The 285,824-nt window shown below is 56.8% G+C and overlaps 2 protein-coding genes across 14 annotated transcripts in view; one reads left to right on the top strand and one right to left on the bottom strand.

The window, feature by feature from the left end:
• Positions 1-78,714: 78,714 nt before the first annotated feature.
• TSNARE1 (t-SNARE domain containing 1) lies at positions 78,715-215,111 on the bottom strand. Of its 12 annotated transcripts, XM_030795099.1 has the most exons (15): positions 214,966-215,016; positions 166,259-166,391; positions 157,483-157,632; positions 155,766-156,272; positions 141,530-141,607; positions 140,780-140,849; positions 128,026-128,116; positions 124,761-124,835; positions 124,215-124,271; positions 109,410-109,571; positions 93,962-94,034; positions 90,477-90,652; positions 90,191-90,392; positions 84,991-85,073; positions 78,715-80,964 (listed from the first exon to the last, which is right to left on the bottom strand). In XM_030795099.1, the coding sequence occupies exons 2-15, from the start codon at positions 166,344-166,346 to the stop codon at positions 80,386-80,388; spliced, it is 2,391 nt and encodes a 796-aa protein (XP_030650959.1). In that variant the 5' UTR covers positions 166,347-166,391; positions 214,966-215,016; the 3' UTR covers positions 78,715-80,385. The 12 variants fall into 12 exon arrangements, with proteins under 12 accessions (XP_030650959.1, XP_030650953.1, XP_030650957.1 ...); XM_030795093.1 differs by having other exon boundaries at positions 90,191-90,652; positions 166,259-166,372; positions 214,966-215,111; XM_030795097.1 differs by having other exon boundaries at positions 90,191-90,652; positions 124,761-124,832.
• A 46,905-nt stretch (positions 215,112-262,016) lies between these two features.
• Positions 262,017-285,824, top strand: part of LOC105739886 (adhesion G protein-coupled receptor B1-like) — a 46,861-nt gene continuing 23,053 nt past the window's right edge. For both annotated transcript variants that reach the window (XM_030794985.1, XM_030794986.1), the window contains exons 1-2: positions 262,017-262,388; positions 276,165-277,167. In XM_030794985.1, coding sequence (XP_030650845.1) covers positions 276,384-277,167 — 784 coding nt within the window. In that variant the 5' untranslated portion in view covers positions 262,017-262,388; positions 276,165-276,383. The remainder of the gene's footprint in view (positions 262,389-276,164; positions 277,168-285,824) is intronic.

Below are 285,824 nucleotides of genomic sequence, written 5' to 3' on the forward strand. Positions count from 1 at the left end.
ATGCAGTGGGTCTGGGCAGGCCCATGTTCCCAGGGGTGCCACTGCTGCTGGGCCCTGGACTGCACAGGGTGGCACAGCCTGCTCCTCTGGAGGCCAGGGCACCTGGGCCCTAGCACAGTGCGGCACTCGGCAGAGCAAACTACATAGGATTAGGATTCGGCTTAGGGGCCACCTGGGGAACAGAGCTGGGCTCCCCTTAGTGACTGCTTGTCTGAAGGGGCTCCTGGGACTCTGCAGTCCCCGAGAGGGCATCATCCTTATGGGCCAAGATTAGCAGCACAGGCTGCCTGCCTGGGCGGTTCTGAGAGTTAGTCCCCATCATGAGGAGGTTTTAACAACATCCTGTCGTGATTTGGGGGGAATGGAAGGTGGCTAGGAGGTTGGGCTGGCACACATGCACAGGCCCTCCCACACCTGGGCTCCGACCACAGCTGGCTGTGGAGGCCAGGTGAGCCTGCCTAAGTCCCAGAGTGTTGGGGCCTCCTCAGAGCCCTGCCTGCCTGACCTCCCAGCTGTGCTTTCCACCGAGGCCACTGTCTCTCCCCAGGGTGGCTGCAGGTTCGAGCTCTGCTGGGAGGTGAGGGCGGCTTGTTCACCAGAGTCTCCTTAGGGGCCTGCAGCAGGAAGAGCTCTTAGCAGGTAAATAATATAATTTATGGGAAACAGTATCAAGCTTGTGATGGAGACCCAGGAACCAGAAGTATCCAGGCTTAGTGCCCAGAAAGGCAGCCAGACCATCAGGGCTGCCGCGTCCGCCTTCTCCAAGGAAGCATCTCCAAACAGGTGGTGAGGCCTGGAGCTCAGCTACAAGCCCAGGACAGGGCCTTGCTGGGTGGGAACAAGGTAGGCAGGAGCATCCTGTAGCACACGCCAGCACATGGCACATGCCTGCATGGCACACTCCTATATGGACTTGTCTGCACACAGCACATGCCTGCACAACACACGCCTGTACATGGCACACATCTGCACATGGTACTCACCTGCATAGCACACGCCCATATGGCACACACCTGTAGGGCACACGCCTATATGTCACATGCCTGCACATGGCACACACCTGTACATGGCACATCCTGCACAGTGCACGCCTATATGGCACACGCCTGCACATGGCACACCTGTCATGGCACACGCCTGCACATGGCACACACCTGTACATGGCACATGCCTGCACAGTGCACGCCTATATGGCACACGCCTGCACATGGGACACACCTGTACATGGCACACACCTGTACATGGCACACACCTGCACATGGCACACACCTTACATGGCACACACCTGCACACGGCACACACCTGCACATGGCACACGCCTGCACACGGCACACACCTGTACATGGCACACGCCTGCACAGCACATGCCTATATGGCACATGTCTGCAGGGCACATGCCTATATGACATGCCTGCACATGGCCTCCCACAGTCACCTGCTCATTCATTCACCAAAGTCATCCTGCAGTGGATTAATTCAGTGAAACAATCATTTCCTCAATCATTCATTCAACAACTATTTGATGCCTATTTACTGTTGGGAAACATGGTAGGACAGGCCGCTCTTAGCCAGTGGGCAGCAAAGGACCCAGGAATGCTCAGACCCCGGGCCTCCCCCATGAAGGCCCATGAGGGAGACGCACGCCATGAGAGCAAAGGTCCGCGCACCCTCCGCTGGGCCTGGGCCTGGGCCTCCGTGCGGCTGCTCACTGGGTCCCAGCTGGAGATCTAGAGGCCGTCCCTAAGTCCCAACCAAAAATATGGAGTCTTGACAAACGCCACCTGCCTCAAGAGAGGTCAGGCACCCCACGGACTCCGAGAAGAGCAGTCCCTCCTCATGTAGTGACTCTGCCCACTGGCAAATGAGGTTCCTCGTGGTCCTGGAACCAGAACAAGTCAAGCTCGAATTCCTCTTTGGATTGGAGGCTGGGGGAGGGGTGAGATGGGGACACCTAAGAGCTTGCCCCTCCACCCAGAGACCTGCGGTGACCTTGAGTTCTAAGCCCCGGTGAGAAGCCGCAGCACCCCCCTGCAGGATCCGGCCCCTCCGTTTGAAAGGGATGCTCCAAGTTCTGTGAAGTTCAGCTGTGGGAGAGCAGAGGAAGGAGAAGGTTTGTCAGGCCCGTGAGCAGGGAGTGGCTATCTCAAATGAGGGCGTTAGGGCCGGCTGCCTGGAACGAGAGTGCTTCAGCTGGGCTTTAAGGATGACCACAGTTTGTGCAGATTTGTGTGAGCCGAAACCTGCTCCAGGAAGAGGGCCTGCGCATGTGGAAGACCAGGCCAGGAAGCACCAGGCAGACCGGCCGCTGGGGACTCACAGGCTCCGCAGGGAGGCAGCAGCGCCAGCAGGAGCTACATTGTCGAGTCCTGCGTGGGGGGTGGCAGAATGGCTGGTTGTCCCCTTGATTTCCGTTCTCTCCTCTTTCTATAGAAACACAGTTTCTTCTGAGCAATGTCTGTCCAGCCAAAGACCACATTTCCCAGCCTCCTTTGCAGCCACATGTGACCGTGGGGGCTGTCCAGGCAGGGTAAAGACAGCCTTGTCCTAGACAGGGCTCCCGCGTGCAAGGAAGGGAAACTCCAACCAACCTATGCGAGGCCCAAACCGGAACTGACGGGCTCATCAGGCAGCCAGAGCAGGACGAGGCAGCTTCAGGCACCGGCTGGGCCCTGCAGGCCCCGCTGCTGTCTCTCTCCGTCCTGTCTCCTCACCTGAGGCCGCTGAGTGCTGACTTCCTGCTCCTGATGGGGCCTGTCCACAAGGTGGGTGTACACACACACTCACACACGTGCAGGTGCCCCACATGTACACGCATGCACATGCAAACACCTGCACGGTCCCATGCTCCCCACACATACGTGCACATGCATGCACACCCACACATTCATGCACACACACATATGTATATGCACACTCACACCTCTGCACAAAGGCGTGACAAACATGCACACACACATCAATGAACCTAGGCAGACATATACAGGCCCACATATGTGTACACCTGTGCACACAGGCAGTGCGTGCATGCATAGATACGTGTGCACACAAATGCATTATCAAGGGGAACAGCAATGAGTTCAAAGCACAGGCTCTGAGGCCATGCAGACCGCATGCACGCTCTTCCTGAGCTGGGGCCAGTCGCCACACCTCCATCCTCACACCTAGAGAATAGTGACTACAGCACCCACCTCCTGGGGTTCCAATAACAGTTGAAGAAACAATGCATGGAAACCACTCCCAAAACCTGGCGCCTAAATGGTTAACAAGGCCACTCTGCTCCCTCCCCATGCTCTCTGCTCTGGTCTTTCCCGACTCTGGCTCTCTCTGTCTCTGTCACTCTGTCTCTGTCTCTCCCTGTCTCTATCTCTCCCTGTCTCTGGCTCTCCCTGGCTGTGTCTCTCCCTGTCTCTGGCTCTCTGTGGCTCTCCCTGTCTCTGCCTCTCCCTAACTCTGTCTCTGTCTGTCTCTGGCTCTGGCTCTCTCTGTCTCTGTCTCTCTCTGTCTCTGTCTCTCTCTGTTCTCTCTGTCTCTGGCTCTCCCTGTCTCTGGCTCTCCCTGTCTCTGGCTCTCTCTGTCTCTGGCTCTCCCTATCTCTGTCTCTCTCTGGTTACGTCTCTCCCTCTCTCTGGCTCTCTCTGGCTCTGTCTCTTTCTGGCTCTGTCTCTCCCTGTCTCTGGCTCTCCCTGTCTCTGTCTCTCTCTGTCTCTGGCTCTCTCTATCTCTGTCTCTGTCTCTGGCTCTCTCTGGCTCTGACTCTCCCTATCTCTGTCTCTCTCTCTCTCTCTATCTCTCCCCATCTCTGCCTCTCTCCGGCTCTGTCTCTCCCTCTCTCTGGCTCTCCCTGTCACTGTCTCTCTCTGTCTCTGTCTCTCTCATCCCTGGGCTGTCCAGGGCCCTGTGATGACAGCCACTGGGACAAACACTCAGTCTCATTCATCTCAGGCCTTTGTTGGTCCAGCCTCCTGCTTTCTTCCCTCTTGCATCTTTCAGGAGTCACACCTGTCACTAGATGCCCAGCAAATCCTCGGTGATTAAGTGGAAGATCAGCTAGGGATGGGATTTAAAGAGAGTGTCTTTCTTGAGCAGCTCTGAGTATCCAGGCCTGTGACGGACTCTGTCATGCTAGAGACAGCGAAGGGGAACCTGGAGGGCCTGGGTGTGTCCTGGAGAGGGCAGTGCACAGCGCTGGCCAGTCGGGGGTGATCCACACATGGGATGATCCGGTGACATCTGTGGCTCCGCTGCGCTCAGCACATGTGTTAAACGTGAGCTCTGGGCCTGGGTCTGCACCAGAGGTGGTGAATGTAGGGATGAGTAAGTCACAGCCCCTCACTTCAGGATGAAGCTGGGTGGGAGAGAAAGAAGGCCAAAGAGTGATAACAGCAGCCATGTGCAAGGTAACAAGAGGCAGAGGCAGGGAGCCAAGTCCTCTAACCAGGTTACTGAATGAGGTGGCCTTGCAGCAGGGTTTTGAACGGTAAGTAGGAGTCCTTCAAAAGAGTGTCTTGTGGGACAAAGCTTCTGTGTACACAGAAAGGGTGATGATTCAGTTCTCACAGAGGTTGAGTAGTTGCCCAAGCTTACACAGCTCTTAAACGGCACAGCCAGGACTCAAACCCAGATCTTTCCGGTTGAAACATCCATACTCTGAACATGCCACCAGCTAGGACATCCCTTTGTAACTTCCACAAACCTGTCCTTGTATAAGGGATCCCAGCGACCCCCCCACACACACTCTAGAGCCACTTTCCTTGGGTGAAGGGGGCTGCAGCCTGTGGGGAACCTCCAGGTTTAAGGTGAGAGGTTGTGGCCACTGCTGTCTCTTCCCACCAGCCCCCTTTCCTGGGTGGACCTAGCTCCCAACCTGGGTCCCAGCAGCCCCCTGCTCTCCAGCTCCCAGGTCAGGAGAGAACCCTTCCCCACACCTGGCTCGTGCTGGGCCCTCTCCCTGAGTGGGATCTACAAGGGACACACTGGGGGGCAAACCACCAGGGGTCCCCAGGAAGGCAGCCTCAGCACTGGCACCATCTGTTTCACAGTGAGGACTCGGCCCAGGGATGGAACTGACAACCAAAGCCATGAAAGGAAGAGGAAGAGCAGGAAGGAGGGAAGGAGGAGGGAGAGGGAGGGAGAGGGAGGAGGGAGAGGGAGGGAGGAGCAGGAGGGAGGGAGGGAAGGAAGAGGGAGAGAGAAGAGTGAGAGGGAGGGAGGAACAGGGGGAAGGAGCAGGGAGGAGGGAGGAGCAGAGAGGAAGGAGGAGCATAGAACAGGGAGGAGCAGGAGGGAGGGAGGAGCAGGTAGGAGAAATGAGAAGGAGGGAGGGGAGAGCAGGGATGAAGGGAGAGTGGGAGGGAGGAGCAGGGAGGGGGGAGGAGCAGAAGGGAGGAGAGAGCAGGGAGAAGGAGGAGCAGGAGGGAGGAGAGAGCAGGGAGGAGGAAGGAGCAGGAGAGAGGAGAGAGCAGGGAGAAGGGAGGAGCAGGAGGGAGGAGAGAGCAGGTAGGGAGGGGTGGGGGACTGGGCTCATTGGTGCAAAACTGAGCCACTCTGTCGGAGCCAGTAAACTAAGCACAGGCAGAGAGCTGGGCACCCCACCTTTCCCTCCTGCCCTGAGCCACCCCCCACTGCCATGCACCCTGCCCCAGTTGGGAGCGCGCTGGGAGGTGCCTTTGTCGTCAGGAGCCCAGCCCAGCCCAGAGCAGCAGATGACAGAGGCCTCCTGACCCACAGTTGACCCCACCTGGGCCTCGAGGGCCCGATCTCACTCCATGCCAGCTTCAGGCCCACCTGGCCTCCGGCTCCAGACACTGCCCGCTGTCCAAATGCCCACCAAGAGTGTCTCCCCCACTCAGAGGTCAAAAAGACAACGGATGCCCCAGACTCATGCATCGCATGGGCCACACCGGCTCACGTCTTCATTGTACAGAAACCAAGAAACACACGTCCAGATGGCGGCCCGCCTCCCGCCAGCCTGGATCCTGGATCACAGCCTACACACGGGACCAGCCGCCCCACTACCCCGAAAGGCAACACCACACACCCAGCCACTTGATGACCTCAGGCTCTGAGAGGCCCATCTCCTGCCCTAGGTCACACAGTGGGCCAGGGCAGCCAGGATCTGAACAGGAACCATACACTCTCCCCAGGGGGCAGCCAGATAAGGAGGGTATTGGCCATGGTCATGCCCCAGCCTCCTGGTATTGGTCCCCGTCCCTTCCTCACCAAAGTCCTGAGCCCAGGACCCAAGGAGGGCCTTCAGAGGAAGGGCAGCAGGTCAGCATCGGGGCCCGTGAGGGTCTCCAAGACACAGCCACTTTGGGACCACAGACAGGACCTGCTAAGTGTAACGGAATGCAGGGCCCTTGGGCCCTCTGTGGTCTGGTCTCTGCTGACTGCGCCCCAAAGCAGGGCACCTCCCACATGCAGGCGCAGCCCCTCCCCCTGAGTCTGCTCACCCTGACCCACGGACGGAATCCCACCATTCCTCCCCACACCCTTGGCCCCTCCTCCCAGCTCTGAGCTCCTGCCCGTCTGGCAGTACGAGGTGCCCTTTTGGCTTTGAGAGAGGACACACGTGAAGTGTGCTCAGTAATAGCACTTGTCAGCTCCCTGATGGGAGATTTCACAGAGGAGGGGGCCTTCAAGTCGGGTTTTGAAGAATGCGTAGGAGTTCACCAGGAGGTTCAGAGGGCAGGTGAGGGGCATTTTGAGTAGAAACAAAAAGGCATGAAATATTCAAGGAAGGGAGAGGAATCAGACAGGCTTGTGCAGAGGGCCTGGCATGGGGGTGTGGAAGGTGACAGCCTTTTCGGCCTCCAAGTGTCAGGCCAAGGACTCACCAGTGTGCGCGTCAGAGGGGCCTCGGAAGGTCAGAGGAGGTCGGCGGTGGAGGGTCAGGCTCGCTATTCCAAGGTTGACCGGGCCACTGCTGTGTGACGGGGCTTGGGCCGAGTCCATCCGGAGATGCAGCCAGGGTCATGACAGGGAGGATGATGGACAGGAGGGCTGTTCAGGGGGCAAAAATAAATGGAATGCTTTTTTCTCGTGCCTTTGATGGATCCAAAGTCACTTTGTTAGCATAAGAACATAAAAATGTATAATGCATGGCTTGATTTGTACATAAAATTACCATGTTTGGTCTATGTGGAGAAAGAAGGCCTGCCGGGGGCAGGAGCCGCATGGGAGGGGCACTGCTTTTCCCCGAGGGTTTCTTTCGCTTCTTTTTCAGGTCTCTGCTGCACAGGCGTCTTGTTCATGTGGGGTGCTCCAGCCCGTCAGGGGTCAGAGGTTGGAGTTCAGTCCAGCCGCTGGGCAAGAGGCCCCCTCTTCTCTGTGGGGTGCCCCTCCTTGCTCATGGCCTGACCAGTGTGGGGAAGGAGAGGGGGCCCCTCAGAAGCAGGACTGGGGTAGATGGATGACAGCTTTATCCACACTGGATGCCGGGGTCACTCCACCCTCTCCCCAGCTGTCCCCAGGGGCAGGGGCCTTGGTGCCTGGTCAGGTGTTCCCTTGGCCTCCCACCCTCCAGGGCTCCCTGACCCCCACCCTGCCCCCTGCTTTGAGGTCCATCCTGGCACCAGCCCCCTAAGGTTTTCGTCTGATCTCAACTCAGAAGCCTGGGGTCACTGCATTCCCGTTGCCCCGCGCCCTGCCTGGAGCGAAGCCTGAGGCACACACGCCAGGCCCTGCCAGCGCCCGCACGAAACAGCTCGGCTCCTCCTCCTCAGCAGAGCTCAGAAGGCAGATGTGACTCTTATGCCTCCTCAAAAGACAAGGCACCCAGAGGCGAGGCCACTCCCGTGAGGGCACCCGGCTAACGAGAGCAGGGCTGGGGCTCCATCCCGGGCTGCCTGCCCCACAGGGCTACGCTGACCCTGTCCCACCTGCGAGGGCGTCCAGGGCTCGGGGCTGGGCCCTGCTCCACCCCTGCTCCTATAGTTCGTCCTCACCCTGCCCAGCTGGCATGGCATCTGCCGGGTGGAAACTCATGCTCCTGGGCACCACGGGGTGCAGCCCAAGCCCAGCCTGGCAGTGACACCCTTGAGGTGTTTGGGGTCGGCCATGAGACATCGCTGGCTCTGTAGGTCAAAATTGTGAAATGCTGGTGGGTTCATGTGATTCGTCCTGAAGTCCGTTAGGGGACCTGAGAGCCTCTGCCTTGCCCTGCACTGTCCCTATCATCTTCTGACCCCCTGCAGGGCTGGCCACCCTCCAGGAGTCACACCTCTGTGCTCTGGAACCAGCAGTGACCCTCCAGGAGTGCCATCCCTCAGTGCAAAGACACCGCCCTGATATCCAGAGATCCCCGAGGTCCCCTCCCACGGCTGTGTTGCCCTCAGTTCCCATACCTGGGCCCAACCCCCCACGCATGCCCTTGGCTCCCCAGCGCCCTCAGAGCCCCAGCACATGACGGGTGCCCCAGGAATCCCTGGAGGGCAATGGAAGGCCTCCTAACCCAGGCTCTGACCCAGTCAGGGTCCAAGGCCGACCCCAGGGATGAAGGCCTTGGAGAGCTGGCAGCCAGGAGCAGGTGGAAAGGCCAGGGTGGCAGAGTCCGAGAGACACAGGGAGACGGGGCTGCCGGGCTCATGCAACAGGCCCAGCCCCTGAGTAGCAGCCTTGAGCAGCTGAGCCCAGAGAAAGACGTTGAAAGTCAACCCCTACCAGGCAGGGCAAGGGCCTGGGAGGACAGGGGCCGGACCCCTGCCTGGGTGGGACCTCTTCCCAGAGCCAACGGCACTGCTGCCCCTCGGTGTGGCCTGTGAGCCCCGCTGTAAAGCAAGTGACAGCCAGCTGGTAAGGACTGGTCAGCGCTGAGCAGTGTGGCCCGGAAGCTCATGGTGCACATCCACGCAGCCACCACATCCCACCCTGTCCCAGGAAGTCACAGGTATTTCCCATTCTGTGGGCGGGAGCCGAGGCTGGAGGAGGAGAGACCCGGCAGGTTCCAGGCCCCGCCTGCCAAGCGCCATGCTGTACTGCCCGCACGACAGGGGCCAGCGTCCCTCAGTGTCCAGCAGCTGCAGGAGACCTATGGAAGCCCCAGGAAGAGGGCTCAGGGCAGGCCTGGCTGGGACTTCTCTATCTGAGTCCATTGCATCTTGCATGAAGGTTCCTTGGGAACCCTGGGGAGAGCTGGGAAGTTCATTGGGAGCTCTGGATGCTGAAGGCCAGGAGCTTGGGCTGGGTGAGGAGGGCGGGACAGGGGCTATGGGGCTCGCCAGGGTCTCCTAACACAAGCCACCCAGCTCCTGGCAGGTGGAGTCAAATAAACGTGGCTCCTCTGCCTCCACCCTCCCAGCCAAGGGCCGGGACCCCATATCAGCTCTCTCAGGGCCTTGGCCTCCTCTTGCTCTCCCAGAAAAGGCCCTGAAGAGGGAATTCTCATGGCTCCCTGGCTCTCCTCAGCAACACCCTTCACAGCAAGCAGGCCTGGGGCACCAGCACCTGACCCTCTGGGAAGCAAGCGGTGGGAGCAGGAGGGGCGAGGCTGGGGCTGAGCAATTGCTCCCACCCACCCTGCTGCTGGTGGAAAGCCTGGGTCTGAACCCACATCTTCCACAGTATGAAGGAGGCTCGATGATCAATTCCATTAGATGCTAGACTTCTCCCAGAAATTCCAGCCCCAGATCCTGCCTCTTGCCTCCTCCCCGGAGCCTTGTTTCACAACATGATTGAACCGCCCCATTATTTAATAAAACTGTCAGAACAACTGATTTGTGCGATGTACATGGTTCCCTTTTTTTGCTCTTCTTTCTTTCCAGATTCAATAAACCCTGAAGTTGTTCCAAGAAGACAGGAGACTGATGGGAAGCATCAATTTCCTGAGGAGACAATGGGGCTCATCCAGCCATGCTGCACAGGATAAGCCGCACTGAACCCAGTGGGGAGCCACCCCTAGAAAGGCCAGGGCAGCTGCTTATAGGGAGGCAACAACCACCCCTGCATGTGGAGGGCAGGAGAGGAGGTGGCAGAAAGTGAACGCAACCAGGGAAAGCTTCCTGGAGGAGGAGACATCAGGATTCTGTCTTGATGCACTAACAGGAGTTTGCCGATGGAATAGAGGTGCAAGAGAATTGCATACAGAAGGAAAATTGAGTTTGCAAGGACATCTGCAGGACAGCAGGGGCTGTGGGAGAATTCTTAGGGTGACAGAGTGCATGGCCTCGGGTGGGAAGAGTGGTCAGACTTTGAAGTCAGAGCTCATACCAGGTCTGGGTGCCAAGGTAAGGTCCTTGATCTCCAGGCTGGGCTCACTAAAGGGCTGCAGGATTCTCAGGGGGACTGTAGGTCCCACAGGCACTGGGCTCGGGAAGGGGCAGTGTCCCCAACCCACAACAGAGCTGGTGTAGCCGGGAGCCTCGCCCCTTCCCAGTGCAGGGAGAAGGCAGCCCACAGCCTCCATCACCCAAAGGAGTCGACTTTCGCACGCGCAGGGCTGTCAGGCTGACTGTGCACCCCAGACCAATGCGGCCTCATCGCTGCCGGGTCCTGTTGACTGTCAGGCCCTGGGACTCAGCTGCTTCAGCTCCTAAACTGGGAACCTCTTTCTCACTCCCTTGTTGGGATAAAGTCTCCGCCCCTCTCCAGACCCCGCCCCCAGGGAGGAGGGGCAAGACCTCTCATTGGAGAGCTCTGTGGGAAGGCTGGCTCTGAGCACCAGCTCTGCCCCTAGCAGCTGCTGGCCTCGGGCAGGAAGGGGGAGAGTCCCCATGGCCCCCGCAGCAAGCCCCTGCCTCTCTCCTGCCCCCTCTGAGGCCCAGGTTCTCTTCTCCCAAGAGCGAGTGCGTTGGGGAAGTCAGCACCAGGGACCAGCCCCCAGGTTCCCCAGCTCCCAGGTGAGTGCAGAGAGAGGGACGGCCGCTACAGCCCACTTAGCTCAGGCCACCTGGTCCCAGCGCCACGAGGCCAGAAGCTGCCTTCTCCCGAGGGCCCTCAGACCCCTCCACCCCTGCCCAGCCCAGCGTCCAGCTGCCCACTGCCCTCAGCCCTCATGCTCTCACTCACTTCACAGGCAGCAGAAGTGGGCTGGAGTTCCAGCCGTGTGGCTGGGATGAGCAGAGGGAGGGTTTTCGCTGAAACGTGGGTGAGGCTGCCCCCTCCATAGACCGTGAGAACCGGAGGGTGTCCCTGGAAACTCCCAGACACCCCAGGACACTCTCTGAAGGGTCCTTGGAAAGGCCTGACAAGGAGAGGGGGTGCACTCTGCCAGACGCTCTGTCGGAGAGCATTCTAGACTCACCTCCCACCTGCCCCCTCACTAACAGCCTGCCCTCTCGGCCCGTCCTGGACGCCTCCTTCGCTAACAACAGCTGAGTGTAGCAGAGCCTGCGATTTTTTCCCCAGTTTTGGAGGGCTTCTGGCTGTCTGGCTAAAGACTCTGTTTTCCAGCCACCCTTCAGCAGGGGTAGTCCTGGGACCAAGTTATGGCCAGTGGGATGGAGGGATGGGACACGGGAAGCCTCTGGGCTAAGTTGCTAACAGGAAGGAGGGGGCCACCCTGGTCCATTCTCCCCTCCCTGCTGGCTGGAGGATAGATGTGATGGCCGGAGCAAGAGCAGCCACCTTGGCCACAGATGGATACTGTGTGTCGAGGGCAGCAGAGGAACAGGAGGGAAGGAGCTTGGGCTTCATGTGCGGTGCTGCCATGACCCCCCTGGGCTGCCATGACCCCCCTGGGTTGCCACAAAACCCCTGGGCTGCCCACGCTTCCATGGGGTCACCTGCCCTCTCTGATCACTGCTCTTATTTCTGGCAGTGGCCTGAGCCCACAGCCCAACTCACCCCCATGGCGTTTCTCATCCTGCTGGGCTTGTGGCTCTGGGCAGGTCCCTGCCTGGGTATTCCTGGCATCTGCCCTCTCGTGGGTCTTTCAGTCTAATTGGCAAAGCATTTGAAGAGCTCCTGTGCTCACAGGGTGAAACCCCAGGAAACAGAGCCCACAAGGGATGCCAAGCTCTCCTAATAACACCACCTTTGTTTATTGTGGGATGTGGGCTGCTATCGTGATGCAGGATCCAGACCTCGAGTAACCCTGTGCAATGGCAGGCCTTCACCCTGGGACTGGCCAAGGTTCCTAGCCCCTTCATCAGAGGTCAAGAGGGCACCCCCAATCCCACCCGCCTCCCTCAGGGCTCCAGCCTGAGACCACTCGAGACATCTCATCAGGCCTATTCTCCCGACTCCAGGTCACCCATGACTCGCCTGTCCTCATCCATTTCTGCACATTCCTCGCCATGCCCATCTCCCTCCTGCCCATCCTGGAGCCCACTGGACTGCACAGCCAGCATCAGCACAGCCTGTCCTGCTGAGTGGGGCTGCCTCCAGTCCATGGCACGAGATAGAGGCAGAACCTGGAGGCAGGCCGAGATCGCCGCTACTCCTGGCCACTTCCAGACCACCCTGCCACCATCCTCCCTTCAGTCCACGGTCCCGACTTCCTGGAAGGCACCTTGCAGCCTTCGTTTGCTGAATTGTGAGATGCATTTGCTCGCCAGCCTCCTCCCGCTGAGCGTTCTTGGTGTCTGACCCACCTCTGTTTCCTTCTGTCTGCACAGGTGTTTTTTGCATGACTGAACGACATTGAGGAGGGGACACGGCTCAGTAGAAACTTCCTTTAAGATGCACATGAGCTGCAGCAAAGCAAAGTGTGTTTACAAGGAGCTCCCGCGTGGGCCGGGCAGGGGTATCGGCTGCTCTTACTGGGGGAGGAGGGTAGTGATGCAAACACGAGAGGCAGAGTTGGCAGCGGCACCCCTTGCAACTATGAGGGCAGCCTTGGGGCTTTCACAGGCATGGTGAGGACCTGTCCTTGCGTGTTCCCCTTTCACCATGTTACCATGGAAACACACCATGCATGGACCTTACCCTGCGGATATGCCCCCCACGTGGCAAAAGGGATGTGCGGATGTGAGGGACCAGGAGATGTGTGACAATCCTGGGGGACCCAGGTGGGTCCTAAATGTCACCTCAAGGGTCCTTTTAAGAGGAAGGCAGGTGGCCAGGCTTATGCCTATAATACCAGCACTTTGGGAGACCAAGGTGAGAGGGTCACTTGAGGCCAGGGCCAGCCTGGGCAAAATAGCAAGACCTCGTCTCTACAGAAGAAATTAAAAATTAGCCGGGCATAGTGGCATGCCCCTGTAGTCTCAGCCACCTGCGAGGCTGAGGCAGGAGGACCACCTGAGCCCAGGAGATGGGGGCTGCAGTGACGCATGATGGCACCACTGCACTCCAGCCCTGCATTCCAGCAGGGGTGACAAAGTGAGACCCAATCTCAAAAAAGAAAAAGAGAGGGAGGCAGGAGACAGGTGTGAGGAGGGGAAGGGCTGCGAGATCGAGGCTTCGAGGAAAGCAGAAGGTCTCCAGAAGCCTGCAGAGGCCAGGAGGGAGCCTCCCACGGGGCCTGGGGGAGAAGCCAGCTCTACCGACGCCTAGATGGAGCCCCTAACTCTCCTTCTGGATTTCTGACTCTGGAGCTGTGAGAAACAAATTTCTGTTGGTTGAAGTCAACGGGTTGGTGATTAGTTATTACAACAGAAACAGGAAACTGGTACGTCAGATGGCTCCCAGCCTCAAGCCCCAGCTCTATTTTCCCATAAAACCTAAGTTCGCACCATGAGGTGCTCCAGCTGCCAGGGTGGAGGAGGGGCCGTCACCCCACACTGATTTCTGGGCCCAGGGGTGAGGACACCTCACCTGCCACCCAGAACCGGGACCACAGCTCCTGGCGTGGCTGCATTGCCAGCAATGACTAGGTATTTTATGCTGAACATTAAAGATATTTTACACTGGAGATTTAACATGGAACATTAAGAACCATTGAAATCACTCATATCAATTGAAGATACAATAATTGAACCCCATAAAGATTACTGAGAAGCTGGTGGAGCTATAAGGAGAGGCATAAATAGAGATAAATTGGGCCCCCTCCACCCCCCCAGCCTCCCCCTGGAAGGAGCTCATTAGAGATGCTCACGGGGCTTCTCAGTGACAGAGACCCACAGCAGGGAGAGAGGGGCCGGGGGCTTCCCACCGCAGAGGGGCCTCAGCAGATCCAGAAGCTTCTGTGCATCCGTTGATGATCTTGGTCGGGTCCTTGGTGAAAGTGTGGAGCGAAGGGACCCAGGGGATGACAGCTGTGTTCTCCAGTGGCCCAGGCAGCTCCTTTCCTCTAAGGGCCGCACCCCGGGCCCCGATCATAGCCATACACTGAGTCCTAACCCAGGTCATACTCCAAGCCTCATCCTAGGCAAAGTCTAAGCCATGATTCTGGCCCCAAACTGAGCCCTGCTCTGGTCACAGTCTGAGCTCTGACCAAGGTCACATACTGAACCCAGACTGTTACTGGAGGCTGAGTCCTGAGCCCTGGTGTCTCATCTCAGGCGGGTCCAAGCTCATGCTGCCCTCTCTCTGAGCTTCTCACAGGCCGGGCCCTGGCTGGGCTCTGCGTATGGAAAGAAAGGCCCCCTGTCCTCAGGGCATTTGCCTCCCCCCAGGGAGGCAACACCTGAACAGTGATATCAGCCAAGTACTGTGGATGACAGGCATCCCCAGGCCGGCTGTCCCTGCCCTCCCATGCCCAGGCCCCCAGCTCTGACCCTGAGAGCCCTCCAGCCTCTGCCTCTGCCCTCTGCCAGGCAGATCAGAGCACTGCTCCCACCTCTGAGCGGAGCCCCTGTCCTGGTCTGCTGTGTGTAGAGGCTGAGGTCGAACAGGCTGAGTGCCGGGGGCCTGGGGTGCACTGCTTGAGTGTGGCAGGGCAGGGCCCCCTTCATGGGGCCTCACTCCTGCTTGTCATGGTTCAGAAGAGCTGAGCGGGGAAGCAAAAGGCACAAAGTCAGTCTGTCTGGCTTTGCAATCTTGGCCTCCCCTCGGCTGCGTGGCACAGAGAGGTTTCTTGCCGTCTCTGAGCTTGGCCTGCCTAGCTGCAAGGGGATGATGATGGCATCTGACTCCTGGGCTGTGAGTGTCACCGGAGGGGACCCAGGCAATCACTGACAAGTTCCCGGGGCACGAAGCCCTCATGAAAGGGACCACAACCATGATCAGGTCCTAGGAGCGCCACACTGCCCTGGGCTCCAGACCCGTGATCCTCCCACGCTGCCCCCAGGGTCTCTTGAGGGCCCACAGCCTCCCTGCCCTGCTCTGTGCCCCTTCCTGGGCCCTCCCGCCTGTGGATGCTTCTCCGTGCTGTTCCCTCCTCCTCTCCCAGATCAACTCTCTATTTCCCGGCTCCCCAGGCACAGGTGTGAGGCTAGCAGCTGTGACTGTGCAGGGTGAATGGCTGATGCCCCAGCCGCCCTCCTAGGCTCGTAAATCTGCCCTATTCCCCTCAAGCCGATACTCACCCAGGCCGCCTGCACAATCCAATATATTTCGGTTACAAGCTGGTCTATTACCTGATTCATAACCGATCTGTCATCCTGAGAGATCAATGCATCCGTGGGATGCCACATACATAACACTTGGTGCGTAATTGAATTCAGGCTCCCTGGCATCTCAATGCATGGCAAGCGCCGCTGGGAACCTCAGCCCCCTCCCCTGGGACAGGGGCAGGGGCAGGGAGAACATGCGTCCTGGCTGCAGCATGGGGGGGGCGCAGCTCCAGAAGGACGTCTGCAGTTCTAGGCATGGCTGGGTGATTCGGATCCTGGGCATCCTTGCCATTCTGTCTCAACTCCATTTGAAGAGACCTCAGAGCCTTTTCACCCAGCCTCCCACACCTGAGCAGTGGGCCCCCTCTCTGCCTGCACACTCACTGCCTCGGAGCGGCCCAGCCCCCCTCCTGCCTGCACACTCACTGCCTTGGAGCGGCCCAGCCCCCTCTCTGCCTGCACAGTCACTGCCTCAGAGCGGCCCAGACCCCCCCCCCGCCTGCACACTCACTGCCTCAGAGCAGCCCAGACCCCCCCTCTGCCTGCACACTCACTGCCTCTGAGTGGCCCAGCCCCCCATCCCCCGCCTGCACACTCACTGCCTCAGAGCAGCCCAGCACCCCCTCTCTGCCTGCACACTCACTGCCTCAGAGCGGCCCAGCCCCCACCCTGCCTGCACACTCACTGCCTCAGAGTGGCCCAGCCCCCCACCCTGCCTGCACACTCACTGCCTCAGAGTGGCCCAGCCCCCCCTCTCTGCCTGCACAGTCACTGCCTCAGAGCGGCCCAGCCCCCCCTGCCTGCACACTCACTGCCTTAGAGCGGCTCAGCGCCCCCCCCCCACCGCCTGCACACTCACGGCCTCTGAGTGGCCCAGCCCATTGCAGACAGTACAGAGCCAAAAGTGCTGCATTTACCAGGCACCTACCTAAGATATCAAAATGCCAGCTACTCAGAACCTTCGGGGGAAGATATTATTGGCTCATTGTACAAATAAGGAGTCTGAAGTCAAGGAAACGACCTTCCTAAGTTTGAACCACCAAACTTGATTTGAAACCAGAGTCAGAACCCAGACCCACGACCTCTCGTGCATCTGAGATGAAGTCGAAGGGGCTGCCACGGGGTGGTCAGCAGGGGCGGGGCCAGGGGCGGGGACTCCACAAACAGGAGCTTTCGGGGTCTATCAGGGTCTGCATGTGCAGGGGGCTCTGTCTCCCTCTGGCTGGTGTATCTGTGGGGCAGAAACTCCAGTGATTGGGCAAGACCCTGCCCGTGTCCAGCTGCCACGTGGCCTTGGGAGGTCTCCTGTCCCGTCCAGTCCACAGGGTCATCTGAGCTCCTGGTTCCTGTGGCTGGACATCCTCACTGACCTCACCTCTGGTGGCTTCAGAGAGGCCAGGAGGTGCAGGCTGGGTGCCCAGGGGCTGACTCCTTTCTGGAAGCCCAGGGGCTGACTCCAGCTGGGTGCCCTTGGCACCCAGACCTTTCTAGAAGCCTGGGGGCTGACTCCAGCTGGGTGCCCTCGGCACCTGGAGCTTTCTGGAAGCCTGGGGGCTGACTCCGGCACCAGACGCAGCCGGGGCTCCCCTCCCTCATCCCGCCTCACACCCTGTCATTGATTCTCCTTTTCATGATCGTGGCACCCATGATGGAAATGGCATCTCAGCTCCTGCGAGGATCTATACCCCAAAATAGCAAAATAATTCCCATCGTGCGAGAATGTTTCAGGCAGAGGCATGCGGGCTGGAGTTATTGGGGCCATGTTTCCACACGCACCTAACGTATGGACACACCTATTCCTGGGGCCGCCAAATCAATCCACGTGGAAGGCTGGGGAGCTGTGCGTCTCCCGTGTGTCAGGGCGTGGAGGGAGCACTGGGGGTGGGGGGCAGGAGCAGAGGCCCAGATGCTGGGGCCACCACGGAGGCTGCCAGGCGCTGAGGGGGGTCATTAAATACACCCCTCACACCCCTCACTTGTGTGAAGGTCAGAGGACAAAGGATGGACGAAGGCATCTGGTCACCTCTAAAGGGCCACAAAGATGCCTCTCACCCTCACCCCATATCACAAACGAGAAACGGAGGCCCGGTCAGGAAGGCATCAGGTGGACAGGAGCTAGGATCTCACACATGCACACACATGCTCACATACATATGCACACACACATGCTCACACAAAAGCAAGACACACACAAACACGGACACAATCACAGACACACAGGCACGTACACACCCGGAAGCGCTTCTCAGGGGGTCGTGGCATCTCTGCCTCTGGTGGCCTCTCCTGCAGGGGTCTCCACCTGGCGGTGCTGGGGGCCCCACCTGAGCCCTGGCGAGACCTCGCCTCCCCTCTCCCCGCTACCGATATGCCAGGGCAGGGTGCGGCTTGTTCACCGAAGCAAGCCCCAGGGTGGATGCAGGGCTCAGGGAAGTCTCTCCCAAGGGCACACAGGCAAGCGCCCTCAGTGGGGCACAGCTGGGGCGGCGCCTCCATGGCCACACGGCTCTGGAGTGAAGCCCGGCTCTTGGGCTGAAGGCCCCTGGTACCTGAGGGCCTCCTGTATTCCCATCTGGAAAGCAGGGTTGGCAATGATGCCCGCCTGCACAGCCAAGCCAGTCCAACACCTGGTGCCAAGTTGGCCCCAGGCACACGGGCAGACAGACCCCAGAGTGGACAGTGGGATGTGAGGGGAAGGGGGAAGGACAGGTGACAGCAGAGGCAGGGTCTGAGCCAGAGTTGTGCAGGACGCACTGCCCAGCCCTCCTTTCCCTGAGCCCTAAACAGACTCACAGAAGGTCTCAGCCAAAGGGGCTCTAGAGACCGGAGGCCCATCTCACAGATGGGGAAACCAAGGCCCAGAGAGAAGAGGTTCATTCAGGAATACGCAGCAGATCACAGACCCTCAGAGCTCAACGGGCCTCCAGCCTGCTCCCTGCCAGATGGGAACTCGCAGAGCAGCCACGAGGCAGGGGAAGGGCAGGGGCAGGGTCTGCCGTCTTCCTCTGGGACTCGCCCCATCTTCAGCCCAACAGAAGAAACCGTTGTCAGCGGAGCCTCCCCCAGGAGGACTTCAGCTCACAGCACGTGGGCTGGCTTGAAAGGGAGGACCCAGGGAAGGGGTGCTGGGAGGGCTGGGGACCCGGCAACTCCTGGCCGGCATCCTCTATGAACTGCAGCAATTCATTATCCTTCCTCCAGCTGATGAGGATGATCAGGAGGACAATTAGTCTTGGAATTACCGCGGAGGAGACCGTTAAGAGAAAAATAAATTAAAAAGAAATCCATTCGAGCTGTAATTGTAATACAGTGTATCATAGTCAATTGAATCGCAAACACAAGCTGGTCCCTTGTCGATTGATTTCAGCAAGTAAACAATTTGGGTATTTAAATTGGAAACTCGCCGGGAAAAGGAGCAATGATTTGGTTAAAGGGAGAACTGAAAACTTCAGGCCAAAAATTGGTTCTAGGCATCTGGCTGCTACAGGACTGTGCAGGTGACCCTAGATGGGAGGGAGGTCACCAGCTCCTCCCTGACTGAAGGTCAAGGTCACCCCATCTGGAAGCTACCTAGACCCCAGCAGTGTCACCAGACCTGTGACACCTTTGTTCCTGTGTTCTTCCTCCTCTGTGCCGCCCATGGTGAATGTGGCTTCTCTGTCTACATGGACGAACTCCCACCACACTGGGAGCTTCTGGGGCACAGGAGTCCTGCTTTACTTCCTGTGTTGAGCCCAGGTAGGTGGAGTGAGGGTGCTTCGAAGGCAGCTGTCCAGAGAACAAATGAATGAATGAGTGGATGTGTGGGGGACAGATGGGGAAATGAATGAATGAATGCATAGATAGGGGATGGATGGATGGATGAGTGGGTTGGTGGATGGGTGGATAGATGGGTGGGGGGATGGATGGGAGCTGGATAGGGAATGGATGGGTGGATGGTAGATGAATGGGGGGATTGGATGAATAGATGGATGGGTGAATGGATGGATGGGTGGGTAGGGGATGGATAGATGGATGCATAGATGGGGGATGGATGGGGATGGATGAGTGGATGGATAGATGGGGGTTGGAGAGATAGATGGATAGGTAGATGGGTGGGTGGGTGGGTGGATGGATGGAGAATGGATGGATAAATGGAGGATGGAGGGATAGATGGACAAATGGATAGATGAGGAGGAATGGATAGATAGGTGGATGGATGAGCACTGGAGGGATAGATGGGTGGGTGGATGGGTCAGTAGGTGGGTGGATGGATGGGGAATGGGTGAATAGACAGGGGATAAGAATAGATGGCTGAATGGATGGATAGGTGGATGGATGGGGGTTAGAGGGATACATGGGTGGGTGGGTGGATTGATGGGGAATGGATGAATAGATGGGGGATGGAAGGATAGATGGATAAATTGATGATGGGGAAGAATGGATGGATAGGTGGATGGATGGATGGATGGGGGTTAGAGGGATAGATGGGTGGGTGGATGCATGGGGGTATGGGTAGATGGATGGGTGGATGGTTGGAGAATGGATGAATAGATGGGGGATGGAAGGATAGATGGATAAATGGATGGATGGGGAGGAATGGATAGATAGGTGGATGGATGGTTTGCATTAGGGATTACTCTCTCCTTTTCTTTTTTGTATATATATATACATATATACATATATATATATACACATATAAGTACATATATATGTGTATATATATATATATATATATTTTTTTTTTTTTTTTGAGACTGAGTCTCGCTCTGTCGCCCAGGCTGGAGTGCAGTGGCACGATCTCAGCTCACTGCAAGCTCTGCCTCCCGGGTTCACACCATTCTCCTGCCTCAGCCTCCCGAGTAGCTGGGACTACAGGCGCCCGCCACCACGCCCGGCTAATTTTTTGTATTTTTAGTAGAGACGGGGTTTCACCATGTTAGCCAGGATGGTCTCAATCTCCTGACCTCATGATCTGCCTGCCTCAGCCTCCCAAAGTGCTGGGATTACAGGCGTGAGCCACCGCACCCGGCCATGGCTCACTCTCTTGAAATGCTCCCCCAGGAACCAGCTGCCATCTTGTAAGGAAGTCCAATCCACATGGAGAGGACACGTGTGGGTGTTGGAATCCTCAGCCCCAGCTTAGGTCCCAGCAGACAGCCAGGATCAACCAGGAAGCATGTGACTGAGTGAGGCTTCAGGTGATTCCAGCCCCAAGCCTTTGAGCCAAACCTGGGGGGCAGGAAGCTGGTGGGGTGAGTAAGACTAGGGATATGTAGGGCCAAAGGGAAGAGAGGACCCATGTTCCTGCTCTGGTCCAGGCCCTGCATCTTCATTTTGCACTGGGACCCCCCAAATCCTGTGGCTGCTGCTGAGCTGAAGGGACTTCTCCAGTGAGCTCCCTCGGCAGATCCATGGCTCAAAGCTCAAGGGGCCCAGCAGTGTCCTGGGGCCCTAAGGCCAGCAGCCAAGAAGTTCCTGGGCAGTGGGTTCCCCAAGGCACAGTCCCCACAGCTCCTGCATGAGGAGGGTGCCAGGCCCAACCCTCCCACAGCAGCCTGAGCCTCCACGCCCTGCAAGATTGTCCATTTCACCCTCCCGGGCAGGATTTGAGGCAGAGCTGTGTGATCCATGCTGTCTCCATCGTACCAGAGACAGCCAGCAAGGAGGGCAGGAGAGAGAGGGCCACAGACTCCTGAGCCCTGGCCCGGCACGTGACACCCACTGGACAGACACCTCTGGTCCACCTACTATGCACCAACGTCATGTTCTTTGCATCATCTGTCAGGGGGAGCTTTCCCCGGAAGTTCAACAATTCTGACCTTTGGGTTCCCATAAATTGTGTCCAGCCTGGGAACCAGAAGACCAATTTTCATTCGAGCTCTGCCGTGGAGGTGGTGTACGACTTCAGGGAAGCCCAGTCTCTCTCTGGGCCTTGGCCTCTCTAGAAGGAGGGGGCTAGTGAGGGTGCAGAGACGCCCTCCCTCACTGGCCTGCTGCCTCCCGAGGTGCTACTGTGGCTACTGCCCTCCCGTCCACCCCTTCTCCTATCCTGTCCTGTCCTGGCACCAGATGGACACCCGCCAGGTGGGCCTCTCTGGCTAGGGCTGCTCGGCTGGGACGGCGAGTAGGGCTCTCAGCCTCCTGCTGCTCCAGACAGGGGGACCTGAAGGTGACTCTGACCCTTCAGTCCTGAGTGTGGAGGCCACGTCTGGCCGAGTGGTAGCAGCTGCTGCCCAGGCAGCACTGTCCTGGCATCCCTTCCTGCTGGCTCTGGGACTGAACTCCTCACCCCAGAACACCTGCTCCCACCCAGGGCCCACCCCGGGGAAGTGCTGACGGGGCAGGGGCTCGGGGCAGCCAGTCACAGGGCTGCATTCCACAGTGGGCTGACCTCCCACATAGCCTCCAAGGTCACGCAGCTCACAGCGAAGGCAGAGCCCCCAGCCTGGTCCTCCCTCCCTGGCAGCCTGGCTCAGGCCCCTCCCTGCAGGCAAGCCCCTCCTCTCCGGGCTCCATTTCCTCATCTGTAAACTGTGCACGTGACCCCGGCCCAGGGGCTGTCTGTCCTCCAAACTGGGTTCCCAGCTGCGTAGGAGGGAATTGGGTGGTGAGCACCTGGCCCCTCCACCATCAATTCTCGGCCTGCTGTGTCCTCAGAGCCTCCTCCTTCGGCGTCATCACGAGCCTCCCAGCACCTGCGGCCTGCCTGGACTGAGTCTGGACTCCTCAGCCTCTGGAGCCCTCACACCTGCAGCCAGGAGGTGCCAGATCCAATTTGCTCCCTGACACCTCCTCGGACATCCCGGGGCCTGCCTGCTGCAGCAGCAAATCTGAGAAGGTGGCAGCAGCTCTGGGGGGAACCGTCTGCCCAGCTCCCCCACCTGTCACTGAGCCCAGCAGTGCTGCCTCAGTGGTGTGTTTCTCAGGCCCCTGGGAAGAAACTTGTTGAGAAATAGCTTCACAGAATCTCTAAAACCCTGAAGCGCCATGTGTGGTGCTGGCTTCGTGGGGGTTTCAGGCCCTGGCGCAGGGTGTGGGGCGGGGAGAGACTGGGGCCATCTCCCTCTGCCCGAGCAGGAAGCAGCATCTGCAGACCTGGCTGGAATGCACGTGGAGCGGGGCGCACTGTCTCCTGGGGGGGGTCACAGACTCCACCTGCCCTGCAGGGTCTGCTGTGCGGCCCCCACCCCCAGTCCTTGACTGAGGAGGGTGCTGGCAACCCCTCATTGCCGGCCGCTGTGCTGATGCCACCTGGGGCAGCTGGTGAGATGCTTTGCCCTCAGTGCACTGCCCACCTGGTGCCCTCTGTGCCACGGTGGGCAGAGCAGCCACTCTGCATGGACCCTTCTGTTCTTGGGGGTCCTACCCCCTAATCCTGGGGGAACAGGTGCAGAGAAGAGGAGCCTGGGATTGCCATAGAGCAGGCTCTACCCTGCCAGGGATCCCCTTCATGCCCCAACGTGGGGCTGGGCGGCAGGCAGCAGAGGCCACAGCCCGGGAGCAGCCAGGGCCAAGGCCAACCCTTTGCTTTTGGAGTGGGAAACTGAGGCCTCAGGAGGGGCAAGGGCTTGTCCTAGGCCCTCAGGGAGGGAGACAAAGGACCTCCACCCATCAAGGGCTCAGTGTGGCATTCCAGGCCGCTCAGGCAGCCTCCTCCTCGGGGAAGTCCCTCTTGGTGGGGACTGGGACAGCCCCAGGCAAGGAGCAGTGCCCTGGCTCCACACAGCACCAAGCCAGCTTCCCACCCCGCCACCACAGCAAGGCTCACAGCCTGCCCCTCCCCAGCTGTGAGCACAGGTTCATGTTCATACACAAGCTCACACACAGCCACACTCGCCCCAGCAAGCCCCAGCCTGCCTCCTGCAGTCCTGTTGGCCTCCATTCCCACCCAGATCCCACCCAGGCTTCACCTCAGGAGTCCCTGACAGGTGAAGACAGGCGCGTGGCTGGATAAGCTGCAGCGGTTTATTCGGGGGCTGAGCTGGGGCCGATTCGGGGGCTGAGCTGGGGCCGACACGGGGGCAAGTGGGGTCAGCACAGGGGAGGACAGCAGGCAGCTGTGAAGCTCTCGGGCCCATTGCAGGCCAGGTGATGGCATCGGCTGGCAACGCAGTAGACTCCAGCAGCTCCCAGCTCCGGACCAGGAGGGGCGCTCGGGGCTGGAAAGCCCGCACCACAGCCAGCTGACGGTTCAGCGGCCCATGCTGCAGATGAGAAAGTGGAGGCTCAGCTGTGGCCCTGACCAGGTGACAGGGAGAGCCCAGGGTGCCAGAGGGTGGGGTGGGAAGCACCTGGGCCTGGTCTGGGGGCTGACAGTGTCCATGGAGGTAGGGCCCTGAGAGGGGAGTGGCCACCTGCAGCTGCAGGGGCCAGCCCAGACTCTCCTGGCCCTGGTCAGGCTCCACGCAGGCCTCGGTCACCCGTCCCCACGCTCAGCACCATCCCCTGCCCTGCACTCCATCCCTGCCCAATCCATCCTTCCTGGCCGCATCCATGTGCCCAGGCTGGGGACTCCTGCGGCTAGAGCCTTCCCGAGTCCACTGGAGCTCCGCAGGCCCAATTCAGCAGGCCCTGCCTGGCACACCCACCGGCCCTCCCTCTCCTGGGCACGTACTCCACTTGATTTCAAAGCCCACGAGGCGACCCTACCTCTTCCCTGGCCCCTCCCTCTCCCCTCCTCCTTCTCTCCAATCCTTCCCCCTCTCCCTCCCTCTCCCGTCCCCTCTCCTTCTCTTCCCTCCCTCCCTGCCTTTCTCCAATCCTTCTTCCTCCCCTTCCCTCTCTCTCATGCCCCGTCCCTCTCTTCCCTCCCTCCCCCTCCCTCTCTCCCATCCTTCCTCCTCCCTCTCTCCTCTCCCTCCCCTCCACTCCTTCTCTCCAATCCTTCCTCCTCCCTCTCCCTTCCCCCTCCACCTTCCTCCCTCCCCTCCTTCACTCTCCCTCTCTTTTCCCTCCCTCCCCCTCCCCTCCTTCTCTCCAAACCTTCCTCCTCCCCCCTTCCCCTCCCCCACCTTCTCTCCAATCCTTCCTCTTCCCCCTCCCTTCCCCTCCCATTCCCTCTCTCCCCTCTTCCTCTCCCTCTTCCCTCCCCCCTCCTCCTCCCTCTCTCTCCTCCCAGTTTCCCCTCCCTCCCTCCCTCTCTAATCCATCCCTGACGGTGAAGTCTTGTGCGGACTCTGGGGCTGGGGAGAATGCCCCTCATCCAGTCCCTCTCCTGGGGAGCAGGCCACTTGCTCCTGAGGCCCCATCACATGCTGCTCTAGCCTTGGGCAGATGGCAAGGGGGCAGTTGCTACTTCTCTGTACTTTTCCACGATGACTTTTGCAGCGAGCATGTATCATTTTTGCACAACCAATAAATCTACTTTCAAAAGAAAAAACTGAAAACCCCTATAAAAGTCCAATAAGGACAAAATGCCAGTTGCCTGGTGGTGGGCAGAGGCACCTGTAGACAGGGCTGTGGGCAGTGAAGTCCCTGCGGCCAGGAGCTGGGCCTTCTGGAGAAGCAGAGGGAGGAGGTGGCCAGGGAGGGGGCCCCTCAGGACTTGGTGGCACACTCGCTGCTGGCTCCCTGAAATCCAATTACCACAGGGAGCAGGGAGGCGAGGGAGGGTGAGGCCGTGGGCCTGGGCTGGTGAGGGGCCTCTTGGGTGCTGAGCCAGGTGCCCAGCAGGTGGCCCACGTGATGTGCAGGTGGCTCCTGCAGGGTCGAGGTGGGCCAAGGCACCCGGTGCTGTGGGGTTCCCCATCAGAGCCCAGCCCCCCGGGAAGCCCTGGCCTTTCCAGGATTCTCCCCAAAATGCCAGTCCCTGGAGACACGAGTCCTGCCCCCAAGGCCCTCCATAGCGGGTATGGAGAGGGGGTTCTAGGGGCTGGCAAGAGGCACGGCCAGGGTCTGAGGGCCTCAGGGCTCAGGGACTGGCCAACTCTGACATAGCCAAGGTCCAGGGAGCAGGTGATGACACTGGGTGTGGCCTGCCTGGCCCTGGGAACCCAGAAGGGAGGATGGGCAGCCACTGCAGGGCTGCAGCTGGAGTCAGAGACCCTGCTCCCCGCCCACAGCCCCCAGCCTGGCCCCATCCACCCTGCAGGGTCTCCCTGGACCCTTCACTCCAGCCTGAGGCTCGACCTTGGCACAACCAGAATCCCCTTGGGGCCGCCCCACCCCTGCCACCTCCTCTCCCCGCCATCCCAGATTTGGGATGGTCCCTGTCTCTGCCCCACTGCACCCGGTCCCTGGATCCCTCAGGATAGTTCTCCAATTATCCCCAAAACTTGGCCCCTCACTTCCTGCCCAGATCTCTGGGCTCTGCCAGGCCCAAAGTCTACCTCTCGCTGGGCCCGGGCTGTTCCCTCTGCTGGAATGATTTTCCCTGCACCCCGCTCTTGGTGAGGCCTGTTTAAAATCACAACCAGCCTCATTCCAGCCCCTGCTACGGTCTGAGTGCTTGTGTTCCTCCAAAACTCAAAGGTAAAAATAACCCCCAGGGTGATGGTGTGAGGGGTGGGGCCTCTGGGAGGTGCCGCAGTCCTGAGGGTGCAGCCTCCTGGTGGGATCCAGGCCCCAAGAGCTCCCACCCTCCCTCCGCCACATGAGGATGTAGGAGAGGTCGCCCTCAGCAGCCCGGAAGGGCCCCGCCGGAACCCAACCCTGGCAGCACGCTGATCTGGGACTTCCAGCCTCCAGGGCAAAGGGCAGTTTCCTCTATGGTTGAAGCCACCTGTGGTGCTCGGTTACAGCAGCTGAGCTGATGAGGACCCCCACCAACAAGGGCTCCTCCCCCAGCGCTCCCCACCTCAGGGGCTTCACCTCTGGCCTCATCACACTCTCTGTCCGTGCTCTTAGCCAGACAGTTGTACCTGCAGGCAGAGACCTGTCCTCTCCACGGAGGTGTCCACAGAGGCGTCCCCGGGCCCAGGCCAGGGCGCACATGGACACCATGAATGTGTATTGATCGAGTGAACAAATCCGTGACGTGCACGGCTGTTTCTAACTCCCAGGCACTGCACTGCTCTGGCAGAGTGACTGCCGGACCAGGATCCAGCTGTGTTGGGAGGGACCCCCGACTTCCTAACTGCCTGGGGATGAGGGTGGGGGAGCCCCAAGGATGGTGGTGCTCAGCGTGCCCCTCAACACAACACAGTGTCCCGCTGTCAGTGGACAGGGTCTAATGAGAGGTGGCAGCAATGGTGGTCGGGGAGCAGCCTTGCAGTGCCTGACGCCCCCATCTTCTGGCCAGAACTGCCCCTCCCATCCCCACATGTGTCCCCCAAGATTGGGAACTGGGTCTCATCCATTGCTCTTGTCCACCACCACCGCTCGGCCTCCCCATGCACACTCTGTCCAAGCAGAGCAGCAGGGCCCAGCCGCGAACCTGAGAACCCCCAGGAGAGCTATCCCCCGTGACCTACCAGGGAGTCCTCCCTGCCCTCACACCTGGAGGGCAGACTGAGCCGAGAGAGGGGAAGGGCAGGCCAAGGGGGCAGCAGCTTGGGAGGGAAGTCCTGCCCCACCCAGCACACACCTGCGAGAGGCCGGCTGGCAGTGGCAGCCCCACATGGGCACCTTTGCTGAGGCTGCCAGCTCAGCCCCACCCAGCTGGGCCTGGACAAGCCCTTCAGCATCTAGTGTGGGCCAGATTCCTCTGAGCTCTGGAGACTCGATGGTCAATGGGCCAACCCTCACCTGCACCCCAGGCTGGCTTTGTGGTGCCGTGGAATTCCGGGTGAGGCCTGGCTGGGGACAGAGGGATGGTTGGCCCTCGGGCCCTGTGCAAAGCCAGCCCAGCCTCTGCCTGCCTCAGCAGATGGCATGTGGCACCTGCTGGCTGAGTGGCCCTGTGACGGGGCGGATCTAAGGGGGAAAGGTTCCCATGGCATCCTCTAGGGCCAGGCCATAAGCCTTCCCCACTCCCTACCGCCCCTCAGCCCCAGCTCCTCCAGACCCCTAGCTGGGTCTCTTCACCCCCAGGGCCCGGCGTAGAAGCTCCCACCTCTGCCATGGTGCCCCCGCCCCTCCTCTGAGGGCTGAGCCTCAGCCATATGGCACTGGAATGAATGCCGCTGGGGAGACCTTTGGATTGGAACAGATGGGCGGACGCTGGCACAGTGCAGAGAGGCAGGGGCCGGGCCAGGGGCTGGGGGTGTGGGGCTGGGAAGGATGAGGCCCGGGCTCTCCCTGAGCTGCTGAGCAGCACAGGTGTAATCACTGGGACTTGAGGAGCTGCCTGGGCTCTGGTGTCCTCTGGCTGCAGGCTCGGGGGCCCAAGAGGGGTCTCCAGGAAGACGCTACTGCAGGGTTTTGGAAATTGGCTCTCAGGGAGATGGGGCTGGTGGGTGTCGGCCTCCCGGCCTGACACAGCAGCATAGCGCCCCCTGTCCCACCCCAGCCCTCCCAGCACTGGTCAGCAGCCTGGGCACGGGGCACAGGGCTCTGCCTCACTCCATCCTCTCCCTCCTGCCTGAGAGGAGCAAAGCCTGGGGTGGGGGACGAGCAGAGGCACAGACTCAGGCCGGCCCGAAGTCCTTGGCAAGGATCAACCCCTCTGAGCTGTCCCAATATCTGTAAAATGGGCAGATACTTGGCACCAACCCCGCCTGGTTGTTTATCCTCCTGTCAGTCAACAAATCTGCCTTGGAGGTCCCTGGGCCCCACACTGGGCTGGACACCAGACACCAGGGGAACCAGGGTTTCGGCCCCCATCAGAGGGGAGATGAAACAGAGAGAGGAGATGGTAGGTGAACAGTCATGGAGAAACTGCCTAAGGGCCAGGTGCGGTGGCTCACGCCTGTAATCCCAGCACTTTGGGAGGCCAAGGCGGGCAGATCACGAGGTCAGGAGATCAAGACCATCCTGGCTAACACAGTGAAACCTTGTCTCTACTAAAAATACAAAAAATTAGCCAGCGTGGTGGTGCGTGCCTGTAATCCCAGCTACTCAGGAGGCTGAGGCAAGAGAATTGCTTGAACCCTGGGAGGTGGAGGTTGCAGTGAGCCAAGATCGCACCACTGCACTCCAACCTGGGCGACAGAGCAAGAATCTGTCTCAAAAATAAAATGAAATAATAAAATAAAATAGAAACTGCCTAAGGAATGGCTGACCCGAGAAAGGGTGTGGGCCCCTCTGCTGCTGTCCATGGTGCTGAGAGCTTGAATGCTGGCCAGAGGCGAGAGCCAGCAGGCAGGCAAGGGCAGGTGGTCATGGGCAGGGGTGAGCCCTTGAACTGGGTTCATCACCTAAAAGGTGACTCTGACCTGCTCACTTCAGCTACGTCAGCATCGACTTTTTGCTCCAGGCAAACACAGTGTGCATGCAGCATGCTTTCTGGCCTCGTCAATGAAGGGTCAGGGCTAGTCCATAGCCAGGCTTAGGTTCAGCCTGTGACCAAGGTCAGGGCTCAAAATGTAACTAGAATTAGGGTCAGTATGTGACCAGGATCAGAGCTTAGTTTGTGACCAGGATCAAGGCTCAGAGTGTGAGCAGGTTCAGGGTTCAGAGTGTGGCCAGGGTCAGGGCTCAGTGTGTGGCCAGGATCAGGCTCAGTGTGTGACCAGGATCAGGCTCAATGTGTGACCAGGATCAGAGCTTAATGTGTGACCAGATCAGGGCTCAGGGTGTGAGCAGGATTAGGGCTCAGTGTGTGACCAGGATCAGAGTTCAGAGTGTGGCCAGGGTCAGGGCTCAGTGTGACCAGGATCAGGACTCAGAGTGTGACCAGAGTCAGAGCTCAACATGTGACCAGGATCTGGGCTCAGTGTGACCAGGATCAGGCTCAGGGTGTGAGCTGGATCAGGGTTCAGTGTGTGGCTAGGGTCAGGGCTCAGTGTATGACCAGGGTCAGGTCTCAGCCTGTGACCAGGTCATATCCAGTGTCCACCCTGGAGAGCTGCCTGTTGAGGCACCCTGAGGGCCAGACTACTTCATGGGCTCCCTTGAGCTTCACTGTGTGGGTTTCTAGGCCTTCTTGGAGCACAGACCACTCAGAGCCTGGTCTGGTTGGGAATGGTGCCCATCCTTCAGCTCACTGCCAATGTCCCTCAGACATGTCCCCCACTCATCCCACTCACCACGCTGCCAAATAGCATGGGCCACCCCCCAATGAAGAGCTTCAGCTGCCAGGGAGCTGTGAGCCCAGCCCGAGCAGGCATCTGCCCCTGTTGACTGCCTGATGCCAGACCCACAGGCCGCCACCTGACATACTCAGGGTCCGAACGCCTGGCTGCCAGCCCCCTGTGAGAGGCTGGGCGTGTGTGGCCCTGAGCCCTCCCCGCCCCACCCTGGGTGGCCCTGGGGCCTTGAGGCCCTTCTCTGCTTGGGCAACTGGAGCACCCAGCGCATTCACATTCCACTGCTGACACTTTCCAAATAGCTTATTAGAAATTAATATTTAATTCTCTTCTGTGGATTTAACTTAATTATTCAATTTATTATTGCAATTACTGAGAAGCACCCGGAAGCAAAATTGCTTGCTTTGAGCAGAGGAGACAGTCAAGGAGGCAGGAGTCTTGCCAAGCACATCCCAATTTCAGAACGAGCTTTGCAGCCTTCGCCCCTGGGGATTCCTCCTTGTGTCCCACTGAAGTCTCTCTTGCTACGGTTAGAAAGCAAAACTTCTTTTCCCTGTCAGGGTTGGCTGAAGATGCTTCCTGTTCCCTGAGTGTCACCTCCTGGGTGGTGCTTCCCTGGGGTGGAGCCAGAATCCCTGTTTCTGCTAAGAGGGGAACCCTGAAGGCAGCACCCCCATTTCTTCCTTCCATATCATGCTGGGGTCCACTGCCCAGACAGGCAGGAGGAAAAGGAGGGAGAGACAAGGAAGGAGAAAGAAAGCTAGGGAGAGAAGGATGGCAGGAGATGAAGAGGAAGGAGGGGAGGAGGAGGGGAGAGGAGTGGGGGCCTTTTTTTCGCTACCATCCCCAGGCACAGCTTCTAATCCGGCCCTGCAGGTTGGGTCCCCGTATCTGCACCCTTGCCCTCAGGGAGAGGCTGTCGCCCTTTACAGATTCTGGTACCAAAGCTCCAGGAAATGTGGTGATTTGTCCCTGGGCACCCAGGTGGACCTGGCCAGGTGGGGACTCAAACCCAGGGCCATGGGCCACAGGGATGAGGTTTCCTGGCCAACACGCAGCCCTGCTACTGGAAAGGTCGCAGCTGCCCACAGTTAAGCCCCTGGGCCCCCTCCCCTCACCCGCCTTCCTGCCTGTCCATTTCCTGGGGGAAGAGCAGAGGTCCTGGGGGACGGGGATGCAGGACTGGATGCCCAGGATGACCCTGAGCCCTGCCTACGAGGATGGCTATGCCCTTCCCCCCTGTCCCTTCAGGCCTCAGCCATCCTTCTGGCTCCCAGCCTCCTTCACCCCAAGGGCCCACTGCCCAGGACAACCCGTAGGCTGCTGTGTGTTTGCTCCAGCCCACTGTGGATGGGTGCCAGCCCAGAGCTGAGAGTCACATGCCAGCTGGGAACAGCAGGAGGTGACAAAGAGATGGAGGGTAAAGGTGGGGTCAGGGGTCCACTGGGGCCAGCCACTCTGCCCCAGTGTCCTGCTGGCCCGAGGGCCATGTGGGAGCACCAGAAAGAAACCGCCACTGTGTCCCTCCTTGGGTATCAGGTCCACAGAGCAGAGTGCCTGCAGGGTAATAGTAACACAGCCCACAAGGGTGGCAGAGACAGGCAGTGAGCTCCACGGCCGTGACTGAGTGAGGCTAGATGCCGGGCGGGCTGCAGGCCCTCATTCCTACCGCTCAGTGGCCATGCAAGTTAGCACACATGTCCCATTTCACAGATGAGGAAACTGAGGCTCAGAGAGGGGAAGCCCCATGCAGAGGCCCCACGGTGAGGAGGCCTCTGCTCCACAGCACCCTCCGCTGCCCAGCTCTGCCTCCAGCCCACTTGCCAGATTCTGCCCTTAAGAGGTGGTACTCAGGGCAAACTCCATCTGCCTGGAGCTCGGGGAGGCTGGGTCTGGGTCCCAGGGGAGAGATCTTGATGGAGAAGCCTCTGGAGAGCCACAGGAGACCTCGGGGAGCCTCTCACACCCAGAGGGCAGGGTCAGGCCCGGGTGGCCTCCAGGTTAGGCCAGGGAGGGAGGGGCCCCAGATCCAGACCTGGAACCAGGGAACCAGGCCCTCTCGGGCTTCTGATCCACTCAGCACAGAGGGGCATCTACGTTATCTCCCAAGCTTCTGATTGAAAGTCGCCACTATGGTCACGCCCCAAAGGCAGTGTGCACTGAACTGTCCTGGGCCACCAAAAGGCAAACAGACCCTCGCAGAGCACCCCAGCCGGCAGGCAGTGCAGCCCACCAGGCCTCAGGGTCACCAGACCCAAGCCAAAAACCTGGCCTGGCACCTGCTAGCTGTGCGACCTCGGGCTGAATACTGTCCCTCCTGGCCAGCAGTTTCCTCGGGCTGAATACCGTACCTCCTAGCCAGCAGTTTCCATGGCAGTACCACAGAAGATTCTGCGAAATGAAGCACTGACAGAGAGAATCCATGTAAAGTACTCACTCCCTGCTGGCATACAGCAAGCACTCAATAAATGGCAGCTATAAGTGTGGTGCATTGTCACGTCCCATAAATGCCTGGTGTGTGAACGCTGCACTCTTGTGCCTCAGCCCCATATGGAGTGGTCAGCGAGAGAGAGATCCTGCCTCACTCCACAGTGCCTGGCTTCTGAGCGAATCCTCTCATCTCTGCACCTCATCTGAGAAATGGGGACCTCACAGCACCTTCTTTGTGGCACTGTGGTGAGGAGTCAGTGAGAGAATGCCCATTAAAGCACCTACTAAGCGCTTGGTAGACACAAGATAACATGGAGGAACCACAGTCATCCCCACCCTTCTGGGATAGCCAGCGCAAGTCTGCCACGTGCAAGCATGTGCACACACACGCAGGCACGTAACACAAGGGCCGCGCCAGGAAGTGCACAAAGGTCCCACCACACACTTCCCAAGTGGAAATCAATGGCTTTGAGGCCGATATCTCACGGCTTTCAGAAAACATTAAAACCCTGACCTGCTATGCTCCTCCACTTAGCCCCTTAAATGTTTTGTGCTTATGAAAAATACTTGACTGATCGTTGCCTGGATACTGTGATTTTCTATTTACTGAGGTCCAGCCTTGTGGCTCCAGGAGCCAGGGGCCCTCAGACAGGGATTTGCTCCCTGGGGCCCTCACTCACTCATTCACAAACTCATTGACTCATTCACTCATCCACTCACTCGCTCATTCACTCGCGCATCCACTCACTCACTCATTCATTCACTCACTCATTCACTCACTCACTCACTCGCTCATTCACTCACTCACTCATCCACTCACTCACTCATCCACTCACTCACTCATTCACTCACTCACTCACTCACTCATTCACTCACTTATCCACTCACTCACTCATTCACTCACTCACTCACCCACTCACTCACTCATTCACTCACTCACCCACTCACTCACTCACTCATTCACTCACTCACTCACCCACTCACTCACTCATCCACTCACTCACTCATTCACTCACTCACTCACCACTCACTCACTCATTCACTCACTCACCTCACTCACTCACTCATTCACTCACTCACTCACCCACTCACTCACTCATTCACTCATTCACTCATTCACTCACTCACCCACTCACTCACTCACTCATTCACTCACTCACTCATTCACTCACTCACTCGCTCACTCACTCACTCACTCATTCACTCACTCACTCATTCACTCACTCACTCATTCACTCACTCACTCATTCACTCACTCATCCAGTCACTCACTCACTCAACCACTGATTCACTCATTCACTCATCCACTCATCCACTCACTCATTCACTCACTCATCCACTCACTCATTCACTCACTCACTCACTCATTCACTCATTCTGTCACTCATTCACTCATTCTGTCACTCATTCACTCTCACTCATTCACTCACTCATTCCATCCTTTCCTGCAGAGAGATCACATCCCCAGGAGTTCACAGACAAGTCAACAGCTACCAAAGACCAATGTGGAAGGTGCTTCTGCAGGTGCAGGGACTTGGGTCCTGGGAGCCAGAGTGGGGAGATCATGGATAAGAAGAGAGGAGGCACCCAAACCCCAGATCCCAAGGCTTCACCTCGCTTCTACAAGGTCCCACCAGCTCATTTCTGCCACAGCCACATCTGAGAAACCTGGACAATGCCACGTCTTGGCCACCCAGGGCACCAGCCCCAACTTGTAGCCTGGCTGCCAAGGGAGCCCAGGGAGGGCTTTCTGAAGAGCCTGCTTGGGGCCATTTCATCCTCTGAGAGCCATCAGTGCAGTCCTGGGGGATGCACCACCACCAAAGCACGCTCCTCATCTTGGTGTGCAGGATCTCTGTCCCCATTACGCTAAGCCCAGCCCAGATCCTTCATCTACAGCAAGAGGCCTCCTCACCAAGCAATGGAGCCTGGAGAGGCTCCTGGGAACACCAGCACAGGCCAGGGCGGGGTGGCTGGTGGGAAAAGGGGAGGCTCCAATACAGAGACCAGGGCTGGGACCTGGAATGGCTCCATCGAGTGCAGCAGGCGGGCTTTGCCCTAATGCCTGTCATGACTGAGGATGCCCAAAGCCTGACTATGGACCCTGGCCACACACTGACCTCTGACCCTGGTCACATATGGAGCCCTGACCCTCACCATATGCTGACCTCTGACCATAGCCACACACTGACCTCTGACCCTCACCACACGCTGGGCCCTGCCCCTCATCCCAGACAAGCCTTCACATTAGTTGTGAATTGGGTCCTGGGACCTGCAGATGAGTGAGGCTGGCTGGGTGCAGTCCCTCCTCACCGTGGAGACTCACAGCACTCGCCAGGGTCTAATTGGTGCAGCCACTGTTCCCTTGTCAAAGGAGGGCCCCGTCTTGATTTCTTCCATGCTCCTGTGAGGGCCAGGCCAGAGGTGGACTTCCAAGATCCTGGCAGAGCTGAGCCCAAGCCGGGTTGTGGCTGTCAGAGCCAGGAAGGGGTGCTCTGGGGGCTGGGCCTCTTGGAGCTCCCAGGCTGGCATGGCCTCGCCCACCACTCTGAATGGGATGTGTCCAGACCAGGTGCCTGTGGTTTCATTCACCACAGTCTTGGTGGGTCTGGGCAGAGCAGTCAGGATGCTGATGACGCTGAGCCCTCGGGGAGTGGGGCAGAGGGCGGGGCTGGGTGGCCCTGATTGATCCCTAGCAGAGGAGTGAAGGCGGGGCCAGCAAACCCCTTCCCCACCTGAGCCTGCAGGCTGGGAGGTGCTCCCACAGGCCTGTTCGCCTCCCCTCAGCCCACATCCAAACTGCCAGGAGTCCCCCTGCTTGGCCCCGAGGCCCACTGTGCCCCTCCAACTGCTCCCTGCTGTCAGCCCCCGATGGTCGCCATGCCTCCCTGCTCCCCGCAGACCCTCCTCACCCATGCAGATGTGGACACAGCTTGCCCTTGCTCCCACCCTCCATGGCTTCGCCTGCCCTTGGAATACTCCACACTCTGAATCTCCAGCGAGACCCTGAGGCTCTCCTGGTCTGGCCTCTGCTGCTGCCTCACCACCTTCTCTGCTCCTTGGCCCTGACCCTGCTGGCACCTCTCCACTCACATGGCATCAGGGCTGCAGTGCTCCCTGCCCCTGGCTCAGCCACCTCCCCTGCCTCTCCTAACCCTCCTCTCCCTCCCCTAACCCTCCCCTGCCAGGTGCTCACACGCGTGGCTGTACCTTAACTGTCCATTTCCGTCTGTCTCTCCTGCTGGGAGTTCGGGCACTCCTGGGCCCTCTGCAGTCCCATTGCTGGCTCTTCCCCTCTGCCTTCTGATGACAGGGCATGGGTGCAGCTGGGCCGCCAAGCCTCAGAGCAGCTCCATACCTCCCTGCAAGTGACTACAGGCAAACCATGTGCTGCCCAGGCCCGTCTCCTCTGCAGGCTGGGACAGTGGTACCAGTGACACCTGCCCCATGGCCCATGATTAGGCCAACACAGGTAACGTGTGCAAACCACAACCTGTCACTCAGATGTGGTGGCTTCCTATGGCTGCTGCAACCAAGTACCATACGCAGGGGTACTCTAAACAACAGCCATGTGTTCTCTCATAGCCCAGGAGGTGAAGTCTGGGATGGAGGAGTTGGCAGGGCCGTGCGTGCCAGGGTGGATCCTTCCTTGCCCCGTCCAGCTTCCAGTGGTGCCAGGTGTTTCGGGCTGGTGGCTGCATCACCTCATTCCTGCTCCCTCTCCACCTGGCCTTCTCCTCTGGGTGCTTCTGTGTCCTCTCTTCCTCTCAGGACACCAGCTGTCAGATTTAGGGCCCACCATAACCCGCTAAGAACTTAACTCATTACATCTGCAAAGACCCTGTTCCAAAATAAGGCCATGTTCACAGGTGCTGAACACCTGTGATCAACACCTGTGATTCTGAGGGATTAAGTCAGCTCTGTAAAGGGGTCGTCACCATCGCCACAGTAACTATTACTATTACCAGGGCTGGTTTCCGGCTGGCTTGGGGCTGCAGTGTGGGCGAGAGGGGTGGGCACTGCCCAGAGTGTGGCCGGGCACACGCATGGGCTTGCGCATACATGTGGCATGTGTCACAGAGGCGGCACCGGCAGCAAGCGGGGGTCCTCTCTGCAGCCCGGCTCCTACACTCGAGCTACGATTGCTGCCTCCCGCCCACCTCTCAGCCCACGCTGTCCTGCTTGCGTCTGCCCCTATTGCTTGTTCTTCTGTGGATCCTCTCCCAGAGAACCTTTGCTTCGAGGACTCAGAGCTGGGAGGGGGACCCTGGTGGCCCCCAGAGACAGGATTCTGTCCAGACCCCACACTCAGAGCCCCCTCAGGCCACCCACTCTGCTCAGCCCCACTCCTCTGGCTAAAGAGCGTGGGCTCTGGAGTCCTGGGGAGTTGGAGGAATGGGGTCACTGCCCCAAGCTCAGGCCTAATAGAGGCAGAAGCCTGGGCTCCCCGGGGCAGAACCTCCAGAGAGAGCCTGGCAGGACCACAGCAGTTCCCGGCATAAGGAAGCAGCAGGGGTCAAGAAGGGCTCCAAATGGCAGGGCCCTTCCTAGGGCTCAAAGGCCCCTTCCCTTCCTGCGGGCCCTGCCCCACCTCACCTGCTCCCTGGGCAAGCTGCTGAGCCTCATCTGGAAAATGGACAAAATAACAGGTCCCCCACTGCACCCACAACCCCAGTGACAGCCAGGACCACCACTGCATCCACACAGCAGTGACAGCCGGGAACCCCACTGCATCCACACAGCAGTGACAGCCAGGAACCCCACTGCATCCACACAGCAGTGACAGCCAGGAACCCCACTGCATCCACACAATAGTGACAGCCAGGAACCCCACTGCAGCCACACAGCAGTGACAGCCAGGAACCCCACTGCACCCACACGGCAGTGACAGCCAGGAACCCCACTGCACCCACACGGCAGTGACAGCCAGGAACCCCACTGCACCCACACGGCAGTGACAGCCAGGAACCCCACTGCACCCACACGGCAGTGACAGCCAGGAACCCCACTGCATCCACACGGCAGTGACAGCCAGGAACCCCACTGCACCCACACGGCAGTGACAGCCAGGAACCCCACTGCATCCACACGGCAGTGACAGCCAGGAACCCCACTGCATCCACACGGCAGTGACAGCCAGGAACCCCACTGCATCCACAAAACAGTGACAGCCAGGACCCCCATCCTGCCCACAACCCCAGTGACAGCCAGGAACCCCAAGGCACCCACACCCCAGTGACAGCCAGGACCCCTACTGCATCCGCAAAACAGTGACAGCCAGGACCCCCACTGCATCCACAAAACAGTGACAGCCAGGACCCCCATCCTGCCCACAACCCCAGTGACAGCCAGGACCTCCACTGCACCCACACAACAGTGATAGCCAGGACCCACACTGCCCCCACAACCACAATGGCAGCCAGGCCCCCATTCCTGCCCATAACCCCAGTGACAGCCAGGCCCCCCATTCTGCCCACAACCCCAACACCAGCAGCTCTGGACACCAGGAGTTCTCTTTGCCATCCAGGATTTTAGTAGCAAGACCTCAGCTGACCCAAATGAGGCAAGGCCACTCGCGGTCTTCGCGTGCCCTGCCTAATGTGAACACACAGAAGCCCTGCTGTGGGGGGACAAGCTGACTGGGGAGACCCCAGGGATGCGACACAATATCTGGAAGGTTCACAGTGTGTCTTCACGCAAATCCAACACCTACTGAGTCCATGCTCTCCTGGCCATGCTGGCCCCGAAGGCTGGGCTCTGCCTCCGAATTCCTCAGGAGGCTACAGGATTAATTTGGATAATGGATGAACAACGCATGGCCTGGCACACAGTAGACCAACCATGGGAGTTTCCAGTGCTCAGTAAGACTCAAGTAGGGCAGCCTTGAGTGAGCAGCTGAGTACTGCAGAACTGAGCAAGGGTGGCACCCACCCTGCTCCCTTACCAGCCTTCCCAGAGTTTACATGGAGAGGAACTGAGCCTCCATCCCACCAGCAGCCAGCACCAGTGTCAGCCACATGCGGATCCAGCTTTGAATGGATCCTTCAGCCCCAGTTGAGTCTTCAGATGACACAGCAATGGCCAACATCTACCTACAGTCTCACAACAGACCCAGAGCCAGAGCCACTCAGCTAAGCCACTTCCAAATCTTGACTCACAGAAACTGTGAGATAACAAACATTGATTTGGTTTCGGCCACTAAGCTTTAAGCTAACTTGGCATGCAGTATCAGTAATGGATATACCTGCTTAACATGCTTCAGAGGCTCCACAGACACTAAGGGCCTTCCCATGTTCTGTCCCAGCCCTGCCCAGCTCAACCTAGGGCCCTGTGCCCTGGGGACAGCCATACTCCAGTACCAGCCATGTGCCAGCCATGTGTCTGGCTGTGTATGGGGACAGCCATACTCCAGTGCCAGCCATGTGCCTGGATGGTAGATGGATGGTAGATGGGTGGATAAATGGGTGGATGGATTGATGGATGGATGGTGAATGGTTAGATGGATGGTGGATAGGTGAATGAATGGATGGTGGATGTGCAGATGAATGGATGGTGTACAGGCAGCTGGAGTACTCACCACGGGTGTCATCACTTTTGAACAGAGGTGGCGATGATGATGATGATGACAAGCAGGGCAGTGACTCCAGCTGATAGGAAGCAGCACTTGATCTTGTGTCTCAGGAGCTGGGAGAGAGAGAGAGGTTGTTTCCATATCCTGGTCCTCCAACCTCCCATCCTCAGGGGCATTTGGCTTGTGCATACTTTGGGCTGTGGCATGCAGGGGCTGAGTCCACCCTGGGGCAGGGTCCAGACAGAACCTGTGTCTTTCAAGGGGCTCTGCCCTGAGCTGGCATGACTGTTTATTGAAGAACTGCTCTGATGGCTCTGGAGCCAGGTTCAAAGGGAGGGAGGCAGGAGACTCAGCTTAAGCTTAAGCTCCAGAGTCAGCCAAGCATGGGTGTGACTCATGCTATGTCCATCTTGGGCTGAGGGAATCTCAGCTGTTTCCCTTCTTGGTACCTTAAATTATTTTGTAAGGATAGGATGATGCCATGGACTCCATGGAGACATTTGAAAGCCTTAAAATTAAGGTGATGCCTGGAAACCACATAGCCTGGGGCCTGGCGAATGCCAGACATATAGTCCTCACCAGATAGTCTTACTTGTATATTCTTGTGGCTATTACTAATTTAAAAAATTCTGGACCCACCATCAGAGGTCTCATGGAGGAGAAAGACATTGATCTGTGCTGGGGGACTGATTAGATAGGGATTGGAGGGCTTCATGTAGAAGGCTATGCCTCATTCAGGTCCTGAATGTGCAGTGGGAAACCCCTAGGCAGGCCATGGGGTGAGAGGCAAAGGATTAAGGGAGAGCCCAGAGAAAAATGGGAACTTAAATAAAATGGTAAGTACCAAGTATCCAAAGCAGTGAGCAGGGGACAGGGAATGGGAAGGGAGACAGGTTGGGATGAGACAGTCCTGAAAATTATGAAGGAGTTTAGACACCAGCCCTAGACAGCAGGGAAGACAGGAGTTTAGAGCAGGAGAGTGACATGTTTAGCAATGTGTTGTTGGAGAGAGCACTCAGGAAGCCAGACAAGAGGATGGGTAGAAAAGAGATCTGAGACAAGGATGCCAGACAGGAGGAAGACTAACGTGTCCATGAAAGATGGGCAGGGGCCTAGGGGAGGGCAGAGAAGGGACGGTAAGATGGAACAGAGTCAAAACCAGAAGGTGGAATCCTCAGAACCTAGGAGTAACCGGATAGGTGAGAGGACGGAAGTATAGAGGACAAGCCAAGGACGAGTCCCCTCAGTTACCCCTCTGGGTTATCAGTTAAATGTTGGGATGAAAATCCATTAATGCATCCATCCATCCATCCAGCCAGCCATCCATCCATCCATCCATCCATCCATCCATCCATCCATCCATCTACCCACCTATCCATCCACCCATCTACCCATCAATTCATCTATCCATCCATCCATCCATCCATCCATGTGCTCACTCATCCATCCATCCATCCATCCACCTATCCATCTGTCCATCCATCCATCCATCCACCTATCCATCCATCATCCATCCATCCATCCATCCATTCGTCCATCCATCCATTCAACCATCCATCCATCTACCCACCTCTTCATCCATCCATCTACCCACCTATCCATCCATCCATCCAAACATACACCCATTCATCTACCCACCCATCTATCCACCCATCCTTCTACCCAGCTATCCATCAAGATGGCCAGCCCCCAGCTCAGCTCCCTTAACTGCCTCAATGTCATTGCACCTTAAGAGGGACCCACATACTGGCCTGAAAATGACCAATTGCTGAAACAGCACTGCTTCCCAGCCTTGGGAAACATGTTGCTACCTGTGTTCTTGGCCAGGACACTGAAGCTCAAAAAGGTAAAGAGACCTTCCCAGGCTTCACAGTGTGTGGCAGATCTGAGGTTCAGGTCTCTCTCCCTCTAGCTGTTGTCACAAAGTCATGTTGCTGCCTGGACATCCTAGGATGTGGGCAGGGTGATAAGGGGTTGGGGGGTGGCTGGAAGGGGACAGAAGGCCAAGACTGAATCAGACAAAGCCCTCAGCTTACCAGTGGGGGTGGGGGAGGGCAGTCAACCCTCCTGGCAGGTACAGGGCTCTGCATCAGTGCACAGGACAAGGTGCTCTGAATTAAGGACAACTTCAGGACCCATGACAGCACCCATGGCTTGGGGTACTGGGGTGTATGGGTGGCCAGTGTCTCTCGGGTCCATGGTCCCCTCACCAGCATCATCCCAGTCAGCAGTACAGCTGCCCTTTCCCAAGCATCATCCCCCACCACGGCACAGAGGTGGGTCCCACCAACAACCCTGGCCTACAGAAGAGGAGATGGCTCAGAAAGGTGATGTGGCCTGCCCAAAGCCACGAGCCTGAGATCTGCAGAGCCAGGATTGGAGCTGGGCACCCAGCCACAGAGCCTGCTGCTGACTCCACACCCTGCCCCATTAGGCCCGTGCACTTGGAGCTACCTGTGCCCTGTATGTGCCATAAGAGTGTGAGGTGGATTTTCCTGTGCCAGCCCTACTCCCACACTCGGGTCCCCTATGCTGAGATGGAGCCTGATGAACCATGTGTGGGGGTCTCCCAGGTACCCGAGGGGAGCAAAGGGCATGGAGAGGAAACAGGAGCTGAGGTCAGGCAGTTCTGCTTCCAGGCCCGTCCTCACATCACTGTGGCCTTGAGCACAGTGCTGGGCCTCTCGGCAGCTGCAGCTCCCGGCCTTTGACCTGGGGTGCCATGCCCTGGTCTGCAGGCCGAGGTGCATGCTGGAGGAGCTGGTGCATGGGAAGAACTTGGTAGCCATTGCTGGAAGCACTGCCCTGGGCCTCCATCCACACACCCAGCTCCAGACCCCAGGCAGCTGACGGGCCCAGCCTGGCCATATACTCCTCTTCAGTTGGGTGTTATGCCCGTGCCCTGCCCAGACTGGGCCCTGGGCCACTTCCTGTGGCTCTGAAGTTGGCCAACTAAGGGCCTCCTTACATGGTCCCAGGACAGGCCTGTCTCCCTGCATTATGTCTCTCTGTGTCTACCCTCCATCCCCCAACCCGCTGGGTTCAACAGAGGAGGGGAGGGCGGCCGCAGGGAGGCAAGGAAGCTGGAACCACAGAAATGGACAGGCCAAAGGGGCGGACCCAGGTGTAGCAAAGGATGTGCCCCAGAGGAGCCTGAGGGAGCATCTGGGGAAGAAGGGAAGGGAAAGGACCCCCAGGGACCCTCTGAAGCTCCGGCCAGCTGCTGCCAAGCCCGGCCCTTCCACAGCCTCCTCTCTACCCATCGCCAGGCCACTGCTCCATCTCTGGACACTGACTTCAAGGGAAGAGGCGGGCACAGGCAATGACAGGCAGGGTCCAGGGATGCCAGATGCTGGGGCTGAGACAGATGGTGGAGGTGGAGGCAGAGGCAGGCCTTTGATGAGGGCTCTGCAGCCCCAGACTTGTCCAGCTCCCCTCCCCGACCCCAATATCTGAGCCAGCTACTGCGGCCCAGCAACATCCCTGGAAGAGAGGAGCTGCCTGGCTGGAGGCACTGAGCTCCTGCTGTGGCCAACCTTGACCTGGGGCTCACTGCAGCCCCCTGGGCCCTCCTCACTCCAGCAGGCACCCAGACAGCCGCCCTGCAGAAGAGAAGCCGCCCTCCCCAAGCTGGGGGAGGGGACAGCCAGCCATGCACACAGCCCCCACTCATAGGGCTGACCTTTCTGGCTCCCCAGTGGAAATGTTTTGACCACATCCACGACCTGAGTAGAGTGCAGAGGGACCTTCCTTAATGAGGCAAGATAAATTTTCGTGTTAAATATCACCATGTCTGGAGGACGGGCAGGACAGGCCCGTGAGGCAAGAAGGTCCCTTTTACAGATGGGAGGGCCTAGGACCCAAGTGGGGGTTTTTGGACAGGCGACGGTCAAGGCCGAGAAGCCCACCTAGAGCCCCTGCTCTTCGCGCTGGGGAAGCCCAGCCTCATCCACTCAAGCCTTGAGACCTGCCTGGGGCACGGTTCTGCCCTGCCTCAGTGTCAGAGGGAAAGGGGGCTGGGGGATGCCAGGATGCCAACCCAGGAGACCTCCCTGCATCATGGGATCACAGCTGACACCATCTCAGCAATGGGGCCAGGAGGCGCTGGTGTGCTTGTGTTTAGTTAACTCACTGTGTGGGCAGGGCTGGTGACCAGGCCCATGGACACAAGCTCACCTCCTCCGGAGGCTGAGCCCCTCCCCTGTCTGCTCTGCCTCCTGCCCCCAGCGGGAACCAGTGCCTAGGTTACGGTTTGGAAAGGCGGCTTGCTCCCTGCTGGGCCTACGCAAGGGCTCTTCCGTCCGCCTGCTGGCTCTTCATCACCATCTTCAGCCCCACCACCTCCAGGATGCCCTCCCAGATGCCACGAGTCATGCTGAGTTGCTAGGGTCCAGAGCCCTGGCTTCCCCCTATACAGAACCGGCTGCTGCACCCTCCCAGCTCAAATCTCACCTCCTTCCCCACTGGAGCTGTGGGAGGTGGATGAGGTGTGGCCACCCTAGCCATCTGAATGTGGCAGGTGCTCAGTGGAAACATGGTAACCAAGAAGACAGAGGATAAAACAAGTGACCCCAATCATGGAGGCCGGGGAAGGCTCCAAGATGGCTCCATGACCCCAACCACGGGTTCAGGGAAGGTTCCAAGATGGCGCCATGACCCCCACCATGGGTTCAGGGAAAGCTCAAGATGGCACCATGCCCCCAACCACGAGTTCAGGGAAGGCTCCATGGGGTCTCTGTAGATGTTGCCTAGAGGGCAGCCCAGCCCTGCTGTGTGACCAGGGCAGTCCCTCGGGCCTCTGCAGCTCCCTGTCCAGGTGAGGAAGGAGGAATGCTGGGCTGTCAGTCAGGTGGGACACACAGATAGGTACCCCATCCACCTGCTCCCTCATCTCATTAATATGAGGGTCCACAGTGCACCCCCAGGCACAGAGACAGGGAGACGCCCAAGCCTAGACAGGGTTACACATCTGGGGAGGCTCACCCTGGCTCCACCTCCTGAAGTCTCCTCGTTCCCAGCAACATCTTCCCACCAGCGTGTGAGTGCCCCAGTCTAAATACAAGCAGAAAACTAGCGACCCCAGATGGCTGAGGAGTGCCCCCAGCAAAAAGAATGGAAGCAGAACAAACAGAAAGAAATTCACAGACACGGAGCAGGAGAAAACAGCCGCCAGCACAGCCCACAGGGAAGGCAGGCATTAGGGCACAGACTTGGGGCTCGAGGGACCAAGGGGAACCTGCCTGCACCGAGCGCCCTGGGTGCTGGCGCCCGTGGTCCAGGGCAGCACAAGCCCCAGAGAAGGACGTGACTCACCCAGGATACCCACAGGCGGGGTCCGGCAGGCGGCTGGATGCTGGACGTCTAAGGCGGGCCCCAGCACCCTTGGGCCACAAGGCCTCCTGGTCCCCACCTGGTTTGCTCCTCCCTCTGCCCCTCCACCCCCACCCCTACCCCCGGCCCCTTCCTCCTGACCCGCCTGCACCCTGGCCCCCTATTCCTCAGGATCCGCTTCCCATGCAAATACATTCAGAACACATGACATTTCAGAAACATCTATTTGTATATATTTAGACTCCATTTCAAAAGAATTATTCAAAATCGGAGCCATTTGGATAGACGGGTGTGGAACGGATTGTTTCTTAAATGTTCACGTCAAAAATACCATGTTTTCTAAGTGGATTACAAATGCTGTAATTATTGAAATGGGCCCATTCTGCTGGGGAAAATTACAGAATTATGACTTGGATCTCAGGAATGCTGTGTCCTTGGGCACTCACTTAAGGCCAAGGGCGGGAGGGGGTGAGAGCACATGGCGTTGGCTCCCACTGTCCTGAAGGGGAAGCTGCCCTGAGCGCTTCCTCTGTGCCAGGGCCCGCCAGGGCCTGGCACGGGACACGGGAGTCCTGTCTCTCAGGGAGGGCTTCATGCAGGCTGGGGGGTGGACAAGTTGAGGAGCATGGCGGGGCAGGAGGAGGTGGGCACGCAGGAGGGGCTTCACCTGGCGAGGTAGGTACACGGAGTGCTGCAAGGCCCCCAGGGGAGGCGGGCTCGCCTCTTCCGATGAGCCCCAGGCTGTGCGGGACGCTGGAGCTTCAGGGCAAGGACTCAGCAGCCGGGCTCCAGCCACAGCCTCACCGTGTGGCCATGAGGCTCTGCCCACTCGAGGCTTCAGTTTCCCCCGTCAGTTTCCTCTGGAGGTGGGATCCTGGGGTGCTTTCTTTTGGTTTGACTTCTGTTACAATGAGCCTCCCTCACGAAGACAAGAATGCAAAGAGGGAAGCCTTTTAAAGAGCCTTCTGCTCCTCGGACCCACCCCTGAGACACAGGCCATGGGTTCAGGGCAGGGCAGGCTCAGAGAGGGGCAGACAGAGGCAGGAGGTGGAGAGCCTGGCAGAGGCAGGTGGGGCAGGAAGTGCCTGGCCAGGGCTGAGCCCAGGACTCTCACCCGAGGTGGCGTGACTGTCCCCACCCTCCTTTCTGCACCAAGTCTCTGCTGGGCATCTTCCCTATGCCAAGCAACCTCCCAGGCTCCTCAGTCATGAGAAATCCCCCCAAATTGGCCTCCCTCCCCTGTTTCTGTGACTGAAGTCCCAGGCTGATACCCATGTCCCCAGGCCTCCTCACACTGGAGGCTGAATGAATGAATGAATGAATGAATGAAAAAATTAAGAAATCCCCAAAGACGCCAGGCTCCCCTAGACCCCACCTCCACACAGGTGAGCCCATCCCTGTCCCTCCAGACCACCACCTCTTCCTACCCTCCCTGAGCAGAGCTGACGCCCACACCTGTCTGCCCCAGTCCCTCTCCTCATGTTCCATATCAATTAGTTAATCGGTGCATATTCATTGCCTATGTGCAGGGGCTGTCCCAGGTGCTGGGGATGTCAGGGAAGGAAACAAAGAGCCCGCCCCTGGTGCAGACACAGGAAGCAGGCACAGAGGAAATGCACTCTGTGGCAGTGATGACGAGGAAAATGGGCAGGGGCTGGTCAGCAAAGGCATCACAGCCAAGGTGACTTCTGAGTCCAGACCTGAATGCAAGAAGGGACGAGCCCATGGTTATGAGCAGGAAGCTTTTTAGGCAATCAAAAGCCCGGAGCCAGGGGCTTGAGGTTCCCAGAACGACGGGCGTGTGGGTAGCCTGGGCTTGCTGTTCCCTCTGCCCAGTTCTTCCCCAGAGCCCACCTCCTGCTCAGCCTCCCCTCCTGCAGCCCGACTCACCTGCCGCCTGCCGTCACACGCCTGCCACCCCTCCTGCTTCTCCCTGCATGGACCACTCTCTCCCTGGAGGGGCTGAGGCTTCCTCTGCCTGCTGTTCCTTGCCTGCTATGCCCACCAGTGGGTGGCTCCGTGAGGGCAGGGGTCTTGGTCTGTTCAGGCCTGCGTCCCCAGCCCTAAGCTGGGGTCAACGACTGGCACATGGGCGGCTCGTGGTTTTGTGGACCTCCCTGCTGAATATCCCCACCGAGTGAAGCCACAGGGCCTTTCATGGCCTCTCCACCCAAAGGGCCTGGCACAAAGGGGGCCCCCGTGAGTGCACAGGCCCTGGCTCTCTCCACTGTGTACCAGTGGAACCACCCGGGCCCTCCCCTGAGCCTCCATTTCCTTGTCAATCAAACATTTTGACAAGCAAGTCCTCCTGAGGATGGCAGAGGTGACTGCACGTTTGGTCGGTGGCCGCATGCTGTGAGCACACAGGCACACTCTCCACACTCTCCTTCCTGCAGACAGCCCCTTCCCAGAGCTCGGAGGGGCCATGCTTGGACACTGTCGCTCCAAGGATGGAGTCATGCAGTCCCACCAGCAGGCCCTGGGTGGATGCGGAGGGAGGGCCCATGAGCTGGATCTCTCCTGGACCTCTCTCGCCCAAACCATGCGTGCAGTGGCTGCTCATGAGTCCTGTCCACCAGCCCCGCAGGGTGGTTTGCAGCTTTTTAATGCATCTGACTTAGAGAAGCGTCGGGTTGGGGGAAGGCAAGTCTACCAGAGACAAGGATCTCCTGTACCTCCCGTTTCCCTGCTGGCCCACGCCACCCGCCTGCCCATGCCACCCATGCGGGTCTCCATGCATCTGACTTAGGGAGGCAGCGGCTCCCTCACCCGACCCAGGAAGCACGTCTGCTTCACCTAATGCTGTGATTGTCAGGCATCCTGGTGACTGCATTACCCGCTCCCCCTCCACCCCGCACCCCTGTTGGCCTCTTCCTGGGGAGAAGGAGTGCTGTCGTTCTCCCTGGGTCCCCAGGACCCCAGCCTACGTTCCCCACCCTCCCAGGTTGCTCAGAATGTGCAGGGCCTCGACTGGGCCTGGGCCCTCTGTGGGCAGCAACCCGGGGCTCCTAGCGGCTCACATCCTCCTGGCTCCTGGGCCACCACCTGTCACCTCCATACCTGACAATCCTGTTCCCCCTCCTTTCCCGCCTCCTTTCCGCACCATTAACTGAACTCTTGCCACAAGTCAGGAGCTAGGGACACGGGAGGAATAAAACCCTGCCGCTGAGCCCAGTCAGCAGGGAGACACATTCGACAGACGGATGCTGGGAGCCAGAAGCAAACGCCGGAACCTGAGGAGATGGAGCCCCTACACCTGCTCCGCCCCACACACCATGGCACCTCCTGCCACCATCTGCCAGCGGCTCACCGGAGCCCCATTTCTCCCCTCCACGCCATTCTCCAGCCAGAACCATGCTCAAGGCTCTGAGCCACACTCCTCCTGCCTCACCTCCCCAGCCCCTCCCCTGCACACTCCTGCTGCTCACTTGCACATGCACACCTGCCCCTGCACACCCACCCCTGTGCGCCCACCCCTGCACCCCACCCCTGTACACCCGCCCCTGTACGCCCGCCCCTGCATGCCGCCCCTGTACACCTGCCCCTGCACACCTGCCCCTGTACAGCCCGCCCCTGCACGCCCCCCCTGTACACCTGCCCCTGCACACCCACCCCTGTGCGCCCACCCCTGTACGCCCGCCCCTGCACACCCACCCCTGTACGCCCGCCCCTGTACACCTGCCCCTCTACACCCGCCCCTGCACACCTGCCCCTCTACACCCGCCCCTGCACACCTGCCCCTGTACACCCGCCCCTGCACACCTGCTCCTGCACAGCCACCCCTGCACACCTGTCTCTGCCAAACACCTCTCTCCCCTTCCTCACCTGCCTCATGCCTATTCAGTCTCCCAACCTCAGCTCAGGTGGCGTCTCTTCCAGGAAACCTCTCAGACTCCTGCTCACCAGCCAGGAGAGGTGTTGCTAGCACAGCCTCCACAGAACCCCACCGGGGCAGGGGTGGTGTCTGGCTCGTCCCTGGCACTGCAGACTCCATGACACTTGGTAAATAAATGTGCAGATGCACCAGCTGGGCCGAGGAATGGGATGAGAGGCAAGGGATTAGGAAAAAGCTGCCCAGAAGAGATGTGGGGGCCAGAGGGCAGGCAGGAAAGGCCCCCAGGAAGGGGGACAGGTTTGGGTGAAGGCCTACGGGAGAGAAAGCTCTGGGGCTCAGAGGAAGCTTGGCACAGCCAGAAAACTGAGTTCAAGGTCCCACTGAGCCTCCGCTGCCATCAGCAGCCAAACCTTAGCCAGGTGGGCTTCCCAGAGCCGACACCCCTCCTTTCTGCAGAAGAAGGTGGCCGGGGGCAGCCACGTCCTTTCCACAGGAGCCTTAAAGCCCCTCAGGTAAGAGCCAAGCCAGGCCTGGAGAGCGTGAACTAAAAATAACGGGTAACAATAGCATGGAAGTTGGAAGGGAGTAATCAGAGCTCAAGCGTTTAAAGGCCCATGCATTATTCAGGAAGGGGCTAGGATGATGTCTAACCTGAGACTTCATTTCAGTAGAATGACCTGGCAACATTTCAAGGGAAACAAATACAAAATTGAAATAAAGTGTAGAAGAAGAGTTTTAAAAATAGAGTAAGAAAAAAATGAACTAACTTGTTAAAACTCTATTGATTCAAGAGACGTGGAAAGGAAATGCACCAGGTGCATTTGAATTCCATCCTGGACTTAACAGGAAGCATTAGCGGAGTAATCAGGAAACCCTAGTGGGGCCTGTGATTAGCGAGTCATGTTAAATACGTGGTTAGCGCCAACTCGCCACTTCTGAGGGTGTGCGGGAGAGAATCTTGGCTCTTCCTGATGCTACTCAAGGACTGGGGATTGGAGCATCCTGATGAGGAAGCATTAACAATGGTGGATGGGACCCAAAGAGGCCGAGCTCGGTGTCCTATTTCTGCGACTGTTATGTACATTTGAAATATTTTCAAAGTAAAAAGTTTAAAACTCTAGTAATAAAAAATAAAGAAGCTTTCAGACATCAAGATAAATACAGATCAGAAAGTAAGAAGGGAGAAACAAGTCCCAATATATCAATAATGGATTAAACTCACCAATGAAAAGACAGAGATTGTCACATGGGATTTTTTTAAATCCAGCTGTCTGCTATTTACAAGAGGCATATCAAAAGCACAGAGGCATAGAAGTACTAAAAATGAAAAATAACAGGAAAATATATGATGAAAACATTAATCAAAAGAAAGCTGGGATAGTCCTGTTAAGAGCAGACAACATGGATTTAAGATAAAAGGCATTACGTGGAATCAGAAAGGTCACTTTATAATGCTGAAAGGTTCACTTCACCAAGATGATACATTCTAAACTTGTATACAATCTTAACAAAATAGCCACGGAATACATAAAGCAAACAGTTATAGAGCTACTGGGAGAAATTTCCAAATCCACCAGTGGGGTAGGAGATTTCAACATATTCCTCTCAATTTATAATAGGTCACACAGACCAAAAAGAGGTAAAAATACAGAGATCTGAACTACAAAGTTAACAAGCTTGATTTGAGGAACACTAATAGAACTTTCCATGCACTAATTAAAGAATGCACATTTTTCTCAGGCACAAATGGAACATTTACAGAGATGGAAAGTTCTAGGCTATAAAGCAAGTCTTGGAAAATTTCAAAGAAGCAGTGTTGGACATAAAAGAAATTCTCTGAGCAAAACGCAATTGTTAGAAGGTAATAAAAAAAGTAAATTAAAAATCCCCATGCATTTAGAAATTTTATAGTCCCCTTAAGTAATGGGTCAAAGAAAAATCATAATAGACATACACAGTTTCTAAACTGAACAAAAATGGAAATATTATGTATCAAAACAGAGGATGCAGTATAAGCAGACTATTATGGGAGGATTTATAGGCTCTAGATGCTTATGTTAGAAAATAAGAAAGGCTGAAAATTCGTGGGCCAAGCATCCAACTTTAGAGGGAATAACTTTTCTTCCAAGATTAGGAACAAGACAAGGGTGCCCGCTCTCATCACTTCTACTCAACACAGCATTGAAAGTCCTCGCCAGTGTAATTAGGCAAGACGAAGAAGTTAAAGGCATCCAAATTGGAAAGGAAGAAGTTAAATTGTCTCTCTGTTTGCAGACGACATGGTCTTACTGATAGAAAACCCCAAGGACTCCACACAAAACCTGTCAGAAGTAACAAATTCAGGAAAGTTGCAGGATACAAAATCCATATACAAAAATCCGTCACATTTCTATACACTAACAATGAACTATCCACAAAAGAAGTCAAGAAAACAACCCCATTTACAGTAGTATAAAAAATTACTTAGGAGTACATTTAAGGAAGGGGTGAAAGATATATACAATGAAAATTATAAAACCTTAATGAAGAAATTGAGGAAGACACAAATAAATGGAAAGATATACTGCGTTCATGGATTGGAAGAATTTATACTGTTATAATGCCTATACTATGCAAGGCAATATACAGATCGAACAGAATCCTATCAAAATTCCAACATTTTTCACAGAAATATAAAAAAAATCTAAAATTTGTATGGAACCACGAAAGACCTCAAATAGCCAAAGCAATCCTAAGCAAACAGATGAAAGCTGGAGAGGTCGCATTAAATAATCTCAAAATCCACAAAGCTATGGTAACCAAAACAGCAGGGTACTGGCACAAAAACAGACATACAGCCTAATGAAACAGAAGAGAAGGCCCAGAAATAAATCCATGCATTTGCAGTTAACTAATCTTTAGCAAAGTTGTCACCAATACATCACGGGGATATGACAGTCTCTGCAATAAATTGTGCTGGGAAAACCGGGTATCTACAAACACAAAGAATAAAAACGGATCTCCATCTCATGCCGTATACAACAATCAACTCAAAATGGATGAAAGACTTACATGTGAGACCTAAAACTGTAAAACTACTAGAAGAAAACATAGGGAGAATTTTTCTTAACACTGGTCTTGGCAAAGATTTGTTAGATATGACCCCAACAGCATGAGCTACAAAAGCAAAAATAAACAAAACGGATTGCATCAAACTAAAAAGCTTCTGTCCAGCAAGGGGAGCAGTCAGCAGAGTGAAGCGACAACCTGCAAGATGGCAGGAAATATTTCCAAACCATACACCTGACAACTGGTTAAAATTTAAAATCTATGAGGAACACAAACAACTCAATAGCAAGAAAACAAATAACCTGATTTTTTAAATGGGTGGAGGACCTGAATAGACATTTCTCAAAAGAGACATACAAAAAGCTAACAGGGCCGGGCGCGGTGGTTCATGCCTGTAATCCCAGCACTTTGGGAAGCCGAGGCGGGTGGATCACCAGAGGTCAGGAGTTCAAGACCAGCCTGGCCAACATGGTGAAACCCCGTCTCTACTAAAAATACTAAAATTAGCCGGGCATGCTGGAGGGCACCTGTAATCCCAGCTACTCAGGGGGCTGAAGCAGGAGAATTGCTTAAACCCAGGAGGTGGAGGTTGCAGTGAACTGAGATCATGCCATTGCACTCCAGCCTGGGCAACAAGAGTGAAACTCTGTCTCAAAAAAAAAAAAAAAAAAAAAAAAAAAAAAAGCTAACAGATATATGACAAGGTGCTCAACAGCACTATTCATCAGGAAAGTGCAAATTAAAACCAAAATGAAGTATCGCCTCACACCTGTTAGAATGGCTTTTCTGTACACATACACATATACATATAAGATCAATGTTGGTGAGGGCGTGGGGAAAAGGGAACCCTTGTGCACTGCTGGTGGGAATGTAAATTAGTGCAGCCATCATGGAAAACAGTATGGAGGTTCCTCAAAACATTAAAACTAGAGCTACCATATGTTCCAGCAATCCCACTACTCGGTATATATCCAAAAGAAATAAAACCAGTATGTCAAAGGCGACATTGGCACGCCCATGTTTATCGCTGCACTATTCGCAATAGCCAGGGCATGGAATCAGCCTAAGTGTCCATCCAAAGTCGGATAAAGAAAGTGTGGTACACATACACCAGGAAATACGGTTCAGCTTCTTAAAGAAGGAAATCCTGTCATTTGTGACAACGTGGAGGCACCTGGAAGACATCATGCTTAAGTGAAGTAAGCCAGGCACACAGAGACAAATGCTGCGTTATCTCACTTATACGTAAAATCTAAAAAAAACCTGAACTCACAGAAGCAGAGAGGGGGATGGTGGTTAGCAGGGGCTGGGGGAGCAGGGGAGGAGGTGGGGAGATCTGGGTTAAACGGTACAAGGTTTCAATCAGACAAGAGCAATATGTTCTGGAGCTCTATCGTAGAGCATGGTAACTATAGTGAATAATAATGTATCGTATACTTAAACATTGCTAAGAGAATATATTTAAAATGTTCTCATCACAAAATAAGTATGTGAAGGGATGGGTATGTGAATTCGCTTGATTTAATTTTTCCACAATAATACATATGTCAAAACATCACATTGTATACCATAAATATATGCAATTCGGCATTTGTCAATTTAAAAATATACAAAAAAGAAGCCGGGCGTGGTGGCTCACACCTGTAATCCCAGCACTTTGGGAGGCCAAGGCAGGCAGATCACGAGGTCAGGAGATCAAGACCATCCTGGCTAACACGGTGAAACCCCATCTCCACTAAAAGTACAAAAAATTAGCCGGGCATGGTGGCGGGCACCTGGTACCTGAGCACCCAGGTACTCAGGAGGCTGAGGCAGGAGAATGGTGCGAACCAGGGAGGTGGAGCTTGCAGTGAGCCGAGATCGCGCCATGAACTCCAGCCTAGGGGACAGAGCAAGACTCAAAATATATATATATATATATATATATATATATATATACATATACAAAAAAAGAAAAGGAGAGAGTAATCCCTAATGCAGTCTCTGAGATGGATATAACACTGATATCAAAATCAGACAAGGTCAGAAGTGGGGAAACAGAGGTCAACAGAGATGCAAGAATCCTAAATGAAGCATTTTCACACTGGATTCATCCATCAGGGAGCGCGAATGATTGTTGCTCTTATTCTTACAGATGCTGGTCAAGTCGAGTTTACCCTAGAAATGAAAGGGCAGTTAATGTTAGAAATCTGTACATGTCATCCACCAGATTAAAGGAGAGAAACTAAGTAATATCTCAATAGATGCAAAAAAGAAAAACCATTTGATGAAATTGAACACCCGACCCAACCAGGATTAACAACAACAACAACAAAAACCTCTTAGCAAACCCTTAGCAGACTTCTGGTAATCTATAGATTACCAGAAGATTAAGATAAAGAGTATCTACAATAAACTTGAGATTAATATTCTTAATGGGGCAATGTTGGAAGCATTTATTTTAAAATTCGGAGCACAAGAGGGGCGGCCACCCCCACGCCTAGTCCGCCCTGGACTAGGGCTCCAGGCCACAAGAGAACAAGAAAGAGATTTTAAAGGGATCAGGATCCGGAGGGCAGACATTAAACTGTTATGATTGGTAATAACAGAATTATCATCACAGGAAACCTAAAAAATTCTTAGGCAAATTATTAGAGATAATGAGAAATTAACACTTGGCTGACTATACACTCAATTTACAAAAATCACACACATTTCTATATATCAGCCACATCCAATTAGAAAATGTGGTTTTAAAATGAGACATCATTTATAGAAACAAACAAAATATATGTTTAGGAATAAGTCAAAAAAAGAAAGATATATAAAGAAAATCATCACTTACATGTATTTTAAAACATTAAAGAGGGCGTCAGTAAATAGAGTGATATACTATGTTCACAGACAAGAAGACTCACCATCATGAGGATAAGATTGACCACATTGATCCCCAGATTCCATGCAATGCCAATAAGAATGCTAACAGGGTTATCTACGGAACTTGACAAGGTGATTCTAAAATACATATGGAAGAGCGAGGGCCAACGTCCCCAAGACACTCCTAGAACGAATCCGGGAGGTGGAGGCCAGCCCAACCAGGTCTCATCGTTTCATACAGAAGAGTAGCAACTATGACAGTGAGCGGGGACGTAGGGAGAGAGACGCTCACAGCAGCCCACAGAGCGGAAAGGGAGCCTGGCACGGAACCTGCCACCCGCAGGGGAGCAGGGGGAGCAGGGCAGACTGGCACCTGCGGCGGGAGGCATCGGCCAGAGAGGACATTTGCAACACGTGTAGACTCAGAGAGTGTTGGCACTGAGGTCGGAGCCCACGCACGTGTGTGCGGACGCTCCACCATCATTACAACAGAAAAAAACCAATAATCCAATTTTGAAAATGGGCAAGAGGCATGAACAGACTTTTCGCAGTGAACAAAACACAAATATAAACACATGAAAAATTCCAGCCTCATTAGTAATCAGGGAAATGCAAATGGAGACAATTAGTTACTATTTTATACCCAGCAGACTGGCAAAAATCGAGGAGTCTGACAATATCGAACACAAGATAGCCAGTGAGCAGACTGAGAGGAGCTCGTCTACTGCTGGTGAAGACGTGATAACCGCATGGCTGGAAAGCAATTCAGTCTCCGCTGACAGAGGGGAAGCACCCGCATCCCTGAGACCCAGGGATCGCACTCTAGCAGAGAGCTGGAGACACGCTCGTCAGAGCAGCAGCCGACACGAGTGTGCTCAGAGCAGTGCTGGTTTTTCACCAAAAACTGCAAACGCTCTACGCATCCGTTGAGAAGAGAATGGATATAAATTATGATACGGTCATGCAATGTCATCTTCTGCATCAGCGAAAATTAGGAACCGTAGCTATGCATAAGCACTGGGATGAGTCTTCAGAACAAAGCTGGATGACAAAAGGCCAGTCTCGGAAGAACACTAATAGCATGGCTCAATTTTTAGGAGCTAAAAAATAAGCAAAACCAAGCAATACATTGTTTAGTAGTGAATACATCTTACCAACATTTCCTGCATAAAATAAGACAAAACCATTTAAAACTACATAAGAGCAATGGAATAACAGACACACAATTTGGGGACAAGATTAGGTTGGGGTGAGGGCAGAGGGTGCGATGGGGCAGGGCTGCTCCCGGGAGCAAGCAGTGGTCCTGTCGGTTCTGGGTTAGGAGGTGGTTCACAGACACTCATTACATCACTATCCTTTATATCCTAAATACATGCTACACACAACCTTGTGTGGCTGTTGAATAACAGATCAGGAAAAGCTCATACAACAACAATACTGAGACAAGCTAGGGGTTTGTACAGACTTTACCTCTAACCCTTACAGGTAACCTTCTCCACAATTCCAAAATTCCACCACTCTAAGATCTGAACATGCTAATTCCACAATTCCAATTACCCGAAGACACGGCACAGCAGAGCACGGAGCTAAGGACTTCCCAGCAGGAGAGTTCCCCACTCTTCAGTTCCACAGCCCCCGTCCCATAAGGGTCCCAAAGGGGGTGTCCACTTGCCAAGGGCACCCGAGGCCTGTCCTCAGTGGCCAGCCCTGGGAGGACAGAGCAGCACCTTGTAGCCACCCCTACCCCCATGAAGGCAGGGCTGGGGGACCCCCAGGAGATGGCAGGGCTGGGCTGAGGGTCCTCTCGAGGGCTCCACACTGTGCTAGTGGGCCAGGTCCCCTCTTCCAAGTTACACTAGGGCCCATTGCTTGGGCACAGCTACAGGTGCTCCTGCTGCTGGCTCTCCCTGCCCCCCACCATTCAGCCTGCCCCCATCTGAGGAGTCAGGAGCCAGCCTCCACACCTCTGCCCACCCCCTCCCTGGCATGCCCCCTCCTGCCCTGGACACAGCCCCAGCTTCGTTCATTCATTCATCCCTGGAGGAGGAGGCAGCCCGGACTGCTTAAAACATTGGGTCTTGGACTTAGGGTCAAGCAGATGGGGTGCAAACTTGGCTCTGCCCCTCAAGTGTAGCTCTGGGGAAGCCTCTTGGCTTCCCTGAGCCCTGGGCCCCTCGTCTTCCCCGTGGAGGCTGGGAGAACGGAGGGCTGACCAAGGACTTGGGAAGTGAGATGCAAAGACACAGGAGAACCGTTGGAGGCCACAGAGGCTGGCCTGAGCCCAAACGCCTGCTGTACCTCTGCCTTCTCAGTGGCCAGACACACGTCTCCTTCCAGTCATCCCCACCAACCTGTGTTGGCACCTGCTACGCATCAGCACCACCCTGAGAATGTGCGAGGTAGCAATGAACAAAGACCATCGTGAAGGCTGCCATCTGAAAGTGGCCGCAGCACGCACTCAGTCATTCCTGTGTCTCTCCAATCCTTCCCCTTCCCAATGAACACACATCTGTGCCCACCAGGTGCCACGACCAGCTGTGGCCAGAAGATGCCCTGTACACGCAGCTCTCTCCTCCTGGAGAAACCCCAATGCCGGTCCTGAGCCAAATGTGTCAGCAGAGCCCTGAGCCTGGGCAGGTGTGGGCTGCAGGGAGGGAGCAGCGGACGGGTGCCCACTGCCGAGACTCCAGACCTATAGAGCCACCAGCCCTGGAGAGCTGCAGGCACGAAACTTCAGCCCGTGAGAAAGGCTGCCCGGGCTGAGCCCAGCAAAGCTCTGGGGGCGGTACTGCCCGAGGCTCGGGGTCCAGCCCCCGCCCTGGTGTGTCTAGAAGGTGGGACATGGAGTCAGAGAGATTATTCTCAAGGCTTCGGATGTAATGTTGTCTGTCGGTTGGGTTTTGGACTCTTACTTGGGACCAGTGACCCCTTTCTTCTTTCCTGATTCTCTCATTCAAAGTAGAAATGTCTGTCCTATGCCTGTCTCACCCTTGTATTTTGGAAGTGAATAACTTGTTTGATTTCACAGCTCATAGTCGGGGGTGGGGGGAATTGGCCTCAGGACAAATCATGTCTTGAGTCTCACCCATGTGATGTTTTAAGAGATGGGATCTCACTGTGTTGCCCAGGCTGGAGTGCGGTGACTATTCGCAGGCGCAATCCCACTGCTGATCAGCACGAGAGCTCTTACCTGCTCTGTTTCCCACCTGGGCCGGTTCACCCCTCTTTAGGCAACCTGGCGGCCCCCCGCTCCCAGGAGATCACCATATAGATGCCAAACTTAGTGTGGACACCTGAGGGGCCCAGACTTCCTGCACTCAAGCGATCCTCCTGCCTCAGCCTCCCGAGCAGCTGGGATTACAGGCACACACCGCCATGCCCAGCACCCTTGTGGTGTTTGGATGAGACTTTAGACTTTAAGGTCGGTGCTGGAACGAGCTGATGTGGGGGCTACTGGGATGGAATGATGCTATTTTGCTTGTGGGAAGGACATGAATTTTGGGGACCAGGGACAGAATGCAAAGGTGTGAATGGCCCCCTCCAAAATCCAGGTGTTACCACCACGACGGTATCGAGAGGTGATGAGGCCTGGCGGCTGCTCCCTCATGACGGGGACCAAGGCCCTTACAAGGCTTCACCCGGCGTCCTCCACCTCGCCCTCTGCCTTCTGCCACCTGAGGGCGCAGCTGGGAGACCCTGCCCGGACAAGATGTGGCACCTGGACCTTGGACTCCCAGCCTCCAGTGCTGCGAGAAGTAAATCTCTGCTCTTTAGAAATTACCCAGTCTCAGGCATTCTGTTTAGCAGCATAAACGGATGAAGACACCCACGTACAGAAGAGGGCTCTGAGAGCACCAACATGGCAGCCCCAGGAAGCCCGCACAGCTCCCCAGGGGAGTTAAAGGGATTGAGTAACGGGACAAAGAGCCCCAGCCAGAAACTCGGCACCCACGGCGCTCCTGCTGTTCTCTCTCTCTCAGACTCATAAAGATTGCTCGTGCATCACTGAGCTCTGTCTGGCTCCCAGACTGAAAACGCAGACCCCAGATGGCAGGAAGTGCTTCCCAAATGCTGCCCTGTGGGGTCAGCTCTGGGCAGAGCAGGTTCCTGATGCTGCAGATGGTGTCGAACCTGGGGACTCATGGAGCTGAGAGTGGACTCCCTAGGAGCAGGCCTGGGCTGGGATCTGGGTCTGGTTTACAGAGGTGGAGCTCCTGGGAAGCCTGGAGGGAGGGAAAGCAGGGCATCCTGGGCTCCGACAGCGTCTGCCCTGAGCCTGGCCCACAGGAGCTCCACGTCCCCCACCTGGAGGCACAAAGGCCAGCCTCCCGCTGCCCTGTATCACTCGGTTGCAGGCTCCTGCCAGCCACGGATGGTTCCCGGGAGAAGGGGTAGCTGAGGACCTCGCTCACAGGGCTGGGTGCTCAGCAGGGAGGGCACTGCTGCACCCACTACCCACGCCTCCTCCACTTCCAGAAGGGCCACACCTTTGGAGGGAGCCAGCCCTGTGGCCTTGGGCAGGGCATCCACCTCTCAAAGCCTGAGTCTCCATTAATAATGCTACCTCCCCCACAGGAACTAAACTGAGGCACACAGCAGGCCCCCGCCAGGCCGCACACAGCAGGCACCCAATGCCCCTTCCCCACGGGGCCACGCTATGACTCTGCCATTGGCTTGACCCCAATTTATAACATGAGGAAGGGACTGAAGACCAGAAGCCCAGATACACTCTGCAAACCCCAGGGACATCATCCAGACGGGGTGAGGGCGGTGGACCCAGGCCCCAGGGACGTCATCCGGACGGGGCAAGGGCGGTGGATCCAGGCCTGTGCCAGGCAGCCTCTCTCCCTGAAGGAGAACTGTGGGCAGAGGGTGGGCTGGCCAGCCGGCAAGGAAAAGGAAGGGCCACCGGGAAGGCTGCCGAGGCCAGCGTGTGTGAGAGATGGGCCTGGGGCCCAGCCCTGACCCAGGAGGAGGTGGCTACTAGGAAGGGGGACAGCCGACCTGGAAAGGGGGGGTTGAGTGGCGATTCCCAAGATCCCCAAGGAGGGCAGGTCCTGGGCAGAGGCTAAAGGAAGGGGGGAGGATGGAAGCCGAAACAGCGAGGAGCCCACTGAGGTGGAAGCAGCAGTTTCAAGGACGCAGTGGGTTGGATAATTGTTCACAAGCCTGTGCCGCCTTCTCACGGCGCCTCTCCCTCCTCCACGCAGGGTGCTGCACAGCAGGCCGCCGGCATCAGGACCGGCTCCTGAGAAATGCTCTGGTCAACGCCGTGGAGCAGCAGTGACATGTGCCGTTTCCAAGCAGATCCCTTCAGGGTAACAGTGGCACTCCTCCTCCCTCTTCCTCTCTACCTAGAGCCTGTGATGTCTTCGAGACATGTGATGTCAGCGGGGGTCCCAGAGCCGGAAGCACAGCAGCAAAGCCACAGCCAGACCGGCCCTCGGTGGCCTCGCAGCTCAAGCACCAATCACACCCGCGACCTGGGGGCGATTGTGACTGCAGCTTAATAGCCTGGGCTGATGGCTACCAGAGCTCTGAGCTTGGGGAGTGGGGGCCGGGGGATGCCAAGCTCTGCCGCAAACCCGCTGGGGGGTCCTGGGCAGCTCCAGAGACCTCTCTGGGCCTCCCATGCCCTTCTTCAGCGTGCACCTCATGAGACCTGCTGGAGCGAGGCCGACAGCGCGGCAGTGTGCTGAAGTCATTAATGCAGGCAGGCCCTGAGCTAATGAAACCCACATGGCAGCCACTCACACTTCCAGCCATGTGCTCCTCTCGGATTTTTACAGCCGTTCTCCTGCCAGCGGCAAGAGCATTTTGAGGGAAAAATGCAAATTTGGGGGACATGGGGGAGCTCTTCACCAGGCTAAAAATGGCGCTCTAATGAGGCCTCCTCCCCTGGAGTAGGAGCGAGTTAGAGCTCCTCAGGGTGCGAGGTTGGAGCAGTGGGTGCCAAGGCATAATCCCTGCTTATGCATAATCCCGGATCCCTTTCCAAGCAGCGGCTTGGGGGCCACGCCAGGGGAGAGGGAAAACAGCCATCAGCATCGCGGGCTCCTCGGTGAGGTGGACACTCACCCGCCAGTGAAGGCATCTGGAGCAGGTTCCAGGCCCGATCGCAGAAGCCCACTGCTGCTTTTGTCTTCTTTTGGGGCGTTCTCATCTGTCTTGTTGATGGCAGCGTTAACGAGCCCTCGCTGGATGCACCTGAAGCAGCAGCTAGGGCTCAGGCGCTGGGGAGCACGGAGCTGCGGCCCCAGGCCCTTGCAGATGTCGGGGAGGCAACACCAAGGGCATGGCAGCACAGGCAGCTGACCCCAAGGCTGGCCAGCCCTGCTTCCCTGACCTGCAGTCAGGGCCTCCTGGTCCAAGGAGCTGCCGTGGTGATGGACACAGTCCCCCTGCAGACTGCCTCGAACACAGGAGCCGATGGACGAGGGGTTAGCCTTTCCCTGCCCGTGCCTCTCAGAGAGGGCTGAGCGTGAATCACCACTGTCCAGGCCCGAGGCCTGACCCAGTAAAGGAAGGCCGGGGAAACCCCCGTAAGGGCGGCTCAGCCTCCAGGGAGCGGGGGGGGGGCTGTCGTGGGAGCTGCCCATGGTGCTAGAGCTCAGAGCTGGGGTGCAGCCCGCCGGCCCGAGGGCTTTGCTGGGGATCATGTGCCCATTTAAAAGACGAGAATGCTGAGGCCCACAGTCACCCAGCAGGCAAGTGAGGAGTCCCAGCCCAGGGCATTTGGGATCAGATCCAGACTCTCCCTACAGGCCCCCGCTGCCTTCCACCAGATTCCCAGTCTCCAGACCCCGGCCCCCCTGCACACCGCAGCCTGCCCCCTGTGCCACACGCTGCTGGCTCAGGCCATGTCGGAGCTTGAGATTCCCATCAGCTAGGGCTGAGAAGGGAGAAACTAAACCCCGCCCCCCTACCCCCGCAAAAGCCACAATCAAGAAAAGAGACTTGGTTCCTCCTGCTTCTGAGGGAAGTTGAGAGAAAGGGCTGCAAAAAGCGTGGCCCTGCCGCTCATGCTCCTCCTGCAGCATCCCAACGCCTCCCATAAGCGGTGGGCCCACGAGCAGCTCAGGGCAGGGGTTGTCCTCCCAGTTAGGGTGCGGCAGGCACCTGTCCATCCGAGCGGCGCTGCTCTGGCACCCTCCGTCTTCTGAGAGCACCCATCAGGCCCTGGTCGTGTTCCTGCCTGGAGACAGGGCCCGGCTCATGAGAGGAGCCTTCGACACCCTTCACTGAGTGCCTCTTGCCAGGGCCCCGGCACCATGTACCCGCCGCCCGCGTTCTCTATCTGCAGGGCCCGGGCACCACGTACCCGCCGCCCGCGTTCTCCATCTGCAGGGCCCGGGCACCATGTACCCGCCGCCCGCGTTCTCTATCTGCAGGGCCCGGGCACCACGTACCCGCCGCCCGCGTTCTCCGTCTGCAGGGCCCGGGCACCACGTACCCGCCGCCCGTGTTCTCTATCTGCAGGGCCCGCACGTTGAGAAAGAGCTTGTTTGATGTCTGGGCGGTTTGTTTGGTTTAATTTTGTTGTTTTCCCTTTCTGCTGTCAAGAGGTAAACAGACGGCTTCTTCATCTTCCTAAGCAGGCCTGCATTCGTAATGCATGGGCTGCGGGTGGGAGGAAGAAGGGCCGGGCCCCCCGGTACCAGGGCACCGGCTCTGTCCTGGCTGTGCCGCCCACTGGCTGTGTGTCTCAGGCCAAGCCTTGGAACCTCTCTGAGCCTCTCTTTCCCACATCTGTAAATGAGGCTGGAGACCCTGTCCTGCCCTGAGGTTTGAGGTGGTGCTGCTGGCGACAGTGCTCAGGGGAAGAAGCGGCAGCCGCCTGTGCCCAGCACCCCGGCAGGAGCTACCTGTGTGGTGTCGCTTAATCTTCCTAAAGCTCCAGGCGAGGAAGAAACGGCTCAGAGACAACAAGATTTGTCAAAAGTCACACAGCAAGCAACACAGCCAGGACCCAGGCCAGGGCACTTCCAAGCATTTATTCTTCCCTGGAGGTGCCAGTAGCACCTGTTTACTTCCGGCCACCCCTGCTGTCTCCATTCCTGTGTGCGACAGTTTGGAAGCAGGTCGCCACAGTGACCTCAGCCCTGAGCCCCCATCCTGGCTCCCCTGCGGACCTGGCAGGTCCTCCCCTCCCCGCCCCTCAGCCATTTCCTCAGCACAATGGGACGCGCTTCCTGGCCACTGCCCTAGTGGGGCAGGTATGAGGCTCAGCTGAGTCAAAGCACAGACCCGCCTGCTCTCCATCCGCTCCAGCCCAGGTGTGGGGATGCCCAGAGCAGGACACAAGGTCCAGCCTCTGCCCTGCCCTGCCCACGTCCCCTCCCCAGGCCTGCAGGAGGGCATCTGCCTGTTCACAGGCTGGATGTGCCCACTCCCAGGTGCAGTATCTGGGGTAGAGACCGGACGGGCAGCCTGGCGAGGATACTGGGCTCTGTTGCGGTTGACAGTGCGGAGGTGGACAGGCTGGCTACAGCCCAGGCCAGCACTAGGGGTACGGGAGGAGGGCCGGTAGCAGTGGATTCACAGCAGTGGTGACAGCAGTGCCTGCAGAAGCAGGGCCGCTGGGGCCACCTCCCAAGCACAAGCAACAAGCGAGGCACAGGCCAGCGTGCGTGCCGCGTCTGCACAGGGTCAGAAGGCCCAGTCCAGGAAAGGCACAGACAAGGTTCCGGGCATGAGGCCTTCCTGATCGCCACCCTGAGGGTGCAGTCACCCCCAAGTCACCAGCCCCAGCGGCTGTTCTGGGCAGGGACCCATTGCAGGTAGGGCGGTCACCCCCCAGTCACCAGCCCCAGCGGCCGTTCTGGGCATAGACCCACTGCAGTAGGGTGGTCACCCCCTCGTCACCAGCTGGGCTCTGTGTTTGCCCCTGCCTTGAGGTCACTCTGCCCTGACATCACCAACTTCCTTGCAATGCCTCAGGCAGGATGGGTGACCTCACTGAATCTCCATCACTTCATCCCCAAGTGGCAATGATGACCCCTCCCGCAGGACCCTGAGGCAGGTCAGTGGGAATGCATGGCCAGCCTTTTCCCAGGGGCCCAGCACGTGGCCCATGCTGTGTGTCACCACCCTCATGGACTCCCGAGCCTGGAACAGGACAGTGGGTGAGGGAGGTGGGAGCTGGAGCCCTCAGGGTCCCCCCACCCAGGGCTGCCCACTGATCCCTCCAGACCCCGTCAGACCCAAGACTGGACTAGGACGGAGGCAGGGCTGAGAGAAGACGCCAAGCGTTTTCCAGAAGACAGAAATCAATTCCACGCAGAGATATTCTTGGCTTTTCGTTTAGAGAGCAATAAAACGCCCTGTGCCTCCCTTCCACCTTCTTGGCAGAAGGCACCAGAGAGCCGTGGGCTCTGGCCCCAGGAGCCCGACCGGCTGGAAGCCTGGCAGTGTGTTAAGGCTTTTTAATGAAACCGATCTATATCTGTTTACAGGAGGCAGGGTACAGCCAACTGAGTTCTGCTGTGGTTTCCAGGAGTCGGAGGCTGCAGCTGGCTTCCCCAGTGCCCCGTGGGGCCATGCTTCCTGGCACGGAGGCCCTCCCCATGCCCCGGTCTCTCCCTGCCGCCTGCTGCTGCTGTCTGCAGAAGACATCCCGTCCACCAGCTCAGAGGAAGGACCCAAGCCCACCTGGCCAACACTCCAAACCACCCGGCGCCTGCAGACGGACAGAAATGCTTCCTGAGTTCCCAGAAAGCGATATGCCTTTAAGCAGCGCCTCTGTGCACAGCAGTGGCAGGCGATCCCTGTGGGACCCATCTTGCTTCACCTCTCATGTTCTTCCCTGAGCGGCCCCTTCTCTGGCTCCTCCCCCTCCCTCCAGCCCCGCTGGCAGAACACGCTTCCTCCCCTGCCACGCTGGCTGTGGGAGAGGTGTTCTGGCGTATGGGGAAGGGGGGGCGTCAGAGAGGCCTGGACTCAAACCCTGGCCTCACCACCTGCCAGCTGCATGATGGGGGCAAGTCCCAGCCCCTCCCCAGTTTCAGTCTCACATCCACAGAATGAGGACAGCACAAGGCAGTGCTGCGGGCGGCTGCTGGGCTGAGGACGGCCAAGGGGAGGAGAGTCTCTCGCAGGGGTGGTGCTGCACCCGGGGCTCTGGTGCCGAAGCTGCACACCCCATGCCCTCCCCTGCCTGCCACTCCCCTGGGCCGGGCCCCTCTGGCAGGTCCTGGACACTCACTCTGAGCCCAGCCTTGTGCTGACTGCCTGGGTGGTTTGGGGGGACAGACTTGCGCCACCCTTGAGGATCTTGAGGCCAGGTGGGGAAGGCAGATCCCTGTCGCATAACTAAGAACAGCAGGGGGCAAGAGGAGAGCTCTCAGAGACAGAGGCCCCCAGCGGCTGAAGGTGAGTGAGGCAGGTGGGGACTCTGTCCCCAACCCCATGAGCCTGTCAGTAAGAACTCAGCACCCAAAGACAGAGGTCACTTTCTTTATCCCATTCTCCCAGTGCCCTACACAGTGCCTAGTATGGAGGACTCGACACCATCACCCTAACACCTACCATCACCAAGTGCCACCGCCACCACCATCCCTACCAGACCAGCCACCATCATTATCACCACCATCATCACCACCACAGCACCATCACCATCACCATCATCATGGCTATCACCACCACCATTACCATCACCACCACCATCACCATCACCACCATCATCACCATCACCACCATCATCACCATCACCACTGTCACCATCACTGTCACCATCACCACCACCATCATCACCACCATCACCATCACCATCATCACCACCATCACCATCACTATCACCACCACCATCACCATCACTGTAACCACCACCATCACCACCATCACTATCACCACCACCATCACCACCACCACCATCACCATCACTATCACCATCATCATAGCTATCACCACTACCATTACTATAACCACCATCACCATCACCATCACTATCACCACCACCATCACCATCACTGTAACCACCACCACCACCACAACCATCACCATCATCACCATCATCACCATCACCATCATCACCATCACCATCATCACCATCATCACCATCACCATCATCACCATCACCATCATCACCATCATCACCATCATCACCATCACTATCATCACCATCACCACCACCATCACCATCATCACCATCACTATCATCACCATCACCACCACCATCATCACCACCATCACCATCACCAACATCACCATCACCATCATCACCATCATCATCACCACCATCATCACCACCATCACCATCACCATCATCACCATCACCATCACCATCATCACCATCACCATCATCACCATCACCATCATCACCATCATCACCATCACTATCATCACCATCATCACCACCACCATCATCACCACCATCACCATCACCAACATCACCATCACCATCATCACCACTGTCACCGTCATCACCACCATCATCACTATCACCATCACCATCACCATCATCACCATCACCATCACTATCACCACCATCATCATGGCTATCACCACTACCATTACTATAACCACCATCACCATCACTATCACCACCACCATCACCATCACTGTAACCACCACCACCACCACAACCATCACCATCATCACCATCACCATCATCACCATCATCACCATCACCATCATCACCATCACCATCATCACCATCACCATCATCACCAACATCACCATCACCATCACCATCATCACCACTGTCACCATCACCATCATCACCATCATCACCATCACCATCATCACCAACATCACCATCACCATCACCATCATCACCACTGTCACCATCACCATCATCACCATCATCACCATCACCATCATCACGAACATCACCATCACTATCATCACCATCACCATCACCATCATCACCATCACCATCATCACCACTGTCACCATCACCATCATCACCATCACCATCACCATCATCACGAACATCACCATCACTATCATCACCATCACCATCACCATCATCACCATCACCATCATCACCACTGTCACCATCACCATCATCACCATCATCATCATCACCATCATCACGAACATCACCATCACTATCATCACCATCATCACCACCACCATCATCACCACCACAATCAGCAGAAGTAACTGTGCCACATCTTTCACAGGCAATCCTGAGGCATTCCTGGTATTATATTTTACAGGAGAGGGCAATGAGGAGCAGAGATTAAGCAATGTGCTCGAAGTTGCACACAGCTAGTCACTGGCAGAGCTGGATTAGAACTGGGTTCTGCCTGACTCCAGGGACAATCCTCATTTGTTAAACAATGGCAGCCACTGCTACTCAGCACGATTTCTGAAGCAGGGGCTCTTCTTGGTGAATGAGGACCAGGGTCAGGGGCTGCCTCAGGGGTCCTGGGGAACACTGTTGCTCTGAGCCACAGGTATTAGAGGGAAAATAGGCTCATTTGCATGTCATTTGCATACAGCTGCTAAAAGGAGCCACAATTCCCCACCACTTCCAAACTGCTTTGTTCTGCCTTGAAAGGGACCTTCCCACGCACACACACCCATCCCCCAATCACCATAGACACAGACACCCTGACGTGGGGCGGTGTCCCTCATCACCTCTCTCTGAGGGAGGCAAGTCTCCACTTTCAGCACGGTGCCCACTTCAGGGGTGACCTTGGACAGGGAACCTCCCTCTGACTGCAGCCCACCCAACTGGAGCAGCCCGGGGTTCCCAGGCACTCCTAGCTGAGCATGCAAAGATGGAGGGGCAGATTGGACAGGACAAGGTCCTCTGCAGGGCCGGTGCTCAGGAGGGGCCTTGGAAGGCAGGAGCTCCCCGCAAGCCCGAGGGATACTGGACAGCTGGCCGTGGACAGCAGAACACCTGGACTGGACAGGATGTCAGGCGCTGCCTCCTGGAGCCCCCCCCCCCAGGCAGCTGCCTTGCCCAGCCAGGAGCCTCTGAGGGCCTCCTCCCCTGTAGGCCACCACCTTCCACCCACCGCTCCCCTCTGCTTCCCCGGCAGCTGCTTGGCTCTGGGACACTGGGCAGCTCCCCTGCTGCTGCAGGGGTCCAGGCTGACAGGCTGGGAGGAAGCAGTTTGGGAAGGTGCTTCAAGCTGGCCTCCCGGGTGACAACTCCAGGGGCCTGACAGGCAGGGTCTCAGGTCCCTCTGAAGACCCTCCCGATGGCCCAGGGGTGGGAGGCCTGGCCCTGGGGGTGCTACTCTTCCTCCACCCACCCTGGCCGGGCCATCCCTGCCAGTCGCTCACCGCTTCATGGAGATCCAGCCGCCCACTCTGCTGGCCCCACAGCCATAAAGTGAGGCACTCCCACCTCGGTGCTCCCACCCACTGCCCCATGGGTGAGCATAAGGGCTTGAGCACGCATACGCACACAACACCCAAGCTCATACAAACACACCCCTGTGCTTATACACACACGCACACACACACTTGTGCTCGCACATGCACACACAAAACCCATGTGCATGCACACACATGTACACACCTGCATGCAACATGCCTATGCGTGAAGGCACACGCGAAGGCACACATGGATACACATGTACACACGCTGTATGCACACACAGATGCCTGTGTGCACACACAGTACACAAGTGCATAAGCTGTGCACGTATACAGGAATGCACACTGGTACATGAAGGCACGCGTGTGCACACTGCACGCATGCACACAAATGCACACACACACGGATGCATACATGCAGGCATATGTAAATGCACGCACCCGCCCACTGCTGCCCTGAGTGCACACCTACGCGGTAGGTGGAACTCAGGGAGTGCTTACTGTACCTTGGACAAGTCTTCTCTTCGCCCCCTGGGCCTTCTGCCTTCCCTCAGTTGGGACCCAGTCAGCTGCAGAATTTGTGCTTTTTTTTTTTTTGAGACAGAGTCTCACTCTGTTGCCCGGGCTGGAGTGCCGTGGCATGATCTAGCCTCACTGCAACCTCTGCCTCCTGGGTTCAAGCCATTCTCATGCCTCAACCACCCAAGTAGCTGGGATCATGGGCATGTACCACCACACCCGGCTAAATTTTGTAGTTTTATTAGAGACAGGGTTTTGCTTTTTTTTTTTTTTTTTTTTTTTTTCATATTTTTAGTACAGACAGAGTTTAGCCATGTTGGGCCAGGCTGGTCTCAAACTCCTGACCTCAAGTGATCCACCCACCTTGGCCTCCCAAAGTGCTGGGATTACAGGTGTGAGCCACCACGCCCAGCCGGAACGCATGCCTTTCTGCTGTTCACCTCAGAGACCCCAGAACGCAGCCAGCTCAGAGTCTGGAAGAGCCCCAGATGCAGGGCATGGTGCCAGAACGGAGGGGAGTCCACGGTGTGTGTGGGTCCAGCATCCCCGGGGCCCTACTCCCACCGCCAGCCCGAGGGGCCCCTGAGCCACCGCCGTGCACCCTCCGGCGAGCTCAGGTGAGACGCATCCAGCCACAGTCACGCTGCAGCTGAGGCGTGGCGCAGCCCACCTTGAACCCAGGCCTGACTCTGAAGTTGCTCCTGAGTCACCAAGGACACTCCCAGGTGAGGCGAGGAGGATGGGCACGTTGTCTGAGGATGGGGCCGCGGGGTGGAGGGGTGACAGCACCTCACCTCCCGTGGCCGCTGTCTCTACCCTTCCCTCAGCTGTCAGCCTGGTATTTATTAGATGCAGCAGATTGATTGAAATCTTTGCCTAGGGTTATTTTTCTGCTCAGCATTCTCCCAGAGAAGGACTGGTCAAGTGGGCACGGCCAGAGCCTCTGTAGACAGGAAAGGGCACGGCCTCTAGGGCCCCAGGCCTGAGGGGGCCGAGTTCAGACCGGGTCACCCTCCCTGCCCCCCATACCCCTACAGGCTGTCCTTTAGGGCGCCTGGAAACACAATTCACATTTACATTTCTCAGCAGACTGGGGGAAGAATCTATAACAATGTGATCACGAAAATGAGATTCTCCAGTGTTCTCTGTACCCGGGACACTGCGGGCAGCTCAGGCCTCAGCAAAATCCAATTGCTGTTTATTTAACCTGCTTGGCCTCCAAATTAAAAGGCAGCCTCCTTCGCCCCGGACACAGGCCCACCTCCCCCACAAGCAGCCTCTCACAGGGCTGCCAGCCCAGGACCAGCGCAGGCCCCTTCCCCTACCGTTCTGCTACTTCCCTGCCTGCAACGTGGCCACTCCCAGCTCTCGGGATTAAAATACCGAGTTGCTAAGAATGCAACTAAGGGGTTCTGGAAGGAGACTTGGTGGCACGCCTTCCCTCGGGGGCACCTAGAGGATGCCTCGCAGAAAACCCTGAAGGCTGTCGTGGCAAGGAAACCTGGCCTTCAGCAAGAGGACAGTGGTTCAGGGCCTGGTGCACCTTCCCAACCCGGCCCCGCCCTGCCCAGGTGCCCTCAGGCCACAGAGGCCCGGGACTCACCCTCTGCACTCCCCCAGCCCACCTCTGCTTGGGCCTGGCTTCCAGGCACAGTTAAGTGTCTCTTCCTCCAGGAAGCCTCCCTTGATTCCCTAGAGCCGATGGCTAACTCCTTCCTCCAGTCTCCACAGCCCCGAACCCAGAGCCTGCCACCTGGAAGGCACCTCAAAAAAGTGTGCGACATCTTACCGTGGTGCAAGCCCCTAATTTTACAGGGAGGAAAGTAGAAAAAGTCAAATCATGATCTCAGGACGACTAGCTCAGAGCCTGAGAGCCACAGAAGCACAACGGTTTAGAGATGGAAAGAGAGAAAGGAAGGAGGGAGGAAGAGTGAGTCAGAAAGTTGACGGCCAGATGAGCAAGCAGGGGCACTGCGGCCGGGGCTGGCAGCCCACTCTCAAGGGACTCAGCCCTCCCTGGCCAGGTGCCCTCTGTCCTCCCTTGGGGCACACACTGTCCAGGCCCCACGGCCAGGGAGGCCGCGCAGGTTATCAGCTAACCTTGCCCTTTGCTGGCCTTGGATTAACTCAGAAGCCCAAACTCTTTAGCCACCATCTGACCCAGCCTCACTTCTCGGAACCTTGAGCCCCGTTCCCCTGGAAAGCTTCGATGTGGCCAGAGACCTCTCTGCATGTCTTCATCTCACCCCAACAGTCGGCTGAGTCCCCCGGGAAAGACCCTGACACCCCAGCCTCACCAGTTCCTGGGGGAAGCACAGCGGGCACATGCACTCTGTGATCTGCCTTTACTCAGCACCTATTGCATGCAGAGCTCTGCCTCAGGCACCAAAGCCCTGCCCCGTGGAGCTCATGTTCCATAGGGAGGGAGACCACAGGGCAGAGTCTCCGCAGCTGGGTCAGGGAGGGAAGGGAAGGTGAGGGCAGATCTTCTGATAAGCACATACCTGAGACCTAAGGGGAACCAGCAAGGCAGGATGCAGAGAGGACAAGGCAGGTAGGGAGGGAGGGAGGGAGGAGAGAGGGAGGGGGGGAGGGGGAGGGAGGAGAGACAGAGGAGGGAAGAAGGGAGGAGGGAAGCAGGAGGGAAGGAGAAAAGAGGGAGGAGGAGGGAGGGCGAGGGAAGGGAGATGAAGGGAGGAAGGAGGAAGGGAGGAGGGAAGCAGGAGGGAGGGAGGAGAGGAAGAAGGATGAGGGAGGGAGCAGAAAGGGAGGGAGGAGGAAAGGAGGAGAGAGGGGGAAGGGAGGGAGGAGAGAGGGAGGGAGAAGGGAAGGAGGAGAGAGGGAGGAGGGAGGAGAGAAGGAGGAGGGAGGAAGGAAGGAGGGAGGGAGGAAGGTAGGAGGGAGGGAGGAGAGAGGGAGGGAGGAGGGAGGGGGAGGGAGGAGAGGAGACAGGGAGGAGAGAAAGAGGAGGGAGGAAGGAAAGAGGGAAGCAGGAGGGAGGAGAGAGGAAGGGAGGAAGGAGGGAAGAGAGGGGTAGAGGAGGGAAGGAGAGAGGGAGGAGGGAGGGAAGGAGGAGAGAGGTAGGGGGGAGGGAGGAGAGAGGGAAGGATGAGGGAGGAAGGAGGAAGGGAGGGGAAAGAAGGGAGGAGGGAGAGAAGGAGAGAGGGAGGAGGGATGGAAGGAGAGAGGGAGGATAGAGGGAGGGAGGAGGGAAGGAGAGAGGGAGGAGAGAGGAAGGAGGGATGAAGGAGAGAGGGAGGAGGGGGGAGGGAGAGTGGTGAACACCTGCTGGGAACTCAGCACATGCCGGATACTGGCACTCCCTGCTTTCTGTAGTTATTTGAAGACTGTAGCCGCTCCCACTGCACAGGCGCTGTGACACCTCAATGCATTGACACAGGTGAGCCCCAGGATATTCCTGGCGGAGGAAGGATCTGTGAAGGCGGTATTTCTCCTCGCCCCTCATCCTGGCCACAGCCCCGGGGTGGGGGTGCAGGGGGTTATCATTATTCTCCTTTAACGATTGCGGTTTCCCGGCCTTCCTGCCAAACCACGAGCTCCGACAAGGCGGGTCACGGGCACAGAGGGGTCTGAGGCTGCCCTCGCTGCACCCAGCAGAGCCTCCTCCAACATGCGGCGAGTCTGTCCTTCAGACCTGCCCTGGGGGCACAGGTCACAGTGCCAGATGCCAGCCAAGTCCAACCTGGGCAGCAGGGCTGATGCCCGGGAGAGTCCTGCCGGTCACAGCTACCCAGGGCATCTCCCCGACAGCCACTCCTTCTATCCCGCGGCGGGGCCAGCCTGCTCCCAGCCTCATCAACTCTTGCCTGGCGTCCGTCTCACAGGCTCATGAAGCCGCTCACGCCCACCTGCTCATGGTAACAAGACAAGGCCCAGCCCTCCATCCAGACACTCAGGTCCCCTTCAGGCCTGCGGCGACTCCATGGTGGGACAGCAGTGTCTCTACCTCGTCCTTCTTGTTCCAGGTGGCATGGCCATTTTTAGGCCTTCATTTGCTCACAAACTTTATAATCAGTTTGCCAAACTCCTTGAAAAACACTATCAGAATTTTGGAATTGTATTGAGCCTATAGATTTGGGAATTGGCAGCTTTACAAGACCGACTCTTCCTATCCGTGAACATGGGGTGTGTGTGTGTGTGTGTGTGTCCATTTATTTAGAATTTTTTATGTCTTGTAATAAAGCTTTATAATTCTCTCCGCAAATACTGTCCTCATATTTTGTTATTTTACACATGGTATTTTTGTTAGTATTATAAATGGTATGTTTTTAAACGCAGCTTACTTATTAATATGGTTTGGATGTGTGTGCCCGCCCAAATCTCATGTCGAACTGTAATCTCCAGTGTTGGAGGCTTGGTGGGAGGTGCCTGGATCATAAGGGCCGGTTTCTCACGGTTTAATGCCATCCCCCTAGTGCTGTCATGGCGATAGTGAGTTCTCACAATATCTGGTTGTTTAAAAGTGTGTGGCACCTCCCCGCCGTCTTGCTCCTGCTCCAGGCATGTAAGACGTGCCTACTTCCCCTTCGCCTTCCACCACGATTGTAAGTTTCCTGAGGCCACCCCAGAAGCAGAAGCCACTATGCTTCCCGTACAGCCTGCAGAACCCTGAGCCAATCATACCTCTTTTCTTTATAAATCACCCAGTCTCAGGTATTTCTCTATAGCAAAGCAAGAATGGACTAACACACTTATTGACTATGTATGGAAACGCATTTGATTGTAATAACATGTGGACTTCAGACAAGCCACTTCACAAACTCTCTTAATAAATTCTACTAATTTGTCCAGTTCTTTTTGTGAAGAAAGACAGTCGTGTTGTCATGTTTCGTCTTTTCCAGTCTTTATATATGATTGCGTTTCCTTTCTAACCGAGCCAGCCAGCACCTCGACTTTCTCTGTTTTTAAAGGAGGGCTCCTCATGTCTCACCGTGAATGTTCGCTGTTGAGGTTTTGGTAGATAATCCTGGTCAGTTAAGAAAATTCTTGCTTTTTTATTTTGATGAGTTTTAAAAATATGAATGGGTATTCAATTGTAACAAATACTTTCTCAGGACGTCTGGAAATGGTAATCATCTGCTTTTTCTTATTTCTTCTGTTCCAGTGGGGTGAATTCTATTTATAGGTTTCCTGTTGATTAAATGAATAGATAAGCAGTGTTGAATCCACTTCCAGCATAAATCCAACCTGGCGAGGATGCCGTATCTCCAAACACTTCTGGTTACAGTTTGCTAGTGTTTTCTTTGGGATCACCACGGTTTAGTTCAAGGGGTGGACTGGCCTCTAACATCCCCTTCTCATGGGCTTGTTTCTCATCCTATGCATTTAGGAATTTCCCCTCTTTTTCTTTTTCCTTGAAAGGTTTGTGTAAGACTGGATTTCTTCCTTGAAAGTTGGGTAGAACATGCTTTAAAAATCATCTGGGTTTAGCATCTTCACCATGGAAAGAATTTTTCCTACCGATTCAATTTCTTTAAAGAATGACTGAGGCTATTTACAGTTGATGTTGGCAAAGTGGACTTTTCTAGGAATCTGTCTATTTTTTAGCTGAGTTTCCCCACGTGTTGGCATAAGATTATTCATGGACTCCTCTTGTTATTTTGAAATGTCTGCTCTTTCTCTCCTGGACTGCTGTTGCTAGTAGTTCATCTATTTAAATGGTCCTTCCTAAGAACTGGATTTGGACTTTGTAGAGCCTTCCATTAAAATTTGAACAAGTTAAAGTTAAAGTTAACTCTGCTCCTGTCTTTACAAGTTTCTTCCTTCTATTCCTTTAGGTTCATTCTGTTGTTCCTTTACTTTAAAAAAGTCTTTTTAATGTCTATTTTAATTTTCAGCTTTCTTTGGTAGTATAAGCATTGAAGGCTACTAAGTTTCATTGAAGTATCCCACAAAATTTGATATGCAGTATTTTCATTATTATCCAGTCATGTCTTTGTACCTAGCTATTAACTTACATATCCCTTAATGATTTCTTCTTTGACCTCTGAGTTATGTAGAACTGTTTTAAAATTTCCAAACGTACAATGACCTTTTTATTTTTTTGCCACCAATATCTAATGACTGCATTTTTCTAACTGCATTTTCTAATGATTGAAGTGTTCTACACATTACTGATCCTTTGAAATGTTTTAACTCTTGCTTTATGGTCAAAATCTGGAAATATTCCAGTTGTACCTGAGAAAATGAGTGCCCTCTATTTGTGTAGCAGAGGGTTCGTTCTGTAAGCATCCGTGCAGTTCAGCGTTGGAGTTCAAATTTTTAGGTTTCCTGCTGACACTCCCCATCAATCTCTAAAACAACGTGCTGAAACCTTCCACTGTCCTGATAGATTCATTGATTTCCTTCTGTAATTCTACCCACTTTTGCTTTATGTATTTTATTACGTGTAGAAGGGTTTAGGATTTTTCATCCTCCCGATGAGCTGAACCCATTCTGGAGTGACTCCAATGTACCCTCAATACATTTTGTCTTAAAGTCCATTTTGTCTAAAATTAACACTGCTACTTAAGCTCTCTTTTGCATAGCTTTTTTTTTTTTTTTTTTTTTTTTGAGACAGAATCTCGCTCTGTCGCCCAGGCTGGAGTGCAGTGGCGCAATCTCGGCTCACCGCAAGCTCTGATCTCCTGACCTCGTGATCCGCCCACCTCGGCCTCCCAAAGTGCTGGGATTACAAGCGTGAGCCACCGCGCCTGGCCCTTTTGCATAGCTTTTGACTGGCAAATCTTCACACCTTTCCTTCCAGTGCCCCATGGCCTTATGTTGGAGTGTCTCTCTTGTCAATAGCAAAGGTGTTATTTTTTCCTCCAACCTGACAGTACTTAACTCTGATGAGCCCTTTTAATCTGTCTGCATTTATTTTGCTCACTGGACAGTTCCAAATGCTTCTTTGCGTTCTCGCCCTGTCCTGCATTTTTCTTCTGTATTATCTGCTTCTCCTTTTCTTTTTGTTGCTTTTTTTCCCTTCTCCTTTCTATTCAACATAGGTTTTTGTTTAATTGTATTCTTATTCCATTTTTACTGATTTGGAAGTTATATACTCTAATACTCTTCTTTTAGGTTACCTTAGTCTTAAGTTTCTTATTAACTTTCTACTCAGGTTTTTTTTGTGTGTGTGTATAGTTCTATGAAATTTTATCACGTATGTAGATTCATGTCACCAGCACCATGTTCAAAATACAAAACTGTCCCATCACCACGAGGATCTCCTGCAGCCTTTTACAGCTGCACCCCACCCCACTCCACTTCCCTAACCCTCGACAACCAGCTACTGCTCTGCCCTCCATCCCTATGATCTCGCCCTTTTGAGAATGTTACAGAAATGGAGTCATAAAGCATGGCCTTTTCAAGACTGGCTTTTTCACTAAGCACAATGCCTTAAGAACCATCTGAGTTGCTGGCATTTCCGAGTGGGCTCCTTTCGTCCCTGGGTAGAGCTCCACTGTGTGGCTGTGGCAGTCTGTTTACCTGCTCACCTGCTGAGAGGCAGAGCAGGGCTTTTCCACTTTGGGGCCACTGCAGATAGACATGATGAACATTTGTGTGCAAGTGTTGGTGTGAACATGAGTTTTTATTTCTCTAGGATAAATGCCCACGAGTGAAACTGATGGGTTGTATAATAAGTGTTATGTTTACATGTTTATGAAACTACAGAACTGTTTTTCAGAGTGGCTGTAACATTTGACATTCCCATCAGCAGTGCATGAGTGAGCCATTTCTCCTCATCCCCGTGCCTCTTAGTCACTTTAGCAGCAGGCAGTGGCATCATGGTGCTGGCTTAATGTGCATCTCCCTCATGGCTACTGCTGTGGGGCATCTTTTCATGAGCTTACTTGCTACCCATATATCTACTTTGGTGAGTGTCAGACCAAATTGCTGTGCACTTTCTGATTGAATTGTTTTCTTTCTGCTGAAATTAGAGAGCGTTTTATATATTCTGGATACATCATCAGATATGTGATTTGCAAATATATTCTACTAGTCACTGGCTTCTCTTTTCATTCCCTTAACAGGATCTCTTGCAGAAGTTTCCAATTTTGATGAAGGAACCCTTGAGCTTTTTTATGATGTACAGTTACTAGCACAGGCTAAAATTAATCAATATTTAACTTCCCTGCAAATACAAGGATCTCAGAATATTTGAACAATTCTTCACATTTAATATACTATCATTGTCCAGTAGTTCCATCCTTTGTAAAAATTCTATTCCACAAATTAGACATTCTAGTAATTATGGACTTTTTAAAACCTTAATGAGTATTTGGATTTACTTACACATTTACCAATTTCGTGGTTCACTATTCTTCTTGCATTACACATACTCTTTCTGGGATTCCAGTCCTTCACCTTGAGGTCCATCTTTTGGAAACCCCTTTCATGAAGGCCTATTGGTGGTAAGCCCTCGCAGTTTTTATTTGGATAGAATGTCTGTATTTTGCCTTTGTTCTTGAAAGGTAGTCTTGTCCATTGCAGAATTCTAAGTTGATACCAACTTTCTGTCAATACTTTGTAGATACTACCATTTTCTGGCTTCTTCTGTTGCTAATGTAATGTAACATGAAATGTCAGCAAAATTGTCATCATTTCTCCCTTCTTTCAAATTGCTCGAGGCTTTCCCTTTCTCTGTGCTGTTCTGCAGTTCACCCATGATGTGTCCAGGAAGGTATTTCATGTTATGTGTTCAGTATGCTCATGCTTCCTGTGTCCGTGGAATCACACGTCACATCAATGACCTCTTCACACATTGCTTTCCTCCATTTCACTGATCCACCTCTTCCGGGACTCCAAGATGACGTATGTTGCATCTCCGGTTCTACTCCCCCCATCTCTTCATCTGTCATAGTTTCTATTTTCTTACCTCTCTTTGCAATATTATTTCTTTAGAAATCTTCGAGTTTGCTATTACTAACTTCATCTATGACCAGTATGTTGCTTAACCCATCCACAAAGTTCTTCATTTCTAAAAGCCATACTGATCTTTCACAGATCGGCCTAGTCACCTTTTAGAATCTTATTGCTCATTTTTGTGATTTCATCTTTTTATTTTTAAAAATATTTCACAGAAATCATATTATGTGTCTGATTAATTCCAACAGCTGAAGTCCTTTGGGGTCTAAACTTGATATTTTTGCTCTCGTTGGTTATTCCTCCTGGTTTTCCCTCAACGGCTTTCCCCATTTCAGACTAAGTGATTTCCAACTGGAGGCCCAAAAGATTCTTCTTATTCTGTGGGTATCCCAAAGGCCTGACTAGGGGATCTTTTCTCCAGAACCTTCTGCTTGGATCCAGGATCCACAGGTAGACCTGGTGCTTATTTGGGCTCAGGGCAAGAACCTTCCTCATTTCCTGAGATCCTCTAGCATGGGTAAGCTGGCTGTGCTCATTTGAGCCGGATGGATGAGGCACCTGAAAACCATCCTCACTCACCTGGAATGCAGCACTACGTAGGAAGCAGCATGAACTTGGAATCCAGACACCTGGTTCAAGGCCTGCCTCTAGCACTCTCTGTGAACCTGGACATGACCCTGCAGCTTCACCACCACCCCTACACCACCACCCTGGGCTCTCAGTCTGTCTGTAAAATGGGGGACCTGGTAAGGGGACCATCCCCACAACTCCCCCCAGCCTCTTTTCTAAAACACGCCTTGGAAGGCCCTGCAGGCAACCCTCACCACAGAATGCCACATCCCATTTCTCATTACAGACCCACCATCCTCCTAATCTCTCCTGGTAAACATTTGGGCTGCCTGGGGGATGGAATGCAAGAAGCACAGCGTCCGAGGTGAGCAGTGTGGATATGAATCCCACTGAAATCCCATCCGGGATAGGTTGGCAACCTCAAGGTCTTCCAGGCTGCCTCTCTCACACGCTTGCTAAGAGCATTCCTTCCTCAAAAGCTCTGACCCTGACGGGCTCCTGTTGAAGCCAGGACCACAGTCTCCTTCCTGGTGAACCTCAGGCCACCTCTGGCCCACATCCAAGAGAACGGGTTTCCAGGCCCAAGTCTGAGGGCGACACTCCTGGACCCTCCTGGTTCTCCTTTCATCCAGAAACATCCTTGCCCTCAGGGCCAGGCATGGCCTCTGCCCTCCCTGTGTGCCACCTGCCATTCCATGCCCCCGCTGGATGATGGAGCTTCGCAGACAGCCATCTGCTATCCTGGCCATGCTCCTGCCTGGCCTCTCGGCATCTGAGCAGCTCTCAGGAAACTGTCCTAGAGTGCAAAGGGCACGTGTGCACTGTGGAGACACATGGACCAGGATTTGCCCATTCTGCCCCTAAGTTCTCGAGTCCCTGCTCCTCAGCCACAATGCAGAGGTGGGGCCGGCTCTCCTAGCTTGGCCCTTGGTCTTCTCTGCCTGGGGTACTTCTGGCTCTTCCTGCCCCTCGCTGGCTGCAGTGATTACTGCCAAATTGCCTTGGAGGCCTCTGCTGTCTGTCCTGCAGGGAAGCCCCCGACACTCTAGGCTGTGTAATCCCAGCTCTGTCAATGCCCCAGCTTGGCAGATTGCACGCTGCCTACCCCAGCATCCAGTCCCTTCCGTTTTAGTAACAAAATCCCGATTTGGGGCTGAAGCCATGTTTTCCAGCTTCTAATGCAACGAAATGTGGGCATCTGACTAACTCCCAGTCAGTGGGCTGAGATGCAGGCAGAGATCTCCTTCAAGGGAGTGTGTGTGACCTTCCTCCACTCCTTCCCTACACCCTGCTACCTGGAACACGAGAGTGATGGGGGGAGGCCTGCAGCCATCCTGGGCCATGAGGACCATGGCAGAGAAGGGAGCAGAAAGACACCTGGACCTCTGAGGACTGTGGCCCTGCCTTGCCAGCTCCAGGTCATCGATGTCCGTGACGTAGGGGCCATGACGCCTATCTACTCTAAGACACTCTATTCTCTGTTTCCTACCAAATGCAGTTACACCGATTTTTAACTGATACACAAAATGACTTTCATCAAATACTGACTTGCTTAGTATACGTTTTCTGTAGCACACACTAAGCTCTGGAAGGAGGGGCCTCAAGTCTGCCTTGGTTGCTTCTGTATCCTCAGCACTCAGTAAGGGCTCAGCCCAGAGGATACTCCCAGAAGATGCCTGGACTGACCAGGGTCAGGGCTGGGGCCAGAGCTTAGTGTGTAACTAGGATCAGGCTCAGTGTGTGATCAGAATCAGGGCCAAGTCTGTCACCAGGATCAGGGCTAAGTCAGTGACCAGGATCAATGCTCCATGTGTAACTGGGGTCAGGACATAGTGCAGGACCAGGATCAGGGTTCAGGGTCAAGGCTCAATGTGCAACTGCAGTCAGGACACAGTGTGGGGTGAAGGTTGGGGCTCAGCTAGGACCAGAGTAGAGGCTGTGTCCAGGTTAAGACTGTAACACAAGACAAAACACACACGGCCATACGAGGCCACTGTCAGCCGTGCTGGGTATCTTTATTCATTGAGCTTTATTTTTTGTAGAAGCAAGGTCTTGCTATGTTGTCCAGGCTGGTCTCGAACTCCTGGCCTCAAGTGATCTTCCTGCCTCAGCCTCCCAAAATGCTGTGATTACAGGCATGAGCCACTATGCCCAGCCCATGGTGGGTATTTTTAATGGCCAAGAACCCAGAATGAAGATCTACAGAGGCTTCTTGGAGGTGGTGGGACTGAGGTCACCTGGTTTTGCAGGATGGAAGGCCAGCTTTCCTGGGGTGGAACCATCAGAGCGGAGGCCCCGCCCAGAACCAACAGCAGCACCATGGGCACGCACAGAGTGGGGAGCCTGGAGGGAGGCCAAGCATGCACAGAAAGCAGCTGGACATGTAGCTACACCTCAGGTTCTTTCATAGACAAGAGTTACTGACACACTGCTGGCTCCACAGGAAAACGCAAAACGAGGAAAAGGCCCCTCTCCCTGCTCTCAGGGACACTGTAGTCTTGACTCTCGGCTGTGCTGGAGCTGCCCCGGAAGCTGCTGGGACCAGCATGCCTCCCACTTAGGCCAGTCAGCCGGCATCTTGCTCCTGGGACAGGCTTTGGGCCATGGGAGGCAGGCAGAGGCCGCAGAGGAAGAGGCTGGAGGCCCCAGACCAGCCAAGGCCCAGGCTGGTCCCACCTCCCGCTCCTGCTCACTCCCAACGGCTGCCCAGGCTGGGGGGCTGTAGCCTGTGCCCTGCCACGCAGGGACTGCAGATGGGGCAGCCCCACCAAGGGATCTCCCAAGAGTCAAAGGAGGTAATGGAGGAAGAAGGATCTGAAGACGCAGGGAGGTGCCCGGACCCCCGCAGGGAGGCTGGAAGCAGCGGCACCCGCCAGGCCTGAGAAGCAGGCTCCAACTCCTGTGCTCGTCAGCAGCCGCACTGCTGCCTGCTTTGTTATTTTATGCTTATATAAAAAAATATTTTGCAAGAAAAATCTACAGGTACAAAATGTCATCCCAGCCCCATACAGTACCAAGTAATATATAGGCATATATATATATATATATCTTTATGTATTTATAACATAGAAAATTGGAGAGAAATTATTCCAGGCTTATGGGATGTGGTTCCCCTGGGCCAGAACCACGTAGGGCACAGGAGCCCTGCCCTCCGAGCGTACACGCCCACGAAGGCGACAGGGGCTTTCAGGAGTCATGCCAGATCACACTTGGGACCTTTTTAGGGCCTGGCCGAACCAGCCTTTCCAGAGCTCCGGTGAGCAGGGGGCCCCTAAGTGCATCTTCCCCACCTCCCCCTCCGCCAGGGGCGCTGGGCTGCGGACTTCACGGCCACTGCCGCAGGGGCTGGAGCCTCCAACAGCACCATCCCTGAGTAGACCTGGTCCACTGGGCCCCACGGGTCGGCTCTCTGCAGCCTTTCCCTGCAGGTCACCACACTCCACAGACAACGGCAAGGACGCGGCATCACAGGTAGACAGCCCACATCCTCTCATCCTTCTGGTCTCCTGGACTCGAGTTGTCCCGGCGCCCTGGAGACCCAGTCACTGCCACCTCTCCCCTGCCTGGACTCAGCAGGGGAAAGACCCGAGGCCCCGCTCCTGCCCTTTGGCTCTGCCAGCACCCCCGACCAGCCCTATATCTCCTCCTCCACCTTCAAGATCATCCCTGAGAAGACCTCGAGCCCCGAGTGGGCGCCCTGAGGGCTGTCCTGGGAGCCTCCAGCAGGCCCCTGGGCCACTCCTCCAGCAGGACCACTGTCCTGGAGTGAGAGTGAGGCTTCCCGGGTGGGGCGTGCTTCCACCAGCCTCTCAAGGGTCCGGTTGAGGGCCTCCACGCCATCGGCCAGACGCTGGCTCTGCTCGGCCAGCCGCTGCAGCAGCAGGTTCTGCTGGGCCATGAGTGTGCTCTGCTGCTGGGCCCAGGAGGAGAGCAGGGCACCCTGCTGCCGGTGGAAGTCCAGCAGCCGCTGCTCAAATGCGGACGTTTCAGATGCTGCCACTGGGGTCCTCCTGGAGGGCAAGGGAGGTGCTGGCGCCGAAGAGGGCGGGGAAGGCTGGAAGGCCCCCATGAGTGTGGTTGCTGGTGGGGTGGAGGCTGGGGAAGCAGGTGGGGAGGGTGAGGAGGTGGGTGCGTGGAAGACTCCTCGTAAGTCCAGGGGGTCAGGTTCAGGCGGGCTGGGCCCTTCCAGGGTCCGCAGGGGCAGCCACAAGCAGCTGGGGGTCTCATCCTCCTCATCAGCTAACAGAGGGAGACAGGGAAATATCAGCCTGCACGTCCAAAACCCAGTGATCTGGGGAGTGAGCGAGGTGCAGGGACAGTGTCCATGTGAGGCCTCTGCACCTGGAGCTGTTTGGGTCTCATGATGCTCTGTCTGCAGTGGGAGTTGCACTCGTTTGAGAGATGAGGAAACAGACCCAGAGAGGTGGGCACATTTACTCTAGTAGTGCTGGGACTGAAGCCACAGCCTGTCCAAGTGCAGAGCCTGAATGCCCACTCATCACAGCACCACCTGCATTCATCCTCCCACCAACTCCCCTGTGCTCCATCTGCTCGTCCGCCTGCCCTCTGGTCTACCCGCCATCCTGCTACCCACGTGTCTATTCCTCCACATAGACACGCCCACCTCATCCACTCATCTGTCTGTCCACCTGTCTGTTCATCACTGTCCAGCCATCCCCTTCCAACCTCCTCTTCCTTTTATTCATCCATCCATCCGTCTACTCACCCATCTACAGACAGCATGGATACTCACATTTATCCATGCTGTCCATCCACCCAGCCACCCACCCATCTACACCTTCCTCCTTCCATCTACCCATCCACCCGCCCATCTACACCTTCCTCCTTCCATCTACCCATCCACCCGCCCATCTACACCTTCCTCCTTCCATCTACCCATCCACCCGCCCATCTACACCTTCCTCCTTCCATCTACCCAGCCACCTACCCGTCTACACCTTCCTCTTTCCATCCACCCGCCCATCTACACCTTCCTCCTTCCATCCACCACCCGCCCATCTACGCCTTCCTCCTTCCATCCACCCTACCACCCACCCATCTACATCTTCCTCCTTCCATCCATCCATCCACCCGCCCATCTACACCTTCCTCCTTCCATCCATCCATCCACCCGCCCATCTACACCTTCCTCCTTCCATCCACCCACCCGTCTACACCTTCCTCCTTCCATCCACCCGCCTGTCTACACCTTCCTCCTTCCATCTACCTGCCCGTCTACACCTTGATCCTTCCATCCAGCTACCCACCCGTCTACACCTTCCTCCTTCCATCCACTCGCCTGTCTACACCTTCCTCCTTCCATCTACCTGCCCGTCTACACCTTGATCCTTCCATCCAGCTACCCACCCGTCTACACCTTCCTCCTTCCATCCACCCAACCACCCACCCGTCTACACCTTCCTCCTTCCATCCATCCATCCACCCGCCCATCTACACCTTCCTCCTTCCAGCCACCCACCCGTCTACACCTTCCTCCTTCCATCCACCTGCCTGTCTACACCTTCCTCCTTCCATCTACCTGCCTGTCTACACCTTGATCCTTCCATCCAGCTACCCACCTGTCTACACCTTCCTCCTTCCATCCACCCGCCCGTCTACACCTTCCTCCTTCCATCCACCTGCCCGTCTACACCTTCCTCCTTCCATCCATCCATCCACCCGCCCGTCTACACGTTCCTCCTTCCATCCACCCACCCGTCTACATCTTCCTCCTTCCATCCACCTGCCCGTCTACACCTTCCTCCTTCCATCCATCCACCCACCCGTTTACACCTTCCTCCTTCCATCTGCCTGCCTGTCTACACTTTCCTCCTTCCATCCACCTGCCTGTCTACACCTTCCTCCTTCCGTCCACCTGCCCGTCTACACCTTCCTCCTTCCATCCATCCACACATGCATCCATTCTTCCAATCATCCTTCTGGCCATGCCCTTGTCCATCAGGCACCCATCCACTTAAGTGAATGTCTCCAGGAAGACAAGGGGGTCAAGCTTCCGTAGGGCAATAGGGAGAGAGGCCTGAACCTGAGACACAGCAGACGTGGGCTCCAAGGCCAGCTCTGCTTGGTCTCAATACTGTGTGACCCTAGAAAACACCTTTTCTTCTGCAGGCCTCAAATTCCCGGTCTGCAAATTAAAGGCCTGGCTTCACAGTCTCCAGGTTTGGGATCTCTGACCCTTCCAGTTCCCTGGGTGTGGAGAATGGGTGAACAAATGTCCCTCCCTGACACACCGTGGGGAGACCCCTCACAAGTGGGAGCAGGACATTCTATGCAGAGGTGACTTCACAGAGGCCTCATCTCTCCTGACACACTGTGGGGAGGGCCTCTCGCAGGCAGGAGCAGGACATTCTACACAGAGGCGACTTCACAGACGCCTGGTCCCTCCTGACACACCGTGGGGAGGGCCCCTCGAAGGCGGCAGCAGGACATTCTATGCAGAGGCAACTTCACAGACACCTCATCCCTCCCTGATAATCCCTGGTGGGCCCCCTCAGGGGCAGGAGCAGGACAGCCTATGCAGAGGTGACTTCACGGCAGAGGTGACTTCATGGCCGCCTCCTGGGCCTGAACCCTGCCCACCTCCTCTGCAGTGTGTGTCGGGGGGTGCCTGCTCTGCCAGGACTGAGCCCACAGGCTCACTGGGAACGCGGCATGGCGTCCATGGCACAGGTGGCTGGCCCAGTTGCCACCGCCCTCCTTTCCTCCTCCTCCTTCTCCTCCTCCTCCTCACTGTCCATCGTCCTCCTGCCGTCCCAGGCATCAGCGCTGCTTCTGACCAGGTGATCCCAGGCTGCTCAGGAGGGGTCATCTTGCTGGCTGGCTGCTTTCCTCTTCAAACAAGGCCCTCCGCGTGGTGTGGCCCTGAGTTTCCAACGAGTCCGCCTTGCCCGTCACCAGAGCCTCCACCTTCTGCCTCCTGGAGGCCTCCGGGCCTAGCTGCCCTCAGCGGCTAGAGGTGGCGGGCCAAGGGCCGAGGCCAAACAGCCCAGAGCTGGTGCTAGGAGACCCAGCCCCAGCCCTGCCTCTGACCCCATCCTGCAGATGACCTTGGCACAGCCTCTCCCAGGTCTTGTCTCCCGGCCTGGCGTTCACCAGCTGTCAACAGGGGCCAACCCTTGGTGACCCCGACCTTCTGAGTCTGATGGCCCCGACAGAAACGGGGAGACCCAAAGTGGGCTCAGCCTCCCCGTTACCACACACTCCCCTGGTGGGGGTGCCCGGGCTGGGTCCTGCTGGGGAAGCTCAAGGCGGCCCTGGCCTTTCCCTCATTCTCCACCCAGTCAGGCCCCTGCGTGGTTCCAGTTGCGGCCCCCTTTTCCTCTTGCACCCGAGGCAACTGAGGACCCTCTGCAGGCACAGCCGTGATATCCCAGCATCCTGGGGATGTGGCTCCTATCTCGTCACACCTGCCTATGATGTCCTGGGTTCGTCTGGCTACTCCCGGACCCCGGCCTCACACCCACTGCACCATCTCGTCTGCCAGTACTGCCCCTTTTCCGCCGTCAAGAGTGTGTGCTCTCCTGGCCCCAGGTGGCCCAGGGGCTTCTTCTGCGCTCCCACGGCGGCCCATGCCAACCTCACCTTGCTGGACTTAATGTCCAGCCTGCCTGGCCCCTGGGACTCCTTGAGGAACAGGCTCTGGTCATCTCTGCCTGTCAGGGCCAGTGGGGAGCACCAGGCCACAATGAGGACAGAGACGGTGAGGGGAGGCCTCCATCTCGCTGGACCACAGTCTCCAGCCAGCCTGACCTGTCAGGTCCTCCTGTGGTGACCACAAGTCAGCAACAAGGCCCAGCGAGTGGCTGGTCCTCAAGGCAGCTCCAAGTCCCACTTCAAGAAAATAAAGGCCTGAGCTTTCTTGTTCCCTCTGAGCCACTGACCTGCCCCAACCACAGAGTCCCCTCCACAGTCCCCCGCCTCAGGAGGGACACCGAGCCGCATATCAGCATCTGGCACGGGAGATGGAGTGGGAAGGCCCCAAGGGCCCTCCCCTCGGCTGCGCCCGGGATCCATGGGAGAGGGTGCGGACCACTGTGGACACCACGCAGACCACTGCTGCTGCAACCCCGCCACTCCCAGGGCCCACAGGGCATGGGCAGCAGACTGGTTCAGAGGAGGCCTGTGGGCATGCCCCTCCCAGGCACAGGGCAGGGCCTGGGCCCCTCCAGACAGACGGAGGGAGGGTTGGAGGATAGGGGACGGAGGCCGGGCCGGCCGGGCACTGTGGCCCTCACACGGACTTACTTGGTGCCGGCTGGCTCCAGCCAGGAGCTGGCGGGCTGCCTCCGCATGCGAGGATGCAGCCTCAAGGCTGGCTTCAATACTATCTGCAAATCAAGACAACAGAAGGCAATTACAGATGGAGGCCCAGCCGCCCCCGCCCTGAGGACACCCCCCAAAGGCAAGCCCAGGGGAGCCTGAGCCCAGGGCCTCCAGAGGAGTGGAGGCTGCAGGGATGGGCGCTGGGCTGCCAGACGTGCCGAGGGCTCCGCGTGGTGTGGGCAGTGGGCAGCAATGACATTGGAACAGAGGCCTGGAGGTGGCCCAGGGAAGGGGACTCCTCAGTGCCCACACCGGGTGTGGCAGGAAGAGTCCACTCAGGAAAGGGTGGGAGGGGCAGGCGGAGGTCAGGGCTGGGGTCAAGTCCTGCTCTGTCATGACCTTGCCTGGGCCAGCCCCTCCAGTCCGTGGCCACAGCCCCCTCTGAAGGGGCAAAGCCCCTGCCTTAACATCTGTGGAGTTGCAACACGGCTGATGGAGACCAGGTCTGCAAGCACAGGGCTCTGGTTTGCCACACGCGCTGGCCCTCGACTCAGCACAGGGAGCTGATCAGAAAGTTGTGCCACCATGCAGGGATCACGGGAGACGCTACCTGGGCAAAGCCGGGCTCAGTAGCTGCAGCAGTGCTGCCCGGGGCAGCCACATCAGCAAGGCCCACGGGAGACACCAGACCAGGGCCTGGGCAGCCCCAGAGATCCGGAAGATTCCATGCCGCCCCGCCAGCACCAAAATGGCAGTACCAGGTGCTACATGCACCTAAGCCGTCCTCACCCCACAAGGGATGCGGGGCTGGCTGTGGGCTCGCAGCGGTGAAGGCATCGCCCCCAGCAGGAGCAGGCCCTGAACGCAGGTGCTCAACCTGGGCGGTCCCTGGTGCTCAGCATTCTCTTCCACCCAAGGGAAGGACACATGCCACCTGGGCACCAGGAGCGCAGGCACAGCCTGGGTCCGCAACAGAGCCACATGCAAACACAAGCACGGGCAAGGCTTCTTCCCGGAGGGAGGTTCCTTGCAAGGCCTCCAATCAGGCAACTGGATCAGAGCTTGGGAGGCAGGAACATCTCAACAAACTGTGCACCTGCAGTGCCTACCCGGGCACGGGCCTGAGCTGACTTGAGCCTTAGAGGTCTTAAGGCCTGGGATAGAGAGGCCATTACAACCACAGGGACTACTGCCAGACACAGCATCACCTCCGGCCTGGCAGGACTGGCTCTGAGGGAGGAGGGTCCTCAGAAAGACAGGGCCACTCCCCACCGTCCCAGCAGGGACTCCCTACTCTCTTCAGGGAACTGTGGCCCCATCTCTGCAAGCCCCCTGGGCAGGAGGTGGAACCCATGAGCCCGGCCTTCAGAAGCCCCCACCCAGGCCTCACACGGATCCTTGAACCCTTGGTCACCAGCTCCACCCCACCCTGGTCCCCAGCCCAGGGCCCTAGTGGAGCCGCAGGCACTCGCAGACACACCCTGATCGCCGCATCTGGGGGCTCCTGCCCCAGCCAGAGAGGGGAGAGCCAGGCTCCTGCACAAGGAGCCAAAGCCCAGAGAGGGCGGGTATGGGTGACGGCCTTGGCCACTCCTGGAGCAAAGCACCCCTTTGCTCACTTGCAGACAGCCCCCAACTGAGCTCGGCTCTCTATGTCCTGCCACATTAGGGTCACGACCCTCTCAGCCAATGGAGGAGGAGAGGGAAGGAAGATGGGGCCAGAGGTGTGACGGATTCCCCTACAACTGCCACCCAGGAGGGACCAGCCTGCCAGGGAGGAGGTGCTAGCCTGGGCCCGCGCAATGCCCCGCTCACGTGCAAAGGAGCCACCTTACACCTGCAGTGGTTAACAGCCTGGCCTCGCTTCCGTTGCTGAGAGGTGAATGTGGACAGTGGAGAGCATTTGCCAGCAGAGACAGGAAGGCCATGGTGGTCTGGGCTAACACAGGTGGTGCTGGACAGGCCACGTGCCCTGGCTAGACACTTTCTCTGCCCCGTGACCACACGCAGCCTCAGCCAAGCCCTGGACCCCACCCTTGGATTCAGCCGGTGCCCAATTCTGCTCTACACCGAGCCCTGGCCCCGGGGACTCTGATCGTAGCGTGTGACCTGGAGGCCCACTCTCAGAATGGGGACTAACGTCCTGCTGCTCCAGGGCTGCATGCATGGGCCACAGACCCAGGGCGGTCCCAGGGGCATTCTTAGCCAGCATGGCACTGCCCACATTCAAGACACATCACACAACCACTGCCCAGCTCCGCAGCCAGCAACATCTCCCTCAGCGCCCAGGCTGCCAGGTGGGCACGCCACGTCCTGCCCCGCAGCGGTGCACAGAGATGCACAAGGGGAGGGGGGGCTGCTCCTGGTGCTGTGCAGGCCCGTGTTGCTTGTGGGGTGAGGACAGGTTTGGTGCGTGGGCCCTGTGGTACTGAGTGACACACCAATACCTCATCAGCCATCAGCCCTGGACCCAGTGGCTTTGCTAGGTCTTGGAGACCCCGGTCTGCGGGGTCAGCCCTGCAGAGCCACGGGCCCTGGGCACCTGCCCCTCCCAACACAGGGGGTGCTCCATGGGGGCCCCTTGCAGATCCCGACTCCAGGAGTCCAAGGGATACCCAAGCACTAGGCCAGAGGCCTCCAGGGGCCAAAGAGAGCAGCCTTTGGGACTGCCCTCCCCAGACACTCACAGAGCAGCACACACACCTCAAAGGAAACTGCCTGCCCAGTGGCCTCAGGGCACAGGGACCCCTGTGGGAGACCCCCCCGCACTGGGTCAAATCGCTGCCCCCAGCCCCACAGCCGTGATCAGCCCTGCAGGCCTGGCCCTGCCCAAACCCCGGGCAGTGCCACTGCAGAGCGGAAAGCATGGCCGGCTCAGGGCACCTAGGCCTGCGGCTGGGATGCCCCCACCCTGTCCTCAGGCTTGGCAGCCACTTCCCTACTCCCTGCCTCAGCGCCCATGAGGGGAGGTCCGGCCCTGTCCCAAGCACTCTCGCTTGGGAATTCAACACATCAGTTGCTGTCAGCAGCAGGGCAGGCCACTTGGAGCAGCTCACAGGCACCAAAGACTCCCGTGATGCAGGTGAGCCCAGCGGCCTGCAGACCTGGAGTGGCTGATCCACCAGGGGTCACAGAAGTCAAGGCTGGGTCTCAGTCTAGGGCAGGGAACCACAGGGTGAGCAAACCTGAGTTCCTGCAGCCTCCAGGGCTGCAGAAAAGGACCAAGCACCTGGGCCACACCAGTGTCAGCCCCGCCAGGCCCTTCCTTCTCAGCCCCACATGTCCACCCTTGCCATGAACCACCCCCAAACCAGGTCTGCCTCTGCCCATAGAACCCTGGGCTGCAAGAACCTGCCCTGCAGGAGACAATGTGGCCTCCCTCGGGGGTGGATCCAGCCACCCCCGGCCTTCACAGGCCTGAGAGGACCCAGGTCCTCCTCCAGCCCCACCCCACCACGAGGCCCAGTGACCAGGCCCAGTGCCCCAAGGCCCACAGCCCAGGCCCCTTGTCCAAGGCCAGCCACTGGGTCTACATGCGTCTCCCAACCAGCCCGGCCCACTCTGCCCATGGGTCCCAGCCTCATGCACCACTGTGAGCAGCAGCAGCTGAGTACGCCCCAGTGCTCCAAGTTCTGCCATGGCCGCCACTGGGGGCGTTTGAGGCCAGCCCCTGCCTGTCCTGTGGGGCTGAGTCCTGTCCACTCTGTGGCCCTCAAGAAGGAGCTGGTCCTGCTTCCGGGGCTTCGTCCCCAAAGTCCTTCCGGCAGCTCCCAGCAAGGGGAGGGTCCAGCGGGGCTCTGCTTCAAAGGGTGGGCCACCATATGCGGAGGACGGCGAAGGAGCTCCTGGCGCGGTGTCTTGAGGAGGAGAGGAGGTGCGGTGGGAGGAGGCACGGAGGCGGCAGGAGGAGGCACGGAGCCAGCGTCACCCTTGGAGCCAGCGTCACCCTTGGAGCTAGGGGCAGCTACGGGCTGCAGACGAGGCCCGGCTAGACAGAAACGCCTGGCTTCCAGTGGTCCCTGGAGTGGGCCCGTGGGCTCGGAAGGGGGCACAGCGTGCCTGACAGGCTGAGAGTCACCAGATAGCACCGCACGTGGGGATTCCAAGTGGGCCCAGAGGGAAGGGCCTGAGGAAGGAGGGGAGGCCACTGCAGGCCAGAGTGAGGCAGTGTTGGGTGGGGAAGAGTCAAGCTGGGGCCCAGGCTCCTCCCTGGCTCTGCCCAAACTCCTCAACGGTGACCAATGAATGGACAGGTCACCTCCTGCTCCCTGGGAGCTACAGCAAGGGCCAGCTGGCTGGAGGGGCATATGGGCTGAGGCTCCTCCCGCCTGCTGGCTGGCCTTGTCTTCTCATGGTAGCTGTACCCTGGGGCTCTGGGGCTGGGGGAGAGCGGAGGGAAGCCCTCCTTCTTCCCAGACACCCGTCTTCAGACTCTGGGGCCAGCCGGGTCCTGCTGCACTGCATGGGAAAGTAGGGCCTGCTCCCTGCTGGGACCCACTGGTTTGGAAGACCTGGCTGCCTAAGGACAGCTGTGCTCACCGCCAGGCTGCATTTGGAAGGGGAGGGCCGCCTGTGGAGAGGAAGGCCAGGCCGGGGCCCGGGGCCAAACAGGACTCCTGGCCACACGACATCAGGCGGGAATGGCAGAGGCCAAGATGGGGGCCTTGGAGGGCACCAGGGCACCCTGGGCTGCACCCGCTGCTGCTGCGCATTGGGGAGCTCTGCCCTTGTCTCTGCCCCTCACCAGGCACTGGTCCCAGCAGCCACCTTGTGACCGCCTCCCCATGGTAGCGCTCACCTCTCTACAGTGACATGGGACTAGGCCCCAGCATCCCATCTGAACACCTGGTGGGCATGGCTTAAAGTGCTGTCTACGGTCGAGCCCCTTGGCAGCACAATGCTTGGCAATGCTGGGAGGACCCTGAGCTGGGACCCCAGGTGTGAACCGCAGCCCTTCCACTCCCGAGACAGGCACAACCCTCCCTGGCCCCGACCCTTGGTTTTCCCACCTAAAAGAAGAGATGGGCCAGGAGGGTGGCAGGCCATCTCCATGGGCCTCTGGGTCTCCCTCGGAGGGTCTCCCTCTTGGGAGCTGGCGCAGAAGGCTCAGCCCACTCGCCGGCCCTGCTTGCCCCAGGGCAAGGTGGTCCTGGGGGGCGGGTTGTGGGGAAGGCCCACTTACTTGGCAGGGGCTCCGTGGCCTGGCCCTCGCCTTGGGGACCGTGGGCGGAAAAGGTCTCTGCCACCATGCGCTCCACAGGCGTGAGGAGGCCGGGGGCGGGGCCGCCCTCCGCCAGCTTCTTGCGCACAGCACCTCGCAGGTCCCGCCACTTGTGCTTGAGGTCACCCAGGTCGCGGCGGCAGTAGCCCAGCGCATTCACTGCCTGCAGGATACGGTTCCACACGCGGTGCTTTCTGGCAGGTGTGCCCCGCAGCGCCCCGAACAGCAGCGGGTAGTGGCGCCTCACCCTCTGCACCAGCACCTCCGTCTCCTGGGGGCTGAAGTTGGGCTTGCGTGTCTTGGTGCGGGAGTGGGGGCCCGGCCGCAGGGGTGTGGAGCCCGGCCCGACACCTGGCAGCAGGGCCACCACGGCCGGCTCAGGACTGCAGCTCTGCCGGCACATAGCTTTGCTGCTGCTGGACCCTGGAAAGGCACCAGAGGCTGAGCAGGGGGCAGAGACCCTGGGGAGAGCAGCCAGGTTCGGGGTCACAGGTCATCACAGGCCCTGCATCTGTGCACAGTGGCCAGGCCTCACGTCGGCACCCAGCATAGGCAGCCTGCATCCACTGTACTGGGGCCCTTCTGTCTCAGCTACTCTCTGGGCCTCCTGCCTGTCTACCCGGCAGGTGCCCTCTGCCCTCCCTGGGGCCCTGACCACGTGTGGTGGGTCAGCCCTGGTTTGTCCCCCTCCCCACGACGGCTCCCTTCCCTGAACTGCTGGCATGAGTGCCCCTTGTGATCAGTCCTTCACTGGGACTGATCAATCCGCCACTGGGACTGGGTGGGCACCTGGAGTGGACAAAGCACTCCACACACTCAGCACATCCCAGCCCGCGACAGCTGGCCAGGGGCAGAAATGGCTACAGCCATCTCTGGAAGCTGACAGTGGGGAGAAGGCAGGAGGACAGGGAGACAGGAGGGGTCCTGGGGAAAGGAGGTGGTAAGAGAGTGATAGGGCAGCCCAGCAGGCCCTGTATGCTGCCACAGAGCAGCTGGAGGGGGCCACAGAGCAGCTGGAAGCCCAGGCTCCGAGGGGATTGAGAGGCAAGCCTGGCCCAGCCCCGCCCCAGGGAGCAGAGGGTGCTTGAGCCTGTCACTCTTCTCCTTGGGACACAGCACAGCTCCCGGGAAGAGAACGCCAGCCGCCTCAGGTCTCTGGACACACTGCCAGTTGTCAGAGCAGGAGGGACCAGGAGGCTGTTCTTGGCACAGGCCCCAAGGTGAGGCCACAGCTTGGCCAGGGCACGGAGGGAGAGTGGGTGGGTGCGGCGGGGCCCGAGAGTCCTGGTGGGCAGCTGAGTGCTTTAACCAAAGGCCTGTGGGCAGCAGGGGCAGCCTGGCTCTTCCTCAACTGAGGAAAAGAGCCACCCAGCCAGAGCCAGGAGCCCCTGCCCCACCGGCCTGGGAGCCAGGGCTCCTGGCAGCAGCAGGTATGGACAGGGCGGGATGAATGGGTCAGAGCCCTTGAGTGGGAGCGGGGAAGACACCAAAACACAGCAGGGATGGGGTCCCTACGGGAGGGGGGCAAGGTCAGCATCCCCTCAAAAGCCCCCTGCAAACCTGGAGCCCCACCATGGTTGGGGGCCGCACAGGCAGGCCAGGGCCGCTGTGTGACTACAGTGGGAACAGGACATGAGGGACTCTGGCTCTCCACAAGCAGAGGAGGCCAGAGCACATGGAGTCAGAACTGGACGCAGTCACCCCGGGGTTAGGGTCAGGGTTAAGGGGACCCAGAGCTTTTAGACCTCATGGTGAGGACCTCTCTAGGGAGGTCCATGGGCAACCCCATGGAGACAGAGGAAGGGCTGTGGCCCAGGGTGGGGGGGCAACCAAGGCAGGTGGGGGCACTGGGGAGTCGGTGGGCCTGGGCGGGGTCACCGGGCACTGTGACCTCTGTCACGTCTGTCTGGGAAGGCCCCTCCCTTGCCCTGGGTGAGGGTTTCCTGAACAAAGCCTCCAGCCTCCCTGGCTCCACGCTCAGCCCCTTCATCCCCACCTCTCGCCTGTCAGGTCCTCGGCTGGCTGCCTCCAGTGGCAAAGGGTGGGGCTTCTCTGGGACACTCAGAGGCAAGGGACAAGACTGTGGGCCTCCCACTTCCCGCCCCCACATAGAGCCTGGCGCTAAGGTAGGGCCTGACTCTGGGGACCAAGGCGTCCCTGCTGCTTCACTTCCTTTTCCAGAGCAACGCAGGGCTGAGAGCCCACGGTGCTGGCTGGGAGGTGTCCTGGCTTGCGGTGTAGCCCCTCTTCTTGTGGATGCAGGGAGTTCAGGACACCACGCCCTGGCCAGGCCTGCACGTTTCCATGCCGCTCTCCCCACACCCCCTCAAGCACGGGCACATCCATAGCAGAACCAGAGCTCCAGCCTCCCCATCTCTGCAACCTAACAACCCTATCCACCCCAGAACAGCCTCACTGTGGGGAGTCTCTGGACAGAGGCCCAGGATGAAGGCGTGAAGGCCAGTATCTGTCAATGAGCGGAGCAGGGGCCAGCATCTGTCAGCGATCAGGGTGGGGCCAGTGTCTGTCAATGAGCAGAGGCGGGGCCAGTGTCTGTCAAAGAGCGGAGCGGGGGCCAGTGTCTGTTAATGAGCGGAGGCGGGGCCAGTGTCTGTCAATGAGCACAGCAGAGGCCGGCCCGGTGTCTGTCAATGAGCAGAGTGGGGGCCAGTGCCTGTCAATGAGCGGAGGCGGGGCCAGTGTCTGTCAATGAGCGGAGGCGGGGCCAGTGTCTGTCAATGAGCAGAGTGGGGGGCCAGTGCTGTCAATGAGCGGAGGCGGGGCCAGTGTCTGTCAATGAGCGGAGGCGGGGCCAGTGTCTGTCAATGAGCAGAGTGGGGGCCAGTGTCTGTCAATGAGCGGAGGCGGGGCCAGTGTCTGTCAATGAGCAGAGAGGAGGCCAGTGTCTATCAATGAGCGGAGGAGAGGCCACAGTCTGTCAGTGAGCAGAGGCAGGGTCAATGTCTGTCAATGAGCAGAGACGGGGCCAGTGTCTTTCAATGAGCAGAGGCAGGGTTAGTGTCTGTCAACGAGCAGAGGCAGGGACAATGTCAATGAACAGAGGCGGGGCCAGTGTCTGTCAGTGAGGGGAGCAGGGACCAGGGTCTGTCAATGAGCAGGGTGGGGGACAGCGTCTGTCGATGAGCAGGGTGAAGGCTAGTGTCTATCAATGAGTGGGTACCAGTGTCTGCCAATAAGCAGAGGCGGGGCCAGTGTCTGTCAATGAGCAGAGTGGGGGCTGGTGTCTGTCAATGAGCAGAGGCGAGGGGCCAGTGTCTGTCAATGAGCAAAGGGGAGGCCAGTTGTCTGTCAATGAGCAAAGGGGAGGCCAGTTGTCTGTCAATGAGCAGAGTGGGGGCTGGTGTCTGTCAATGAGCAGAGTGGGGGCCAGTGTCTGTCAATGAGCAGAGGCGGGGCCAGTGTCTGCCAATGAGCAGAGTGGGGGCCAGTGTCTGTCAATGAGCAGAGTGGGGGCCAGTGTCTGTCAATGAGCAAAGGGGAGGCCAGTTGTCTGTCAATGAGCGGAGCAGGGACTAGTGGCAACGAGCGGAGCAGGACTGAAGGAAGACAGGGCAGGAGGGGAGGGAGCAGATGCTCAGACCTGGACCCCAACCTGGGCCTGGCTCCTCTCAGAGGCCGCTCCACCCACCCTTAGGTGAAGGGGTGAGGGCCGGGGGCTGGCAGGCAGGCCCTCAGGGCAGCAGGCGGCCCGAGGCTGGGGCGAGTACCCACCGACAGCTTCTCCTTGCTCTGACACCATGGAGGCCAAGTCCTTGATGATCTGATTCACATCCAGCAAGTTGCTCTGTGGAAACAACACAGAGCCACATCAGGAGCAGGGCTGTGGGGCAGACACCAAGGGCACCTGAAAGTTCCCATGGAGCCTGGGGCGGGCCCGGGTGGCACCTGCAGAATCAGGAACCAGAGAACAGCTGGGGACCAGCTGGTCTGTCCACTTCCTGTGACAGAAGGCATGACTGGGTCCAGAAAGGGCCAGCGGTGAGCCCAGGGTCACCCCAAAAGTCAAAGACAGGGCAGGGATCTGAGTGCTCCATCTCCTGACTCTGAGGCCAAACCCCAACCTCTCCAGGTGTCCTCGGGGCTGTGAGCTGCATCCCTGGGTACAGAGGTCCCAGCGTCTGTCCCCGGGATTTGCAGTCTAGTGAAGGACAGCATCCCCAGCACTGTAAAGGCCTCACTGCAGGAGAGCAGACAACGTCTAGTGCAGATACACCATCCCCACTTGCCTGGGGGCTCCTGGACAGAAGGGGCTGCCTTTCCCTCTCTGTGTAACAGCACTGAGCATGGGCCAGCGCACAGGCACTGCTCAGCAAATCCTAAAGAAGTGGGATAGATGGACGAATGGGTTCAGAGGAGTGGACAAAAGGGTGGATGGGTAGATGGAAGGATGATGGACAGATGTGTGAATAGGTGGGTGGACAAATGGAATGGTGGATGAGTGGGTAGATGGATGAATAGATGGGTGAGTGGATGGGTGGATGGATGGGTAGGTGGATGGATGGATGGGTAGGTGGATAGTTGGTTGGACAGATGGGTGGGTAGATGGATGGGTGGGTGGATAGATGTATAGATGGGTGAATGGATGGGTGGGTGGATGAATGGATGGGTGGGTGGATGAATGGATGGGTGGGTGGGTGAATGGATGGGTGGGTGGGTGGGTGGATGGATGGGTGGATAGATGGGTGGGTAGACGGATGGGTAGATGGATGGGTGGGTGGGGTGGGTGGATGGATGGATGGGTGATGGCTGGGTAGATGGGTGGATAGGTGGGGTGGATAGGTGGGTGGGTGGGTAGATGATGGATGGATGGATGAGGGATAAATGGATGATGGGATAGATGAGTGGGTGAATGGATGGAAGAGTGAATGGAAGATATGTGGACGGATGATGGACGGGTGGGTTTGTCAATGAGCGGCTAGGTGAATGGTTGCTCCACTGCTATCCAAGGACTGAGTGGCTCCATGAAGCTAGTGAACAGAGTAAGGAACAGAAACGTGGGCCAGGAGGACTTCGGGTACCCCTCCATCCCGGCATACTGTGCTGGCCTCTTCCATCTTCCATGCTGTCTACCTTTACCCTAACTCCTTTTGCCCAGTAAAGTGGCCCTGATGATCCTAAGGGATGTGGCCACGCCACTCTCAGAGCACACACCTGGGCTGTGCTTCAGGCAGGGCACATACCATCCCCTTCACACCTGGCACCCACCCAGGGGCATCCTAGCACCCATCTAACAGAGCAGGGAGTGGGGGCTCAAGTGGTCCCATGACCTCCAGGGCCTCTCGGAAAGGGGAAGAGTTGAGACTCAGACCCCTGCCCACCAGATGCCCACTCCTTCCCTGACTGCAACGCTGCACCTAGGACGGCTCCTCCGTTGGCCAGATGCATGGCCCTGGGCAAGCCTGGTCACCTCAAGCCAGGTTTGCTCACTTATCACCCGAACAAAACCAACCCTCCTCACATTGTACCTGGCACATGGCTGGGTTCCAGCCAAGTCCAGGGGAAGCTCCTTCAGGCCTGCCGTGACCCCTGCCCTGGCACACCCGTCCAGTCAGCAGCTCATTCCAGAGCTGGGACTGATTTCCATGAGGGTCATTTCACCCCACTGCAAAATGTTACAAGGGAATTCATTTTCTCTTTAGGAGTATTCTGGGAAATGAAGCAATTAGCATGACCTTAAACTGACACATAGTATCAATTGCAATTCAATTATCAGGCTTAAATGTGATACAGAGGCAGGCAGTCCCTCTGCAGGAACTGGGCAGTGGCTGGGAAGGTAGCGAGAAGGTGGGGCCCAGGGGTCAAGGCTTCGGTGTGCATCTCTGGCATGGCAATGGGGGCAACAGCGAATGAAAGGATGCGTGCGGGTTGGCCCGGGCCGGTTTCTGGTCTCCTATTCACCACCACCTTCTGCCGGAGTGAGGTCACGGGCTCTGGAGACCAAGCTTAGGCTCCATCCTACAACGGGGACATCAAGGTCATGAAGCATTGCTCAGCCAGGTGGGTCCCCACCTCCACAGGCTTCCCAGTTATAGACCTGACCCCGTCAGAAGCCAGGCATGACCTCGCCACCACCAACTTCGACCCTGGCCACTGAGCATACCCAGGCCTGGTGCCCTGGTGCACCCTGAGCCTGGTCTTGGTGGCTCATGGCCTCAGGGACTTGCAGGGGCCTTCCCAAGGGCTTCACAGGCAGACGCATCTCCCCACGCGGAGTGTGACTCACCCGTTATTGCCCCATTTGACAGGGAAGACAGAAACTGAGTCACTGAGAGGGTTGGTGACTGCCCAATGACACACAGCTGGGAAATGCTGGAATCCGGATCCAACCCACATTTAGGCAGACTCAAACCCAGGTCACTACCACACCCAACGCTGGGTGGCACCCAAGGCCACCCTCCAGGATGTGGAACCCAGGACCCCGGCCAGATCTCAGGGACAGTGGGCCACCCTCCAGGTCGTGGAACCCAGGATCCTGGCCAGATCTCGGGGATGGTGGGCCTCCCTTCAGGACGTCCCGTGCTGCAGCCACCGGCATGGGGTGGGCCTCGTGTGTGTGCACCAATCAATCTGCTTCCCATCAGCAGGCGCAGAGAAAGGCCACACTGGCATGATGCTGCTGTGTCCCTGGGGGGAAGCATGGCTCCGAGCCCCTGCCCAGCCTGCGGGGATGTAGCTTTGGTGAGAGATGCCAGGGAGGGGTGTGGCTGAGCAAGGCGAGTCCAGTGCCTTTGAGGGGCCTGGGATGCCCGGCTGCTGGGGCAGGGTGGAAGAGGGGCAGCTGCGAGTCCCTGAGGCTCGGCCTCAGTGTTCCAGGCACGCCTCTGTGCACACACAGCCACGGCACTGGGCGTTCCCTGCTGACATCAGAGTCAACTTCCATAACCCCGAAAGCACGGGCTGGGACATGGTGTTCCCAAGACAGGCAGACCCTGTGGCGCCCACGGGGCACAGATGGCCTTCGTTCTAGGTTCTGGGGGAGGCCCCCAGAGGCAGTGGCCGAGGTGATTTTCCATCTCATCGCCGACACTCACTGCCGCTGCCGGGCTTCACAGAGGGCTTGCTCCTCCAGCGCCCTGGGGCCTCCTGGGCAGAAGGGTTTTGTAGTCAGTGCTGGTGCTGAGGACGGCTCACAGGAGCCGGCACTGGTGGAGCCCCCTGCTATCCCCGCCAACCTTACCAGCAACACGTCAGGCCCGCAGACACAGGAGCTGGTGGGGGGTGGGCGCGTGTTCTCTGGGCTGGGGCTGCTGCCGGGGCTCCCGCCCACTCATTGCTGAACTCAGCAGAGAAGCAGCAGGAACAGTGATAACTGCCCATTGGGATGAGCTAAGACACAGAATGTTAATTTGCACCACAGCCAGCACAGGGGACACACAGACTCCAAGCCTTCAGTGCAGTGGATGTGCCTCCTGTGAGAGGGGACCATGGCTCCTGGCACCACAGCTTCAAGAGGCTGGGCCGGCAGGGCTGGCAGGGCCTCAGGGCCGCATGCCGAGAGGTTCCCACTCCCTGACCTCTTACGAGCAAACGCAGCATTTGTGCGAAGCCTGCTCTTCCTCATTTTAGGCACCCCTCTCTTTAAGACGCCTGGCACTCAAACATCGGCCTGGTCCCACTTCCCTGCAGACGGGTGAGCTGCCAGCCGGCCCAGCTCACTCGGAGGCACCCCCTGCCGAGGCGCTCACTGATGAGTGAACATCGTTCACCTCGAACAAAGCGGGAAGCAAAGCCTGAACAGCAGCTCCGGCTCCAGGCAAGCAGCCACAGTTAAGAAACCCCTGACCCTTGTTTTCTGGAAAATGGCTCACCACAGAGAACCACTTCCCAGAGGCCCTGGGCAGGGCCAGCTGGACCCAGTCCTTGGGGAGCACTCTCTGTATAGAAGGGAAAGGACGCTGAACTCGGATAGTGAGCCTGGGGCCCCTCCCTGCTCTCCAACCTGAGGCTGGAGGCCACAGCCCCACGACCCCTCCTGGCGACTGAGCTGGGGATCTCACGGAACCAACTGAGAGGGCTGCTCAGGGCACAGGCAGCCTCAGAAACCCAGGTCCTGCCACATCAGCCACACGAGCTGCGGGCTACGTACACACCACCGTGCACACCCCATCTCAGGACGGGGCAGGGTGCACCCTGGCCCTGAGGCCTGCCCTAGAGGCCCCGGATGTGAAGGGATGGGCCACTTCTACCGGGCAACCCCAAGCCCTCTGCAGAGGAGCCTCCTGGGAGCAGGGAGCCTGAGGCACTGCCTGCCTTTGTGTCTCTTCCTCCAACATCGGAGGCTGCCGGGACTTCCTGGGGATTCTCCTTCGTCCTGGCCCAGTGCTGGTCTCAGAACGAACGGCGGAATAAAGAGCTGAACACAGCCTGTGGCTGCGAGAGCCGGGCAGGCGCAGTGGGGCTGGGACCTGCAGCTGGGCCTGTCGCTGATGGTGCAGGCAGATCCCAAGGATGGGCTCAGAGAGGGCCCCACCGCAAGAGCCAGAGGAGGGCCTATCAGGCATGCAGCTGGCATGGGTGGGCCCCCCCAGGCACTGTGGGCCCTGGGCCCTGTGCACCTGGACAGGCCTCGGCTCCTGAGGAGGAAGCTCGGGACAGGCACAGCTCCACTCCCAGGCACACCTGGGGGACTTGCCAGAGATCTGGGCTCCCCCACAGGCCTAGGTGGGAGCCTAGTTCCAGGCAGAAGCCCAGTCCTCAGTCCTGGGGTGACAGAGAGGCCAAGGCCAGGCCTGAGAAGGGTGGGGCCTGCACGAGGGGCTGGGACTGCCCCGATGGAGCCCTCCAGGGCAGCAGCAGTCCTGGTGCTGTTCTCGGGGGACAGGCAGGCTATGCCCTGGCACGGCAGCCAGAGAGCGGGAGAGCGGGGGAGAGACCCAAAACTTGGTAGATGGTTAAATCATGCAATTATTTTTCAGACTGCTTCTAAAACTAGAACTCATTAAAAGCTCTCCTGGAATTTTCTTTCTCTTCTTTCACTGGCACGGTGGAAAAAGCCCCTTGCACGAGACATAATAAAACCTTGGTGTGTGTGTGCCTGTGTGTTCCCTTCACTTTCCAGAATGAGAAGTCAAAACACCGCTGCATTTTTCTCTATCACACCATCTCTTCTTATAATTAGGATCTTGGCAACCATCCACCTACAAAGACGACTATTCCAGTTAATGGAGCCACCAAATCGTATGCATTTATTTGTCCACTCACCCATTTATAGCTAAAGATCAGCCAGGTCAGGCACCTTCAGGCTGTGCAATGCCAACCACAGGGCAGGTCTGCTGGGCTCTGCCTGGGGCCTTGGAGCCCTGCCTGGGCCATCTCCACATCCCATCCTCCGCCCTCCCAGGCCTGCCAGGTAGCCATGGCAACAGAGCAGCTGGCGTATTCTGAGCTCTGTACCTGGGTCAGGTGATGCCCGCTCAGGAGCTCCAGCAGGTGAGATGGGCTTGGCGAGGGAAACCCAGTGCAGACACAGAGGGGCAGGTAGGAAGAGCTGGCGGGGAGCAGACACCAGCTCTGGACCAGTGCCCCGGTGAGCCTGCTGCTGCACGCTGGCAGTGGACTGAAGGTCATGCGTCTGTTCCCTCCAACCTCTCCAGCCCAGTGAGATGAATTGCTGCCTGCCGCACACTGCTCAGGACTGGTGTCCTCAATTGGGGATTAAGTCACTGGCTCCTGAGGCGCTGGCTCTTTCCATGCCTGGCTCTGGACCTGCGGGTGGCCTTGGAGACAAATCCCACCATCCTCATCTCAGAAAGGCCAAGGAGAGTCAGCTCGCGAGCATCGCGGTGAGGATGGCCTTGTGCTGGAGTAGGGCACCTGGGCTCGAATCCCAGCCCCACGGCATGTGAGCTGTGTGACCCTGGGCAAGCAACGGGCCTGCTCCAAGCCACTGTCATCTCTGACAAAATCTGAACGTAGGAGTGTTCACTCTCACAGAGCTCTGGTGTGGGCTGAGACGCATATAAATAATGTCGGCAGGGCCCTGTCATTAAACACAGAGCCTCCACGGAGTCCCAGGATAGAAACACACTCACCCAGTCCCCGACCCAGCCCTCCTCCACCCACCCCACCCAGCACCGCCACCCACCCATTTGTTCATTCAGCAGCCACTGGGTGCCAGGCAGCGTCAGGCCGGTGAGCTGCTGCGAACACAGACGTGACCGGAACAGGCAACGCCGCTGCCTCCACGGGCTTACGTTCGAGTGGCGAGAGATGAATCCTTACAAGAGAACCCAACAGTGTGTGGGGCGAGCACGGGAGTGGCGGGGGTTAGAGGGCATCCCTGGAGTCAGGGCCTGCAAGTGAAAGGGAGCCAGCTGCTCAGGCGTCGGGCGTAGGGTGCTCTGGGCCTCGGACAACAGGAACCAAGAGCAGGGGTGGCTGGGCCTGCCCAGGGAACTGTGAGATGTGGGGTGAGGAGTGAGGGAGAGGACAGTCCATTGGGAATACGGGGTCAGCTGCCTCTCCCTCGGACGGTCACAGCAACGCACGCCACCCCCGCCCCCCTCCACCTGCTTCAAGCAGAATGTGATAGAAGGGACGCAGTAGAGTTTCTGAGGCTCGGCTTCCTTCTGGCTCTGCCGGGGTCCTGGCAGCATCCTCCAGGGCCCAGCCTCCATGCCGGGAGGAAACCAGGCCGTGGGAGAGGCCAAGCGTGGAGCTCCGGCCCAGAGCCCAGCCTGCGTCCCAGCCAGTAGCCAGAACACCAACACGAGACAGGGGCAGCCGAGCCTTCCCGAGAGTCTCCACCCTTGGCTGTCCGAGCTAGTGGACAGGGAAAGCAGTCTCAGCTTTGCCCCGTTGGATGTTCTGACCCACAGAACCCACAAGCTTCCCCCGCGGAAGCGAGGCGAGGGCCGGAGAGGAATGGCGGAGTGCCGAGAACCAGTGGTGGGCCGTCAGGGGCGACACCCTTTTTCATGGGAGCTTTTGAAGATGGGCATGACTGCAATGTGCTTGCTGATGGGCAGAATCGGAAGAGGGGGACGGGAGGGCCCATGATCGGCGTGTGGAGGCAGTGGGGGTGGCGGGGCATGGCCAGGGCGGGAGCCACAGGCTAGCTGTGGTGCAAGCAGCTCACCCAGGGCCCCGGGAGAGGAGGCCGGCCAGGCCCCAGGAGGCTGTGGAGGCGCTCTTCTAAGGGCTTGTTTCTCCGTGGAATGAGAAGCAAAGTCAAGGTCAACGTCACCAGTGGGGTGAGGACAGGAAAAGAGAGCACACATGAAACAAACCACGGGAAGACTGTTACAGGCCCCCAGGACGCCACCTAAGCCCCAAAGCGCATTGAGCATGGAGCCCTACTCCTGGCTGCACCAGACCCACCAAGGACCTTTCAGAGCCCCAAAGAGCCAGTTCCCAGCCCTATCCCAGACCAACGTGGGCAGAACCCATTTCGCCAGGTGCCCCGCCAGTGTGGATCCACAGCCCCGCACCACCACAGAAGCACACCCCTGTCAGTCGGGCTCTTCACGGGGTGGCAAGCTCCACCTCCCCCACATTCTGCACACAGCACGTGGAGGGTCACCTGTCAGACCACGGCTTGCCTTTCCTGCCCCAGAAGCCCCAGGACCCCACATGAAGAAATCCCGGGACTCCGGCACTTCCTAGTCTTGAGTGCTCTCCTTCCTCAGGAGTCCCCAAGAAAACGCAAACCCCTCCCTTGAGCAGCCGCACCGCAGGCCAGCGGCAGCATCTGCTGCTCTTCTCAGTGGCACCGACACCCCAGCTGGCAGCAGTGCAAGGCTAACCCCTTAGCGGACAGTGAGCTGCTGAGCCAACAGCAAAGCCCAGGGTTCACCTCCTCACCCCAGAGCTTGGCCGCATTCCCGAGGCAGAGGGCCGGGACGCTTGAAGGAGGGAGGGGCAGGTGGAGAGCCCCAGTGCAGCAGGAGGGTGGGTGTGGGGCACGTGGACAGCCACGGCCACACCTCCTGGCCCAAGTTCCTCCCAGGCCTGAGTTCTCGCCAGGCAGTTACACTCCACCGTGGCACTTTCACCCTGAGGCCAGCAAAGGCTGGTGTCATTGTGCCCATTTTACAGATAAGTAAACCACGCTCCAGGAGAGACCTGCCCAGGGTCACGTGGCCCAGTGGTATGGCTGTGCCTGAGCCTGGGATCCTGGACCAGCACCTACTTCTCCTTGGCTAGAAGACGCCTGAGGCCTGCCGGCTCCCCTTCCCAAGGGGACAAGGGAGCTTCCTGGAGACCTGGCTGTCATCCCTCCCACCAGCCTGGCAGCCAGACAGCTCTAGCCACCTCGGATCGAGGGTCATCTCCTGCTAACTGGGTGCTATTGGTGTTCAGACGCCACCTGTTGGCTCTGCCCTGGAGCATCTGCCCACACACTGCGGGGATGCATTTCAGCCCTACGGGGCCCTCAGCAAGCAGGAAGTGGGGCTGCAGTGGGGGCAGCAAGCAGGAAGTGGGGCTGCAGTGGGGGCAGCAAGCAGGAAGTGGGGCTGCAGTGGGGGCAGCAAGCAGGAAGTGGGGCTGCAGTGGGGGCAGCAAGCAGGAAGTGGGGCTGCAGTGGGGGCAGGGGAGGAGTGGCCACACTGGCCCAGCCTTGGCACTAAGCTTCCCCTGGCCACCGCGGCCACCCTATTCTTCATCTTGGCCAAATAAAAAAGGTTACCTAGGCTCCACCTGGAGGGGCAGGGGCAGGGACAGGGGCAGGGGCAGGGGCAGCCCACCCAGGGGGCAATGAGGAGAGGGAGTAAGGGAGCCCAGGGCGAGGAGGAAAGAGCAAGCTGCTACAGGGTCTGCAGAGGGCCGGGACCCCCTGGGGACCTCAGAGGATGCAGAGTGGCCAGAGGGAAGGTGGAGGGTGGTGTGAGGAAGGGCACTGGAGGTGAGAAGCAGCGAAGGCCAACAGGGTGCCCAGGGCCCCTGGGAGAATCGAAGGGCATGAGTTTGCAGGGACGAGGCAGGGATCAATCACCTCACTAACACCTGGGGCAACAGCAAGGGCCCAAACACCAGGCTGAGGGTTATCCTTTGTCCTTCATGCCCTCACCCACAGCGTCACACGGACTGGTTTGCAAAGCACTTTGCAGTCACTACCTCAAGGGCCTTCTCATTCCCAACCACCTGGCAGGAGTCGGAGACCAGGGCTCAGAGAGTGGCCTGGGAGGCACTGGGCACAGTTCTGGCCTGGGCTCCTGGTGGCAGCTGGCGGCCTTGCTGTGTGGCCATGGGCACCCTGCTTCCTCTGGGAGTCCCGCAGCTCAGTGCAGAGGGTGGAGGCAGCTGTCCTGGAAGCCAGCTCTCTCCCAGCCAAGGCCAAGAGGAGGTGGGGCCGGTCAGCAGGGTCCATACAGGGCCGGCACAGCTGCGGGTGCTCGGAGGGCCTGGTTGGACAGGCAGTCAGCTGAGGGTCAGCAGACAGCCCTACGGAGGAGCTGCTGCTGCGAGGATGGGCAGTGGCTCCTGGACACGACCTAATTGGATGCTCAGACACCGCCTCACCCACACTGGGGCTCGCACTGCTGCTCAGACACAATTAAAGCTCACACTCCCGGTGATGAGATGGGAATGGCCTCTCCATCTTCTCCCCCATCCAGACAGGGCCGCTGGCCAGGAGGCTGCCAGCCGCCAGCACTCGCCTCCGCGGCACCTGGATACCCAACACCCGGAGTCCTGGGAGGCTCGGGGCTCCAGCCCGGGACCAGCACCAGGGGCTACCCAAGGCTGGAAGGCCAGAGACAGGATACCTCAGCTCAGGCAGGGAGAGGAGCCCCAGGGAGGCGAGTGAGTACACAGTGGAGACAGGCAACGCCCCGGGACCCCATGAGCCTTCTCCCACCCGAGCAACCCATATGCAGACTCAGCTCCCATGTGACTGGCACGACCCCTCCCACCACGACCCTCACCTGGGAGATGGCGGGCAGCCCCAGGTGAAAGGTTCAAATGCCAGTGCTGCCAGGCCCTGCACCCTCCAGAGACAGATGGCACTCGGGTCGGAGTCAGACTGCCTGGGTTCCAGCCCTGCGGCCTCCCCCACTGGGAAGGGGGCATGGTGTCCTCCCTGGAGGGGGCTTGTGCACTGAGCCGGCCCCAGGTCCTGTTCACTCTCGGGAGGCCGCTCTGCCCCTCTAACACCCCTGTGTACGCAGCTGTGTACGCAGCTGGAGCAGAGCTGGCGGAGAGTCCCGGCACCCTGGAGAGGGCCAGGGCCCCATGCAGGCCAAGGACGGCTGCACTGTGGCCAGTGAACAGGTCATGCAACGCATAGGGGGCAGGCCCCCCTCACTGGCAGCCCTCAGCCTCCACCGGCCCCTGGGTGGCTCCACTTCTGCTCTCAGAGGAACTTTAGTATATTTATCAACTCCATTCCTACACAGGAGAGAAAAAGGAAGATGCCCAACATAAACCAGGAAAGAGAAACGTGGCCTGGTGTGCTTCCGGCTGGGCCGTCCATCGCCCAGACTCAGGCTGGGAATGCTCTGGGGCTGGCCTAGCCTCTCCCTGCACCTCCAACCCCCTGCGCTCACCACAGCCCTGCAGCATGCTCTGCAGGACACCCTGTGGGCAGGGATGAGATGCTACCTGTGGGACCTGAGTCCATCCTGGATGCCAACAGTGAGGGCTCAGGACAGGCCTAGCACTGGGGGCTGGCTATCATCAGGGAGGGGCCGGCCACTGTCATGGGAGGGGGGAGGTCACTCATGGGAGAGAGGCAGTCACTGTCACGGGGGAGGGGGTGGTGACTGTCATGGGGGAAGGGTGGTCATTGTGGGGGAGGGGGCGGTCACTCATGGGGGAGGGGTGGTCACTGTGGGAGAGAAAGGTGGTCACTATCATGGGGGGTGGTCACTACATGGAGAGGGGGTAGTGACGGCCATGGGGGAGGGGGGTGGTCACTACCATCGGAGAGGGGGTAGTGACAGTCATGGGGGAGGGGGGTGGTCATTGTGGGGGAGGGGGTGGTGACGGTCATGGGGGAGGGGTGGTGACGGTCACAGGGAAGGGGTGGTGACTGTCATGGGGAGGGGTGGTGACTGTCATGGGGGAGGGTGGTCACTGTCATGGGGGAGGGGTGGTCACTGTGGGGGAGGGGGTGGTGATGTCACGGGGGAGGGGTGGTCACTGGAGGAAGGGCGGTCACTGTCTTTTGGGGCACTGGCCAGTTTGACACGTCGGTTCTACAAGTACTGGCAAGTTGCTGTGGAGCCCACTACTCCAGGCTCTGGGGATGGGGCTGACCCCAGGCAGGCAAGGGCCGCTCACCTTCTGTCGGGGCAGGAACCAATCAGAGACTCCCCGTGGGAGGCGGACAGGGAGCTAGGGCAGTCGAGGGCAGTGGGGAGGGCCTCCCTGAGGAGGGAACACGGTGGAAGCAGCAATGCCCAGATCGGGGCAGGGTGCTCAGGGGCATATGGAAGCCAGCAGGGGTCCTCAGAGTGGGTCTCGACGGTCCCCACAGGCTCCCCAGGACGGGGCAGGACACCCTCACTCAGAATCCGACTGCACCAGGCCTGGGGGGGCCAAGGTCACTTCCCAGAACTGAGGCTGGCCTGCTCTCCACTGTCTCCCGTGGGTGGCCTCTCAAGCCAGCCACATGGCACCCCATGGTTCCTCTGACAGGCCGTCACCTCCACAGGGCCTGTGGATGCCCCACGGGGCCCGCTACACTCTGCCTACGGCCACACAGGCTGTCCCAGCTGGCAAGTCCCTGAGGACAGAGAGCGACTTTCCATCTGCCCATTTCACAGATGAAACGACTGAGGCAAATCGGGGTTCAAGGTCACCCAGCCAGTGAGTGGACAGGGGCCTAAAGCCAGGACAGCATGTCCCCAGTCTGGCCCTTTGTTTTGTCCCAAGGACGAAGCTGGGGAGGAGGACAAAGGAAAGGGATGCTGGGCGTGGCCATCTGTCCCAGTGGACAGGAGCCCCCAACACAACCCCGAACTGCAACCTGCCTGACAGCAGCGGCGGACGCTCGAGGAGACCAAGAGCAAGGCGGAAAGTGGGCACCGGGAATCACGCAACACTGGCCCACTGCTGTGATACTGCTTCCCCTCCCCGGGCCTCAGCTGGCCCTTGTGTTCACACCCCCACTAGCCACCTAGTAAGTCATTGAGGGCTGGCCACAAAGGAGGCTCTCTCTCAGACGCCAAGTCTGCCCTGGGAGACTCCTCAACCTATAAAATCTTGCAAATCCCAAAGCCCCCAGTGAATGTGGGAGGAGAGATGAGGGGATGAGGGTGCTGGCTTCCACAGGAAAGGGCTACAGCCAGCCGAGGTGCGTAACACAGTTCCACAAAACTCTGCCGCCCACACCCCCGAGCCCTGTGCAGGCTGCAAAGATGGCTCCAGAGCAATCGGGCCTGCAGGGCCTGGCACATGGAACCTCCGCTGCGTCACAGCCTCTCACGCATCACGTTGGAGTTACTGTCACCGGGACCTGCTGCAGACCGGGGGTGGGCTTCCTAAAGGCTAATGACAATTTGCGTTTTGTTTTTCCCATTTTCAGAGAGCAAAGGGAGGGAGTGGTGCAGTGAGGTGTGCGGACGCCTTCCAGGAAGGACTCCCACCCCGCCACCCTCCGTCCCGCGCCTGCTGTTTGCTGGCATGAGGATCCACATCCTCTGCGTCACCCCCATGCTGCAGACAAAGAAACTGAAGCTGGAAGGGCCAGGCTGGCCATGGGGCCTGCCCACTCCGCACCACTCCTAGTCCCCCCTGCTACCCACCCTCTGCACAGTGCTGAGCTGTGAGGGACCCCGAGGGCCACAGGCAGAGCCCGGGCCACCTGCATCCTCTGGTCTAGACGCAAGCCCAGGCCCTTGAGTGAATTCAGTTCAGCCCAGAGCCCCAGCTTTCCTCCCGCCCTCACCCAGGCCTCTCCATCTCTGAGCTGGACGACTGCAGCGGCCTCCACGTGGGGCGCCCTTGCCCCGGGAAAGGCTGCTGCTCAGCCCACACTCACCATACAGAGCGCCAGAGGGAACCCGGGGCCAGGACTGCCGGTTGGACAGGCCCTCACACAGAGGACTGCGGACGGGGCAGCCAGCCCCAGCCTCCACTCCGTTGAACCCCATCCTGGGGTGGCTGCACCGGCACGAGCCCTCACCAGGCCCTGGGAGCGGGACTCCCAGGCCAGGACAGGGAGAAGCCAGCCCCTCAGGTGAAGGCGCCACACCGGAACCCCAAGACCCGTTCCATAGATGCTGCTGAGTGAGCGCCAGCAGGCTGGAGGTGGGCCAGGAGCCACGCCTCTCCCTGGATGCTGCCCTCTAACGGCCTCCTCACGCCCGCAGCCCTCTGTGGGGCTTTGGGCTTTTTGGCAGAATGAGCTTCTGTGAGCGACCTCCACTCCTTGGACTTAATCAACAAGCAGCGCCTCCTCTCTGCTCACGCCACTCTATGCCCCACAGGGAGGGCTGAGCCTGAGCTGCCCGAGGGGCTGTGACTGGACCTTCCCGGAGGATCTCGATTCCAGCACAAAGGGGAAGCGGGTCGTCTGCCTCTCTAGATGTGGCGCCTTCGGGGCAGTGCTCCTGGAGGACTCACGAGCGCCCGTTTCTCTGCTTCTCTGGGAACAGTGGGCCTCGCTGCGCCAGCAGGGAGGGATGGAAACCATCTCTGTGCTTCGGGTGGTTCTCTGGAGCATCTCAGCAGCAGCAAAGGGCTCGTTCAGCCCCAGAGAGAAGCCCCCGAAGCAGCCTCCAGCCAGGGCCACAGGCCCAGAGCTGGCCCCTTCCTCTCCGGGGAGCCCGAGGACAGGAAAGGGTGAAGGGGAGGACACCTCACAGAGGAGGCGGGGGCCCCGAACACAGGTCTTGAGAAATGGGTGCTCCTCCACCACAGCAGAGGCAGGGAGGTGGGGGCCACAGAAGTAAGGGGCAAAGGAGAAGGGGCTGAGCCCCAGCACTGTGGGGCACTCCCTTCCTTCAAGAGTGGAAGGCCTGCTCCCTGGGAGAGCAGAACCAGCCACAGGTCCTAACCCAGTGACTTAGCTGACTTACTGCCAGGCCTCTGCTTTTCTAGAAGAGTCAGCTCTTAGCAGACATCTGCTCTGGAAACCCAGCCTCCAAGAGCTTCAGAGTGGGCAGGCCCTAGTGCCTTCTGCAGATGAGGGGCCAGAGGAAGGGAAGGACGTTCAAGGTCACACACAGACTCAGATCCCACCGCCAACAGAGCGGATCCCCACCACGCTGCCTGATTGATGTGTTCTATGTATACTCAGGCATCGAGGGAGAAGAGGCTCATTCACACATGCATGCACTTACACATGCATGCACACACGTGCACTCACACATACAGGCATGCACTCACATATGCACGCATACATGCACGCACACACACGCACTCACACATGCATGCACTTACACATGCATGCACACACACGCACTCACGCGTGCACTCATACATGCACGCACACCCACTCACATGCATGCACACACAAGCACACACACTCATACATGCACTCACATGCATCACACACACACGCATGCACTCACGCACACACATGCACACACACACACACACATGCATACATGCATGCACTCACACACACATACACACATGCCCAGACTCAAGTGCCTCTTGGGATACTCTGTTTTAGCAACTGCCTCAAGGAGATTAACCATGGGCTAGAGACACATTTGGCAGCAGGTATTACACATGTGTAAACTTTAAAGAAACGAAAAATAAGCAGCATCCAATGCCCACTCTACAGTTGCACCCCGACAGCTCACCCCACCACCTGCTGGTAGCACCACCAAATTGCAGGTTCGGTTCTGAGCAATTTATTCAACCTTTCAAAAAAAAAGTTACTGGGAACTGCATTAAGCACCAAATCATCTTCATTAGAGCTAAACAGCCTCCTGGAAGTCTAACCACACAGCAAATGAAATGGCCATGGTGACTGAGAGGCTACCCCAGCATAGACCCCAGCTCCTGGCCAGAGGGCTGTGCCCTATTAGGGAAACCCAGGAAGGAGGGGATGGGGATGGGGCTCCCAGACTCCCATCTCTCCCTTATTGGACCAGATGGCCAGAGAGAGGTGGTTAGAATGGGCAAGGCCATGGAGGCCTAGTTCCAGCCCCTCCAGGCCAAGGGCAAGCAATGGTGCAGCAAGGCTGGCACCTGGGCTCCCCTGGTCCCCGGCCTCCACATGTAGAGCACGGAGAGTGCGCACGCTTGCCCGTGCCAGCCTCACCTCCATCTGCAGGATGGCCTCCTCCCGCAGCCGGATGGCCTCCAGGTCCTCCTCAGTGATGTCCGGGAGCAGCACCTGCTCCTGGCCCTGCCACATGTTGTCACTCCCATTAAAGACCTTCTCATCAGCAGCCAGCTCGGCAAACGGGGCCTGGGGACTCTGCTGGTGACAGACAGATCTTGTTAGCACTGACCCCTCCCATTACCACCACACCCCAGGCCCAGATCTTATCAGCACCGACCCCCCACCCATTACCACCACGCCCCAGGCCCAGACCTTGTTAGCACCGACACCCCCCATTACCACCACGCCCCAGGCCCAGACCTTGTTAGCACCGACCCCCCCCATTACCACCACGCCCCAGGGCCAAGTCTTCCCATGGCTCCCAACAGGCCACCCAGCTCCGTCTCGAGATGAGGCCACAGATGCTAGGCCTTGGCCTCCCATGCCTCTGGGAATTGGGACCCCCCAGAGCTTTGGGCAACGTCATGCACACTGTGGGGGCAGGAGAGGAGCTGGGGGGCTACTGTGAGCAGTGGGCCAGGGTCACAGGCGAGTGGACCCTGGTCCCCTTTTGGCACATGCCCCCCTCTCTGGCCATCCCAGGCCTGTGTAAGGAGAACTTGTGAGCCCTATGGCCCCACGCCAAGCCAGGGCTGCCCTGTCCTTGGCCAGATGGAGGACACGAGAGCAAAACGTGGCCCCGACCCCAGACAGCACAGTCTACCTCGTGTTCCCAGCTTTTGGGGGTGACAGGCCCTTTGTGAACCGCCAGAAAAATGCCCCTATGCACATAAACACAAATTCTACCTCTTTATTTTGGGGGCTGTGAGCCCAACGAAGGCCCCATCAAGGAACCAGTTAGAGAGCCAGGGGCAGGCTGCAGCGCGGGGCTCAGAGATGAGGCGGGACTGCAGGCAGGGCACAGGTGCACCCGCAGGAACCCAGAGGAACCCGCCCTCCCGTGACAGCCTCAGGGAGCAAGCCTGAGAGGTTTTTGGAATTTGTTTTCATTCCTTGTTAATTTATTTGCCACATTTTAAATTCAACAAAATGGTGCTTTTCCCTTCACTATCTCCATCTGCTCTCTGAGGGGACGATCTGGGTCTGAGGTGGGGGCCTTCTGCGGCCATGAGCCTGTCGCTGGGCATCAATCTGGGCCTCCCAGGCGCCGGTCACCTGGGAAAGACCACAGACGTCAGTCCCCGGTGTCGTCAGCACCCCCCATCAGGTCCCAAGTCGGGGTGTAGGGGCCCGGGAGCAACCAGCAGAGGGGAGGGTGGGCAGGAGGCAGGAAAGGTCCATGCTGCAGCCGCCCCCTCCAGGTGCACGTGTTCGTACCGAACTGAAAACGCAACAGTGGCGATCCCACCCCACAGCCCTTCCTCCCCTCCCGTCAGGAGGCCGCAGTGCCCCCATCTGCCCTGCCCACGCCAGCGGGCCTTCCTCCCCTCCCGTCAGGAGCCCGGCCGCAGTGCCCCCACCTGCCCTGCCCACGCCAGTTGGGCTGCCTTCATGTTAGGAAGGTCTGTGTGGTTGTGCGTGTGTGACTGTGAGTGCCTGTGTGGTTGTGGGATGTGTGACCATGTGTCATGGTGTGTGTGAGAGGGAAAAAGGGAGACAGGAAAAGGCACCAAGAATGGGCAGAGCAGAAAACCAAGGTGGCGGCTTGGCCAGGACCGGCCTCACCACGAGCACCTGCTCCACTCAGCCGTGCCCCCTCATCTTCCTGAAAACTCTGCAGGGAGGAGTCAGGGCCTCCACAACAGCCGAGGACCCCGAGGCAGAGCACGGTGGGGCTGTGCTAAATCAGGGCGAGCCCGTGGGGCTCTGCAGCAGCGCCTGCTCTCAGACACACATCAAGGTTCGGTGAGCGCAAGGACAAGGTGACAGTGGTGGGGATGGCTGACAACGAACAGTGCCACGTGTGCCAGGCCCACTGATGCTACGCCAACCACTGCTACCTTTACTTGCTCCTCATTCTCCTGGGGCAGTGTAATGACCCTCCGCCCCACCCACCATCCGGGAGACTTAGGGAGTTCACAGCCACCCAAGCCACTCTGCAGCGAACGTGCAATTCGGCACACCTGGCCAGGCTGCTGCCTCCTGCAGCCCTCAGAAGCAGACCCATGGCACCCTCAGCCCCACTCCCAGATCCAGCTTCCCCTCAGCTTCACTCATGCTGTGCCCACACACACACCCCCTGACACAAATCCTGGGACCACCCTCCCTGCCCAGGCAGGCGCTCTCCCAGCTGACTCGTCTGGCCGCTGGTCTTGGCCCAGTGGGCGTCACCAGGTGTCTGGAGAGGAGGATCTGACAGAGGTGGGGGCTGTGCCAGTCCCAATGCCTCGGGGCCTTCTGTGGCGGTGGGGCAGGAGGCACAGTGGCTGGGCCTGGAAAAGAGCCCCTGCTGGGACAGGACTCTCAGGATGGGGTCCGCCCAGTTCACACCAGAGCTGGGGACTCAGCCACAGGCCCCCTCCCCGCCCCCCCCCCCTCCCCAGCCCTCTGCAGGAACACAATCAGTCCCCTCCCAGGTCTGGGAAAGATGCCTGCGAAGTGCGAGGTCCCAGCCAGCTTTGCACCTCTGCTCATCAGGGCCCTCAGGCAGTGTGGACAGCTTTGCCAGGTCCTAGCCTCTGAGGGCACAGGGCCCTGCCTAGGTGTCGTCTTAGGCATGAGATCTGGGTACAATGTGTGAAACTGACTGGGAATGGGAATCCAGGCTAGACCTGGGGTGCAGGCAGCCTCTCTGCCTCATCTCTCCCCACTGGACCCTGCTGGCCTCCGCCGTGCCTAGGGACAGCACTGTCCAAGAGCAGCCGGCCATGCAGGCCAGGAGGCAAGGCACGGTGAAGGGTCCTGTCAGCGCTAGGCACGGAGGCACTACGGGTACAGCCGCCACCTCAACCCATCCCACTCACGTCCAGAGCCCTTGCTGTGCCCCTCCCGTGTGTGGGCATCTGGGGACATGGGCTGCAGGGCAGCCTGGCTCACGGGACCTGCTCTGTCGGCTCCCCCAGTGCTCGGGGACTATAACCTCAGTTGCCCTGCAAGGAAGCTGCAGAGGCTGCAACTTGCTCATCTTCTGCCCTTTCCCGAACTGAAAGCCGCCTCACCGTGCCATGCAGCTCAGGGTGGGCACGTGCAGAGACCCCAGGCCAGAGGAAGTTCTGTGAGCACTCCTGGCGAGGCTTCCCGGTGTGGGGGTCTCACCTCCCCTGAGGCAGTCACTGGCCCCGCCTGGCTTCCCAGCAGGTGCTGCTCCCAAAAACCGCCCAGGCTGGGTCACATTTATGCCCAGGGCCTGGTGAGGTGCCCCCGCCTCCCGAGGCCCAAGAACCCTCTCTTGGCCAAGGTGGGGAGAGGACTGTGCCTTGGCTGCTGGAAGGAAGACCCCAGACACCACACAGGAGACGGAGGGCTCCGCCCCGTCTCACATGCTTTTCTTTCCAGGAACACCCATGGGGGGCCCATGGTGCCCACCCTATGCCAGTCACTGGGACTGGAGCAGATGGACAGGTGACAACCCAAGTACGGACAGATGAACCCTGGCTGGGCACCGAACCAGTGGATCCACAAACAAGCACTTCATTGCGTTTCTGGCAGAAGCCACCCCAGGCAGGGGCGAGGCTAGGAGGGCTGTATGCTGGTATGACTGCATCCAGGATGGGGCGGCGGGGCCCCTCACTAGTCCCCACACTCTGCCTGAGACAGCTGGTGACAACAGGACCAACAGCCACAGCAACCTTGGAGGGACGTGGCATGAGGCTGGAGACAACAGGACCAACAGCCACAGCACCGGCCACCCCTGGAGGGACACGGCATGAAGCTAGGTGCTATTTCCTTTCTCCCATTTCCTCAGGCCCCTCGGCAGGGGCACGGCCACCCTCGTCTAAAGGATAGCTTGTCCAGGTCCCGCAGGTGGGATGGTGAGGCTGCCCTAGCCAGGTTCTCCTTCCCAAGCCAGCTTCTTCCTACACACCACCCTGACACGGGTAGAAGCTAGCAGAGAGGCCTTTAAATAAATAAATACGTGGACAGATGAATATAAAATAAAAGATCTAAAAAATCTGTTGACAAGCGCAACTCGTCCAAGGTGGTAATTATCACCTCCCCTTCCTGGAGTGGGCGGGAGGAAGTGAGCAGTGCCTGGCAGTGGGAGCCCAGGGAGGCGCTGGCCCCGTGCCAAGCCCAGCAACCCCAACGCCTCCTTCCTACAGCTCCAGCCCCTAGGCTTCCGGGGCGCTTGCAGAAAGAGCCTGGGCTCAGGTTCCGGCCCAGCACTGGTGCCGGCTGTGAGGCCCCAGGCATGCCACGCACTTCTCTGGGCCTCACTGTCCTCATCTGTAGAATGGGAACAGTGGCATTCACAGCCCTGTGGTCTATGCCCCTCAAGCTCCATTCACACGGTCTGACCCCTCATGTCTGCAGAGCACAGCAGGCGCACACCTCACTCCACCAGGAGCCCCTGAGCACGAGGCTCTCCTAAGGTGCGAGGGCTCAGGAACACTGCCCTTCACTTCTTGTGTGGGCCTGGGGAGGGTCCTCAGCGTCCCTGAGTCTCCAGCTTCACTTCCAGGGGATGGAGCTGACCTCACCACGTCCTAGTGTTGCCTGGAGAGCTCGAGGTGAAGCACACGAGGCTGCAGCACACAGCAGAGATGCCATGAGATGCCACCTTCCTGACTCAGGTAGGAAACCAGGCTGAGCTGCGCTTTTCCCAAGTGCTGCAAGCTACGGGGCAGAGATGCTCCTCCCAGGGGGACATGGCCATACACGTCCCTGGAGAGCAGCATAAGGGTTGAGCACAGCCTCCTGCCTGCCAATGGTGACAGGCCCTATAACAGCCCCACTGACCGGGATCCCGTGGCCTGGGTAAAGTCAAAGCCCCCAGGTAAACATAATGAACTGTTAAGGTAAAAGGTCCCCGGGGCAGCCCGGCTGGTGTGCCCGAGGACGGAGATGCAGGAGCTTGCCCTCAGCCCTGACAGCAAACAGCCACAGGCACGGGGGCCGGAGAAAATGTGGTCCCTCCTACGATGAAATCCTCCAGGGCAGCTAATGCGGGCGAGTGAGACGGCCGGGTGAAGGCACCATAGGACGTTCTGTGTGACATGAGTGAGACACCCGGGTGCAGAAGGCACCACAGGACGTTCCGTGCGACGCCCAGGTGCAGAAGGCACCGCAGGACTTTCTGTGCAACATGAGACACCTGGGTGGAGAAGGCACCACAGGACATTCTGTAAGACGTGAGTGGAGGACCCGGGTGGAGAAGGCACCACAGGACGTTCTGTAAGACGTGAGTGAGACGCCCGGGTGGAGAAGAAACCACAGGACGTTCTGTAAGACGTGAGTGAGGCGCCCGGGTGGAGAAGAAACCACAGGGCGTTCCGTGAGATGTTCCCTGGACTTAGGGGTTTCAGTGACAGCTCCCCAGGAGCTGCGGGCAGAGGGTGCCGGGCACCCATGGAGACCTGCCTCGGATCTGTGCCTTGGGATTGATGCCACCTCCTGCATGTGGAGAAGGGGGAAGCTCAGGAGGACGGGGAGGGCGCAGGGGTGGGAGGGGGGTGCAAACGGGGCTCCATGTGGACGTCCAGGAAAGCAACCGGGCTGGGGTGCGGGCCGTGTGGATGCCCAGGAAGGCGGCAGGGCTGGGGTGCAAGCCATGTGGGCACCCAGGAAGGCGGCCAGGTTGGGGTGCGGGCCAGAGGAGACCCCGCAGGTGCTTGGTCTCCCTCACCTCCACAGCGGGAGGATCAGGCGGCCTGGTGTCGCTCTCCCCAGCAGTGCAGGACAAAAGCCAGGGGAGGAAGAGATGGCTTAGATGCCCGGGTCCCTCTGCAGCCTCCTCCTGAAAGGCTCACAAAGCGCTCCTTTATTCTCCTCACAAAGGCCCAATTTGGGTCTTGAGCTCCGAGGCTGGGATTAGGGATTTGCTGGCAAGGTGCTGGGGCCAGCGCAGAGGGGACGGCCCTGTGATAGTTTTCCAGCTCGAGAGGCAGACGGACAAAGGCGGCTTTCTCCTCCCCGCAGGGCTCAGGGCCTGGGTCCCTGTTTCAACACGTAGGGAAGAGACATGCTCTAACGTGAGTGCTGGAGACAAGGCACACACGGTTTCCCGTGGGAAGAGACTCCGCTCTGCCAGGCATTCAGAAAGCAGGGACCCGAGGCCGGCACTGAGGGCTCTCCGAGGCTCTGGGAAGGAGACCACTTTCTCATGCACTCCGACCCAAGGGAGGGCAGGGGCCAGGGCAAGAGGCACTCACACAGGGAGTGGTGGTGTCTTTTCAGGAGCCCCAGATAGCTCACTGTTTCCTCCAAGCAGCAACGGACTCTATTTATTAGCTGCTGGAGTTTCTGGAGGCAAAGCCCAGAACATCAGGACGGACACGGCTGTGGCAACGCTTCCCCCAGCCCCACGTTAAATCAAAGGGAACTGGACCCACAGACAAGGGGCGACCCCCAGCCCTGTGCCCCAGACAGGGAGGCGTGTCTAGGGCATTTCCAGCCAGCCTGTGAGAGTGAAGTGCATCTTCACTTCTGCAGCCCGGCTGGGGACACACAAAGTCCTGGTGGAAATGCAGGCTGAGGTGACAGGCCAGTGACAGCAAAGACAGAGCGTGACCTGCCACTGGGGCCATTGCCCTGACACTGCCCCAGGGACTGGGTTGCTGCTCACTGGCTGAGCCCAAGCTGGGTCTGAGACTGACCCTCGACCCAGCTGAAAACTACTGACCACAGCCAGGATCACCAACTCCAGACAAGCTGAGCTGCCCACCCCACACCCAGGGGAGACAGGCGGGAGACAGGGAAGGCACCAAGTGCCCCTCACCCCTGCCAGGGCTGCCCAGCCCGTGAGCAGCAGCCCCCAAGTCCCCCCACATCAGCCCAGCATCAACTTGACAACAGTCCTTTTGTTGAACAGGGTTGCATATCATCTCATCATTTATAGTTTGCAAATTCCTAGAAATAATCTAACCTTCCATGATTTCTCAGAAGCACTACTGGCCACTCCCCACCTTTTTAAAAGAAATTCTACCAAAAGGCAATACATCTATGTTTCAATGCCAGGTGCCAAGAATATAGCTCTATGACTGCTTACAAAGGAAACACGTCCCAGCCAAGACACAGGACACTGGCCAGGACCCCCGGGGCCTCCCTCCAGCACCTGTCATCCCAGGCCCCCAACAGAGGAGAACCCAGCTCCGACTTCTAACACTGTCCACCGGTGGGGCCTGGTTCTGAACACTACAGAAATGGAATCCCACAGTCTATCCCCTTGGGTCTCAGGTTTCTCGGACTCAGCGTTATGTCCGAGGCATCACTGGTGGGGCCACTGATCATACAGTAGCCACAGCTCATTCTTCTGGCTGCTGTAGAGTCCCCAGTGGCATGAATTCAGCTTGGACTCAGCGTTACGTCCGAGACATCGCCGGTGGGCATGGTGGCCACAGCTCACTCTTTTGGCTGCTGTGGAGTCCCCTGTGGCATGAATTCAGCAGGTGCTGCTTTTCCATGCTGGTCAGACTGGGCGGTGTTCCAGGTTGTGCCACTGCATGGGGGCTGCTATGAGCATTCTCCCATGTGACTTCTGTCAACACACACAGTTGTCCTGTCTCCACGGGGGAGTGGCCGAGGACTCCCACAGATACCAGAATCTGTGGGTGCGCAAGTCCCTGATATAAAATGACTTGGTATTTTCATACAACCTACGCACATCCTCCCATATATTTAAATCACCTCTAGGTTGCCTATAATATTTAATATGATGTAAATGCTATGTAGTAAATAGCATAGTTGTTCTACTGTATTGTTTTGGAAACGATGACAAGAAAAGAAGAGGCTATACATGTTCAGAACAGCTGCCATTTTTTAAAAATATTTTCAGTCTGTGATTGGTGGAATCCATGGATGTGAAACTCATGGATACGAAGGGCCAACTGAATATGCATGTCTGCTGGGCAGAACTGCAAGATCCTAGGTAAGAAAATGCTGGACTTTATAGCTATTCTCGAACAGTGTTCCACCAAAGTGGTGATGCAGAGGCACGCCCCAACGGTAAAGGCATGAGCGTGCAACCGCCTGCACGCAGCCCACGCCTGGCTTTTGCAGAGGTTTTCACTCATGTTTGCTCTAGTTATTTGTGTGGGGGTGGTGTGTAGTGATTTACCATCATGGGTTTCTTTGCCATTTTTCTGATAACTCGTGTTGCTAAGTACATGTTCACAGGCTTATGAACCAACTGGAATCCTCTTCTGTGACGTGCCTGTGGAAAGCTGCTGTCCTTTTATTGTTTTTCAATAGAGTTGTCTGCCCTTTCCTTGTTGATTTGTAAGATATCTTTATATATTAAGGATGTAAGTCTTTTTCGCACGTGTTGTGCAAACGCCCTCCCTTGTGCTGTGGGCTGCACTCTCTTCCTGGGGTATAATTTTAACAAAGTGTGTCGACCTTCTCCTTTGCGGTTGGCACTTGTGCATCTGTGTAAGAAATACTTGCCCACCGTGAAGGCGTCAGGGGAGCGTCCCACGGTGCCTTCTGGATGTGCTACTGCCTTATCTTTCGCCCATGGGTCTGTGGTCCAGCTGGAAGTGCTTTCTGCACATGGTGAGTTGACATTTGGGAAGGGTCCTTTTTTTCCAGTTCAAACATCTGAGTGATCTGTATCAAGCTCTGAATGAATCACCCACCTCCCGTGGCAGGGCAGTCCACCTCGGCCACAAACCCAGCCGCCACGTACGTGTGGTCTGTGTCCAGTCTCCACTCTGTTCCATGGGTTAGTGTGTCCATGGGCTGGTGTGTCCACGGCTTGGTGTGTCCGCGGGCTGGTGTGTCCACGGGCTGGTGTGTCTAGCCTCACACAAACACCACACTGTTTTCATTCTGTGCTTTATAGCGTATTCCAATACCTGATAGTATAAATCCCTTTCATCCTTCTTCCAAATTGTCTTCACTATTTTGGGTCTTTGATATTTCCATGTACATTTTGGAATCAGCTTGACAGTTCACACACAAACACACACTGAAAACCTGCTGGAACTTTATTGGGATTGTATTGGGCCTACAGATCCACTGGGTGAGAGCTGATATCTCCACACACACGGTATCCCCTCCATGGTTTAGATCATCCACTGGGTGAGAGCTGACATCTCCATAAGCACAGTATCCCCTCCATGGTTTAGGTCATCTGTCATTTCTCTCAGTAATGTGGCATGGTTTTTAATGTAGAGGCCTTAAACCGCTCTTCATAGAATTTTTAGAAGAAATTTATTTACTGTAATAAATTTATTATGTCAGTTTTTAAATTTCCTCTCCAAACTGTCTTTTGCCAGCATACACAATGTCTTCTTGTCTGGTGACCTGTCCTGCCGCATTCACTGATGAATTCTAACAGCACGCTGCAGATGCGTTCGGATTTTCCATGGACATAATCACGCTGTCTGGGACAGTTTCTTCTCAATCCTACTCCTTTTTTTTTCATGCCATACTGCGTTGGATACGACTTCTGGCACAATGGGGAACAGAAACAATAGTACCAGATGCCCCAGTTTTATCCTCTATCTTAGGAGAAAAGATTTTAACATCTCCTCAGTAAGTATAACGTTAACTCTAGGGTTTTTGAAGATACCTTCTGGCAGATTAAAGACATTCCTATCTATTCCTAGTTTGCCAAGAGTTTTTTAGCCTCCTCGAGTGTTGAATTTTATCAAGTGCTTTTTTCCATCTGTTGAAATGACCTGTACAGATTTCCTCACTTATTCTATATTATGTGGTGAATCACACCCAGACTCTGAATGCAAATCAATCCTGCATCCCTACAATAAACCCCACTTTGTAATGATGTATCATCCTTTTACATATTGCTAGATTGAAGTTACTAATATTTAGGATTTTTGTTTCTACGTTCATAAGAGAGACTGGCATGTTATTTTCCTTCCTGTGATCCTTGTAAGAATGTGGAATCAAGGTACTGGGGCCTCATGAGGCAGGCAAGGTGTGCTTCCTCCTGCCGTATCCTCTGTAACAGTGTGTGTAAACTGCTGCTAGCTACTGCTCAAATATGGGACTGAATTCACCCATACAGCTATTGAGGTCTAGAGTTTTCTTTGTGGGATATTTTTAAATTATGGATTTAACTTTTTAATAAATATTAAACATCTCAGATTTTCTGTACCTCTTGGTAAATTATAGTTTTCTAAAAAAAAAGTTTCCTGTAAGTTGTCAAATTTATCCATGTTTTTAACATCCCTACATTTTTCTTTTTTAATGTGTAGGACTGGTAATGATCTATCCATTTTCATTCTGATACTGGCAATCTGTATTTTTTCTTTGTATCTTGATTAATCTTGTAGGGGTTTCACAATCCTTTCAAAGAGCGAATTCTTTTGGCTTTGCTAACTTGCCTACTGAACATCTGTTTTATATTTCGTTAATTTCTGCCTTAGTAATTGCATATATTACTACATAATGCTTACTCAGTCTGCCTTCGACATGTATGTTACCTCTCTGATGATGTGAGGACGTCATGACACTTTAACACTATTTGCCTCCCCTCTGTCTGCTGGGCCATTTTGTCAATAGCACACACCTGACCATATCTGAAGCCCACCAGTCCTCATCATCACCGTTCCACAGTTGATGTTAACCTGGGCGCAGCTGCATCAACTGTTTCCAGTGTCCCTTACTCCCTCCTCCAGATGCGCTTCCCTTTGAGATCACTCCTTTTCCACGTGGAGGGGGTTCTGTTGATGAGGAGTTCTCTCGTTTTTGTGTCTCTAAAACTGTTTTCACTTCACCTTTATTTCTGAAGCATGTCTTCCCCAGGGTGCAGCTGGAGATTATTTTTCTCATGCATTTTGAAGGCACGCTTCCACTGTCTTCTGGATTCCATCATTTCTTCTAAGAAAGTCAGGTGTCAGTCTTCTCACTTTAAAAATCATGTGACTTTTTTCTCTGACTTTAATGTGCTCTTAACATTTTTTTCTAGTTTGAATCTGCTTTTCTAAGATTTTATTTTTGTCTTTGGTTTTCCAATTTTTGTCTTGCTATGACCAAGGTGTTTTTTTTGTTGTTTTTTTATTTTGTTTTTTGTTTTTTTGTTTTTGAGACAGAGTCTTGCTTTGTCCCCCAGGCTGGAGTGCAATGGCATGCTCTCAGCTCACTGCAGCCTCCATCATCCAGGTTCAAGTGATTCTCGTGCCTCAGCCTCCTGAGTAGCTGGGATTACAGGCACCCGACACCTCACCCACCAAAAATTATGTATTTTTAGTAGAGACGGGGTTTCACCATGTTGCTCAGGCTGGTCTCAAACTCCTGACCTCAAGTGATCCACCTGCCTCAGCCTCCCAAAGTGCTGGGATTATAGGCGTGAGCCACCGCACCCGGCCAAGAGTGTTTTTTTTTTTTTTTTTTTTTTAATTTGAGACAGAGTTTCACTCTTGTTGCTCAGGCTGGAGTGCAATGGCACAATCTTGGCTCACCGCAACCTCCGCCTCCCAGATTCAAGCAATTCTCCTGCCTCAGCCTCCCTAGTCTTTATTTTTTTTATTTGAGACGGAGTTTCACTCATTGCCCAGGCTGGAGTGCAATGGCACAATCTCGGCTCACCACAACCTCTGCCTCCTGCATTCAAGCAATTCTCCTGCTTTAGCCTCCTGAGTAGCTGGGATTACAGGCATGTGCCACCACGCCTGACTAATTTTGTATTTTTAGTAGAGACGGGGTTTCTCCATGTTGGTCAGGCTGGTCTTGAACTCCCAACCTCAGGTGATCCGCCTGCCTCGGCCTCCCAAAGTGCTGGGATTACAGGCGTGAGCCACCACACCCAGCAAGGGTGGTTTTTTAAAAGGAGAAATTTATCTATTCATAGAGCTTCTTGAATCTGTGACTTGAAGTATTTGGACAGTTTTGGAAAACTCTCAACTGTTACCTCTTCGAATATTATTTCTGTCCATTTTCTCTCTCTCCTGTTCATCTAGGACTCTATATTCTTTAGATTTTCTATCATTTTTTATTTTGTGTTTCAATATAAGTTTTCTTATGCCCTGCCTTCTAATTCACTAATCCTTTTTTCTGCTTTGTCTACGTGCAGATTTAGCTAACCCACTAAATTCTTAATTTTAGTTAAGGTATTGTTCAATACTAGAACTCCCTTTGTAAAATAAAATGTAAGTTCTCTGGTAAAAGTCTCTACCATTTACTATTTCCTTTCACATGTTAATAAGACAGACTGAGTATCCCTCATCCGGAATGCTTGGGACCAGAAGTATTTCAGATTTTGAACTTGTTTTCAGATTTTGGATTTTTTTCTTCAGATTTTGGAATATCTGCATTGTACTTATGGGATGAACATTCCTCATCAAAAATCCAAAAACCTAAACGTTCCAATGAGCATTTCCCTTGTGCGTCAGGTCGGCTCAACAAGTTTCAGATTTTGGAGCATTTTGGATTTTGGAGTTTTAAATTAGGGATGCTCAATCTGTAAGCTGAGTGTCCAACCAACTATTTAAATATCTGCATCACCTGTTGGTCAGTTTCTACTTCCTGTTTTTCCTTGGCTTTAGTAATTGGATCCTGTTACCTGTGATGCCTAATGACTTTGGCTTAAATCCCAAACACTGTATGAAAAATTGCAGAGATTCTTGATGATGGAATTGTCCTCTGTCTTTGGAGAGATAGCACAGACATGATTCCAGGCTATGCTTTAGGTTTGGTTGGTCGGGGCTGGTCTATTTCTGGTTTACCTTCATCTCTCATGGTCTCAAGAGGAACTTGTGTTTACAAGAATCCCTCCTTCTGGGTGGGCCTTAAAATCCAACTTTCGTCTTCTTAGTACTCTGAGGGTACTCCGATTTCCGTTCAGCTTTTCCTGTAAAGTACTTGTTGCTTGACTTCTTAGACTCTCACATCACGCGCACACCAGCGAATATGGATCAGCAAAAGCCTGCCTCAAGGGGAAAACGCACTGCGCGCTGCAATCCCCTTGTGCTCCAGGGTTTTATTCCTAAGGGTCCCGAACTCTAATTTTTGTCTCTCCAGCCCAGTAAGGCCACTAAAGCTATAAGCCACCACTGCTGTTCAGTCTTGGTAAGCTGAGACACAAGCTGGCAAATGTCCTGGGGGTGAGAAGGCAGTGAGGACGAGTCTGAGTGATCTGGGAATGGGTGCCCCTCTAGGCCTGGCTCCCAGCTGCTCCGATGCTTCCCCCATGTTGGATCCATGTGTGTCTGCATGTCTGCGTCTATCTGCGTGTCTCTAGGTGTCTATCTGCATGTGTCTAAATGTCTGTGTTCATCTGCATGTGTCTGCGTGTCTGTGTTTATCTGTGTCTCTGCGTGTCTGTTTATCCGCGTGTGTGTCTGTGTGGCTGTTTATCTGTGTCTTTGCGTGTCTGTGTCTCTGCGTGTTTATCTGCATGTCTACATGTCTGTGTTTATATGCATGTGTCCATGTCTGTGCTTATCTGTGTCTCTGCGCGTTTATCTGCATGTGTCTACATGTCTATCTGCATGTGTGTCTGCATCTGTTTACCTATGTCTCTTCATGTCTGCATGTCTATCTGCGTGTCTGCATGTCTGTTTATCTGCACGTATGTCTGCATGTGTTTGTCTGTTTATCTGTGTCTCTGTGTGCTTATCTGCATGTGTCTACATGTCTGTGTTTACCTGCATGGGTCTGCATGTCTGTGTTTATCTGCATGTGTCCATGTCTGTGCTTATCTGTGTCTCTGTGTGCTTATCTGCATGTGTCTACTACTGATGGTCTGCTGTGTTTATCTGCATGTGTCCATCTCTGTGCTTATCTGTGTCTCTGTGTGCTTATCTGCATGTGTCTACATGTCTGTGTTATCTGCATGGGTCTCATGTCTGTGTTTATCTGCATGTGTCCATCTCTGTGCTTATCTGTGTCTCTGTGTGCTTATCTGCATGTGTCTACATGTCTGTGTTTATCTGCATGGGTCTGCATGTCTGTGTTTATCTGCATGTGTCTGCGCATCTGTGTTTACCTGTATGTGTCTCTGCACGTCTGTTTATCTGCATGTGTCTCTGTCTATCTGTGTCTCTGTGTGTCTGTCTCTGTCTCTGCAAGTCTCTGCATGTCTGTGTCTCTGTGTCTATCTCTGTGCATCTGTGTTTATCTGTGTGTCTGCATGTCTGTGTGCATTTTTCTGTGTGCACGTGCCTGTGTTTTTTTGCTTTTGTTTTTGAGACAGAATCTCACTCTGTCACCCAGGCTAGAATGCAGTGGTGTGATCTCAGCTCACTGGAACCTCAGCCCTGTCTCCTGGGTTCAAGCAATTCTCCTGCCTCAGCCTCCCATGTAGCTGGGATCACAGGTGCTCACCACCACGCCTAGCTAATTTTTGTGTTTTTAGTAGAGACGGGGTTTCTCCATGTTGGCCACGCTGGGTCTCGAACTCCTGACCTCAGGTGATCTGCCCACCTTGGCCTCCTGAAGTGCTGGGATTCCAGGTGTGAGCCACCGCGCCCGGCCATGTGTGTGTGTGTTTTAACCCAGGTTTTACAGTGGTTCTCAGCAGGAGGGCTGGTCTGACCGGTGAGTCCTGCCCAGCACATGGAACCATCCACAGTCATTCTTTGGGAGCTGAGCCCTTGTCAGGCACTGTGCCAGGGCCCGAAGGTCAAAATGCCCATGTTTTCAAGGCTGTGCCTCAGGGCGCCCCTCAGATGAGACCCCTGCCCTTGGCCCTCCCCGCCCTTCCATGGAGCACAGATGGCAGCGGATTCTGGGCTGTCCCCTAACAGCCACTAACCATGGTCAGTACTCGGCACCCACCTGTTTACTGCCCCTCTGTGCCACGGGAAGCAGCGCTCTGGACTTTTCTGCAATTTTCTGTTGAAAAAAGGACAAGAGAAGAAAAACAGGAATAGCAAAAAAGGTGGGGAAGGGAGAAGAAATGGTCAGCTGAGTGCAGGGCTCTGGATGACGATGCAGCAAAACACGCCTGCCCCTCCCGGGAGAGGCTGCCGGGGCCAGGGCTAAGCTCTGCCAGCAAGTCACTGGAAGGCCTCTGTCCATGCATGGGAGCTCTCTGGGACCCAGTTTCCTCACCTGTCAGAGCAGGGTGAGACCTGTTCTTCCTGCTTCCCCAGAGCTACTGTGGGTCAGCTCTTGAGGGTAAATGTCCTCTAGGACACATGCCCTGAGGCACAGTCTGGATCCTGGCTGCCTGGAGACTGTCTGCAAGGATGACCCCCTTCTCTGCCTTTGGGGATGGGGCTGCACCAGGCCCACAGGGACAAGACAGCCATGAGGGTGCTCCGGGAACCGAGGCCCACCCCACCTGGCCTGCAGGCCCCCGCTGCCCCCACAGCACCTCACCTTCTGCACCACTCCGTAGCACTGAATGGCATCCGAGAGCTGGGTTTTCAGCCGGTCCAGCTGAGGACGCTCCTGCTGCAGAGAGGGTACAGCTGGCACGGCATACCACCCACACCTCCTCCCACACCCATGTCCCACCTTCCCACACTCAGAATGGGACTTGCCATCAACTACTTCCCCCCCGTGTCACCGTCGTCTCCACAGGCACAGCCAGGGTCCCCAGGGACACCATCACCACAAAATCCGGCGCAGGGGTCACCACCTGCCAGAGCCAGGAACTACTCAAGGCACATAAACCTGGCCCCACACCACCTCCGCGAGAAGCACTGTGACTCCTCTTCCACAGCGCAGGACACTGTGGCCCTGAGTCCCGAGTGGCTTATCTGTGGTCACATAGGTGGCGGGGCCACTGCCAGAACCATCCCCCTCCCCAGCATCTCGCCTGTATCTGGGCTCCCCGTGGCCTCCAGGGTCCACCAACCCCAGTTCCTTCCTGCTGGGACGTTCGCCACCACACCTCAGCGCCCACCAGGCACCTGCTTCAGAGCTGGAGCTGGAGAAGCACTGAGCCAGGGTGGGGCTGGACAAGCAACCCTGGGGCCAGCCTCACTGCTCTGGCTCACCGTGGAACCCACAGCTTCCTTCCAGCACCCACCCCATGGCTATCAGAGGATTGGAGAGAGCCAAGGCTAAGGCGGACTGGTCTGGGGTAAACCTCTGACGGCCGAGGGGCACTGGGAGCAGCCTATCACAGCCTTCACCTCTCCCCACAATCGAAGGCACTACATCTCATCGAAGCGTCCACGGCCCACAAAGTCAAAGATGTGGTAGGCACTGACTGTGCGCCCACCAAGCCGCGTGAAGGAGCCATTCGCTTCACGAGGAAACGGCCTGCACGGACCACCCACCCCTCCTCTCACCCCACAGAAACACCTCTCAGAATCGCAACCCTCCACCATGTGGGGTCTTGCTCACACCTCACGTAAGTGCAGTGCCTCCCGTAAGAGGTACCCAGCGTGTATTCTTGGATGAATGAGTAAATGAATAAGTGACCCAGGCACACCCGAGTCAGAGAATGAAGAACAAAGCTACAGAGGAAGAGGTCAGACACAGGCATCAATGCTGGTCATGACGCTGCTGACATCACTGCCCGAGGGCACAGGCCAGGGCAGCACCCAGTCCCCACAGAGTGGTCCCCGCAGGGCAGCCATGGCTATGAGGAGTGAGCCATGCATGGAGAGGTTCCAGGCCACTCAGCACGAAGCTCCCAGTGTTCCTGTCATCTGCCTTTAGGGAGACTCTGGCCACCCCATCACTGGACAGGGGGCTGCTGCCTCTGTCACAGGTTTTTAGTGTAACTAACTTTTGAACTGGTTCTACTTATTTAAGTACAAGTTTTATTACTGTATAATTTAGATCTGATAAAATTTACCCGCTTTAAGTGTAGAGTTCAGTAACTCTTAGTTGTACAGCCACCCCACAACCCAGTTTCAGAACATTCCCATCACCCCAGAAAGGGCCCTGTGCCTGCCTGCAGGCACCCCAAAACCAACCCCTGCTCCCGCCTGTAGGCACCCCAAAACCAACCCCTGCTCCCGCCTGCAGGCACCCCAAAACCAACCCCTGCTCCCGCCTGCAGGCACCCCAAAACCAACCCCTGCTCCTACCTGCAGGCACCCCAAAACAAACCCCTGCTCCCGCCTGCAGGCACCCCAAAACTAACCCCTGCTCCCGCCTGCAGGCACCCCAAAACCAACCCCTGCTCCCAACCCCGACAACTGCTCGTCGACTTTTGGTCTCCAGAGATTGCATTTTCTGGATGTTTCACACAAACAGAACCATACACTGTGTGTTTTCTTGCGTGGGGGCATGCAGTCTTCGGGCCCCACCACATTGTGGCCTGTCTGACTCTCCGCTCCTCACTGCTGACCACACCCAACGCAGCACTGGCCATGTCACGTGCATTTTCCACAGGGAGGGTGGCATGCGTTTCCCCTGCAGGACTGGCTGATCCATGCTGCTGGCTCTGCAGCAGGCCGAACTTGCAACCTCAGCCCTCCCAAAGCAGTGAAAGCAGCTATGGGCAGCACCTATGGCAGGGACATGTTGGCGTCTCGCTCACACTGTACGCATGAAGCGGGTGCGGACAGCAGCTCACACCGTACACATGAAGCGGGTGTGGACCAGAGGCTCACACTGTACGCATGAAGCAGGTGCAGCCAGAGGCTCACACTGTGTGCATGAAGTGGGTGTGGGCCAGCAGGCTGCAGCTTGCTGACTCCTGCCCCGTAAAATCTTGGGGTTCAGCAGTATTTAATCTTTTGTCACAAATACCCTCCAATCTTCAGCAACTGGGCACTGACCTGGTGTGGTGGAGCAGAGGGTGTGGGGACGGTTAGAAGTGGGGACAGGGCCAGGCGTGGTGGCTCATGCCTGTAATCCCAGCACTTTGGGAGGTAGAGGTGGGCGGATCACTTGAGGCCGGGAGTTTGAGACCAGCCTGAGCAACATGGTGAAACCCCACCTCTACTAAAAACACAAAAATTAGCTGGGCATGGTGACGGGAGCCTGTAATCTCAGGTACTCAGGAGGCTGAGGCATGAGAATCACCTGAACCCAGGGGGCAGAAGCTGCAGTGAGCCGAGATCATGCCACTGCACTCCAGCCTGGGAGACAGAGCAAGACTCCGTCTCAAAGCAACAAAAAAACTGGGGACAGGGTGGAGACAAGGGAACGGCCCTGGGGCAGCTGAGCCAGGACGGTGGTGATGGCTGTGGCAGTGGGTGTGCTGATGGCCACCGCCACGGCCATATATCTGGCCTGAGGCCCATGCATCTGGTAAGGCACCAGGGTAGGTGAGGGGATAGGGAGGGTGCACGTGGGGATGGCTGATGCAGCAGGGGGGCAGGGGATACAGAGCAGGGGAGAGGATGGTGAAACAAACAATAGTGGACCATCAGCTTCCAGTAAGGCCTGGCCAGGAAGACCCAGGGTGCTCCTGTCCCCACTACTGCATAAGCCAAGGACAGCAAGAGTCTGGGCGGCCACACCAGCTCCCGGCACGTGGTCAGCACACGGCTGCTGCCCGAATGACTGAACACAGGTTCTGAGCCATGGAGCCACGTGAGGCTGGGTGCCAGGCCAGTCTGTGTCCATCCACACGTCAGCCTCCCTGTATCCTGCCTTGTGTGACATCCCTGCTCCCATCACAGGCACAGGGGTCCATTCCTCTCCTCCCTCCCAGCCCCAGACCCCAGGAACATACCGGGGAGGAGCTGAGCAGCAGCTCGGCCATCTGCTTCACGGAGCTGGCGCTGGCTGCAATGGTCTTGTTGGTCTCCTGCTGCGCTGTGTGCCTGGGGACCGAGAAGGAGCCAGGAGAGAAGGCAGGGGAGGAAGGCAGCAGAGAGCAAGGGCCCAGAAGGGCGCAGCAAGCAGGGACACATGGGCCGAGTGGGGGAGACAGAGACAGACAGATGGACAGGCGGAGAGAGAGCCGAGAGACACACAGAGACAGAGAAAACAGCAGAGAGGAAAACAAAAGTAGGGAAAGGGTAGCAAACAGAAAGAGGCAAAGACTCAGAGAAAGAGAGAAGGGAACAGAGACGAGAGCAGCAGTGACTCCCACAGAAAAAGAGGAGGGGGCCCAAGAGCCAGGACAGGGAGGGACAGGCAGACACCCAGCAAGAGACGGGGGACATGGACAGACACACAGCAAGAGGCAATGGGGGCACAAATGCAGGCAGAGAGGATGGCGCAGGTAAGCTCTGGCTGGGGTGGGTGGCCCAGCCAGCCAGAACGGTGGCAGCCGGGCCCCACCAATCAGCCACTGTGAGGACCACCTTGCTCTCCCGCTGCAACCATCCCCAAATACCCCACAGACAGGAGGCTGAGCCATGAGCCCTCCCTGCAAAGAGGCCCCTCTCGGGGTCAGCTCTCCTTGGAAAGCCAGCAGGAGAATCAAGGCAACAGCGCCATGGCCCAGAGAGGCCAGCAGTCCTCACTCCCCTGCACACCTCTGAGGGGCCCCGGGTGAGACGGTTCTCACACCCAGACCCAGTGAGACACAAGGAGACCAGGACAGTCCCAGGTTACAGTTCCAAGCATGACCTTGAAAGCAACTGGGAAGACCAGCCCATCTCCCACTTGGGGTTCGCCACCCCCATCCCTGGAGAGAGAAGCACCAGGGCAACGGTACCCCAGGCCGGCCGCAGGCACACACACCAAGTGCAGGGAGGACCCTGGCCTGGTGGAAACTGGGGAGCCTCAGTGACCCTTTCTATTTACAGGCCAAATGGCCCTGCAGGCCCCTCAGGCATCACCCAGGGGGGCCGACACGTGGGAGCGAGCCTGGCACCACCACCCCAGGCCAAGCCTACAGGGGCAGGGCCCACCTCCTGATACCCACCCTGGGCGAGCAGAGCCTGTGGCACACAGAGGAGGAAGACTGCCCCCAGAACAGGCACCCACCAGGCTAGAGAGGGTGTGGGCCAAGGAGGGCAAGGAGCCATAAGGTTACCACAGACTAGGCGGGAACCGCGGGGACAGGAGCTTTCTTCCCCGGGGCCTTGGTCAGGGCTGCCTCCTCCTGGCATCTGAGGCTCTGGAGAGCCACCAGGGCCTCCAGCTCCCAAACACGCCTCTTCGGCCAACCACTGGCTTAACACTGTGAGAAGAATGCAGAAGCAGAGTGCCCCTCACCCCCGCTCCCACCAGTCCCCTCCTCACCCTGCACTGCCACGCAGCCTCCTGTCCCTCTCCCTGGGCTGCAACTCGGCCTCCCGTCCCTGGCCCACTCACCACTGCATCCCCTCACATTTTGTGCACAGCAGGCCTGGGCGATTCTGCTAAAGACAGTTCGGATCTTGCCAGTCCAAACCTCAGAGCTCACCAACAGTTCCACATCTCATTCCGGTCAAAGCCAAAGTCCCTCTTGCGCTGCTCTAGGCCCACGCGGGCGGCCTCCTGCACCTCCCACTTCACCTCCCCACCCCGCCCTCCCCCCCCCCCCCCCCCCCCCCCCCCCCCCCCCCCCCCCCCCCCCCCCCCCCCCCCCCCCCCCCCCCCCCCCCTGCACCTCCCACTTCACCTCCCCACCCCGCCCTCCTGCACCTCCCACTTCACCTCCCCACCCCGCCCTCCTGCACCTCCCACTTCACCTCCCACCCCGCCCTCCTGCACCCCCACTCACCTCCCACCCCGCCCTCCTGCACCTCCCACTTCACCTCCCACCCCCCCCGCCCCCACTTCACCTCCCACCTCCTGCACCTCCCACTTCACCTCCCCACCCCGCCCTCCTGCACCTCCCACTTCACCTCCCCACCCCCCCCCCCCCCCCCCCCCCCCCCCCCCCCCCCCCCCCCCCCCCCCCCCCCCCCCCCCCCCCCCCCCCCCCCCCCCCCCCCCCCCCCCCCCCCCCCCCCCCCCCCCCCCCCCCCCTCCGCACCTCCCACTTCACCTCCCCACCCCCGCCCTCCTGCACCTCCCACTTCACCTCCCCACCCCCCCCCCCCCCCCCCCCCCCCCCCCCCCCCCCCCCCCCCCCCCCCCCCTCCTGCACCTCCCACTTCACCTCCCCACCCCGCCCTCCTGCACCTCCCACTTCACCTCCCCACCCCGCCCTCCTGCACCTCCCACTTCACCTCCCCACCCCGCCCTCCTGCACCTCCCACTTCACCTCCCCACCCCCCCCCCCCCCCACCTCCCACCCCGCCCTCCTGCACCTCCCACTTCACCTCCCCACCCCGCCCTCCTGCACCTCCCACTTCACCTCCCCACCCCGCCCTCCTGCACCTCCACTTCACCTCCCCACACCGCCCCTAGGCTCTAGGCCTACGTGGGCAGCCTCCTGCACCTGCAACTTCACCTCCCCACACCGCCCCTGGGCTCTAGGCCCACGCAGGCGGCCTCCTGCACCTGCAACTTCACCTCCCCACACTGCCCCTGGGTTCACTTCACTCCTGGCCCACGGGTCTCTGCTGCTCCTGAATGAGCCGGACAAATCCCTGCCTTAACACTTTCCTAGGCCAGATGCAGACAACCAAGCCCTAGCTGCTGACCCAGGAGCAGCTGTCTGTGGTCATGCTGCCACCGTGGGCAACGCCCCCAGCACCAACACCTGCCCAGATAACTCCACTGGGAGGGCCAGGCAGGTCACAGCTCACACTCTTCTCTGCTCTGCGCTGACCTCTCCACTCCTCTAGACTCCCATGTGGCAGGGGCTCTCACTCATGCCCCACTGAAACGCCCTCGTGGAGCCATTAGTGCTGGAACGAAGGCAGCCCGTTTCCTGTACACGGTGGGTCAGGCTTTTCTCTTTCCAGGCAGGATCTCGTCTCATTTGTGCCTCCCTCACAGGCTGTTAGCACCATGCAGGATCAAAGTGAACAAGGCCTCCTTACCCAACCTGGCAACACCCCAGGCATCAGATCACCCTGCCAAGTCCATCGTGGGAACAGGAGGTTGCCAACCAGAAAACCCAAGACATGATGAAGGGAGTGGGGAATGAGAACCGCCAGTCAAGGAAGGGCAGCCAGGCGGAAGGGCACTGCAGAGGGGCCACCTTCCATGATGCTCGTCCCAATAAAAGGCCCAGAGGAGACCTCCACTTACAGCCATGGTACCAGGCAGTACCTCCTACCTCAAACAAGCAGAAAACACATTTTAAACACACACACACACACACAAAGCTAAGGGATGCAGCTAAAACAGTACTTACAAGGAAATTACTGCTTTAAAGTCTTATATTAGAAAAGAGAAAAGAATAAAATCAATGTCCAGAAAGTCCAACTAAAGAAACCAGCAAATTAAACACAAAGGAAGTAGAAGAGAGATAATAAAGGTAAGTTCAATAATTAATAAAATAGCAAACAGACCAATAATAGAAACAATAAAATAAAAAAGCATTCAAAACATTACACAACTCTGCCTAGACAGGTCAAGAGGAAAAAACCACACTTGCAAATTACCAAGATCAAGAATGAAAGAGTGAACCTGACAACAGATCCAACATTAAAAGAACATTAAGGAAATACAAATCATATCAGGCCCGTAAATTCAACAACTAAGATGAAATAGAAAAATTCCTTAAAAGACATGAATTATATCAAAACTGACTCAAAAAGAAATAGAAAACCTAAATAGCTCTATATGTATGGCAATAAGTAAACTTGTGCTTAAAAACATTGCTGCAAATACACAGGCACGACAGGCTTCAATATCAGTATCACACAATCCCCTAGAAAACAGAGAGGAGACACACATCGTATGAGGCTCACACTACCCTGATAACAAAACCCAAACAGAGAATCTAAAGGAAAAAAACCCATATATCACTCACAAACCCAGCAGCAAAAATCTTCAATACAATTTTAGAAAAACGAATTCAACAATATATGAAAGAGATAGTACATCATGACCGAGAGGCATTTACCCAAAGGATACAAGGTTGGTTCAACACTCAAAACACCCGTGAGTGTATTTCTCATATCAACAGAGCAAATTTAACAAGGAGAAAAACATCTTAATAAATTCTGCAGAAAAAGCATGTGACAAAATTCAACACTCATTTTAGACTAAAACTTCCTTTAGTTTAGTTCCTAGTTTCCTTAAGTAGAAAAAAGAAGGGGACTCCCTCAACCTGATACAGAGAGCCTGTTAAATAAAAAACAAAACAAACATCTAGGATACTTACAGCAAAAGACGGAATGCTTCCCTGTAAGATGGGGAACAAGGCAGGTATGCGTGCTCTCACTACTTTTACTCCTCATATTATAAGTTTACCCAGGAATAAGGAAGAAAGAACTAAGAAGCATAAAGATTGAAAATGAAGAGTAAAACTGTCTTCGGTCATACAGACGTGTACACCTAGATAGAAAATCCCAAGGAATCCACAAAGAAGCTCCAGGAACTAATCAGCGAGTGAATCTATGCAGGTCACAGGATACAAGGAAGTACACGGAAGTCACTTATATTTCTATGGAGTTGCAGCCAACAAGAGGAGAGGAACACAAATAAGAGAAAGGCCAGCCTGGCTGTGTCCGTGGGCTGGACGATGACACTGTTACGGAAGTCCAGCTTGGCCATGCCTGTGGGTTGGGCGACGATGTTGTTATGAAAGGCCGGCCTGGCCGTGTCCATGGGCTGGATTATATTGTTATGAAAGGCTGGCCTTACCGTGTCCATGGGCTGGACAACAATAACTGTTACGAGAGGCCTGCCTGGCCGTGTCGGTGGGCTGGACGATGATACAGTTACGAAAGGCCTGCCTGGCTGTGTCCGTGGGCTGATGACGATATTGTTATGAAAGCCCGGCCTGGCCATGTCTGTGGGCTGGATGACGATACTGTTATGATGCCAGTTCTTTAATTTATCCACAGATTCAAGGTAATCCCAAAAAATTATAGAAAGCTTTTTTTTTTAAAGAAATAGTAATTGACAAGCTGATTCTAAAATGTATACTGAGTTACAAAGGGGCGTGAGAGGAGGAGACGCGTTTGGGCAGCACGGGAGGCAGCACCAGCGTGGTGGGCTGAACACCGTGGCATGGGGCGGGCGAGGCGAGGGACAGCTCATGGCCACCTCCTGGGTCTCCAGAGTGGACAGTGAGCCACTGGGGACTCTCTGGAACTTCTGCCTCTCATCAAAGTATGAGAGACATCCTAAAGACGCACTTTCAGGCAGACTCCTGCTGGCATGGGGAGGCCTCGGGGGGGGCAATGGGGCAGCAAGGCCGAGTGTGGGTCCCACTGGAAGGGGCTATTCCGGGAAATGGCGACTCCAATCTGAGGCTGGACACTGCTCCAAAGGCCGAGGTGCCTCAGCAAGGGCAACAGAGCAACCCAGGACCAGCAGGGCACTTGGCCCAAAGACACGGGAGCTCACACTGTCAGAGCCACGGAGTCGCCATCCTCACTAGAGAATGGACGGATGATGTCAGCATTCCCACTCGCCATCACGAGGCAGTTGCCACAACAGCAATTAGAGCGCCCCTCCGGCTTGTGTCTCACTTACCCATCCATCCTCACGGCCACCGAGGGAGGGGGTCCCACTCCGTCACCATAGCATGCATGGCTTGGGGAACAGCAGTGGGTCGAGTGCAGGGAGACGGATGAGACTGCACCTGTCTTATGACCCCAACGCCACAGCGAAGCCCATGTCAGTGAACCTGTGACCCTCACCTGCCCTGGACTGCTTCAGCCAGGAGCCAAGTGAGGCAGAGAAAGCTGGAAACGCTAGCTGTACATTGAGAGAGCGGGCCCATCTCTCCACATTCAATGTGCGTTACAGATGCAATGCATAGAACCATAACACCCATTTGTTGCCTCAAGAGAAGCTGGCCTGAGATTGAATCTGATGCATCAGCAGAGCCAAAAGAAACCAAGTGAACTGGAGGCTTCATCAAACTGTACCTGAAGCCCCACGACCGCTTTACAAAACCTACGTATCCCCACAAAGCCAGCTCTGCACGGTTTTGGTGAAAGGCCAGGCAGGCGGCTACAGGGTCCAGGAAACCCGACCCGAGCATCCCTCTCCCAGCACTCCTGTGCGAGGCCTGCACAGCTGCCGGCTCGGTGGCTCCTGCACCACCAGCCAGGTGGTGCCATTGCTACCAGCCCTCAGGTGACTGAGGAGTCTGTGAGGCCTGCCTGTGGGGTGTGTCACCTAAGGCCCATTTGCCCTAGCGCCCTGCCCTAGTCTGCCGGGGCCGGAACCGACCTGAGTACGGAGGCTCTCTCATTTGCTTGTCATTATTTCAGATGTCGTTCAGAAGCACCTCATGTCCTGCATATCTCATACCTGCTCATTTACTCCCATGACCACCTGTGTTTTACAGACGAAGACACAAGGCCCTGAGTCACAAAAGCACCTGCAGGCCAGAGCTAGTGAGCCGGAGTGGGCAGAGGTAGGGTCAGGACCAGCCCAGGCTCCCTGGCACCGGGCCCTGAGCTCTCCCAGCCTCCATGCCAGCTCCCAGGTGACACACTCGCCCTGGAAGACACCCTGCTGCCCGCTCCAGACTCAAGTGGTTAATCGGCGCTCCCGCCCCTCTGCCCGTGTTCCTAGAGACTGCGGTGCCCCTGCCAGTCCCTCGGCTGAGGGGGCTGTGGGAAGAGCCTGTGGCTGGGCTGCTTTGATTTCCTGGTTCCTGCCCCTTCCCAGTTGCCTGTCCTAGACCTGGCAATGCCCTAGGAGTGACTCCATGTAGACCACGGACCAGCTTCATGAGCGGTTGACGCCCAAGTCAACACAACGCAGTGGTGTTGGCACACAGACCCAGGGACCACCCACAGTGGAGGAGGTGGCCGGGGCAAGTGGACCGGCAAGGCCTGGAGTGAGAGGGCCTGGAAGTGAGGCCAGCAGAGGGCAGCGCAGGCAGAAGCCTGAGGCCGTGGGGCTGGAGGACGTGGTGTGGCCATGAGACAGGTCTACAGTCGTGAGGGTCACGCTGGGCGGACCTGAAAGGCCACAGCCCAGACTTTGGGTTTTACTTTACTGGGAGGGAGGCCACTGGAGCATCCTGAGCGGGAACCAGTGTGATCAGATCCACATTTTTAAAGATCACTTTGAGCTCTGCATAGAGAATCCACTGTCGGGGGCAACACTGGGGAGGGGAGGCCAAGAGGAGACAGTGCAGGAGCCCCGGGTCAAGGCCGGGCCTGGACCAGGAAGTGGAGAGGAGGGAGAGAAGTGCGGGGACAGGGGGCAGCGTAAGAGGAGTGGACAGGCCAGCCCATGACCAGTGAGGGCAGGGGTGGGGTGGGGTCCTGGAGGTCCCTTCCTTGGCCTGGGACTGACAGGGAGACCCCAGGTCAGTCCAGAAGGAACCTAAGTTAGCAGGCGAGAAGGTGGCAGGGCTGGAGGGACACCTGCGGTTCTGAGGCCCCACTGAGGAGGGATTCTGAGCTGTGGGATATGCAGTACCACCAAGAGAGGGGAGGAGGTCAGAGAGGAAAAGAAGCTGGAGCAGATGGATGAGGAACCAGCACCAACGATGGGGAGGGCATCGGAGAGCATGAGACGGATGAGGAACCAGCACCAGCAAAGGGGAGGGCCCCAGAGAGCATGAGATGGATGAGGAACCAGCACCAGCAAAGGGGAGGGCCCCAGAGAGCATGAGATGGATGAGGAACCAGCACCAGTGAAGGGGAGGGCCCCAGAGAGCATGAGATGGATGAGGAACCAGCACCAGTGAAGGGGAGGGCCCCAGAGAGCATGAGATGGATGAGGAACCAGCACCAACGAAGGGGAGGGCCCCAGAGAGCATGAGATGGATGAGGAACCAGCACCAGCAAAGGGGAGGGCACCGGAGAGCATGAGATGGATGAGGAACCAGCACCAGCAAAGGGGAGGGCACCGGAGAGCATGAGACGGATGAGGAACCAGCACCAGCAAAGGCCAGGGCACCGGAGAGCATGAGACGGATGAGGAACCAGCACCAGTGAAGGGGGGGCGACCAGAGAGCATGAGACGGATGAGGAACCAGCACCAGTGAAGGGGGGGGCCCCAGAGAGCATGAGATGGATGAGGAACCAGCACCAGTGAAGGGAAGGGCCCCAGAGAGCATGAGATGGATGAGGAACCAGCACCAGTGAAGGGGGGGGCGCCCAGAGAGCATGAGATGGATGAGGAACCAGCACCAGTGAAGGGGGGGGCGCCAGAGAGCATGAGACGGATGAGGAACCAGCACCAACGAAGGGGAGGGCACCGGAGAGCATGAGATGGATGAGGAACCAGCACCAGTGAAGGGGGGGGGCCCAGAGAGCATGAGACAGATGAGGAACCAGCACCAGCAAAGGCCCTGGGAAGCATGGGCTGCACAGCGGGAGAAAACTTCTAGAAGGAATCAACTCAACAGTAAAAAGAAAAATACCCGATCAGGACATGGGCAAAGGATCTGAATAGACATTCCTTCCAAGAAGATATACAAATGGCCAACAAGCAGATGAAAAGATGCTTGAAGCCTTCAATTACCAGGAAAATGCAAATGAGATCACCACAAGACCCCACTTTGCACCCACTAGGATAGCCACATCCAAAAGACATCTAACAACAAGTGCTGGCAGTGAGGTGGGGAGACAGGAACCCTCCAACACTGCTGGCGGGGGTGTAAAATGGGGCAGCCGCTTTGGAAAATCTGGCAGTTCCTCAAAGGGTTAGACAAAGAGCCACGGTATAACCCAGCAAGTCCCGTCCTGGGGATATATCCAAGACAGGTGAAAATCTACACCCACATAAACACCTACCGCAAACATTCACTGCAGCTTTATTCATCGTGGTCAAAATGAAGTCACCCAAATGCCCACCAGCTGGTGAATGGGTCTGTCCTTACAGCAAGACAGAGGGGTGCAGTTCTGCACAAGCTGGTGAATGGGTCTGTCCTCACAGTGGGACAGAGAGGGGGCAGTTCTATCAGCTGGCGAATGGGTCTGTCCTTACAGTGGGAGAGGGGCATGGTTCTGTACCAGCTGGCAAATGGGTGCATCATCACAGTGGGACTGAGGGGCATGGTTCTGCACAAGCTGGTGAATGGGTCCACCCTTACAGAGGGACAGAAGGGTGCAATTCTGCACCAGCTGGCAAATGGGTCTGTCCCTACATATGGAGGGCACTGTGAGCCCTCTCTGGCCCCCTCACAGAGCCCTCCATCGGCCACTCCAGGGGGTCAGCTCTTCACACCCTGCTGGCTACGCCTCTGCCACAGGGACTTGCCTTCAATCAACTGGGATGGGATGAACCGCACACATGGATCATGGTCCTGCCCTGCTTAAGCTCTCGCTGCAGGAGGCAGGGCTGTTAGGACTAAGCCCCTGAAACAGCTGCCAAGCGCGGGCCCACGGTGCTGAATGATCGTCATCCAGGGCTCCTTGAGCCCTTCTGGTGCTGATTCTGACATGCAAATCCCAGGCCGGGAAGGAGAGCACATCTCACGCGGAGCATCAGCCCAGCTCACCCAGACCCCACTCCCATCGCTGCATGCGGGGCAGTGGGCCAGCAGACTCTCAGCAGCCACCTCTAATGCATCCCCACCAGGGCCACCCAACCTACAGCCTCACCACACTGGGGAGGTGAGAGGGAGGCATCGCTGCATGCCCCAGGCAGATCAGAGAACGCGGCCCACGGGAAGAAGTCCAAAAGCCCCAGGGGAGCGAGTCCTCTGTGCCACTGTGGAAAGTAAAAAATTTCCTCTTCAAAGTTTCCCTTCTTACTAAAGAATATATCGTAAGTGTTAGAAATAATAGTTTAAAAAAAAAAAACTAACTTCCTTCAAGCCTCCTTGCTTTTATACTAATAACTCTTTGTTAAGCCGTATCCTATGTAGCTGTTAGATATAAGGGAATAAGTACATCCTATGTCCTTGTACTTTAACCAAGATATTTGTTCTAAACATGCTCAAGCATGTCCCAGCTCACAGCCTATGTGCCCTCCTTATTTGGAAATGTTATTACTTTTCTAAATTCTTTCGCAAGCAGCTTCCTCTTTTCCTTTTGTTCTCCATTACCCTTACCTATTCAGGAAAGTTTTAAGTTGTTAGCCAATCAGGTCTAAAGGATCCAATGCATAAGGAATAAATATTCTTGCCTTTCTTTGTTCAACTGTGCTCTCGTGGCAGGACTGCTAACAGGCAGCACCCCTTCTGCAGAAAGTAAAATTGCCTTGCTGAGAAAATTCTTTGTCTGAGCGCTAGTTCTTCTTTTCGGCATCAAGGAACAAGCATTTCTGACAGCCACACACCAGGGGGTGCGCCGGCCCACATACCATCTCCAGATCGTGACGGCCCCCAGGGTGGAAGGGAATAGAGCCCAGACAGGAATTGCGTGAGCCAAGTTGCCACTGAGCCCCACCCACGGGATCACAACGTGGCCACTGGACTCCAGTGTGGGGGTCTGTGACAGGGAGGCCCGGGCGGGGGTCCGCACACAGGTGACAGAATGACCTGGCCACACCAGCCTTGCATGGGATCAGAGAAATGGGCCCCACCTGGTGAGGTTTTTCTGAAGCTGAATGTATTCAGGTGGAAGGACCACCCTCCCTCCTGAGACTGGGTCCCTCCTACGCTGCAGGGCTGGAAAGCCTTTTCCCTGATGAAATGATGGTGGCCATGGATGAAGGTATATTCTTTAAATGTCCTTAGTTGGCGACTTCATCAATGTGGAGGAAATACAGAACTGGCAATCATGTTGGTCTCAAAAGTTATTTTTAAATATTAACAGTCCATGATATGGGAGCTTCAGAGGGGCCATAGAAGCCTCTAGATAAACCATGACAAGCAGGCTAGGCCCACAGCCGGCCATGCAGGGAGGGTCGGAAAAGCAGTAAGGTGAGAGTATCCAGACCTGAGAGCTAAGGCCAGCCCAGGGGAGAGCCAAGGTGCCAGGATACTCAGTCCTCAGACCAGGACAGTCTCCTACTCCACACTGGGGCCCCCCTCTCCTCTCCAAGGCCCACAGCGAGTGGTGTCAGTCTTCAGCTAACCAGGCTGAGTGGCCCAGGATGCGCACATGAGGGCCAGGGTCCTGAAGTGCCCATCCCACCTGGCCCTTGTGACCTAACCCAGGAGTCGGGCAGCGGCACAAAGATCTAAACGCAACAGCTTCGCTGGGAACTCTGCTCACCACACTGAAGAAATGGGAGAGCCACAGACCCGGCCCAGAGTTACACAAGTTATGTGCATCAACAGGGCCCTCTGAGAGGCTATGCGTTTCCCGAGCCAGAGCACCCCAGAGCCCAGGTGTGACCAGCAGGTCCACAGTCCCTCACTGAGCTCTGACTCTGCGAATATGCGTGGGTGTGAGGAAGGCTGGCAGGGAATATCGACATGCTAACAGCGGTTCCCAGGCATCCTGTGTCCAAATTCCCTATCACGAGCCTACGTCACTGTCACATCAGAAAACAGTAAGTTTCAGCTTTATAAAAGAGCTTTAAAAAAAAAAAAGCTAAGAATAGAATTGCCCTGAACATCTGCAAAGGATGTTCCGCAGCTGGTGCGTGAGGCTGTGTGGCAGGGCGCCTGTGGATTTTGAATGGAGATGCTGTGAGGAGGAGCAGAGACTCCAGCACCCTCCACCCCTGTGGGAGCCGTGGTCCCCCCAGCCTCCTCAGTTGTGGCCCTTTCAGGGTGCGAGGCTGGTGTGGCCACCAGTTCTGCACAGGGGAGTCTGAGGACAATGTCCCAATGCAGTGGCCTGGGGCTGGCTGGGGTCCTCGGGGCTGTGGGCATCCTGCACACTGCAGGGTGGGACACAGGCCAGCACAGGAGGTCACAGCAGCAAGTGCAGTGGGGGCCAGCTGGAGGGCAAAGGTATAGACTGCTAGCGTCCCCTCGGACCCCAGAGTGCCACTCTAACCACATCCAGGGCAGATGCTCCCTTCCCTCCCCTCCCCAGCCCAACCAGGGCTCCGGCTTAGCAGACAGCACCCGAGGCACCTCTCCCCAACCCAGACCAGCCCCACCCAGGGCAGGCCGCTGGGCACCCCTCGAGGAAAGTCCAGTGGGAGCCCGCCAAGGCTCAGCTCCCTGAAAGGGCAGAAGCAAGATCGGACGCCCCACTCCAACCTAGCCCATGGCTGTGCAAATGGCACATCTGTGTCACCTCCTGTGTCCACAGCTGAGCAGGCCCCAACAGGGAGCCTTCAGACGTGGCAAAGACACATTTGGAGCATGTTGGCAGGGAAAAGTGTGTGCCAGCAGGCATGCAGGCATGCACCCCCTGACCTTAGCACACGCATGCGCGTGTCTGCGGCATGCACAGGTGCACCTGGGCTTCTACGTTGGGGCGGGGTGCACCTGCGTGCCCTGTGGAGGGCACCTGCAGGCTGAGGGCCCAGTCTCAGGTTCACAGCACTGACTAGTCTTATCCGCAGTTGCGTGTGCGTATGTGCGCACATGTGTGTCCCGGCAGCTGTGGGCAAGCAGCTGTGTGGACAAAGCCCCTGTGCACAGGAGGACCACACTCCCGCCCCTGCCCCCCAATGTGCACCATGCCCAGGCACGGAGATGCCATGGCCCACACACTCACAGGCTGTCCCGAAGCTCCTGCGTGTCACTCGGTGTCCCTAAGGACTGAAGGCTCCGCTCCAAGGAGGTTACTGCCCGAGAGAAGAGGGACACGGTGAGGACAGAAGGAGCTTCCCTGCCCCTATACTCCACATGGGTGGCCCCACTACAGCCCAGGCAGGGTGAGCGGAGCCCAGGGACCAGTGCCTGAGCCAGGACAGACCACCTAAGTGGCCTGGAGGCCAGGGCCTACACTGCCTCAGCATAAGGTCACGCCCGCCAGGACCCCTCCCCAGCTGGCCTGCGACAGGCGCTCAGGCCCACGTGCAGCTCAGGGGCTCTAAGGAGCTGCCTCCAGCAGTCTTGCCCTGGCTCTGTCCACCCTGCTCCCCTCGCCCCATCCCCTGCCCCTCCACTGGCCATCTGGGACGTGGCTCTCATCCCTGCTGTCAGCCTCAGTGACCTCTGGTCTGCACATCTGAGAGGCCCTGGGATGCTCCTTCCTCCACTGGGCTCCATCCAGATCACACACAAGGTGCCCAGAAGGAGCAGCGTGGGGTCAGGGAGAGGAGCCGGCAGAGGGCAGGGGGCAGCAGGCAGGAGCAGCCAGCGGGAGCAGCCCAGCCCTCGCTCCTTCCCACCCACGAAACCCAGGACTGCACCGCAGGATGGCCTGAGGGGGGAAGCCATATAGCACCCTCGCCTCCCATGTCGCGTCAGTGGTCCAGGGCGCCTGGATGGAGGGGCAGGCCCGGGCCAGACACAGACTCACCACTGGAGTTGATTCGGGAGATGTTGGCAGATGTGTCCTGGAACAGCTCCTGGAGGTCGCGCAGATCAACCTGGGTGGCTGGGAGAAGACAGGGAGGAGGAGAGAACACAGGCTGAGGGTGAAGCCTGCGGGCCCAGCTCTGCTAACCGCTCTGGGCAATTCCCAGAGGCAGGGACCCGAGAGGCGGCAGAGTGGCCCTGAACCCCTCTCACTGCCTTTGCAGCTTGGCCACCCTGGGGTCAGGGCTGGACACCCGTGCCTGCCTTCACAGTACCCACAAGCTGGAAGGAAGGAGAGGGGAAGGCAGGGGGTGGTCCCTCAGAAAGGCTGCACCCTGAGCTCCCGTACACCGCAGCAGCTGGCATGTGTGCCCGGAAGCTACGAGCACCTGCATGTGGAGGCTCAGAGCTACATCACTAAGAGTCAAAGCACAGCCCCGCTGATGAAGCAACAGAAACAAGGTCCAGCTCTGCGCCGGCAGCTCAGCATTGGAAACAGAAACACTGGTTTCCACACAATGCAGGTGAGCCCTGAGCGCAGCACGCACGGAGATGAAAGCCAGCAGGAAAAGGTCACACACTGCACGGTTCCACACATCTACCATGCAGGAACAGACCAATCCTAGGACAGAGCCAGGGCAGGGCAGTGAGAGGGAGGAATGGGCATGACTGCTGATGGGCACGGGGGTTCTTTTGGGGGTGATGAAAACGTTTTAGAATTAGAAAGTGGTGCCTGCCCGCCCTCCAGCCAGCAGCCCCGGGGGTTACACAGAGGAGCAGAGGAGCAGAGCGCATACCCAGAGAAGCTCCTGAAGAGCACTCCCAGCTCCCAGCAGCTTGAATGCTACCAGCCCACACTCGGAGAGAGGGCTGGTGTCCAAGAGACACTGGAGAAAGGACAGCCATACGGGGCCTGTGTGCAAGGAAACTCCAGGCACGCAACACGGTGACTCTCAGAAATACCGCTTAGAAGCCAGAGCGCACGGGGCAAAGGTCCAGAATGACCAAGGCAATCCCCAGGACCTCTGGGCCAGGCTGGGGAACTGGGGCAGGGCCGGAGGGACCCTCCTGGGTGAGGGCCTGCCCTGTGCCTGGACAGAGCTGTGGGTTACACACTTCTGTCACACCGCCCAGAATGGCACACTTAGGAGCTGTGTAGTTCACTGTACATAAATGAAAGAAAAGTGAACGGCAAGTAAACCAGCATTCAGAAGGAAGCGCACGGAGGGCTGAGTTCACTCCGAAATGCATGCAGGTGGAGGCACTAAAAGTGCGATTAAACCAGGTAGACTCCAGGCTCGCATCTAGGTGCCAGCTACGTGGGTGTCTGTGCAGTTCTTTCAACTTTCTCTGCAAGTTTACAATTTTCCATATTAAAATTTAGTAATAAAAGAACATGGTTTGAGGTCTACAAACAGGTGTGAGGGCTAGAAGACGCTAGGGGTGCCGGGGGGACCCTACCAACACCACCCCTGTCTGGGCTGGCCTGAAGTGGCCTGGCATGAAGGGACACAGCACCCCTGGCTGGACGTCTGGGTTTCCACCAGGACAAGGCCCAAACCCGGCTCTGCTCGGGGTCACTGAGCTGCCTGGCCAGGGCAGGGCTGACCCTGGCACTCCATCTGGGGGCACGCAGGCCCGTCCACAGATGCTCTGTACACCCCTGCCTCCCCGGCAAGTCCTGGCCCCCTGCATACTTTCCGTCCAGCTACCTCCACCCTGCCCCAGCCTCAGGACTTCCGGTCCAGCAGCTGCACTCATGGCAAGGCCTGGAGAAAGGATGAACTGCCAGGCAGCCTCCAGGAGGGCGAGGCCTGAGGAACAGCCCCCCATCACCCAGCACCCACCACCCCTCGATGTCACCATGGCCCAGCCTAGCAGGGTCAAGCCAGGGCCTCGGCTGCATTAGTGGAACAACGAGAATGATGATGAGTTAAATCAAGTTTAGCCTAAAGGCGCCTCCTTATGTATTTTCAGTTTGCCTAAAGGTTTATCTGTACATCTTGAACCACAACAACAGGCAGTGTAAATGGACCGTGGTCTACACTTGTGCCAATCACTGAATTTTGGCCAAACGAAACCAACTGTTGGAACCGTGTTCAAATAAGGCAAACGCCAAGCTGTAACTGATCTGTTTCCATGCCTCACTACCATTTTCTGTATGTCACTTTCCTTTTTCTGTCCAAAATCTTCTACCCCATGGCTGTGCTGGAGTCTCTGAGCCTACTCTGGCTGGGGAGGCTGCCCAATTCATGAATTGTTCACTGCTTAACTAAACTCCTTTAAATTTATTTCAGCTCAAGTTTTTCTTTTACCATGGAACAAGCTCTGGCAGGAGCACGAGAGCCCATCCCAGGGCCCAGGATCACTCTCCCCGTTCACAGATCGGCAGGGGACCTGCTCACGGTCACAGGCCAGTAAGTGACACACACAGGGAGCGGGGCAGCAGGGGGGAGGGGGCAGAAAACAAACAAAAAGAATTGCCAGAAATAATGACCAAAAGTACCCAAATTTTATGAAACTATAAACTCGCTGATTCAAGAATGTCACCAATCCACAAGCAGAATAAATATATATTTTTAAAATCCAAGGTACATTATAGGCAAACTGCAGAAAAACAGTGATAAACCTGAAAAGTGGCCCAGAGAACAAACTGCACATTTCATGAGGAAGAAAAAACATAAGAAGGACTTGACCCTTCATCAGAAACTGTGGAAGCTGAAAGACAATGGAAGGATGTCATTAAAGTGCTGGATGGAAAAACTTGCAACTAGAATTCTACATCCACTGGAAACAGATTTCTAACACAGGGGCAGTTTTGACAAGCAAAAGTGAAAAGGATCAGGTCCAACCAGATGTGAAGTACAGGAAACGTTAGAAGCAGCTAGTTAGGGTGAAAGTAACAGCAAGAAATCTGGATCTCCATGAAGAATTAAAGAACGCCAGAATGGTAAATAGAAAAAAGATACTTTCATTTATTTAAAACACTATCGATTGTGAAAGCAAAATCCATAACTATGTGCCAGGGTCATCACGTGTTATAAATGACGCGTGGTCCTGAATGTACTGAAACCACCTCAACGAGGCGGGGTCATCACGTGTTATAAATGACACGTGGTCCTGAATGTACTGAAACCACCTCAACGAGGCGGGGTCATCACGTGTTATAAATGACACGTGGTCCTGATGTATTGAAACCACCTCAACGAGGCGGGTCATCATGTGTTATAAATGAACGTGTCTGAATGTATTGAAACCACCTTGAGGAGGCGGGTCATCACGTGTTATAAATGACACGTGGTCCTGAATGTATTGAAACCACCTCAACGAGGCGGGTCATCATGTGTTATAAATGACACGTGGTCCTGAATGTATTGAAACCACCTCAACGAGGGGGTCATCACGTGTTATAAATGACACGTGGTCCTGAATGTATTGAAACCACGTCAACGAGGCGGGGTCATCACGTGTTATAAATGACGTGTGGTCCTGAATGTATTGAAACCACCTCAACGAGGCGGGGTCACATGTGTTATAAATGACACGTGGTCCTGAATGTATTGAAACCACTCAACGGGGTCATCATGTGTTATAAATGACACGTGGTCCTGAATGTATTGAAACCACCTCAACGAGGCGGGTCATCATGTGTTATAAATGACACGTGGTCCTGAATGTACTGAAACCACCTCAACGAGGTGGGGTCATCATGTGTTATAAATGACACGTGGTCCTGAATGTACTGAAACCACCTTGAGGAGGCGGGGTCATCACGTGTTATAAATGACACGTGGTCCTGAATGTATTGAAACCACCTCAACGAGGCGGGGTCATCATGTGTTATAAATGACACGTGGTCCTGAATGTACTGAAACCACCTCAACGAGGCGGGGTCATCATGTGTTATAAATGACACGTGGTCCTGAATGTATTGAAACCACCTCAACGAGGCGGGGTCATCATGTGTTATAAATGACACGTGGTCTGATGACCACCTGAGGGGGGTCATCACGTGTTATAAATGACACGTGGTCCTGAATGTACTGAACACCTTGAGGAGCGGGTCACATGTGTTATAATGACACGTGGTCCTGAATGTACTGAAACCACCTCGAGGAGGCGGGGTCATCACATGTTATAAATGACGTGTGGTCCTGAATGTACTGAAACCACCTTGAGGAGGCGGGGTCACCATGTGTTATAAATGACGTGTGGTCCTGAATGTATTGAAACCACCTCAATGAGGCGGGGTCATCACGTGTTATAAATGACACATGGTCCTGAATGTACTGAAACCACCTCAACGAGGCGAGGTCATCAGTGTTATAAATGAACATGTCCTGAATTACTGAAACACCTTGAGGAGGCGGGGTCATCACGTGTTATAAATGACACGTGGTCCTGAATGTATTGAAACCACATCAACGAGGCGGGGTCATCATGCGTTATAAATGACGTGTGGTCCTGAATGTATTGAAACCACATTGAGGCGGGGTCATCATATGTTATAAATGACGCGTGGTCCTGAATGTACTGAAACCACATCAACGAGGCGGGGTCATCACGTGCTATAAATGATGCATGGTCCTGAATGTACTGAAATCACATCAACGAGGCAGGGTCATCACGTGTTATAAATGATGCGTGGTCCTGAATGTACTGAAATCACATCAACGAGGCGAGGTCATCATGTGTCATAAATGACGCGTGGTCCTGAATGTACTGAAACCACATCAATGAGGCGGGCGCGGGACACGGAAGTGCATTCCTGTGTGGCCGATCCACCACACAGGACATGATATGGTGCTATTTGAAGGCAGGCTGCAGAAAGTTAAAGATCTACGTTGTAAACTCTAAAGCAACCACTAAAAAAAGAAACAAACAGGAATCTCTCATAAGCCCATAGTGGAGATAAAATGGAATGCTAAATAGCACTCAATTCTACTCCAAAAAAAAAAGGAAGATAAAAGAAAAAGGGGAAAAAAAAGAGAAAATATGGAAAGCAAACATCAAGACAGTAGAGTTAAAGCCAAACATGAAGGCCTTACACTTAATGATGCATGAGCCGAACACGGCTCGTCCACTCCAGTAGCCATCAACCCCTTGCAGCAATTTAAGTGTAGATTTTAATTAATTAAAATTAAATAAAATGGTAAACTCGGTTGCTTCCTGCACTAGCCACATTTCAAGTGCCCAGGAGCCCCATGTGGCAAATGGCTGTCACACTAAAGAATGCAGATGACAGGGCCTTTTCATCATTACCAAAAATCCTACTGGTCAGAGGCACCGCTTTAACCATTCCGACCAAAAAGCAGAGCTTCTCCAATGAGAGTAAAAGCAAGATTCTGGCCAGGCGTGGCGGCTCATGCCTGTAATCCCAACACTTTCCAAGGCTAAGATAGGAGGATCGCTTGAGCTTAGAAGTTCAAGATTAGCCCGGGCCACACAGTGAGATCTCTTTCTACAAAAAAATAAAAATTGGCCAGCTGTGGTGATGTACACATGCAGTCTCAGCTAATTGAAATGCTGAGGTGGGAAGACGGCTTGAACCTGGGAGATCGACGCTGCAGTGAGCCTTGATCACACCACTACATTTTAGCATAGACAACAGGGCAAGAGACCCTGTCTCAAAAAAAAGGCAAGATCTTGCTCTACAGTGTATACAAGAAGCCCACTTCATATATAAAATCAGATGAAATTATAAGTAAAAATTAAAAAAATGTATCATGTAAACAGTAATCACAAGAAAGCTGGAATGGCTACACTAATATCAGAGTAGAATTCAGAACCACAAATAAAATAGAAATAAAAGAAGGACACTTTAAAAACAGATGGTCAACTGACTAAGATAAAACAATTCTAAGTATGTATGCACCTAATATCACAGCTTGAAAATACATGAAGCAAAAACTGAAAGAACTGGAAAGAAACACACGAATCCACAGTTACAGGCAGCGCGGTCAGCAGAGCAAGCAGACAGAAGAGCATAGAGGCCACGGAAACTCCAACACCATCAACCAGCCTAACCCACGCAACAGGGGAATACACATTCCTGCCAAATGCACGTGGAACATTCACTACGACAGACTCTATTTTAGGCCCTAAAGCAAGTCTTGACATAGTTATAATCACTGAAATCATACAAAATACATTCTCTGAAGACAGAACTAGCAATCAGTAACAGAAAGGTATCTGTGAATGACATAATCATCTGAAATTACACAACACACTTCTAGATAATCATGTGTAACAGAAGAAATCAAAGAGAAATTAGAAAATAACTGAATGAAATAAAAACACAAGATATTAAAATGTGTATCAGTAAAGCAATGCATAGAGGGAAGTGTATAGCAATAAATACTTAGGAAAAAAAAGAAAGATCTCAAGTCAATAATCTGACAAAAGCATTAACCCAAAGTAAGCAGGAGAAAGACATAATAAAGGTGAGCAGAAACCAATTAAATCAACATCAAATCAATAGAGAAAACTAATGATATCAACATCTGGACCTTTCAAATGATTAATAAAATCAATCGATTTACATGGGAATAATACTGAGAGGATAAAATTATTCAGACTAATCAAGAACAAAAGATTGAATATAAATCAGCAACATCAGAAATGAAGGAGGAGATATCACCATAGATCTTACAGACACTGAAAGGATATTAAGGAAATACTATGAGTAGCTTAATGCTGATTAATTTCAGAACTTAGAGGATGAGTTGCTTGAAAAATACAAAACAATCAAAGCTCACCTGAGAAGAAACAGACAGCATGGATAGCACTGCAGCATTAAAGGAAGTGAATTTGTAGCTGAAAATATTCTCACAACAAAAACTCCAAGCTCAGAGAGCCTCACTGTCTAATTCCATCACTTATTTGCAGGAAGAGTAATACGAATTCTACACAAATTCTTTCAGAAGACAGAAGAGGAGGGATTCTTCCCAGCTCACTGCAAGATGTATCTTATAGTAATCAAGATAGTGTGGTATTAGCATGAGCAGAGATACAGATCCAGCTCTCCCCTGCTGCTCAGGGGAATTAAAACAGCACAGCCACCTTGAAAAACAGCTTGGGTATATCTTTAAAAGTCACACCAGCCCTACGGCCAGCAATTCAACTTGCAGGTAATAATCCCCCCACAACAAAATGCAAACATCTGTCCATACAAAGATCCCACAGAAATGCTCACAGCCTCTTTCCGCCTAACAGCCAAAAGCTGGAGAACACGAAAGCATCCATCGATAGGTGGAAACACAGGCTGTGGTATGTCCAAAGGCATGCCTGCCGCCCAGCAATAAAGAGGGGTGCACTACCCACTCACACGGCACACACACTGGGCTAAGGAAGGCGGAAGAGTACATGCTACCTGGCTCTGCAACTGTGAGACAGAGATACCTGATCTATGAGGGCAAAGCAAGCCATGAGAAGTGGGATGGGGTAGGGGCTGGGGCTGGACTAGGGCTGGGCTGGGGCTGGGCCGGGGCTGGGCTGGGGCTGGGCTGGGGCTGGGCTGAGGCTGGGGGTGGGGGTCAGGGTGGGGGTGGGGGTGGGGTGGAGCTGGGGCTGAGGCTGGGCAGGGGCTGAAGTTGGGGCTGGAGCTGGCGCTCCAGCTGGGGCTAGGGCTGGGGCTGGGGCTGGGGCTAGGCCGGAGGCTGGGGCTAGTCTGGAGGCTGGGGCTGGGGCTGGCTGACCAGAAAGGGGCAGAGGGAACCCTCTGAGGCCACAGGAATGTTCTTTACCTCCCTGGGGTAGGAGTCAGATGGGTGTGTTTCGCCCAAACTTGCACTGAACCATGCCTTTAAATGGACATGCCACATTCTGTGTGAACTAAACTTCGAAGAAGTCATGTCCGGATTCCAAACCGGGGTGAGACAGAAGCGCACAGCCAGAGCACCCTGCCTCCGCCTCCGCCCGGCACCTTCCCAGTCTGACCTCCCCAGCCTGACCAGGCAACCTAGCTTTGACCATCGCCTTCCCGGCTGGACGTCAAGCATGGCATTCAGGGCCTGCCAGATGAGCTTCCGCCCTCTGCACCTCACACCCAGGCGGGGGAGCCTTCCTCAGCAGGCAGGCCGGGCTGCCCACCTTTGACCTCTGCGTTTCTAGGCCAGGACTCGGCGCAACCGTGCTTTCTAGAAATGCCTGTTGAGTCACAGCATAACCTCAAGACTGAGGGAGCCGCGGGGAGTGCTGTCCCGTCACCAGGCAGGCTGTGGGGCCTCCCCCAAGCACTGCCTCTGCTACTGCTGGGGGTCCACAGTCACCAGGCAGGGGCTGCCTCATCTCACACCACCACTGCGCTCCTGTGACACCGCGGCCCCGCCAACCACAGCACAGGCATCCTGCTGCTTCCAGCCCCCACTGGGCCAACTCATCACTACATGCAGGACGCCACATCCTGGTCTCAGGAAGCGCCCATTCTGACATATCCCAAGGCTGCCGCTGGAGCACAGGTTTGTTGGGTCCAGGAACCCTCAGAGGGACGGCCACCCAGCTGAAGACCCTGGCTTCACAGGCCGCCAGTAACAACCCCGTGACTCTGGCCGGGGACCTAAGGGAGGTCCAGAGAGGGCCCCCCTCATTCCCAGTCCTGTCCCCAACACCCATTCCCAAGAGAAGGAAGAAAAATTCATTTCCCAGATTCCATCTTCACACCATCGGAGCAACTTCACTAACACTCCATAAAACAAAACAAAATGTCAGCAGGGCTTATCGGGACTTCTCTCTGCCGTCCCCATCCCCACCCTCTAGCTCTGCTGTGAACAGGGATAACGGGACACCATAAAATGCCAAAAGGAGGCAGGCACGCTCCCCACCAGGGCTGCATCGCCTACATCTCACTGCAGGCCCCACTTAGCTGCCTGCTGCAGACGAAGGCCTCTGATGAACACTTGGCCATGATGTGGGATTACAAGGGTCTGGGTCCCCACCTGCTCTTCACTGAACCAGGTCCCATGGCAATGCAGCCCCAGCAGGAGGGGGTCCCCAAGGCAGGAGCTTTAGGAGGGCACCCACACAGCCACTCCACAGTCAGCACTGAGACCCCCTGGACACCCAACACCCACCCCAAGCCTGCCTGGCTGCCTGGACCACTGGGCAAGCTGACAGTCTGCCAGGCTCTGTTGCCACCAGGTATGACACTGGCCAGGCAGTTCCCCAGTTGCCAGAGGGGATGAGCTGAAGGATGTGGACCCGGCTCAGGTTCAGGCGGGAAAAAGCCCAGTCAAGACAGTGTGCAGCCTAACTTGGCTTGAGCTGAGCTCGGTGCCCTACATGCAATGCTAACCCTGTCCCACAGCTGCAGACAGGGCGTGGTGTGTGCCCGAGTCCACATGCAGTGGCCCCAGGGAAGGGAAGAACAGCCCAGGGCCGGCCTTCCCTCTGCCGTCTGGGAGCCACCATACACTGGCCCTAGGGTGAGATGCCTTGGCCCTGCTACCCTGCATGTGAGCTGCTGCCAGATTCTGCTAGCGTGACCTGGGCAGGGCACAAGTGGGCAGCCCACCTCCCGCCCTGGGAGGACCCTTTGTGCCCACTCATCTGGTGATGGACAGACGTGAGGAGAGAGGTAGTAGGGACAGAGGTCTGAAGCCCTAGGAGGCCATCCCCGCTCTGGGCCTCTGCACATCCATGATGGTGCTTCAGAATCCACAGAGCACCATCGGGGGTCCTCAAGAAGAAACAGAGTACCCCAAAACCTTAGTGTGTGACTGACGAGGCTGATAATCGCTTCCCCAACTTAGTGTGTGACTGAGGCTAATGACCGCTTCCCCAGCTGACCCTGGGCCAGCCCGTGCCGAGGGAGCGAAGAATCGGATGCGGCTCAAAGCGAAGTTGACGTTGACTAAGCCGGGCAGCTACGTGATGTGTGACGGCTCTTGTTACACTGGCCCAGGCGACCATGGAGATGGGTCTCTGCAGGCCAGGGAGAATCACAGGCCCGTGGACCTATACCGTGGATGAGGCAAGGGAAGCCAGGGCGGGGAGGCAGGGGGTGTGGGCCAGGGCGCCACGGCCGGGAGTGGCAGCTCAGAGCGGCCACAGCAAATGCTGTTTGGCTCCCACAGGGCGCCGAGAAACCAGACTCAAGCACTGGCAAGGTTCACCCCAGGGAGACAGGGTCACCTCCGAGGGCCTCATGGAGAGGACGCGTCTAAACCCCAGCTGCCAATGCCAGCAAAGCTGAGAGCCAGGCTTTGTGCCAGCAGCCATGGGGCAGCCAGGGAAGCGCAGGGCAGCTCCTGCCCACCTGGACAACCACTCCCGAGGGAGGTCTGTGGGAAAGGCAGGTGGCAGATGGACACATCAAAGGCAAGGCTCGCTCCCCACAGCTGCTGAGTCTGGGCCCTCACCAGCCAAGAGCAGCGGCCCTGCCCTGCAGCGCCCTCCTCCTCTGCGACCAGCCCTCCTGTGGACAGCTGCACCGGGGGTGTCTCCAACACACATGGCAACAGTCCTGCACCATGCAGGCAACTCCGCAGAGGACTGAGAGGGCTAGGGACGCTTCCCAACAGGGGCTGATGACGCAGCCGGAGAGCTGGGGAGTGAACCAGCTCATTCTGGGGCAGGGTCAGGGCCAGACTGGCCAGCACAGGGCTGGGTTTGTGGCCAGGGTCGGGGCCTCACGCTCCAGGAAGGCGGACGGCATCAGGAAGGAAGTGTCCACAAAGGCTGGGGTGCAGGGGTGGTGCTCAGGCCTTGGAAAATGGAGGCAGGCGAGCACCAATCCAGAAAGAACACGGGGCCACGTAAGAGAAGTGAGGTTTGCCGGGGCCTCCTGTGCACCAGCCCTGGCCGAGGCATGTCCCGTATTTCCTCGTGATGGCGGGAACCCTACTTTATAGAGGAGGAGGTGGAGGCTCCAAGGATTACAGAGCAGATAGAGGCACATGGGGCATGGCTCCAGTCACAGGAAACGTCCAGAACAGGCAAAGCCGCAGGCAGACGGCAGACTAGAGCGGCCAGGGTTGGGGGAGCTGAGGGTGGGGTGACTGCCTAGGGCCAGGGCTCCCTTTTGAGAGTCAGAAACGCTCTGGAATTGAGACAGTGGAGGTGGCTGCACAGCACTGGGAATGAACTAGCATCACCAGGTTGAAGACTTTAAAAGGGTGAAATGACAAACTTTGATATTTGACTATTATGTCAATAAAGAAAGAAAATAATAAGGCTGTGGCACTCCACAAAGGCCCCAGAGCTGGGAAAGGCAGGGCCGGGCAGCTTTGTTCTGGCTCGGTCCCAAGGGAGCTGTCCCCTCTCGACCTCAGCCTTCCCACCACTGTCTGGATCTCAAAGGACCTCTCTAGCCCTTTGCCTCTGACCCCAGGGCTGCATGACCCAGCCCACACACAGACAGGGCCTGCAGGCTGCTCGGACTTCACACCCCACAGATGATACCACGTGCCTAGACACCTCCCTGGGCCCAGAGGAGAAGCCACAACACGGCACAGGGCTGGTGTCAGAGAAGGGGCAGTGTGTACTGGCTTCTGTTGGCTTTTTAAGTTCTTAATACACTTTAGGGAGCCTGTTTCAAAGTCAAAGACGAGGTATGCAATTAGAGAAATGCCCCTCAAGGCCTAACTCCAGAGCCCGCCTGGGTCGGAAAAGGAGGTACTCACAAAACACTCTCACACTCCCCCAGACCCCTCCCTTGCCCCCCCACGCCTCCCATCTGTTCACACGTGGCCCCACCCTCTCAGATGCAGAGCCCGACATTGGGGAGGGAGTTCAAGTGGCACAGTGGGGACTGAGAGAGGACAAGGACATTGAGAGTGCCCTCAAGTGCCCCCTTCCCAGCCTCCCTGCACCCGCCCCCCCAGGCCTGGCCGGGCAGTCTTCTTCAGAGTAACAATCCAGGCCCACATCTCCTGCCAAGGCAAGGGCAAAGGGACTCCTGTTCACAGGAAATAAAGGCTCATCCTTGATGAGCATGGAGAGGAGTAAAGCGCAGGCAGTGGTGGAGAGGCCACCTGGGGCTGCAGGCATGTCCCAGGAGGGCCCTGGCAGGCTAGCAAGCAGGCCGGCAAGGGGCTCTGGGGGCCTGACCCCACCCTCCAACCCGAAGCAGAGTGCGTGCCTGGGGCGCACCCGGACACACGGCTGGGGCCAGAGGTCTTGGACACAGGCTGGGACAGCAGGAGGTAGAAGAGGATATGAAGCCATCGCACAGCCTCCCCCCAGGACCACCTCCTCTTCCTCCACACCAGCAAGGTCACCCCCATCAGTGTCACTGTCCATCAGCCACTCACTGCCCAGCAGGCTGCAATGAGACCTCCTGCAGCCCAGGCCTTTTGCGGAGGACCACGGGCCGTGCCTCTAACTTTGCCACCTCCTCCATCATCCCGTTAATTACCCAGTGCCGAGCACAGCCACCGGCTCACTCAGCACCCCCAGCCCTGACAGCACCAGGAAGCCCACCTGAACCCTATGAGGAGGGCAGGAGGCCTTGTTCGTGTAAAAGCCAGAGACAAGCAGCCCACAGCCCATGACAGCAACGCTCTGTGTCACCCCAGTCCCAGGCTCTGCCGGCCGCCTACAATACGGGCTGACCCCACTGCGGGGGCGACTGAGCCACTACAGCAGCTGCCAGAGAGCGGAGCACCTGTCCTCGGACACAGCAACGGGGAGGCCCTGGGGCCAGCTATCCCACTGACAGCCAGAGATGGGCTCCCCCACGGCCCCCAACTGTGCCAAGAGGAAGGGCTGCCCTGTAAAGACCTCCCTCAAGCTGAAACAGTCAAGCCCGAGCAAGCTCCTGCAGCAAGGCCGGGTGACTCAGTGCCAGGACTGCCACTGCCTGCTACCTCATCCCGGGGCTGGGCAGGAGGCCTCAGTGCCCGTGACCAGAGATGCCTGCTGAGGTCTGCCCTGTCCAGGTGGGGCTGGGAGCACTTGCTCAGACCCTCTTCCAGACACTGCCAGCTCCACCACAGCCAGGACTGCCATCCTCGCCACACACTCAGCTCGGGTACATGGGCAGATCCCAGCCAGTGTCTTGAGGGGAACCTTGGCCCACTGCAGCCCCATGCTCTAGGGACCCATCCAGTCCCAGGGCAGGGTGTGTCCAGGCAGCGTCCACACCAGGATGGAGGACTCATCGCCCACAGCTGAAATCCAGTGCGGGAACCAGGCTGCTGCCCTCCTCTTCCAGATCTCCTGTAGCACAGCCTCGTGCAACAGTCAAGAGGCCTGAGCGCACGCCGTGCCTGTGCCCAGCACCTGTCCGGGCAACTGTCCAGACACCTGTCCCGGCACCTGTCCCGGCACCTGTCCCGGCACCTGTCCGGGCACCTGTCCCGGCACCTGTCCCGACACCTGTCCCGGCACCTGTCCGGGCACCTGTACGGGCCCACCACAGCAGCAGCTCAGACGCCGGGCCCGCACTGACCTCCTGTGGACCTCCCTGACCCATCAGACACCAACAGAGCGATGCTCTCCCTGGGAAAAGGGACTCTGCTGGAGCCTCAGCCTCGGGGTCCGCAGAAGGCCCGCTGGAGTTCTGAGCAGACGCTGCCTCCCAGGTCTCAACCTGCCCACCCTGGCACCACAGGGCGGCACCAGCCTGTAGGAAGGCCTCTTCTGGGTTTTAAAAACAGTAACAGAGCAGCATGTTTCAAACCACAGCGCTGAAACCCAGGTCAGAAAACCAGTTTAGTAAGTTGCAACCAGCTTTTTCTTTCATGAGTAGCACAAGACGCAGCAGGAGGAACATGAGCACGCATGGCCATGGGGAGCATCGGCACAGCTAGAAAGGCCTGATTCTCGGCGTGTGTGTCTACCCCAGGCAGCAATGGCAAATGCCCCTCTCACCACGGCTGTGGCCCCAGCGTGTGATTGGGTGATGGTGATGGGAGAACTCTGCCCTGCCTGTCTGCGTGCTCAGCTCCACTCTAGGACGGGGTGAGGGAGAGGCCAAGTCAAACATCAAGCAGGGAGACAAAATTTACTAATGCTCCCATTATACGTATTATGTATTGCCTGAATGCACAGATGGGTGGATGCACAGACGAGTGAAGAGTGAATGGGGCAGAGGATGAATGAACAAGAACACTCCAGATGAGACAGTGGTGACAGGGAGTGGGAGAGGAGGGGAGAAGAGGAGGAGGGGGGGAGGGGGAGGGGGAGGAGGGGAAGGTACTGTGGAGGAAGACACAGGGCAACATGGCCAAGATGGGCCCCACCTTCCTGCTGGACAGAGTGGCGCCCTAGCGAGGTGAGCTGGGCAAGGAACTCACCTCTGGGCGGCTCCAGACCGAAGCCCTCAGAGGGCAGTGCCTGGCAAGAGAAGGTCTTGGCCACCACCTGCTCCACGGGCGTGAGGGCCAGGGCCTGGGGCTTGCCGGAACCAGGGCTGGGGCCATGGGCCGCCTTCCGGAGGTCGCCCAGCTTGCGCCGCACGACGGCTCGCAGGTCCCGCCACTTGTGCTTCAGGTCCACGACGTCGCGGCGGCAGTAGCCCAGCGCGTTCACGGCCTGCAGGATACGGCTCCACACGCGGTACCTGCGAGTGGGCTCGGCCTTCAGCAGCCCCGTGCCGAACAGCAGCTGGTGGTGCTTGCTCACCTTGGATACCAGCACCTCGGTCTCCTGCGGGCAGAAGTTGGGCTTCCTCTTCTTGGCCCGGGTAGCGCTGGGCCCCGCCATCCGGCCATGGGGCCCAGCAGCTGAGTCCTTCCTCGGGCCAGTGGTGGGTGATGAGGTGGGCTCCGGCATCCGGCTGCCTTCAGGGGCAACCCCAGGCCCTGGAAAGGCACCAAAAGGTGGATGTTTAAGGCCCTGAGCCTGTGGAGGCAGCGGCCCCGGCGGCAGCTCCCTAGGGCACCTCCTCTCTGGTTTCTGCTTCAGGACACGGCTATCTGGTCCTGGCCCCCACCCCTCCCTGCTGGGTGTCCAGAGACCTGGGCCCACGATCCCCTAGCCCTGACATTGCCTCACAGGGTGCCGTCCCCTAGCACATAGCTTCTGGGTCACAGTGCCCCATCTCCAAGACAGCACACCGCTAGCCCTGCCTGCCCCTGCAGCCACCCCAGGGGTGCAGGAGCCGGGCAGCCTAGGTTGCGGCCCTGGACCCTCTGCAGGGTTTCTTGCCCTCAGGCTAGGACTGGGCTGCTCCCGGGGTCAGCCCTTGCCTGGGGACAGCCTTGCCTGGGGACAGCCTTGCCAGCTGACATTTTGGAAGGCTCCTGTCCACAGCACAACTAAGAGCCCTCTGAGGACCGGCCTCGGCTTCCCTCCCGCACTTGGGTTGAGGCCAGTGGGGACACGGTGGCCTGGTCGGCAGCCTCACCCCCCTGCCATCCTGTGCCTCTACAGCCCTCCAACCTGCAAGGGAACAGGGCTGCGCTGGCAACAGTGGCAAAGCCTCTGCATCTTTGCTCACATACAAGCTTTTTCACTAACTGGACCAGCTTCCTGAAGGCAGGGACAGTGCCCGACACTGCAGGTTCCCTGGTGCTGCATGTCTGAGTCCCCAGGAAGGAGCACTCAAGTGCAGGCCTCTCCCCAGGGGCCTGGCGTCCCAGAAGCACCTGGAAGGGGCCCCTCCACTAGGAGGGAAGCCCACCAGGATACCCGCAGAGGTCACGGCACCTGTTCCTCCCCAAACCACAGCAAGCACCCTGTCACCCCTCGCCAGCCCACTGCACAAGGACAGCCAGGCTTGAGGCTGAGGGGCCGCATGAGCAGGTCCAGAGCCCCCAGCGGTAGCACCCCTGCTCGGTCCTGAGCCTACAGGGTTGGCCAGCTCTGGCCACCACGCAGCTTCCATCCTGTGGCCTGTCTGGGCTGGCTGCACCCTTGGCCCTACTCAGGGGAAGGCCTGGTGGGGGGCAGGGGATGCAGGCCCCTTGCCTCCTGCCTGCAGTTCCTGCCTGCTGACCCTGCCCTCCTCAGCACCTGCATCTCCAAGCCGCCTTCCCAGGACCCCCCAGACCCAGCGTCTGAGTGAAGTACCTCGCTTCCTGGCCCTTGGGACAATAGGCGTGCCCGCTGGCCCCAGATCACCTTCCCCGTCCTTCCCCACACAGGGGTTCTGCAGCTTGCTCTCTGGCGACGGGCAGGGGAAATGGCGGATTCCGTACTCGGTCCAACATCTAGCGCACTCTACGGACAGCAAGGGACAGTCACGATTACTCTCAGCTCAGGGCGCTCCTGGCAGTGCCAGGCCCCCACGCACGGACAGCAGACACCCAGGACCCGAGATGCTCCACTCAGGGCTCCTCCTCCAGGAAGCCCTCCCTGCCTGCTATATCCTCTGGATCATCCCCCTTCTGCTAAATGCCAGCATGGAGTTCAGAACTTTAGGTGTTCCGGATTTTTCTCTGAACCAGTTCTGAAATGTGACTGCAAACTAGCAAACAACCCCCACGGCCTGCAGGGGTAGTCACAGATTAATCCCTGGACAGCTATTACCAGTCGGCAACAAAGTACAAAATGAGAAGTGCAGCTCCAGAATCATTTAAGGCAATTCGAAACTGCCACGACCTCCATGCTCAGAATCATTCTACTGCATTTTATAAAAGTGCCACTTCGTAGCATATGGGAGATGAAAAGCAGAGCCACACTGCTGTCCCCACTCGGCTTTGTGGAGACAGAGACGCATGCTCCCCCTCTCCCGGCTCCCAGACCCTGCACAGAACGCATCCTCATTTTCCCTAATTATTTCCATTTGTTCACAAAACATTTCTGGACACATTTCACTGAAATTCACTGATCCTCAGATGCACCTTATAAAAGCCTTTTAACAACTCCGGAACCACAATGTGCCTTTCAATCCATGGCACCCCAGAGTCAAAGACACGCCGTGTGCGCCAGGCTGAGGCCTCCCGAAGCCGGACCCTGTGTGCCTGTCTGCAACCTGTTCTTCCCGGGACATGTCCCGGTAGGTCACAAGGATGCTGCTGGCTCGGAAGTGCTTTCCGGCCACATCCATGGCCTCCAGGGCCAGGTCGGCACAGTGGGTCCCAGGGCTGCATCCCTGAGCCAAGTGCCTGAAGCAGCAGCTCTTGGAAAAGGCCCTTCATGCAACTCTCAGAGAAGTGACACTAGGGGCCACCCTGGTGAGCTCCCACTCAGGGTCCGTCTAGGGGGACCCTACAGCCCAACGTGACGGGGAGGGAAGGACTTTCCCAAAGCCTCTCACCAGACCCCCGGGAGGTGGGCGAGGGCCCAAAGGCCACCTGGTCCATCCTCCTGCCCCCAGACAGCACTGCCCAAACCACACAGGCAGAGACAGGTCTACGGCCACATAGACTCAGGGAAGGGCCTCCAGTGCCCAGCTCACTGCTCTGGACTGGGGCTCACTCACCCTCCAGCTCTGGGCCCTGGTGTGGGGAAGAGGGCATGTGGAAGGACGGGAGGGCAGCTGCCTGGCTCATGTCGGGGCGGAGGTTTCCGCAGGGCAGAGAAGTGCAGCAAAGTGGATCGGAGTCACAAGAAGACAACCCTCTGCGGGGGGCTGGAGAGGGAGCAGCCGCAGCCTGGAGACAGACGCTGCCCTGGGAAAACCAGGCACCCACGAAAGAGGCTCTGGCCAAGGCCTGGAGGGGGCCCAAGTAACAGAGGGAGGGGCCCCAAGTCACAGACGCCTCTCAGGGTTTGATGAGGTGAGCCTCCAGCATGGGGCCCCCTCCCAAGAGGGCAGGGCCTGTCCCTCCAGCTCCCGGCAGGCCCCTCTCCCCTGGCATCCACACTATCCTCTCTCTGTACAGAGACACACTCTCCAGGCCGGAAACCCCGGACAATGGCCTGTGAGGGGATCCAGGCACTTGGTGACTGAGCTCAGCCTCTACTCAGAAATGGGGTCCCACAGGTCCCCAGAGAGACCACAGGCCCTGCTGTCACTCAAGGACACACCATCACCTCGCCACACCGCATCCACTCACCCAAGTCCAGAAGGACACGCCACACCTCGCCACACCGCATCCACTCACCCAAGTCCAGAAGGACACGCCACCACCTCGCCACACCGCATCCACTCACCCAAGTCCAGAAGGACACGCCACCACCTCGCCACACCGCATCCACTCACCCAAGTCCAGAAGGACACGCCACCACCCACCTCGCCACACTGCATCCACTCACCCAAGTCCAGAAGGACACGCCACCACCTCGCCACACTGCATCCACTCACCCAAGTCCAGGTTGTGCCCACTGCACCCACGTTATTCCACGGTGCTCCCCACACCCCTTGAGGGGCCAGTATGTTCTGCCCACCTGAGCCACATGAACCTAGAACATGGCAGGGACAGGCCTGGGACATTTACTGTTTGCTTTTGAATAGAATAATACCCACAAATTACAGAAAAATGTAAATGCAGACAATTATAAATAAAAAAATAAAGATCACAACATCCAGAGATAAACATTATTAACCCTGGAGGTGGGCGGCTGTCTTCCACAAGCAAACATTGCACGTATGGCTTTGCTTCTTCCACGCACCACATATCACAGCACGTGCACAGGTCACTCGAGGGCCTTCGACAATGTGATTTTAATGCCTACATCGAATTCTATCCCAGCTGTAACACAATCGTCTCCCTAAAGCCAGGTGCTTACAGTATTTCTGAGTCAGCACTCACACAAATCCTATGTGGTGAACACCTCTTCCCGTGTGTCTATCTTCTAAGACAGAGTCCAAGAGGAGGCACAGCTGGGCTAAGAGAAGGAACACTCCTGGGTGCCCCGAAGCTGGCTGTTCCCGGCACCCCACACCCACCCTCCCCCGCAACCCGTGGCCCCTGCTCCTGCCCCAGCTGGCTGTTCCCGGCACCCCACACCCACCCTCCCCCGCAACCCGTGGCCCCTGCTCCTGCCCCAGGCTGCCCCAAGCTGGCTGCTCCCGGCACCCCACACCCACCCTCCCCCGCAACCCGTGGCCCCTGCTCCTGCCCCAGGCTGCCCCAAGCTGGCTGCTCCCGGCACCCCACCCACCCTCCCCGTGGCCCCGCTCCTGCCCCAGGCTGCCCCAAGCTGGCTGCTCCCGGCACCCCACCCACCCTCCCTGTGGCCCCTGCTCCTGCCCCAGGCTGCCCCAAGCTGGCTGCTCCCGGCACCCCACACCCACCCTCCCTGTGGCCCCTGCTCCCACCCCAGGCTGCCAAGGGCGTGTTAACATTTTCTTTTCCTGCCAGGTTACTGTGAGGCTGACCACTGCTGGTGCGCTGAGGAGACAGCTACGTGTCCTAGCTGTCCACAGACCTGGCCCGTGTGCATGGAGCTCTGGGGAGCTTTCTTCTGTGTATCTGAGTTATTTATGAGTTGACAACTCACTAACTGGCTTTTTGTTGCCTCTGTCCAGAGGACGTTACGATGACACGACGGCCTTAAGGTTCTACACAGTTAGGTTGGCAGGACTTTGGCACACAGCAGGGACTGGGCACATGCAGCTGACCCTACACCCATGGGGACTTTGTCCAGGCCCCACTGGCCTGCCTGGAAGGCCCTGCCCAGCTCTGAGGGTCCTCGAAGGCCCTGCCCACACAGAAGGCTGAGAGCTGAGGGGTGCAAAGGAGGCGCTGAGCCAGGCTCGCCCCCGCACCCCAAAAGCAGCCCCCGCACAACGATTTTCAACAAACCCGGACAGCACTGGTGCTTTTCTTTCAGATGTGTGATCAGGTTTGAAATCACTTTAAAAAGACAACTGGAAAAAAGTACATCTGAAAATGATGAAGTAACTTCCAAGTAATTCCTAAACAAAGAAATCATAATGAAAGTTAAAGATATTTAGAACTGAACAAAAATTTAAAATACTATACATTTCAAAATGTGTGACATTCAACTAAAGCAGTTTCTTGGGAAATTTCTAATTTCCAATGCTTTTATTAGAAACAAATATTTACCATATTCATGGTGAATGTGGTAAATATTCAATCTGGGAGTCAGAAAAATAAAATAGCATCAACTTAAAGAAAGGAGGGAAATGATGACACTATGAGCAGAAATCAATCACAATTTAAAACTTGCACGCACAGAACGGGGAAGCCGGGGCCATATCTCTGCAGAGACCTGTGGAACTGCCAGGTCTCTGCCGATACTGACTATAAAAGAAAACAGAGAAGGTACAAATACAGAGTATCAAGAATGAGAAACGGGACGTGGTTGAGACGCTGTGGCTGTGAAAGCAGCAGCAGCCACCACCGGCCCTCAGTGGCCCTGCCCAAGCTTCACAGGTGTCGACGCAGCCATGTGCATGACCACCGGGCTGGAGGCCTCTTCTCACCTCCCCTTCCCAACCCTGAGCTCACAAAGCTCATATGCAGCAGGGTGGGCAGGGCTGAGACCAAGGCAGGCAGGGTGGGAAGACAGGGCAGGGCAGACAGGGCAGGGACCAAGCAGGCAGGGCTGGCATGCTGGGACAAAGACTCGCAGAGCTGGGACCAGGGCAGGCAGGGCGGGCAGGGCTGGGACCAGGGCAGGCCGGCTTCTGCATCTGCATCTTAACCATTACATGAAGGTGCCCCAGTGTCACTACTGACAGCGAAAGGCTATCGTGTACAATTTCATTTCAGTAAGTTGAACATTTAGACAGAACAGTCGAATTTCCAGAAAAATGCAACTTAACAAAACTGACCCAAGAAGAAACAGAAAGCTTGAATAATGTTTTACAACTAGAGGAATTAACTGGTAGCCAGAAAATCTTTCCACAAAGGAAAACACTAGACCCGCATAGTTTTACAGCAAAATCCCAGAAACATTCAAGGAATACATAATCCTGTTCTTCCACAAACTCACCAAGAATAGAACCACCGTCCCCATTCAACACTGCAGTAGAGGTTCCAGCCAGGAAAACACATAATAGGTGAAAGCACTGGAAAAGGAGCGAAAATGCCATCATTATGCACAAACACCACCACCTACAGGAAAAGCTCAGAAGATTCCACAGACAAATCATGACAATAAAAAGGGTTTACAACATGCTGGACACAAACCAGTACACAAAAATCAATTACACCACACAAGAAAAGCCTGGTTTCTTCAGCAAATAAACTTGGAGGGAAATAAAGAGACAGAGGGAAGCCACAGACAGAGACACAGTCGAAGGAGGAGCACGGGTCAGCCGCAGCACGGGATCTCAGGAGGCTCCACGTTAAACAGCATCTCTGAAACAGACACTCCTAGAGGCCGTCGGCCACTTCAACTGCAGGTCGGGTACGGCAGCCAAACGCGCTGTCACAGTGGAAATCTGGTCACACATAAAAGGAGTCCTTCTCTTTTAGAGACATGTGGAAATATTACAGATGAGATGATCTGCTATCTGGGATTTACTCCGGAATGACGCGGCGGGGGAGCAGCTTGGGGGCACATGTACCGCCACACTGGCCACAAGCAGTGAGGGGAAGCCAAGGTACACCAGGGGCTGCGACGCGTCTGTGCCTACTTTGATGTGTTTAAAAGTTTCCACATTTAGAAAATTAAAACATAAAATATTCAAAAATTAAATAAAATGTCTGGACTTTGTTCTTAGAAAAAGCCAACTGCATGTACACACCAGCAAGAAGCATTTGGAAAATGTAATATTCGGAATGGTACCACTTACAGCAGCAGGAAAAAAAGTTTTTACTTTGTTGAAATGAATTTAAGACAAGATATGTAAGATCTTTCTAGAGAAAGTTATATGACTTCATTGAAAGACATTAAAGAAAACCCCATAAATATAAAGCCGTGTGCTTGTGCACAGACTGGAAGGCTCAGAACCATAAAGGAGTCACTTCTCCCCACGCAGATGCAGGGACGCCAGGCAAACCCAGTCAAAGCTCCAGGGTGCGACAGGTGATCCTAAACCTTACGGTCAACGTCAAACCGCCAAACACACCCGAGACGCTTCTGCAGAAAAATAAGAAGGGCAATTTGTTCTAGAAAGTATTGAGAATTATAGCAAAGCTATAGAAATTAAGGTGGATTTTGGCACACAAAAAGCAAACTTGACCAGAGAATCCAAATGAAAACTATCACAGAGCTGTCACTGCAGGTCTGCAGAAGAAAGGCAATTCAACAGTCCACACAATTTGTTCTTCAAACAGAGAAAAATAACATCACAGCTTCCCCTCCACACTCATCCCACCTCACACCATAAACAAAAACCAAAGGTCAATTACAGTCTTAAATATGAAAAACAAATTGTTCCATCTTTAGAGGGAAGTAAAAGATGGCAGCATTATCACCTCGTGATGGAAGTTACTAAAGAGAAAAGTGCAAGTCCCGAAGGGAATGATGGATCAACTCAAGGCTGCCCTGGCTGAGAACTTCTGCTTCCCAGCAGGCCTCCCAGTGAGAAGCTGGCCTGGCCTGGATCGGGCTGTGTAAACCCACCTGATGAGGCCATCATCTCCAGAACACAGGAGGGAAGCCTGGGAACCCGTAAGCACGAGGCAAACTCAAGAGAAAAGCAGACCAACAGTGCTCACTGGCAGGAAGACCCATGTGCCCGATCAACACGGAAAGGGATTCATCCCATTCATTATCAGAGAAACATCCATTCCAACCAGAGGACAAGCCGCACCCACCAGGTTGGCAAAACGTCACCGTCCAACACCCCTGAGTGCTGACAAGGACATGGAGCAAAGAGGGCTCTGGGTGGGGCCCGCATCAGCTCGGCTGCAGGTGGCCCGGCCCAGGAACGCCACGCCCCGTGTACCTGCAGAGGCCCTGGCCATGGGCACAGGCTGTGAGGGATGACACAGGAGCCAGCCTCAGCATCCCTGAGACGCAGAACACGCACAGACGCCACGGTGTGCTCACAGAACCCAACATGATGCAGCGCGAAACCCAAGGAGCCACAGCCACGCGCACCATGGAGGCTCTCAGAACACGACGCGTAAAAGTAGCACGACACGGAGCAACACAAATCGTCTGAGCCCAGGGAAGTTCAAAACCCACACAGCTCAGCAACATACGGCTCAGGGATATGCACACACATAAGCAAAACTGTGAAGAACCAGCAAGATGCGGCACATACACAGTTCAGAGGAAGGACGAAGGAGGTGGGAGGGTAAAGGGGTAGGGGCCTGGGGGTCAGGCTCACCACCTCCGAACCGTTAGATCTGAACCTGTGTCTACACCCCACGCACATGTGTGCACATGCGCAATCCTGTGTCTACTCAGCGTCCCTCAGAACACATTTTTAAACATAAAATAGACCAAGCAGCTGACACCGTGCCCTGCCTAAGGCCACGCAGGCTCCCTTGGCCCATGGAAGGAAACTCCATCCACACCGGCTCATCTCCCAGGACACTCTCATTCAGGTCTCCCGGGGCTGCCTCCTCCAGGGTCCCCCTCTACTCCCCACTAAGCACCCCCTCCCCGAGGACCCTCCCTCACCTCCTCCGTTCATGCAGCCCACCCCTCTGGGCTGGCAGTCCTAGTCCCTGCTGGGTCATTTCCTTCCTAGCACTCAAGAAAGAGGATCTCGGAACCATCCCAGTCAGAACACGGGCCCCTAAGGGCACAGGACTCACTTGTCTCTCTGCCTCCTGCCCAACTCCTGGCATACAGCAGATGCTGGACCAATGGTCTGGGTGGGAAGGAGGAAAAGGAGGCAGAAGTGGGAGGAGACCAGGCCAGCCCGGCACTCCCAGTGGGCAGGAAGGATGAGGGCACCCCAGTGGCCTGCCAGGCACTAAGTGGTGATGGCAAGATGAGGAAGGGCACTTGGTGATGTCACCAATGGCCATCTGCACCCCTGTCCTCCCTGCTGCCATCCTATCCCAGCAGGGCTGAGGCAGGCAGCTGCCCTCTCGAGCACATGCTGCTCCCTCTCTGCAGGGCTGGGGGTGGGAGACAAATCCCGGGCACTGGGGACTGCCAAGGAGCCAGCGAGGGCCCCTCAGCCGGCCTCATTCCCTGAACAGGCCACCCTGGGGACCAGAGCCCCGGCCAAGAGCCAAGCCAAGCTGCAAGGGAAGATGCTCACACCCCAGCAGAGAAGGGCCCCAGGGCGAGGGAGACCTGCCGGCACAGCTGTTAGGCTGAGCCTGAGGCCTGGCCCTGGGTGGAGAGAGGCAAGCAAAGAGCTTGAGGCCCCAAATTCAGTCCCCTTCCCCACACCCAGACAACCCTCATGGCGGCTGCCCTGACCCAGGCGTCGCCTACATGACCCAGGCCTGCCCACATGAAGGGCCGGATCTGCGGGCCAAGCTGATGGCAGAGCGGTAGTGGGGGGGGGGGGTTACCGTGGCATTCAGATACCATGAGGACCTAAGTGGGGCCAGCCTGCAGGGTTGGGGTAGATGAGGTGAAACGGAAGAGCAGGGGCTCAACGCTCTGAAATACCTAGAAATAAACCCCAGCTCTGCCCTGCACCCGCTGCATGGCCCTGGGGTGAGGTTTGCAAGCCCCAGGGGCCTCAGCTTCCTCCTCTGTATGGAGTGCAAAGTGCCAACTGCTCCACACCGTCGTTAGGAAGGCCAGGTGAGATCCTGCATCCCCTCAGCCACTCTCCAAACACCCCGAGCACCACCCATCAGCAGCTTGGTGCTCCAAGCGCCAGCTCCATGCCCAGCATGAACTGGGACACCCAGGTCTGCCCACGCACAGGACAGCCACTCCTGATGCTTCCTTTCCAGGGGCCTGAATCGCCTCAGCTCAAGAGTCACACCCCATCTCAGGACACAGGCCACTTTCCTCAAAAGAACAGAACTGGTGTACAGCCATCAGCATGACACAGTGAGGACCCTACCCTACCCACTGCCATCCCCTCCTCCCTGCCCCCACTGCCAGCTACTATCATTACCTAGGGGCTGACAGCCTTGTCTCAAAGGTCCCCCGAAAGGGCCACGGCTCCCCAGGCCACCTCCGCCGGCGACGGATCCGTACGACATCTTCTTACAGCAGCCTCCACACTGAGCTGGAGGAAACAGGAAAACCAGGGTGAACAGGAGGAAGAGATGGGAATTAAAGCTCCAATTCAGGGTGCACAGGGGCCTCCTGCCCCTCCCCAGCCCCAGGACCCTGGCTCCACTGTACCCATTCCCTAGCCTACCCCAGGCTTCTCACCAGCCCCCAAACAGCAACCCCCACAGAGCCCGTTCAAGGTGGCCTCTTGGTCCACTGGTCCCTGTAGGAACACAGAAACACAGCCTGAGGAAGGCGTGCCCCATCCCCTCCCAACAGGGACCCCCAACAAGGTGAGCCCTCTAGCCAGCTCTTAAAGACCAACCCCCACCGCCAGCCTCCCAGGTAGCTTCTGGGAACACTGGGCCCCCGCCATGCAGGCAGGGCAGCATCCACTGCATGGGAGTCAGGCCCAGGCCGGGCTGAGCACCCGGCGCCCATGCAGCCTGCCAGCATCTCTAGCTCCGTCGTCTCGAGCCACACTCCATGGTAGCGGGGCTGGGTCAAGCCCGGAGTGGCTCTGCCCTGGCTGAATGCAACTTGTGCAGCTGGGCAAGAGCCATGGGGCCTCTCTGGGCCTCAGTTTCCTCATCTGTGAAGTAAGGGGAAGAAGAGGACCTGTGTCTTAGGGCTGTTGTGAGATGTAATCACACACACATTATGACTGGTGAACAGTAAGCACTCAACACATAACTCACGGCACTGGCGCCATCTTTGGGGCACCGGCCATCCCTGGCCTGGGGAGCTGGGCATCCCACCCAAACCTCTCTTCCCATGGGCTGCAGCTCCAGGGACTCAGAGCAAACGACCAGAGGACAACGGGAGCTCTCCTGCCCAGACACTGCCAGAGCATCCTCCCTGTGTGCAGGGGTCCCTGTGTACAGGGGTCCCTGTGCGGGCAGCTTCTGACTGGCCTACACCCTAATGCTATCACTACGGAGCCCACTGGCCAGGCCACACTCAGTTCTAAACACCTTAGGGCAAGGGCTCCACCCGCCCACACAAACACCTAAAGCGCGAAGGCAGGTTTCAGAGCAAAGTGAGCCTCACGCCAGCCGAGTACAGGCCCAAGTCCCCAGGGCCAGGGGAGGCGGTGTGACCCCCACGTTCCCTCCGAGCAAGACGCCCGCCTGTGCCATCCAGCCCCACCCAGAGCAGGGCAGCACCAGGACACCATTGACCCAGTGGGCCCCACTGCCCTGCTCAGAACAATCGGGACCCAAACAGCTCTGGTTGCTGTGGATCGCACCTACCAACATCCACTGCACTGGAAACTCAAACGGAGGCTTCTGAAATAGTAGTAATTCATTTTAAATAACAAAGCTCTTACTGTGAACACAGATAATGTCTTTATTAAAAACCACTGCATTTTCTAAAACAAAACTCCTCAGAGGGACAGCGGTGCCGTCCTACAGTCGCGGCACCCTCCAGACAGGCCCCAGCAGGATGGCCGGACTCACACCTGCTGCTGGCACAGGCCTTGTTCTGCCCAGGGCGCACGAAGACGTCCAGCCCCACGCAGAGAGGCAGCAGGCAGAGTGGTCCTCAGCCCCTCTCTCCACGCGTCTCAGGCATCGCATCCCAGGTACCTGCCTAGTCACCATGGCCTCCCTCCCCTCTCTGCACGCTGCCTGGAATGGGGAGGTGGGCAGGAAGTTGGGTCTCAGTGGAAGACAGGAGGCAGGAGATGTCTGCTGCCCCAGGGGAGAGTGGGCTCTGAGGGTGGGTGGGATTCCAGGAGCCCCGAGTGAGAGGCAGGTCTCAACCCAGCGAGCAGAGAGCTCCACACACGCGCCGGGGCCTCATCGGGAAAAGCTCAGATGTGGAAGACAGCCCAAGACACACGGGGGAAACACAGCGGGGAGGAAACAGACACTATCCAGAGAGAAAACTTTAACACGTAACAGCATAGCAGCTAGCACTTCCTTAACACTTGGCGCGTGACGACAATCACAGAGGCGCTTTCCTACACGCGCAGATTCATCCTCACAACCCTCTAAGCTGGGGCCACAAGTATCTTTACCTTGCAGCTGAGGAAACTAAGGCATGGAGAGGTGAGGTCACTTGCCCAAAGTTCCCCAGCTGGTAAGTGGTGGAGAAGGTTTCAGACTCGGGCAGTCTGGTTCCAACACCTGTGTTCTGAGTACTGCCCTCAAAGGAACGAGCCCAGATAACAAAGGCTGTGTTAACAGCCCCAGGACAGGAACGGGATGCCAAGAAAGGGATTTTCAGAGAACACAGAGGAGCACCGAGAAGCCAACACTGGGAGCAGCAGCAAAGAGCTCCAGAGAAGGGCAGGCAGAGCGGGGGCCTCCGGAAACCGGAGCACGAAGACACCACGGAGTCAGAGGAAACCACCAGCCCTGCATAGGCACTTCTCCATCCGAGGAAGGGGAGTTCCAGAAAGAAGAACAGGAGGGCCAGGGGAAGGGAATCGTCAGCAACAGCATTCACGCTGATCCCAGCCGGAGCTCACTCGAGCTGGTTAGGGGCCCCTCACGCCCCGTGAGACTTCAGGACACCCAGGCAAGGAGACTGTCCACAGGCAACCAAGTCCCATATCTGGCATCAGAGGCCACAGTCACTGGGGAGATCCCCACAGCTCCAGTGCTGGGAGGAGAACCAGTGTGAGGGCCATAGGAGGCCATTTCCGACACCTGGGGTCCCCAGACCGCCCCTCCATGCGTGTTTTCTCGGAGAAGTACTCGAGGGTGAGCTCTGCCAAAACCAGGAACCGTGAAGAGGGAGGAAGGCCTGGACTGCCTGCAACCAGAGGAAGCTGAAGGGGACCCAGGGCAAAATCTGTGCCCAGGCAAGGAGGGCAGCCCGCTGACAGGGCCCCGGCAGAATGTTCTAGAGAGACTTCAAGAAGACAAAAGCCGAACCGCTGATGTGAAGGAACGTGAGACTGAGAGGTAGAGGAGGGCTTCAGGCTCCTAAGAAGTACAAAAACACCAGGCAAACAAAGGCAGTTACAAACTACAGGGAAAAACCACAGGTGGGGCAGAGAAGAAAAATCATCCCGGTTTCCTGTGACTGGGCTGATTCCAGTAGCACTTGCGGTTCTAATTAGGAAAGCCCTGGTCTCCTTGAGAGTGTGACAACACTGTAGCTACACCAGGAGGAGGGGAAGCAGGAAGTGTGTGCATATGTGTGTGTGTGCATATGTGCGTGTGTGCCCTTGGGTGTGTGTGCATGCGTGTGTATACGTATGTGGGGGGCATGTGTGTGCCCACATGGCTATGTGTGTGCTTGTGTGTACCTGTGAGAGGGCAGGTATTTGTGTGTGCAGACAGACCTGAATCCTCACCTTGCAAGTTGATAAATACTGCCTGAACATTTAAAAAATCAAGTAGCAATCGAGGTCTACTATTTAGAGATCAACATCAAAAGAATCTACTAGAAGAATCAGACACAGTTGACTCTGGGGAAGGGGATGGAGGGCGACTGGGGATGACTGTTTTTCTTAATTAACTTTGCACAACTCATTTAACTCATTTACTCTCTAAACTACATGCATGTATAATTTTAAAGTATTAAAGCTTAATTAGTAAAATTCCAATGAAACATCATCTAGAAAGACCTGTCTGGAACCAAGGGGAGGGCTGTTGGGGGGTGGGCCTTCAGCAGACAAGAGCCAGGTGAGCACCCAGGGCTCTCCTTAAATCCCTGGGAGGCAGCCCCAGAGCACCTAGCTTTGTCCCAGGTGGCCACACAGGCCACAGGGAGGCACAGCTGATGCAGGGCATGGCCCAATCCTACAGATATGCCCTTCGTGCCCCAGTGCCACCACACCAGCAGGACAGGCCTGTCCTGGCCTCAGGACATGAACTTCCACGGAGGAGCCAGCACAAGCCGTCTTGGGCAAGGGCTGCTGCAGAGGCTTTCAGAGAATTCGGGGAGGGGCACTCAAACCCCAGGTGGGGAGGGTCCAGCAGTCCCAAGGAAGCGGCTCAAGGGGGTCCTGAGCACAGGGCACTACTTGCCATCACCTAAAATGATGGTGAGGCACTGGCGGGGCCAGCCAGGCCTGATACGAGACTTGTGTTTGGGAAGATCCCTCTGCTTCAGGATCGAGAGCAAGCTGCTGGGTGCATGTGAGGGGCTGGCAGGGCAGTGAGCAGGTGGCGGCAGGAATCAGGGCCCGGGGAGGGAGGGAGGGTAGAGCTAGGAATTGGCACGGAACCCAGGGAGAGTCAAGGGCAAGTCCCAAGTTCTGGCCCAGAAGGCACGCGGGCAGTGCTTTGACTTCCTCGTGCCAGAAAGTGAGGGGAGCCATGTGCAGGGACGAGCCCAGAGGGGCTCCCACAGGCGGGCAGATACCCAAAGCCCTGGAGATGGGGCTAGATGCAGAAGGGGAGTCCACTGTGTAGGGACAGTTGTTAAGGAAGAGAACTCCCAGGGAGAGAAGCCACCATGAAGAGAGGAGAGGGCCCCAAAGACAACACAGGAGATGGGGACGAGTCAGGGGGATGTTAACCAGAGGCCACGAAAGCCATGGCAGAGGCTCCATGAGAGAAGGGTTCGGCCAGCGGCCATCACTGCAAAGGGCAGCGGGGTCTGCTGTGTTTCAGGACAAGGGGAGCAGCCAGCGGCCATCACTGCAAAGGGCGGCAGGGTCTGCTGGGTTTCAGGACAAGGGGAGCAGCCAGCGGCCATCACTGCAAAGGGCGGCAGGGTCTGCTGGGTTTCAGGACAAGGGGAGCAGCCAGCGGCCGTCACTGCAAAGGGCGGCAGGGTCTGCTGGGTTTCAGGACAAGGGGAGCAGCCAGCGGCCATCACTGCAAAGGGTGGCGGGGTCTGCTGGGTTTCAGGACAAGGAGGAGCACAGGAAGCTTGAGGAGGGCTCATGAGAGGTAGGAATGCTCATTGGAGGAGGGAAGGGATTCAAGTCTGAAAGAGCTCAGCTGAATCAGAGCTGGGGCCCCTGAGGGAACTGGAAGGCTGCCCAACTCCCCTCTGCTCCAGCCAGACATGCGGAGGGGAGTGAAGATACGTGAGCTGCTCCACCACCGCCAAAGAGACCACCTGACCAAACTCACAATTTCATTTCGCTGCACACGGGAACATGAAACACCCCTGTGTTTGCTCAGCCAGCTCAGGGACAAAGGCTAACCCACAGTCAGGGCCACCGAGTCACCGCAGGCAGAGGAGGCTGGTCTGGAAACACGAAATGGCAGCACATGTCTTCCGCCTATTCACGGCCCCGCCCAGCCAGCCACTCTGGGCCCCAGGGGACACCTGGAATCCAGTGGGTGCAACCCCACCATCGCTGGGAGACCACAAGGGGCCATGGGGTACTGAGCTGTACCAACCCAAACCCCCCAGGTGCCCCACGCTTCCACTTCCCTCCAGTATCCGACTCAACCCCCATCCTGCGCTGGCCCAGCCCTCCCCAGTCCTGCCCCAGACCCCAGTGGCCCCTGTGCGCACACCGGCACCCAAGGTCTCTGGGAGCTGGGCCCTGTCCTGCCCCAGCCTCAGCTCTTGCTGCGCCCCTGCCCCACACCCTTGCTCTCTGGGGGTTCTGCCTGTGTCATCCAGGCTGCCTCCCACCTCTGTGCCTTCACCCAGGCTGTGCCTTGGCTTCCCCCATGCTGCTCCTGCCCTGCTCCTCCACCCCGCAGCCAGCTCATGCCCCCACTTCTCAACCCAGCTGTCCCACCAGGCCAGCCAGGTGCTCCCATCCTGACCTTCCTGCCCACACCTACCTCAGAGCCTGATGCTTACCACACGTCAGGCCGAGCATCGCCAAGCTCCGTAAGATGTAGATGCCCACCTGTTCCCTGCCTGGGGGAGGCTGCACACCCGCTGGAGCCGTCCTCACCCAGGGCTGGCCTGGTCCAGTGCATCATCACCCCAGCCCTGCCCTCACCTCAGCACGTCCTAGCAAGCCAGATCGGAAACCCTGTCTCCTGTCCCCAGTCAAGAACCTCTACAGGATCGGTCCACCCTTCACTGAGGGAGGAAAGAACGAGAAGCCCAGCCCTCACAGGTGCTGAGCCAGTGTCCTTAGACTCGGCACCGCTCACGTCGCTGGATGCCACACGAGTCCATGAGGAGGTTCTCTCATGCATCCCGTTCACAGCGGAGCCAGGGAAATCCCCAAAAGAGAATCTGACTGGCCCCGGGCCACCCAGAGCCCGCCTGCCTCACCTGCACCTGCTCAGCAGGCCCTGGCCAGTTGCCTCACCTGTGTGAGCAATGCTGATCCTCACCACACTGTGAGGCAGGGGTTATAACCCCATTCAAGAAGAGGACACTAAGGCCCGGGGTCAGCCGGCCGTCAGTGCAGGGCATGGAACATGCCAGAAGGCCTCAGACCCCCTGGCCACAGCATGCCACTCCTGTCCCAGCAGGAGCGCACTGCCAACCACGGCTGGCACAGCTGCCCTGCCAGGAGGAGGGGTCAGCGCCCAGGCATGCTGGCTTGCTCAGGTGGGACTTCACCCGGACACCACAAGAGCCTCCCAGAAGTGAGCTGGATGCAGGGAAGGGCTGTGGCACAGGAGCCAGGCAGGCAGCCAGGCACTGTGGGGTGCAGCCTCGAAGGCCTGGGCACAGCAACAGAGGGAGCCAGGCCTTCCCAACCAAAGCACTCCGCTGAGTTCAGGACACGGTGGCGCCCCCGAGAACTCCAGGAGAAGGCAGGCCAGCATAAGGGGCTGCACATGGGCAGGGGACCCAGCCAGGGCTAGTGCTCAGAGGGAGGGCTGGGCAGGCAGAGGCATGGCCAGGAGGAGATGTGGCAGAGGACAGGGACGAGGCGTGAGGGGGACATGGAGTCCCTCGGGGGAGTGTGGCAGAGCGAGCACTGGCTGAGCCAGATGTGGCTGAGGGCCTGGGTGAGGGCCGCAGAAGCCATTCCCAGCCCAGCTGGGCGGAAGCTGGCAGCGGGGCCAGGCCAGAGGGGTGGGCAGAGGCTGCCAGGCTGTTTTGCCCAAGAATGGCCCAAGCCCCAGGGCTGCCTCAATGAGACCGGACAGAGGCCAGGGACAATGCTCCACTTGCTCCCAAGGAGACTTCCTACCGAGCTGCTTCCGTGCCCGCCGAGGCCAGCCATCAGCCCCTCCGGCCTCATGCCCCTCAGGCTGGCGCCGGCTCTTCCCAGGGCCCCCGCCCCCCGCCAGCCTGAAGGGAGCCGTCTGTCCTTGCACTGCCCAGATCCTGTTTGCAGGGCGCCAGGGGAAGCGGCGGTGCCAGGGAACACCCACCTCAGGCATGCCACCACCGCGGCAACTCAGCCTGCCCCTGGGACAAAGCGCCCCGGCCCAGGAGGAGCGAGGTCAGGCAGCAGGCCACACCCACTACCCACTGGGCTCCCAGCCCCAGCTCTGGGGCTGGGTCCCCAACTCCTGGGCTGTGGGGCCAGTGCGTGGGTCTTGAGCCCCTCAGTCAGACTCCCCAACAGGGCCTCTGAGGCAGGGGGCTGGGCCCCACACAGGCAGAGGACACCCAGGCTGGGCCACCCACCCCCCAGCAGATGGGAACAGTGTTCCCCGGGCCAGGGCTTCCAGAACAGCCCCAGCTCCTCAGCCTGGCTTGAGAGCAGATCGCCGTCGCCCACAGGGCCAGGCCCCACACAGGTCGCATCAGCTCTCCCACCCTTGGTTTTCTCATCTGTCAAATGGACAGCAGTCCCTCCCTCACCTTCGGGCACGCGTTCTCTGGACCTCTGACCCGGGCACTGTGGTGGGGACACAGCAGCTCCAGACAGGCCTGGCCTGCTCTCGGAGACTCTGTGCTCCAGACGGGGACAGACAGGAAAACGGCATCCTGCTTGTCCCATGGGGGAAGAAACAACAAGGGCAGCTGCTTGGATGTGCCGGGTCAGTGAGGGCACCGGAGGCCCCAACAACTCCGGCTGGAGGACATGAGTGCAGGGACGGGCTCCTCAGGCGAGCCCAGGGCTGAGCCGCAGCCAGGACACGCAGCAGCAGAGGCAACGGCAAGAAGTGGCGCTGCCTCCCAGGAGCGAGGGCACAGAAAGCAGCCCAGGGCCCACACCCGGACGAGGGGCCAGGGCACCCGCGACCTGTGGCCTCCATGGTGCCCACCTGCGGACTCAGTGTGGCGGAGTGAATCCTGGAGCAGGCTCTGGCCCCAGCTGGGCTGCTCACGCATGGGCTTTCTGCAGCCCCCAGCCTCCCCTGTCCCCTGGGGAACAACATGGTGACCGAGGTGGAGCTGAACTCGCTCCCAGGGAGCTCAGGCTCGGGCTTGCCCTTGGCCAGTGGAACACATGCTACCTTCGCACTCCCTAAATGAGCCTCAGGCAAGCTCCACAGGCAAGGCCGGAAAAGACAGAGGGAGCTGTCAGTTCACAGGGATGGGGGCACACAGGGAGCAGAGGCCTAGATCAGTGGCCAGACCACAGCCCGACCCCGCTGCAGACCACCGGGAACCCTCGGCCACGCCCCACCATGGGGAGAGACCACAACGCAAAGCTTTGCTCCCCAAAGCCTACCCTTTGTGGGAAACCATTTTCCAGGGCAAAATGAAACTGCAAAGTTCAAGAGGAGAAACTGAATGATGGACGAGGCGCCCCAGTCGCCTGCAGCAGGAGGGCTTGCTGTCAGCAGGGCAGCTGCCCACCAGGAGCCCCCACGGGTGGCCACGCTGCAGCTCCTCTGCTGGGTGTGCGGCTTTCGTCACACCCATAACACAGCCTCTCCACAGGCAGGAATCAGACAGTGGCACAGGAAGGGGCAGTCTCAGGAAAAGTGAGCACCTTGTCTGGCATCCCACTCCCAGGCTCCGGGAAGAGACAGAACCAGGACCCCGGCGGAGCTGTGGCCTCAGGGGTTGCTGCTGGAGCTGTCCTCCCACCGTGAATTAGCGGACTCTCTTACTTGGCCTCAACAGACCCATGTTGACAGCAGTAGGTCACCTCCCTGCCCTGGATATTCTCGGCCTCTTTAGACTTCTCTGTATAATCCCTAAAAGCATTCAGTGTAAGGCAGAAAACACAGTCTAAGCCCACTTTCTGCTGCTGTAACAGAATGCCACACACAGGGGAGTCTGTAAGGAAAAGAGAGTTCCTCGGCACGTGGTTCTGGGGGCTGGGAAGTCCAAGACGGAGAGGCCTCCGGTGGAAGAGCATACAAGCACACTAGGCCGAGAGCAAGTGGGGGCCAGCGCTTCCTCTCATCAGGAGACCACCCCCAGATACGGCAGTGACCACGACTCAATCACCTCTCATGGGTCCCACTCTTCATACCATCACCATGGTGACTGGATTTCAATGAGTTTTGGAGGGGACATTCACACCACAGCACAGTCCCAGTCCAGGAGCAGAAGATCTGGCAAAGTACCAGCTCAACCTCTAGCTGGTTCTCTCTCTAGCCTGCTGTGTCCCAGCAAGTCCTGGCCCTTGAATCTGTTTCCTCCTCTGTAAAATGGGACCAAGAAGGGAAATCTCGGAGGGTGGGTATGAAGACCAGTGAGATGAAACGTGAGCCACTCTTAGGTCCCAGGCAGGAGCTCAAAGCCCAACTTACAAGTCCCTGGACAGTCGGGTCCCTGGCCCCACCCTAACACATAGACATCTAGAAGGGTTCCTGGCCCCCCGGAAGCCCACAGCCACCATGCTACGCTCAAACAGACCAGTCTCCAAGCCGCCAGCAAGGAAGAGGACCTTCTGTCATCTCCCCACGTGGCTGTGTGAGGGCTGTGGCTCCCTGTGCACTGGTATCTGCCGGGGATGGCCTTACGGGGAGAGCCATCCCAAGACCACGTGGCCCAGAGGAAACAGCGGGGCCTGGTGAGGAAGCAGGGAGCCTCTGGATCCTGTTTCCTGGTTCCTCCAGCTCAGTGCGGAGGCTGCTGGCCCTGCCCTCTGTTAGAAAATGTCATACGGATCCATCACCGGTGGAAGTGGCCTGGGGAGACGTGGCCTTTTCGGTGGGAACCAGGGGGAGAGGGAGAAGAGATGTGGGTTAAAGCTCTGATTCAAGGTGCACGGGGCCTCGTGCCCCTCCCCAGCCCTGTGAGCCTGGTTCCGCTGCACCCATTCCCTAGGCCACCTGGGGCTTCTCACCAGCCCCCACAGAGCCCCTTCACGGTGGCCTCTTGGTCCACTGGTCACTGCAGGAACACAAAAACACAACCTGAAGATGGTGCTCCCAGGGAATCCTGAGCTGCCCAGCCTGCCACTCACCCTGAGGGCCGGACAGACACCACGAAGTGGTCCCCACAGGAGCCTTCAAGCTGCAACTGATGTCCCCTGGACCACCCTCCCCTCTACTGCCCACTGCCCACAGAATCCACCAAAATGGCTCCCACCCATGAATGTGCCCTCAGGGTGCTTTGGAAGCCAACCGACCCAGAGATCTCAGGGTGAAGACCACGCACGCCCTCGCAAGAGACCGGGATGCCCAACAGACGGTGCCTTGCGTCTGGTCACACCTGCTCACAAGACCATAGTCTCGTGTGGAGATGTGTAGGACCTGTCTGGGGGTCAAAGGGGATGATGAGTGATGACAGCATGGTTCCAGGTGAGGAAGAAGAGTCACCTGTACCAGGAATTCTCTAACTGAAACCTCAATTTTTAAAATGAGAAAACAAAACCTGGGGAGGGAAAATCACTTATCAAGGTCACAGGGACACAGTGGATCTAGAATAAGGTACCTGGCTGCAGTGTCTTCTACCCGCCTTCTACCTGCCTTCTACCTGCCCCAGCTTCCACACTCAGGGTTCCTCAGCACTCTCCTTGCACTGGCACTGAGGCCTCAGGTCTGCCCTCATGGTAGTCTCTCTGCTGGACCATGAGCTACGAGGAAGAGGAGCATGTCCTCATCATCCCACCCGCCACACTAAGCACTCCCGCGCTCACTCACCAAGCAGTGGTACTTGATTAGAACTTGGAGGAGTCAGCGTGAATTCATAGTTTTTAAGACGCACAGAGAAATACAGATATAGATGTGTGTGGGTATATATAATCACACAGGCACACTCATTTACATGGCTGAGTGTGTACATGACAGACATCTACTCCCTGGCTTTGTCCACTGAGAGGGCTGAGACACTACACACCCCCACAGCAATGGGCACACCCAGCACAGAGCTCTTGCTTCCTAAATACCACTCTTCACTGAAAGCAAGCAAGAGATATTAAGATGTCTTAGAGAAATGGCTGATTCCAGGGCTATAGCCAGGAAAGTAAAAGATAAGTCTGGAGCATGGAGCATGCTGTTATGCAAAAGAGTAAGGAAGAGCTCAAATAAAGGTAGGGGCATCTCAAAAGGACACAAGAACCAGCTTGAAAAGGCTGTCCCTGGCCAAATCTGGACAATCTGAGCATGAAAATAAATAATGATAAGAATTGTGTGACTCATTGAATAAAATAAAAATCTACCAGTCCACACTATTATAGATGAATAAATAGAAAAAAACAAGAAGAGCTTTTCTTTAGAGTAGAAAGCCAGCTAATAACTGTGGAAGGAATGATGGAACCAGCAACCAACAGGATAATCTTTCATTCTGGTAAGAATGTCCAACAGATGTTAAAGCTAGTGTGTGAAGGCTTGATGAATAACAGGATATTTACATAATTGCAAAGGATCTTCCCTGAGATACTTATAAATTAAAAATGTAAGAAAATAACTTTACATAAGAGAAGCCTGGTAGGCATCACCTTAATCAAATGATCTAAGTCAGCATCATCAGCCATGGGACAACCCAGCACCACATATCCCTCTAACACGATGCACAGAGAAGAACATCACTTCCATGATCTCCCTGCCCAAAGCGTGTGACTGTGAGAAACAGCAGAGACACTCAGACTGAGAAGAACTCACCAGCCATCTTCAAAATGTCAATGTCATCAAAGACAGGAAGACTGAAGTGTTGTCTGAAATAAAAGGAGGCTAAAGAGACAATCACTAAAACCAACACAGGATCTGGGATTTCATGTTACTAAAAAGGACGTTTTGCTAAAAAGAACACAATTCAAAAGGTCTGTCCTGTGAATATGAACACGGCCTTTAGAAGGGAGAAGCCTACTGTATCCATGTCAATGTCCTGATCTTGATCACTCTGCTGTAGCTATACACATTGTGTATCTGGGGATCAAGGAGCATCACGTCTGCAAGTCACTATCAAGTAGTTCTGAGAAAAACCATCCATACACACACACACACACACACACACAGAGAGAGAGAGAGAGAGAGACAGAGAGAGAGACAGAGAGAGGGGAAGAAAGAATAAACCAAATGAGGGACATGTTAACATTTGGGATATTTGGGCAAAATATACACAACAAGTTTTCCCGTTAATCTGGCAACTTTTCTTTAAAACTAAAATTATGTCCAAAAGTTCTAAATTAAACCTAAAATAAAAACTCACTGGAAATTATTTTTTAATCATAGGAATAAACTGTAAAAGGTGCAAGCACTGAAAAGTGCAAAACATTACTAAAAGAAAGTGAAGAACATGTAAATGAGTGAAGGGACCTACCATGTTCATGAACAGGAACACTCAAGACTGTGCAGCTACAGCAGCTGATGGTTTTGCAGAGGAATTTGGCTGAACATTTCTAATGGAACAACATAAATTGTCCCAGGACACTGAAAATGAAGGGAAACTTTTTCTAATTGCTTTTTTTTTTTCTTTTTTTTGAGACAGAGTCTTGCTCTGTCGCCCAGGCTGAAGTGCAGTGGCATGATCTCGGCTCACTGTAAGCTCCGCCTCCCAAGTTCATGCCATTCTCCTGCCTCAGCCTCCCGAGTAGCTGGGACTACAGGCACCCACCACCACGCCCGGCTAATTTTTTGTATTTTTAGTAGAGACAGGGTTTCACCATGTTCGACAGGATGGTCTCAATCTCCTGACCTTGTGATCCACCCGCCTCGGCCTCCCAATCTGATTGCTTTTATGAAGCATGTATAACCATGTCACCAAAACCTAATAAACCTAGTCTAAAAACAAGAAAAAGAATATGTTATAAACATTGATGCAAAAATACTAAATAAAACACTAATAAATAAAATCCAAAACCCCCTCTGCTTGTTTTTCCCCGGAATGCAAGGCTAGCTCAACATGAGGACGCTCACCAGTGCACTACACCATATTAACCTAAGAGACTTACAGGGAAAAGCTGGTGAGTTTCTCTACAGATGTTAAGAACAGCATCAACAGAGTTGCACGCTCATTCCTGATGAAAACACAAGAAGCTGCCTTATAATGATAAAATAAAGAACCTTTCATCCTAAACGAGCACCTTATTTAATAAAAAACATTAGGAACAATTCCCAAAGATCAAGAAGAAAACAAAGGTGCCAGCTATCTCTAGTCCTATTCGACACTGTTCTGGTGGTGTCAGCCAATGCAGTTAAAACAAGCAATCAACAAGACATTAAAAACAAAAAAAAGAAATGAAACAAAATTATCTCTTCTTGTAAATGATATGACAGTATACTTGGAAAACCCTAGCAAAACAATGTTAAAATCTGAACAATAAAAGACTTTGGTAAAGTATCAGGATATAAAATTAACATACAGAAATCCACAGCCTTCACATATACAGAAACCAGTCTGAGGCTGTCATGGTAGGAAAAAACCCATTTACAATAGCAACAAAGAATACAGTATACCTAGGAATAAATTTAACATGAAATGGGAAAAATCTCTACAAGGGGACTTTAAAGTATTTTAAAGTTCATAAAACTAGAACTGATCGAACAGAAAGCTATCCCTTGTTCTTGAACAGGATGACTGTATCACAAAGACGTCAGTTTTCCTATCGCAATAAAAATACCAACATGCGTTTTTATGGAGCTGGACAAGTTGGCAGGCAGTTCATATGGGAAAACAACAGGCAGTTCATCTAGGAAAACAAAGACACAAGAATAACTGGGAAAACGCTAAACAAAATGGGCTTGCACTTGCAGACTTTCAGAACCCCAGAGGGTGAAGCCCTGATGCGTGTTACAACAGGGATGGATCCTGAAAGCACTGTGCTAGGTGAGAGGAGCCAGACACCAAAGACCACACACGTGTGATTCCACTGTCATGAGAGGTCCTCAAGATGCAAATCTACAGAAACAGCAGATAGACGGATGCCGGGGTGGGGGAGGGGGAGGGGGACTAGGGAGTGACTGCTAATATATGTGGGCTTTCTTTTCAGGGTGATGGAAATATTCCGGCATTTGATAGTAATGAATGTACAACACTGTAAATAGACTAAAATTCACTGAATTATACACTTCAAAATGATGAACTTTAGGATATGTGAATTACTTCGCTATTATAAAAATGCTAGAAAGCCTCTATAATTAAAACTGTGCATGAAAATATAAATAGACCAATGGAATAAGGAAGAAAGTCTAAAAATAGACCCATGTACACATGGAAATTTAGTATATGATAAATGCGGCATCACAAATCAAAGAAGGACTTTTTCATAAATGGTGCTGAGATATCTGCTTAGACATTTGGAAAAAAAAATGGTTCATACCTCACATAATAAAAAAAATACACTCCAAATGGATCATGGCTATCAATACAAAAAAGATAAAACAATCAAAGTATGTGCAGAAAAAATGAATTCCCCTTTAACCTCTATGTAGGGAAAAGTTTCCCAAGCAGGACGCAAAATCAAAATACTATAAAAGGGAAGACTGACACATGTCACAGCTTTTATAAAAGCAAGTGAACAAAGAAAAAAAAAAACTTCTGTATGGTTAAAAAAAAAAAAAACACCCTAAGCAACGCAGAAAGACAACACACAAGCAGGGAGAAAAGATTTGCAACATATGCCAGAGACAAAGGACGAGTATTATCCTTAACATATAAAGAGCTCATAAAAACTTCAAGGAAACAAACAAAAAAAATGGGCAAAAGACACAAACAGAAAATTTACACACACAGGATATAAAACTGGTACTTAAACATATGATAAGATTGCTCAAGCTGACTCATAACTAGAGAAATGCAATTTATACTGGTTTGGAGAGTTCCCCTTCTGCCCATGACTAGGAAGCTGGAAAGAGTGCTGCCCTAACCTAACAATATGAAAAGGCCTGGACTCATCTGACAGCTGAAGCATCAGGGCCATGGAGTAGCCTGAAACCTAAAGAAAGAGAGTCCCAGGAGAGAAGATGGGAGCACTGGCCTCTGCAGCAGAGAAAAGATGGGAGACCCCAGGGGCCACCCAGGCAGACAAGAAGAATGAAGCCACCTGGGCGGCCACATCCACTCACAAGCTCTTCTCCATGGGCTCAAGAGAAAGCCTAGCACAGGACAAGCCAGGACCCCTGGGGTGCAGGTGCCGGCAGATGGGCAGCCCTGCAGCTCAAAGACAGGAAGCCCCTTTCCCCTGAAGAATAAAAGCCCAAGCCTATGGGTTAAGGGCAGCAACGGCTGAGCCCTGTGGCCCCAGGGCATCCGTGAACACCCACAGTGGCTAAGGAAGGGTCAAAAAACACTTTATGTATCTGGAAAAGGGGCAGGGCCCCTTCCTGGGCCCACTGCAGGGGTGCAGGAGAGGCAGAAAACACTCTCCTCTAAAGACCAGCAAAGGACTCGAGCAGAGTTTGACTGGCGCAGGGAGAGGGAAGGGTCACTGTGAAACCCCCGCTCCCCAGACCAGACCTGCCTGAGACTGAGGCTGCAATGAGACAACCGCCACCCAGCTGCCAGGCTTCCAACAGCCAGCAGACGCACCTACTGCTGCAGGAGGAGAAAGAACGTGGGGAGAGACCACCTCTGTATCTGCAGCGTGAGCACAGGAGGAAGCCCAACACTGCTGGGAGCAGGGCAGGAACACCCACCCACCCTAAACCCAAAGTAACTCCAGAGGAATCTGCAGCCGGGTCGTATACTGAGGGTAAAAACAGCAGCAACAAAACCAAATCCAGGCCAACCCCTGACCAGCTGGACTCAACCCCACATAAATGGCCTAGCATAACGGGCATGCCCATTTCTGAGCATAAATATTATTTATCTCAGTCTGAAGTCCTATATCTGAAGTCAAAATTAATCAAATCAATCAAAAAGTACGAGACACACAAGAACATCAGAAAAAGCAAACCACTGTTAAGTAACAAGACAATCAGCAGAGCCAAACTGAGGAGAGGTCAGAACCATCAGAGAATTTAAAATAACTCTGGCTTCTTTGTGAAAGGTCCCAGTAGAAAAGATGGACAAAATGCATGAGCAGTGGGGAAGCTCAGCAGAGAAATGGAAACTAACAGGGGGTCGCAGGGAAATGCCAACAACGAGAAACACCAGACGGAAATGAAGAAGCTTCTGGAGCTCTGCCATAGACTCAACACAGCCAGGAGGGAAAAGTCAGTCAACCAGAAATTACCCAAACCAAAACACAGAGAAAAAAGTGAAAAAAGAAAACAAAACACAAGCACCTACCAGACATTATCAAACGTCCTAGCAAATGTTTAACTAGAATCCCAGAAGGTGAAGAGAGAGAGAGCAGTGGCAGAGAATTTTCCAGAAAGAATGAAAGGCATTCGCTCTAGACTGAATGTGTCTTCCAAGGTTGGAATCTAACCCCCAACATGATGGTGTTAGGAGGAGGGCCCTTTAGGAGGTGATGAGATCATGGAGGTGGAGCACTCACGAATTGGATCAGTGCCCTTATAAATAAGACCCCAGAAAGACCCTTCACCCTTCCGCCACGTGAGGACACTGATAGAAGGCCCCATCTAGGAACCAGGACATAGGCCATCACAGGACACCAAATCTGCTGGCACCTTGATCCTGGACTTGCAGCCTTGAGAACTGTGAGAAACACATTTCTGTTGTCTATGGTGTTCTGCTATAGCAGCCTCAACAAACTGAGACAGTATCATCCCACAGACAAAAAGCCCAGAGAGGCCAGGCATGGTGGCTCATGCCTGTAATCCCAGCGCTTTGGAAGGCCAAGGCAGAAAGATCACTTGAGGCCAGAAGTTCAAGACCAGCCTGGCCAACAAAGTGAGACTCCATCTCTACAAAAAATAAAAAATAAATTTAAACATTTGTTGGGCACAATGATATGTGCCTAGCTACTCGGCAGGCTGAGGTGGGAGGATCACTTGTGCCCAGGAGTTTGAGATTACGGTGAGCCAAGCACCACCGCACTCCAGCCTGGGGGACAGAGTGAGATCCTGTCTCAAAACAACAACAACAACAACAAAACCCAACAACAACAAAAAGCTCAGAGAACACTATGCAAAATAAATACTAAATAAAAAAGAAGGTGAAAAACATAGAAATATCATACTCAACCTGATGAAAACCGAAGGTTAAAAAACCTTGAAGCTGACAAAGAAAGAATACAGACCGCATGCAAAGAAATGAAGAAAAGAATTACAGCTGACTTTTCCTCAGAAATCATGCAAGCCAGAAAACAATGGAGTGACATCTTTAAAGTGCTAAGAGGAAAAAAAAAAAAAAACCTGCAAGCCAGAATTCTATACCCAATGAATATATCTTCAAAAATGAAGTAGAGAAAAAAAGCTACTGACCTAAGTACCTTCGGAAAACAGCATTCTGACTGGAAATGTCAGACTAAAGCAAAAGGAACTGTATAAAAACACTACACTTCAGCTGACAAAGCTGTTTCTCACCGGTACAGGAGGACATCATTACAGATCCGACAGACATTCAAAGAATAAGAAGGGAATATTACTAACAACTTTATGCCCATAAATTCAACAACCTAGATGAAATCAACAAATTCCTTGAAAGACACAACCCTGAACAGCCTTGTATCTATTAAATACACATTGAACTGGTAGTTAAAAACCTTCCATTAACAAAAACTCCAGGCCTAGAGGCTTCAGAGCAAATTCTATCAAACATTTAAAGAAGTAATAGCAAATACATAAACTCTTCCATGAAGGGGGAAAAAAAAAACCCTGCAGGAAGCAAAGTCAGGTGAATGGCTGCCAGGGGCTAGGAGTGGGCCATAGGGATGGACTGCAGCGGGCAGGAGAAGACATCCTGGGCAGTGAAAATGTCCAGTATCTTGACGACGGTGGTGATGCACGACTGTACAAATTCATCAAAATTCACTGCACACTTAAAAGAGTAAATGTTATTGTATATAAATTATACTTCAATAAGGCTGACATCACAAAAACAACTAGACAACACTCATTAACCATGACAGCAACTAGGATCACAGTCACCCTTGCGAGGAGGTACCGGGCTGGAAAGGAGCACAAAGGCGACTTGCAGGTGTTGGAAACACTCTGTTTCTGGATTGAGGTGGTGGTTCCAGGGGTGGATGCACCTGCAACAATTTGTCAGGCTGTATACTTAAGGTATGTGTCTCTTAGCATACGTGAGCTAAACGCCAACTCTAAAAAAAAGACTATGAACACAAAATGTTTAGCCTAAGCTGAGGGTTGGCAAACAACAACCCACAGGCGCTCTGCCTCATCTGCAGTAAAGCTTTGCTGGCACACAGCCACGCCCATTCATCCATGAGTTGTCTATGGGCTGCTTTTGTACCATGGGGCAGAGCTGGGTAGCTGCAACAGACACTCTAAAGCCGGAGAACACCAACATATTTACAGTCTGGCCCTTTCCAGGAAACGTGTGGTGATCCTGGTTTAAGCAAATGGAAGAACAGGATTGCCATCAACCAAGGAGACGAAGGCTGTTAGAGTAGGTGGTGGATTCTGAATTCTGCTTGGCAGACATTAACCTTGAGAAGCCACCTCACTGAAAACACAGTATGGGCAACTGAACACAGGATCTGATCTCAGGGGAGACGCTAGGACTGAAAGACCCACCATGGGAGGCTGACCCCGCAGGTCCGCAGCATGACAGATGCAGGATGGGCCCTGGGCATGTTCACTGCAGCCTCAGCTCCTGGGACCTGGCATCTGGCAGCAGAGCGGGAGGAGCCCCACAACCACTTGCTGAAAGAATGAGAGAAAACCAGCGAAGGATGAGTGGGAGGGAGAAGGGAAGGGAAGAGCTGGAGGGGCTGGGACACAGAGGACAACCATGAATGTCAGCCTTACAGCAGCCACAGGATGGACCCCCTCTTTAAGGGTGGGCCCACTGGCTTTGGAAGGATGAGAAGAGAAACCAGGCCCCAGGGACAGACAGAGGCTGCGGGGTGGAGTGGGGGTGCTGGCTTCCCTCACGCCTCACGTGAGCAGCAGGGGCAAAGGAGCTCCTGCCTGGGGGGGCCCCTGGCACGTTCCTGAGCCTCTGTGCCCCTCCTCCATGAAATGGTCTTAACAGCAATGCTGGAGGATGAGCTGAGCTCACATACGCAGAAGGACCCAGAACATCCCCACGGGCCTCCTGAGAAGGCCACCCGCCAGTGCCATTTCCTTCCCTGCTGTGCCTCTCCCAGCAGACTCCCCCAGGCCTCCTCCTGAGAAGGCCACCCCACCAGTGCCGTTTCCTTCCCTGCTGTGCCTCTCCCAGCAGACTCCCCCAGGCCTCCTCCTGAGAAGGCCACCCCACCAGTGCCGTTTCCTTCCCTGCTGTGCCTCTCCCAGCAGACTCCCCCAGGCCTCCTCTGTGGCCTCTTGGCCAAGGCCCTGCCCCTGACTTCTGGATGCTTTTTCTTGCTCTGCTCCCTCCCTCTGCCCCTCCATCCTACCCCTCAGCCTGTCCTAGGCCTCCCCCATCACCTGTCTGCTGAGACCCCTGAGTGGGTCTCTCTCTCTCTCTTGGACTGTGTCTGTGTCTCCCTCAGCCTCTGTCTCTGGGTGTCACGAGAAGAAAGAGGAAGGGAGGCCTCACAGGACCAGGCAGCAGGCATGTGAGCTGGGCGCAACTCCCTTAGGAAGAAAACCATCTGATCTTTGAAGGTACTGCAGGGTGCAACTGGGCTACGGCCATGGGAGTGGGTTCAGGCCTGGCCATGCTGCCACCTTCAAAGGACAGCTGGGTGATCTCAAAGGTCCAGCCAGGCCTCACGCTGACTGGTGGCTGGGAGAGAGGAGGCTGGGAAAACACCCACCGGGGAGGCCAGCAGCGGGATGGCAGGGCCGATCCAGACTCCCGCCAGTACCCCCCCGGCCCAAGAAACCAGGACACAGGCATCAAAGACAACATCAAGAGGGGTTCACTGCCATCCTCCAGGAAGAAAGCCTGACAGGCCCACGAGCTCCACGGGACCCTGAGACCACACCACCAACCCACAGCTGATGGACGCTGGCCCCTGCTCTCTGTGACACCCCCACCCCCACCCCTCTTTCTACCTCTGACACGGGGACCTGCCACAGGAGAAAGAAAGTGAGTCAGGCAAGGAAGGGCCAAGCACAGAAAACCACCAGAGACCCGCCTGCTGCCCATCAGGGCAAGACCTAGACTTCCGGGATCCAAGAACCCACTCCAGGCAGAGGCACGCAGGCACACACAGGAGAGGGAGCTAGGCAGGTGAGCGGTGAAGCGGGGAGAGGGACGGCCGGGGAGGAAGGGCTCAGAGCACAGCAGTGGCACACCCAGGGGATTAAAACATCAACAAGAAGAAACACCTCAGGCTCCAGGTAATACACTGTGTGTGTGGAGCAAAGGGGAAGTCTCCAGGAGGCGTCAGTGAGGAAAAAAACTAAGACTAAAGTTCAGGCCAGGCGACATGGCTCATGCCTGTAAACGCAGCACTTTGGGAGGCTGAAGCAGCCAGATCACTTGAGGTCAGGAGTTCGAGACCAGCCTGGGTAACATGGTGAAACCCCGTCTCTACTAAAAATACAAAAGTTAGCCAGGCGTGGTGGCCCACACCTGTAATCCCAGCTACTGGGGAGGCTGAGGCAGGAGAATCACTTGAACCTGGGGAGGCGGAGGTTGCAGTGAGCCGAGATCGCGCCACTGCACTACAGCCTGGGAGACAGAGCGAGACCCAGTCTCAAAAAACAAAAGAAAAAGAAAAAAAATAAAACTAAAGTTCACTCACTGGGGACTTGGCTTCCAGGCAAATCACTTTAGAAGTAGGAAATGCGGCGGGGTGAGGTGGCTCACGCCTGTAATCCTAGCACTTTGGGAGGCTGAAGCAGGCAGATCATGAGGTCAGGAGATCGAGACCATCCTGGCTAACATGGCGAAACCCCGTCTCTACCAAAAATACAAAAAAAATTAGCCAGGCGTGATGGCGGGCGCCTGTAGTCCCAGCTACTAGGGAGGCTGAGTCAGGAGAATGGCGTGAAACCCAGAGGTGGAGCTTGCAGTGAGCTGAGATCCAGCCACTGCATTCCAGCCTGGGCAACAGAGCGAGACTCTGTCTCAAAAAAACAAAAAAGTAGGAAATGCATGAATTATGGCCCCTGGAGAGTTTTCTCAAACAAAGACCATCTGAAAAGGGGAAAGAGGCTCTGAGAAGGCTCTGGAAACTAGTGGGGGCAGGGAGGGGCTGGGGCGGAGGAAGGAGAGACTCAGCTCAGCCTGGGGAACAGGCGCTGGCCTCAGCGCTGCCCTGGGAAGACCCCACACACGTCTGACTGCTGCTACCAAACCAATCCACATTTGACAGAAGCTGCCAGGGACCCGGCACCAGGCAGGTGCCCAAGCACCATTAGTTCCTGTCCCCTTTCCCCAGGGAGGAGACAGGCTTGCTGGAAAGACCCAAATTTACGGTCACCACACCTCAACCACAGTACTCGACCACAGTGCCCCAACAGAAGTGGGTCTCCCACAGGGGTGGCCCCATTGGTCACAGTGTGCTCCGAGCCTGCCACGTGCCGGTCCTGTCCTAAACACTGGGGTACAGCAAGGGACAAGCCACACATCTGCTTCTGGGTGCTCGTGAGAATGGGGCAGTCTCCCAGCTGCTCCCGGCACCCACAGCGGACAACTGCATGTGGCCCCTTGAGGACAGGGGTGCACACCCAGGGCCTGGCCTGTGCTGGACAGAGAGCAGCAGTGGAGCGGTGCCCTGGGGGAGGGCGGGTGGCAGGTGAGGAGCGCCACACGTGGTGGTCAGAGCAGGGCAGGTGTGTCCCTAAGTCTCTGCAGGGAAAGGAAGCTGGGCTGGCAGAGGATGGGGCAGGCACTGGCAGGACAGGCCCTGGGGCTGGGCGCCAGCCTCCTCGGCTCCGAGGGGACCCACCAGGCAGGCCTGGCAGCAGCTGCCTGAATGCTCAGCCCACTGGGCAGCCTTCGGTGCACCTCCCGGTGAAGTCTGCCATCCAGCTCACCACAGTGCACACTGCATGCTCTCTCAAAGGTCTGACCCTTCAATTAGCAAAGCAAGTGGTTCAATGAAAATGAAATCCTGCCTGTGATGCCACCAGCACTCAGCTGCTGGGCCAACCTCCCTGCACAGAGACCCCCAGTCATGGCAACTGAGGCCCAGAAGATGCGGCTTCCTAGCAGCAAGAGCCTGCTTGCTCCCAGGCCTGGCTGGCTCCCATGAGGCTCCAGCTTCCAGCACAGGCCCAGGCTGGGGTTCCAACTGACAGAGATGTGTGGATGCCTGCAGGGTGTAAGGAGAGAGGAAGAGGGTGGGCAAAAGCAGCGGGCAGGGCCTCCTAGCTCTGGCTGCCCCTCCAGATCCATGGGTACAACAGAGGCCCCTGTGCTGGAGACTTCACAAGTTGGACCAGCCGCTATAAACACACGGAAAACATGGACCCAGCAGAGTCAGTGGAGACTATAGAATGCAGAGTCCACGCCTCCCTGACCTGCGTGCAACCTGCAGAGAAGCGCTCCATCTCTGAGTCTATCCACATAACCCAAAGTGCGGGAGCAATCGGCACCCTGCAGGGCTACTGAAGGGGTGAGAAAGGGACAAGGGTGTGTCTCACACAGGGGGACTCCACATGTGTCTTGATGCCCTGCTTTCCCGAGGGGAACCTGAGAACCGCAAGGGCGACCCTGCAGCCCAGTGAACCCTGCTGTGGTCTGAATGTGCGTGTCCTCTGCAAGTTCCCACTTTGAAATCCTGCCTCTAAGGCGATGGCATTAGCAGGTGAGGCGTTTGGGTAGTGAACAGGTCATGAGGCAGAGCCCTCATCAGTGGGATGAGTGTCCTTGTCAAATGGACCCCTGAGAGCGCTCTGGCCGTCCTTCCACCATGTGTGGGCACAGCAAGACGTCAGCAGCCTGCAACCCAGAAGAGGGCCCCCCAGAACCACCCCTGCTGGCACTCTGATCTCAGACTTGCAGCCTTCAGAGTGATGAGAAATGAGTGTCTGTCACCAGCCACTTTGTGGTATTTGTTACACCAGCCTGAATGGACTGAGAGGCTCCATGGCCTGGAGAAGGTGTCAGGCAGAGAGACAAGGCCAGCTGGAGGGCCCACCCAGACACAGGACTCCCAGGGCCCAGGCATGGGAGCTATAACCCCGAGTGGCAGACCCGGGGCCTGGAGCGCAAGGGAACCGTGTGCCGAGCCACCAGTGGACACCCCGCAGACAGGCCAGCCCTTCCTTGCCCTTCCCCTGGGCCAACAGCTTCAGGCGGATCAGCAGAACCCGGGCAGAGCAGGGAGAGCCACACAGGACCCTGGGCTCAGGAGGAGAGGGAAGCACTCCTGAGGTCACATGGGAAGCAGAGGGCAGCTACTGGCAGAGCCCCACACCTCAGGCCTGCCTTCCTGTCCCGTCTCTCTGCTGTGCCCACCCTGCCACCTCCCCCTGTCAACGGGGGACATGGCAGCACCCTCAGAGCCCATCCCTCCAAGAGCACATCCCCTCATGTTCTCCGCAGACACTCCTCATCCAGCGGCCCAGAAACCAGCGGATGACTTGGGACAAAACACTCCAGCTCTTCATCTCATCAGTTACCCAAGATCTATCCCAGATAGACTAAAGGGCTACATCACTTACAAATAAATCAAAAGTAAAACATTAAGACAGCCCCAAAGAAAACATCTACCAAATACAAAAGCAACGTTATCCACACACACAAACACAGACTTGGCAGCATACTAAAAAAAAAAAAAAGCTTCTATAAGTTAAGTTAAAATGCAACGTAGGCAAAATTAAAAGGCAAAAGATACAGTGAAAACATATTTGCAACAAACATGACAAAGGCTGCTACCCTCAATAAATAAGGCCCTCCTACAAATTCATTTTTAAAACATTCAGACATAACATGAACTAAGTCAGGGCGGTGTGCAGGAAGGCAGGCGAGCGCCCCAGCAGCATGAGAAATAACCCAAGAATCACAGGAAGGCTGATCCCAGCCAGAGGCCGCCAGCACCTGCCACCGGGTTAGTGCTGGTGCATAACCGGGGGAATGGCAGGGGCCCCAGCCTCAGACACAGCTTGTGGGGGTGCGAAGCAGCACAGGCCCCTGCAAAATGATCATGCAGCGGGAACCCTCTTCACTGCATCTCCAGAGCTCTGCTCCAAGGAATTCAGACAGAAACTACCAGAAGCTGGAAGCACTGGAAACAAAAATCAAGTAGCTGGAAACATCCTAAAGACTCAGTAATAAATAAACAACAAACCACGCTACACATTTATATAATACGCAGCAACTCTAAACAGGGTCTAAACACGTGTCTTTAGTGATGTGGGTAAGTGTTCAGAGATGCCGAAGTGGATGGGCTGCATGTGCGTGCGTCACACAGCCATCCCACACAGGGATCCGCACAGTGAACTATGATGTCCTTTCTGATAAAGACGCAGCAGTCCCTAATCCAGCCATTGCCACCCCCAAGCACTTACATGCTGGAAACGCACGGCCCCGAGACCCCATACACCATGGTCAGAGCAGCCTTGTGCCGATTGCCCCACACAGCCCAGGACACAGGACAAACCCTGCTCTGTCCACACACGGGAACACTGCTCAGCATCACAGGGGAGAAGGCACGGACGCCACACCCACAGCTCAGGAAAGCAAAAGCAGCCAGGCCCAAGACAGTCATGCTGTGTGATACCATTTACAGAAAATTCTAGAACAGGCAAAATTCACATGTGGTGACAGAACTCAGAAAGGCATGGGAGGGGCACAAGGGACTCTCTTGGGGTGGAAGATCACCTTCATGGCACGAGCAAAGGCAGCCGTCAAAACTCATCACACGGAACACTGGGGAGCTGTGTGTCCTACTGTGTGTTAATTATACATGCTCGAAATCTGTGCACTTGCGCAGCAAAAAGACTAGAAGGAGATCTATTACAATGCCGAGAGTAAAGTTCTCCCAGATGTGACAGCAGGCATGAGCCTTGAATACACTGCTCAGGGTAAGAAGCCAGTCCCAAAGCACCACGTGTTGTCTGAGGTCATTTACAGGAAACGCTCAGAACCCACAAATCCACAGAGCCAGGAGACAGATGACGGGTTGCCCAGCGGTAACAAGGAGACAACCTCAGTAGCTGCCCCTGGTGGGCCCCGGGGAGCCGGTAAGCTACTGCCCAGAGGTCCTTCAAGGCGCACGGGCGTGTTAGGTGGTCCAACCGGCACGGGTGTGTTGCCAACAGCCCACCGCAGACCCAGCACCCTTGGTTCCACTGCAGCCTCTGAGTGTGAGCTCCTCTGAGGCCCTGGGTGGCCCACTCTCCACCACCCAAGGCTGGTCCAGGCAGACACCCTTCCCACCACCAGGCTCTGTGGCCGCCAAGCTCACAGGGCACTCTCATAGCTCCCTGGATGCGGCTCTCATGCCAGCCTTGGCATGAGACCCTCAGAGCAGAGGACCAGGCCCGCAGCAGATCAGCACGGATCAGAGCAGCTCACACGTGTCCTCCCAACCCACGTCAGCGCCTCAGCAGCAGATGTGGCCTTAAGTGCGTCAGTCTCCTCATCTGTATAGTGGGCATGCCTCGGCGGGCCGCTGCCGGCAAGGACAGACCATCCGCCACGGAGTGGGCACCACACCTCTGAGTAAGCCTCCCAGGGCTGCCTCTCCTCCTAACCCCCAGACTCAAATGCCCCCAACCTCGCCCTCCCAGCGAGCAGCGGCTCTGCACTCGTGCTGCACTCACGTCTGGGGCCAGCCAGCAGGGGGATGAGCCGCACGCTGGCTGATGAGCTACGCTTGCCCAGAGGTGCTTGTCTGGGAAAAGGGAGCGTGGTTTCACAACTTCTACAATAAACACAGCCAACACCACTCCTGCCGGGGGCACGATGGGGAACGGGACGGGGAGGCCCACTTGTCCTTACACCTTCGTTTCCTAATTCAGTTTTCAGGCTTCAACGTGCCACAGGTACATCCACACCCTTGAAAGCCCTTCTCTGCCTGACGGGGAGGCATCAGACCACACAAGAGAGAAGAGAGACCCCACCAGACAGACGCAGCCCCCAGTGCTCCGCCCAAGCCCCCAAGTCAGGTGCAGGGCCCCAGCTCAGGGCTCCAGCTTTACGGGTGGGGCCGGGGCTGCCTCAGCCTCCAGGGCTCCAGGCTGCTGACGTAGGCCTGGCAGGGCCAGGGGATGCCCCAGTGCCACCCACCCAAATCTGGCTAGATCTACAGCCTTCAGCAGGCTCTTATCCCAAGCAGGGCTCTGTGGTCCCTGAGGGAAAGGAAGCATCTAATCCCCCTCTCCCCAGGGTCTGAAGGGCCTTCCTGTGCCACTGTCCCCAGCAGAGGAGAGAACTGACATTGGAGGGAGAGGGCAGGAGAACACGTGGGTCCCGCACACTCCCCAATGCCAAATCTGTGCTGGGAATTCCAGGTCACAACAACAACGATAAGAGTGGGGAGGTGGGTGGACACCGAGGCCAAGCTTCGTCCAGGGCCTACCACGTCGCCAGGCACTGTCCTAAGCATTGAACTCATTCCCACCTCCCAACAACTCCACAGGACAGAAACGGAGACACAGACGAAAGAACAAGGAGAGCCTGCAGCACATCCATGGGGAGGCCAGGCCTTGCCCTCTGCTGGCGGACACAGAGCCCAGGGTCCCACCCACAGCCAACGGCCCCTTCCTCCTTCCGGGCACTACCGGACACAGCAGCAGCAGGCCACAGAGCAGGGAGGGCGCAGCTGGGACACTCACCTGGGGCTCTGTGGGCCCAGGACAGGCTCATGGCATCGTGGAGCCTCCTGCGGGCTGAACTGCATGGAGGGCAGAGGGGACAGACCCTAAGGCGATGTGCCCCTATCACGCTGCATCCTGACCCCACCCCCCACGCCCGCCCTCACCTAGCCCAGGCCACCCCACTTCTCACAGCAGCCCCTCCATGGGGCTCCCCAGCCAGACTGTGGGCACCCTGCAAAGCCCCTCCCTCTGTCCCCTGCCCAGAGGACGGTCCTGCCTCCCTCAGGGGGAAACAGCAAGTGTGGAAACAAGCTGTGTGGTGAGGCTGAAATTTGGTAAAATACCCGTAACAGAAAAAAGACTGCAAGGAGAAAATGCTCCAGGAAAGTCTGAGTGGCCACCAGGCACCACGGCGGGTGCCACCGACATCATCTGCTGACAGGCGTGGTCTGAGTTTTCTACAAGGAACGAGTACTACTCTTAGGAAGTGAGATAAAGTCCTTTTAAGAAACAATAAAGGGGGGGAAATGCTGCAAAATCTTCCAATGCCCTTCCCTTCTCGCCCTCACCCCCAACACACACATGCACCTGCACACACACCTTCACAGCTGGCCTCCCGGCATCACCCACAGCAAGTCCCTGGCTCCGGCCTCAGTCCCAGCACTGCAGACTCAAAGCAGGCACACAGCTTCCCAGGCCTTAGCAGCCAATCAGGGCCGTGAGGGCCTTGCCCTGGCCCAACTGCTGGGCTCCAAATCATCTTCAGAATCAGTGCCAGAAGCTGCTCCCCTGGGAATCCTGCCCGCACTTGTCCCTCGACTCCTGGAGCACTGGGGAAACTCCTGTCTCCACAGCATCCACCCAGCCCAGGTCCCTGTCGGGCCATGGGCAGCCCAAGGCCACAGCTCAGCCACCTCCATATGGCCAGCACCTGCCCACTCTGTGACGGTCCCAGGATGAATGGCTAAACCCCAGGGCCAGGCAGCAGGTGTCCAGGGAAGTGAGCCGCCCAACGCCCTCCTGTCAGTGCTGGGAGAGCCTCCGGCCTCCCCTTTCCAGCACCCAATGGGGCCTCCCCCTGCTAAAACCTATCAGCGCCCCCCACCAAGCACAAGGGTGGAGGTCAGGGTGGGCTCAGGGACGGTGGCACAGGCAGGAGCGTGTCCTGGAGCTCAGCGCCCTTGCTGGGAGACCCCAGAAGCAGAGGCAGGCGCCCAGCAGTGCTGAGGGGTCTGGCGTGAGGCGGGAGAAGGGCAGCACCCGGGGAGCCACACACCTCAACGAGGAGGAGCCGCGTGGGGCAAACCACAGTCTTCCGGTTTCCTTCAGTGGGAGTGTCGGCCCCAGGCTGTGAGCAAGTCCCCAACCCCAGATGACCTGGGCAAGCACCGTCACCTCCCCGCAGCTCGGCGTCCTGGGCCAGCCCCTAATGGAGCAGAAGACAAGCCCTGCCTGCCTTGGCATCAGGAACAGGCAGCGCCCGCGGGTGCCGCAGCTCATCCTGCGTGTGGGAGACACTGAGTCACGGCCACGGCTCATGCCCGCACCCACTCTCAGACGCTGCCCAGTCCTCCCGTCGGTGAGCAGGCCGCCACCTCCTCCTCTGACGGGTACCTGACACCCCCCCACACACAGGCCAGATGCTCGGTGGGGGAGGCCTGGCCGTGCCCAGGCCCACGCGCCCCTGCCAGCATCAGCCCTGTGCAGCCTCCGTGTGGAGTGGGGCCCCTGCGCATGGGCATCCGAGTGGCATGTGTGAGCGTGTGTGCTCATGTGTGCGACACAGAGCCAGAGGAGGAGGAGGGCTCCGCTGGGGAGCTGCAGTTACATGAATCAGTGTTGTTATAGCAACTTCAACTCCACGTCAAGCAGAATGCCAGCCGGGCACCCCCAGGCACCTCGTAGACCATGCCCAGAATCAGCGGTGGAGAAGCACCGATCGCTAACGGCACAAATGGGCGGTCAGAACACCAGCAACACACATCCTTTCTCCCTCCCAAACTCTACCATTCCCCAGGAGGCCGGCCTCTGCCCACTGACCAGCTGCCGGCACTGCCCACCAGTCCCTTCTCCCCGGGATGGCAGCAGCAAACAGTAAGATGCCAGCACCTGAGTCACGCAGGCAGGGGGCAGGGAGCACCCCTGCACGCAGCCCAGGAGTCATGCTGTGCTCTCAGGCAGGGACCTCCTAGCAGAGAGAAGGTCCGGCCATGGGGTGGCCAGGAGAAGCTGAGCCACCCACTGTCACCTTCAGGCCGTAAGGAGGAGGGGACCCATGGGCCCCATCCACTCAGGCACATTTCACTCCAGAGGAAAGCTGTTCACTTCACCAGAGGCCAGCTTTCCAGGAGAGAAGGGGCCCGGTAGGCCCTGCCTAGAGCCAGTGGCCGTCACTTCAGTGAGCTCCCAGGTCTGTGCGGAAGGCACTTTTCTGTCCTTCCACAGATCACAGAGTTGGAGATCAACCACGGAGTGGGCCCGGCCCTCGTCCAGGGTGGAGGCAGCAGGCAACAGGCAGCAGGCGATGAGGGCCCGAAGTGCAGGCTCTTCACCACTGTGCTGGAAGCACAGCCCCAGCCAAGCAGGGTCTGGGGGGAAAGGAGGGCAGGGGGGCAGGGAAGCGGCCTCAAGAGAAGGTGGGGACCCTCTCTAGAGAAGGGCACAGGGACCCACAACGGGACAGGGAAAGGCCGGCCCTAGCCCTGCCTGGGACCAAGAAGAGCCCCGTCATGCAGGTGGCTTTCCTACAGGCAGCCTCAGAAACAGGGGTGGAGTCATAGGCCACAGGACCTAAGGGAGGGGAGACAGGAGGACCAGGGGTCAGTGTGCGTGGAGAACAACCCAGGGTCAGGCTGGTTAGCAGCAGCTGAGAGAGACCTGGAGAAAGACAGGCCGGGGCAGGGCACAGAGGCTCGGTAGGACGTGTGGTCAGAGAACAGGATGCTGCCACTTCAGGGCCCAGAGACAAGGCACCACCCAGGACAGAGTGCAAATGCCAGACAGCCATCCTCTGTGGGAGGCCCCAAGCACAGCTGGCCAGGTGCTGTCCACGGTGCTGAGAGCCACAGACCGCAAGCTGCCCCCACCAGCCTAGTTCACACCCACTAAAGCCTCATGGGGTCTTCCCTCCCCCAGCCTCAAGCTCAGCACCTGCCAGGGCTGGAGGCCCTACTGTCATGGCAGGGGGCAGGGGTGTGCGCACGTCTTTGCTAAGTGCCTACTGTGTGCAGCCACCAAAAGAGACAATGGAACATTGCCTTTTTCAATGTTCACAACCCTAGGAGGTTATCAAGGTGAGGAAACTGACCTCGAGTGTAAGTATGGCTACATACATATTTTTCCTATTTCCTTCTAGAATTCACCTTAAAACAACAAGGAGAATGCCCCCACCACTGCTACCAAATTAACAAAAAGTTTGAAAATCCAAGCTTCACGTTTAGAAAAAACAGGAAATAAATACAAGCTACAGGCCCTAAAACACAAGTGAGGGCTATGACCAAGAACAGAGAGGGCAGGCAGGGCCCACGCAGGAGGGAGTGAAGCAGCACTCGCGGTGGAAGGGGTGCAGTGCAGAACCTGCAGAAACACGCTCCCTGAGCATGGCCACTGACCCAGAACTCAAACGCCTTTCTTTGTCACACCACCAGCAACAGAACCGGGTGAGAAGGGTTGGCGTCAGGAGCCCCCTGAACAGTAGACAGACCCAAGCAGCAGAGTAGGGACCACATACAGAGTCACTAAGAGAGCCACATGTGCAGTCTGCCTCCATGGCAGGGCTGTAGGAGAAGGACAGGGCCTCTGGAAAGCTACTGCGTCCCCTACATCCCCATCCCCTGCCTCTCTAAGAAGGAAGCTGCAAGGACTCTTACAAGGAGCTGGCCCAGAAAAAAACTAACACATTCTAAAATGAAATAAAACCCAATAGCCAAAATAATCTTGAAAAAGAAAAATTTGGAGGCCACATTCTTCCTGATTTCAAAACATGCTACAAAGCTACAGTAATCAAAACAGTATGGTAGGGCATGAAATCAGATATATAGACCCAAAGAATAGAATAAAGAGCCCAGAAATAAGCTCTGGTGTATACATGGTCATATGATCATCAACAAGCATGCTAAGACTATTCAATGAGAAAAGGATCATCTTTTCAACAAATGGTGCTGGAAAGACTGGATAGCCCCATGCAAAAGAATGAAGTTGGATTCTCCCCTTAAACCACACACAAAAATTATCATGAAATGTATCAAAGGCCTAAAAGTAAAAGCTAAAATTATTAAACTCTTACAAGAAAACATAAAGGAAAATGTGCATGACGCTGGATTTGGCAATGATTTCTTAGCTATGACAGACACCAAAAGCACAGACAAGAAAAGAAAAAAATAGACAGATGGGATTTTATCAAAATTAAAAACTTTTGTACATGAAAGTACACTATCAACAGAGTGCAAAGGCCACTCACGACACGGGAGAAAACATGTGCAAGTCATGTGTCTGTTGAGGGATTAACATCCAATATAAGTAAAGAATTCCTACAACTCAACAACAACAAAAAATCTGATTTTAAAAGTATTACACATGATAGAGACAAGAAAAGTGAATGAAATGAGGTGAGAGAAAGAGAGAGAAAGGAAGGAAGAGACAGAGGGAGGGAGGGAGGGAGGGAGGGAGGGAGGGAGGGAGGGAGGGAGGGAGGGAGGGAGGCAGGCAGGCAGGCAGGCAGGCAGGCAGGCAGGCACTTATAAAGGCAGCCAGGCCACAGATTCCTCTGAAACAACATTAGAGGTCAGAAGACAATGCAGTGACACCTCCAAGACACTGGAAGGACAGTGGCCCAAACCAAGGGCTCCAGCAACATTCAAACCATCCCGCAAGCCAAGAAGCCACAGCTTTAAATATGCAGCATTTAGGGACTGTTCCCACCCACCATTCTGAAAAAACACCTTCAAGACAAACCTCAGCCAATCAAAAGCTGACAGAGGAATGTCATCAAAACTACTGTCAATGAGCATGAACTATTAATATATTTACCAGTAGATTTAAGACTAAAACAAATGTGAGCTTGGGGTGACAGAACAGAATGCAGATAAGCCCTGACTACAGAGTAATGACTCAACAGATGACACCTGGGAGGGGAATGAGACAAGAGGGAGTGAGGTAGAACAATTAGCTCCTCACCTCATTAGTAAGAACTGGAGTCAAAGGATATCATTTAAAGCTGACATTTCAGTAACAGAAATACAAGTAGATTTAATAGTATAAAGGCAAACACTGAGAAAGGTACTATTGTCATCGAAAATCGGTGATGGGAGGAAGAAAACAAAATACATTCATTTTGTAATTACTCATAGAAGGTGTACTAGTTTCCAATGACTGCCATATCAAATCACCACAAATGTAGCTGCTTAAAACAGACAAATTTGCTCTTTCACAGCTTCTGCAGGTCAGAAGTCCAGCTGGGTCATGTTCCTACTTGGAGACTGGGAAAATAACTCGGATTGCAGGAAGAATCCAGGTCCCTGTGGCTACAGGACTGAGGCCCTGTTTCCTTCCTGGCAGGGGACCACTCTTAACCCCTAGAGTCCTTGCATCTAGGGGCCAGCAAATCTTTCTCACTCTTGGGACCTCTCTAACATCCTCCTTCACCACACAGCTCCCATTTCTTGCCAGAGAATGCTCTCTGCTTTTCAGGACTCAGATAATTCAGCCTTCCCAGGTAATCCAGGATAATCAATCTACTTTGAGATCCATACCCTTTAACCACATCTGCAAAGACCCTTTTGCCATGTAACATGACATGTTCACAGGTGTTAGGGACTAGAGCGTGGCTATCTGGGGCAATGGGAGAACATTATTCTGGCTATCACAGAAGGTACTTAATAAATGGTCCCTCTCAACACGAAGTATTAGAGGCATTTATGAATTACATGAGATACTATAATATCTCATATAAACAAAAGCATAGACTCTCTTCAATATAAGAATTCTTTAAAATTTTTAAAAAGGAAAGAAAATGCACCACAGAGTAAAAGACTTAACAATACATGCACGCACAAAGCACACCACCACTCACGTCAAATATAGTTGACCTATCAATAAATGTACATGAGTTTAACTTCACTAGGCAAGAAAAAGAAAAAGATTCCCCGATTGAATCACAAGGCAAAATCTAACTTCACGTGGTGGAAGAGACACATTTAAAATAATTCGGTAGAGTTAAAATTTTGTAATGGGCAAAGGTATGCCAAGCAGATACAAACTCGAGAAAGCACTAGTTATGATCTTATAGTCAGACAAGTAGAAATGAGACAAAGAAGGACACTTTGATCCTAATGCATGCACTTCAGAATAAAAATATAATAGTTATAAACAGCTATGCAACAAATCACATAGCAGCCAACATTCACAGGAGCCACAAGGAGAAACAGACAGAAATGTATCAATGGTAGACATTAATTCACTCCTCTTGGTCCACAACAGAACAAGAGACGAAAACTAAGTCAGGATTACACATGACCTAAATAACACAATTAAGGCGGTAAAAGTGATTGATACACACATCAAACTTGTGTAACCCAAAACAACAACCCAATCCTCTTTTCAAGCCCCAGTGGAACAGTGATGAAAACTGACTCCAAATTAGGAACGTAAGAAACCTTCCAAAACCCTCCGAAACCCAAAAGTTCAAGAGGGAATAGTCAATATTCTCTCACCAAAATGCAATTAAAACTGGAATACTAACAAAATCAGGAAATTAAAAGACTTGTTACTTGGAAATTTTAAAACTTGCTCCTGAAAAACTCTTGAACCAAAAAGAAAATACAAACCAAAACTGCAGAACTTCTAAACAGCAATGATAAGGAAAATGTGTCTCATCTAAACTTAGGCATCAGCCCTTGAATACAAAATACGTTTGAAAAGAATAATAAAAAATGAATCAAGCATTCACACCAGACATTTAGAAAAACGATAAGATAAACTGAGGAAAAGTAGAAGGGATTATTATAGCAAAAACAAGGGAGTTTAAAAAGCAGAGAAATAAGGCAATTAATTTAATTTAAAAATTCAAAAGCTGAATCTTGGAAGAAAAAATAAAACAATAAAATGGAAACTATTCACTAACCTAACCAAGAAAAACAAGAGAAGCAACTGAGACAAAAATAACCCCAGAAACCAAAGATATTAAAAGAGTCACAGAAGATCATTTTACTCAAGCCCACACGAATAAATTTGACAAACGGGATGAAATTGATGATCGCTTGGGAAAATATTTACAAAACTGATCCCAAAAAGTTCAAACAGAATAATTTCCATAGGGAAAATAATAAAGACAAAATCATAAAAGAACTTTCATCCTCAAAATGAAAACAAAACAAACAAAAAGGCACCAGGCCCCAACAGTTTCACAGAGGAATCTAACCACTCTTTAGAGACCAGGCAATTCAGTGCTATTAAACTATTCCAGAGAATGGCATAAGAAATATAACTTCTATATTACATTTACGAAGCAACTATGATGTTGATATCACAACCAAAAAAATGTGTACATACAAAAGAAAACTACAGACCAACCTTAATTATGAAGAACAATACATAAAAATCAATTAAATATCAGCAAAAAGTATATTCACCAGCACCTTAAAAGAATTATGTATCAGACCAAGTGAAGTATAATCAAGGAATTTAAGACTCTTTCATTATTAGCAACTTCATTTGTATAATTCATTATATGAATATGTCTTAAGAAAAAAATCATATGATCACCCCATAGATGATTTTTTTTAAAAAGCAACTGACAAAATTCAATAATGATTCTTGATTTTTTAAAAAAGAAAACATGAAATAAAATAGAAAGTACAGGTTTTTCATTAACATACCTTTCTCAATCCAAAGCTATACTCTGCTTTATGGAGTAACAGCAGAGACATTCCTAATAGGTGTCTACTAAAAACACCATTAGCTACCATCATGCTGAAGGATCTAGTCCACAAAAATAGGTAAGAGAAAGAAACTAGAGTATAAAATTGGAAAGGATAAGGTTAACCATCACTATTTGCAGTTCACATGAATGGATACCTTGAAAACCCAAGATAATGAACTAAAAAAAAAAAAACAGAAGAAACCAGTAAGTTAGCAAAAAACAATTTTTTTTTTTTTTTTGAGACAGAGTCTCGCTCTGTCACCCAAGCTGGAAAGCAGTGGGAGGATCTCAGCTCACTGTAACCTCCACCTCGCAGGTTCAAGTCATTCTCTTGCCTCAGCCTCCTGAGTAGCTGGGATTACAGGCACACGCCACCATGCCCAGCTAATTTTTGTATTTTTAGTAGAGACAGTGTTTTGCCACGTTGGCCAGGCTGGTCTCAAACTCCTGGTCTCAAACACCTGACCTCAGCCAGGTGATCTGCCTGCCCCGGCCTCTCAAAGTGCTGGGATTACAGGCATGAGCCACTGTGCCTGGCCCAAAATTAATATTTAGAATACAATAGTATTCACACACATACGTGATAAATAAAGAAGAAAATATTCCTTGAACAACAATAAAAGGGATAAAATTTCTGAGGATAAAGAAAACCTGACTCAAAACATACCACAAAGCTATAGTAATCAAAACAGCATGGTGATGACATAAAAACAGACATACAGCCTAACAAAACAGGATAGAGAGCCCAGAAATAAATCCACTCATTTATGGTCAAATGATTTTAGACAATGGTTCCAAGAATTCACAATGAGAAAAGGATAGTCTCTCAATAAATGATGCTGGGAAAACTGCTTCTCTAGATACAGAGGAATAACAGTGGACACATCTCACACCATATACAAGAATCAACTCAAAATGGATTAAAGACAACCATTTAGTCCTAAAACCATAAAACAACTAGAAGGGAGCAAAAGCTCCAATAACATCAGTCTGGGCAATGACTTTTTGAATATGACCCCAAAAGCAAAGGCAACAAAAGTGGAAATAAATGGGGTTACAGGATAATTTGGCAGTGTACATCAAAATTACAAAAGTGTGTACCCTTATTGACCCAGCACTTGTTCTGAGCGTTTATCCTGCACATACATCACACTTAAACATGTGCAAAGCAGCATATGAACTAGGCCACCCATTTTGTAATAGGAAAAGATCGAAAGTCACCTAAATGTCCATCCTGAGGCCTAGGAAATCCGTCTGAGCATATGTACACCATGGAATCCTCTGTGACTGTCAGAGACAAGAAAGGAACCCCGGACTGATTCCAAAAGATCTCCACATCACTTACCACATTAACACTTCGCCAAGGGAGGGAGGGACCCAAGGTGCAGGAATGTGTCATATCATGACTTGTGAAAGAAAAAGCAAAAAAGAAATGTTTATGTTTGCTTGGAATGTATAATGAAGCTCTGGAAGGACAAACAGTCATTCTTTGCTTAACCATGGGGATACAATCTGAGGACTGTATCATTAGATGATTTCCTCACTGTGCAAACATCACAGAGTATATCTTCACACACCAAATGCTGGAGCCCAATACACACCCAGGCCATGTGGTAAAATCTATTGCTCCAGGCTATAAACCTGGACAGCAGGCAAACGTACTAAATGCTGTAGGCAACTGTAACACAGTGGTAAGAATCTGCATATCTATACATATCTAAACATAGAAAAGGTACGGCAAAAATACAGTTTTAAGGATTTTTTTAAATGGTACACCTGTATAGGGCACTTACCATGAATGGGGCTTGCAGGACTACAAGTTGCCTGCGTGCCTCAGTGAGTGGGTGGCAAGTGAATGTGAAGGCCTGGGACATTACTCTATACTCCGGGGGACTTTATAATAGATGCTGTACACTGCTGGGGACTTTATAACAGACGCTGTACACTGCTGGGGACTTTATTATAACTGATGCTGTACACTGCGGGGGACTTTAATAGATCTGTACACTGCTGGGACATTATAACAGATGCTGTACACTGCGGGGACTTTATAACAGACACTGTACACTGCTGGGGACATTATAACAGATGCTGTACACTGCTGGGGACTTTATAACAGACGCTGTACACTGCTGGGGACTTTATTATAACTGATGCTGTACACTGCAGGGGACTTTATAAGACACTGTACACTGCTGGGGACTTATAACAGATGCTGTACACTGCAGGGGACTTTATAACAGACACTGTACACTGCTGGGGACTTTATTATAACTGATGCTGTACACTGCAGGGGACTTTATAAGACACTGTACACTGCTGGGGACTTTATAACAGACGCTGTACACTGCTGGGGACTTTATTATAACTGATGCTGTACACTGCGGGGGACTTTATAAGACACTGTACACTGCTGGGGACGTTTTAACAGATGCTGTACACTGCTGGGGACTCTGTAACAGACGCTGCGCACTGCTGGGGACTCTGTAACAGACGCTGCCACTGCTGGGGACTCTGTAACAGACGCTGTACACTGCTGGGGACTCTGTAACAGACGCTATACACTGCTGGGGACTTCATAATAGACACGCTCCCCACTTGCAACATTGCAGGTGACAAGAAGGAAGAAAGAGCTGCAGCTCTTCAGCTCTTCAGGAAGCCCAGACCTAGAAACTCCTTGAGCCAGGGCTGTGGCACCCTCTTTGGGGCTCTGCGGTTCCTGGCGTCTCCAAGCTTCTAGCGCCACCACGTTCCCCTCATCCAGACGCGGGTGCTCACAGTGGACGCCGTGTGCAGTATATCTGGTCCAGCCGCAGCACTGCATGGAGCCAGCATCTGTGCCAGCACCTGGGGCTGCCCGCCCTGCCACAGCAGCCGGCGTGCCTGGCTGCACATAGTGGCCAGACCCATGCTTGCTCACCCACACGCCCCTCACTGCTCCATGCCTGGCTCACCCTTGGCAGGTGTGGGCTCTGGGCTGGTAGCATGAGCTGAGCACAGCCTACTGGGCTGAGTGGGCGGAACAAGCCCAGTGGGTGTAAGCACGATTCAGGCAGAGGCACCGCCGGCCACAGAGGTTTCCAACGGTCTAAGTGACACCCCAGGGATACCGTGACAATACCTCCTCAAGGCCCTGCCTGAGGCTGTTTTGCAGTTAAATTTTTTTTTTGAGACGGAGTTTTGCTCTTGTTGCCCAAGCTGGAGTGCAATGGTGCGATCTCAGCTTACTACAACCTCTGTCTCCCAGGTTCAAGTGATTATCCTGCTTCAGCCTCCCGAGTGACTGGGATTACAGGGGCGCACCACCATGGCCGGCTAATTTTTGCATTTGTAGTAGACAGGGTTTCACCATGTTGGCCAGGCTGGTCTCAAACTCCTGACCTCAGGTGATCCACCCACCTCGGCCTCCCAAAGTGCTGGGATTACAGGCGTGAGCCACCACACCCAGCCCACTTTTTTTTAATAAGTAGAAGGAGTACAGTCTAAAATAATGATAGAAAGTATAGTAAATACACAAAACGGTAACGTAAGTGTTTATTATCAAGTATTACGCAGCACGTGCCGAACTTTTAGAGGACAGGCAGTGTAGCAGGTCTGCTTACACCAGCGCCTCCACACACACGTGAGTAATGCATTGCACTGCAACATCATGACCATTAGGACATCACCAGGTGACGGGAATTTTTCGGCGCCAGTATAATCTTACAGGCCCACCCTCGTCTATACCATCCACCATTGACCAAAACGTCCTTACGCTTTACGTGACTGTGTGAGAAACTCACAAGAGGCTGGGCGCGGTGGCTCACACCTGTAATCCCAGCACTTCAGGAGGCCGAGGCGGGCGGATCACCTGAGGTCGGGAGTTTGAGTTTGAGACCACCCTGGCCAACATGGCGAAACCCCATCTCTACTAAAAATACAAAATTAGCCGGGCATGGTGACACATGCTTGTAATCCCAGCTACTCAAGAGGCTGAGGCAGGAGAATTGCTTGAACCTGGGAGGTAGAGGTTGCGGTGAGCCGAGATCGCACCGTTGCACTCCAGCCTGAGCGAAACTCCGTCTCAAAAAGAGAAAAAGAAAAAAAAATGAAAGAAAGAAACTCACAAGAGTGGCTGCTGTGGAGATGAGGGCTGGGCCAGCCAGGGATAGGGACACTTTCTACTGGATGCTTCCTGCCGTGTTTTAATTGTCAAACTACCTCAACTATTCAAAATAGAAAGTAAAAGATCATTAGAATAACCTGTGGGCCACCCACACCGTGGAACAGGCCTCAGCAACAGGAAGAAACCACTCCTGGCCCCTGCAGCAGCCCTGAGAACCGTCCGGGGAATGATGGCGAATGGAAAAAGCCAATCCCCAGCCACATACTGCAGGATTCCACTTCTACAACTCACTTCAACTGACGACATTACGGAGGTGGAGAGCGGACTGGTGGCTCCCAGGAGTTAAGGAAGGGTTCGCGGCAGAAGCAAGGTAGGCTTCGCTGAAATGGGCACCGACACAGGGCTCCGCTGAGTGATGATGGAAACCTCGGCATGGCGACCGCGTCGGCCAATCCGCTGGCTGTGCTATCGTCCTCGTTCTGCACAAAGCTACCACTGGGAAAACTGGGTGAAGAGTGCACAGGATCTGTGTATTATTTCTCACAACTGTACGTGAATTTACAACGGTCACGATAGACAGTTTAATTTACAAAAAGACCCTGAGATGTCAAACGCCACGCCCAAAGGTGCTAAGTGAAAGAGCAGAGGCCACATTCTCCCTGGTCTGGCTCCCCGGAGCACCTGCGCCGTCCACTCCACCACCTCCTGGAGTGGAGGACTAGAGGGAGACGAAGCGTCACACAGCCCACCCTCTCCTACTGCAGATAGGGAAGCCCGGGAGGAAAATCGAGGGAAAGCCCGGACAGCAAAGGCGGCCAGTTCACAGCACAAGCTGCCTGGCTACGTGCTGGTGTGGCATCGCTCGTGCTGCTCACCCGAGACTTCCAGTTCTCCTCCCTCGGGGAGTGTGGGGCACTTCCTGGCCTCTTGTGGTTGCAGCCGTGTGGTTCCTCCTGGCCAGTGAACTGTGAGTCCCCAACGAACACACACCTTTGTTGCTTCAGGCTACTAAAACCTGAGGGATGTTCATTACGAAAGCAAAACCTTGCCTATATGGTTACGTTCTCCACTCGTCCAATTACAGGTCTGCCCACGCTGGCTGCCCATCTTCACTCCTTGCTGGGCTGGGAGGCCCTCCTGCCCTGGCTAAGGCAGAAGCCTGCAGGCTGCCCGTGGGCCCCACGCTTATGCCTGCGGCCTCCATACCCTCTCGCACCGGTTAAGGTGTCAATATAACAGCTTCGGGGGCAGATACGCAGAAAGGCGGGAGGTGCTCTGCCCGTCGGACCACCCTGCCAGACTGAAGGAACCAGGGTGTGGGCACCCCACAGCAGCAGGGCGGGTGGACCGGACAGCCCATCTGTAAACTGGGGAATGAAAGCAGCTCTAGAACTATTCTTAGCTACAGAATCTTTCCTCCAAACACAACCGTACTCAGAAAACACCAAGTGAAACAGATCACATCAAAGCTGCTCTGGGTAAAGGGAGGGACGATGATGGCAGCAGGTCTAAGACTAGAACCCCTGGGGTTCCAAGGCGCAAATTGACTCACCTGGAAGTGCCCCATAGTCCTGGGCCCATTTCCCATGGCACAGTGTGGGAATGACAGGCCACAGTTTCTACAGCCAGACCCCACGGGATTCCTCCCACAGCTCTGCTCTGCGCTTGCTTCATGGTCTTGGGAAACCACATCACCTCTCGGGTTGGACAGAAAACAACTCCCACCTCCCTGCTCCAACCAGGGGCACCGGGGCCACCAGGCCACTGAGCTCTGAGCTGTGGGATGGTCCACAGGGTCACCGCAGCACTCCTCACACCCCAGCCGCCAGCGTGCCTGTCCACGTCCCTGCGTGCCCTGCCAAGGCTCCTCTGCTGGCAGCATCCAGGCCGTGCCTGCGCCCCGGGGACAGTGAGGTGCGCTAAGGGTGCAGGGCCCTAGAAGCCAAGTCTCCATGAGGAGAGACACAGGCAGGTGACTCGGTCTCCCTTCCATAAGACAGGGTGATGGCGTCACCTTGGAGGCTGCACGGGGAAGTCAGGACCTGCCCGCCTGCAGGAAGCATCGCTGTTCCTTTCCCCCACCACTTCCTGCTCCTGGCAGGGGAGGGGGCGGCCCCGTGCATCAGAGGCTGAGCAGCCTAAAGGTGAGGCTCAGCTCCTCCCATGGTTATCTTGTGCCCACTGCGCACATTTTCCTGTGCTGGGACCACGGAGAGAGAAAAGACAAGGTCCTGGCCCTGAAGGAGGAAAGCGAACAACTGCGATGCAACAAGGCCCGAGCCACGCGGAGCCACTTCCCAAAATCTGCAGCCCTCTCTCTGCCTTGCCCTCCCCGGGAGGCACCAGGCCCTCAGGATGAGTGGATGGGGCTGACTCCTGACGGCGTCCCCAAGCGGAGACTTCAACAGCCCAGGAGGTCACCAGTCGGAGCCACTCCAGACAGAGGGGCAGCCCCAGCAAAGACACCGGGGGCAGGCTGGGGACATCCTGAGAAGTCAGCGCAGCTGGTTTCCCAGGGGCTGGAAAGCCCAGGGAGCACGGCAAATGCCAAGTGAGAATGAGGCTGAAGCTGCCAGGAAGATCTGTCGCCAGGGGGCGGCACGGCTAGATCTACCCCTCAGCAAGATGCAGAATTAAAGGGCCCAGGCTGGAGGCTGTGACCAGCGAAAACGCCCAGGTACCAGGAAGCAGCAGAAGCAACGGTCCTCCCCACTCGCAATTCCGCCTCCTGCGCCCACTCCCAGCACGCCACACTCATCAGCACCTTCCCACAAGTGAGCAGCAGAGAGAAGGAGGTCAGACTCCCAGCAAGGAATCCAGCTCCTCATTAGCACCAAGGGCAGCCAGCCGAGGAAGGAGGCTGCTGTGTTGTGTTTCTTTCTAATGCTGGGAGAGACTGATTCTGGGCTCTGGTTTAAAAATATGTCCCCTTCCAAATACTTGGCTAGAATGGATCATGGGTCCGGCTGGAGGGCAGCCAAGGTGGCCCGCTCTGTCCAGGGCAGACGCCTGTGGCTCTCTTTGTCCATGGCTCTTACAGGAGCCTTGATGACCCATGCCCTCAGAACACTGGCCCTCATCTTCCCCAGACCACGCCACACTCAACTCCTTCACCATCACTCCTCCAATGCCCAGCTTCCCATTGGTACAGGCTCAGTCTGCACCCCTCAGATGACACCCAGGGTCAGGCTCAGGCGATAAACACACACACACACACACACACACACACACACACACACGCCTGGCCCCAAAGCCCTGGAAACGCTTGGCTCAACTAGACACCACCCACAGGCAACCACAGCCTCCAGGGGGCTCACACCACCCCAACCTCCTAACCTCAAGCCTTATGGGAACAAGAATCGTGAGCTCCGGCCACCTCCCCTCTCCATCAGAAATCTCAGCCTCCATATCTGGATTCTTTCAAGCCTGTGAACCCTCGCCACACTCTACTCTGGAACATCACCACGAGATGGAAGGGAGGGACAGGATTCGGTCTTTATTAGTGCAGTAATTGCCGTTATTAATAACATCCTCTAACTCAAACAGGGAATTTTTGTTTGTAAAGCTGCTTCCAGCCTGGTCCTCCTGGAGAGCAGCAGAGCAGGATCGCCAGGCGGGCAGGGCAGCAGAACGGTGAGCAGTGCCTCTGATTTCTGCCTCTGATCAGAATCCTGGTCAGAACACCAGGGCTCAAGTCATGGCTGGTCATTTACCCCCACCTGTGACTTCAGGTAAGTTTCCCAAGGCTGGGAAGTTTCCTGATCTGAGGAGTAGGAAGAGCCTAGCAGGTGCCTGACAGAGGCCCTGTGGTCAAAATCGGGAGGTGTTATTAGAATCAGAATCCAAGACAGCCTGACGCTCAGTTCTACTGCACGATCTGGCCGTGCTGTGGCTGACCGGGTAGAGCCCTCCGATGCGTGTGGCAGTGGCGAGGCAGCCCGAGGGTCTCAAAGGAGACAGGCGGCTCCACCTGCCCAGGGGCTGCACTCCCTGACCTTCCACAGCCCCTCTGTGCACCTTGGGAATTCTTCCCTACACCCCTCAGGTGATGTCCCCAAGATGCCCGGGGATTCCAAGTCTCTGGGACAGACACAATGCTGCCAGGAGGCTGCAGGATCAGACTAATGACATGGAAAGGCAGGGCTTCTGAAGGGGCCAAGTGACATGGTCAGGGTCCCACGGCTAAGATGCGGCAATGCTGTGTCCCTATCTGGACGCTACATAAGTCAGGGCTGGCTTGTAGCCCTCCCCTCGGGGCAAATCAGAGGGAGAAAACAAGGCAATCGTCCATGGCGGAAGAAAACAACAGTTGACCTGGCCAGAGCACTGGGTCGGGGCTCCCAGGCCAGTGTGAGTGCCTGGCTCTGCTCACTCGCTTCCATGCTGGGGAGGGCTCAAGCCTGCAGCCTGAAGCCCAGGGTTGCCAGGATAATGAGCAGTAGCTGCTGCCAGTCCACTCAGCTGCGTGGCTAGCCCACCAATCCATCGAGGGGGCCCACAGCGTGGGCACCACAAGGCACCCAGCCACACAGTCCCAAGACATGGGGCCTGGCCCCTGCAGGTCCAGCCACAGGCCCTAGGTGTGGCACTGCTGCACCCAGCCCTGTCTCCAGACCTCTTCAGCAAACCTAGGCCTGGGCCCTGGGTTCCCTGCTCAGCAACAACAGCCACCAGAAAAGCCCAGGCCTCACCCTGCCTCCCAAGACCCTCACAGGCTGACCCGGGTCAGACCTGCCTACTAGGAGTCTAGCACTCCTGTGCCTTCCCTTGGGCCTCCTGCTGCCTGGAGCAGCTTCCTCTCCTGCCCTCCCTGGCTAAGGCCACTCAGTTCTCCAGACACAGCTCAGGCCTCACCAGCATCCAGGATTCTTCCCAGGTATCTACCCAGCCCTGCCCAAAACGTACCCCGAAACCCTCCCAAAGCACATCCCCAGCCCTGCCCAAAACACACCCCCAGCCCCAAAACATGCCCCCAAACCCTCCCAAAGCACACCCCCAGCAGAGTCAGCTCCCATCTCCACCTCCTCGCTCCACTGCCGCGACCCTGCTCTGTAAGGTGCCCTCCCCACCTCCTCGCTCCACTGCCGCGACCCTGCTCTGTAAGGTGCCCTCCCCACCTCCTCACTCCACTGCCGGGACCCTACTCTGTAAGGTGCCCTCCCCACCTCCTCGCTCCACTGCCGGGACCCTGCTCTGTAAGGTGCCCTCCCCACCTCCTCGCTCCACTGCCGCGACCCTGCTCTGTAAGGTGCCCTCCCCACCTCCTCACTCCACTGCCGCGACCTTGCTCTGTAAGGTGCACAGCAGTGTCGGGAGCAAGGCCAGAACAGCCTGATCCTGCTTGCCACTGTGTCCATCCCAAGACTCACGCCAGGCATGGCCTTAGCACAGTCTCACAGAACACTACGCATCTCAGACAGCAGCCCTGACGGCAGGGGCAGGGGCTGGGGACGTGCCAATGACCCTGTCCAGGCAGGCACCCCCAGCAGACCGTCCTGCTTGCCCGCAGTGGCCCCCGAGTGGGTTCAAGTCCTAACAGGACCTACCCAAGGACCAAAAAGGAAGGGCCCTGTGCAGCACAGTCTGGATTTGAAGCCCCCACGGAGCCACCTTCACCCCCATCCTGGACTCAGCCAAGCCGCAAGTTGACGAGAGAATCTCATGGCCTGGATAAGGGCAGGCAGGACAGCCACAGCTGGCTTCTGAGGACAGCCCTGGATGGCAAGCAGGACACCCTGAAGCAAGGCCCCTGCAGGAGACACTGCCCAACTCGGCTCCGTAGGTGAGGACACCCCGCCCATAAGGCATCTTCAGAAACCTATTCAAGGCACCTGGCTTGCCATTGTTGGCAGTGCCCTTCTTCTCTGCCAGGGAACTTGGACCAAGAAAACTCTTCCTGTGGAAGCTTCCAGATGGCTTCACCATGCAGCACTAACAGGAATGATAGTGGAATAAGAACAGCACAAGTTCAAGATCAGCTCTGAAACAACCCCTCACTTCTTCAGCAAATCTCCACCAGGCATTTATTGGGCCCCAGGCCCTGGGCCACAGCTGGATGGACATTCAGAGATGCACAGCTCCCTGTGGGTGGGTTGGCAGACGGGGAGGTGTGGAAAGGTACAGAGTCCACCACTGGTGCTGGGGACTGTGGGGGCAGGAGGAATGATGATCTTCCCCAGCTGCCTCAGTGCACCCAAGAGGGACGGGATGAGGATGCCCTCAGTACAGAGAGCAGAGTCAAACCTAAGCACCCACACTGAACAACGGACTGTCATCTTTGGAGAGACAGCGCCGGCCATGCACTCTCCAACTCTCCCGCTCACTCCTTCTTGCCTTCAGTCTTTCGGTCACCACTGCTCCACACACAGATGCCGCAAATGTTTAGACAGGGCTGAGCATCCCAGCAGAAAGCAGAGGAATCTGAGAGGAGGGCTGCTCAGGAGTCCACTACTACGGACGACGCACAAATCCGACTTTAAAGAACATAATGAATTACAGCTGGACTGGGCCACAAGGTCAAAATCTACTTAGAGCAAATAACACCATCCAAACAAACCCAGTAGCCACAGAAACGCCCGTGTGCCTTAAAACAGAAAGCCTGGAGCCAGACGCCGTGACTCATGCTGGGAATCCCAGCACTCTGGGAGGCTGAGGCAGGAGGATGGCTTAAGGCCAGGAGTTCAAGACCAGCCTGGGCAACTGGGCAACATAGTGAGACACGCCTATCTCAAAAAAAAAAAAGAGGTGGCTGGGCACAGTGGCTCACGCCTGTAATCCCAGCACTTTGGGAGGCTGAGGCAGGTTGATCACCTGAAGGTCAATAGTATGAGTCCAGCCTGGCCAACATGGTGAAACCCCATCTCTATTTCAAATACAAAAAATTAGCCAGGCATGGTGGCAGGCCCCTGTAATCCCAGCTACTCGGAAGGCTGAGGCAGGAAAATCGCTTGAACCCAGGAGGCAGAGGTTGCAGTGAACCAAGATTGCACCAATGCCCTCCAGCCTGGACAACAAGAGGAAAGCTTCTCAAAAAAAAAAATAAAAAGGGCCGGGCGCGGTGGCTCACACCTGTAATCCCAGCACTTTGGGAGGCCGAGGTGGGTGGATCACAAGGTCAAGAAATCGAGACCATCCTGGCCAACATGGTGAAACCCCGTCTCTACTAAAAATACAAAAAATTAGCCAGGCGTGGTGGTAGGCACCTGTAGTCCCAGCTACTTGGGAGGCTGAGGCAGGAGAATCACTTGAACCTGAGAGGTGGAGGTTGCAGTGAGCCGAGATTGTGCCACTGCACTCCAGCTTGGCGACAGAGTGAGACTCCGTGTCAAAAAATAAAAATAAAAATAAGAAGAAGATAGCCTAACCCCTAGCCAACTGTTCATATGGCTAAACACCACTCGGGGATAAAACGCCCAACAACCTCGGAAGAAATGTGTCCATCTGGGCTGAACAAATGACGTCCTAGAACCCGACAGTTGAGGGACTCACGGCAAGATCACCATTCTGTGCCTCAGTCTCTCCATCTGGGAAATGGGGATAACAGACCCTCCTCCCAGGGTGGCTGTGAGAGTAAACTGAGTAATGAACACAGGTCACTGGTCACCTGGCACCAGGAAGTGCTGTGACTAGTATCATTAGTGTCATCACCTGCAGACACTCACCACCCCTTTTCAGGACCGTGGAAGGATGCACCCACGCCACGTCTCGAATGGCTTGGTACAGCCATGGTCGAGGCGTGTGTGTCTTTCCTCCCCACCTGGAAGGTGACTCCCTGATTCCATCTCAAGCTTCAGCATCACATGATCTTCCACAACTACACTTCTCACCACGTTCTCCTCAAAGCCTTACGTGTCCAGTTTATTTATTCATCAAAACCTGCTGGGTGCCCATCCTACTCTCGGTGCTGGGCTGGGCGCTCAGGACACAAGGGTGACACAGCAGAGGTCTATGCCACAGAGGCTCCCAGGCACACAGGAGAGACAAACACAAGAGTGCCAGGGCATTCCAAGCAGAAGGCTCTGCATCGACAGGCACACCGGTGAGAAAAGCCACAGACTAGACGGGAAAAATGACTGCACTGTCAGGGACGTAAAGCACAGACTGAAGATGTGGCTAGAGCTGCTGGCATGAGCCAAACCCACGACCTCGCTCTGCAGGCCATGAGGAGCTGTGGAAGAGACTTAGGGACACCTGGCTGCCCACGAGCCCAAAAGCCCCTAGACTGAGTGCTTAGGCCTAGGCTCTTGACGCAGCATCTGCAGAGGGCCAGACTCAGGGGAACTGTCCAGGGAAGGTTCCCGGATAGAATCAGAGCAGCCACAGGCTGCCAGACGTTCATGGGGCCAGGCCAGCAAAGGAGGAGAGAAACAGAGGTGACCCAGCCAAAAACTCAACCTCCTCCAGGAAGTCTTCTTGGATTTGCCAGCCTCCCACAGCCACCTGCATTCACGGCCTGTGCTGCTGTGTCCAAACATTTGTTCTACCAGATTTCTGCTGAGGTCCTGTGATGTATGGGGTCGAACTGTATCAAAGCAGCGGTTCAGTCGGGGGAAGCACTCCAGTACTAACAAACTTCAGCTTTCTTTCAACTTAATACTGTGTCCACACTGGGGGTATCCTAAGCAACAATCCCCACCCCTGTCTCACAGACACTAAAGATAAAACAGAAAACAAGCAAATGAGTGACAATGACAAACAGGAAATACTGTAGGGAGAGTGATCAGAAAGGTGAGCTCAGACATGCTGGAAGCGGAGCTGCCACAAAGCCAGGAGCGAGCCAGGAACTAAAAGAACAGGCAAGTGTGCAGCAGAGGAAGGAAAGGGCGCCAGGTGTGGCTAGAAAGGCACCTGGCAGGATGAGGGACAGAGACACAGGGGCAGAGAAGCACGGGCGAGGCCCATTTTCAGCAGCACCACGGCTCACAGAACTTCCTGTGATAAGCAGTGTTCCCTACCCGCGCTGCCCAACACAGCCGCCACCAGACACGTGTGGCTACTGTCTGACATGTGACCACTGGCACGGAGAACCTGAATCCTTCATGTTAAGGTCAATGTAAACAGCCACGCATGCCTAGGGGCTACCACACTGGACATCGCAGAGCTTCCAGAGCAGGAGGAGTGCGCCATGAGGCAACAAACACGAGGTCCCTGGAGAGTTTCTGCGGGGGCAGCACAGATCAGCATCACCTGAAAGTCCCTGGTGGGGATGTCGCAGGCCCCAGTACCCAAGAAGCACCTTCTTACAACTTGGAGAAGGGACAGAAAGGCGTGGAGAGGCAAGCACACAGGGGCGGGGTCCCCAGCTCAGGCTCGAAGGCGGGCCCCGCAGGGCACCATCCCTTGCAACCAGCAAGTAGGCGCTGAGGCGCTCCCCGGGACGGCACTGACCTCCAGGCGCAGGCACCGGTTGCCCGGGCCAGAGCCCACCGACCTGGGGTCTGGACAGAGCGAAAGGACCCGCCGAGGGGCGCATGTGCCCGCGGGCCGGTCCCCGAAATGCAGCGCTCTCGGGGGGCTACGGCTCCGGGTCCCTGGCGCCCCTGGGGTCCACCCCCGGCGCGGCCCCGCCCCCTCCCCTCCCCACCGGCGGGGCCCCGCCCCCCGCCGGGCCTCCCGCGAGCCCCACGCCACGCCACGCCACGCCGCGGCCCCCGCCGGGCTCCGGGCCCCGCGCCGGCCCCGGACCGCCTCGCCCTCGCCGCCCCACGCCCGGCCCCGGCCAGGCCCCAGCCCCACCGCCGCTGCCTCACCTGGGCCTCGGTGGCTCGCGGACCGCTCCGGGCGCTCAAGGCGGGCGGGGAGGGCGGGGCGGGCACCCAAACATCACGTGACGGCCCCTCCCGCCGCTGGCGTGCGCGCCCCTTCCCGCTCCAGCCAATGGCCGCCGGGCCCGGACGCGCGCCGGGACTACCCGCCCCAGAGGCCCCCGCGCGGAGCCGGAAGCGGCGCGGACGGCGGTCGGCTGGGCCAAGAGGCCTCTGCGGGTGCGCGCGCGAGCCGGTTGTCCCCACCTGCCTGGTGGTGGGCCTCCGTTTTCCCGTTTTGCACATGGGAATGACGGCGAAGGTGGAGGTCACGCGGAGGGCGGCGGCCCGGCGCTGAGGCGCTTCGGGAGCGGGCTCCGCCCAGCCCAGGCCGAGCCCGGACCTCACACGGGCTAAAGCTGGAGCTTCTGCGGGGCTGCGCAGGCGGCGGGTCTCGGCCAGGGCACGGCCGGGCACCTGCGCGTCTCGGGCTGCGGGGACGGGCGTCGGGTCCCAGGTCAGGCTGCACGGGCTCCGCGTGGGGCCGTGCTCGGCCGGGGGCTAGCAGGCCCCGCGGGGACTCCGGGCGCCCAGTGTCACAAACGAGGACACTGAGTCTCAAGTCATCTGAGGGACCTTTGCCCGAGGTCGCAGCCCCTCCCGGGAGGAGCTGAAGCGCAGAGTGGGGACCCCCTTGCGGAGACCCTCCTGGGACCTCCTTCCGCAGGGGCCTGGGGCGCCTCCCTCCTCTCCCTGCTCTGCCTGCGGGCACTGAGCTCCCGAAAGACTCCAGCCCCTCGCTCTCCCTGTGACCTACTGGAGAAGAGACCTGGGAGAAACCTGGGGACCATGGGTGTGTGTCCTTGGGCCGCCAGGGTCACCTTTCAGCCTGTTTCCCCGCAGGTGAACCAAGAGTCACACCCAAGGCAGGAGAGCAAGAGTGATGAGTCCGCTGCACCTTCGGCTAGCGGAGGTTTCCCCGCCGCCCTCACTCCGTGATGCTTGCTGTCCTTGCGAGGCCCATGCCAAAGCCCTATGGGCAGCCCTGGGCTCCCGCGAAGGGCCTTGCTGAGCTCCTGGGAAGGAGGTGTGCCCTCCCCATCCCCTACCGCCCCACTGGCTGGGGTTCTCTGCAGCCCAGGACTGTGCACGTGTGCGCACACGGGTTCTGTGCACATGAACACAAAAGTGTGCTCGTGGACACTGCGTGGTACTGTGTGTGCACAGCGCACGTCTGTGAGCTGAGGGAGTGTTCCTGGACACCAGGTGCAAGTGCACAAGTGTGTGTATGCTGGCACAAGTGTGTGCCCAGGCGCGAGCATGGGAACGGTAGTATATGGCACAAATGTGTGTGCACACATGGGTGGGAGGGAAGAGGGGCACATGTCCACCAGCGTTCCTGTGCTCAGGCCGGCCTGTCCTGGGCCCACCCAGGCTCCTTGCCCTGGTGTATTTGAGTCTCCCCTGGCTCCCAGGAGGCAGTAGTGTGTGCCTGTCTTGCAGCCTAGCCGGGATTTGAACAGGGCTTCACTCTTCTGCTAGGACAGCTGGAGTGCAGGGAAGCCGGCTCCTATCCAGGGAGGTTGCCCATGACGGCTGACCCCCCAGCTTCCACTTGAAGGGGAAGGTTGGCCAGGAGCAATGCCTGTCTGAGAGCTGGCAGTGCAGACTGAGGATGCTGGGTGCCTGGCACAGTGCCCACCTTCCCCTCCGTGGCTGGCGCTGTCTCTGTGGCCGTCACCTCACTCAGCCTCCTCTGACAGCTCCGTGTTCAGGTGTGGAAAGGAGGGGAAAGTGAAGCCCCTTCCTCCCAGGGCAGACGACCTCCAGGAGCCGCTTTCTTGACCATACAAGGCGTATATGGGGATGTTTCTGTGCCTGGAGACTGCAGGGGGAAAGGTCTAGCGTGGGTACGAACCACCAGAGGAGGGGCTCCATACCTGTTGGTTCCTCCGAAATCTGGGGTGAGCCCACCTTAGTGCCCCACAGCAAGTCAGGGAAGGTAAACCTCTCCGTGGAAGAGCCAGGAGCCCACTCCCTCAGGCTGAGCCAATGGGGAGGGGGAGGAGGATGCTAAGGGGTCCTCAGGAAGGGATGAGGGAAATAGCCAATAGCTGCCTGGGCCTAGGGCCGGGGCTCCCCTCCCTTCCCTCATCTCTGCCCCTCCCTGGAAGAGGTCATCGCATGATCTCAGGCAGCTCTGGGCTCTCTCCTTCCTCCAGAGAAGCAGGACTCCGGGGGAAGAGCTCTGGTCCCACCCCTTGGCCAACCAGCGAGACCAACAGGGTGAATAAGTGGGATTGGCCCCAGCACGCTGAGTTCTGTTACCTAAGGGGGCGGGGGTTGCCTGGTCCTCAGCTGGCACCCCCCCAATTGGATCTACCATTCCAGGTCCCAGAGGGAATGTGGGCAACAAGGTTGGGGGGTGGTTCCAAGGCCTTTGGAAGGAACGTTGAGGCAACACCCACTAAAGCCGACCCCAGAAACGCTCCCTCTCTGAATAGTAACATGGACTTCTCAGGGTTTAAGCTGAATTTCCAGGTCAGTGTCAACCTATGGATTTGTCGTGAGTTTCCCCGGCCTCCCACCCTTCCTCTCTACCCTCTGCTGCCTGGCTCCAATGTTGCCTGCTCAGGAGACCATCCCTTGCTCCCCTGCAGCCCCTGCCTGGACAGGAGAAGGCCTTTGCACCTCCTGCTCTGCTCCTAGCACAGCTTCTGCTCCAGCAAAGCCCACGGGCACTCAGTCCTTGATTCCTGCACCCACCAACCCCGCCAAGCCGCCCTCACTGTTACCCAGGCGTCCTTTGTCCGTTAGCAACAGAACCCCAGTTTTGTTCAAGGCATCAATGTACCCAGCCTCACCAGCAGCTAGGGCCAGCTGTGACACTGTTTGCCCAGGGGATGACTGCAGGAGGCACAGTCGAGCCTCCCGGTCCTTTGGAAGGGGCAGCTGTGGCCACCCACCTCACTGACAGTCTTCCTTTCTCCTAGCTCCAGCCTGAAGTGTGGGCACGGCATCCCGAGGACAGCAGCCGTGTGGCCAGCAAGGGGCAGGGTCCCAAGCTGAGGATGGGAGCAGCTGCCTTGGTGCCCCAGTGGCCACCATCAGACTCATCACCATCGGGAGAACAAGCCCCTGCTCCCTTTATGGGGCTACCTCATTGGATTTCATTAGGTTTTCTGTAACTCAAGCCAGTGCCACTTCTATTGTAGCTGCTTTGGGCTCCTAAGCTCACGGGGGTGGGACATGGTTCTATTAGCTGCGTCCTGCCCCTCAACAATGATGGCTCCTTGCGGGCAGGCCCCAAGGGCATATCGTGGCCCCACACACAGCGAGTGCCCCACACCTGGAGCAGCCTGGAGGAGCTTGTGAGGAGCGAGGGCGTGGGAGCCACTCCCACGTGCCTATTTTCCACATGTCCCCATGCAGCCCAGGCTTCCAACCACATCTTAAAAAATAAAAAGATGGGGAGGAGAAGAAACTTTGGTCCTAACACCAAACCAAGCCCTGTCTTGCTGTGTGATGTTCAGCCTGAGGCACACCTTCTCTGGGCTTGTTCCCCAAAGCCGCAATGCAGGGGCAGAGCAGTCATGAGGCCTGCCCAGGAGTGAGGGTGGTAAAGGGCTGGGCAGAACCAAGGGCATGGGGTGTGTGGGAGGGTGGCGGTCCATTCCCTTGTCACCCACGCAGAGGCAGTGTCATGAGGGTACACGTGGGAGTCTCTGGGAAGTGTCTGACACAGCCCCAGCACAGGACGGGGTCTGACCATTCAAGACTCAATCTGCGTCATCAGAGACCAGGCTCTTAGAAACCAACGCCAGCCCGATGTGCATAACAGCCTCCCAAGGTGTTTAACACGGAGCAGGAGTGACAAAAAGAAAAATGAAGTAAAAGAATAGAAAATCCATCAACGAGCGTGTGGAGTGCTGTTCTTGCTAATGCGTCGTCCAAGAAGGGACACTTGCCACCCTTCCTGGGAATGCTCCCCACTCCCCGCCCCCCTCCTGGCATCCCTGAGCCTGAGATCAGCAGGTGGGGACGTGGGGACAGGAGGAGTCTCCACCCTGTAAGGGCGCGGTCCCCCCAGATTCCACAGCCACCACTAGGCCTGCTGCTGAGCACAGCTGCCCTTTCCTTCCCTGCCACCGTTTATCTCATCGGCAAAGCCTGTCTCCTCTTTCACTGATTCAACAAGCTTTACTTCCACGCCAGGCAACATGCTAGGATCTGGGGATACCGTCCAGTTTTATTTGGTTGCTGATGACAGAACAACCCAAGTAACAGTGGCTTAACGATTGATGGTTGCTTTTAATGTGATATTTTTATGTCCAGGTAGGCAGTAGAACTGGAAAGGTGGCCTCACAATCATCAGGACCCCAGGCCCCCTTAGTCTGGTTGCCCCATCAGTCCCCAAATAGGCCTTCTGCCTCACGGTACAAGGCAGCTGTTGAAGCTCCAGCCATCATGTCTGCCTTCAGCCAGCAGGGAGGAAACATTGGCATACTCTTCCCAACCTTGCAACCCATGCTTTTACAGATGCTGCCTGGATTTTGCACACCCCACCTCTGCTTACAGCCCCCCTTGGCCACAGCTGGGTCTCGGGTACTTCGAGCTGCAGGGGAGGCTAGGACATGTCTCCACCCCAGGGGCTGTGTTCTCAGCTAAGAGCTGGAGTCTTGCACTGGGTATAAAGGGAAGGATGGGGTTACCTGGCAGTCTCTGCATCAGGACACAGCCCTGTGCACCACCCGGCAGGCAGGCCAGTGTCAACAACCTGCAAATCACACACGTGCCTGCTGGGAACCTGTGCTGAGGCCGTGCAGGAGCAATCAGGGGCGTGGGGGCACCCGGGGGGATAGGGATCAGGGAAGGCCCGTCAATGAGGAAACCAAAACGGGCAAGTCTTGAGGGGTAGCCTTTCTGGGGGTGAGCTGTGAGTACCATGGTGAGAGAGGAGCCAGCAACGTCCATGTCTCACTCTCCTCTGTGGACACATCCTGATCCCTCCAGCTGCTTCGGATCGGGAGGGTTCAGAAGGCCCATCTCCTGGCTCCTCCTCATTCCACAGGTGAGAAACCTGGTAGGGGAGGGACACATACAGGGTCCCAGACCAGCACCAGGCCATTCTGGGCCCAGCCCATGTGCCCTAACCCCAGGCTCGGTCTCTGCCTCCTCACCATGGCACCTCCCCTCTCCACACATTCAGCCTGTAACAGCCACGAAGTCATAGCCCTGTGGAGTAACCGGTGAGCCGAGAGGACTTTATTTTGTTCTGCTTCCTTTTTTTTTTTTTTTTTTTTTTTTTAGAGACAGGGTCTTGCTGTGTTGCCCAGCTGGAGTGCGGTGGTGCAATCGCAGCTCACTGCAGCCCTGACCTCCCAGGCTCAGGCAATCCTCCCGTCTCAGCCTCCCTAGTAGCTGGGACTACAGCTCATTTTTTTTTTGTATTTTGTATTTTTTTTTATTTGAGACAGGGTTTCGCCGTGTTGCCCAGGCTGGTCTTAGACTCCTGGACTCAAGCGATTCACCTGCCTCAACTTTCCAAAGTGCTGGGATTACAGGCATGAGCCACTGCGCCCAGCCTCTGAAGGGACTTTGAAAACGGTGTCATTCGCCACTTCTTTTACAGTCAACAGCACACGTTTTGGTTCTGAATGTGTGGTTCTTGTGTGTCCGCTGTTTGGATTTGGACCTGGTACCCGAATGAGAGCAGGACGCTTTAGGGGCATTGGGCATCCTAGACGTGCGCGCTGGCACCTGGCTTCTTGGTGGACACCTTAGAAACCATCAGGAACCACTGGTGAGTGGGGCTGGGGGCACGTACCCACATGTGAGTGCCCGCGATGAGAGGCATGAGCGTGAACACGATGGTGACTGTGGCAGCAGCTGCTCCCTGAATGCTCCCCTCTTCTCCCCCTGACGCAGCCACACTTCCGACCCCTCTTGCCGTCTAAGGCCCACGTGGCTGGCCCCATGCAGGAGTGGGTGCAGCACACCCTGCCATCCTTCCCTGTGAATCTGCCTGTGGCCGGAAGGCAGAGTCACCCAGCAGCAGTGGAGCCACAAGAGGGAAGGAACAGGTCCCAAGCCTCTCATTCTTGTCCTGGGGATCACTGAGTCGAGTGGACAAGGGTTGAGTGAGAAGAAAAGGACAGAGGCAAAGGCACGCCTGCTGCCGGCCCTCAGCCTCCCCTTCCTGTGTTCTAGACGTCCACCTGGGGCATTTGAGGAAGGGGCATCGTGTCCCAGGAGAGAGGCCTCATCCCATTGCGGAGAGGGAGATGAATGGGGAGCTTGTGCATGGATGAGGAAGACGAGCAAATGACAGGGGGATCATTTGAGTGTCGGGGAGGGAGAAGATGGCCACCTCTGCCACCTCGATGGGCGGCCCTGGGCCTGCGGAGGAACAGGACACGCCCTCATCCCCCAGGCTGGGGGCAGAAAGAGCAGAAGGCTGCACCCTGACCTTTGGGTTCCCCTGGGGGAGACCCGGTGAGCACTCAGGGCAGGGCCGAGGGCAAGTGCTCTCCCTCCTGGCCCTGCCTCTGCAGCTTCTTCAAGGAGCTGAGCCAATCGGTCCCTCAAGGGGCAGCGGCTGAAGAAGCCCCATGCCAGAACGCATTTTGCTGACACAGCCCACCTGTTATCTTATGAGCTGCTCTGCAAAGGCACGTATTATTCTCTGGGTAATGAGGGTCCGTTTAGGGACGGACGCGCTTCGTCTCCCTCCTCCCTGCTCTGCGCTCCCTCCAGCTGAGCCACCAGAAGCTCCAGCCTCCCAGCCAACCCCTGGGGCCCCTGCAGCCCGGAGGCAGGGAGTGTGGTTTGACCCCTGGCTCCACCGTGTGCCTGCGGGGTGGCCCAGGCCATCAGACACCTGCCCAGAGCCTCAGCCTCCTCGTCGGTGCCATGCACACCAAAAAGTTCCCAGCTCCGTGGAGCCAACCTGAGGCTTGAGTGAGTCAATGCAAGAGAAACCTGGAACAGCCCTGAGCACAGGGCCTGGCCTTCTGGAAGCCCTGGAATATGCAAGCTCATGGGTTCTGTGTGGGTGAGCATTTGCCATTGACATCTTGCATGGATGCTAAGCACCAATGCCAGACATGGGAGCTAAGGAACACAGCATGATGCCCTCAGAGTATCTCAGAAGTTGAAGAGGTGGCAGACCAGCCAAAGGGGTCACCGCTGGACCATGAGACTGTTGTTAGAAGGGGATACGAGGAAACAGTACATTCTGTCCAGGGTGTTGGAGAGGTTTCCCAGAGAAGGAGCATTTGGGCTGGGTGCTGAAGGGTGAGTAGGAGTTTGCCAGGCAGGAGCAATGTGGCTGTAACATGGCTGTTTGAGAAGGTTGCCACATCCACCTCCTGCATCACTTTCTGCCCCAACTCCTATTCCACACATGGCATATGGGGACTTGCCCACACCTCCTTCCTCCCTTGGCCCCCACCTCTCTTCACATCCGCACACAAATGCAGTCCCAGATACTCACATACAGTCGCAAACATTCTTATACTCACAGAAGCTGGAGTTGACTCTGCTGTGCTGAAATCAGCCTCCATGCCCACCCAAAAACCCAAACACCCCAACTTCTGTGCACAGGGAAACACAGTAATGAGATGCTAACGAGCTAAGGTAAAAATCAGAGAGAACAGCGTTTTGCAAAATCACAACAGTTTGTACTTCCAGGGGCTCCCTCCCCAGCAAGCGTGCTGCCAAAGCTCACGGCAGTCCTGTGTGTGGGCTGAAAGCAACTGTGGGGGGTGGGGGGGGGCACCTCCTAGGTTGTCAATGGAAGCTGAAGGGGTCCTTGAGGTTGCCGGGGTGTGACCGGCCCCAGGCCCTGCCCAGCAGTGCCCCTCTCTGCTTGGCTTACACACCTGGTCTCCCTGGGAAACTGCCTGCTTGAGGCCTTCTGGGGCCATGCATCATGCCAGGCTTACATCCAAGCACCTGCCCAGTGTCCCAGGCCTCTGACTACAGCAGCCAGCGCTCCTGGTTGTCCACACGCCTCCCTCCAGCTCCTGTGTTGGCACAGCCTGGGCCTCTGCCCGGAGGGTAACCCGCTCATCCTCTAAGGTTGCACCTCTGCACACTCTACCACCTGCTCCGAGAAGCCTTCCTGACCCCTCAGCCCAGCTCCGGGGCCTCCTCTAAGCTCTGCAGACCCAACCTTCCTGCCTGCTGGGCGCTGACTGTGTTGTCCCCCCACCCCCAAATGGAGGAACTCCTCCTTGCTGGCACCTGGCCGTTACTGCTCTTCACTGTGTGTTTGTTGGATGAATGAAGTAGATAGAATGTGAATTAATGAATGACAGACTTGGAGTGACTGACCTGGAAGGAATCTTGGGGATCATCTGGAATATTCTGGAGGAAACTGAGGCCTGGAGCGGGGAAGTGGCCCCCAAAGCTACACAGCAGTGGGGGCAGAACTGAGTTCCTGGCTCCCCAGCCAGTGCATTTCCCTCTCCACTGGATTGTGGGAAAATCCCCAGGGGCCAGAGCCCTGCCCTCATCAGGGTGGCCTCTCCCCTGCCCTTGGGGTCCCCACTGCTCTCTGCAGCACCATCATCCCTTTCTGAACCAGACACCCCAGCTTCCCTGTGGCTGAGAAATGGGCTCTGAAGAGCAGACGAGGTGCTGAGGGCAGGGCCAGGCATTCTCCCCTGTGACCCGGGGCCTGTGCTCCATCACTCTCCCCAGCTCCATGGGGCCTGGGTGCAGGGCTGGGAGGGGTCCAGCACCAGGACAGATAAGTACCTCTGGTCCCTGGGAGGTCGTGGAAGTTAAGAGAAAAGTCATCGAGGCTGGATCTCGTCAGGGTGCTCCCTTGGGCTGCATGCCAGGAGCTCCCAGGGCCTCAGGGGCCATGGGGTGGTGGCCTCCAGCCCACGGGGCAGCATTCCTGGGTGGAATCGTCCTGACCGCCCAGGCCCCTCCCTGTGTTTTCATGAAGGTTGCAGGGAGAGAACTCACGGGTATCATGAAGACAGATCAGCGATGTGGACCCAACGCAGCTCCCCTGTGCCACGTGGGGAAGGGCCCAGGAAGGAGCCGTCACCACCCCGGACAAGCATCCAGCCCCCGGCAGGGCGGCCATGTCCAGGTGATGCTCGGTGGTGGCAGCAGGAGGCCAAGGGAGAGGGAGCCCTGGTGGGTCCAGCCCAGCCCGGCAGGCGCGGCCCTGAGCAATGTTGGTATTTTGCTGTTTTTCCCTTCTCCCACCTGGAAAATGAGTGCTGTGTCTTCAGTTCTGATTCTCAGTGTGGGGCACCGTTCCCTGCGGGAGGACAGAGCTGAGGCTTCTGGCAAGGGGGGCAAACCAGGTAGTCCCTCGCCCACCTCACATTGGCCCCTCGCCCACCCTACAGTGGCCTCTCGCCCACCCCACACTGCTCCTCGCCCACCCCACACTGCCACTCAGAGAAGCAATGCCGTGGCGGGAGGGCTTCATTGCCTGCCCACCCAGGAGTCAGGGGTCCTGCTGCTGGTCCCCACTGGGGCCTGGCTCCAGACCTGCAGACTGAACCCACTGCACTGCCCCCACGAAGCCTGGGGCAGCCCTGGAGCATTACTGCCACCTCCCTGGGCCTCAGTTTCCCTGTAAGTGAAGCAGGGTGGCTGCGAGAGGCCCTCGAACCTGTCATGCATTCTCCAGGCTCTGGTGCTGCCAGGTGCAGGGTGGGGGGCGCACCTGCTGCTTGGTGGGCCCTGGCCTGGAGCAGGGAGAAGCTCGGGGCCAAGCTCCTGGGAAAGGCAGCCAAGACAGTGCCAGGCATGACTCCAGTGCGGCAGGGGCTCCTGGCCTGGCCTGCGAGGGGTGCAGAAGGAGGGCAGGGCTCGGGGGAACTGTGGCTTCTTCCCAGCCTCCATCTCTCCACTGAGGCACAGGACACCTCCCCTTCCCCACGGCCATCTCCTGCCTTTCCTCCTCTGTCCTGCCCCTCCTACCAAGCTGTCAGAGCATGCCCCCAAAACTTAAGGGTGTGATGGCCTCCTGGGGTGTTTGCAAACCTATAGAGTGAGATTTCTACCCTGCTAAGGTCCTCCCCTAAACGCATCCACCCTGCCCCACATGCACAGACACCACACATTCACACACACTCCTGCAATGCACACACGCAGACACACTCTCACACACGCACACACACCACACATTCACACCTGCAATGCACACATGCAGACACACACACGCACACACACCACACATTCACACACTCCTGCAATGCACACACACAGACCCACACATACACTCTCACACACATACCACACATTCACACATTCCTGCAATGCACACACACAGACCCACACACGCTCTCACACACATACCACACATTCACACATTCCTGCAATGCACACACACCCCACACCCCCACACCACCATTCACACATCCTGCAATGCACACATGCAGACACACACACGCTCTCACACACATACCACACATTCACACATTCCTGCAATGCACACACGCAGACACACACACACACATGCACATACACCACACATTCACACACTCCTGAAATACACATGCACAGACACCCACACACACACGCACACACCACTCATTCACACTCTCTCACACACACATGCACAGACAGGCAGCACATGCACATATGTTCTCACACATACACACACAGACATACACAGCACATGCAACACAGACACACACGTTCTCACACACATGCACATGCTCCCTGAATAACACGTGCAGACACACAGTGCATGCACACATGTTCTCACAGCCATGCACACACTCCCTTACACACATGCACAAATATCCCACACACAGTTCATGCACACACGCATGTTGTCACACAATGCACACACTCCCTCACATGCACATACACAGACACACGTTCCCACATGCATGTACACCCTCCCCACACACATGCACACACCTCACAGAGTGCCTGCACACGCACTCCCTTACATGCACAGACACACATGTTCACACATGCACACACTCCCTCACACAAAACATCCATGTTCTCACACACATGCACACACTCCCTCATATGCACAGAGATGCATGTTCACACACAGGCACACAATACCTCACACACAGACATGCACATTCTCACACACATGCACACATTCCCTCACACACACAGATATGCATGTCCTCACACACATGAAGACATTACCTCACATGCACAGACACGCACATTATCACACATACACACAGTCCCTCAAATGCACAGACTCAAGTTCTGACACACATGCACACACTACCTCACACACACACATGTTCTCACACATATGCATACACCCCCTCATTCACAGACATGCAAGTTTACACACATGCACACACCCCCTCACATGTGCAGACACACATGTTCACACACGTGCACACACCCCCTCACATGCACAGAGCACATTTGCATGTGCACACACACCCTTACATGCACAGACATGCAAGTTTACACATGCACACACTCTCTCACACACAGACACTCACGTTCTCACACTGCACATACTCCATCATGTGCACAGACATGCAGATTCTCACACACACACATACACCCCCTCACATTCACAGACATGCGTATTTACACGTGCACACATTCCCTCACACACAGACGCTCATGTTCTCACACACATGCACACACTTTCTCACATGGACAGAGGAGAGGAAGGGGCCTGCCTGCAGCCCCCCGTTCAATCAAGGAAGAACCAGCTCCCAGCTGGACCTGTTAAGAAGGCTGGGGTGGGGGTGCTCCTGGGCCCTGGCGTGCTCAGGGAGGGGCCCTCCTGGGGCTGCAGGTGGCAGGACTGCCTTCAGGAGAGGAGGTGCCTCTGCAGCTCCGTGTGACCCCACGATTCTCTGGCATGGAGGACTACCCCTCCCTTCCTCCCCCTAGTGTGTATGGAGCTCACAGTGACAGAGAGGGGCCTGGGGCAGGACTTCAGGCTGTGGGGACCCAGTGGGCAGGGGCTAATGGGGGGCACCGCCAGTGGCAGTGGTGGGGGACAGCAGCTGAGGGCCCTGAGCCTGTCTGAGTGGCTGGGTGGTGGCCGTCCCCCCGGCCTGGCCTCACCCAGGTGAGACTCAGATTCTGAAGGCACTGGGAGCTTCATCCCTGGGTGTGGACGAAAATCTCAGCAAGACTGGGTTCAAACCTCAGCTCTCCCTTGCTGTGTGACCTTGAACAAGTCACTCTACCTCTCTGGGCTTCACTGTCTTGTCCAGGAAACGGGCACTTGAGACCAACCATGTGGAAATATGTCTGTGAAGCTTGGCACAGATTGGGGGCCAATTTGGGGTGGAATTTTGGGTTTCCAAGCCCCAACCTCAACCTGGGTGCCTCCCGTTCACCCTGCGAGGTTGGCCTCCAGGCCCCAGCTTCCATCCATGCCTTGACAGAGGTGAGGAGGCCTTCCCATCTGTGATGGGAACAGGGACCATTCCTGTCTTGTCCAGTGGCTGCCAGGAGGTGAGAGGCAGCAGGGGCTCTGATGAGTACCGTGGCAGCATCCCCACCTAGCCCCTCATCCCGGGCATGCAAGGCTGTGCTCTCAGGCCATCCATGCACTCACTCAGTCCTTCACTCACCCCAAAAACATTTATCAAGGACCTTGACCCAGGCACTGGGGGGCAGCAGCGACCAACACCCGCAAAGCCCCTGCCCACCCCACCACCCAGAGCAGACACAGAGCCGACCGCACACAACCCACCCTGATTCTCACGCCCATCTCAGACAGGAAAACAGACAGTCGGGTCCCCAGCAGAGGAAAATACACTATTCGTGCTTGGCACCAGAACTGAGAAGAAAGAAGGGGGGACCCCAGACCATCCAGGCAAGGGGATGCGGGTCTGTCCTGGGGGAAGCCGGGGACCCGCCGCTCCTCTGTTTGGTGCCCCTTCTGTGTGGATGGGCCGCTCACTGGCCTCCCCCTGGTGACGGTGGGCCAGCGCCGGGGGCGGGAGGCGCTGGGAATATTGACTGTATTTGGTGATCATTGCTGTATTTATAGGGCTCGATGGAGATAAAAATAAAGTGAGGAGGAGCCGCGTGAGTCACTGCAGTGCTTCGCAGCGTGGTCTCTGCCTCCCAGCTGGGTACAGAGCCTGGGGTGGGATGGGTAAGGGGGCAGGTGCCAGGGACCCAGACAGGGCTGGGCCTAGGACAGCCGGACAGCTGGATGTCAGTGGAGCCCTGTGCTCACTCCTGGGCTGGCAGCCAGCACCCCACCGAGCTTGGAGCAGGGTCTCCCCCAGTGCGGCCCGTCTGCCTCCCATCCCCAGGCCACCTGCGAGGCCGGAGTCAGGTTCAGCAGGGTCCTGGGCCGCCTGCGTGGCCAGAGTCAGGTTCAACAGGGTCCCCAGGCCACCTGCATGACCAGAGTCAGGTTCAGCAGGGTCCTAGGCCGCCTGCGTGGCAACAGTCATGTTCAGCAGGGCCCTGAGGTAGGAGGAACTTGCAGAATCCTGAAACCCCAGGCAGGATCTGTCCTCCAGCCCTCCTCTGGAACTTCCCTGGCTTTAACTGTCCCTTTCCGGCATCCCACGGCGCGGGTCCCCTGCACGTCACAGGGCTATTGTGAGGGCTTTGCACGCTGCCGAGGGCTGTGCTGATGTTGGGACGTGTGTGGTCCTCCCTGTGTGGGCTCCCCGCTCCCATGTCTTCCTGAGAGCCTGGCTCTTTCCCCGGCTGCGTTCCGTCCTCTATTTTTGCTTTGAGTTCAGCTGTTGTAAGTCAAGCCCACATGAGCCTCAGGCTTCAGGTGGGCAAAGGAGCCACGAACAGCCAGTTGGACCCCCCGCGGAGAGCTGCCCAGGCTGGCAGAAGCCTCGGGAGTGCTTGCTTTCCGGCTCCAAGCCTGTCCCCTGCCCGGCCTTGGACTTGGAGTGGCCTCCATGGAGACCCTGTTCTCACTGCTGAGAGTCACCCGCTACCTGCTCCTAGCTGGGTCCCTCTCAGGGAATGGCCTTTGACTGGAAGGAATGTCCTCGCTGCCCCCACCCAAGGGCAGCCTACCTCCCGGGACTGGCTGATACAGTCCTGGACCTCTCACCCCAGGTTGGCACAGCTCTGCAGGGGCATCCCAGCTCCAGGGGCCGTTATGGGGCTGGCTGAGGCCCCAGGACCACAGCGCCCAGTCCATTCTCCCGCTCTGCCTCCTCACAGGAGCTGCCCCTGCCAGCTTTCCCCAGTAAATGTCCATCAGGCAAACGCCCACCTCAGAATCTGCTCCAGGCAGAAGCCTGCTTTCCCATGGGGACCCCAATCTGTTTGAATTGGGTGGACACTTCCTGGTGCTCCCGAGGTCGGGGCCTCCCCACCTTTTCTGACACTTTCCACTGGGGCTGCTGCGTCGGTGGGCATGGGTCTTGAAGGCCTGGTGCCACCAGCTTGCCTGCCAGCAGTGGGGAGCTCGTTGGAGAGCTGGGGAGCAAGATGGGACCCCATGCCCCGCCCCCACAAGCTGCTGGATCCACCCAGATCTGCAGCTAATTGTTTCAGGGAATGTACGGGGTCCTAGTTCCTTTTTTGCTTAAACAGGCTTGAGTTGGGCTCTCTGAGTGGAGATCTGCACCTAGCCCGGCTGAGGTGAGCTCTGGGAAGTGGGACCCGCTTGGAAACTAAAGGGCTTCCTGGGCCCTGTGAGGCTGAACACTGCTCAGGGTGTGCAAGCCACAACGAGGTTGGAGAGTAGCTGCCAAGGGCTGAGAGGTGCTTCTAGCCATCACAGCCCACCACCCCTGGCTCCAGGAAGCAGTGCTGGGGTCTCTGGCCATCAGCCAACCAGGGTCCCATGGCAAGGCTCTGTAGGAGGCCCTGAAGGAGGGAGGAATCCTGTAGGAGGGGACATGGCCATTGCTGGAGCTGCCTTGGCTCCCCTGGGTGGAGCGGGAGCCCCAGGGGGTCAGGTCTGTGCAGGGCAGAGGGGGCAGAGGGACAGTGCCAAGGCACATAGGGCAGGCTGGGTTTGGCCAGTGCATTGGCTGCACCGTGGTGGGCCCCCTGTCCCATTTGCTCCTGTGGCAGGCCCTTCACCCCACACTGTGCCGGGCACGCAGGAGGAGTGTGACTCTGTTCCTACTTTGTTGAGTGACTGAATGAGAGAAATGGCACAGCCCAGGAGAGAAGCCAGAACCAGCTGTCCCTGGGGCTCCCCTGCCCCACCACGGGCATGTGAATGCACTCCCGGTCAGCCCCTGAAGCTCCTGTTGGGCGCGCAGTGTCACTTCGTTAGCATAAACCAGGGGAGGTCCCAGCTCCTCTCAAGCCCTGCAGCCAGACCTGCTCACCCCTCAACCCCAGGCTCCCCCCGCCTCCCCAGTGAACCTCTTTCTGCCTTGGGGCCCTGGGTGTCCTGCCTGCCCGCCCAAGCAAAGTGGCCGTGGCATTGAGGTGGGAGTTGGGTGACCCCGTCCTGCAGCGCTGGGCAGAGTCCTCAGGAACTTGCAGTCCTGGTTCCCCTCGTCTTATGGAGGGGAAGACTGAGGCTGGAAGGGGCAGAGTGACTGAGCCCCACCATAGACAGCCCAGGCCTCCCCAGAGGCCTCGAGACCCCTGGGTTAGGCTGCTCAGAGCCCAGGTCCTGGCTTTTCTGGGCCACAGCCTCTGCCAGCCCTCATGTTCTCCCTGCAGGGTTGGGGTGGGACGCCCTGGGGCAGGGGTGTGGATAGCACAAAATGCCAAGGCTGGGCAGAGGTGTGGCCGCACCTGTGAGGTGAGAGTGCAAGGCTAGACAGAGGCGTGGCCACGCCTGGGAGGTGAGAGCAGGGCTGCAAAGCAGAAAAAGGAGGTGAGCCACATTGGAATGGAGTCAAGGAGACCTAGAAGTTGGAGGCTGAGAGGTCAGGAGGGCATGGGGCAGGTCCAGGCGCACTAGCAGATGCAGCAGATGCAGCAGGTGCAGCAGGGGCCTTGGGGCTAGAGGGGGGCACTGCGGGAGGAGACAGTGTGGAGCTCTGGTGTGCGGGTGGAGAAGGCTTTTCAGGCCAGGAAGGCACAGGACAGACACCTTGTTGGCTCCTGGGCCTGAGTCCCAGAGCTAGGCCTGGAGGCAGGGATGTGCTCAGTGTCACCAGGACCCTTTGCTGTCCCTGCCCTTTGGTCCATCCCCCTCCATGAAGGCCCGTTCTCACTTCACCTTCCCTGGTAACCTCACCATGGCTGTTGGGGTCTGGAAGCCTCTCTGAGTCTCTGTCTTGTGGAGGATGGGAGCCCCCACTGGGGCACATCTGGGCCCTGCCCTCACCACCATCCCAGCCAAAGTGTTTTCTGGATGGTGGAGTATGCAGAGGCTAATCAGGCCAAAGGGTTTGTTTGTGGTGGTCTAGACCCAAGAGAAGCCCCAGGAGAAACAGAGCCCTTGTGTCCAGCTCCTGCCTGAACTGGAATCCCGGCGAGGTTGGCGGGCGCTGCCATGGCCTCCAGCCTCAAACTATCCACAGGTGGAGAATCTGTGGCTTTTCACTGTTTGGAAGATGGAAAAGGGATGGAGGGGACGAACCCTGCCCCCTTTTTCCTTTTCCTCCTCTTTGGGAACAGGTGGGAGCCCCTGGGCAGTGGAGGCAGTGCGGAGGGAGAGTCTGTGTAAAAGTACCCTGGGCTCTGGTTCTGGGTAGGATGGAGCACACACAAGCCAGCTTCCTCCCCCACAGAACGAGGGTATGAACCTGGACAGGCAGCAGCTGCCTGAGGACTCTCAAAAGTCAATGCTAGCGGGTGAACTGGGGAGGAAAATTTACATCTGAAGCAGCTCCAAGCCCGTGGTAAGTCTCCTCCTTTCTCCCCACTGGTGTCCTTCAGCCTGGACTCAAGGTGGCCTGAGTCTGGAAGTGGGCATCAGCACCAACAGAGGGAGATGGAGGAAGCTCCTTCCAGCTCTGGCTCCTAACACAGAAAGAGCGTGGGAGAGATTTCCATTTCTTTTGTCCCTCTCTATTATCTCACATCCCAGCCCCAGGCAACCCAGGTGCAGTGTCCTGCAGGCAGGGCAGCAGGGAGCCCCCAGGCATTTACAGACCCCAGGAGGGAAACTTCCTCTTTAATCAGAGGAACTGAGCTCACAGGAAAATGGGGTGAGCCTGAATTTTTTCTTTTTCTCTCTATCCTCTATCCCACTTGGCCCACACGTGGGGAGTGCATGGAACAGTGTCCCAGTGGAAACCTTCCTTTTGGCCAGAAGACTACAAGAGGAAATCTCAGTGAACAGAGGTCTAGGAGGGCACTGAGGAAGCTTGGGAAGGGGACATCATCAAGTTGTTTATGATTGTCTAGGACCAGTCCCAAGCTGAGCATGCGCGGACCCTAAACAGCATACCACACACTTGGAGAAAACATTTGTGGGGTAGACACTGCCCAAGTTGCAGAATGGCCATGGGGTATTCACACACAGGACAGATATGAATAGCCCTGAAAGGCCTTAAACACTGACCATGTGCATAGAAATCACAGCCCATGAAAGATAGGTCAGAACTTGCAGCCAGGGCCAGGTGTGCTGGCTCATGCCATAATCCCAAAACTTTGGGAGGTCAAGGCAGGAGAATCACTTGAAGTGAGCAGTTTGAGACCAGCCTCAGTCTCAAACCCAGAGTAAGACTCGATCTCCATAAGAATTTTTAAAAATTAGCCAGGCATGGTGGTGCATACCTGTAGTCCTAGCTAATTGGGAGGCAGAGGTGAGAAGACTGAGCCCAGGAGATCAAGGTTACAGTGAGCTATGATCACAACACTGCACTCCAGACTGGGCTGGGCAACAGAGCAAGACACTGTCTCAAGAAGAAGAAGGAGGAGGAGGAGGAGGAGGAGGAGGAGGAGGAGGAGAAGGAGGAGGTGACAGAGATGGAGAAGGAGAAGAACTACTTGCAGCCAGGAAGCTGGGGAGATTGCCTGCTAAAACAAGAGTTATCTCTATCTCCACAGTATTTAGACCAGATCCAAGGCCTTATACAATAATATTCAAATTTTCCAGGATATGATCCAAAATGACTTGGCATATGAAGGACAGGAAAATGACAACTTGTGTTTTGCATAAAACAAAACAATAAACAGAAGCCAGCTCAAGATGGCACAGTTGTTAGGATTCAAACAAAGACTTAAAAGCAGCTATTATAAAAATGATCCAACAAGTAAAGGCAAACACTCTTGAAATAAATGGAAACATAGAAAAGCTCAGCAAGAGGGGGAGGGAGAGAAAGAAGAACCAAATAAAAACATTGGAACTGAAAAGTGCCTAACAAAACAAAAATACTTGTGGTACAAGCTCAGTAGCGGGATGGGGATGACAGAAGAAATTAGTGAACATGAACATGGGTCAGTAGAAAGTACCCAATAGAAACAACAGGAGATAAAAAGAGTGAAAGACCTGCGGGACCTGTGGAAGGATATCAAAGTCTAACATTCGTGCAATCAGTGCCCACAGGGAGAGGAGAAATATAATACAGAGACAAATATTTGAAGAAATAATGGTTGCAAACTTCTCAAATTTAGTAAAAACAAGCCTGCAGATACAAAAGATCCATGAACCCCAAGCAGTATAAATCCAAAGAGATTTATTTCCAGACACATCAAATCAATCTGCTAAAAACTAAAGACAAAGAAAAAATCTTGAAAGCAGAAAAAAGTAATGAATTATTTATAAAAGGAAAAATTCTCCAAATGACTTTCGATGTCTCATCAGAAACCACAGAGGCTAGATGGAAGCAGAGGAAAATTTTCATGCTGAAAGGAAAGAACTACAGCCTAGAATTCTATACCCAGTGAAAACAGTCTTCAGGAGTGAAGGTGAAATACAGAATTCTCAGATGAAGTGAAACTAAGTGAACTCTCTTTCTGTACTATTTTTACAACTTCCTGTGAGTCTATCATTATTTTGAAATAAAAAGTTAAAGGGGAAAAAAGGGCAAAAGACCTCAACAAAGTTCAAGAAAGGGGATATTTTGATGGTAAATATGCACACAGAAAGATATTCTACATCATTCATCATAAAGGAAATACAAATTCAAACCACAAGGAGATGCTATTCCCCTCCTACTAGAATGGCTAAAATACGGGAGTGGTGGCTCACGCCTGTAATCCCAGCACTTTGGGAGGCCTAGGTGGGCAGATCACCTGAGGTCAGGAGTTCGAGACCAGCCTGGCCAACATGGAGAAACCCCGTTGTCTTTACTAAAAATACAAAAATTAGCTGGGCATGGTGGTGCATACCTGTAATCCCAGCTACTCAGGAGGCTGAGGCAGGAGAATCGCTTGAACACAGGAGGCGGAGGTTGTAGTGAGCCGAGATTACACCACTGCACTCCAGCCTGGGTGACAGAGCAAGACTCCACCTCAAAAAAAAAAAAAAAAAAAAGAATGGGGTTAAAATAAAAAAGAATACTGACCCTACTAAGTGTTAGCAAGAACTCAAGGCAACTGGAACTCAGTCACATTACAATGGAAATGCAAAATGGCTCAGCCACTCTGGAAGACGGGTTGGCAGTTTCTTAGCAAGTTAGACATGCGTTTGCCACGGGGACCAGAAATCCCATTCGAGGTACTCACCTAAGTTAAGCAAAATCTTGTATTCACAAAAACCTGCACACAAATGTTCGTAGCACCCTTATTTGTAATAGCCCTAAATCGGAAGGTACCCAAATCTTTCAACAGGTGAGCCACTTAACAAGTTGTGATCCATCCACACTGTGAAATAGAGCTCAGTGGTGAACAGAAACAGAAACGAACTTCTGGGATATGCAACAACATGGTAGTTACCAATGGTGTTATGCTGAGTGACAGAAGCCAGCCTCCACAGGAGGCGTACGTGCCACTCCATCCACCTGACGTTCTCAGGAAGGCAGATCTACAGCAATGGAGTTGCAGGGGGGCAGGGGCTGGGGGAGGTGCAACTGCAAGCAGAAGACACAGGGCAGGGGAAGAAACTGTTCTGTATTGTCATGGTGGTGATGGTTACATATAAACAGAGGCTGGGCACGGGGTGCACACCTGCGAGCCCAGCACTATGGGAGGCCGAGGCAGGAGGATCACTTGAAGCCAGAAGTTTGAGACCAGCCTGAGCAACACAGCAAGACCCTGTCTCTACAAAAAAAATTGTACATATAAACGCATAGAACTCCACATGTGAATTAAATTTTTTAAATTGTCTTAGATGAAAGGCCTCAGAGCCAGAGAAGGACTGGAACCCAGGGATGGCCAAGCTTCAGGAACATTCTTCAGGGGAGCATTTGGGTCAGGGGCTCTGATGTCATCGTATGACATGATTGACGGTGACATTGGCCCAGCAGACTCGGCAGCCAGCCCTGAGCAGCCCTGGCATTCCTCCTGGCCTCCACTTTCTGCCTTCTCACTCACTCTGTCTTTCCTGTCCAGCTGTCTGAGAGCAGGGCCACCCTCCCCTTAGACCGGAAGCTCTCCAAAGTAAATGAGGGGTGGGATCTGGGGTTTACTGAGCATCTACTCTCCACTGGCCCCTGCCAGGTCCTGGAGTGGCACCTCGTTTATCTGCATATGCTTGGGGCGGGGATGTTTGCCCCCACTTTACAGATGAGCAATTAAAGGCTGAGCCAGGGGGCAGGGGTGGGTCCAGGAGGGGCTGGGCTTGAATGCAGGGCCACCTGAAGCCAGTGGTCACGCGCCCAGTGTGCAGCTCTGCCCTCAGACCAGGTCTTTACCAACACTGTGTACCATCTGCCTGCATCTGCGGTGCCCACGGTGAGGACAGCCAGGGTGCTGGGTGGGAGCCTGAAACCGACGCAGGAGCTCCTCAGGTTCTCTGCAGGCTCCTGCATGGGGGGCGTCTAGGGAGGGAACTGGCTTCCCACCGACAGGTACTCTGGGGCGGAGGCCAGGACTCAGGTGCCTGCCTGCCGAGTGCTGCTTGTGTAGCAGTCAAACTAGATTGTGCTAAAAACTTGCTCCCTGCTGCCGCAGAGGGCCTGTTAATTAATTAAATGGCACTTTGGCTCCCTGCATGGCCTGTGAGTGAGAACGAGCACCCATGGCTCTTAGGATCTGGGGCGAGGCAATGAGGGCAGGACATGGCAGCGTGGGCGGGGTCTGGCTGCAGGGCCGGGGGATGGCTGGGCAGGGCAGGTGGGTGGGTGTGGAGGCTGGGGACACCAGCCTGTGGACACCAGGCAGGCGCTGGCCCCAGGACCCTGGGCTTTCCTGCCCGCTTTGTTCTCCCTCCTGTGTCCACGGCAGGCCACCCACTCTCTCATCTGGACAGCCCGCGTTGGGCTGCTGTCACAGTGATGCGGTCGGGTGGTATGCGGAGCAGAGGCCCCATGCCCACCAGGGAGGTCTTCCCTGTCCTGGCCTGCCCTGCCTCCTTCCTGCCTGGAGTATCTAAAGAAGGGATCCCCACAGCTCCCTCTGCATTTGTCCATCTCTGTGGCCACACCCTGCCCTGGGTCCAAGGTTCGTCTCCCCCGACCAGACGGTGGGTTGACTATGAGTAGGACAGTGTATGGATCATCTCAGAGTCCACGGCCCCTAGGAGGCAGCCATGGGAAACGCTGACCACCAAGGGCAGGCCCTGTGCTGGGTGATCTGGCCTCTAATAGTCCAAACGTTCCTAGGAGGTGGCATCTGTAGCATGAGCTGCCAGTGGCCCCTGGGGAATACAATCCTGGGTCTTTAGCTGGGTGAGTAGTTGCCAGAATAAAGACTTCACTTCACAGCCTGACCAATTTCTGACCAATGGTATGCATAGGAAGTGACGTGTGCAACCTCCAGAAAGTGCCCTTAAAGAGCAGTGTAGGCCGCTCTTCTCCTCTGCTCCTTCCTGATGGACAGAAGGTGAGTGTGACAGCTGGAGCTCCAGCAGTCACCTTGGACCATGAGGTATAAGACACAGATGAGGAGGAACCGTGTGGGATGCAGTTGAGGACCACAGATGCTGACGTCACCCTACTCCGTGGAGTGAGCCATCGTGAAGACCAAGTCAACACGTCAGGAAGAGGCAAAGCGTGGAGCATCAGAGGAGCAGAGCTGCGGCCCCATCACACTTCATCTGAAACCCGCAACAGCAGCAGGTTTTCCATTTGCTTGGGCTAATCCACTGTCCACCATCTGCCTGCATGTGGTTTCAGACAGCTTGTGTTGGGTTTTCTGTTACAGGCCACTGAAAACTTCCCAACATATACAGTGGGAGAGGCATGTGTTGCAGCTGGCCTGTGAGCCTGGGGCACCCAGGCAGACTTCCTAGAGGAGGAGCCCCCCTGGGAGAAAGGAGGGAAGGGTGTTCCATACTGTAGGTGAGGGCGTGGGGGACAGGTCCTCAGATGAGGAGGAGAGCTGGTACCCCCTGGACTGATAAATTGGCAGCCCCTGGGTCCCAATCCCAGGGCCCTTTGCCAGGCCCCATTTGGCCCAATTTAAAATTCTCAGGCAGCACCTCACACCTTCCCTGGAACTGTGGAAAGCATGGCATGGCCTCTATGTACCCTTCAGATTTAGTTACCGCACCTCCCAGCTTTCCCAGGGCTGCCCTCCTCTGACCACATGCACACAGGATACACAAACACATATACACTTGCACACAGACACATGGGCTCTGTGTGTACCTCTGTGTTTACATGCCAGTGCACATGCCTGCACCCCATGTGAGTATTCACATGCACTGTACACCCATAGCATGTCCATGCACACACACGGTGTGCACTTGAATATGCATTCTGTATATACAAGTGGGTGCACACATGTACACAGAGTGTCGGCGTGTTTTATGCTCCTACATACACGAGGAGCACGTGCAGAGCTGCACTTCAAGGGTACACACCCATATATACACGTGGTGCACGCACATATACACGAGGGTGTACATGCAGGCACACGCCAATATGCCCTACACTCCATACGGATTTAGTGGAGGCAGAAGTGCAAGGGGCGTGGGGTGAGCCAGGGCCCAGCCAGACCTGAGGGAGACCAGCTGACGCCACAAGAGAGGGCCATGCCCTCCTCGGCCATCTGTAGCAGAGGTTGCCAGGTCCCCCGCCAGCCTTGGGTTTAGCCATGGCTGGGGGCAGAGGTTGGGAATCCAGCTCTGGGCCCCCCGTGCCCCAGGCTGTGCAGGACTTGAACCAGTCCCCAGGCCAACCCAGCACCACACCCTTCCCCCTCTGCAGGATGAGCCCCCCCCTTTTCACCCCTACCTTGATTCCCAGCCAAAGACTAAAGACTGCAGCAGGCAGGGAGATTTGCACATCTTCAGGTGGTCAGGCTTCAGAGCTGGGGTTGGTGGGTAGGCAGGTAGATGGGCTGGTGTGGCTGAAGCCCAGGGAAGTGCTGGCGAGGTGGCTGGCCGGCTCCAAATCTCTGCTCTGGGAGAGAGCAGGGGGCTCTCGGAGGGCCCAGCGGGACCTCAGCCCCACGGGAGTCTGAGAGAGCCAAGCCCCCTCCTCTCTTTTGTCCCACAATCCCAATGTCTGTGCCAAGCAACCTGGTGCAGACCCTCGCTGCCACTGGCACTGGGGAGGTCCCATGCTTAGGGGGCACGTGGTGGCTGAAGGGAGGGAAGGTGTGGAACGTCTCAGATCAGCAAGTTCCAAGCACGGCTCACTGGCCTCCGCCCATGTGGCCTCCATTCCTCCAGGCCAGGGACAGGGATAGGGGCAGGAGACAGCCTGTGTCTTTTACTCCTTTTATTTTTGGGAAAACAACCTTCTCCACCTCTTCAGGGTTTGGGGAGCTGCTGTTCTTCACGCCCTCTAAATCTGGGGCCAGCAGGTCGCCAGCGGCCTCTGGTACCAAGGAGGTCAGCCCGGGGGGGATGAGTTACAATGAGTTACACAAGCTGTGGCCCCGTTCGTGACCCACATCGCCTGCCTGACGCACTCCAGACACTGCTGGAGTGTGGCACTGGAGGGCGTGTACGTGGGTGTGTGCTGAGATTGCATTCCTTACACACACAGAGTCTGTGTGTGTACGAGCACATCCTCATCACACCCTTGGTGGCATGCCCTGGGCCCCGACAGATGCTGGCCAAGGATCTGGGCTCTGAGCTGTAGACCCACCCATGGTAGCGGCTGTTTCCAACAGTGCCTTCTGCCCAGGCCCACGGTGAGCCTGGCCCTGTGGAGGGACTCCTCCTCCGTCATTACCTGCGTCGTCTGTCCTCTCTCAGCCACCTCCACCTGCGTCACTGCCAGCCTGCCTCAGCACAGAGCCTGCGTTCCCTCCCACCCCCAGGCCCTTGGTTCTTCCCACGTGGGATATTCTGGCTGTGCGTGCGTGACCATGACTGTGGGGACTGTCCCAGGGCTTTACTGTGGGGACTGGCCCAGGGCTTTTCAGGGTTGGAGCCCTCCCTGCCTCGGGGAAGATCCTCGCTCCCTTTTTCCACAGCACCTCTGTGACTCTCGTCACCTGCCAACACCAGCACCAGGGCTGCCCCTCCTGACGGCCCCCTTGCCGTCTTTCTGGGCACACTCCATCAGCACAGCGTCTTCACTGTCCTCCTGACAAACCTCGTGCCACCCCCATCAGCTTTAGCACCACCTCCACAGCAGCCATGGCCAGCACCGATGTCCTTTTCTGTCACCGTCAAGCCTCAAAACTGGGACCATGGGTAACGGCGTCACCTCATCCACCGTCTCTCTCTAGCTGCCGATTGCACCTTCATCAGACACGCCCAGCACCACCTTCCAGGTCAGCAGTCCCACCCCTGCATATCAGAGGCCTGCCCTCCCACAGCATCCACAGTCACTGGGCCAGGCTCGCACCTGTGAGGGGCCAGGACCCATACTGGAGCCCAGCGAGGCTCCCTCAGCCACCGTGTGGGTCCTCCTGTGCTCCTGGGGCACAGCCCATATGGGCCCAGCCACCCAGGGCTGAGCGGGCTCTGCAGTCCCCAAGACCGGGGCCCACTCCACTCCCAAGCGTTTCCCGTCTTCCAATTTCCTAAATGAACACTAATGCAAATGGCTCAGGCTGGCTGGGTTGGGTTTTTGTTGCCTGTTTATTTATTTTTTTCCTCTTTGCTTCTAACTCCTTTTTCTACCCTCTAAATTGGTGCGGCGCGGGGAATTCACAATTCACCTCCTCACTCCCATTTCGGCGCGCACTCCTCTCTGCTTCCTTAATTATCTCATTTGTAATTTTTCATCTCCCCTCCCTTTCATCTCCTTCCAAACACCCCAACCAGTTAAAATAAATATGTATTTTTAATGTTGAGGCGCCTAATTTAATCTGGCAGGCAGTGTTCTGCAGTCACCGGCAGGCATCTCAGTCTGAGTCATGTCGTGGGCCACAGGGCTTCCCAGCCCCCCGCCTGTCCTGCCAGTGGGCTGTGTGGGGAGATGGCTGGGGGCAGTGTGCCCGGAAGCCAGGCCTTGGACAGGGCACTAGGGAAAGCCTGAGGCACTCTCTCAACTGCCTTCCTCTCTGCAGCTCTGTCTCAGATACGCGGGGAGCAACTGGGGATGGGGAATGGCCTGAGGCTGGGCAGCGGGCAGAGAGCTCACTGCCTTGCAGGTCATGCCGTGCTGATCCTGGGCTGCACCAGCTTACTTCCGACTTGCTCCTGATTCCCCTTTGCTGGGCTTGGTCATCAGGCAGACCCTTTGCACCACCCCAGGGACTGCTGCCACCACGTGTGTCCTCCACGGAGACCGCATCCCTCCCACTGAGACACTCCTCCCAGCCCCACTGCAGCACCATCCTTGGACCTGACCTAGAGCCTTGACCAACAGCACCATATGCGGGAGTCAAAGGGTGAGGGGCTTCACCTGGCCTGTCACCTGTCCTGCTTGGGGACGAGGAGAGCTGAGAGGACAGGGAGTCAAAAGCCCATCCCTGTGTCCCCGGCCATCCTGAGACCTCATCCCCAAACCAGCTAACTGCCTGCCTCCTAAGGGAAGCTTTTCATGACTGGTCTGTTCATCCATCCATCCATCCATCCATCCACCCACCCATATATCCATCTATCCATCCATCCATCTATCCATCCATGCATCCGTCCACCCAGCCATCTATCCATCCATCCATCTATCCATCCATACATCCATCCATACATACATACATACATACATCCACCCATCTATCCATCCATCCATCCATCCATTCATCCATCCACCCATCTATCATCCATCCATGCATCCATCCATCCATCCGTCCACCCATCTATCCATCCATCCATCTGCCCACCCATCCATTCATCCATCCACCCATCTATCATCCATCCATCCATCCATCCACCCATCTATCCATCCATCCATCTATCCATCCATTCATCCATCCACCCATCTATCCACCCATCTATCCATCCATCCATCCATCCATCCCTTCAGTCATTCCTTTACTCAGAGTTCACCTGGCTGAGAGAGGTGCTCTAGGGATTCAGAAAGGAGGCTTGTAAGGAGGGAGATTCCAATGTCAGGAAGTCCCAGGGCGCTTGGGGCTGGAGGCAGGGGGAAAGAGAAAAGCCCCAGGCCTCAGTGTGGCCATCCGTCCCACCGGCCATTGCAGCTGCCCTGACTGATGCTTCTAACATGGCCCCTGCACCTGGACTTGCACCAGACCAGGCTCCGCCTGCACTGCCTCAGCATCCTGCTGCCACTCCCAGTGCCTGTGGGCCTCGGGGTCTACAGGCCCCACCAAGCCCTTTCCCAACCTTTGTCCCTGTCCCTCTCCATTTCCTTGGCCAATGGAATATCTGCCAACAGGACATACAAATGAAAACTGCAACAAAATGCCCATCCACACCGCTGGGCAGGACTGGCTAAAATAACACGTGTGATGCATGCACTGCTGATGGAGAATCCACGCCGGTAAAGCTCAGGCTGCATGTGGCCTCGGCCTGGTGCTTCTGTTCCCCCATAGACGCACTAGAGAGTGATGCCCCACGTACTCAAGGAGGCCCCTGTGCAGCTTGCTCTAGGGAGACACAGCATGTGAGCCTGGCAGACACAGGCTGGGCCCTGCACCCTGTGTTTCACCTGTGACAACCCACTTAATATATGGAACAACTGGGGAAGTTGAAATCCTGGGAATGGCGTTCAGGGACAGAAGAGTAGTTGGAAGGACCAAGGCTTGTGTAAGAGCCGGGAGGCACAGAGCTGCAGGCCTCATTGCGAATTAACCTCACACACAGCACTGAGCACAAGATGCAAAGTACTGAAGGGAGTGTGACTTGGGGAGCCATTTATGAGTAGGAGCCAGGGGAGCCCCTCTGTGCACTATCTGAAAGATGTGTATGGAAGGGAGAGGTGAAGAAAGGGACTTGGGAACCAGAGGCTCCATTGCAGCAGGAAGAAGCGGGAGGCCTGTGGGTCAGGGAAAGTCAGGCAGAAGACCGCAGCGTTTGGTTTTGTTCCCCTAAAACCAGAAGAGATTGGAGGCAAATATGGCAGTGTGCTAAGAGGCATTGGAGCCGGGTACCGGGCTGGCTGCCAGTTATGTTGTCCCCATACACTTCAGTGTAGTGGAAATATTACAGAAATGTTTAGAAGAAGAAAGATACCCAGTAACTAAGCACCATGGAGGTGTAAAATGCTGATAGCTCCTGGAGCCTTGCTTGCAGGGGTACAAATTACCCTAAAGTGGAGAGGGACTAATGGGGTGTCGTGGGCTCCTTGGCCGTCCAGTGGTGGAGCTGGGCGTGGACTGTCCTTGGAATCCCTGAAAACATCCCAGGATGCTGGTTCCCAAGGCTCTCATCTCTCCACGTGGAAGCCCCGCAAGAGGGAGCACAGGTCCTACCTTTCCTCTCCATGCGGCTCTGACCCTCTGCCACCAGGAAAGACTCAGTTGGCGGATTCTCAGGAACGGGCGCCAGGCAGCCACAGCTCCCTCCTTGGGAGTACACAAGCTATGGCTGGGTGACATCCTTTGGGGTCCCTGCAGAGGCTTGCCTGGCATTCGAGGCCATGTAGGTGCATTGGAGTGAGCAGGATCATGGGATCAGGAGAAAAGCCCCCCAGGCTGGATCTGCCCTGCCTAGCCATGTGATCCAGGGCCTTGTGTGCCAGTTTGTGTGCATATATGAGTGCGAATATGTTTGCATTTGGTGTCTGTGTTTTCGTGTGTTTGTGTATATGTGGACCTATGCTTGTGCACCCATGCACACCTCTGGCTGAGACCCTCTGGGGGACAGAGACCCTGAGGGCCCCACAGAGCTGTCAGCTTCCTGGGCCTAGCTCCAGTTGAGGACAGAAGGGAGCAGGAGGAGGTGGCTAGCCCTGGGTCATGTGCTGTGGAGGAGTGGGATGAGGGTTGTGGGGTGATGGTGGAGTCTTGAGGTATAAGGAGCTGCTCCACCTTGTCTGACTATTACCCCTATAGCTAGACCCATTCATACACCCACTCATCAAATAGTAGCTGAGTCAAGCAGCCCTGGGCCCAGCCCCCAGCTGGGACTGGGATAGATACAAAAATCCAAATATGGCAGGCCATGCCACTGCATTCTGCTGGGAGAGAGACTGCACACCAGAAGGCACTGCCTAGGAGAGGGGGCTGAATAGGGTGCAGGGAGACCTCAGAGGGGCCAGGATTCTCCCAGAGCTCCAGACTGAAAAACATGGGGGGTTGGCCACAGGAAGAATGGCATGGGCATCGAGTGAGCCAGTTACCAGGCTCTAAAGATATCTCTAGGAGAGAGCCAGGCAGATTCTGGTTCCTAGCTCCACGGGTCATCCAAACCCTACAGGTCCATTTTCTTCAACATCATTACAATTACTATCATCATTACCCTCCCCTGAAGCACCACCACCACTACCACCTTCGCCATGAGTGCCAACACCATTATTACCACCTTCACTATGACCACCACAATCATCATCATCGCCACCTTCACCCCGAACACCACTACCATCACCACCATCCCCTTCACCATCATCCCCCGTAACCACCATCATTACCATCACCCCCTCATCAACACCACCATCCCCATCACCTCCACCGCCCCCACCACCACCATCATTGTCACCATCATCATAATCGCCATCATCACAACCGCTACCATCACCACCACCATAAACACTACCACCACCATTATCATCACCATAACCATCACCACCACTATCATCATCATCACCTCCAGGATGACCATCATCACAACCAAAACTACCATCACCATCACCATAACCATAACCATTATAACCACCATCACCACCACCACTCCCATCACGCCCCACTCCCATTACCATCATTACAATTGCCACCATCACCACAACCACCATCACTATAACAACCACCATCACCGCCCACTACCATCACCATCACCATCATCACAATTGCAACTATCACCACCATCACCATTACTTCAACCACCACCACCACCATCATCACCATTGCCATCATCACTACCATTACTATCACCACCATTTCCACCATCACTATTACCACTATCACCATCATCACTACCACCACCAACACCCCCCACTCTCATCACCATCATCACAATTGCCACCATCACCACAACCACCATCACTATGACAATCACCATCACCCCCACCACCATCACCATCACCATCACCATTATCACCACCATCACTACCACCACGCCATCATCCCCCACTCCCATCACCATCATCACAATTGCCACCATCACCACAACCACCATCACTATGACAACCACCATAACCTCCCACCACCATCACCATCACCATCACATCACCACAATTGCCACTATCACCATCACCACCATTACTACAACCACCACCACCATCTCCATCACCATCATCACTCCCATTACTATCATCACCACCATTTCCTCCATCTCCATTACCATCATCACCACCACCACCATTATCACCATCATCACTGCCACCACCATTACCATCACCACTACCATCATCATCATTACCATCAGCATTATCACTGCAACCACCACCATTATCATAATCACCACCATCACCCCACTACCACAACTATCACCATCACCACCACCTCCACCGTCACCACCATTAGCATCACCACTACCACTACCATCACTATAATCACCATCACCCCCACCACCATCACCATCATTACCACCACCACCATCACCATCATCATCATCATTGCCATCACCATCACCATCATCACCCCATTACCATCATGACCATCACTATCACCACTATCATCATTACCACCACCACCACCACTATCACCATCATCACCACCACCACTGTAATCACTAACATCACCATCACCATCACCACCATCACTACCACCACCACTATCACCATCACCACCATCCCTACCATCACCCCACCACCACCATCACAACCACCACTATTACTGCCACCTCCACCACCACCATCATCACCATCACCACCATTATCATCACTATCACCACGATCACCATCATCACCACTCCCACCGTTACTATCTCCACTACCATCACTACCAGCACCACCACCATCATTGTCCCCATCATCACCACCACCATCACTATCATCACCATCACCATCATCACAGCCACCACCACCACCACCATCAGTATCACTCCCATCACCACCACCACCACCATCACTATCACTGCCATTACCATCACCACCACTGCTATCACCATCACCATCATCACCATCACCACCACCATCACCACCACCATCTTCCCAATTAGGCTATGAGCAGAGGACTGTGTAAACTCAGTTGAGGGCAGGTGACAAAGGCTACTGAGTTGAGGGCAGGTGACAAAGGTGACAAAGGCAGTTTGGTCTGGAAGAACAGGAGAAAGTTTGTCAGGTTACTTGCTTGCCGTGTGATCTTGTGCATTAGCGTGCTATTTTGGAGCCTCAGTTTCCCTACCTTTAAGAGGGGAATTATGCTCACTAACCTCTCTGCTTTTCAATGTTGTTTGAGAGTGAGATAATTTGAAGTATTTGAAGGTGTGTGTGCATTGTAAAGTGCTAAGCAAATGTTACGCATTAGGATCACCATGTGAAGCCCATTCCCAGTAGTGACCCCCTCCCCAGCCCTCCTCCCAGCAACCACACATTTGTCAGGTCTTAGGAGGGCCACAGTTCCAGGAACGGACCCCAGGAGCTGGAAGATTGATTCCACCTTTGACTGGAATGCAAACAATATGCAAATGAACATACAAATTCCCTGTGTTCCTTTGGGAGATCCCAGCCTGGTTCTCTGGGGTGGGATGCCCTGCCGCTGGCTTTGAACATGGGGAGGGACTGAGTTGGGGAAGTCAGAGGAGGAGGGAAAAGGCGTTGACACATCAGTACCTGATTGAACTCAACTGGCCAATGCTGCTGCCCTGTCTCTGTTTTGCAAAGTATCAACTGTGTCTTTACAGAGGTCCAATCCTCCCTCATTGTCTCCTCTGTCAGCCTCTGACTCCCTCCTCCCCAATAGCTCCCAGCCACTCACTCTCCCTCCTCTCTCCTCCCCCCCTTCATCCAGCTCTTCCTGGGCACTCTTGCAGGCTCTGGACGCACTCTCCACCTATGGTGGGAACTCTGGTTTTGAGGAGAGACACAAGAGGAGATGATCCCCCAACTAGGGTCTCCCCATCATGGTCCCATCCCACGGGCCCAGGCCACAGCCTGTCAATGTGGAGAGTGACGTTGGGACACTGAGGCAGGGGCTGCCCTCACCTCGGGGAAAGGGAAGTTTCTCCCTAGGGCAATGTGGTCCAGGCAGCCCAAAGGGAGAGGGTGTCCTGGACAAAGGACTCAGCAGAACAAGGAGTAAGAGGACAAGAGAGAGCCTGGCAGGGGTGGTGACCAGCAGGGTTTGGGGATGAGGCAGGGGGTCCGGCAGCCAGGTAGACCGGGACAGGCCTCATGAGTGGGGAAGGGCTTGGGCATCACGGGAGGAAAAGAAAGCCACCAAAGGCTCTGAAGCCCTGGAGTGGCAGGTCACAGCCGCCCTTAGGAAAGATAGCCTGGGGCAAGGTGCGCTGGAGGTGAGGAGGCCAGTGGCCCCTTCACAGCCCTGAAGAGTTGACCAGCTTTCCCTGGAACCGACAGGAGTCTGGGGCAGACAATGGCTGGCTCGCGCCCACATGTCACGGCTCCTGGGAGCCTTCCAGCACGCTCTGCCCCTCACAGGCTGAGGATGCCTCCCAGGGGCATGTGAGTGACCAGGCTGCCTCCTGCAGCTCATCCATAGAGTGATGGGTGAGAGGGTCCTCTGGGGCTTCCCAGGAGGGATTTAACAGTCCTGTTGCACCCTGGCTGTTCTGTGCCTTCAGGTGGGGCGGGGTTTGGTGTGCACATCCCTCTCGGGGGAACAGGGTTCCAGAGTCCAAGCCCAGGCCCTGTACCCATCTCCAGGGCCCTCTCTGCTGGGGCTGGCACAGGAGCCAAGAGCCTGAAGCTGACCCCCATGTCACCCGGACCCCATGTAAAGTCTCCTGGTTGCTGTAGTGACAGCTGTGGCCAGCTGGGGGAACCCACCTTCTGCCTGAGGGTGGGGGACCTGGGCCAGAGAAGTCCACCCATCAGGCAGCCAGGAGCGACCACAGTGCCTCGGACAGCCCCACATGTCAGTCTGGGTGCAGAAGGCACCCATCCATGAAGTCATCTGTGATGGAATCTGTGTCAAATCCCATGTTCATCTTCCTTTTTTTAAAAAAAATAATAATCTGCATTTGGAGGAGCTGGCTGTGTTGAGGCCACCTGCAGGGCCACTGAGGTTCCTGTTCTAATAGGATGTTAGAGCCAAGTTTCTGCTGGTGCTGGGCAGGTGGGGCATGCAGGAGGGCTCAGGTACCCTCCCTTGAGCTACTGAGGCAGAGTACACTTGGGCACATGCAGTCCTGTGCACACATCCTCACAGTGCACTTATAGGTATGCTTACACTCCCACTCTCACACACACGTGCACTCACACTCATGCTCACACATCCACTCACACACATATGTGCATTCACACACACGTGCACTCATACACGTGCTCACACACACTCACACACATGCTCACACATGCACTATCAGGCACACAGTGCACTCACGTCCTCACACATCCACTCACAATGACATGTGCATTCACATGCACCCTCACATATGCACCATCATGCACACACAGTGCACTCATACATGCTCACACATCCACTCACACACGTGCACCAACACATGCTCACATGTGTACTCACACACACTCACATGTGAATGCTCATACATGTGCACTCTCGCACACACATGCACTTTCACACACACATGCACTATCATGCACACACATGTGCACTCATAGTCACATGCACACACGTGTACACTCACACACACATGCACTATTATGCACACACGTGCACTCACAGTCACATGCACACACGTGTACACTCACACACATGCACTATTATGCACACACGTGCACTCACAGTCACATGCACACACTCTTGCACACACACACACATGCACTATTATGCACACACGTGCACTCAGTCACATGCACACACTCTTGCACACACGTGTACACTCACACATGCACTATCATGCACACACGTGCACTCAGTCACATGCACACACTCTTGCACACACGTGTACATTCACACACACATGCACTTTCGCACACACTCACATGTGCACTCTTGCACATGCATTCCTCTCACTGCCTGCTCCAGAAATACCCTAGGCCTTTCTTTCATCCCCAGTCTTCTGTGTGAGTCGGGGCGGGCAGGCCAGGGCTGCTGTAGCAATAACACCGCAGATATGCAACAACTTAAACTGCATAGATGTTTTCTGTTGCTCATCAGGGTCGTTGTGGTGGCAGGATGGTCTCTGCTCCATAACAACCAGGACCCAGGCTCCTCATCTGTGACCCCATCAGCCCCCAGGCAGCAAGGGGTGCATGGAGCAGGTTGGGAATTTCCTGCAAGCTCAGCCTTCATGGCCCCACACTCCATCAGCTGAGACCAGTCACGTGGCCTCACCTAAGCACAGGGCACTGGAAAACAAGAGTGGCCTGTGCCCAAGAGACAGAGGGGGGTCAAAGTAGTGTCACCTCCTCTCCTCCACCTTCCTGGGCACACAGTCTCTCAGGGTGACTTCATGCCCCCACCCTGATGCCTCCTCAACTCCTACCCCTGCCCAGACCCCTGTCCCAAGCACCCAAAGATGCCCACAGCCCACCCCTGCCCAGCATCTGCCTCTTAGTGGGTCTCACTGCTTTGCTCCCAAGCACCCCAAAGATGCCCACGGCCCACCCCTGCCCAGCACCTGCCTCTTAGCGGGTCTCACTGCTTAGTGGTCTGTCAGGTTGTGGATCTGACCATCAACCTCTCTACTTCAAACCCTTCGGGGGCTCCTAGGCCTAGGATAAAGCCTGCACTCCCCAGCCAGGCACCCACACCTTCCAAACAGCCCCACCCTCCTCCTGCTCCCTTCTCGCCCGAGGCCTCTTCACCAGTTAGCGCTGCCTTGCAGCAAGTCAGCCCATGACCTCCAGCCTGAGAACACAGGGTTGCGGTGTTCGTGGAGTTTGTGGGTCAGGACTTCCAACAGGCCTGGGGGGATGGCTTGTCTCCAGGGCCTCAGCTGTGGCGAGTGACCAGTACGGCTAGTGACCAGCTACGGCTAGTGACCAGTACGGCTAGTGACCAGCTGCGGCTAGTGACCAGCTGTGGCCAGTGACCAGTGTGGTCTCTCCAAGTGGCCTGGGCTTCCTCAACACATGGTGAGCTCTGGGCAGCACTTTGTTTCAATGGACTACATTTTAGAGCAGTGCTAGCCTTATTGTTGATCTGAAAATACGATACTCTCTCCCTCTCCCCACCCAGTTTCCCCCGTTTTTTACGGCTTGTGCTAGTGTGGTTCATTTGTTACAACTGACGAGCCAATAATACAACATGATCACTAAAGTCCACAGTTCACATCAGGCTTCATTCCAGGTACTGCGCATTCTACGGGTTTTGACCAATGTGTGTGACACGTATCTACCTTTATACCAGCACCCAGAGGAGCTTCACTGCCTTAGAAACCCCTGTGCTCTGCCCATTCACCCCTCGCTCCCCACTACCCCAGCGACCACCGATGTGTTTACTGTCACCATAGTCTTCCATTTTCTGGAACATCGTAGAGTTGGAGTCATGCAGTACGTAGCCTTTTCAGAGAGGCTTCTTTCACTTAGTCATATGCATTGAAGATGCCCCCATGTATTTCATGGCTTGATAGCTCTTTTTTTTTAGCACTTAATATTCCCTTATGTGGACGTATCACAGTTTGCTCATCCACTCACCTATTGACGGGCGTGTTGGTTGCTTCTAAGTTTCAGCAGCCGTGAATAAGTCTGCTATGAACATCCACGTAGAGGGTTTCCTGTGGACCTCACTTTTCAGTTCATTTGGGTAAATTGCAAGGAGCATGATTGCCAGATTATAAGGTAAGAGCGTGTTTAGTTTTGTAAGAGACTGCCGAACTGTCTTCCCCAGCGGCTGGCTCAGTGTGCACTCCCACCAGCAACAAGCGAAGAGTCCCTGATGCTCCACATCCTCGCCAGCATTTGGTGCTGTTGGTGTTCCAGGTTTTGGCCATCTCAATAGATGTGTCGTGGTATCTCATGGTGGCTTTAATTTGCATTTCCCCAATGACATATGCTATTGAATGTTTTTTCTTGCGCTTATGTGCTATCTTGTATCTTTGGTGAGGTGTCTGTTCAGATCTTCTGCCCATTTTTAAATTGGATTGTTTGTTTTCTTATTGTTTAGTTGTAAGGGTTCTTCAGATGTTTTCATTATGTCTTTTATTGGGTGTGTCTTTTGCAAATATTTTCTCCCAGCCTGTGGCTTCTCTCTTGATTGTCTCGACAGTGTCTTTTGCAGCACAGTTTTTAATTTTAATGAAGTCGAATTTTTATATGGCAGCTCTGGACTCCAAAAGTGAGTCCTCTAGCGACCAGGTGGGAGCTAAAGAACCTAGGCCAGGCAGCGTCACCTCCAGTCAGGCAGTCCCAAGACCACCCAGATTCACGGGAAGGAGAGGCAGACCCCGCCCCAGGTGGAGTAGTGTCAGCATCATGGGCGCTATCATTGCATTCATTTTTGAAAAGCCCAATCTGCCACATTTCCAGCTACCCAAACCCTGGACAACTCCTGCCCTTCTGACAAGCACCTTCTTGTCCCCTAGAGAAAAGGTCTCAGGGTGCCCTGGTCTCCTGGCACGTGGGTGGTCTTTGGGGATTGCCTGCATGCCATTGCCCCCTGAACCTGGCTGACTCTTCCAGCAGAGACCCCCCACCCAGGGGATGAACCACGATTGATCTGAGCCAGAGAAGCAATGCTGTTTCGTTTCCCGTGATTGGTTCATGGATCCTCTGATGAACATCTGACTGTCCCCTTCCTGCTTGGTAGACCAAATCAACCTGGCATGGCCAAGAGGGAGAGGGCCTGGGCTTGGGGGAGGTCCCTGTCTCCACCTGAGTTCTGCATCTCTGTATCTATGCTCAGTGCTCTGCCCCCTCCCCCCCCCTGTCTGTCTCCACTCCCCCCATCTGTCTCCTGCCTCCCTGAGTGTCTGTCTCCTGTCTCCCTGTCTCCATGGCCTCCCTGAGTGTCTGTCTTTTCATGGACTCACTGAGCACTGTCTCTCCGCATGGCCTCCCTGAGTGTCTATGTGTCCACGTGGCTTCCCTGAGTGTCTGTCACTCCGTGTGGCCTCCCTGAGTGTCTGTCCACGTGGCTTCCCTGTCTGTCACTCCGTGTGGCCTCCCTGAGTTGCCTGTCTCTGAGTGTCTATGTCTCCATGAGGCCTCCCTGAGCATCTGTCTCCCTGCGTGGCCTCCCTGAGTGTCTGTCTCTCCATGTGGCCTCCCTGAGTGTCTGTCACTCCAGGTGGCCCCCGATTACCTATCTCTCCATGTGGCCTCCCTGAGTGTCTGCCTCTCTGTGGCCTCCCTAAGTGTCTGTCACTCCAGGTGGCCCCCCGATACCTATCTCTCCATGTGGCTTCCCTGAGTGTCTGTCTCTCCATGTGGCTTTTCTGAGTTTCTGCCTCTTCACTGGCCTCCCTGAGTGTCTGTCTCTCTGTGTGGCCTCCCTGAGTTACCTGTCTCCGATTGTCTGTGTCTCCATGTGGCTTCCCTGAGTGTCTTCCACATGGCCTCCCTGAGTGTCTATGTCTCCACATGGCTTCCCTGAGTGTCTGTCACTCCATGTGGCCTCCCTGAGTGTCTGCTCTCTGCATGGCCTTCCTGAGTATCTGTCTCTCTGCGTGGCCTCCCTGAGTGTCTGTCTCTCTGCGTGGCCTCCCTGAGTGTCTATGTCTCTACGTGGCTTCCCTGAGTGTCTGTCACTCCACGTGGCTTCCCTGAGTGTCTGTCTCTCTATGTGGCTTTTCTGAGTTTCTGCCTCTTCACATGGCCTCCGTGAGTGTCTGTCTCTCCACGTGATGTTCTTCTTATAAAGATATCAGTGGCTGGGAGCAGTGGCTCAAGCCTGTAATCTTGGACCTTTGGGAGGCTGAGGCAGGCAGATTGCTTGAGACCAGGAGTTTGAGACCAGCCTGGCCAACATGGCGAAACCCCCTCTCTACAAAAAATACAAAAAATTAGCCAGGCGTGGTGCCACATGCCTGTGATCCCAGCTGCTTGAGGGGCTGAGGCAGGACAATGGCTTGAGCCCAAGAGGTCAAGACTGCAGTGAGCCGAGATTGTGCCACTGTACTCCAGCCTGGATAATAGAGTGAGACCCTGTCTCAAAAAAAAGAAAAAAAAAAAAAAGATGGTCGCATTGCATTAGGGGCTTCCCCTACTCCAGCGTGACCCCATCTCAACTCTATTTCCAAGTAAGGCCATGTTCTTAGGTACAGGGGGTTGAGACTTCAACATATGCATCTTTGAGGGGCACAATTCACCCATAACCTCCTCTATTGTGGGGTCCCCACACCTGCCTCGTAGCTGGCCCGACGCTCCTCCCAGCCACCCCGAGAAGTGAGAGACGGGCAAGCAGAAGCCTCTTTGCCTCCTTTCTTCCCTCCCTGTTCTAGAGGTGGCCGTGGGAAGATCTTTGCCTCCTTTCTTCCCTCCCTGTTCTAGAGGTGGCCATGGGAAGATCTTTGCCTCCTTTCTTCCCTCCCTCGTCTAGAGGTGGCCATGGGAAGATCTTTGCCTCCTTTCTTCCCTCCCTGTTCTAGAGGTGGCCGTGGGAAGATCTTTGCCTCCTTTCTTCCCTCCCTGTTCTAGAGGTGGCCGTGGGAAGATGTGATGCCTGGATCTTGGCAGCCATTTTGCCCCCACAGTGGCACCCACCTGAGGAAAGGGGAAGGACAGATGGGAGCCTCAGGGGCCCCGTGATGTACAGGAGCTGAGCTCCTCCTGAGACTGCCTCCCTCTGCGTTTCTTGTCAAGGGAAAAAAGCACCCCAGGCCTCTGAGGTGAAGCCTTTCCTCCCTGACCTTCCGAGGAGGGTGCAGGGATGCCCAGGGCTCACGGGGTCTTGGAGACTTGGGCTCATGTCTAGGATTCTCCACTCATGGCTATGTACCTTCAGGGAGGTCACCTCACTGCCCAGAGCCTCAGCTTCCTCCATGATGGGGGCCTCGTCTCTACCTCCAGGCTTCCAGGGTTCTGCAAAGCACATGGGTTAGCTGTGGGTCTTACACCACGGGCAGTTCATCAGACACTGCCACCCGAGTGAACATATGCATGGAGCCAGCGAGCCCCTCTGTGGCAGGTGGGGAGGCAGGGGTCAGGTGGGGGTGGGTGCAGAGTTCAAGATCTTGCTCCAGCACTTACAGCTGGGGAGGGCCAGCCTCGGCTCTCCTTTCTGTAAGAGGGACAGATGACAGCTCCGGTGTTGGTGCTGTCAACACACACAGGGCACAACAGTGTCACCACTGTTGACAGAGTGAGGGGACCCAGTGAGGACACGGGACCACCTCCGCTGAGGCCCTGCTGTCACAGTGGATGGGAAGAGAGGGCTACAGCCCAGCAGGGTCGGGGACTGCCTCGGAGGCTCAGGGCATTAGGGGAGGGAGTTTTGGTCATGTGACCCAGGCCCAGCCCCATCCTCCCCTGAGTCACTGTCAGGCTTCATGGCTATGAGGTCCCCCAGAATGTCATTCCATGCCCCCCAGTGGGTCTGAGGCCTTCATCTGAAATGCTCTCGCATGGGGTTGTGTGCCTCCTGCCCTCTGTCTACCCAGCTCCCAGGCTGGGCTCTGTCCTGGGGTACCCAGACCAGCCAACCCTCCCAGTGACCGCTGAAGCCCTGGTGGGGCTTGGACATCAGGGCCTGGGGCGTGGACACCCGAGAGGGGCCGAAGGCCTCCTTTGGATGCCCAGGGTCTCTGGGCTGAGCGTGGCACAGGACGTTTTGTGGGGGGAGTGCACGCTGTTGAGTGGTGGGCCTGAGACAGCTCGGGTTGGGTGACAACATAGCCTCCCCTGACTTGCTGTCCATACCACTTGGTGCCTGAAACACACTGAGTGTGAGCAGGTGAGAGTGCAGAGCTGGTGAGCCCCACCTCCAGCCCCCACTCCTGTTGGCGCCTCGATCTCTCTGATTGCATTGATTTTCACTGCAGTGTTTATTAAAGCTTTATCTGCCTCCACCGAGAGCTCCCAGAGCTGGCTTGGCATCCCCTATTCCTACGGCTCACTAAGCCCAGATGAGAGCCTGGAGGGGAAGCTGGGGCAGTGGCCTGCACAGGCCCTGAAGTCCACACAGCCTCTGCTTTGGAGCAAGGGCTGTGGGGATGGGGTGAAGGATTGGCTGGTGTGGGCAGGGTGCCAAGCCTAAAAGAGGGGTATGATAAATACTGGATGAATGGTGGCAGTTGATGCCAATCCTCAGGGTTTGACCAGCATATCCAGAGGCTCAGGGCTCATTCTGTGATCAGGGATCAGGACCAGTATGTGCCCAGAGACAGGGCTCAGTCAGTGATTAGGGATCAGGGCTCAGTCTGGGATCAGGGATCAGGGATCAGGACCAGTAAGTGCCCAGAGTCAGGGCTCAGTCTGTGATCAAGGATCAGGGCTCAGTCTGGGATCAGGGATCAGGGATCAGGACCAGTATGTGCCCAGAATCAGGGCTCAGTCTGTGATCAGGGATCAGGACCAGTATGTGCCCAGAGTCAGGGCTCAGTCAGTGATTAGGGATCAGGGTTCAGTCTGGGATCAGGGATCAGGACCAGTATGTGCCCAGTCAGGGCTCAGTCAGTGATTAGGGATCAGGGCTCAGTCTGGGATCAGGGATCAGGGATCAGGACCAGTATGTGCCCAGAGTCAGGGCTCAGTCAGTGATCAGGGATCAGGATCAATATGTGCCCAGGGCCGGGGCTCAGATGGGGATGAGAGATCAGAGGTTTCTAGGAACAGGGTCAGGCCTCAGCCAGGATGTTGTGGGGACTGGAAACAGTGCTCTAAAGTGTTTTGTGCTGTTCCTGGCCCAGGAGGTTACATTCCCCAGGCAACACTCCCCCTCTTCTTCCCTTTCTGCCTGGTCAATCTTGAAGGCTCTCCTCCAAGACAAGTCCACGACTCGGGCCCTGCTGTGGTCAGAGTGCAAACGTTGATGTCAATCCTGGTCCCTGGTCATGCATGACCTTGAGCAAGACACGTGACCCCTCTGAGCCACAGTTCTTCCACGGAATGGGACCATGCCTGGCCACCTCTGGTGATGGCCATGAGGGCAGATGGGGACAGGGAGCAAAGAGTTTGGTCAGCACAGCTGCTGGGGAAATGTCAGGAGAATGCACACCCAGGTTTGCCATTTGCAGGGGTCTTGCAGACCCCAAGGGAACCCTGCCTCAGGAGCCCTGTAGCCCTCCCTAGCAGCTGCCCGGCTGGTGCCACCTCGCCTCTCCCTGACCTGCATCTCTGCACAGTCCCCACAAGGGTGTTAGGAAAACCCGCCAATCACGCCTGGTTCTCACAAGGAGAGCTGTGAAAATGAGAGGTTGAAAATAGCCCGAAAATACCCCCGACCCTGCCTCCTCCTTCTCTCCCAGAGAGGGCAGGGCAGGCAGAGAAGGGCACCTGCGGAGTGGGCCGGGCCCCTTGGGTTACATAAGCTCAGCATTGGCCTCCGGAGAAGGCTGAGGGATCAGCGTCAGCGCCAGGGCCAGGAGGAACTTGGGCATCACCTTGTCCCACAGCCAAGGGTCCTTGCCCAGAGTGGGCCTGGGCCTTGCAGACTTTCCAGGGGCTGAGAGGACAGGGCAGGGGAAGTCCCCAGCATGCTTGGCCTTGAGTGCCCCCACCACGTGCTGTGGAGATGCCTTTCCTTCCCTCCCTCCCCAGCTGCCTGTGCCGTGTCCGGGCGCCCAAGACCAAGACCTGCCTGCCGCGTGGCCTTGGCCAGTGCCTGCACCTCTCTGCGCCTTTCCCAGAGAGCACAGGGAAATGGCCCTATCCAGCGTCAGTGGGGCAGCCACCAACCCAGGCGGGGCTTGGCAGAGTACAAAGCAGGCCTGGACGCCAGTTCCCACTAAACCCAACCAGCCCCCGCCTTGCCTCTGCCCCTGTCCCAGCCTGCAGGAACCCTCAAGAGGCAAGCCCGGCCCTGGCACCCATCCCCCAGGGCCCCCACGGGAAGCGCACACCCTGCGTGGGCTGCAGGGACCTCAGCCTTTCCAGGCCTGCATCTCCTGAATGGCTTCCTTAATCTGTGAGAGGAGGCAGCTGTCCCGAGATTTGGGGCGACAATGTCCCATCAGTTCCCACCTCTTCTGAGTAAGGCCCTGGAGAAGACTTTTCCAAACGTGCCTGGGCTGAGGCTGGAGCAGGAGGGCCAAGGGCAGGCGCAGGGAAGAATGCTGGGGTGAGGGCTGGAACAGGCTGGCGTCTAGTGGGGAGGCTGGATCCCTGCCCTTCCAGGGGAGCAGAGACTGGGGCATCCCTCAGCCAGCTAGCACAGGCTTCCCTTGGGGGTGGGTTGTACCAGGTGGGCCCATAGGGCTGTAGGGGGGTTAGGATGAGGAGGTGCACAGTGGGTCCCTGGGAAATCGCAGCTCTGCGGCGCTGGAGGCAGGTGGGGGTAGGGAGCTCAAGGCGCGGAGCAGAAGGGGGACCAGGTGCATGAGGTCAAGCCTCCACCTGTGCCTAGCATGCCTGCCAACCCAGAGGGAGGGAAGCAGGGCCCGGCTGAGTGAGTGCAGGCAGGAGAGCCAGGGCTGGGAGTGGGCCTGGGTGGGGAAGTGCACACGGAGGGCAGGTGGCCCCGGCTGCAGAGCGAGGACCACGGTCCAGACCAGGACCACGGATGCTCATTTAATCATGAGAAAGACTGCCTAGGTAGGTCCTGTCGCTGCCTCCTCTTTACAAGCAAAACAGGGAAGGTGCAGGCGGAGTGAGCCACTGGTCTGAAGTTCACATTTGAGCAGGGAGGGGCCAGCACCCAACCATTCCTCCCAAGGTGCCCCCAGGGTCCCTGGTGTGGGGAGGGGCGCTGGGTGGCACGACCTGGAGCCACAAGAGGTGCACTTGCTGGAGTGCAGGCAGTGACGAGTGTCAGGCACCCCCTGCCTGGGAACCCCACCTTGGAGGAAGCCTCGGGAACTGGGTGGAGGCTGGACCCGGCTGGGATGACCACTCTCCGATACAGTAGCCACCATCCACTTGTAGCTATCTAACTGGAAATGGATTACAGTCAGTCAAATTAAAAATTCAGTTCCCCAGGCCACAAGCCACATTTCATGCCCTTGGTAGCCACTAAGGCCAGTGGTGGCCATGCTGGATGGCACAGACACAGAACGCTGCCACCATCACAGGCAGTTCCATGCAGAGAGGCATCCAGAGATTGGCTCTGGACTCGGATGCCTGGGCCTAAGGGTTGGGCCTTCTCTGACCTTTGCTGGCCCCAGTCCAGGGGTGGGCTGTCCGGGACAGAGGAGAGGGGAGGCCAGGGAGGAAGAGAGGAAGGGGATGAAGGATGGGGGAAGGGAAAGGCAGCCTCCCTGGGTCCTCTCTGTCTTCCTGGAAACCTGGGCTGGTGGCAGCCGGGAGGCCACCTCCTCGCAACTCCTCCCCATGACTCAGGCCCTGAACTGGGATGGCTGGAGAGCAGAGCATGCCCGGGTCCCCTCCGTGGGTCCCCACCCTGCCTGGCCTGGGTGCAGGCTGAGAGCCACAGAGGGACTCCAGAACGCCACAGAATTGAAGCTGGCTGTGCATCTGCCCAGGAGCCAGCTTGTGCTTTGTCTCTGTCCCCCATCTTGGGATGCAGAGCCCTGGCTGGAGAGACTGGCTGCTTTCCTCCTCTGAATCCAGGCAGGAGATGGGGCCTCTGGGCAGAGGAACCAGGGAGGGTCCTGGCCATGTTTGCCTTTGCTGACTGATGGGTGTGCTGAGACAGAGGACCTGCAATGTGCCTGGGACACAGGAAGGGGCCATGCCTGCCAACCAGAAGACCAGGGGAGGCTTCCTGGAAGAGGAGGACGGGTGCACCACACTGTTAGAACCTTGTTAACAGGAGCCTCTGCCCTCACTATCACTTGCTCTCCGACAGCCTCTCTCCTTTTCCCATCCTTCCTCAATATCTGCACAGTTTGGGGAACCTTGAGGCTGAGCTGGGGTTGGGAGGGGGGCCAGGAGGCACCAGGACAGGCTGGGAGAGGGCAAGGCCTCAGGATCCTGTATGGCGATAGGCAGGGGCTCCAAGGGTCCTGACTGGGAGGCTAACTAACCTAGACTTGCTGCACCCACAGTTAACTCCTCTGCATGTGAATCCACTAAGTAGTCACCATTCTGGTCACCCCCACACAGAGGCCCTTCAGCCTCTGGCTGGCAAAGTTCATTGAGTACCTCGAGAGGACCAGGGGTCCCCTTCCTCCTGTGCCCCCGTGCGACCTCAGCCCTAGGAAGCACTGGCTGATACAAAGAGCCTCATTCTGCCCTGGGGGGTCCCTGCAGACAGCTCTGGGGGACCATGAAACAGGAGTCAGGGAGCTGAGTTGTAGACTGCCCTGGCTCCCCTGTGGCCTCAAACACCCCCCTTCCTGAGTATGGGACAGTCCTACGTAAAAATGGCTGGAAATACAGGACTTGGAGGCACACTTCCTGCTGCCCCACTCCGAGGCCTCATATCCCCCTTTCTGTTTCCCATCAATCAGGGACGCCTTAGAGTCTACACTTAGCCTTGGTACCAAAGCTCTGGATGCGTAAAGCGGCCATGGGATCAGGGCTCAGTCTGTACCAGGATGGAAGCTCGTGTGTGGCCAGAACTCAGTGTGTGACCAGGATCAGGGTTCAGCGTGTGACCAAGCTCAGTGTGTGACCAGGATCAGGGTTCAGTGTGTGGCCAGAGCTCAGTGTGTGACCAGGATCAGCGTTCAGTGTGTGATGGAGGTCAGTGGTCATTGATTCCAATGTTGGGGGCAGGGTCACAGCTGAATGGCTGTGGCCAGGGATCACTGTGTGGCTATGGAGAACACTGAGAAGATGCCACGGGTTACACTCCCTCTGGGCTGCGCAAGGAGGTTCTAGGGCCCAGCGTCCAGCTGGGTGTGGTCCCCAGCAGGGACCATCAATTCCAGCCTCCTGGTGCTGGACCCACCCTGGATTCTTCAGGCTGGGGACAGGACCCTGAAAGGAAGCTGATCTGGGCGTGAGATGGTGCAGTGGCAGGCGGGGGTGGGGGGCGGTGAGCAGGTGAGGGGAAGGGAGTCCAGGGTGCACACTGAGGCAAGCCTCCTGAAAGCCAGTTGCCGGTTTAGGTTCTAGAATCCCGGAGTGTCTGGGCTGGAAGATACCTTCAAAGCCATTCAGACACACACGTGCCAATAGGGAGACAGGGCTGAAGTGGGGTGAGTGGGACTGCTTCAGGGCGCCCTGCTGGGAGCTGGTCTTGGTGGGCAAAACTCCTTACACCTGACCTTCTCCTGGGAGGGGCTGAAGGCTGGGCCAGGGGGTGGGAGGTGGAACCCTCTGAGTCCTGGATCAGGAGCTGGGCTGAGAGGGCGATTTTCTAAAAGGGACGAGTCGGGGAGGGAAGCAGGGAAGGTCCCGTGTAGGGAGAGGGAAGGCCCTGCCGAGAAGCTGGGCCCAGATGGGAGACCGCCTCACCCTGGATGGCCGCACTGGAGAGGGCCCCAGCCCTGAGAACCTGGGGCTGGATTCCCCAGCGGAGGCACCGGGATCGCTGCCACCCTCCGGGCTCCAAGGAGGAAGGCTGAGTCCTGACGCAGAGCTGCTGGCCTCCTGGCCTGATATCAGCCGCCCCCTGGTGGCCATGACTGCTGGTGCAGCGAGGAGACGAGGCAGGGCATCGCCGCCAGGACTGGGAGGAGGGGGTGCCGCTCGGCAGGGGATCCTCAGAGGCAGCCCGGGCACCCTGCCCTTTTGTCAACAATCCTGTCAAAGCCTTGGAGAAGAAGGCCTTTTCCCCAGGAGGAAGGAGGCGTGACACTGCCCAAGAGGTTGGACCGGGAAGCAGACCGCCCCCGCCCTTTCCTGGCTGCCCTGTGGCCTGTGTCTCTGGGCCCCTCCTGGCCAGTCCCTCTGGACACCCCTAGGAGCCCTGGCCACAGATCAGCCTTGAGGAGGGGACTGATATGGACACGACTGTGTCTGGCGAGCTGTGCGCCATGCCCAGGGGCTCGGTGGGCTTGAGTTCCCTCCTCTCCTGGTGACCTTTGTTGTGACGGTGGTGACTGCCGTTGAGGGCCATGGGAGGCCAGGGTGGGGTGGGTGCTGACATTCGGGTAGGGGTGGTGGCGGTCCTTGTCAATTCGTGTTGGTGGTGGCAGTGGTGGTACCCAGTGGAGACTGGCTGATGGGCTGACAGAAGCAGCCAGGCCGACAGTGGGCCTGGGTAGCAGCAGCAGCGTGACCTGCTGAGATGGTTCAGTGTGCAGATTGCTGGACGTCCACACAGGGGGACTTGCGCTCAGAGTGGACCACACGTTGAGAGCTAGGAGAAAGGGGTTGAGGCAGAAGCATCTTGGTGGAGAAGGATCCCGTAGTCACTTCTCCAAGGTCCTTCCTTCTGGGAAGGCTCCCTCTGGGTACCTGTCCAGCGGTCCTGGAAGCAGAAGAGGGGCCGTGGATGATCCAAGGCAGCCCAAGGGGCCATCTCCATCAGCTGATGAAGAACAAAACCTGAATATGGGGCTGGGAGGTCCCCCATGTCACCAAGTCAAAGGAGGATGGATGGTGACAATGGCAGGAAGTGCCTGGGGACATCCACCCAGGGTCAGTGGTGGGTTTGACCTCACCTTCAAATCCATCTCCTGGCTCTTTCCCCAGCCACTCCCCTCAGCGTCTCTCAGCACAGGGTCCATGAGAAAGAACTGGACAAACCCCCGCCCTGAGCAGTTCAACTGGCCCTACCCAGTCCCCGCCCAGCCCCCACTCTCTGACCTTCTTGGATGGGGTCAGGAGTCTATGGCTCCACTCTCTCTCCTGCCCATCCCCCACTCAGCCCGTTCTCACTCCCATCCACGTCTGGACCTTGCACCTGCATAGCCTTCAGCGAAGCAGACCTCCACTGGGTGCCGCCCACCCACTTACCCACCTATCCTGTCCATCCTCACCCATCTCTTCCCTCAATCCATCCTCACCCATCTCTTCCCTCAATCCCCATCGTCCTCCCGCCAGCTCTCCAGTCATCTGTCCATCCATCCGTCCTCCCCACTTCCATCTACACCCACCACCTCATCCATCCGTCCACCGTTCATCCACCCACGCACCTGCATTGCCTAGGCACAACCCCTCAATTCCTTCCCTCCATTCATCTGTGTGTCCGTCCTGCCGTCCACCATCCATCATCCAGCCAGCCAGTGGGGCCACTCCCCTGCTCCTGGAGAAGGCCGAGAGCAGGGACCCAACTCTTGGCTTCTCTGCTGCGCGGGGCAGGCACCGGGCTCTCCTAGGTGTGCGCGCGTGTGTGCATTTTATCCGCCCCCCCTTATCTCGCTCCCCTCCCCCCACGCCCCCGCCCCCCGCTCGCGCTCCCCCTCTAATGTGTGATCTGGAAGCTCTATAAAGCCTGATGTAATCCGTAATGCAGTCTCTGGCTCCCGATTCGGGATCCAGTTTCAGAGCGCGAGAGATTGGGGAGCGCCGGCAGCCGGGTGGGGGGAAGCAGCTCTCGCCTCTCTCCTCCTCCTTCTCCTCGTCCTCGGCCTCCTCCTCCTCCTCCCCGCGCCGCCCCGCCCCCGGCTCGGCTCGGCTCGCCCCCCCCCCACCAGGAAGGGGAAAAAAGGCGAGAAGAGCCGGGCAGGCGAGAGGAGCGGAGCGGCGGCGGCGGCCGGAGAGGGAGCGGCGGGCGCAGGCGGCGGCGGCGGGCGCGGCGTTGGCGGCGGCCCCGGCGGAGCGAGCGCGGAGCCGGCGAGCCGGGAGCACAGGCGGCCGCGTCGCGTCCTGGCCCGGCCCGGGCCCGCGCGCCCAGCATCGTCCGCAGCGCGGGCATCCGGACCCTCCGGGCGCCCGAGGGGCTCCCGCAGGCGCGGGGGAAGGGGAGGGGGCCTGCGTGCGCCGGCGGGTGCGCTCCAGGGGGCGTCCCGGCGAGGCCCAGAGCGGGCCGGGGGCGGCGGCGGCTGGAGGAGCCCCCCCACCTCCGGTCGGGCGCCCGGCTCGGCCGCCGGCGACGCTAGGCGCTCGCAGGGATTTGCAACTCGCCGGATCGAGTCCTCGCCGGCGGGGCCGCTGCTGCTGGGGAAGGTAAGGAAGGCTCCGGCGGGGGGCTGGGGGCGCGGCGGGTGGGGGCGCAGCGAGGGCGGGAGGGGGTCGGGGGAGGGGCGGGCGCCCAGACTTCCTAACTTCGCCGTTTGGGGCTTCGCAGCTCGGAGGTTTTGCGCTCAGAGCTCAGGAGTTTGGACCCCCACCCCCTACCCCCTCAGCCCCCTGCCTCCTCCAGCGGTGGCGATGGAATGTGGCAGGTCCCCGCGAGCCCGCATTGGGCAGGCTGAGGAGGGGGCGACCCTGGACGCAGGAGAGGCTCCTCGGCGCTGCTCGCCTCCTCCCCATCCACACACCACAGCCTGGCACCCCTCCTCATCACATGCACAGGGCAGGCTAGGGAGGGCGTTCCCGCTGTACCCCCAGCACACACAGACGCTGGCGGGGGTCTAAGGGAGCCCCCCATGGCCCGCAACAGCCACGCATAGACGCAGCAGGCTCCGGAGAGCCCCCGAGCGTGTCCCCCTCTTGCTAATCACGTCCAGGGCCCCCTACAGAAATTGTAGGGGCCCGAGACGTCCTCCCCCCACGCACAGAGCCCGGGGCAGGCAGGAGAAAACCTCAGACTCCTTCTCGAAGCCCTCGCCCGTAGAAGCCCTCGCCTGTAGACCTGGCATTGGCGGTGGAGACTCCCTGGAGGTACTCTCCCCCACTTCGGGCGGAGGGCTATTTTTGCGCCCCCCACCCCCACGCGAACGCCCTCGCTCTTCCCTCCTTGTCTACCTTTCCACTGGGCCGGACAGGCCGCGCGGATAAGCCGCTCTCAACTTTGGGCCGGCCCTGTGCCATCTCCGCTCCAAGCGCCGAGCACTCCCGGGCGCCGAGCACTCCCGAGTCCGCGTCCCCGGTGAGCAGAGGCCGCCGGCCCTCCACCGTCGCCGCGCTAGCTAGAAGCCGCGCGGAGCTGCCTCGAGGAACGAGCACGGCCCCCGCCCCCTCCTGGGGAGGCGGGGGGCTCTGGACCCGGCCAGGAGCCCTCTCCCTAGGTCCCCGCGGCCCCCTGGGCGACGTACAGAGCGCCTCCGGCCTCGGGAGGGGGCGGCGGAGCTGAGAATCACCGCGAAGCGATGCGACCGGGAGGGCTTGACGGAGGCTGCGGCTCCGAGCCCGGGTCCCTCCTCCTGGCCGCGGCGGCTCCTGCTTGGCCACTCCCCGGCAGCCTGAAGAGAACGCCTAATCTGGCACCCCAGCCCCAGGCCGCTGGGCACCTTACCCCTTTCCACTTTTATTTTGGGCTTCTAAGTTTCTTGGAGCGCAGGCGCCCAGGCTGGGACCCGAAGAGCCCTAAGCCAGCCTTCCTTCAGCACCCGTCCCCGCTGCGACCTCCCCGTTCTTCCTCCGGGTCTGGGGCACAGATTCCTGGGCTGCAACTCCGGAGTAGTTGAAAGGCAGGAAGGCGTGTGGGCGGGTAGGGGGCTTGCACTCCCGCCCCAGAGGAGCCGCTTGGCGTTTGTGTTGGGGAGGGGGCTGGGAGGTCTGCTCTCCCGCTCCACCCTGGGAAGCCACGGAGACCCTCGGTGCTCTCCCCACAGACACAAACACACGCCCCCTCGGAGCGAGAGCCGCCGCGGGGGAACAGCAGAGGCCGCGCGGGCGGAGGCGGGGGAAAGGGGAGCTGGGTCCCTTTTCTATCTGAGAGGGAGGTGGCATACGGTGTGTGGGGTCTGGGGAGGCGACTGTCACGTCTCCTAGAACCCTCATGCCTTCCACTCCTCTGCGACCCCGGCTGCCGAAGAGGCAACGAGGGAGGTCGAGCCGCTCCCTCCCGTGGGCGGCAGCGAAACTCTGCGCCCGCACGCCGGGGTGCCGCCGAGTCCGGCTTTGAGTACCCAGCAAGGGCAAGCAGGCGAAGGAGGGGGCGGGGGTTCCTGGGCGCGCCCCCGTCCGCGCACAGTCGGGGCCTTGGAAGGGGGTGTGGGCAGCCCGCCGAGTCAGTCCTGCGCGCCCGCCGCCCGCGCCCGGTCCCCGGAGGCGGACGTTGCGCTCGTTCGGGGATCCCGGAGCGCCCGGCGCCCCACGCCCTCCCTTCGGCTCGCTAGCTGCTCCTTGGCGCTGCTTTCAGACTTGTTGCGCCTCGATCTGGGGGCAGAAGGCTGGCCCGGGAGCCCCGGCGGCTGAGGGCCGAGCCGCGAAGCCCAGGGATGCGCCTGAGAGGCGCGCGGCTCCGCGGGTGGGCGCTGCGCTGAGGGCTCGAACCGGGAGTTTGCCGCCTCCGATCCCGGGGAAGGGCGCTTGTTCCTGCCGGGGTCCCGCCCGGGGGCGGATAGGGGGCGATTCGTCGCCTCGGCCTCAGGCAGCACTCCTCCGGATCCCGGGCTAGGGAGGGGGCGCAGCCAAGTTGTGGAGCCCTCGGAGGCCCTTCCTCTCCCGCAGGCTCCGGCCCCTCTCGGACCTCTGTGGCCGCGTCCGTGAAATGGGGGCGCGGGCTCTGCTCTCGGATCCCTTCCAGCCCCCGACCCTCCGCGCTAGTCCCGAGATCCAACGTGCCGGGTCCGCAGCGTGCTGGGTCTGCGGCGTCAGGGCGGCCCGGGTCCCGAGACCATCTGCGCTTGCGGACACAGCCGCGGGGCCGGGCATGAAGGGCCCCAGGGAGGGCTAAGCACGCGCCCGGGGTCCCAGCAGCCTCCTGCGGCGCCCTCAGCCCCTGGTCGGCCCGACCCCGCCTCCGGGAGTGGGTCGTGGGGCGCAGTGCCCGTCCTCCGGGGACGACGCGGGGCTCCAGGCCCAGGCGGCCGGCGCGGGGCCGCAGTGGCGGAGGGCGGAGGGCCGGCGCGCTGCCGCTGACTGCCGGGAGAGGGCGCCCGCACCGCGCCCGCGCGGCCCTGCCCGCCCCTTCCGTCTCCTCCGCGCCTGGCCCGCGGCTCCGGCCCCATCTTGGGCAGCCCCGGCCGCCCCCTCCCTCCCGCCCGCCCGCGCGCCGTCCGCTCCCGCCGCCGGGTCCCGTGACGCGCCTCGCGTCTCGGCCAGAGCCCCCCTCGCCGGCCCGGCCCGGTCCCCGTGTGCGGTGCGCTGGCGTGAGCGCGCGTTTCCGTGCTGGTGTCCATGTGTGGCGCGCATGCACGTGCGTGCCCGTTCGGGAGGCTGGGGGCACGTGTGTGCAGGCATGCAGACTTGCACATGTGTGTGCGTGACGGGGGCGGGTCTCGCGCCGGTGTGGCCCCGGATGGCAGGATTTAGTCAAACCCCGTTTTACCGTCGGCTGTGGCTCTGGGCTGCCCCCGGGTCTGCTCTGTGTGCACCGGATGGACCCCTGGGAGGAAAGCTCGAACACCCGACCCCCCAGCAAAGACCCCGAACCTGGAGGGTATTGTTAACCCCTCCGGGTCCGCGAGCCCACGCCCTCCCTTTGTCCTCTGGAAGCCTCCGGCCTCCCTGGCTGCAGCTGCGCCATCAGCAGAGCTGTGACTTCTGGGTAAACACGCACAGGCCTGGGATCCCCCTGTAGACAGCCGGCGTGCACACAGAGGAAGTGGCACTCACTAGACGCGTGGGTGCCCATGTGAACAGCCTCGCACTGGGAGCAGGGCAGGGGGCAAGGGGGAGGGCGTGGTCCTGTGCAATCCCCCCCTCCCCCAAGCACTAAGGCTGCGTGAATATGCAGGAAAGAGCCCCTGACCAGCTCTGCCAAGGAGGCTCTGCGGAGTGCAAGAAGGCAGCCTACAGAAGCCTAGAAGTGGGGCTCACCCAGGAGGTGTCCCACGGAAGGGCAGGTGGGTGGGTGATGAAGGGGTCAGAGGTCGGGGCAGAAGGAAGAGCCGGCAGTGCAAAGGCCCTGGGGCAGCGCATAGTGCGGGTGTGAGAAATAAACCAGAGCTAGAGAGGAAGGTGGGAGGCAGGACGGGGCTGCAGAGGGGTCGGGGCCAGACCTGAGCCCTGAAGGTCTTGGCCCATGTGCTGGGAGCTGCTGTCAGGAGCCACAGGAGGGTCTTCAACGGGGTTGGTGGCTTGGCCTGATGGGGATGCCAAAGAGATGGGGCGCCCCATGGGCCGCAGGTCATAGGGCCCAGCAGGAGGCTGAGTGCACAGCCTGTTGAGTGCCGCTGCCACGCCCACAGCTGCACTGCACAAGACGCACGCCACATTCATCACAGTGGGCGGCAGCCAGCCCTGACGCCACCCAAGACCAACACACACCCCGGTGTGAGGCGCAGGCAGACACCCAGAGCAGGCACGCGTGTCCCCACAAAGGAAAGAAACACGGAACTCCAGGGTGCCACCGCCCGAAAACCTGTGTCTCGTTGTAGGCTCATGAGGACACGGGTCAGCACAAGCACACCGTGAGGTGCACACGGGTGCACACGGCACCCCCGCCCCACGATGTGTTCCTGTCTACACACACAGAGGGGAAGGAGGAGAGGTTCAGACCTACAGACCGCACGATCCAGAAGACACAGCCTGGATGTTCATGTCCAGGGAGGGGGCAGGGAGGCCCCCGCAGGCAGGGACTGGCAGTGGGACCCAGGGGGTGCTGGCCCTGCATTCTGCTCTGTGACCTTCATCACAGGCCCCGGCGCCTCCTTTCCTCATCTGTGCTCCACTCCTTGGCGTTAAGGTGAGGATCCCCCTTCCCCGCAAAGCACATGCCGCTGAGGAGGGGGCTCCGGACGTCTCCACTCCTGCTCCACCCTCCCGCTCTCTTCTTTTTTCATACTAACTCATTTCTGTTAATTGAGGATCAGTACCAAAGGACTAGCCTCCTTCCTCCACAAAGCCCTGGTCCCCTTGCCTCCTGCCACCCCTGTTGCAGGCTCTGTTGTTCGGGGCTACCCTGCCTGGATGGAGCGGTGGAGACCTCTGCCCCTCCTCCCTCCTTCCCTGCATGGGTTTCACAAACACAAACATGCACACACTCAACCCTTCTGTCCCTTGTCCTCATCACCAGCAGCAGCACCCGCGTTTTTGACACCAGCACCCTCACTGCCCCCCTACCATCTCACCCCACCCCATCACCCCCACCACCATTGTCCCTGAGGCCACCTCAGCCGCACCCTGCCGCCAGCACCACACTGCACCATCGTTCCTATCTGACCCCACCTCCATCCCCAACACCAAAGCCAGCAAACACCTTCCCCCCATCACTCCCACTCGCTTTGGCAGCACCTGGACACACCTCACAGCCACTTCCCTCAACACCTCGGCCCCCACCTTGGGCTCCTGTCCCCTTCACTGGCCCCATGGTGGTCCTCCTGCTTGTGGTGTTCTGTTCTCTTCGGCATCCCTCTCTGGGGCTTGGTCAGGGGAAGGGCACAGCAGAAGTCCTCTCTGCAGCTTCGCTGTCAGGCCCCCAGCCACTTGCCTTCCTGGGAGAGGAGCATGCGGCAGGCTGGTCCCCTGCAGCCCACCAGGCAACTGAGCTGTCCCGGCCCAGCGCGGCTGAGGTCAGGAGGACCCAGGGAGCTCAGAGACTGGGGCGGACCTTGAGATGAGACAGAACCTGTGTCCTGGTGCCTGTCCCCCACTCCTCACTCAGCTGTGGGCCAGTTTTGGGGGTGCTGACTCTTGACTGAGACATGTGGTTGAGGGGTCCTTGAAGTAAGAAATGCAGAGGAGCGGCCAGGAGGCTGAGAAGATGGCACTGGCTGGGCACTGGCCTGGGTGCGAGGCGGGGAAGGAGGCTTGCAAGCCCACACCCCACCCCCGACCACCATGAATCCCAGCCCATCCTCCTGGGCCCTGGGGGCACGTGGTGGGTCTCTGGGCCAGCACCTCTCTGAGGCAAAGTTGGCATCTCTGTGACAGGAGGGTGGGTGGCCCTACCTGCCTGTCCTGGAGAGTGTCAGAGCGTCCAGGGTAGCGCCTGTGAAGTGCCAGGGAGAGGTAGGGCTGTCCAGGCAAGTCTTGGCGAGGCCCCAGTTCCAGCTCGGGGGTAATGGCCACCCCAGAGGAACGCATTTCAGTGGGATTTCAGAGCCCCGGGGAAAAGGAATGGGATTCAGGGAGGAGGAGAAGGGCCTCTGCACTCTGCACCCCCTCCCTGTTCCCCAGCCCCAGAGAGCCTGTCCCTGTGCCCATTCCAGATCTCACGGGCAGCTCCTCCAGAAAGCCTTTCTCTCACCACAGCGCAGCCAGATGCACACACAGACCCGCCTCGCCCCTCGCACACCTGAAAGACGTGTGCAGCCCCACATGCTGGCACCTCACTCTGTGTGCACACACTTGCTCACATACACCTGCACACATGCATGCACACACAGCCCTTGCACAGTGTGCACACACACTTGTAAAAACTCACAAAAGGAGCATGCACACACCCTGCATGTGCACACACTTCCTCACTCCCCCCAAAGCACACATGCCACATGTGCACACTCACGTATGCAACTCAGCTGGAACACGCACATTCTGTTCCCCACACTCGCTCACACACACACTGCTCACACCTGCACAGCTTTCACTTGCACTCGTCACCACATACACACATGCACACATATGTGCAGCGCACACAGCCACACATGCATCCTCTAGCCCCTCCTTGCGCCGAGGCTGCTCACCTGATGGACACACCTACTCTCTCCCTCGGTCTCGCTCCTCCCGATGCTGGGCCCTGGCTGCAGCTGTTCCTCCCCATTGCCACATAACTGCCTGCCTGCTGTGGTGGGGTGGAGGCCTGCTCCTGGGGTACAGCCTCCTCCCAGGGGTCCTCGAGCCAGGAGACCAGCCACTTTGGAGTCCAGGCTGAGTGCTGCCTCCTCCTCAGGTCCCCATACTGCTGCTAGGGGCTCACCAGCCTGGCCAGGCAGCCCTGCCCTCGAGGACAACTCCTAGGCAAGGCAGCCCTCCTCACTCTGGCCTCGGACTGGCCCCAGGGTGTGCCTGGGACCTCAGAGCAGCAGGGCAGGGACAGAGGAGCTTCAGCACAGGGTGCATCTTTAGGGCCTGCAGGTGGCTTGGGGTGATGAGCCCTAAGCTATAAGAGGTGCAGTGAGGCCCGGAGTCTGAGGGCCATTGGAAAGCTGGCCTCTGACGCCGGGCCAAGGTGGTCTGGGACAGCTGGGTGGGATGACGGGTAACACAGCTCCTATCTTCCCCTGGAGTCACTGGGGGCTGGTCGGTCCCTCTGGGCCTGTATCCATGTCTGGGGAACTGCAGGCACGATCACCTTGCCTTCTGCGGGTGGGGGGTCAGATGAAGGTCTGTGTGCCAGGGCAGATCACGGGGCTGGTCAGAGTGGAGCTTGGCACAGGACAGGGCCCTTTCTGCCTCAGCCCCACAGTGGTCTCTGTAAGAAAGGCCTTTCTCTCCCCGCCAGCGGCTCTGGCCAGATTCTTTGGGCACCCCTGTGCCCAGGCAGCTGGGTGGGGCTGGGCCTGGCAGGCCCTGTGAACATGGTGGGCTCCCATGCCCTTGGGGGCCCACCTCCGGGGGTCCGACCCTGCTGGCAGCCCTGCCCACCCTTAAGAGAGGCTTCCCCGGCCTGCCTCTGCTGTGGGTGGCACGTGACCTGGGCTCTCTACAGGCCTAGCTACCCCGAAGGTTGGCCAGTGGGGGTGTGGTTGGCACAAGCTGGGGTAGGGCAGGTGGCATCTGGGGGTCACCCTGTCGGGGGAGGCTATCTCGGCACACCCTCCTCCACTTGGCTAGTCCCCGACTCTCTGGCCCACTTCTCATGGCTCTGAACCCGAGACACGCAAATAAGTTGTCCTGGGCCCATGTCAGGGGCCCTGCCAGGACCTCACAGGCGGGGGACGGTGCTGCCTCTGCTTCCGGTACCAGGCCGCTTGAATGGGGGCCGTGGGCACCCTGAGGGGGGAAGGCCAGCCGTCTGCCTCCCAGCCCCCTGGGCAGTCGGTGCCGAGGGCGCCCACCCCGCCCCTCCCCCGTGCAGCCTTTTCTCAGGACACACAGGCGGGCACTGTTCAGAGGGCCGGCAGGACAACAGAGTGCCTTTTGTGGCTGGTGTCTGGGGATGCCATTGGTGGCCTGGGGTGGGCGGGGAGGAGACGCAGGAGGCCTGGGCCCAGGGTCGGGTCTGTCCGGTGTGGACTGGACCCAGAGCGGGCATGGGGTGCCGAGCCTCACGGAGGGAGCCCCAGTGCCCCTGAGAGAAGGGCCTTGAACAGCATCCACCGCCCCGGGTTGGATGGTGGGGAAACCAAGGTGCAGGGTGTGATTGGAACCCAGGCCTGGTGGCAGGGTGGGGTGTGTGTGTGCAGTTTGCACAAGCGCAGGATGGTGGCGGGAGGTGGGTGCGGTGCCTTTCGTCTGAGGGTGTCTGTGATGGGGGTCACTGCCTCGCCCACCTCATGCAGAAGCTGTGAGATTGAAGGTTCGTGTATAACCTCAGGCCCGGTGCTGGCCTGCGGTCAGTGCGTAGTGAACGTTGGTGCCCTCTTCCCCTCGCTGTGGCTCCCAACCCTGCTCCCTGGCCCAGCGTGGCTCCTGCTGCCCCACATCTCTGGGTCCCCTGTCTGCCAGCCCAGGCCCTCACCCTGTCACCTCTGCCCAGAGACTGGCAGCACCTCCCCCCTCCCTGAGGCCACCTCGCAGAAGCTGGCCAGCCTCCTCTGCAGCAGGAGGGATGGGGGCTAGACACCAAAAAGAACGTCCTGACAACAAGGGCAGTTTCACCCTGGGGGAGGGGATGAGAAAGGCAGGAACCTGTGAGGGCTTTGCTGGTAATTGGTCACTGGCCTTGGGTAGCTGAGGGGCAGTGGGTAATGGGAGCTGCTGTTACCCAGGCCGAGATATGGAAACCAATGACCAGAGAAGTGGCCTGTGGTTCAGGGACCAAGACAATCGCCCACTTCTCTGCAAGAGAGTTGATGACAGTTTTGCCATTAAATCGTAACACTTAAAGATAGGAGTGGCCAACGCCCACACTGGTTCCCCAGCAATGGGGGCAGCCCATGAGCCTCTCCCACCCTGTCACCTGTGGCCTGGATGCCCAGAGCTTTCTGTCCTCATAGTGGAGGCCTGGCATGGGGTGGGCTCAGGGGTCAGCCCGGCCTCAATCTTCAGGGTACCTGACTGCTGCACGGAGCACGCCTTTGGAGGATGAGGCTGGAAAAGCCTGCTGGGGAAATCAAGGCACCTGACGGAGAAGCACAGAGCATGGATTTTGAGGGACCAGGGCCAGGTCCAACCCCTGGGGCCCCCGGGGGATCCTCCCAACCGAGAGGACCTGGGAACTGGTGTGGCCAAGGGGAGGAGGGTGAGCCAGCCCAGGGGAGCCGAGGCCAGAGGTACAGCTGTGCAGATACCACAGCAGCTGCCCCAGGGTGGAGCTATTGTTGGCCTCAGGCCTGGACCCCTTTCTCCAAGGCTGTGACTGTGGTTCTGGCTAAACGCACCCTCTGGGGCACACCCTCCTCTCCCAGCCCCATCTCTGTCCCCGCTGCCCTCACATCCCAGCAAGTACAGCACTAAGCCCAGGCTGTCCCACTGCCACGTGGCCTTATATAAATGTGCTGCATGTGTGTGTTCATGCTCACATATGCACACTCACATGCACACAGGAACACGTGCACACACATATGCACTTGGGCACACATGTGCACACATGCCCGTGCACTCGTGCACACGTTGAGACACACACATCTGCTTCTCCCCCTCCAAATCTCAGCAGGGGCCACCAGCCCCTCCACCATTTGCCCTCTGGAAATCTCCTGTGACCCTGTCTGCATTGACCTTCCTCCTGGCCCAGACACTACACAGACCTGCCCCTGCCCCCGCCCCCAGCAGGCAGAGGGACTCACTCACCCTCAGAGCCCCACTCAGGCGCTGACCCCTCCAGGATGCCACCCTGGGTGCCAGGAAGGATCAGTAGTCTCCCCTGCACACCCCACCCCGTCTCAGCTAGACTGTCGGCCAACACTGCAGCCTTGTGACCTGGGCTGCAGTGCCCGGCTCGGGCCTGGCATGGGGGGACATGAGCCTGAGGAGATGGTCCCTGGTTACCCCCAGCCTTGGCCAGCTCTCTGCCCGCCTGGGCCTGCCTTGGTGTGAGAAGGCTCTGGGGTGGCCCCGTTGGAGGGTGGCGGGCAGGAGAGGTGGCGGGCAGGAGACCTCAGCTGGCTCAGAGATGGGTGGGTCTGCTGGGGGCAGGGCAGGGGGTGAGTGTGGCAGGTGGGGAGGCCCGTGCCCACTGGCAGGCTCAGGGGCCGTCAGCCAAGACAATGGCCTGGGCTCCTGCCCAGCGCTGCCCAGTGGCACAGCCGGAAAAGGCAGGGTTGGGCCAGTTCTGTGGGTCTCAAATTCATGTCAGCTGGACAGGCCTTCTGGCCAATACAGCCTCTCCCAAGGCCTGGGAGGGGAGCAGCTCAGTCTGAGATGTTCTAGGGGATGCTGGGGAGCCGGGTAGTAACCTGAGCCCTCCCTCCCCACACCCCCGTGACTTGCTGATGGCCCCTGTGGTCCCTCCTGTGGAACCCCAGGGCTTCAAGGTTTAAGAATCCCAGGGATGGGCACTTCTGGGCCATCTCCTGGCCCCGAGACAATCTGCCGAGGCCCCAGGTCCCTGCCAGGGCACTGGGCAGTTGCGCTGCCTGGCCCTTAGCCCCTCCTCCCTGCAGGTGCCTCCTACCTCCTCCCTCTCCAGGCCAGAAGTGGGCCGTGCGCAGCTTCCATGCCTGGCTGTTGCTGGGGCCTCCCCCTTCCACCTCCTGAGGACTCTCCTTCCCCATGGCCACTCCTGGCCCTCATGCCACTCCCTCACCATCACCCCCAGGGTGACCCCAGCACTGCCAGAGTGGGCCTTCTAAGGGGCGGTTCTGATAGGGGCACTGGCTGCTTCTGATCCCCTCTGCCACCTCTTGCCTACAGGGTGGGCCTCATACCCTAAGAGGGTTCAAGGCATGGAGTGAGCTGGTGACAATGAGGGGCGACCAGTGATACCAGGGCCCTAGGGGATGCCAGGAGGCCTCCACTCGGCTCAGCTCTCAAGGGCAGGAGTAGGCCCTCGTCTACCTGCTCTGGGGCCATGCTGGGCCATGCTGTGCAGAGAGCATGGGCGGTGACCCGCAGGCTTGAGCTGGATTCCAGGCTCAGGCGCCTGGTACCGGCTGTGAGCCTCCACCAAGGCATGGCCCCTCTGCAGACCTCAGCATGCCCGTCTGTAAAATGGATCTGTAACAGGGCGCCTCAGTGACAGAGTGCCTGGCACACATCCTATCTCCCTGTGAACCTGGGATGGACTCTTCCATGTTTTCTCACCAAGCTGGAGCCTGTCCTGGGACACCCCTCCCAGGCCTGCACAGTCCACACGGCGTTGCAGACACCAGCCGCATCGTGGCCAGCTGGTCTTATGAGGCTGCGCTCCCCTTCCGGGCTGCCAGGCTGTACGAGTTTCCAGATGGGATGACTGAGGCCCTAAAGACTCTGTGCCCAGCCGCAGGCCCCCAGCAGCTGGTCCTTGTACACCCCAGCTCCTGTGCCCACTCCTGGCACCGCAGGCCCCCAGCACCTGCTCCGCCCTGGGAAGGCTATGGGGTGGAGCTGCCAGGGCCTGGGATGAGGAGGGGAGAGGTGGGCCCTGGCATCTTGAGCTATGCGCGTCCCTCTGGGGGAAGGCGGTGCATCTGGGGGTGACACCAACTCAGTGTCAGGGCTAACAGGATTGCCTGGGGCCTCCTTGGCACTTGGAGGGGCATATGGGGCAGTGAGGCTGGCTGGTTTGTGGAGGAGTCAAGGCCACGTGGGGTCAGCACCAGGTGGGACTGGCTCTCTGCCAGGCTCTGCCGACACTCACCCAGGACTGGGCTCACCCCGGGACTGTAGCTCGAGGTGAGGCTGGGGAGGCCTTCTGGCTGTGGGACCTGCCCACAGCCACTCCCTTTCCATGAGATGGTGAGGGGGCGTCCAGGACAGCCCGGCTTTTCCACGCCTTGTCCAAGCCCATGCAGCCAAGCGTGTCTGGGGGCAGGGCTGGAGGAGGGCTTGCAGGAGGCAAGGGACATGGCGGCGTCTTCCCAGGTCTGCCACGAAGGCACCAGGATGGGAAGATTGTTTTGTAGGTTTGCCCCTTTTTAAAAAAATTTTCTCTTGGGAGCCCAGAATGTTTGCCAGGAATGAGACCACAGAGGGCCAGGTTGGGCCATGTCTGTCCCCCGCTCCAGAAGCCCCAGCCAGCTTCCTCCCCCTGCTGGAAGCACTTCCTGCACCCCCCTGGCTAAAATTCCCCCACCCAGCTCTTAACCTCTTGTTGAGGGCGGTGGGGTGCCCGTCCCACTTTACAGATGGGGAAACTGAGGCTTTGTGGTGAGAAACTTGTCTGAGGCCACTCCACAGTCAGGAACACGGCCTGAGTCCAGCCTCTGGCCTCCTGGCTCCCAGGGGCTCAAAGCCTCTGCTCAGGCTGGGGCCAGGCCTCGAGGCTGCCTGGGCCCAGCTCCCTGCTCTGCCTACAAGGCTGTGCAGGAAGGACGCCAGGAGGGGACTGCAGAGCAGTGACCGACCTTGTGTTGCCAGCCAGCTGGGCCCGGGCAGCAGGAAGCGGCAAGTCCCGTGGGCGGGCGACCGGCATTTGTGCGGTCAGCAGAGCGGAGGCATCCCCACCAGGAGGCCGGGTGGCCTGGGGGCGGGAGACTGGCTACAGCCCCCCTCCCTCCCGCACCGGCGCAACTGCTGGGTGGGATGGACGGCCTGGCCAGAGGCCTTGGGGGTGGTGAGGAGACTGAGGTCTGTAGGCAGAAGGAGCTCGCCAAGGTTCACAGCGAGGTGGATGCCCGCTGGGCCTAGGGCAGCCCCCGATCCAGGGCTTTCGCTGTGCCTCTGCTCACCCGTGCCGCTGTGAGTGGGCAGTCACTCAACCTGGGCCCTCTCCTGGAGCTGGGAGGTGTCTCCTGGTGGCACAAATTTGGGGTCACCCTGGGGCTCACGTATGTGTTCTCCCACCCACTCACTGTGACAGGGGTAGATTATGGATTCTCTCTGTGTCTCAGTTTTCCCAGCATGAATGATAGGAAGTAATGCTAGCCTTGCAGAGGAAGGGCAGAGGTGAGGTGGCTCCTGGTGGCTCCATCCCCCCTCCATCCCTCCCTAGGCCCTGTGCCTGTAGCTTTAGGGCACAAGGGCACACGTGGGAGGGTCGAAAGAGCTTCCTGGCAGGAGCACCAGCTGGGCACAGGCTGCTGGAGGCTGCAGAGGGCAGTCTTGGGGGGCACCAAATCTGAACCCCCCCCACCCCAAAGATTCAGTCATTGCTGTTGAGGCTCTGCACCGCCTTCCTGCTCCCCACGCCTTTAGAAAGGGCTCGGGGGCCAGATGGGGGGCTGGGGAATGGCCCGAGTAACCTTTCTCCTATGCTCCGGGCCCACTTCCCTTCCCATGGGGTTTGCAGAATCTTCCTGGGAAGGAGGAAGGTTAGAGAGGCGGGACCAAGGTCAGCAGGAAAGAGAGAGCCTGAGAGAGCTACACCCTCCACTCACAGAGGGGCAGCCACGCACAGCGTGGTGAGCGAGTGGGCAGGCAGGCAGGCCAGGGCCCCCGGGAGCCACGCCAGGCTGCCTGGGCAAAGGGGTACCGCCAAAAGCCCCAGGTGGACTGCCAGCCCCTCCCTGCTCAGGCTTGGGTGGAGACGGAGGTACTTTGTTCCCCAAGCTGGGCCACTGCCCCTGCAGGTGGTCACGCTGGTGAGTGGCAGACAGACAGGTGGACGGAGCAGGTGCCTGGGAGGGTGCCAGGGCCTGTGTCTGCGGCCCAAAGTCCTCCTGCCCTCGTTGGTAGCAGGCTGAGCTGCCTCCTCTGAGAGAGCCCACCCCCATGCCCAGAGCCCACGTCTCCCCAGGGGCTCACTCTGACCCTCTGCTCTTTCTCTTCCAGCTGCTGCTGGTGGCCACAGGCTGGCACCAGGGCCCTGGACTTTAGAAGCCGTTGCTGCCCTCTCTGTCACCTGAAGCGGGGCCCTCTCCCATCCCACCCTTGCCCCGCCTCCCTGCCCCCACCGGGCCGGCCCTGCCCGCCGCCGGACCCTGGCATGTCAAGGTCTGGTCCGCGCCTGCCTGCCCAGCCCGCGGAACCCCGGCGGCCCCGCGAGCTAGGATGAGGGGCCAGGCCGCCGCCCCGGGCCCCGTCTGGATCCTCGCCCCGCTGCTGCTGCTACTGCTGCTGCTGGGACGCCGCGCGCGGGCGGCCGCCGGAGCAGACGCAGGGCCCGGGCCCGAGCTGTGCGCCACGCTGGTGCAGGGAAAGTTCTTCGGCTACTTCTCGGCGGCCGCCGTGTTCCCGGCCAACGCCTCGCGCTGCTCCTGGACGCTGCGCAACCCGGACCCGCGGCGCTACACTCTCTACATGAAGGTGGCCAAGGCGCCAGTGCCCTGCAGCGGCCCCGGCCGCGTCCGCACCTACCAGTTCGACTCCTTCCTCGAGTCCACGCGCACCTACCTGGGCGTGGAGAGCTTCGACGAGGTGCTGCGGCTCTGCGACCCCTCCGCACCCCTGGCCTTCCTGCAGGCCAGCAAGCAGTTCCTGCAGATGCGGCGCCAGCAGCCGCCCCAGGACGACGAACTGCGGCCCCGGGCCGGGCAGCCAGGCCCCAGCGACGACTTCTCCGTGGAGTACCTCGTGGTGGGGAACCGCAACCCCAGCCGTGCCGCCTGCCAGATGCTGTGCCGCTGGCTGGACGCGTGTCTGGCCGGTAGCCGCAGCTCGCACCCCTGCGGGATCATGCAGACCCCCTGCGCCTGCCTGGGTGGTGAGACGGGCGGCCCTGCCACGGGACCCCTGGCCCCCCGCGGGGATGTCTGCTTGAGAGATGCGGTGGCTGGTGGCCCTGAAAACTGCCTCACCAGCCTGACCCAGGACCGGGGCGGGCACGGCGTCACAGGTGAGTGACTGGCGGGGAAACCTTCGGACAGGGGAGGTGGGCAGATAGTGGGAGGTGGGCAGACAGGAGAGGCGGGCGGATGTGGGGAAGTGGGCGGAGAGAGGAGGTGGGCGGACAGGCGGAGGTGGGTGGGCAGGGGCGGTGGGCCAGGGTCTTCTTCCGCAGGGCTGCCCTGCTGGCACCGCTGTCTGGGAAGTGTGCACCCTGGCACCCTCCCAGGCGCCTGCTCCATCCACCTGTGCACGGAGTAAGAGTGAAGGTCACTGGAGGTGTGCAGGGCCAGCCCGGGCACACGGCGGGTGCTTGTTAAGCGTTGAAGGCCTAATTCCCTCCAGGATGGGAAAGGGTCATCCTCCCGGCTGGGAGAGGGCCCGCCCTTTCTCTCCGGCAGGACAACTTTGATGGGCCAGAGGCTGCAACGGCCGAGGGCTGGGGCTGCAGGAGCCTCTGGGGCTGGATGATGGTCCTGGGGACTCGGGCTGCGTGGAAAGGTCGGCAGGTGGGCTCTGTGAGACGTGGTCAGGAGATGAGGTTTCGGGTTGAGTATGCTCTGGGTGGATGAATCACATCTGCCACGCGCTCTAGGTGCTGGGGCCGGGGCTGCAGCAGTGAAGATCCTCCAGAGCCCTGCTCTCAGGCAGCTTCGTAAGGGAGAGAGGAAGGCCCTAAGCAAGAAGACACGAGCAGCCGGGCCTCGGGCAGCGATGAGAGCCTTGCACAAGAACCGGGCAGGGCTAGCCCCTCATGGCAGGGTTGCCATTGTACCTGGAGGTCAGGGAGGCTGCGAGGACCGGGGACCTTGTTCAAAGCTCTGGGAGAGGTGGGGGAACCTCATGCCAGGAACAGAGAACGGCAAGTGCAGAGGCCTGGGCGGCTTTGTGCCCGGAGAGCACAGAGGGGCAGGGGCCAGTCCTGTGGGGCTGCCAGCCTCTGGGACACTGGCTTTTCCTGCTAATGAGACAGGAGCATGCATAGGAGCAGGGTCCTCGGGGTAGAGCCCTGTGGGGGCCCAGTGGGCCTCAGTGCAGGAGATGGGTCCCATACACACCTAGGGCATGGAGACCCCTTGCTGACGGGTGACATGCAAGAAAGAAAAGGAAGCCCAGGGTTTTGGTGTTAGCATCTGGGAAGATTGGGGGATTGGAGGGGTTTGAGTTTGCAATGCCAGGCAGGGGCTGACTGCATACATCAGGTGTCTGGGGGTGAGGCCGGGCTGTGTGCTCGAGGCTGGAGGCCATCTTGGGGCAATGGGACCTTTAGGGGTATCCAGCATCCTTGACTTCTCTGGGGCCAGTGAGGCCTGTGGACTCTTCCTCCGAATTTTGTGTTTGAAGTCACAAAATAGGCTGCACAGGGCTACAAAGGAAGCCAGTTATGCTGGAGCATGGTTCTACCCACAACGCGGGGCCATGGATCCCAGATGAGAAGCCTCTGTGAGGCCATGAGTGGGGCTAGAGAGGGGCCAGGGGAAGGAGGGACAGGCGTGAGGCTCGGCGCACCCCTCCAGTGGCCCAAGGAGGAGGGAGGCAGCGCCCCTGGGCAGTGGGGGACCAGGAAGCCAAGTGGTCATGCTGTGTCAGGACAGGTGGGCACATCAGCTGCGTCAGGTGCCACCAGCGGCTGGGTGGGAGGGACTGAGGACCAAGCCCCCACCAGGCAGAGTGGAGGTCACTGTGGCCTTGGCGAGGGCGGCTTCTGTGGTGTGGCAGGGATGAGCATCTGAGGGGGACTGGGGAGAGAACGAAGTAGAGTATGGACGGCTCTTTCAGGGAGTAGAGATGGGGCGGTGGATGGTTTGGGAGGTGGGAGGCTGCAGGAGGACTGGGCCCAGCGTTCACAGGCACACCTGGCCGTGCATCTTGGTCTGCCACTCCTGGTCACTTCACCCCTCGGAGCCTTGGTTCCTTCCTTGGCAGAATACCAACTCCTCTGCCGAGTGTTTTCCTCCAACTGATGGGTCTCAGGGGCCCGGCCCAAGATTACACCCACTACTGAAGAGCTGGTCGTTAGCAGCATCAGGGGGCAGCAGCTCTGCCATTTCTAATAGTGCTCGGAGCAGCGTGGAGCTTGTTGGAAAGAGCTGGCGGGACAGACGCGTGTGACGCGTGGAGAGGCTGGGGCACCGTGTGACGTGGGTGTCGGAGGAAGCGCCGAGCTTCACTCCTCACTGGGCACCTACTCAGTGCAGCCACCCTATGGTGTAAGGTGGTCGGACCTCCCGTGGGAGATCCCACGTTATCTTGGGAACCCAAGGGCCTTAGCAGGGCTTTGGGCAGAAGAGCTAGATGGTTGGGCTGTGAGTGCAGAAGAGATGTCAGCCCCGAGGGGAAGCCTGGGACGGGCTGGCAGCCGGTGGTGGCATTCAGGAGGGGACTGCCACTGGCTTGGTCAGGACGCAGCAGCAGCAGCAGCGGGAGGGAAGAGGAGGGCCTTGGGGTACAGCTGATGATCGACTTACTGATGAAAGGATGTGGACATGGGCAGGGAACCCCTCCCAGGTGTCCCACCAGAAATGAGGATGTCAGCTGAGTTGAGGAAGTGGGGCTGGGGGTTGCAGGGGAGAAGAAGATCTGGAGGTCAGAGTGGGACTTGAGTGTGAGCTGCCTGTGAGGCAGCCAGCTGGCAGTGTCATGTGAACAGGCAGCTCTGACACCTGGAGCACCAGGACAGGGCCAGGATGGGGCAATGGATGCTTGAAAATAGCTTCTGAGCCACTTTTGCAAAGCCCCAGGGCCTGGGTTCAAATCCCAGCCTGACCCGGCTTGCCGTGTGTCCCTGGGCCAATTCCATCAGCTCTCTCAACCCCTCAGGCCCCTCATCTTTAAAACAGGAAGAGTAAAAATATCTTGTTTCCTAGATTGCCCTGATGAATGAGAACTGGGGTGAAGCGTTTCTAAGCAGAAGCGATGTTGACGATGAAATATCAATATCCTCGCGTATTCTTAGGCAGGGAGACTCTAGAGGGCTCAGGGAGCAGAGACAGACTGGAGGCAGGGATATTCGAGCAGCTTGAGGTGTGCACGGAGATTCTGAGAAAGGGAATGTTTGGAAGTGGTGCTCAGAAGGAGGTGGGAGGATATGTGTTCACACATGCATTCATGCAAGTATGTTGTGTGTGCATGTGTGTTCATGCATGTGTGTGTGCAAGTGTGGCATGTGCGCGTTCGCATGCATGGCATATGTGTGTGCATATGTGCTCATGCTTATATGTGTGTGTGCCCCCATGTAAGTGTGGGTGCATGTATGTGTGTGTGTGTGTGCATGTGTGCAGTACATTATGCACGTGCTTGTGTGCGCCACATGCATGCATGGTGTGAATGTATGTATCAAGGCTGGGCTCTATGCAGCAATTTTGACAGAACACAGGTAAAGGCTGTGGGGCAGGGGCCGCTGATCTTGTGGAAAGACAGCCAGAGGACATATTGACTCGGCTGCTGGCAGCATGAAGCAGGGAGCTCGTCATCTTGTGCAGGATGGGGTGGAATGTGGTCATCCGGGCCCAGAAACAGTTCAGACTCTAGTGCCCATGCTCTGTGCCCAGAAGGCCCTGATGCTTCCAGGACCACAGGAGCAAAAGTGATCTCAGTAGTAATAGTCATTTATTGAGTGTTTACTTTGTGCCAGAGGCACCCTCACGGGAGATAGGCTCCTGTGGAGGCACGCTCTGCCTCAGGGCCTTCGCACAGCTGTTCCCTCTGCCAGGAACAGTCTTCCCTAGAGACCCGCGGGGCTCCCGCCTTCCAGTCCTCACGCAGATGTGACCTTTCATTGCAGGCTACCCTGACCGTCCTGTTTAAAATGGCAGCAGCTCTGGCCCCACTCTCTGACCCTTTATCCTGCCTCTGTCTCTGCACGCATGTGTCACCTCTCAACACACTGCATAATTTCCCTTATTTGCTATGTCCACTTCTGATTGTCCAGACCAGGATGTAAGCAGCACAAAGCAGGCATTGCCAGTTCCCTGACGTGCCCCCCAGCGTGTAGAACAGTACCTGGGAGCAGCAGGCACTCAGTCCAAGTTGGAGAAAACCAGGCATAGACATGTTAAGGCAGCAGCCAGGGCCACACAGCTTGTAAGTGGCAGGCTGATGGCAGAGCCCCTTGACACTGCCATCAGGTGGTAACACTAGGGCATCTGCGGTGAGCTCTGCTCAGAGCTGTGCATGTGTGCGTATGTGCGTGCATGCATGTGTGTGAGTGCGTGTGTGCACATGTGCATGTGTGTGAATGTGTGTGTGCACGTGTGAATGTGTGCATGCGTGTATGTGTGTGAATGTGAATGTGTGTGTGCGTGCGTGCCTGCATGTGTGTGAATGTGTGTGCACATGTGCATGTGTGGAATGTGTGTGTGTGCATGTGCATGTGTGTGAATGTGTGAGTGTGTGTGTGCACGGGCATGTGTGTGAATATGCACGTGCATGTGTGTGCATATGTGTGAATGTGGTAATGTGTGAATGTGGTAATGTGTATGTGCACGTGCATGTGTGTAAATGTGTGCATGCATGTGTGACTGTGTGCACACATGCATGTGTGTAAATGTGTGTGTATGTGCACGTGTGTGTGAATGTGCACATGCATGTGTGTGAATGTGTATGTGTGTGAATGTGTGTATGTGCACGTGCATGTGTGTGAATGAGTGTGTGTGCATGTGTGTGAATGTGTATATGCATGTGCGTGTGTGAATGCGAGTGCATGTGTGTGCACGTGCATGTGTGAATGTACGCATGCATGTGTGTGAATGAGTGTGTGTGCATGTGTGTGAATGTGTGTATACGCATGTGCGTGTGAACGTGAGTGCGTGTGTGTGCACGTGCATGTGTGTGACTGTGCACGTGCCTGTGTGTGAATGTATGTGAGTGTGTACATGTCTGTGCATGCACGTGCGTGTGTGGGGGGGATGGGGTGGCATGAGGACCACAGAGGCAGGTGACCATTCAGAAGACACACAGCTGAGTGGAGGCAGAGTTGACCCCCAGATCCTGCCAGCTGAGACCTGTGCCCAGGGAGCATTGTGCCCTCGCCGTGGGCCCGGGGACACTGGGACGGGCTTGTCCATCCATCGCTGTCCCTAGCAGGCAACACACAGCCAAGTGCGGGAGCAAGCAGGCAGCCCAGGCCAGCTCGTGGCCCATTTTCAGCCCTGCCCCCGCACGGCCTGTCCAAGTGCCACATGGCCACGTCACGCGTCAGACTCTGCAAACACTCCTCAGGCCAAGCAACTGTTCCCCTCCACCTCGCGCTGCCCACGCCCACCGCCCCCAGGCTGTCAGGCCCCTCTCCCGCCGGCTCTGTCTGGCCCTCATCGCTGCCTCGCCACTGCCTCCCTTTGCATTTTTCCGCCTAGGGTGAGATGGGGCCCTTTCTCTCAAGGGTTGTTTTAAATATTCATGTTTTAATTAAAGAATTTTATTGCACAAGCGACATGGAAGATCATGAAAAAGCAGCGTCCTGGGGCCTGGGAGCAAGTGTGTGTGTCCCTGTATGTCCTCGTGTGTGTGTGTGTCCCTATGTGTCCCTGTGTGGTGTGTGTGGAGCCGCTTTTTGCACAAGGAGGGACAGGGGAGCCACTCTTTTTGCACAAGGGCCAATTTAGTGTGTGTGTCCCTCTGTGATGTGTGTCCCTGTGTGTGTGTGTCCCTGCGTCCCTATGTGTGGTGTGTGTGCCTGTGTGTCCTCGTGTGTATGTCCTTGTGTGTGTCCTCCGTGTGCCCACACAGAGTGGGTATGGGAGGCTGGGCTGGAACTGGGTGTGGAGGGTGAACCCACACATTCCGTTGGGCTCCTGGATCCCGCAGGGGTGTGGGAGGCTTACTGCTGGCCGAGGGGCTGTGACCGGCCACGGAGATGGGGTGACCTCCCCGTCCCTGCCCTGCCTCCAGGGAGAGTCAGCCCAGGCCCACCTGCCCAGTGACCCCACGCTCACTCTCGAGGCTGCTGGAGACACAGTCAGGCTCAGCCCCAACCCCAGGAGCCCGGGAAGTCCTGGGAAGAGGCATCTGGAGGCCTCCCTGGGGTGTGCAGGGGCAGAGGGAGCGGCAAAGCCTTGGCTGGGATTTGGAGGGGAGTCAGGACTGGAGTGGAGTTTGGGGCTCCAGGTAGTCTCACGGTGACGGGGAGCGCCGAGGGGCTTGGGAAGGTGCCAAGGTCTCCACTGTCAGGGGTTTCTGGCTTGGACAGGGGAGCCACTCTTTTTGCACAAGGGCCAATTTAGAAAAATCTAGAAAACAAGAAGGCTTCAGTCCCCATCACAGACAACACCCATTTCAGATGGGGATGGCAGGGTGGGGCCCCATGGGAATGATATGCTGGGCCCACCATGCCGTCAGCCCTTCAGCTCCTCTGCTCAGAGCCAGAACACACCGCACGCCTGCCCGGCTGCGAGAGAGGCTGAGAGTCAGGGCACTGTGGTTTGGTTCCACTCCCCAGAAAGATGGGGAGAAAGGATGTGGAGCTGGCAGCAGACAGCCAGGGTCAGGGCCTGGGCGGTGGGCAGAGACTTGTCCAAGTTCTCCGGGATGGGCCCTGGGCTTTCAGGCTTGTAAACAGGGCACCATTCTCAGGCCAAGGAGCACCTGCCTGCTCAAGAAAAGGAAGCACGAAGACTCGGCCAGCTCAGGGAGCCTCAGTTTCCCTCCTGAGAGTTGGAGACGGGACAGTACCTGCTTGCAGGGCCTGCATGAGGGTTTAAGGAGAGGGAGCCTTGACAGGTTTAGGGGAGCCCCACTGCTGCACGAGGCTCCTCGCTCTTCTCAGCTCACCTGGGAAGTGGCCTGCCAGATGGTGGGCTTGGCTTCTCAGCCCTATCCTGAGATCTGCTGGTGCCTGCCTCTGTGGCGGGAGGAAGGGGGGCCAGCCACTTGGGCCCCGCCAGTAGGAGCTGCTGGCAGCAGGTGGGCTGAATCAGGCCACAGGGAGCCCCATCCACCCTCCGGGGCCCTCCCTTCACATCCGTGCAGGGGGCCCTGGTCCAGATCTCAGAGGAGTCTGGGTGCCCCAGGACAGACCCTAACTCGGAGCCTGGGCTGGAGGTGGGGTCATCCCTGGGGCACGCTGTGGGTGCCTGGGACCTGGTGGTAGAGCAGGGCGGGAATGGCAGAACTGACCCTCCAGCCCCGGTGCTGCCGGACCTGCTGGACTCGGGAGACCTCTGCTGGCAACAGACAGAAATGCACAGCTCTCCTCCAGAGAACAGCCCGGAAGCTGAGGAGGCCCAGCTGGAGGGAGGGATGCCCCCTGCGCCCCCCTGCACCCCCATCCCAGCCAACTCGGGGCGCGGGCTGTGGGGAGCTCACAGCCTCCAGTCTGGGGCGCCAGGGTGGGAAGGACACCGGGAGGCCTCTCACCAAGCCCCCTCTCCCCTGGGTGGCCAGGCTGCCTGGGGCCGTTAATTGGCTCTATTCATCCCCTTAATGAGATGGAAATGAGGCTTCCAGACAGAGCTGGCATTGAGTGGGGGAAGAAAGGCGGCTTCTTTCCGGGCCTGGAGGGGCAGCCCACCCCCCAGCCTGCTTGCTGCTCCTCTGCTGCCCTCACTGCCCACCCAGCTCAGACACACTGTGGCCACCCAGCAAAGGGTGGCTTGAACACCTCTGCACCCTGCACTGCGGCTCCCAGGGCTCAGCCCGGCATTGACGAATTCACCGGACAAACGTTTACTGAGTGTCAGCTCTGTGAGGGGACACACATCAAAAACAAAACAAGAATAAAAATAACAGCTACCATTTTCTTAGCGTTCATTAGCAGCAGGAGTGTGACCAAGATGGGGGATCAGTCTGTCGCTGGGATCAGGGCTCAGTATGTGACAGGATCAGGAATTCTGTGCCCAGGATCAGAGGTCAGTCTGTGATAAGGATCAAGGCTCAATATGTGACCAGGGTCAGGAATCAGTGTGTGACTAGAATAGAGACTCAGTATGCGTCCAGGGTCAGCTTGTGACCTGCATCAGGGCTCAGCACAGGTCCAAAGTCAGGGTTCAGTATGTGACCAGGGTTGGGCTTGGTTTGTGGGGGCAGGGTGACCCATCCTCTGGGCCAGTGTCCCGCCCCTCCGCAGCCTCTCCTGATGTGCCCCCACCCTTTCTCCCCCTACCACATCCTCACCACCTGGGTCACCAAGGTAACCAGCCCTGAAATGAGTGGGTGTTTTGGCAGCTGAGGCCTCACCTGGGTCTATCCTGAAAGGCTGCGCGCTGTAGCAGTTGCCATGGGAACCGAGTGGCATCCTTCGATGAGCCTGGCTTGGACACCCTCTCTCTCCCGCCCACTGCCAGTTTCCACGTCACTCAGGCTTCCGCATGGGGGCTGGGCTGGGACGGCGAGGGGAGTGCCGCAGGACGTGCCACCCTGACCCATTGCCAGGCCTGCCTCTCAGGACCCCGTCTGTGCCTTTGCCTCAGAATCGGGGGGGGTGGGATGCCTTCAGCAGGTGAGCCCACTGAGGCCCGGAGCACCTGGGCCCCAGACAGTCCTAGCAGGAGGCCTTAGTCTGGGGGATGGGGGCATTTGGAATCTGACCACCAGTTCAAGTCCAGGTTCCTCTCCTTGTCCTGAGTTAGGGCATGTGACAGGACAGCCACGAAAGGCCTGTCACCTGTTCCTGTGCTGTGGACAGGTGCCACCCTGTCCCGCCCTTGTGTCCTGGAGGCTGTGCTGGGTCCC

The sequence above is a fragment of the Nomascus leucogenys genome, chromosome 16 (assembly GCF_006542625.1).
Source record: "Nomascus leucogenys isolate Asia chromosome 16, Asia_NLE_v1, whole genome shotgun sequence".
Lineage (NCBI taxonomy): Eukaryota > Metazoa > Chordata > Mammalia > Primates > Hylobatidae > Nomascus > Nomascus leucogenys.

Coding starts and splice junctions, on each gene's coding strand:
- TSNARE1 (XM_030795093.1), bottom strand. CDS start 166,346: ATGTCGTACGGATCCGTCGCCGGCGGAGGTGGCCTGGGGAGCCGTGGC. Junction 124,272..124,760: donor GCTACGGAGTGGTGCAGAAG/GTGAGGTGCTGT, acceptor TTTTTTCAACAG/AAAATTGCAGAAAAGTCCAG. Junction 90,653..93,961: donor AGAGCAAGGAGAAGCTGTCG/GTGGGTACTCGC, acceptor GTGCCTTTCCAG/GGTCCAGCAGCAGCAAAGCT.